Below are 241,722 nucleotides of genomic sequence, written 5' to 3'. Positions count from 1 at the left end.
TGAGGGCTGGGACGCCGGGTGTGGGGCGCACATCCCGGGACACTGCAGGGTTGAGCAGCACCAACAGAAACAGAGTTAAAGTGGCCAGAACATTAGTAGAGAACGGGCCGCAATCCTTCTGTTCCGTGACAGAGGCTGAAATTAGGCCGGCTGCTCTGACTCTCAGAAGAGGCATAGCAAACCGCCAGGGAAAGCCGCCAGAGAACAAAAGCCTGGAAATACCGGCTCAGAGAGTGCCCATCCCCATCCCCCCTCGCAGAGGACACGGAGACTCTACCCAAACAGGGTTGCCTGAGTCTCGGCGCGGCAGGCCCCTCCCCCAGACCACAGAAGGCAGGCTGAAAAATCAAGAAGCCCACAACCCGGGCGCCTGGGTGGTGCAGTCATCGAGGCTGAAATTTGGCCGCTGCTGCTCTGACTCTCAGAAGAGGCACAGCAAACCGCCAGGGAAAGCCGCCAGAGAACAAAAGCCTGGAAATACCGGCTCAGAGAGTGCCCATCCCCATCCTCCCTCGCAGGGGACACGGAGACTCTACCCAAACAGGGTTGCCTGAGTCTCGGCGCGGCAGGCCCCTCCCCCAGACCACAGAAGGCAGGCTGAAAAATCAAGAAGCCCACAACCCGGGCGCCTGGGTGGCGCAATCATTCAGCGCCTGTCTTTGGCTTAGGGCGTGATCCCAGCGTTCCGGAAAGGAGTCCCTCATCGGGCTCCTCCGCTGGGAGCCTGCTTCTTCCTCTCCCACTCCCCTGCTTCTGTTCCCTCTCTTGCTGGTTGGCTGCCACATAAATAAATAAATAAAATCTTTAAAGAAGAAGCCCACATCCCTAAGATCCCTATAAAACAAGGGGCACGGCCTGGGACCCAGTCAATAATTTGGGCTCTGGACAACCCCGCAACCTCTCCTCATCAGAATGACAAGAAGGAGAAGCCCCCCCCAGCAAAGAAAAGACAGTGAGTCTGTGGCCTCTGCCACAGAAATAATGGATATGGATGTAACCAAATTATCAGAAATGGAATTCAGAGTAACGATGGTCAAAATGATGAGTAGAATTGAAAAAACTATTAACGAAAAGGTTACTGAGAATATAGAATCCCTAAGGACAGAAATGAGAGCGAATCTGACAGAAATTAAAAATTCTATGAGCCAAATGCAGGCAAAACTAGAGGCTCTGACGGCCAGGGTCGCAGAAGCAGAGGAACGGGTTAGTGAATTGGAGGATGGGTTAATAGAGGAAAAAATGAAAATAGAAGATGGTCTTAAAAAAATCCACGCCCACGAATGTAGGTTACGGGAGATTACTGACTCAATGAAACGATCCAATGTTAGAATCATCGGCATCCCCGAGGGGGTGGAGAAAAACAGAGGTCTAGAAGAGATATTTGAACAAATTGTAGCTGAAAACTTCCCTAATCTAGCAAGGGAAACAAGCATTCGTGTCCAAGAGGCAGAGAGGACCCCTCCCAAGCTCAACCACGACAAACCTACGCCACGTCACGTCATAGTGCAATTCGCAAATATTAGATGCAAGGATACAGTATTGAAAGCGGCCAGGGCAAAGAAATTTCTCACGTACCAAGGCAAAAGCATCAGAATTACGTCAGACCTGTCTACACAGACCTGGAATGAGAGAAAGGGTTGGGGGAGCATATTTAAAGCTCTTTCAGAGAAAAACATGCAGCCAAGGATCCTTTATCCAGCAAGGCTGTCATTCAGAATTGATGGAGAAATAAAGACATTTCAGAATCGCCAGTCACTAACCAATTTTGTAACCACGAAACCAGCCCTACAGGAGATATTACGGGGGGTTCTATAAAAGTAAAAAGGCCCCAAGAGTGATACAGAACAGAAAGTCACAGCCAATACAAACAAAGACTTTACTGGCAACATGGCAACATTAAAATCATATCTCTCAGTAATCAGTCTTAATGTAAATGGTTTGAACCATCCCATAAAACGCCACAGGGTTGCAGATTGGATAAAAAGAAATGACCCATCCATTTGCTGTCTACAAGAGACTCATTTCGAACCCAAAGATGCATTCAGACTGAGAGTAAGGGGATGGAGTACCATCTTTCACGCAAATGGACCTCAAAAGAAAGCTGGGGTAGCAATTCTCATATCAGATAAATTGGATTTTAAACTACAGACTATAGTTAGAGATGCAGAAGGGCACTATATTATTCTTAAGGGAAGTATTCAACAAGTGGATATGACAATTATAAATATATATGCCCCCAACAGGGGAGCAGCAAGATACACAAGCCAACTCTTAACCAGAATAAAGAGACATATAAATAAAAATACATTAATAGTAGGGGACCTCAACACTCCACTCTCAGAAATAGACAGAACACCCTGGCAAAAACTAAGCAAAGAATCAAAGGCTTTGAATGCCATACTCGACGAGTTGGACCTCATAGATATATATAGAACACTACACCCCAGAACCAAAGAATACTCATTCTATTCTAATGCCCATGGAACATTCTCAAGAATAGACCATGTTCTGGGACACAAAACAGGTCTCAACCGATACCAAAAGATTGAAATTATCCCCTGCATATTCTCAGACCACAACGCTCTGAAATTGGAACTCAACCACAAGGAAAAATTTGGAAGAAACTCAAACACTTGGAGACTAAGAACCATCCTGCTCAGGAATGACTCGATAAACCAGGAAATCAAAAATCAAATTAAACAATTTATGGAGACCAATGAGAATGAAAATACAACAGTCCAAAACCTATGGGATACTGCAAAGGCAGTCCTAAGGGGGAAATACATAGCCATCCAAGCCTCACTCAAAAGAATAGAAAAATCTAAAATGCAGTTTTTATATTCTCACCTCAAGAAGCTGGAACAGCAACAGAGGGACAGGCCTAATCCACGCACGAGGAAGCAGTTGACCAAAATTAGAGCTGAAATCAATCAAGCAGAAACCAGAAGTACAGTAGAGCAGATCAACAGGACTAGAAGCTGGTTCTTTGAGAGAATCAATAAAATTGACAGACCACTGGCAAGACTTATCCAAAAGAAAAGAGAAAGGACCCAGATTATTAAAATTATGAATGAAAAAGGAGAGGTCACGACGAACACCATTGAAATTGGAAGGATTATTAGAAATTTTTATCAACAGCTATATGCCAATAAACTAAGCAATCTGGAAGAGATGGAATCCTTCCTGGAAACCTATAAACTACCAAGATTGAAACCGGAAGAAATTGATTCCTTAAACAGGCCAATTAATTATGAAGAAATTGAGTCAGTGATAAACAACCTTCCAAATAACAAAACTCCAGGCCCGGACGGTTTTCCTGGGGAATTCTACCAAACATTCAAAGAAGAAATAATACCTATTCTCCTAAAGCTATTTCAAAAAATAGAAACAGAAGGAAAGCTACCAAACTCATTCTATGAGGCCAATATTACCTTGATCCCCAAACCAGGCAAAGACCCCCTCAAAAAGGAGAATTACAGACCGATTTCCCTAATGAATATGGACGCCAAAATCCTCAACAAGATACTTGCTAATAGAATCCAACAGTACATTAAAAGGATTATCCATCACGATCAAGTGGGATTCATACCTGGGATGCAAGCGTGGTTCAATATTCGCAAATCAATCAGCGTGATACATCATATCAACAAGAAAAGACTCAGGAACCATATGATCCTCTCAATCGATGCCGAAAAAGCATTTGACAAAATACAGCATCCTTTCCTGATTAAAACCCTTCAGAGTGTAGGAATAGAAGGTACATTTCTCAATCTCATAAAAGCCATCTATGAAAAGCCTACTGCAAATATTATTCTCAATGGGGAAAAGCTGGAAGCCTTTCCCTTAAGATCAGGAACACGACAAGGATGCCCACTCTCGCCACTATTATTCAACATAGTACTAGAAGTCCTTGCAACAGCAATCAGACGACAAAAAGGGATCAAAGGTATTCAAATTGGCAAAGAAGAAGTCAAAATGTCTCTCTTTGCAGATGACATGATACTCTATATGGAAAACCCAAAAGAAGCCACTCCCAAACTATTAGAAGTTATAGAGCAATTCAGTAACGTGGCAGGATACAAAATAAATGCTCAGAAATCAGTTGCATTTCTATACACGAATAACGAGACCGAAGAAAGAGAAATTAGGGAATCCATCCCATTTACAATAGCACCAAAAACCATACGTTACCTTGGAATTAACTTAACCAGAGACGTAAAGGACCTATATTCTAGAAACTATAAATCACTCTTGAAAGACATTGAGGAAGACATAAAAAGATGGAAAGATATTCCATGCTCATGAATCGGAAGAATTAACATAGTTAAAATGTCCATGCTACCCAGAGCAATCTACACTTTCAATGCTATCCCGATCAAAATACCAAGGACATTTTTCAAAGAACTGGAACAAACAGTCCTTAAATTTGTATGGAAACAGAAAAGGCCCCGAATCTCCAAGGAACTGTTGAAAAGGAAAAACAAAGCTGGGGGCATCACAATGCCGGATTTCGAGCTGTACTACAAAGCTGTGATCACAAAGACAGCATGGTACTGGCACAAAAACAGACACATAGACCAATGGAACAGAATAGAGAGCCCAGAAATGGACCCTCGGCTCTTTGGGCAACTAATATTTGATAAAGCAGGAAAAAACATCCGGTGGGAAAAAGACAGTCTCTTCAATAAATGGTGCTGGGAAAATTGGACAGCTACATGCAAGAGAATGAAACTTGACCACTATCTCACACCATACACAAAAATAAACTCCAAATGGATGAAAGACCTCGATGTGAGACAGGAATCCATCAAAATTCTAGAGGAGAACATAGGCAGCAACCTCTACGACATCGGCCAAAGCAACCTTTTTCATGACACATCCCCAAAGGCAAGAGAAACAAAAGATAAAATGAATTTATGGGACTTCATCAAGATTAAAAGTTTCTGCACAGCCAAGGAAACAGTCAGAAAAACTAAGAGGCAGCCCACGGAATGGGAGAATATATTTGCAAATGACACTACAGATAAAGGACTGGTATCCAAGATCTACAAAGAACTTCTCAAACTCAATACACGAGAAACAAATAAACAAATCAAAAAATGGGCAGAAGATATGAACAGACACTTTTCCAATGAAGACATACAAATGGCTAACAGACACATGAAAAAATGTTCAAAATCATTAGCCATCAAGGAAATTCAAATCAAAACCACACTGAGATACCACCTTACGCCAGTTAGAATGGCAAAAATAGACAAGGCAAGAAACAACAATTGTTGGAGAGGATGTGGAGAAAGGGGATCCCTCCTACATTGTTGGTGGGAATGCAAGTTGGTACAGCCACTCTGGAAAACCGTGTGGAGGTCCCTTAAAAAGTTAAAAATTGAGCTACCCTATGATCCAGCCATTGCACTACTGGGTGTTTACCCCAAAGATACAGACGTAGTGAAGAGAAGGGCCATATGCACCCCAATGTTCATAGCAGCAATGTCCACAATAGCTAAATCGTGGAAGGAGCCGAGATGCCCTGCAACAGATGACTTGATTAAGAAGTTGTGGTCCATATATACAATGGAATATTACTCAGCAATCAGAAAGAATGAGTTCTCAACATTTGCTACAACATGGACGGCACTGGAGGAGATAATGCTTAGTGAAATAAGTCAAGCAGAGAAAGACTGGGGGAATGGGATAGACCGGTGATGGGTAGTAAGGAGGGCACATATTGCATGGTTCACTGGGTGTTATACACAACTAATGAATCATCGAGCCTTACATCGAAAACCGGGGATGTACTGTATGGTGACTAACATAATATAATAAAAAATCATTATTAAAAAAAAAAAAAGAATAGAACTCAAACTAGAATGTCTGAATTTGAATCTGAACTCCACCATTCACTAGATATTTGACTCTAGACAAATTATTTAACCTTTCTCAGTTTGTTGGGGTTTTGGGGGGGAGGATTTTTTTAATCTTTTCAAGTTTTTATTTAAATTCTAGTTAGTTAACATAGAGTGTAAAATTGGTTTCAGGAGTAGAATTTTGTGATTCATCACTTACGTGTAACACCCAGTGCTCATCACAGCAAGTGCCTTCCTTAATCCCCATCACTCATTTAACCCATCCCCTCTACCCACCTCTCTCCACCAACCTTAGTTTGTCCTCTATCATTAAGAGTCTCTTACGGTTTTCTTCCCTCTCTTTTTCTTCCCTTTCCCTATGTTCATTTGTTTTGTTTCTTAAATTCCACAAATGAGTGAAATCATATGGTATTTGTCTTTCTTCAACTTATTTCACTTAGCATAATACATTCTAGCTCCATCCAGATCATTGCAATGGCAAGATTTTATTCTTTTTGATGACTGAGTAATATTCCATTGTATATACCTATATACACACCACATCTTCTTTCTCTATTCATCAGTCGATGGACATCTGGGTTCTTTCCATAATTTGGCTATTGTTGATAATGCTGCTATAAATATCAGGGTGCATGTACCTTTTGAATTAGTATTTTTGTATCCTTTGGGTAAATACCTAGTAGTAAAATTGCTAGGTCATAGGATAGTTCTATTTTTAACTTTTTGAGGAACCTCCATACTGTTTTCCAGAGTGGCTATACCAGTTTGCATTCCTACCAACAGTATAAGAGGGTTTCCCTTTTTCCACATCCTTACCAACATCTGTTGTTTCCTGTGTTGTTAATTTTAGCCATTCTGACAGGTGTGAGGTAGTATCTCATCATGGCTTTGATTTGTATTGACCTATTGATGAGTGATGTTGAGCATCTTTTCATGTGGCTGTTAGCCATCTGTATGTCTTCTTTGGGAAAATGTCTGTTCATGCTTTCTGTCCATTTCTTAACTGGATTATTTGTCTTTTGGGTGTTGAGTTTGGTAAGTTCTTTATAGATTTTGGATACTAACCCTTTATCAGATATGTCATTTGCAAATATCTTCTCCCATTCTGTAGGTTACCTTCTCATTTTGTTGATAGTTTCCTTCACTGTGAAGAAGCGTTTAATCTTGTTAAAGTCCCAATAGTTTATTTTTGCTTTTGTTTCCATTACTCTGGAGACGTGTCTACTAAGAAGCTGCTATGGCCGAGGTCAAAAAGGTTGCCACCTGTGTTCTCATCTAGAATTTTGAGGGTTTCCTGTCTCATACTTATGTCTTTCATCTATTTTGAATTTATTTTTGTGTATGGTGTAAGAAACTGGTCCAGTTTCACTCTTCTGCATGTTGTTGTCCAGTTTTCCTAACACCATTTGTTGAAAATACTATTTTTTTCCATTGCATATTCTTTCTTGCTTTGTCGAAGATTATTTGACTGTATAGCTGTGGGTCCATTTCTGGGTTTTCTATTCTGTTCCATTGATCTATGTGTCTGTTTTTGTGCCAATACCATACTGTCTTGATGATTACAGCTTTGAAATGCAGCTTGAAGTCTGGAATTGTGATGCCTCCAGTTTTGCTTTTCTTTTTCAAGATTGCTTTGGCTATGCAGGGTCATTAACCTCTCTCATTTATATGATGCGCATAATAATATTAACCGCCTCATTAGATTATTATGAGAAATATTGAGTTAATAATTGTAAAGCACATAGAACAGTGCATAACACAAATCTTCACACATGCCTTCATATATAAAATGAAAGAAACTGAAATACAACAAAATATAATAAAATAAAAATGTGTCATAAAAGACAATGAATGGATATGGAAATATGTTGACAGAGGTAATCTCTGATGATGAAGTTATTTGATTAATACTTTCTTTTGGTGGGAGGGGTCTGTATCTCCAATTTTCTATAATAAACATATATTTTTGAAACAAAACCAATAATAAAAATGAATTATTTAAATATGCAATGTATGTGTATATAAGTATACCTTTAATACACATAAACATATGTATAATTGTTGCACTGCTTACATATCCATTTCCTTTTATGAAAAACTGGGATAATAATTATCTTACAAGGATGTTGTAGAAATTAAATAGGTAATCTATGCAAAGATCTCTGTTTACCCTTCTGGATATACTCCCACCCTTCTGTACCTTGACCTGTATGGACTACAGCAAGGGACTCCCTTAGCCTCTGATTTCAGGTTGTGTTTGGTCACTGTGGAGCCCCAACACAAGGTCGTAGGGAGAGGAGAATGAGGTAATGTATTTCCTGAGCCTCTCCCATCAAGGTCACTTCACAGGCTGGTCCAATGCCCTCCAGCTGAGGGTAGGCTTGATTCCTACAGCATTGGATAGGCTTTTCTCATTCTTTCATTCCAGAGGTAACAGCCCCATTCTTACTAGCCCATGGAGTGTTGCCCTATTTCTCTGTGGGTTCCCTACACCCTGTCTACACTTTTGTGAATATCCTTTTATTAGACCCTCCATGATTTATTCTCATTGAGCTTGCCATCTATGTCCTGCTGGGGACTCTAAAATATAGGGCAGACATCATCTGACACAGGGTGACTAACTCAGTAATTATGGGGTTGGGTATTATTGTAGAAGTAAGAAAAAGGTGAAAAGGCTAAGTGCTTAGGGCTGGAGCCTAACAATCTGCCAGGAGAGCAAATTTCCTTGTCCTTCTGAAACCTGATGCCTTGTTCTAGAGAATAGTGGATACATATGTATACAGTGTGTAGAGTGCTTACTACATGCTGGGCAATGGCCTGAGTTGGCTGAGGATCCACCTATGAGGTACATAGTTTATAGATGAGAGAACAGTGGTTATAGGTAGTTACTTAACCAGGTTAATTAGGACCAAGTAGTATCTGAAGTGTCTGGCTCCAAAATGTATGCTCTTAACACAAATTCAAGTGGTTCTCTGAACCCAGGGCACACAAAGCCACTTGGGGCTTCAGCCTTTTGGTTGGGGGGGAGAGGGGTTTATAGCAACTTCCAAGTACACTGGACAAGCTTGAATCTCATCAGCAACAACTGGGAAGGGCAATTCTGTTCTGGAAAGAGAGGGCCATGGGAAGAATTTTCTTTCCATCATGCAGGGTGATAGAGACAGCACTTTGCTGGTGGAGAAGGGTGACAATTCTTTGTCATTCTCCAAGCGTAGTTGGTCTTACTTTCATAGCCTACACAGTGTACTTTATGTCTTTAGATTAGCAGCTCTCCAGGGCAGGACTTGAGCTCTTTGTCTGACCTAATCCCATCTATTGTTGATCTGCTTGTTTAATCATGATGTTGTGAACAAACTATGCTCATTATTAGCATGATTTGTTAACAATATACCAAAAAGTCTTCCTCCTCACATGTTTTGGCCAAGCCTCCCTCTTAACATGCACTATAATCTCATGAACTAGATGGTTCCCAAATAAAGAGGCAGGTGCTAAAAACAGCAGAGAGGCAGCTGGTCTAGTGATTAGGAACACAAACTCTGGGATGCCTGGGTGGCTCAGTCGGTTAAGCATCTGCCTTCAGCTCAGGTCATAATCCCAGAGTCCTGGGGTTGAATCCCGCACCCGGCTCCTTGTTCAGCAGAGAGCCTGCTTCTTCCTCTGCCTGCTGCTGCCCCTGCTTGTGCGTGCCCTCTCTCTCACACAAATAAATAAATAAAATCTTAAAAAAAAAAAAAGGAACACAAACTGTAAAGCCAGATGGCCTGAGTTCACATGCAATGCTATCACTTCACTACCTGTGCCTATTTACTTACATGCAACAAGAGGATAACTGTAGCATCTCCCTCACAGAGTACTTGTAAGGATCAAAAAAGTGAATACACACAAAGTACTTAACAACAGTCCGTGACACATGTATGCACAATAAACTACATCTGACCAGGAACCAGAGCAAGTGCTTTTAAAACTGACAATGCAGGGAGGGAGGTGTCAGGAAGTAGGGGGCATGATCAGGTTAAATTAACTGACTTTCTTGCTCGTTTTAAAATAAATAGATACTGGGTATTAAGGAGGGCACTTGTTGTGATGAGCACTGGGTGATATATGTAAATGATGAATCACGAAATTCTACTCCTGAAGCTAATATTACACTATATATTAACTAACTAGAATTTAAATTAAAAAAAATAAAGAGAGCCTAAGAGGAATAGAATATCATGGCCTCTCAGACAATTCATTCATCAAATATTGTTGAGCACCAAATATGTTCCAGGCAGTCTTTATTAAGCATTGGAGATACAGCAATGAGAAAAACAGGCAACAGATGCCATGGAGGTTATATTCTAGCAGTGGAAGATCAGCAGTAACTACAGAAATATCACACTGACCGTAGTCAGTCAAGGTAGTATGCCAGTCCCGGGATTAAGACATAAAGACCTACTTTATCAGAGATACAAATCTCTTTGGGGAGCCTGGGCAGTTACATAAGACTGGTACCTTTACTAAAGGCCAGTGAGTGTCACTGATGAGTACTGTTGAGGATAGAGGTGAAAAGCCTGAGAAGGAGGCCTAGATGCCATTCACTCACATGGGCAGGACCCAGTGGGGTTACCCTCCTCCAAGGTGTGGGCCTCATGTGTAAAGATTTGGAAGCTCAAGTTTAGTTATGGTGGTCAGGGCTGATAAGAAAGTGGGGAACTGACTCCCAATAGCCATATTCACAAAAGAGTGATGTATAAATCAGTGACAAAACCTGTGACAAAACCCAATTGAACCAGGGAAGGCGGGCTTCTGCTAGGACTCAAGATATCTGAGGGGGTAGGAGAGGAAGAGAGGAACCTGAATTCATAATCAGATGTGTAGTTAGTGAGGTGGGATCAAAGAGAAATGAGTTAGACAGTCATAGCCCAAAGAAATTAAATAGTCTCAGATAAGATTGCTACAGCATGGGCCATTCCCTTCAAGAGCTTGCTGGCTTCCTGTGTCCATCACATCCAAGTTCTCTTTTCCTGGGCTGAGCTAGATATACTCTAGCTTTTAAGCCCTTCTTGTCTTTGTTCTATGCAGACCTCTCCTTTTTTATTAAAAGATTCTTTCTTCAGTGACTTAAACTAAGCAGTTTTAGCCTGATCCTATGCCTTTTTCCTTCCAAATCTGCTGTGATCCTATCCTTCAAGCTAATGTCTGCTAATGGTTAATACCACATTTTAGGTGATCTTTATAAATTCAACATTCAGAAGGGGCTCTTAGAATAGCATACCATGTACCTCCCTGTGGACTACCTACTACCAGAGGGTTGGAAGGAATTGCTGACCACACCCTGAGATGAACAGAGAATCTTGCATGTCAGAACACCACTTCAAGTAAAGGATGGAGGCAGGAAAGAACATCTGAAGAGCTAATTGAAGCAAATTTCTAGCAGAGATGGGATCGTAATGGGAACTTGACTCAGAATAAGAGAGATGGGTAAGACAATAATATGGAAGGCCTTAAACTCCAAGCCAAGAGTTAGGAATATATTATATAAGCAGAAGGGGGACTACTGAATACTGTTGAACAGGAAGGTGAGATACACAAAGACAAGACCTTGGAAAATTAATTTGTCAATAATGCATAGAGAAAAGTAGAGAGGTGGATTTGGAAGAAAGAAGAGGTGGTAGTAAATCATTCTTCGGGCTAGGACAAAGGAGAGGACAGGATACCAAACCTTGAGTCTGTTCTTAAGTTCCAGAAAATTGGCCAGTGATCAAAATGAGCCAGTCTTCCTTTCATTTCATTCTCAACTGTCTTTCCATAAAGCCTGTTTCCTCGCTCCTTCCAAAAGCACCCAAACATACACTAATTCTTTTCCTTCTAGGCAATTTTATGTGGAATAGACCAAGGTGCCTGGGGAAAAAAAGGTCTCAGGGGGCTGAATGAAGAATCTGGAAACAGCAAGGAGTTCTGCATACTTTCTGCTAAACTAGCATACCAGAGCTAATCTGCATCTGGGCACAAGGCACAGTTGGGAATGTTAGCTCAGTCTTCAAAGTGAAGATACTATTATGACTTTCTGCATCAGTAAAATAAGAGAGTTGAGCTAAAAGGCCTGTAAGTCAACTTCTAGTGTCTATATTCTAGAGTCTAGATTCGCTTTATTTTAGGAATTCAAGTCAAGCCACACCAGCGTACAAACTGAGGTCAGGAACAGACATTCATTCATCAGGATGGGAAGAAGCCAGCAATACAAAGAGCAAGGGAAAAGATTTCTTGGCAGAAAGAATAACATCTCTTAAAGGAGAAAAGGAAAACATGCTGGCAAGGAGAGAGACAAGCAAGGAGGAAGAGTTAATAATGGCTTATATTTACTAACACTGTCTACATGCTGTGATCTAATTGTTTACATGTATTAGCTCTTTTAGACCTCACAATTTTCCTATAAGGCAGGTGATATTATCATTCTCCTTTTACAGAAGAAGAAACAGGCAGAGAAGCTAAGTTCTTCACCCGTGGTCATAAACATAGTGGTGGTAGAGCTGGGACTGGTTCCCTGGAAGTCTGGCTCTCATACCCACACTCTTAACTGCAATGCTTGGAGTACTTACTGAACTGGCCAATGTCAGTGTGGCTGGAATACATGGAGCCAGAAGAATGGCCTAAATGTTGGAGAGGTGGGTAGGGGCCCGCTCATGAAATGGCTATGATAAATAACTTGATTTAATTCAATGTGTAGTGGGAAGTACTGAGGAGTTCTGAGTAGGAGAGTGGCATGTTTCAACTTACTTTCTAAAAGATCCCTCTGATCGCTGGGTATAGATGGCCTTGGATTAACAGTATGATCATTACCTGGGAGCTCATTAGAGATGCAGAACCACAGGCTCCAACCGAGGCATATCGAATCACAATCTTCCTTTTAGCAAATCCTCTGCGTAAGTGTATGCACATTAAGAAACTGAGAAGCATGGGCTTAGAGATTCCACTTTGTAATGGTTGGAGAGTGGAGAAGCCTGTAAATGACACTGGAGAGGTGTGGCTATTAAGGAAAGAGAAGAATTAGGAAAGAGTAGGGGCACAGAAACCAAAAGAGGAAAATATTTCAAGAGGAAAAGAGTTATGAGTTGCATCAATGTTGCATCAATGGTGAATAAACTAGCCAAGGATCAAGTGGATTTGGCAACAGGAAGGTCTTGGTGACTGAGAAAGAATAGGTCCAATGGACAGTGGTGATGAAATTAGAAATTTGACTGTAATCTTGGACAAAGCAGAACAGGACTCTGGAAATCAAAGTCAGGGATGCATAAGGCTTGAGCCAAAAAGATGTATTAAGGTCAGAAAAAGCAGAGGTTTGTGGAGGAGAGAGAAAAAACCTCACCCTGTCAGGGTCAAGATTTGGAAGAGAAGAGGTCAGAAAAACAAATCCCCCATCCATGGGGGATCATTTAAGGGTCTTAAACACCTGTTGCTGTGTCTACCTCTCTTGACTCATGTAACATACACGACAATGTCAAGCATACCCACTCTTCAGGTAGGGTCCAGGTCGGAAAGTCACAATCAATGGGGGAATGATCCAAAAAGTGTATTTGTTCAGCTACTGCCTTCTGGGCATTGATCTAGATGCTGAGGATACAATAGTGAAAAGATAAACTTATCGGGTTCCTGCCTTTGTGGTCTTATGATGGGGGTGGAGAGAGGAGATGGGGGTGTCCAGGGAAGGGGAGCAGTAAATAAGCAGATCGATATGTAAAACGATGTGAAGTAGTAACAGTACCATAAATCAAACTAGACCTGGGTAATGATATAGAGAGGAATAGGGCCGGGTGTCTTGGACAAAATAATCTGAGAAGACCTCCTTGGGTGGTGATATTTGAACACTGAAGGAGAGAAACAGGATAAATAGCAACCAGATTTATTTTAAAGCACTGTATTTAAGACCTATATATATTGCTCTGGAAATGTTGGGAATTCTGGAAAATGTTCAGCAAGCCCTCAGGTGGGGAAGTGTCTTCCAAATTGATAATTACCTATAATAAATAATAAGGACCAGGCCTCTAAGCAATTGCAGTAAGCCCCACCAGACAATGGCTTGGGGCTCTGTCTTTCTATGAATGTCTGGGGCAGGGTGAGACCAGTGAATCTGTGAGGCCCAGGCATGAGGAAGGAGCCAAGCTATCAATCATTTCAGTCTAGACAGTGCTGATTTGTAGGGCGTGGGGGAGGCTGCAGGCTCCAGGTTACTCCTGCTCTCATAAACCTCTTTTTTTTTTCTTCCCCTATAATACATTATTATAGCATTTCCTCCTGGCTGGGTCTCAGGACCACAGGCCTGCTCCAGTTCTGTGATAGCAATTCTCTCAGCAATGGCTTCCTCACTGCACCACCAACCCCATGAGGCTGAAGACAGGCACGACTCAGCTTCTGATAAAAGGACAGTCTTTTTTACATCTGTTGCTCCACAGCAAACTTTCTTCCACCTGAAGACCCAGACCTAAATATATAAAAGCTTCCCCTTAGTGGAAGCTGAAAATTTCTTCATGGAATGTCTTTCCATCGATAATTTTGAGCATACCTGAAAACTCTCTCAGAAGCTAGAACTCGAAGTCAGTTCTTTCTTTCCCATTATGCCCCCAGTGAGATTCTATTATAAGAAAATGTAGTCCCATTTTGTGGATCTTGAAAGCCAGTAAGGGAGTTTGGTACTCTAAATTATATACCTCTATTTGGGTTTTTTGAAAGCCATTCCTTTTCTGGATTGTGCCTAATTTTGAACAGGTGGCCTTTTTTAGGCAGTTCATTATAACACTATTCCCAAATTGACTAATAGAGCCCTTGATGCCCTTCTTAGATGTAACTGGCATAAATGTCTGCCTTAATAAAGCTGAATATCTAGAGCTGGGGTTTTTTTTCCCCTTGAAAAATGCCATGTCTATGCTGAGTGCAACACATTTACTCCAAATTTCCTATTTCAGCCAGCAGAGATTTGTCACAATGTGACATGCTGTACATTTCCTTATAGCATATCAAGACTATCTGGAAGATATATTACTTCAATTAGGTGTGTCAAACCATCTGCCACAGAAAATTCAAAATGCCCTCTCTGCCACCTGATGGAACAGAGTTGATTTATTCAGAAGGTAGCTGGAAAGTTGGCAAAGGCTCAGTGCTTCGTGGAGGGAAGAGGTGCTGTCACGAGACACAAAAACGAAAACCTCACTCATTAGAAAAAACGAACGCCTGCTGAAGGCAAAGTGGAAGGAAACCTAACAGATGCCCTTATTAAATTAGTTCAGTTTACATAGATTGCGGATCCCAAGTTGACTTGCTATGCATGCGCCTCTCGACATAATCCTTGGAAGCTGCTCGGTCACGCTGCAGCCGCCCTGCCGCACCACCTCGAGTTTTGTGTGCAGAGGAAGTGCAGCTCCGAAAACCCGCTCGGACAGGTTGACGTGTGAGTTGCCACAGATGTACAGTTTACAATCCCTTCTATATTTGGACTGGGGTAGATAGGGATATGATGGAAATGTGGCACGTCATTAATTGCTCTACATGTCTTTCCTGCCTGAAAGATTATCAAGAAATGGGAAAGTAACCATTGAATGCTTTATTTTGGAGCATCAGCAGTGAAGTGCAAGCAGTATTAATGTGGTCCCAAGAGGAAAACGGGGGAATATGTATTTCTCCTAACAGGAATGCTCTGAATCATACTTTATCACCAAACCTGACTTTTTCATAGACAATGTGGAGTGGATCCTACCTGGGCTTGTAGTTCTTTCTCCCTGCCCCCTGTCAGCTAACTGAAACCCTTTACCTAGAACCCTTAAACACAGAATTTCTCAATCTCAGCACTATTGCTATCTTGTACCTGATAATTCTTTGTTGTGTGTATATATGTGGGAGGAGGAGGTGTCTTGTGTATAGTAGGATGTTTAGCCACATTTTTGGCCTCTACCTACCAGATGTCTGCACTACCGCCCCAGTCATGACAATCAAAAATGTCTCCAGACGTTTCTTTTTTTTTTTTTTTAAGAATTTATTTATTTATTTATTTATTTATTTATTTATTTACTCACTTACTTACTTACTTATTTGAGATAGAGAGAGAGAATGCATAGGGGCAGAACCAGAGGGAGGGACAAGTAGACTTCACACTGAGCACAGAGCCCCATACAGGGCTCAATCTCATGACCCTGAGATCATGAGCCAAAATCAAGTGTCAGACACTTAACCAACTGAGCCACCCATGTGCCCCTGTCTCCAGACATTTCTTAAGTGTCCCCTGGGTGGGGAGGGGTAAATCATCCTTGGTTAAGAACCACTCCAGTGCACCATGCAATATGTGCACCTGGTATTATACACAACTAATGAATCATGGAACTTTATATCAAAAACCAGGATGTACTGTATGGTGACTAACATAATATAATAAAAAAATATTATTATAAAAAAAAAGAACCACTCCATTAATGGTTTTGGGGAGAAGAGATGCCAGAGTTCCCCCTGGCAAGTCATATAACAATTTTCAACCAATTGCAGATCACAAGCAAAATGGTAGCTGTTTCAATTACTAAGGAGTACCCATTGTTTCTTCATGCTGCTAATAGAACTACCAATGAGACCAAATTCTTGGACATAAGTGATTTGTGGCTATAACACTATTAAAATCCTGTTCCCTAACAGTCATGAGAGAGATAAATATACCATTTTCATGATCTGGGGTAAACTGTCCAAGGTCATGAGGTATCTTGGGGGTCTCCCAAGGAAACCAAAGCAGGGCAGATCAAGAACTCATAACCTTCATTTCTCATTGTCGAGTTAACCACAACAAAAGCAAAGCACTATTCATCAAGACAAGAAGCAATCATAGTTCAGACTTCAATTATGTCTCCTGTATAAGTGTGTCAGGAAGCAGCGAGATGGGCTTCCCACAAACCCATGAAGGATGTGGGCTGTAAATACTATGACACTCAGGATAGGAAGAAGTTCAATGGCCAAATGATAATGGCCAAATGATACTGTAAACTGACTTGTGAAAAATGCTTTATGCTTTAAATCAAGAAAGAAATATTAAAGAAATTGACATTGACTTTTTACAATCTCTCTCATACACACACACACAACAGTTGTTCATGGCATATTTTAACCTAAAGTTTGGATTCTACTTTATTTAATAAAGAATATGTCCCTGGGCCCTAAATCACTGGTGTTCATTAGGTAGAAGTTATCCTTTTACTATTATTTATAAAATAGGTTAAAAACACTTCAAAGACTAAAATACATACACACATACAAACATACATAAAACCTTTTCTAAATTTCACTCTTTATGAAGTTCAAAACATATTCTCTCTGGGGCGCCTGGGTAGCGCAGTGTTAAGCATCTGCCTTCGGCTCAGGGCGTGATCCCGGCATTTCGGGATCGAGTCCCACATTGGGCTCCTCTGCTGGGAGGCTGCTTCTTCCTCTCCCACTCCCCCTGCTTGTGTTCCCTCTCTCGCTGGCTGTCTCTCTGTCACATAAATAAATAAAATCTTTAAAAAAAAACAAACAAACCATATTCCCTCCAATGTAGAGGGATTCCCTTCTTACATGCCTATTGGAGCTAAATTTTTATAACACTGTTCATTTAGCACTTAGCACTTTCCCACATATCTCAAGTAATCATTACAAACACAACTGTCCTCATTTGACAATTGAGAAAACTGAAACTGAAGTTTTCTTCGAGATCATCTGGGGAGGAAAAGAGCGTGGAAGATTAAACACTGCTCCTCTGGTTTTCACCAAATACAGCTTTAACCACTGGCATTTGTCAGGATATAAAAGCGACATACTAGCTGCTAAACTGGTATAAACTTAGATGTTTGCATCTGAATGGTGGACAACAAAATGTTTAAAAAAGAAATGGTAACAAACTCAAATATGATATCTAGACTGGCTCTTTGAGAAGGCAAAATGCTTGGTGGGTCATAGTCTTTAAGTATAGCAGTATTAGTGAGCAGGTATAATTGTAAGGGGATATAGACTCTAGGCGAATCACACGTGTGTTCCTCTTCCTCCTTCCTCCATGAATTTACTCAAGTTAAACATAGTAACATGAACATCAAGGATAACTCTACAGTTAAAGGAAAATCATAAAGAGACAAGAGAAGATATGTTATGTGACTGGAGAATGAAGCAGTCTCCATTATTGTACCTTGGAGACAATAAGAGATACCCATCACCTCTAGGTCTTTTTTTAGTGCTAACTCACAGAGCTACCATCTCTTTTTTCTCAAGCCATCTGCCTTTTCAGGTCATGTTTTTGTTTTGTTTTGTTTTGTTTTTCAAATTATGTTCAATTAGCCAACATATAGTACATCATTAGTTTTTGATGTAGTTTTCAACGATTCATTAGTTGTGTATAACACCCAGTGCTCATCACAACATATGCCCTCCTTAATACCCATCACCTGGTTATCCCATCGCTCCACCACCCTCCCTTCTGTAACCCTCAGTTTGTTTCCCTGAGTCCAGAGTCTCTCACGGTTTGTCTCCCTCTCTGATTTCTTCCCATTCAGGTTTCCCTCCCTTCCCCTATGGTCCTCCACTCTATTCCTTATGTTCCACATATGAGTGAAACCATATAACTCAGGTCATGGGCTTTTTAACTGAAAGTGTGGGCCAGCCCCCACACATCACCCTAGTCTCCCCCAACCACTGGACCTATGGCAAGTATTCTTACCTTGGAATAGTACTGACAGAGGGAGTAAAAAATTAAAAATTGCTTCCTAGTTCAGTGCTTAGGGGAGAACAAGCAATAAGAGTTTCATGGTGTCATACTCTCCTCTTAGTAACTAATTTACTCTAAGATATGTTTTCATGTTCAATGGCTTATAGGAAAATTGAGGGTCATAATATAAGCCAGCCTCCCTAAGGTGATATGAATAGCTCATAACAAAACAATTTTGACTCTGTCAGTGTTCAGCACATAGTCATAAAGAATAGGGCCCAGGTGATGGGCACTGTATGAACCTGAAACAGAATAGATTTAGGAATTAAAGCATTCAGAGCTTGTCAGCTGCTCCCCATGTATTAACTCGTGTTCCTGCCAAATAGTGTTGTCCATGCTTGTTGTCCTTTTGCAGTCGCTATGCACCAATTATCTCTGCACATTTATCCTCATTATCTCTAATTATAATAATGAGAATCTAAATTTTTGTGGAGCCTTAAGTTACTTTCTGATATTAAGGGAGGAACATTAACTCTTTCAAGTCTTTAGGGCGTCATTAAAGGCATAGCAACAATAGCATGCTGAATGACACCTACTGTCTAGAAAAAATTAATCTACCTCTTTCAGTGTTTAGCAGAAAACCATGAGCTCAGTGCAGCTGACAACATAAAATACTGATATAAATAGTGATCCTAATCTGTGCATTGAGTTACAACGAAAAATAGTCTTGGGGCACCTGGCTGGCTCAGCTGGTAGAGCGTGCAACTCTTGATCTCAGGGTTTTGAGTTCAAGCCCCACATTGGGTACAGAGATTACTGAAAAAAATTTTTTTTAAATAGTCTTGCTATCTGTGGGCCTCCCCTTGGGTGCAGCTTAGATTTTATTTTTTCCTGAAGAGTTCTAGCAGCACAGTCATAGTCAAGCTGGAACTCTGGTTCTTTTGTACTTAATTCCATGGCTCTTGATAAATAATAAAGGCATAGGCCTTGTGAGGCAGAGTCTCTTGAATCTGGTAACTCCAGCAAACACATTTTAAAGAACTCCAAGGCCTTCAAGAAGCCTGCCACGAGAAGTAAGGTCTCTAGAATTTACAGATTATTTAAAGACTATAGAAAGGTGTTATATTATAGGCCTAGGAACCAGCTTCTTGGTGAAAAATTATTAAGCAAATAGTCAAAACAACACCCCTGTCCTTCCAACAGGATCCCTGCCTTTTCTAACCTGTCTGACTTCTTTCTCAGTCCTGTGGGAATTCCAGTGTCTACATAAACCCACTGGTATCATGGAATATTTGTGTTCGAAGCATATTTCATTGTGCCCAATCCTTTCAACATAGCAGATGGCTTTCTAATTTGTCTAGAAGACCTCTTTGGAGACTATGTATTTGCTCAGTAAAGTGATTTTGATTTAGACCCTTATATTTTGGCATATACACCATCCCTACACTGAACCATCTTCACTCCTGTCGTCAAAGGGGACATGTACTCATTTACTTCCAAACTTGATGCTCATGTACCAGCTGATAAAACACAAATAACAGAATGGGAATTTTCAAATTTCAAATTCAGTTTCTTTTTCTTTTAATAATAATTTTTATTATGTTATGTTAGTCATCATACAGTGTATCCTTAGTTTTTGATGTAATGTTCCAGGATTCATTATTTGTGTATAACACCCAGTGCACCATGCAATATGTCCCCTCCTTTCTGACCATACTTTTAATATAAAGAGTTATGTTCTCATTGTTGGATAAGTATAATGCAAGAGTTTCTTCAACACAAGTAGTGTCCTTTTCATGTAGGCTAGTGGGGTTTTTTTTAATACTATCAGTGCAGTTTAAACCTGTATTTCCTCTGAGAGTACTTCACATTTCAAATTAAGACACTCACCTATCATATGTACATAGAATAATTTCCATAGCAACACTCCTCTTAAAATTTTTAGTATTGTCATTTTTAAATGCTAATGATCTGGGTTGTTTGGTTGCAAAAATCAAGGGCCAAAAAAACCCAGAATTCATTAAAAATGTGCAAAACACTGTGGTCTGATGTCTTTGGAAATAAAAGAATATTCAATAAAAGCCCAGTTTTTCATTATCATGTAGCTTTGTGCTATTCTTTTTCACAGCTTTAACCTCTGTCCTCTTGCCAGCCCCCGCCCCCCCCGCAAAAAAACAACACGAAACAAAAACAGGAGCCACATGTAACAAATACTTTAAAAGCTGAGCGTACCATCGAAGTAGTTAGCTTCCATTCCTTTTATCTTACCTTATTGTAGCAGCAGAAATGGGGCTCTGGAGAGCTTTCCTGAAACTGCTTCTTAATAGATTCTAAGAGAGTCTCGGGTTATTTGAAGAATCCTTGACAGACACTGATGAAGGAAAAACACTCCATGAAACATACCATACACTTCAAATCTAGAGAGGGTCACGTGAGCAATTACAATTCCAAAGTTTGTTGGTGTGGAAATCTCATAAAAGAGTTGCACCTCCAAATAACTCGTTGCTCCCATCCCTGATCCTATCCACAACCCCTTCCCCACCCAAACCATCAGGTAACAACAAGCCCTCCTGAAGCTTTCTTCTTGGGTGCCCTGGGGCTGCACTTGTGCGGGCCTCCACAAGTCATCTGTGAAAGTTCTTTATGCAACATGGGTGTGTTTCCCAGAGGCTTCTAAAAAACAGATTCAATGATTCTGGAATTCTTAAACCTCTTTAGTCAAAAAATTTTTAAGATAAATTAATTAATTTGTCAAATCCTTCCAACCAGGTATCATGAGATTCAGATAGCAACAGATTCCTGCAGAATAAAGCATCATTTCCCAGTAGTGCTAAATATCTTTTTTCTTGCTCTTCTGTGTGTTCCAATTCATGATTCTGAAAATATTCATGGATTGGTGCAATATTTACAGCAGTTGTACTTGGCTGAGGAATACTTTGCAATATTAAACAATTTGTTTTTCCCTTAGATGTGTACATCTAGGCGTAACACCAAGAAGCAGGAGACCATTTCTTTACATTGGCAACTAGCTGGAAGATGAATAATATAATTGCAAATACTTTTATAAGCATAGAGAGAAAAATTGAATATTTAACATATTTTAAAATTTCAGCTTCAAAAAAATTCAGCTTCATTTATTTTTATTTAAAATGTGATATTTACTAGAGTATATATTTTTGCCTTTAAATTAAATTGGTAACTATGAATATTAAGTTTTATAAAGTGGTATAAAAACAATAGCTTTACACAAATGTTCTATTTGTCATTATGAAGGCTGTAGGGGATGAAAACTTTTCCTTTCTTCCCTTTCAGGCTCTTTGGCTGGTCTAATAATTAAATTGACATAAGACAGATTAACAGGAGAAAAATAAATTTAATTTCATACATATGGTAGCTCATAAAAATATGAGACTCAAGGAAAGGACCAAAGCAGGCGGCTTTTATATCTTTTAGACAAAGAAACAATTTATGAAGAATTGACAAGACAAAGAAAGTTCGCTTATCCAGCCTTCTTGGCCCTGAATTCCCTGTCTCTGGTGAGGAGTATGCCTTTTGCCCTCCGGGTAGAAGTAGGGTACACTTCACATGGGAAATTTATTTCCTGCTTTCACGGGACAGAGGAGGGTCAGAGTATCCTTATTGCACCGGCCATTTCTTAAGTAACTTTAATTCAAAATCATCAGTATTCCAAAGTGGCATATTTTGGGGTGCCCTGGTCTGAACATTATCATGGTACAATTTCAAGACAGGAAGATAAAACATGTTTCATTTAACAGGTTGTCAACTGATTTTTAACTTACAAATTCCCAGGCCACATAAATGTTAGGGGCAGGCCTGTCATCTTTAGTCAAAAATTCCCAATTTTGTATTGAAACTGGCTTCTTGCCAGGCTCCTCTCTGCATACCACTCTTCTGGAGTTCTCTTGGAGTCTCATAAGGATATAAAGACGGCCCAAAGTGATGAAGCTTCCACAGTTTCCACCCAGGATTTTATCTTCCATGCTCTGCTCTTTCTTCCAGCACTCATCAATATATAAAGACATGATCTCAAGGCTTAGAGGAATGAAAGTCATCAAATTCTCACCAGAAAGTTGGGGAATTATTCCCAAGTCAATCCCAGAAAATGTGTCCAAATGAAAAGAGTTTTCTTCTTCCCTTTCATCTTATGATGTTATGACCCATTCCAAAGTCATACAAGATTTATTCACATCAAGTATATAATGTATATTCTGTGAGTAAAGCAAAATTTTCTGATCAGTGAGTCATTCTCTCAAAAACAGAAAAGAAAAATTACTCATGTGGGCTACAATTATTTGGTGAAAGTTTCTGGAACATTACTTCTTAACACTCCTCATATTTTTAGATCTTTGCCTTATGGTCTAAATTTAAGAACTTAAACACCATTTGAACTTTATTTGGAATAGACTACCCTTATATACCTTATATATACCCTTATACATTATTTTAGGAATGCCTGGGATCTAGCTAATGGGGAGGGGGATACTTCCGCAGTTTATGCTCTAAGGTCTCCATAGATCTGTCTCTCAAGATGTAATACATGTGTAAGCTGCTATTAATAATAATTTGTCGTGATTAGGGAAAAAATTAGGTAGTCCTTGACTGTCAGGTTGTTATCCTAATGAAAAGCTGTCAAGATAATTTTATTTTACCCTGAAATGTCTCCATCAATTAACTTTAGCTGATTGCCAGAACATTAACCTTGGTTTGCCTTTCAGATCTGCTGTTCTCAGAATGCTGTGTAAATAAAGATATGGTATCAAATATGTCACTGTTTAAAGTTGATTTGCTGGAGTTTTTCTATGCTATATAAATTAAAAATCTAATGTCCCAATCATGAAAAATGCATTGAGTATTTTCCTGGGATTAAAAAAGTATACCTGAACGTGTCAAGTGAACGCTAAATCTTATGGCAGGTGCAGGTCTGATGCAGGTTTTTCAATGTCCACAGAACTACCTTTTGATCACATGAAACCATAAAATAATGACCCCATAAGTGACACCCATTGTTACAATTAGTACTGGAAGTGACACCTATAAGATCTCCTTGACAATTTTGGTGATAGTAGGCTCCCTAGGGATGTTATACTCATGGTTCACATAAGTGAAGCAGGTCCAGATGACAGGAAAGAGCAAAATATATTAGTGTTTTATCAGCCCCAACACAACAGAGTTTTAGCCAGTGATAATATCCTTAAAACCCCCATATGCACCCAGTTCTGTTCCTTCGTTTTCTTCTATTGGAGCTCTGCCATCTCCAGAAAAAAAAAATGAGGTGTTAGTACAGAGACTAATGATTCACAGATCTCTTGCACAGAGCTGAGCTCTTAATTACTCCAACTCCATTTGGGGAAAGCACAGGGATACTGCATTACAAATAATATTGAACTTTTCAACAATTGAGCAAAATTTTACATTAAATAGTCTTTATGCACTTCTTCCTGTACTTGACTGCAAGCCCGTCAAGGACAGGAATAACATACAACAAACACATGACTGCCTCCCTCAGATATCCAGCATGATAGCAGAGGTTCAAATATTGTTTGTTGATTGAGAGAAAAAATGAATGGACTTGGGTTTCTGATCAAATGTTTGGTCAGGTATCCAACTGAAGATAACTACAAAGACTGAGGAAAATACTTGTTAAGCCTTAGTACCTGCACTGAAGACCTTGTAAGAATGTGGGGATTCTTCAGGCCAAATTCCATCTGTAGGAGAAAACCTGGAAGTTTTTCCCTCATAAGAGGAAATCACTTTTACCCTGGGAGCCTTTGCTGAACCTGGCAGACTTGAACTTCAGTTTTCATGCCTCACTCGTACAGGAAACAGAAGCCACACTCAGAACCTTCTGACTGGGGACTTTAATAGGAGACCTTCCCCTCATAAAGTTCCATTCCCAGTTTAAGTCTGAACCAGATGCAAACCACCTCTTCTCCCAGAATGAGGATACTTCAAGGAAAGTTGCTTTGGTGCTGAACAAAGATGGGGGAAATGTCCCTAAAAAGTTATTTTTAAAAAGTTGGCCTGGGGCACCTGTGTGGTGCGGTCAGCTGAATGTCTGACGCTTGGTTTCAGCTTAGGTTGTGATCTCAGCGTCATGAGAGCAAGTCCCCTGCCAGGCTCTGCACTCAGCGTGGAGCCCCCACCCCCCTCCCTCAAATAAATAAATCTTAAAAAAAAAAAAAAACACTTGGCCATTATGACAGTTTGCAAGCTAAATTTAAATTCACTAGGAAAATAGAACAAATGTACCTGTACATGTACCGGGTACAGGATGTATGTAGATGGTAGGAGAGGCCGTGTATGCAGAGGAGGGGATATGTTAATTTAAAAAAGTTAACTACAAGAGTCCTCAAAAACTGAAACTGAGTTTCTATCTTAAAAAGTTTCTGGAGTTGGGGCGCCTGGGTGGCACAGCGGTTAAGCGTCTGCCTTCGGCTCAGGGTGTGATCCCGGCGTTATGGGATCGAGCCCCACATCAGGCTCCTCCGCTATGAGCCTGCTTCTTCCTCTCCCACTCCCCCTGCTTGTGTTCCCTCTCTCGCTGGCTGTCTCTGTCTCTGTTAAATAAATAAATAAAATCTTTTAAAAAAATAAAATAAAGTTTCCGGAGCACCTGGGTGGCTCACTTGGTTAAATGTTCACTCTTGGTTTCAGCTCCGGTCATGATCTCAGGGTTGTGAGACTGAGTCCCATGGTGGGCTCTGTGCTCAGTGTGGAGTCTACTTGGGATTCTTTCTGCCTCCTTCTCCCTCCCCTTCTGCTCCTCCCCCGCTCGCTCTCTCTCTCAATAAATAAATAAATGAATACAATCTTTAAGAAGGTGCAGACTGTTAGTGCTTCATGCTCCTCTCTTCAAGTCTTCTCAGAAAGAATGTACCAACACTCTGGGCCTTGAGAATTCCCACAAATATTTTTGTAAAGGCATGCACACAGTCAAAACCCAAAAATGCCAAAGGAAACAAGTCTTCGTAGTAAAATCCAACAGAAAGGGGGCTCTTAAAAACTTCAAATTGAAATAATAAAACTCATGATTTAAAATAAATCAAATACATGCTTGAAAATATTTTCAGAAAATATGAAATGTAAAATATGGTGTAAGAGATTTGAATGACAATGAGATAGTGCTTTCAGAAATGATAAATATAATAATTGCAATAGAAAAGTTAATAAATGGATTTACCAGCAGATCAGATACATCTGAACAAAGTCACCATAAATTGAAAAATAGGCCAAACCAAACACTTCGACACGCAGCACGGACAAAAGAGATGCAGAGTCTGACCGTACAGCTATGGGACAGAGAAGCTGAAGTACGAAGGTGTAATGCACATTTAACTGGAGTTCCAGAAAGAGGAAAAGAAGAAAGAGACTTGAGCATTATTTGAAGGTATAGTGGCTGGCATTTTCCGTACCTGAAAAATGACATTGATTCATAAACATAGGAATCTTAAGGAATCCCAAGCAGAATAAATACAAATACATATCTAGTCATATCATAGAGAGACTGCCCAACAACAAAGACCAGTGAGAGATTTAAGGCAGTCAGAGAGAAAAAGATGATTACCACAAAGGAGCAATATTTCAATTAGCAGAGACCATGGAAGCGATAGGAGAATGGAATGCAAATCTTCAATTTGCAGAGAAAATACTTGCCAACCAAGAAAAGGGAGGGGAAAAAAGAAAAAGGAGAAATAAATTCATTTTCGGAAAAAAGAAAAAAATGTTTGCCAACAGCAGACTGTCACAAAAGGAAATTCTAAAGGAAGAAGTAAACACATGTCTATGATGCAAGAAGGAATAAAATGCATAGAAACTGATAAGTATAAGCACACACAAGAGAACATATTTAAGCATAGGTAAATGGTAATAGAATGCAAGTGCATCCTGTCCAGACCACATAGATACTTGGACCTCTTCTCACTACTTCCATTACTGCCACCCTAAGCTTTAGCTTTAGCGTGGGTTTACCAACACCATCTTTTGCTTGGATTGTTGCGATGATCTTTCTAAAGTGTCTTTCTGGTTCTGCCTCAGCCAGATTGATCAGTTTAAAATGTAAATCAGTTCATGACACTCCTCTGCTCAAAACTCTCCAATAGCTCCCAAATCAGTCAGAATAAAACATAAGTCCTTATAGATCTACAAGGCCCACATAATCAGGCCCCACATAACTGATCCCCCATCTTGTCTCTGGCTTTATTTCATAATGTTCTTCCTCATTATCTTTATTCCAGTTGAACTGGACTGCCACTGACCTTGAACATGCCAGAGTTGCCACTGCCTCAGGGCCTTTAAAAGTTCTGCTCCCTCTGCCTAGAATGCTCTTCCCTTACAAATACACACCTCTCTCCATTACTCAAAGGTGACCTTTTCAATGAGACTTGATGCGAAAAGGCACTCAGAGGGCATGAACTGCTAAGAGTATATTCCTTCTATTACTTGGGTATTTGACTTAGAATCATTCTTTAAAGTCATTACATGTGGTTTATACACTCCTCTATGTATTTCAACACTTTAAAAATGAAAAGGAACACTGAATGAGTAAATGAAAGAACAAATGAACAATGGCTATTGATTGGAAATTGCCTTTTCCAGGAGAGCTCTTACCCTGGGCTTACTATGACGTTGCTGCTCACATTTTGGGAAAGTTCATCGAACCAGACTCCTACTGTTCCTCTTGAAATTGCTAGCAGTCCAATGCTTCTTAAAAGAACACAAAGTTGTTTTGTTTTTAAACATAACAATAGCCATCCCTGGAGACTCATTCAATAGCATTTTTAAACAATCATCCATTCCTTTTTAAAAGCTTCTTATCTTCAAAGTCCTTGCTAAAGCTTTGGATTTTGTTTGCTTTTTGTTCCTAAGCCAGGCAATTTGCATAACAACAGTATTTCATTTGAAACTTCCCTGCAGTGGTTAAAAACCAGCTGCCTGACCACGATTTGTGACATTCTATTGGCACAGCTGAGGATTAGCCAACTAAGGTGATAGTTTTAATTATTTAAGGTGTATTAACTCCTACTCCTTTCCCAAGCTTATGGCAGGCTTTGGAAGTAAATATATCTAGGGTCAAATTCTACCTTTGCCATTTACTAACTAGCCTTGAGCAATTCCATTAACTTTTCTGAGCCTCTGTTTCTTCAACTTGGTAGGGTTGATGAAAAAAATATGAAATAAGACAAGTAAGACATCTCTCACCAGTATCTGATGCATAATAGATACTCACTAAATGGAAATAATTATTATACAAGAGTACATTCGTCTGATCCAGAGGTGAAGAATATGAGAAGGGGGGTAAGAGGAAGAGTCTAGGAGGAAGAACAGAATCCATTTCTTTCAACAAATGCTTTCTTCAAAACGTAGGATTTAGATCATTAGACAGTTTTTGTAGGTAGATTCATCTGTGATCACAGGAACTAAGATAGGAATGCGAGTTTCCTGAGGGATCATTAGGCCAACGATCTTTCTTTCAAATGAGGCTCAGTGCCTCTAGAAAATCTAGCTATATTCTAGAGCCCTCCTGAAGAAATGAGTTGTGTTTTATCTCACTCTGAACCTGCAGCTATGTCTGGTGGCTGAGGCCTTAAAGATCTCCTACATCCCTCAGGAAAGGAAGACTCCATTTGCTCTGTCTTTAAGCCTAGTTCTCTTTCTGACTCCAACAGCAGTTCATGGTTAAGGTTTCCTGGGGAACCCTAAAGATCCCTTCAAATGAAGTTCCTGATGCCATGGTTCTCTCTGCTGCTAGAAGTTCCTCATTTTTTTGGTCTTATATTAGTCCTTTATTCTGTCACATACCTGTGAGGTTACATATTGATACTGGCTCTGTATCAATTTAACCTCAGAGCTAATCCAGGTTTCTCTGCAAGATTGTGTTCATATTTTTTCTTTGATCTTAGTTTTTGCCTAGTTTTAAAAAATCTAATTTTTACATTCTCCTAGAAGAAATAGGGCCACGAGCTGTTTCACAATTTATATAGCTGATTATATGTCCTCGGTTTTGTGTTATTCCAACAGCTTCCTTCCAAAAGTTCCCTTCCCTACTTCCCATGCTCTGTGTTCTATCCTTTCATCATGTAATACTTGCTCTGCTATTATGAAGGAGTGGGCATATTGTGATATAAGTAGTATGGATAAGGCAATATTTTCTCTTTCCCCAAACATTCTGCTTACCTAGAATAGGACCTAATACAAACTTAGTTCTGTTTGTATAGAACCTAGCAGATCTTTACAAGCGAAAGAGAAAAATGGAAAAATGATGTAAAAGTACTGAAAAACAAAAGGATGCTCCTTCTGCAACAAAAAGAGTAAATGACTTATTTCTGGAATTGCCTAAACTGAAGTAACTAATATCAAATTAGTATTTTCTACTACATACAAAAAAATTTTTTCCCGCACAGATCTGAGACAATGGTTTTCTCTCCTGGCCCTTTCTATCTCTCCTCTCCAAACAGATTTTGTTTTCCTTTCAAGCTCTGAGAGGGGCATTATGTATGTCCTTCATAATGCTATAGGGGACTTATCTTAATTTTTATTGTTTTTTATAAATAAAATTTAAGAATTTTATTTATTTATTTATCAGAGAGAGAGAGAGAAAGAGAACACAAGCAGAGGGAGCAGCAGGCAGAGGGAGAAGGGGTCCCCCACTGAGCAAGGAGCCTGATGCAGGACTTGATCCCAGGATGCTGGGATCATGACCTGATTTATTGTATTTATGTCATCTCCTTAGTAGAACTTCAGTAGAACAGATTTATAAGTGAACACACAAATTAAGATGATACTATTATTCTAAGCACAGGAGGATGTACTTCATAATTTGAGGCAAAAAAAAATCACTTACATATCTATGCCTTTAAAAAATTCATCGTGTTACTGGAATAAGAAATAAACATGAATGAGGATTTAGCAGAGGAAGAGATAAACCACTTTACTGAAGAGACACCACTGAGCTAGACCTTGATGAATGGGCAGGATTTAAACATGCAGAAAGACATTCCAGAGAGGTAAAGAGAGAACAGAATGAGCAAAAGCTATTAAGTGGGAAGAGATCAAGACCATATGAGGACCAATAAGGTGTTAATTGTTCTGCTATCTTTACAACTACTCACCAAGTGGTAACACAATACTTATTTCCAAAAGAATTTTTATTTCCCAAAGACTTACTTAAAACATCTAAACCATATCACATTAGGAAATTACCATGTAAGCTAAAATTATGAATGCCATTTCTAACGAGTACTAAAAAGAAAAGACTTTTCCATCATTCCAATACATTTCTCCTATTACCATTTACTCATCTTTCTTGTTAAAGTAGTGAAGAAAGAGGCTGTGACACAGCCCAATTTCCTTGCACAATATTTCTGATTATCTGAACACTCCAGTGACTGAAAGTGCCTGATCCAGCCTAGGGCAACATCAGATTCCATATTGTGGGAGGTAGGAATGGATTTGGAAGGAATCTAAGTTGGTTATTGAGAGTCTTGACTATCTAGGATGTAATTTCCTTGGTCCAGCTGGACAGTTCCATGATATTAGAGACTATGTCTCCCCTGTTCACTAAATATTTCCAGTCTCTAGCATAATGTCTGGTATATTTGTTGAATATATAAAATGTTTACTGGCCAGGTTGGTTTTGGTCTTGGGTTTTGGTCTCTGTACTTATAAAATGAGAAACTGAAGACAGAATCAGGAATGATCTTCTCTTAATGTCCTTTTTTTGATGGTACACTCTAAGGTAGAGTTCACATACTGACCCACAGACAAGCTTTGTTTGATCTGCACAGTGATCAAGATTTTTAAATTAAATGCCAAAAATCTAAAGATTCACATATCAAATATACATGAAAAATCAAATGACATTACAATATTGTGCCAAGCATTTGCTTGCCTGATGCCAGTCTGTTTAAATTGGGCCTGATCTCTCTAATGTGCTACACTCCCCACCACTCCCTATTACTTACTACAGCTCATTTTATCCATTTCCTTTAACTCTCTGGTCCGTATAGACATTTGGCTTTGTGATACTCTAAGTCTTTCATAAAATACTCTTCCCATTTAATACATGGGAATACAGACACACACAAAAATTGTGTAATTATATTCAGGTCTCCATAAGTATCAAAATCTGAAAATGGCTGTCAAATCTACTGAGACTTTCATCCAAGCCATTATATACTCCTACTAGTTTTGAATTTCTCCTCACTGCCAAGATTTTGCTGTCCCTAATGTAAAAGCCTTCTCAAGATTCATTTGAAAAAGATAAATTGTAAAATTCTATACAATTATAAAGTAGTTCTTGTAGAAACTGTAGCAGCATCTGTATTTTACTATTTGGAATCCATGATGTTAAAGATTTATTTTTCTCTGAAGCATTAGCTATACTTACTCATGCTATCAAATTAAATAATTTCCCTCACCCTGACCCTAGATTGTTTTTGTGTTGTTTGGAATGACTACTGTTAAGAGTCGGAGAGGCTTTCTAGTCCATTGTCAAAGGCATCTTCTATTGTCTACAGGGAGGCTGCTTTTAGAGGACAGTGGAAGTCTGTGTTTTTATTAACAGAAGAGGGGAAGCAGGTTTCCAAGATTTGGGCACGTGCTCATGGTCACAAAGCAGTTAAGTGGCAAAACTAGAAATAGAACCTATATCCCTTAGCCTCCATTTGAACTCTTTTTTCCTTACCCCATGCTGACCATGCTTCCCCCACCTCCACTCTTTCCTTTTCAGTGCTACAGGGAGAACCGTTACTTTACAGAACAATGGCGGTAATAAGTTTAATCAGGGCCCATTCTACCAAGCACAGAGATGTCAACAAACTTGTGGAATTTCACAGTTTGCATAGCTTTTTGCTTATTTCTCTAGAATCCTTCCTATCTAAAAATTGAACTGTCACTCCTTGAAAAAACACTGGTTGAAAATGGAATTTCACCGGAAAATTCCACTGCTTTCATGTTAGCCATGGCTAAACTTTAGTCTGTATTGGAGAATGGTCAAAGCATCTGAGAAGTTAATCATTCTGTTATCAGTCTATTAACCAATTAATTAAGATTGATCATCAAATTATGGACCCTCATTGTGTGTGTGGTGGGGGAGGGAGCATTATAGGGTCTCTAAAAGATAAACAAGGCCTAGGGAATGATTTTTTTCCAATCTCTGTGAGGCTAATTGAAAATACCATAGGAATTCAGTAATGAGACTAATAGAGTGCTCTGGATTAAACTGAGCAGGCTGGTTGGAAGAGATGGAACTCCATCTGGATCTTAAAGTAGAAGTAGATTACAGGTAAGTGAAAAGGAAGAAAGATAGTGAAAATGCATGAGAATTTATACCAAAAAAGGAGGAAGCTTAGAGGGTCTATAGACTGCAAACAAGTGGCCCTTAATTAATACAGAAGTGTGTGGGAAGTAGCAGAGAAAAAAGTAGTAGGTAGGGTGGCACAAGACATAGTGTTTAGGACTAAATGACTTTCAAGGAAGTGACTGAGTATCTAAATCTAAAAATAACCAAATCAAAAATCAAATCAAATAAATAAAAATAAGACATTTAATATATACATTAAAATGTAAAATAAAAATAACCAAATAGCCCAAATAAACATTATTTGTTCAACTTGTTTAATGATGGCATTCTCTACTAATAACACTATTCTATTCTAGGATAACAACTCCCTCCATCCCACCACTATATACATTTCATATTTGTCATTGCAGACCTCAGCTGTGCCCACCTAAAAGAACCTGTTCCCTAAAGAAATCTGTTTACTTTCCAGGCTTTGAGATACAAGACCCAGGGATTTACTCTGAGAGCTTATTTTCACTCTTAAGTTCTTTCATGACACTTTGTGACTTTCTGTAGACTGGGCAATGGTAAAGTGGACCTTTGCCCCATTTCAAGTAAATCAGCTGCAACATGCAGACTTGTTTCTAGGCCAAGTTTCCTTATTTGGTTTGTTTTTAAAAGCTTATGATTTATGTTTATCAGTACTGACATTTTTGGAAAGGAAGAAAAAACAAATTCTGTATTTAAGAAGGAGAGTAATGGTGAAAGGAATAAGTGGATAGTCAGCTCTTTCTCCCTATTTCCCTCCCTTTCTTCCTTTCTGGCTTTTTCCTTCCTTCCTTCCTCCTTTCTATCTATCTATCTATCTATCTATCTATCTATCTATCTATCTATGCATTACTTTATATTTGTTTTTTAAACCATAATTGATTACAGTGGCTTTATTGACTCTTAGGAGAGAAGATGACTTTTTGTTTGGTCAAATACCTTGATCAACTAGTTTGGGCACCCAGATAACAATCTGGAAGGAGACAGTTAAGTAAAGTGAGAACAAACTGTTCCACAAACACAAAATAAAAAGGAATTTGCAGATACAAAAAAATGGGGGTGAGAAAGGAATGAAAGGAAGAAGGAGCTAATCATCATAATGGCAGGAGGGATCTCCAGAGCAGTATCATGTACAGAGAGACTTCTGGGGGCAGGGATAGCCACACGACCATTAAATATTATTAAACACCTCTTCTCTGTCATTCCAAACTTAAGCTAAGTCTCTACACCCAAAAGTTACTTGTGTGGGTAGAGATATGGGGAAATTAAGGAAAGCAAGCTGCAGCCCATGAATATACCAATGGAAGAGAACAGCAGGTGGATATGAGGCATGAGTGAAATGAAGAACTCAGAAGGAATAAGAACTTACAGCAAGGTCTGATCATGAAAATGTCGGGGCGCCTGGGTGGCTCAGTCGTTAAGCATCTGCCTTTGGCTCAGGGTGTGATCCCTGCATTCTGGGATCGAGCCCCACATCAGGCTCCTCCGCTGGGAGCCTGCTTCTTCCTCTCCCACTCTCCCTGCTTGTGTTCCCTCTCTCGCTGGCTGTCTCTATCTCTGTCAAATAAATAAATAAAATCTTTAAAAAAAAATGAAAATGTCAACTCCCTGGAATTCGAAGATATCTTGGAGAGTACATCAGCATTTCCATCTGATGGGAACAGGAGCTTAAAGCAAATGTAATGTAACTTTCAGGTGAAGTAATGTCATTGGACATATAAAAGATATCTACACATTCATCTATATGTCCCTATCTATATCTTTATTCAAAGATAGATACGCCATCTCGGTGTGTATGTTCCTTGTGAATTAGATCATGGTTTTAATTACTTGTTATGAAACTTAAGTTATTAATATATTAACCATCTCAGAGCCATTTACATTGCAATTTTCTTTAATTCTACGTTTTTAAATATCTACAGGTCACCTCTACCTTGGCAAACATAATATCCCATAATTCTCCCCTCTTCCTTCCTTTCATATTTTGGTCTCTGGTCATATCATTCTTCCAGTTTTCTAAGTAATAGGTTGAAGACTTTCTTTGGCAACTCTTTCTTTTTCTGTACATTCCTCAAGCAAGCCTTTGGTTATTTCCCTTACAATATCTTCTCTATGAGTGCCCTTGGTTTAGTATTCTTATTTATTAATAATTATGGGTTCCCATTACTTTTACCCATCAACTGATCGGCTGGCTCACTTTACAGTGTGGAGAAGTAGCCAGCCTTTCAGGAGCTGTTGGATGTCTTCCCTCAGGTTTCGAGTCCTGGACCAGATGCATTTGTAGCTCCATGATGACAGGTGTAAGCTTCTACAGGCCAATGATATTATCAGATTGTAGATGGTAAGAGACAGGTACAGATTCCACTGTGTCCTCATGGATCCCGGTTTGTCCTTCCTCCCCATTTCATGTCCAGATGTTCTTGATTATCAACCCTGCGGACCTACAGTGACTTCACACTCAATTTCCAGACACAGAGGTAACAGTCTTCCATGGATTCTTCACCAGCTCCCATATTGTGTCCACTCTAATTCCTATAATAAATCATTTCTTCCTTATCATTCAATATGGTTCTGCTCCCATAATTGATACAGAAATTGGTACCAGAAGTAGTTCTACCAGAACAGAACTACAAGGATAGGTTCTCTAACTTAGTTCTGGCTTATCTAGAAATGGTTTTCTGATTTGATTAGGCTTACAGATATCAATAGTTGTGTTGTCCAGAGGTAAAGGGAGCACTAATGGTATATGGCATGCAATAGCCGAACAGTCATTCAAATGATCACTTGTAGACACCTGTATTTAAGTGCTTATAGAAAGTAAAGTGTTGGGGTGCCTGTGTGGCTCAGTCAGTTAAGTGTCCGACTCTTGATTTCGGCATGGAGCCCAACCCAGGGCATGAAGCCTGCTTACGATTCTCTCTTCTTCTCCCTCTGCCGCTGCCTGTCCCCCTATCCCAAGCCTGTGTATGCACATGCACTCTGTCTCTCTCTTGAGCTAAAAAAAAAAAAAAAGAAAGAAAGAAAAAGAAAGAAAGAAAAAAGGTGTTGGGTGACCAAATGATGCAGTGATACTGATTTGTACTACATTCCTATTCAACTTACTTGGCCTGTGCAGACAACAAACAGATCTTGGAGAAGGACAATAGATTATCTTAAACTCAATCAGGTAGTGACTCCAATTGTAGCTGTTGTTCCAGGTGTGGTTTCGTTGCTGGAGTAAATCAATACAACCCTTGGCACCTGGAGTGTAGCTACTGATGTGGCAAATGCTTTTTCCTCTGTATCTTTTGGTAAAGACCATCAGAAGCAGTTTTTTGTAGTTCACAGAGCTCAATTTCTTATCTCGGGGAGTCTATCAGTTCTCCAGTCCTATATCATAATATAGTCTGTAGGGATCTTGACTACATCTCCATTAAACAGGATGTCACACTGGTCTATTACATTGATGATAATGTCCCAATTGAATCTGATGAGCAGGAAGCTGCAACTAGTTCAGACAGCTTGGTAAGACATATGTATGCCTAAATCCCCCAAACATTCAGGGGTCTGTGACCTTGGTGAAATTTGTAGAGCCCCACTTACCTGGGCTATGTCAAGATATTCCTTCCAAGGTGATAAACAAGGTGGCATCCAGTCCATCCTACCACGAGAAAAGGGGCACAACACATATTAAGTCTCTTTGGATTTCTGAGGCAGCATATGATTAATCTGGGCATGCTCCTCATACCTGTTTACCTAGTAACCCAAAAGTTTGCCAGTTTTCAGTGGGGACCAGAATAAAAAGGCTCTGTAACTTGTCCACGCTGCTAAGCAAAGTTGTTCTGCTGCTTGAGTCTCATGATGAAGATTCAAGGGCATCTGATGTGATGTTAACCGATAAGAATACTGTGTGGTATCTTTTACAGGTCCCTTCTCTGTAAGCCAGTAACAGTACGAACCTTTAGGGTTTTGAAGCAAGCTAGCCCCCCCCCCTTTTCTAAATAGCTTCTGGCTTTCCTAGCAGAGGCTGAGTACTTGAGCGTGAGCACCAAGTTACCAAGGAACCTGATTTATGTTTGTCAGAACTGGCTCTGGGTTAGGGTTAGCCATAAAAGAAATTTCCATGTGACTCGGAAGCAGAAATGAAGCAAAAGTTATAGACATTGTTACTAATCTGTTGACTCATTTGTTCGTATGGGTCAATAGCCAGGACTGTAGCTCCTGCAGTTTCTGCCAGATGTCCTTCTTCAGCTTCTCCAAGTCCTGGACCAGGTGTGCATGTCACTCCATGGTGAAGGATGCTGGCTTCTTCTCCAAGCCACACTTGTGCTCAAAGTTGGAGGAGGAAACACAAATAGGGGTTCTAGTTTATCTGCATGGCTTCCATTTTGTCTTCACTTTCCCCAGCTTCACATTCAGCTTTTCTTCCCAAATACCTGCCTGGCTAGCCCATTTTAGGCCACCACCAGACACAGAAGTAATGTTCTCTCAGGAAATTCTACCCTAACTCCCACATTAATTGTATAAATTCCAATTCCTATGAAAGCCTCTTACTCCTTTTTTCTCATAGTGGTTCTGCTTCATTGAATAAACCCTAACTGAAACACTACCACTGTCCTTTCAAATTTTACATATCTCTTTTAAAAAATTATTTGATTCAAGTGTAATTAACATATGGTGTTATATTACTTTTAGGTGTACAATATAATGATCCAACAATTTTATACATTACTCAGTGCTCATCATGGTGAGTATACTCTATCCCCTTCACCTATTTCACCCATCCCCTGACCTGCCTTCCCTCTGGCAACCACCAGTTGGTTCACCATATTTAATAGTCTGGGGTTTTTCTGTATTTTTTTTTCTGTTTTCATATGTTTTGTTTCTTAAATTCCACATGAGTAAAATCATATGGTATTTGTCTTTCTCTGACTTATTTTGCTTAACATTATAAACTCTAGATCCATCCATACTGTGCAAATGGTGAGATTTCTTTTTTATAGTTAAGTAATGTTGCATTACAGATATATCTGTATCGCTATATATACAGATCTCACATCTTCTTTATCCATTCACCTTTAGATGGACACTTGTGTTACTTCCATATCTTGGCTATTGTAAATAATGCTGCGGTAAAGATAGAGGTGCATATATCTTCCCAAATCTGTCTTCTCATTTTCTTTGGGTAAATACCCAGTAGTGGAATTACTGGATCATATGGTAATTCTATTTTTAATTTTTTGAGGAAACTCTGTACTGTAAACTATTTTATAATTAAAGTGGGTCTCCTATAAGCTCATAAGATGGGTTTTATATATTCATAACCACTAAAAAATCTTTTAATTGGAATATTTATTCTGTATTTATTTTATTTCTGATACATTTGTATTTGTATACCACTTTAATTTTTCTTCAATTTGTTCCACATATTCAATATTCCTTTTACTTTCTTTCCTTCCTTCTTTTGAATTAATCCAGTACTTTTTTTGTTAGTTTTACATTCTTTCACTATTTTTTTAGTGGTTACACACATGAATCTTTAATTTACTCAAGTTTAACAAAACAAATACATTCACATTTCCTGTGGTTACTGATGTATATGGGCTTAAATGTGGCAATTTTATGATTTTATTTCCATTTGTTCCAGTGTTTTATGTAACTTTTCCTTTATTATTTTTTGGGTCCTTCAATCCCTCACTGGGGACCCAAAGCCTTTTGCCCAAAAGTGTCTAAAATGACAGGGGTTAGAGAAGTTTCCTCTTGATATAGGGGTCTCACGAACCAGGGTACCAAAATCCATTGGGGAAGACCTGATTTGGGCTATAGTTAGAATGAGAAACTGTAAAAGTGCAAGAGTTAATAGAGTTATGAAAGAATGTTTAAGCAGGTATTATATAAGGAGGTTGTGTCAACTTCACTTGAAAGTTTTATGAGAATGGATATTATGTCTGGCCAGGGAACACTTCCCCTACTCAGCATTATAAAACCAAAACATGTAGATAAAGTCCTAATGAAGGAATGTAAGAGTTGATGGAATTAAGGTAGAAGTCTGTAGGAGAATTTGTATATTTGAACAGGCTTTATGTGAAGTGGTTGCAACTCTTTTACCTAATTGTATTATGGGATGAACATTGTATCTCATTGTATCTCACTGGGAATGTTTCCCCTACCTAGTATTGTAAAACAGAAGAAAAGGCAGAAAATCTGCCTTCAAGCAATATGAATTGGACTTGCTAAATGGGAAGGTAAAGGATGAAGCTATATATTACTGAGACCACTTCTGCTTTTGAAACCTGACTGGATCGAATGGAAGCCTACAAACTTGAATGGCCTAGCTCTGGGAGACATCTTCATGTGATACAGTGCTAGACTGAATAGTTACTAATAACTGAATGAGATTTTAGTAGTATGCTATCTTTTGACTTTTATGATTGTCTTCCTATAAGGGATTCATGTTGAATACCAGGGGTAAACTGCAATATTGTGATTTATAAGAAATATATATTTGATTATTCAGATGACCAAAATGTATTTTTCATATATGTTTGGTCTTCATCCACAGTTCCTGGCTCACAGCTCCCCAATTCCCTAAGTGTTGAGAGTGATAAAAGTGTCTTTTGTTATAAGGTTTTTGGTTTTGTTTTGTTTTGTTTTTGTTTTTGTAAAATCCCACCTTGGGACCAAGAGAACCAACACTGTGGTTAGAGGGTTGGAGTTTTCAGTTCCACACTCAGACTGCTGGGGAGGGGAAAAAGGCTGGCCAATGGCCAACTGATTTCATCAAGCATGACTATGTAAGGAAACCTCCTTAAAAACCCCAAAGACCAGGGTTTGTAGAGCTTCTGGGTTGGAGATGCTGGGAGAGTGGTGTACCTCAAGAGGGCATGGAAGCTCTGACCCCTTAGCCCATGCATCTCTTCCTTCTGGCTGCTCTTGAGGCATATCCTCTAATAAACTGGAAATCTAGTAAATAAAATGCTTCTCTGAGTTCTGTGAGCTACTCTAGCAAATTAATTGAACCCAAAGAGGGGCATCTTGGGAACCTCTGACTTACAGCCAGTCAGAAGTACAGGTAACCATTTGGGCTTGTGACTGGCATCTCAAGTAGGAGGGTAGAGGAAGCAGTCTCGTAGGAAGGAACCCTTAACCTGTAGGATCTGATGTTATATCCAGGTATATAGTGTCAAGAATTGAGTTGAATTGAATTCTTGGTGTTGTGTGGGAACACACACACACCCCTCACAGATGATAGAACCTAATTTACATTCTCAATTTTTTTTAAAGTATTCATTCTCCAATATATTCTTCCTTCTTTAAAATTAATATTGCTCTGGTTGCTTTTTTTAAAAAAGATTTTATTTATTTATTTGAGAGAGACAGCGAGCATACAAGCAGGGGAAGCAGCAGAGGCAGAGGGAGAACAGACTCCTCACTAAGCAAGGAGCTCAATGCAGGACTAGATCCCAGAACCCTGCGACCCTGACCTGAAGGCAGATGCTTAACCGACTGAGCCACCCAGGCATCCCCCTCTGGTTGCTTTTAAGATTTCTCTTTGTCTTTGATTTTAGTGACTGGCTGCTTGAAATGCCTGGGTTTCTGTTTTTGTTTTTAGTCCGGCTTAGGTTTGGTGGAGCTTCCTTAAATCTATGGCTTAAGTTCTTTTGAAAGTCTTGGGAAATTCTGGGCCAATATCTTTTGCCCATTAAATCTTTAGTCCCATTCTTTCTCCTCCAACATTTTTTTTTTAAAGATTTTATTTATTTATGTGACAGAGAGACAGCTTCGAGAGAGGGAACACAGCAGGGGAGAGGGAGAGGAAGAAGCAGGCTCCCAGCCGAGGAGCCCAATGTGGGACTTGATCCCGCAATGCAAGGATCACGCCCTGAGCCGAAGGCAGATGCTTAATGACTGCGCTACCCAGGCACCCCTCCTCCAACATTTTTAATGATATTTGATCGTCTGTGTTCCATGTGTCTCTTACACACTTTTCAGTACTTTCTTTATCCTTTCATTCCTTCTCTGCTTCAGTCTGGATACTTTGTCTTGTTCTATCTTCCAGGTTACTGTTCCTCTCCTTCACTGTCTCTTCTGCTCTTACACTCAACTACTGAATTCTTAAGTTCGAATTATTGTATGTTAGAATTTCTCTGGTTAAATTCTCTATCTCATCATCTACTTTTCTGAATATATTAATCTTTTTTAAAGCCTGTGTCCAATGATTCCAACATCTGAGTCACCTGTCTGTTATAACTTGTGACAATAATCCAAGGCTCTTCCTGAGGTCCTCTTGAGAGTTTTTTCCTTTCTGTTGAGTGGTCATATTATGGATAGATCACCTTATTTCCCTCAAGACTGAGAGGTTTTGAAGATAGATTTTTGTCCTTACAAAGGATTGTTTATTTCTGGTCCACACTTAATTTAGGTATACCCCTTCTGGGGAACTAAATTTTAAGATATTTACTAGGACCTTTCCTGTTCAGCTGGCTCTGATTTCTAATTTTTGACTTCCCAACTTCATGAAGCAGTTTTAGCTCTTCAAAGCTCTTCAGACTCCTAGGCTGTCACTTTATATTTACATTTCCAGTGTTTTGGATCTGCAGATCTTATAAATTAACAAATACCTCAAGGGGAAAAATGTCATGGAATGTCAAGCTTAAGAATATAAGACTAACTGCACTGTGCTGTTTTGCTTCAGAAAATTTTGGTGTGTTGTATACTCTTTGATACCCTCAGCATTTTTTTGTGTGGTGGTGGTGATGGGTGTTTTATTCAGCTTTTCTGGTGGCTTTTTGTGGTCAGGGTTTTACCTATGGCAATCTACACCACCATTACCAGAAGTACAATATTCCTTGCTTGCCTGCTTTTTGAAAGGGTTTTTTTCATTTTACCTTCAAAAAAAAGGTCTCATTTTTGCTTTTTCATTGTTTGCTTCACAAAAGTAGGTGGACTCAGAAATGCACATAATTACTGATGGTGCAATGCTGGTTTTTCATAACTTCTCATTATAAGACTCTCACTCATCACAAGCTCTCACTGAGTACTTTTACATTTTCAAATCAACAGGTGTCCTTGGTGATAAATGAGAACTGATAAGAGACCACCAGGAGAATTTACATTCATCTTTAATGGCTTAATTGCTCAACATTTTAAATTGCCAGTAATTCTTGAATTCATATGCTACACTGGGCAGGAATAGATAATTGAAAACCACAGATAATTCAGTATCTCTTTTTGGTCACTGGTTTTAAACTTTCTCTCCAAACTCAATTTTCTTAAACACAGAGTTTATTGTACATAAATATTTTTTATGTTCCAGAAGACACACAAACACATAAGAAAATTCCAAAGAGAAAAGCAAGCAAAAGTAGAAAGAAAAAAATCTAAAAAAAAAAAAAAAATCTAAAAATGAAAAAAATTATCTCCAACGTGAAAGGGAATTTTTTTGAGTTGCTAACATGTAGCAGGCACTTAAGATATATTTTTAATACCAACACCAGACCTGTGAGGAAAGATATTATATCCACTTACGTATTAGAAAACAGACCCAATGAGTTTAGAAACTTGTTCAGAGACATTCAACTAGTGGGTGACATTCCTAGATAAAACAACTACTTCTTATTAATTAATAGGGAGATTACAACCTTTTCTTTATTCTCGATTCCAGGAAAAGAAATTGAGAACATCCACCAATGTTTTCAGCAAATTAAAAAGGCAGTCTTTGAACTTTTAGGATTTTTCACATTTATTTTTTTCATTGACATTTTTATTGAGATGATTTTAATTTCTCATTCAATTGGAAGAAATAACATCGAGATGTCCAATTCCCCAGTATTTTCCTCCAATGACATTATCTTACAAAACTGTATTACAATATCATATCCAGGCTAATGACATTTATACAATCCACCAAACTTATTCATATTTCTCCGTTTTGCTTGTGTTTATTTGTGTATATGCGTGTATGTATATTTGGCTCTGTACCATTTTATCACATGTGTAGGTTTGTATAGTCGCTACCACAGGTAAGATACAGAACAGATCCATCACCACATGGACCCCTCAAATGATCCTGTTATAACCACACCCACCACCCTTCCACTCTTCCTCCCAGGTCCCTAACCCTTGGCAACTACTATTCTCTTCTACATTCCTAAAACTGTATCATTTCAAATATGTTACATAAGTGAAATTATATAGTATATAATCTTTTGGTATTGACTTTTTTTCACTCAGCGTAATTTCCTGGAGATTCACCCTAGTTGTTATACATTCATTCCTTTTTAATGCTAAGTAGTAGCCCATGTTTTGGATTTACCACTACATCTTAGCATTTGCTGTTGTCACTGTTTTTTATTGTAGTTATTCTGATACATGTGTAGTAGTATCTTATTGTGGTTTTAATTTGCATTTCCCTGCTGGCTAATGATGTTGATTGTCTTTTCATGCTTCTTGCACTTGTTTTAATCCTATTTAGCAATGAAATTTGCATTATTGGTGATTGGAAGAATAAAACAATGTTTAAAAACTCATCCTCATATTCTCTCCTCCATTGAGACTCCAGTTCCTTTTGATTCAATTTCTCGCCCAAAATCCAAGAGACCATTTTTCTACATTAATATTGCTATATTCCTAGAACCTAGCACACTGCTGGCTTATAGCTGGTACTTATGTCAGCTATCAATTTATTGTCTTTCAACTCCAAATGCACCCTTCATTGTCTTCTCCAAGATAATGGGAGTGGACCCTGCAAACAACACTCCTTTGCATCTCCTTTAAATCTCCTTATTCAGAACTGTAGTTATTATAAGAAAGCTGAAAAGAATACTCATTTATGTATTTCCTTTGAAAACCTTTTTGATACGAAAAGTTCATACACTAAAGTGAATAGTATAATGAACTCTCATGTACCAATCACTCCCAGCTTCAGTAATTACCCAAATTTTACCATCTATTATCTCTTTCCCAATTTTTATTGTTTTTTTTCACAGAGTATTTTAAAAAGATTTTATTTATTTATTTGAGAGAGAGGGAGAGAGAGCGCACAAGCATGGGGGAGGGACAGAGGCAAAGGGAGAAGGAGACTTCCCACTGAGCAGGCAGCCAGACGTGGAACTTGATCCCAGGACCCTGAGGTTATGACCTGAGCCAAAGGCTTAACCAACTGAGTCATCCAGGTGCCCCCATTTATCAGAGTATTTTAAACCATATCCTTGTCACGTAACTCCACCATGAATTAATACCTTTCCTGATGAAGTCAAGTCATAAGCTAGAGGACATAAGTTGATTACACAGCAAAAGTTCAAATGCTTTCTTCTTGTATTGTTGAAAAACAAATTCATGCTTTCAGAACATGATCAGTTAGGCAGGTGTACCTCTTGGAAAGTTTTACTGGATTATTTTTATTGAATTATTTTATTTTATTGAATTGCTCTTCTTCTGGACTACACACCCCTGTTCTATACATAAAGGTAGATTAATCTTTTTGCTGTGGTCTTGATAAGATGAAAAAGATGTTTCCTTATTAAATGGAAAGTCATAGGAGATAAACATATGCATCTATTCTATGTATAGGACTCAAACTTTAAGCCCTCATTTTTCCCCTCCTCCCATAAGAATATGACTTCTAAGTTTATGCCTGAGTTAACTTTTGTAAAAATGTCCAGTTCTACCACAAGCTCAGCTGTTCTTGGAACATTTCTGCTTTTCCACGATACTATATGACAATGAGGTCATTTCACAATTGCTTCTTTTCTGGAAAACACAGCTGGCTCAGTTTGGTCAGCAACATTCTCATTGCTGCATTTCCTGAGTCACCAGAGTATTTCAATTGACCCCTCCCCAGAACAAATTACATCTATGTAATATCCTTTCAAAATAAAGCATCTCAAATCAAATGACTACAATAGCCATTGAGTGGTCTGCCCCTTACTCTGGACCAGGATTGTTCCAGTTCATATCTTTTGAATAACTATTATCTCTTTGAAAATTTAAACTCAGGTTTTCTTAAACCAAGCATAAGTGATGGTTAATTTTTGTCCTCCAACTGCTCCTTACCAGGAGTACTGCATTGTTTGTGGCAGAATTCCTTCTGATTTGTACAGATCATAACAATTCATGAATGACTTTATCTCTCTGTTGTTTTGTGGGGGTTTTTTGTTTTGTTTTTTTGGTTTTGGTTTTGATTAACAGTCACTTTAGCTTTTTTCTAAACATGGTTACACATTTTATTGAACAACCTGTGGTATATTTAAGGATGTGCTGAACAGAGGCAAGTATGAAACCTAACTTCAAGACCCCTCTAAACAGTCTCTCATGGTCCACATACTTTTCCTCCATAGAAAAGGGAAACTCAGCACAATTACAAATTTACTCTTAAGTGTGGTTGATTAAAAGCTATTTCTCTACATTCACATTGCTATATCCCTAGAACCTAGCATACTGCTAGCTTATAGCAGGTACTTAATGTCAGCTATCTATGTATTGCCTTTCAACTCCAAATGCACCCTTCATTGTCTTCTCCAAGATAATGGGAGCGGACCCTGCAAACAGCACTCCTGTGCCAACTAGCATGACATTAAGCTTTGGCAACAGAACTTTCTGCAGAGACACTTGAAGAGGAAGAGGTTTTTCCTCCCGCTATGATATACCTGTCTTGTCAGGGTCCGGCAGCTCACTGTTTTCTACTGCCGAGCAGCAAACACAGCTTCTCCAGAATCCAAAAACTGCAATACAATTGGCTTACCTCGTTCCTGACTCTTGCAGAGCGGGGTGGCCAATGAGGCCCAGTGCCCACCGTTTCCTGCAGCACTCCTTCAGGGAGCCCTGCAGTAGAGTGCTTCAAGACACTTCCTGTGAATGACATCCCTGTCATCTCTTCAGGTGGTTTCATGGCTACCTCTGAAGCATGGCATTCACTTGGGTACAGCTTCCTCTGGCTCCTCAAAGCCCGATTTCTAGCAAGTTCTGCTAGCATGGCAGCACAGTGACTTCTCTGCCATCTGTGAGGAGCCACAGCTACGCACTTCCATCCAGGTCTGGATCTCAGTCCTATAAGCCTCATCCTTGGATGTTCCATCTCAAACTCAGGGTTATGGCTGTTCCTTAAGTCTACTATTCATGTTGAGACTTCTCTTTCCTTCTTACTAGCTAATTTCTCAATACTCAAATTCCGTTACAGTTAACAATTCTTTACATTAAAAATTCTCTGTTCAGGTATGCCTGGGTGGCTCAGTTGGTTAAGCGTCTGTCTTCGGCTCAGGTCATGGTCTCAGGGTCCTAGGACTGAGTCCCGCATCAGGCTCCCCACTCGGTGGGGAGACTGCTTCTCCCTCTGCCTGCCATCCCCCTTGCTTGTGCTCCCTCTCTCTCTGACAAATAAATAAAATCTTTTAAAAAATTACTCTGCTCAATTTACCATGTAGTTGTCTACTATTGGATACTGATAAAGTGCTCAAAAAATATCTGTTGAATGAAAATAAGAACAGAAGAGAAAAAAAATGAAATGGAGGGCAATAAGAAATAAAAAAAGAGAGAGACCCCCAAATTGTTACTGTCACATCCCAAAACAGCTGTGCACTTATTTGCCATTATTTGGAATCAGAAATTCATGATCCTCTGCCACTGGATTGTTTTTCAGTAATTCATCCACTCTATTCACCCCATCGCTAAAAATTTATTGAGCAACGAGTTTGCTGAGCATATGTCAATAGGTTTCTTGGGATAATGAGAGAGTTGGTGAGTCTACAAAGAGAATCCAGACTATAAAGCCCACAGAAATTTCCTTGAATATCAAGATTTCAGGAAACTAGATTTAAGACTGCCTTTAAATCAGACTACACAATACTTCTCCTATCCCCCTCCCTCCAACTCCTACCAATAAATAAATTAATAAATGAATGAGTAGATAGGTAAGTAATTTAATTCCTGTTCTTTAAAATCTCACTGTCAGGAAATGCTGCTTAATGTCTAAATTAAATTCCTTCCCCCTCTTTTTCTTCTTTCCTGGACCTAGGGCATTCTTCAGTACTTATACACAGTACCTCTTTAAGTTCCTCCTTTAGCTTCTCTTGTTCAGTTAAATATGCCAGGTCCTTATTCTTTCCCTGGAGTTTGATTCTTTTAAATTCTTTGTCTTCCTGAGCATTCTCCAAGTTGATCACATGTGTCTTAGTTCAGGCTGCTATAACAAATACCATAGACTGGGTGGTTTAGACATTAAACATTTATTTTTCACAGTTCTGGAGGCTGGGAAGTCCAAGATCAAGGTGCTGTTGGATTCTGTGTCTGCTGAGGGCCCTTCTCCTCATTTGCAGATGGCTGGTTTCTTGCTGTATCCTCACTTGGCAGAGAGAAAATGGACCCCCTTCTTAGGAGGGCACTCATCCTACCATGAAGGATTTTCCTCTAAATGTCATTACTGCCAAAGGCCCTACCACTATATACCATTGTCATGGAGACTGAGGTTTCAACATATAAATTTGGGTGGGCCAGGGGGAGGAGACACAAACATTTATTTAGTAGCAATTTCATCTTAAATGCCATTGTTCTGTCTGTGACAAGTTCATATAGTATGATACCACTGATTTAATGTAAGTGCCTCCTCAAATGCTTTGGCCTTCTATGTTCATTTTTGTATTTGGGTATCTGTGATATATTAAACACCCTTAAATACAAACTGAGGGTTACAGAAGGGAGGGGATGGGAGGATGGGGTAACCGGGTGATGGGTATTAAGGAGGGTATGTACTATGATGAGCACAGGGTGTTATATGTAACTAATGAATTGTAGAACACTACATCAAAAACTTACGACGTACTATATGCTGACTAACTGAACATAATAAAAAAAAACAGTAATGAAAACATTTCACATTTAGAGTAAACTTGTAATATACCTAAGATAGAAATTACGTTTATGGAAAGGATAAGAGTAGGGGGCATAGAAGGACATAGAGAGCTACCTGGAAGGCAAATCGTGATAGAAAGATTACATAATAAGCACTCGGACTACTTGGAAGAACTGTTTTAAAGCACCATTTACATATACGCTAATACAATAATCAATTCTTTCCTATTCATAAAGCAGGTTCCTGAGTCTTTTCCTATATAATCAGTTCTGTAGATACTTAAAGTTATAATAAAATGTTTCTTTAAAATATTCTTAAATAAGACATTATGCTAATTGAGAAAGGCCTTAGATGATCCCCTCCAATTTAATAATTCTAAGATGAACAATTTCCCACATTTTAACATCTCTGAAATTGGAATGCATTTCACAAATGACAGCATCCTACAACTGACTTGGTTCCTTCACCTTTCAGCAGCCCTACTGCTCTGGAAGAGACTGAGGCTGGCACCTCAGCTCCCTCCCATCCTTCTTCTGACCTGATTCATACCCTAACCTGTCCCCTGGACAAATCGAACCTTTATCCGTGAGAAGCATCTAGGTTGTAAATGTATACACTTCAAGACAGGTGGATTTCCTTGGGCCGTTAATGGCTTTTTTGTTTTAAATAAAAAACAATTCTTTCTCATTTTAAATACAAAAAGAAAATACTAGGCAAACTCATCTGAGACTGAAAGTCTAAAATATCTTAATATGTATACAATGAAATTTATAAATGACAAAAAGCAAATGCAAGCATAATGCATTTTAAATTTGATCATGTCTTCAGATATAAAGACCAACAGAATACAATAGCCCAGAAATAAATCCATGCATATATAGTTAACTGATCTTCAACAAGGGTATCAAAAATACACAATGGAGAAAGGATAGTCTCAACAAATGTGCTAGGAAGACTTGATCTCTATATGCAAAAGGACAAAATTAGACCCTTATCTCACATCATACATAAAGATCAACTTAAAATGGATTAAAGATTTAAACTTAAGACCTGAATCTATAAAACTCCTAGAAGAAAATATAGGGGAAAATCTTCTGAATATTGGTTTTGGTAATGACTTTTTAGATACGACACCAACAACACAAGCAACAAAAGCAAAAACTGACTGGTGGGGCTACATATATATATATATAGGGAACTCCACAGGTCAATAGCAAAAATTTAAATAACTCAATTTAAAAATGGGCAAAGGACTGAGTAGACATCTTTCCAAAGAAAACATACAAATTGCCAAAAGGTGTATGAAAAGACGCTCATCATCACCAATCAAGGAAATGCAAATTAAACCCACAATAAAGTATTGCCTCACATCTAGTAGGATAGCTATTATTTTAAAAAAAGGGAAAAAAGAACAAGGAGCACCTGGGTGGTTCAGTCGATTGAGTGTCCAACTCTTGATTTTGGCTCAGGTCGTGATGTTAGGGTCCTGGGATTAAGCCCTGCGTTGGGCTCCATGCTCAGCAGGGAGTCTGCTTGGGATTCTCTCCCTCTCCCGCTGACCCTCCCCCCACTCACGTGTGTGCTCTCTAAAATAAATAAATAAATAAATAAATAAATAAATAAATAAATAAATAACAAACACTGATGTGAATGTGAATAAATTAGAACCCTTGTACACTATTGGTTGGAATGTAAAATGGTGCATCTGCTAGGGAAAGCAGTATGGAGCTTCCTCAAAAAGTTAAAAATAACATATGATCCAGCAATCCCAACTAAATGTCCATTGACAGATAAATGAATAAAGGAAATATGGTATATACATACAATGAAATACTAATCAGCCATAAAAAAAGGAAATCCTGCCATATGCAACATGTATAAACCTAGAGAACATTATGCAAAGTGACATAAGCCAGTCACAGAAGAACAAGTATTGCACGATTACATTTATATGAAGTATCTAGAACAATCAAACTCACAGAAACAGAGAGTAGAATGGTGGCTGCCAGGGACTGGGGCAATGGGGAAATGAAGAACTGCTGTTCAATGGGTATAAGTTTCAATTATGTAAGATAAGTCCTAGAGCTCTGCTGTATTACACTGCACCTACAGTTACAATAATTTATTAAGAGGGTAGATCTCATGTTGAATATTCTTACTACAATAAAAAAAATTGATGGTATCTCATATTCAAAGAAAGGGTAGTAACAGATACGCTCATATGGTATGTGTCTTGATGGCCTTAATGCCCTCCCATCCCCACACCCACCCCGAATACCTCCACAGGCTCCAGGGCTCTGACCGATTTTCTTCTTTCCAAGGACCCTTTCTTCCCCAGTGAAGGGAATGGCACTAGATCTCACTGACTGATACTCTCCTCATGTCACCAATAACATTTATTTTCAGTCTGCCAATTTCAACCTCATCTCTGGAGTTCAACTGAAGGGGTCTGAGCCACAACTCTGAATTTGAACATGGGTAAAGGTTAATGTCAAGGAAAACAAGTTTCAGAAAGGTGTTCAGTCACAGAAATGAAGCAATGCCCATCAGCCCTTCCTGTTGATGTCAGCTGAGCATTCGTACCTGTGGTTGCCGACAGAGGGTCTTTCATCTGAGCAAACTCAGTAATTTCAACTCTTCCACAGGGACAGTTTGCATCGTGGGTGCCATTATCCTTTTTATTTTGACAACTACCCATTTCCTTATAAACTGGGAGAACTTATACATAAGAGCTGTGTGGACAGGGAGAACAAAGCTTCAAGATCTGTCCCATTAGGTTTAAAGGTTTTGGACTCTCTGTTTTATAGCTTACCAGAGAGCAACGAATCTAGTTCTATTCAGGGGATTTAATTCACATCTCATTAACTACCTTGGCAAAACCCAACATTAGCTTTGAAAGGCTAATTTGATTAAAGAATTGATGGACATTACTTCTCTCAGACTAATGAAGTTAATTTTAATGGCGGTAATAATGTCTCCCTGGAAGATTACATTGAAATGAAATAAGCTAGCTAGCATATTCTAGGTGTTTTGTAAATTATGAAATCCTAAACAAATGTAAGTGATTATCACAGGTCTCTGTATTCCTTTGTTGCAGTTTCTAGATTCCACCTCTGTGTGTGTCCCTTTCTTTTCCTATCTCTTCCTTAGAGGTCTTACCTCATTATTTAGCTGAGGGAAATCCTCGAGCCTGGCCTACTATCACCTCATGTTTTCAACTAGTAAACTGATTCGATATACATATTTGGAAACCTATCCTGTACAAGTCATGGAGCTGTTATAAAAACATACAAGACGTTAAACCCACACATGCATGCGTGTACATGTGCACACACACACACACACACACACACACACACACGATGTGTATTACACTCCAGTTGAGGACACTAGGCACACATTTTAAGGCCATATTTGGCCAAGAACCAGTTAGACAACTCTTAAACTCTTACCCACACTGAGTCCATTCAAGGCTTGGAAACTGGAGATTAGAGGAGTATTTATGGAGAAAATTTGGAAGGAGCTGTTGGACACTCTAAGGCCAAGAAGGCGAGGTGGGAGACGCTACCTCCTGTGCCCAGATCAAGAGGGAAGGGCTTCAAAGGGAACATCAGAGTTTATATGTGAGCTTCTGGACTGGTGTCTGATTTCCTCCTGAAAATTTTAAGGGGTAAAAGACAGAATGCCTAGGAAGGAGCCAAAGAAATAAAATGACTATGTTGGGTACCTGGGCTCCTATAGTTTATCAGTGGAAACAGGAGTGTTTCCTATGGACTCCGTATGGGTCATGAGACAGAAGGACCAGGAAAGCTGCCTGAGGTCATTTCTAAGTGGACCATCCAGAGTAACACCCCATTAAAGGTAATAATGACCATGATAATCAAGCATATTTAACCTCTAAAGCCAAGTATCATTTTTGTTTGATTATGGTTTCGAGGGAAGGAACTGTCTTATCAATTAGTTCCCTGGACTGGTGTAGGCAACACTGTCATGGGACTTGCTGCATGGTCCATAAAGGGTGTCTTCGGATGATTTTACACAGACATAATGGAAACAAGAGAACTCAAGCGTATGCCACACAGACATGCATTCAGATCACATGACATTTAGTGTTATTTATGCTTAAACTCACTTCGATATTTAGTATGGTCTTACATGGGAAGGCACTGTAGATATTAACAAATAAAAGGACAGGAAAAATTCTGTCCCAAGGTAATGCTATGTCACAGAAAAAAAGATCTGTCAGTATTTTTGCAACATTTTTTAATGTATTAATTAATACACTGTTACATGTTAATTTTACAGATATATTAACTATACCTTACAGAACCATGGTGAAAAGCAGTACATTCTGGCTATTTTAAAGCTGGAGAATCTGAAAGTAAGTTTAAAACACTGAAGATCATACCCTGGGAGAAAAAGGTTAGTGCTAAGAAACCCTATCCATTGAATAAATCTCTCTCTATACTTCCACTGGAATAATTTTCAAAGTTGTGTTGAATATACTGACATTGTAAGAAAAAGAAAACCTCCACCCACAACCTTCCTACCCACTGGTAACACCTATCAATGCTCTTGTATGTGTTCTCCGGGCCCAGCTACAAGCAGTTTTACTAATATTCTGCAGCACTTCTACAGACCAAATCCCTCCCAAGACTCAAGAATTGCAAAAGCTGTTTGAGTTCACACTTCGGTTGCAGATCACAAAGACCCACAAAGACCGAGCCCAAGTGAAAGGAGAGACTTGTGGGCTCATATACAAGCATGGCTGGAGGGAAGCTGGCCTTAGGCACATCAAGAACCAAGAACCCAAATATCACTAGGATGCTCCTTACTTACAACTCAATGTCCTTGTGTTTCAGCTTCTTTCTAACTGGACCTCAGCTGTTACGGTGTGTGTGTGTGTGTGTGTGTGTGTGTGTGTGAGAGAGAGAGAGAGAGAGAGAGAAGGGGGGAAAGGGGGTGTTAGATCCAGACTCACATTCTTATTGCTTTGTGACTAGGGAAGAATAAGAAAATCATCTTCTTTTTCATCTCCAGTTTTTAAACATGGGAGAATAACCTTCCTGGTACATCCTGGGTCATAATCCCACCCCGGGTATAACTGTGGACAAAGGAGAGCTATCAAAAGAGGCATAATCTGGGCACACACCCAACCCCTTGGCCAAGGGATGAGTCTGTTATCAAAGGAACAACACAGATGCTGGGCAGACTATACTAGAGCCACTTCAAAATGCAAGTGAACTCCACACACCATTGGGAAGCTACTTAATGTATGTATATCCTAAAAGAAAGTCAGATAAAAGCCAAAAAATACATATTAACACACAAAGCCTGGGGTAGTCCATCTTCATAGATAAATGACTGGCTCTGACAAGGAGTAAAATCAGAATTCATTTAGGTAAACACATCATTTGTTCTTTCATGAAAAACGGTATCTGTTCTTTGGTTAAGATAAAAAGAAAAGCAACAACTTGATTAGAAGCAGTAAAGTATGTTAACTATTTATTGTTGGTCTTTCCACCAATCTCTAGTACATTATTCCCATGATTGGTCACACCATTCCCAAACAAGAAAAAGGACAAGCACAGCGATCAATAACTGTTTGGATTATTTACACCATTTCTTCATGTGTTTAATATCCATGGTACTCTTTAATCAAGAATATAAAGTCATCTACTTAGGTTTTGCGACTCAAAGTTGGGAACATTCTTAGAATCACATTATCCTAAAGTAATGGACTGGAATGATAAGCAATTAAGTCTGCAAATATAACAACCATTAATAACATACATTTTTTCAAATTAAAATTCTAACAGATATGTATTATTCTCTGGACCTCACAAGTTCCAAGAAGAGTCCTTTTTATCAGTACTGGGAAAATATGCTTTCGATCCTGCAGCCAACCAGTCAAGATTATTTTAGATAGAGAGTGTGATACCAAAAAAGCCTCTCTCCTCCAATACCATACATGACACAATTGCAGTTGTACCTGAAGAGAAAGTGAGTTTTAATAACTGTCACCTAAAAATATGCATAAATTCCTATATCTGATGCCAGAGCAATGATATATTGCACTGTATATGTGCCTACCTCTGTCTGGAGGATAGCTGCCTGATCTGTCTTTAGGATGCCTGGACTCTTCTCCCATTTGATACCCAGGATGCTTAGTAACCCCCTGGGGCAACTGGGTGGTACGGAGGACCCCTCTGAGGACAAGTTCCTTAAAAAACCTACTCCATCACGTTTATTTTCTAACAAAAAAGTTCACTGCTCTTCAAATCCTGCTCAGCACTTATAAAACAAATAAGATATTCATTTATATTTTTTCTTTTTGTCTTTCATTAAAATGTTATAGCACACTTGAGAGAACAAAGTCTATATGGCTACACACACTGTAAAATGCTTGAAGAAAACTAGTCAAAACTGCTCATGAGATACACAATTACTATTACTGATATCCTTTCAATGAAATCCTATGTGAGTAAAATGAAAAACACACAGTCTGGGACAAATGTCTATTCCACATTTCAAGTTGTGATCTGCCGCATTGGCATGAGTTTTGGTGAAACCTGGTAAAAGAAAGAGAAAAAAAAAAATGACCAAATTGTAAAAAAAAAAAAAACCAAAAAAACAAAAAACACCTCACAGCACAAACATCTCCAAACTTGAATGATGTTGGTAACAAACTGCCTTGCCATGGACATCACCGAGTTTCCTCATTATATTCTATTCTAAACCAACAAGACAGAAAACTTCATTTTCTGTATTTAGTAGTTCTCAACCTTCTTGCACATTACAGCTCCTAAATTAAGGATCATTAAGACTCATAACAAAGAGGGGGTGGAAGAAGAGCAGACAGACAATAAAGGGTTCAGATAACCAAGCTCTCTACTGAATGGATCACTGAGCTCTGAGACTACTCAAAACAGAGAAACAGAGTAAGGCTCAAGTCTCTAAATGGTCAAAATAAGTCTAGTCAATTCACAATTTTGTTAAGAGACAACACAGTCTTTGGATTAACTGGATACATATTAATGAAGCTAAGTATGCTTAACGACAAATTTTATCAGAAATTTCATGATCAGAATGGAAATGATAGAAAGGCAGTAAAAAGATTCCACGTTTTTTTTTTAAAAAGGAGGTAACAGCATTAGTAATATTAAAAATTGACCATAATTATGTTTGATGTACAGAACAGCACATGCATTCCAAGAAGTCTTGAAGCAGAGAAAAATGAGGACAGGTCTACATTTAATGGTAGAGCTAGCTGGTAGAAGAAGAAATCTAATCAAAAGGTAAGTGGTTTGGCTTAATTTTGCCTGACCTTTCAAGGTGTAATGCCAGGTATAGATGTCTTCATTCAATCTGGCAAATATCCATTGAGTCCTAGTAAGTAACAGTGCCCACAGAAAGCACAGTTGGGGATATTAAAATCTAGATGATTTTTTGAGCCCCTCAAGAATGAACCGATAGAAGTGGGCCTCGCTGGCATTTTGCCTTCCAGAATAAACAGCTAAATATTTTGTTAAATTAGTGAACAAATGAACGAATCAAAGATTAAATAAGAACTAGAAGAACTAGGGGCGCCTGGGTGGCACAGCGGTTAAGCGTCTGCCTTCGGCTCAGGGCGTGATCCCAGCGTTATGGGATCGAGCCCCACATCAGGCTCCTCCGCTATGAGCCTGCTTCTTCCTCTCCCACTCCCCCTGCTTGTGTTCCCTCTCTCACTGGCTGTCTCTCTCTCTGTCAAATAAATAAATAAAATCTTAAAAAAAAAAAAAAAAGAACTAGAAGAACTAGAACTAGAAGAAAGGTTTTAACAGAGGTCAAGACAGTATTAAAAACAGGAGCAGGCAATTATTTGGCTTTGATGAGGTTAAATATTTTTAAATATTTAAAGTTCATTTATAAATTGTTTCTGTATTAACTTCATAATGTCAAGAATTAATGCCCCCTTTTCCATTTTTCTACTAAAAGAATGACACGATCAGAATAAAAAGGATGGGTATGGCTTCATATATAGCTTAAAATAAATGACAGCTCATTCAGACTTGCCAGTTCCAAGAGCAGATATATAATAATAGACAAAATAATAGACATATAATAAATAGACAAAAATCACAGCCCACATGTGGATAGATCTTCAACTCTACTGAAAAGAATAAAAGACATATGGGCTCTGTGTATTTAGAAAGTGTGTCTCACAAACAACCCATTTTCTTTTTTTAAACAACAGAGCATCTGTAGAAATAATTTAATGAAATAAAACTATTTTTTGGGGAAAAAAGATCACTTCCAATAGATGCTTTGTAGCATTTCCTTTAAAAGGAAACTGGCCACCTTAATTTTATAAACTAAACATCTGATCATTATCCTTGGTGTATTGACCCTGTTTGGGGCTCTAACCATTATTTATATCCTCAATATGGACTCTGACTTCTGTGGAAAAAGAAAAAGAAGCTTTATGCAGACTGACTTAGCCTGTCTATTTATAATGAAAAACATCTACCAAACCATCATTTTCACTCTGTTCTCTTACAGTCTCATCAACATCTTAAGCCCATGCAAGCTGAAGCAGATTATCCCGCCAAGGTGATCTACAGGGTGACACAAGATTATATGATTTAAGTGTAGAAGATAAGCCACCGATTTGTCTTCCCAGTCCACTGAAACCCCAACAGTATACTGTTTTGTTCTGGTATAATGCCAGTTCATAATAGATACTGAGTATAAATTTATTCAACTTCGCAAATATATCTACAGCTGGCTTCTTTCAGATTTCACTGCAAACATATAAATAAGCAGTATTCTTATTTAATTTTTTGCCACTGGTGGTTTAGGTGTATTCCTGCCTGGAGAATCAGACCAAGGCCCTTGGGAGTAGGAACTATACCAATTTGTTCTATTTTATTCACATTTCATAACTCAATATGGGATACAACTGGATGTTTAATAAATAATCGTGGATAACTAAGGACCTCTGGAAGTTTGTTTTACCACACGATGTTCAAATATGGACTCAAATTTTTTAAAAAATTTTTAACTAAAAAATAAAAACAGAAGGAAATATTCTGTTTCAAAAAAGGTCCACAGACATATATGGTAAAGAAAAAAAACTATTCTAGGTAACATAAGCATGCATTAGAAAAGAAAGAAAATAACTGAATTAACTACTGAGTGGAAAGAGAGAGACTGCAGATAATGCAATATAGGTGGTGGGATTTCCCCTTTTCTTTCTACTTTGGCCCATCAAGTAACTGTCAGTAACACACAAAGTGTTATACAGAAATTTAACATTTTCATTAGCTGATCACAGCTTTAATATGAGAAAATGTTAACCAGCACATTTTCAAAATTACTTTGACCTAGGTTTTTACCCTTTTTTATTATGCAACAACCTAGTTTGTCTAACTATTCCCTTCTGGAATGCTTATTTCCAGATCTACAGTGAAAACTGAGTGGACCTTTTCTCAAGAAGAAATTTTGACTAACTTGTATAAAGTCACATGTAGAGTAAAATGCGACCTATGCAGTAATAACCACATGGAATAGCTTCTAAAGTATGACATGAAATACCTTCTGAATGATCAAGTAATGTTATCCTCAATGTGCTTTTGTGATTAAATGTATTTTATTAACCCACCTATTAAAAAGAACACATCATTAATTAGAGCATTCCAGTCCCTAGCATTATAGAAAAGCAATCTGCTATATGTGATTTCATCTGTCAGGGTCTAAAGAGACGCCACTGATCATCAGATCCTCAAAAGTGAGTTCTTTTGTTGAGATGGTTCAGCTGCTACCACACCTTTTCATTTTCAGGGAAACACTAACATACAAATTAACATTTTATCTCAACACCCTAATTTGGAGGAAACAAGGCCACATGTTAATGTCAAAAGAGAAGGAGGGGTGATATGGTAATAAAACAGAAACCAGAGGTCTTTTTCAGTGCACTGAAACATGGAAACTAGCACTTAAAAAAAGAAAAGCAAAAACAGTAAAACTCCACCTTTTTCATCCTGACTTACCTACATGAATGAAAAAAAACCACACACAACAATAAGGGTCCTTTCTTTGCATGTTCTCTTTTGTAGCAAAGAAATGAACATGATGTGGATCTCAAAACTGTTACCTGATGAAGAAGAGGTTAACTTATCCACATAGGGAAAAAATACAAAGAAGAGCTGATAGGTAAGAAGAATTGTTTGCTTTTATCACTGGAGTAAGGAATTCTAAACAAAGTATAAACAAATCTCATTTACTCCCCCTGAGGTTACTGAAAAGCTAATTAAAGATGTGCTTTTTGTGCGAGGTATTGCTGACAGACATCTTTTTTCCAAAGGGAAATTCAAAAAAGATTAATAGACAATGACCCTCATACAGTACCAGAAACAGCTATACATGGATAATGAATTATGCAGCAAAATTGTTTTTACAGGAACTTGTTATGCACTAATAGGTACCAGCCAAGCATGTAGTACCCAAGGAAGAAGTCTATGAAATATATACATGACTTATCAAATAAGTTTTGTTAAATTACTTTCTCTAGGATGGGTAGCTTTGAATTTCTTCCCATTATAAATATATTTCATTTTAACTAGTAGATCCCTTCTTAAAAAGGTATGTGAGAAGCAAATTCTTTTCCTTCAGTTTTTCAGAGGCATTTCACCTCTACTTTTGATTAACTTTCAATGGACTGAGCCATCCTCTCAACTCCCATTAGGTAGGTGATCGGTGATTCATGAACAAGTACTTATATTAAAGGGTGATTATTTATATTATAGTACTATTCTCTTTGTTTTAAAAATTCTTAAATGTATACTCCCCTGATGTATTATGTGCTTTATGAGTCTTAGTTTTTTATGCACTAGGTTTTTCTTTCAATGTACGATACACCTATTTCCTGACTATAACTCAGTGTCAGAGCTCATCATTCTAGTATTTTCCACGGATGGAATAATCAGGCATCAAAGTTAATCAAAGAGAAAGCCATAAATCGTAGCTGGGTTGAAAATAAGGCAGTATCATTTCTCCGTGTGTGGCTCACATTTTTGAGTTAATTTAGTCCAGCCACAGCTGATAGGTAACCAAGAACAAAGGATTGCAAGGGACCTTACAGAAAGTTCAAGCTCCACCTTCTGCTTCCAGCAGCCCCTGGTGGTGCCTCCCGCTCCTGCTTCTGACTCCTGAGCCAAACGCTGGCCATGAGTCAGAGCCCGCTCCTGCTCCCACCTGCTCTCATCTGAAGGCACCCTCCCTTTTCATCACTCCTGTTCTCAGTAAAGGTCAACTCCAAAAATGATCACAAATTAATGGTTCATGTCCCGTAAACACCCATTAATCAAGCTCATGATATAGGACAAGTGGCTGGATTTGTTCACAGAAACACTTACTGCAAAATCACACCCAGTGCTCTTTTTAATGTCATCCACGGTCAGGCCTTCCCAGAGTTCAATCAGAGTCAGTCCTTTTTTGCTGTCCACATCAAACACAGCCTGTCAGAATCAAGAAAACGACAATGACAATTTCTATCACAGTAATAATTTTATAACACAAAACAGAAATAACCTCTCAAGTTCTTAAAGGAGAGACAAGACCCAGGACAAAGGACTCTGAAAATCAGCAATGAGAAAATGTCAATTCTAACGATTATATTTTGGTGAGAATAAATGCCAGCTCCCTAATCGGCAATTAGCTGTGGAGCACTGTCGATGCCAGAAAATAAATGAGTGTTGACTATTGATGGCACTTGCCACTTTGTAACCAGTTGTTTGTTTTTTAAACTACTTTCCTTTAGTTAGGTCTAACACTTCCGGTCAAAATTTCAATTAGATGAATAATGATGATTTGAAGAAAGAGAGGAATGAAGAAAAGTAGGGAGGGAGGAGAAATTTGTGGGGTGAATGCACAAGGATGGTGGGGAAAGCTGATCAATGCTGCTGGGTGAAGAGTTACAGGAAATAAAAGACAGGCACTCAGAAGTGCCTACAAGTAACTATAAAGGGATAGTAGTCCTGATCCTGAAAGACCCCCAGGTAAGAATTAAAACTTTCCCTTTAAGGCCTGTGAAGACACACAGGTGCAAGAGAGTAGCATGAGCTCTCCCTCTGGTGCACCTCAAATGAAGGTGGCTGTGTTTGGGACAAGCATGAGAAGGCTAACCCCCCACTCTAAACATCCTTTACAACATTCTGGTTGGTGACACCAGGTGATGGCAATACCAACTGGTATAGTGTGACCTCCGGAGGCAGACTCAACCTGTTGTATCTGATTTAGGACACCTGCTGTTACACTTTGCAATATGACAAACTGAGTGGAAGGGACCAACAAAGTCATTTAATATAACCTCCCACTCAAGAAAACATTCCTCTGAGATGGTCACCGGAGCTCTGCTGGAGAGCTTTCCATGTCAGGAGGCTAACTTGGCTCGGGGCAGATTAGACCATCTATGGATAGGAAGCTCTAACCATAAGAGCCCCAAACTGCTTCCTTCTGACTGTCACTCGCTGGGTCTACAAGTTGTCCTTCAAAACAACAGACACTATTCCCTCTCTCGGCTTCCACGGCTAGTTTCCTCTTACTTGACTTATGTTTCCCATATCCCTCCCGTCCTCCAGATTTACCTTACATTCAACTATTATTCGCAGGCTGAACTTGATTTTCAGCTAGCTTGGAAATCAAACCCTAAATTGCCATTTTAAATACATGCATGCTTAGAAGGCTAATATGAAGATACAGCCACATGTAGAGGAAAAGAACCCTAGCTTTCGAGCTGGACCGGAATTCCAGCTCCACCACACGTCAGCTAAGCAAGCAGTCTTTGGTGAACCTGTCTTTGCATGCATACACAGGTATCAAAAAACTCTACTTCCCAAGATTGTTATACTGGACAAATAAAATAAGCATACTCTGAGCACCTGGCATCATGCCTAAGACACAGCAGGGGCATCGTACCTGCACGTTCTTTCTCCTCAATAGCTTAACTTACTGTCACTTGTGTGTGAACTCAAATCAAAGACCCAAAATGCTTATTAGTTTCCAGTTAATTGATTTTTTTCCCATGAGCAAAACATTAAGAGGACCAGTGATACCTGCATTCTCTGTTTGATAAATTCACAGATAACCTGGTTGATTTTACTGGAAATTTTGGAGGAAATATTCTGGCAAACTTCTTTTTTGTTGGCACAAAAAATGTTCCTTAAAAAAACTTTTTTCAGCAGAGGTATGTGTTTTGAGAGGGAAGAAAATGGTCATTTAGGAATGTCTGTATGCTGCAATAGATTATTTAATTCCAAAATGACAATTTAAAAATTTTTTTAAATGGATACTTTTGCTTTGCAGAAAATGTGTCTGGAGCATTATTCATACTGATTTTCTTTCCCCTGCATTATGAACAACTATAAATTTATCAAAATGGAACAAATAAAAAAAAGAGCCTCCAGATTGTGTTATTAAGAATAGGCAGGGAAGGGATTTGAGGAGAAGATAACTGTGATATCATGAATATAAGGCTTCAGTGATCAGGGAGAGAAAACCTATGGTAAATTGACTTACTGCTTTTAAAAAACTTTTAACACCTTTGGCACACCCTAATTAGCTTTCAAGGTCATATACTAGAAAGCCAAGCATCTATTATTAAAATGAAGGAAATTTACTTTTGAAATATTTAGGAAGATTTCCATTTAGTGGTATAAAGTATAAACAAAACCTTGATAAAAATGGAGACTACATTACAGATAAAGCAGTTAATTACAGCCCAGCTGCTGGAGAGGAAAGCATCTTCCACAATCTCATTCTAGCAGCACAAAACTAGGAAATCAGGGTCAAAACATCTCCAAAGCCTCTTTCAAATGGCAAACCAATGGAATTTTCCTTAGAAGTTGAAAATGGAATTCTAGTCCCATATCTGCCATGGCAGGGCTCAACACATTCATTGCCCTTAATGGCACTGCATTCTCATTCACTCATTCAACAAAGATTTACTGAACACCTACTATATCTAAAGCACAGGGGTAAACATGCACCACTGCCTTCACTGAGGTTCCACAGCTGCCTTTCACTTCGCCTTCTTTTTGCTATCATCTACAGTAAAGGCTCCAATTATCCCCATATGCTAATGATTTCCACAAGTTTAGTCCAATACTGACTTCCCTTCTGAGCTCCAGATCCACATCTCTAATTGTTTATCAGAAATCTCTGACTGGAGAGGCACCTGGGTGGCTCAGTCGGTTAAGCATCTGCCTTCTGCTCAGGTCCTAATCTCAGGTCCTGGGATCCAGCCCAGCATCGGTATTGCATCAGGCTCCCTGCTCAGTGGGGAGTCTGCTTCTCCCTCAGCTTGTGCGCTCTCTCTCAAATAAGTAAATAAAGGCTTTAAAAAAAATCTCTGACTGGATGTTCAGGATGTTAACATATTCAGGAATATCACACCAAGTGTGTCCAAACAACCCATTCTTTTCCTACCTCCCACTGCTCCTCCCTGTCTCTTCCTACAGTCTAGGCTTCATTAGGAAATCTTAGGAAGCACCTCTGCTTTAGCAGTCATACCCAATTCACCATCTAACTAGGTTGAGTCCATCTGGGTCTCTCAAATCTGTCCTTCTGTCCTGTGGCTTAGAACCCTGATATTTCTGGCCTAGATCATCACAGGAGTCTTCTAACTGGACTCTGTCTCATCTCTTCCCCCCCTGCATAAGCTACAGTGTTCTTTTTAAAATGCAAATATAATTGATCTAAAATCATTGAAGGGCTCCCTACTGCCTTCCAGATAAAACCCAAGTTTCTTAACAATGTGTTCACATTCATTCATTTATTTTTAAGAGAGAGAGTGTGTGCGTGCACATGCATACATACATGAGTGGGGGTGAGGGAACAGGCAAGAGAGGGAGACAGTATCTCAAAGCAGGCTCCATGCTCAGCAAGAAGTCCTACCCGGGGCTCCAGCGCACAGCCCTGAGATCATGACCTGAGCCAAAATCAAGAGTTGGAGGCTCAACTGACGGGGCCACCCAGGTGCCCCCACATTCCTTTATGATTTAGCCCTTCACTGTCTTTTCAACTGTAGTCTGGAGTCTGGTCCTGCCCTCACTCTACACTGTTCCCCTGAAAGATCCTTGGGTAGGGGCTTATTTTGTAATTCCACCATGACTCTGCCTATTTTCTTTCCTTTGCCTAGAAGGGCCTCTTTGGTCCTACTTGCACTTGTAAATCCCTACTTACCTTTCAAGACTCATCCCTCACCTATCAACTTTCTCACCAAGAGAAGTGCAGTACATTTATTCAACAAGCATTCCCTGTGTATGGGCAAACACCATGCAAAGTCCCGGATAAACAGTAATGGGTAAGACAGGCAGAGCTCAGAGGTTATTTCAATACAGTGGACAGTGCTGAGTTAGGGCACGTACTAGGATTCGGAGAAGCACCCAGAAGACTTGTGGAGAGAGAGGGAAGATTTGCCTGAGAAGGAAACATATAGTTGAAACATAAAAAAAATGAGCAGGTATTAGCCAGATGGGAATGGTGGGAAGAGTATTCCAAGGAGAGAAACAGGATATGCAAAGTCCCAGAAGAACATCGCGGGTGGGGAAGACAACATAATTCACAGCATTTCAATACCGTTGAAGTGGGGAGAATGTAAAGGTGGAAACAGAGAAACCGAGACTGGAGGAGAAAGGGTAGAGCCTATGAAATGCCTTGCAAAACACATTAAAAGTTTATATTTGGGGCGCCTGGGTAGCGTAGTCAGTTAAGCATCTGACTCTTGGTTTTGGCTCAAGCTGTGATCTTAGAGTCATGAGATTGAGCCCTGCATTGGGCTCCGCACTCAGCGTAGAGTCTGCTTAAGTTTCTCTCTCCCTCTCCCTCTGCCCTCCCCACCTGCTCACTCTCGCTCTCTCAAAATAAATAAATAAATCTAAAAAAGAAAGAAAGAAAGAAAGAAAGAAAGAAAGAAAGAAAGAAAGAAAAAGAAAGAAAGGAAGAGGAAAGAAAGAAAGAAAGAAAGAAAGAAAGAAAGAAAGAAAGAAAGAAAAAGAAAGAAAGAAAAGAAAAGAAAAATTTCTATTTGATACCATTAGAAGCTTTTGACACTCTCCCCAGGCTGTTAGGCAGCCCCCCTCTATGTTCTTAACTCACCATCCGCATGTACCACTATCACGGTCCTTATCATATATATTACTCTAACTGGGTCCCACTGGAGTCTGCGTGTCTAGCCCTCCTGAATGTGCTCCCTGGGGGCAGAGACTGTCCTCCTTTTTTCTGTAGCACACTGTTGGGAATGCTCTAATTCAGATAAAATGTTCACAAAATGCTTATTAAATGAATAAATGTGTCAGACAATAATGTAGACAGGAATAAAGGATATACAAGTTTTTTAAATGGCACTGAAGTTTAATAATAATATGTTCTATCATAAGGAAATGTAGGTGTAGATGACAGGTGCCCAAATGAATGGCGTAGCACTCAAAGGATGAAGTCATGAGTGCTAAGATGGAGATGAAAACTGCGTTAGGCTTAGAGGATGGACAGGATTTGGGGAGGCAGGGTCATGTGGAAGGTACTGCAGGTAAGAGCACTGACCTGGTAAGAACAAGGCCAGAGCACACATGGACTGGGGAGAGGGGAGAGGGCTTACTTGGAAGAGGATGATCAAGGGGGAAATGCTGCTGAAATGATCCTTACAACGTTTACCACTTTATTAAAAAAAACAGGATAGAAGACTGCTTTGTTTTTTTTTCAAAGTAATGGATTCTTTTCAATAAGTCCTGTCACCACAGTTTTGGAGGGGTTCAAGAAGTGGTAAGACCCAGGGAATAAACGGTGAAATAAAATATTCTGCCCTTTTATCCAACTTCTATTCTCTACAAGTCATCTTTATGGAAGTCCACATAAACGGTCCTAGGGGAAGGCACCATTTAGAAGAGAATGCTGTTTAAAATGTGGCTCTGTAAAGTATTATGAACCTTCCCCCTCACAGGGCTGCTTTGGGGTGCTTCTTACCACACCTCAGTGAGGGGAAGCAAACCAGATTAATGCCAGGATGCTATCCCTGTGGCTCTCAGCAAAAGGAACGGCATCCTAACAAACAAACCCTAATACAGGTAATTTTTTTTGTTGTTTCACCAAGATATTTGAATCAAAAGGACATCCTCCTAGCTTACTTCTTAGAGTTGTGTCATTCCAGCATTCTAGGTTCAAATCTGGGTCAGAAAAATGACTACAGACAACTGTCAGTGAGGCTGCTCTCAGATCTGAGCAGTTTCCAGTTGTACCGTTAGCCAACATTTTCCATCTAAGACAAAAATCTAGAGAAGCACGAAAATGGCTGGTGTGTTCTGAAGTCCACTTTATAAAAGAGAGCTGAAAGCATGCAAGAACCACAGAATAAATTTCTTGGCTCACTGTGGGACTTTTACCTCAATTTGAACCCAAATGATTAAAACCCAGTTTTGGCTGACTTTCCCAAAATGAAATTCAACAATTTGCACTTGTGATTTGGGAAAGCAAAGAAGAAAGGTAGGAATGATTAATATATTCTTAACTTTATATATATCATCCATTTTAGACATCTTCATAGTCCAAGTAAAAAGGATGAATAAGACTTTTCTTTCATTATACACAGTCAAAGTTACCAAGGACAGCAGTTCAAGTCTGTATATGCATATTTCCAGAGAGTTGCACATTAAGAATTCTACATTTAGAAACATTAAATTGATGAATTTTCCTATTCAGTCTACCCACGGATTAAATTAATCGTATGACTACCAACACAACACAGTTTTAGAGGGTAACAAAAAAAATTCTAAAAATGCTTATAAATAAAAAAAGGGGTGATTAGAGTGAATAGAAACAGGCACCATACCTTTTCCGTAATGATGCGGTTGACGCATTGCTTTCCAGTCAGTGGCAATGTACATTTCTCCATGATTTTATGTACATTTCCCTGTTTTAAAGAAGGAACATCAAGAAGAGGAGTTAGGGACCAATTCTTGTTTCAAAGTAGAATAATGACAGGACAAACAGGAACCATCAGAGAAACTGTCTCTTAGGTACAGGCTGTCTCAAAATGTTTGCAGAGCCACGCTTTTGCTTTCTTTCTGGAGACAGCTTCTGTCTCTAAAATAATTTAGGGAGAATACCAAATGAATAGCCAAAGTCGTAAATGACTTAGCTGGGAAACACCTTGCCACAAACTGGACTCCTTAAGTCTCAGCCCTCATATTCTGTAATGAGAAATTTCACTTCTAGTGTCCTGCTTGTTTTCTTCTTTCAGGGAATGGTCTCCTTGACAAACATGAGCTACTATTCACCAAGGACGGGAAGCACACATAACACACAAATGTCTAATACCCTTTTTAAAATTAATTTTGTTTGCTAGAAAAGTAAAACATACGTGCAAACAGCAGTGCCTAGCCTCCCTTCCTTACTTTTAGACCTGTTCTCAACAGGAATCCATTTTATGTTACTTTTCTTCGCATGTTCTTTCATCTCTCTGCACATTTTCCTGTTACCTCTTCATTTTGAAATATTGTGTTTACCATGCTATTTATTTCTTGATTAATCCATTTTAGACATTATCTCCTAACTTATTATGGTGCATGAAGACTTAACTCTCTTACAAAACCCCATCCTCCTTCATCATCCGCAGTTCTTCAGGAGAGCTGTCATAATCCATAGTTCACTCCGTGGTTAGAATGTACATTGTTCTGCCTAAATGACCACGTAAAACTGTTCATTGCCAGTGTAGTACACCATGATTACATTCACATTCTCATGCAGCTATCTGCTTCTCCTGGAGTTTGTCTGAGCCTCAGTTTGCTCATTCGTAAAATATGTGAGCTGGCCAAAATTTGTATTTTTTCAGTTTCTTTTAGCTACTGTGCCCTTTCTTCAAACATAAAATAAAAAGGAAGTAAGAGTAGAAAGCAGGTGGGGGGGGGGCAAAGTCAGTGAAGAGGAGTGGAAGGTACCAGCTTCCAGTTAAGGACTAAGTCACAGGAATAAAAGACACAGCATAAAAAACATAGTCAATGACACTGTACTAGCGATGTATCAATGTATCAGGACGGATGGCAGGCAGCAACACAACCAGGGAGCATAGCATAATGTACAAACTTGTTGAATCACTATGCTCTACACCTGAAACTAACGTAACATTGTGTGTCGACTATACTAAAAAAGAAAAAAAAAAAAAAAAGACGGCAAAACAGGTTTTCCCCCATTATCCCCCATCCTCCAACCCCCATCCCCACGTTCCAGGTATAGAGGTGGCCTCAGACATGTATGGAACACAGTTGAAACATTAGCTCTGATGATCTGATTATGATTATGATTAAGCTTCTTTCTAAGTATCAAGGAACAGGAGCCTAAATTAATATTTCCTTCAAGGCTGAAGGCTACCCCATCATATTCCAAATCTCTATTAAAAATGCCAAAATGCTTCTATTGCTTCTTTTTGGATCTAAAAACACCATACATGATGTCGTCATCATCATCTTTACCCAAGTATTTTTTAAATAAATGAATGGGGAGGAAAACGGAAGGTCTATTGCGAATCCCAGATGGATTTCAAAAAGACAAACTCTATTACTTTAATTTAATCAAAATGAATGTGAAACACATAATAAATGGATAGACATTAGACCTTTAATAACAAGTTTTATGCTTCTGGATCTTACTGTATAAGAACATTTATAATTGTACAAGTAAAACCTCATTTTCACTTTATTTTTAATGCTCTGTTTTCCTTTCCAGTTTCAAAGAAAGTCTGCACGTGTCAGAGAAGCTTAATTAATGATAAATATTCAAGCTTGTACAGTTGTCAGGTCTCCTTACATTCAATGTAACTCAAATAAGTCATGTCACAGTGAATTCCGGGCCTGCCTGGGAACACAGTGAACAATCTGTGGGCCTCTGAAGAACATTTTTTGCAGGGAGCTCTTACTTTGTTCTATTTGAGCAAGATCTGCATCTGGTGTGAAAGAAACTACTTGGATTTTAATGAACAACCAACTCCATTTTAGGAGGAACCAGGAATTTCAATGGACAGAACTAACTGTGGTCCCAGTAGAGACCTTTCATAGACTACTTGCTATATAAACAGTATAGTGTGTGGTTAAGAGTGTGGACTGGAGCCAAAGAACCCGGGGGGTAAAGTCTGGCTCTGCTCCACGCTGGCTGTGCACAGTTCCAGGCCTGTGCTTCCCCATCAGCCTTACCCCATGGGGTTATTGCAAAAGGAGATGCACGCGTCCAGCACTTAACAAGTGCTCAATAAATGTTAGCTACTATATTGCTCATACAAAACATATTTAACATTTCTACCATCTACCAGGGAATTTCTTAGGAGTTCTTAAGTTGCTATACGAAGTTAGACATGTAATTGTGCAGAAAATGGTCTAACCACAATTCCTGAGACCTCAGAACTAATGAAACCACATATGGCTGGCCTAGGAAACTGCCACCAAGTGCCTTCTTGCAGTGAGAACAATGTTGCTAAAGGACTCCGTTCACATTTAGCTCTAAGACACAACACAGATCAAGGAAAAAGAGAAAATGAGAGGCAAAAAGATGAAAGAATGTCACAATTTCAATATTCAACAATAGGTTAGCTATGAAGCCAAAATAGGACTAACTCCCACTCTAGCGCTCTACTCTAACCATGCTGGGCTGAGCCTCACAATGTGGTACGGCAGCTGCGTAGGAACAATTGCTGAGTTTTTAGCATGTAAAAATAAATCCTAAAAAAGAGATTCAGGGTAGTGCGGTAGCAAAGAACACTGTCTGAAGAGTCCAAAGACCCATTTATTTTTCTCTTGCATCTGCCTTTAAATGGTCATTTGGTTCCTCCAATTCTCTGTGCTGTGGTTTCCTCTACAATGGTCTTGTCTTCCTGACCCAATCACTGAAGGAATCACACAAAATGTTCTGAAAGTGCAGTAAACTAGGAGGGGTGCAACCTACACACAAATATTTAGGATCAGTGGGGTCTGGTGCATCCTTATCATTCTGCTTCTTTCTGTCTTTCCCCATGAAGAAATGCCAGAAAAGTGCAGCATTAAACAAGCTTTGACTAGCCTCGAGGGCTCCTGATTTCACCATGCCCTCATATTTGCTAACTTCATCACAACCCTGATGAAGAGCTAAGTCTCTTTCCTCCACCTGCTTCCCCAGTCTTCGTCTTTTCCCCCTTGGTCACTTACAGGTTTCATGTAAAACCTGGGGAGTCACCATTTTCTTTTTAAATGATTTAGGGTCTCGGTACTTTCTATTACTTGCTTCATGGTGATCTCTCTTTAATTCTTTAGATATTTGTGTGACATCTTGCATCTAAATTCTTCAGTAACAAACAACTCTGATTAAATGATAATAAATCCCCCTTGTTATCATGATGGTAAACTTCGCGTTATCACAGTGAACTTAATCCCAAACAACAAGCTCTCTTTTTCACAACAGGATGATTTTTGCATTTGATATCAGCATTTTATTCACCTGAGGCAACGGAGCATGCATGTAATGAGGTTTTGCTTTACATAAAACGCCATTTTATGCTCATCTTTTCTGTTAAGTGCTTTTTAAATGTGGCTGCAACATATTTCTTCTTTCAAGAAACTTCTTTGGGAAAGCCCTTATGATCAAGTACAGAGAGGCAAATTCTAGAAGTTGGCTGCTCCTTAAGGGAACTTTAAAGCCTTTGTTCATGCTACCTGAACCACACACCACCTGACTCCATCACGCCACATTCAAATGGTAACACCCTCCCTATTCTTCAGGACTTGCTGTCTGAATATTGTAATTCTGACTCAAGGAACTCCAACAGAGCTAGAGCTGTAAAATACCACGTGACTGAGTATCTAAGGGCTGCCAGAGGCTGCTTTCTAGTCCCAAGATCCATCCTTGTACATTCCCGACATCTCTGAACTCACTAGGGGGAGCACAGCTAGCAGAAGTGTGTGCCGGGCTTACAAGACTTTGGGGAGGTAAATAAAGCTATGATCAAAGGCAGAAGCAAAGACATCTCAAGACTGCAGTATGAAACACACAAATTTTTAAGTCAAGAGCGAAGCTGAGTGAATTATGGTTATTCTACCTCTTCTGCCTACTCTGTCCTAAAGCCTCAAGGCTTGCATTAACGCACTGAAAAGAGGGGCTACCTAAGCTGCACTTTACAAGAGAATATTCAATACTTCATCTGGTGGCACAATGAAACCTAGGACAGATGTCTCAGGGTTTTTGCCAAAACATCACAAAAGAAGCCTGAATGTTACTCCCCCTTGCCTTTCCTTCTCCCCACTGGTCTCCGTGCTTAAACCAGTGAAAAAGAGTCTATATACACACACAAACACACACCTTACAGGGATAAACAATTAGGGAATGTGGTATTACAAAACACATTGACTGTCAAATCACTATGAAGATTGAAAAGAAACACAGAAAAGAAACATGGGATTGGCTAACTAAAGAAAATCAGGATATGCAGGGTAAAAGGACAAGATGGTATTACACTGAGTTTGCACTCAGGGGGTATTTTTGGTCTTTACACAGCACCTATTTGGTCGGGATTCCAATAATCCACACGGGACTTGAGCAGAAAGACTCAGCTAGCTCTGAAGTAGAGAACAGTTGCTATTACAAATGGTTTTTATATGTGGATGTAGTAACAGTGGTTACAGGCACATTCTCAAGGGGAAGGCTAACAAAATGAGATGGTGCATACAGCAAGGCATTTCCCTGAAAATGGTATTCAGGGCTTTGAGATCTCAGAATAGAAGGCCATTTTCTTAAATATAACACAAAAATCTTTATCATGGCCTTTTATTTTCTCTCTAAAGATTACATCCTATGATCCCTAGACTAAGGATGGCACAGCCCAGCCGTGAACAGGAATGATTCCCTTTTCATTCATGAATTGTTGTGCTACATTGGAAAAGTTTCTCTGTGAGTTAGCTTTCCTTTTAAGAACCATGGATACTCAAAGCCTCAGAATTTAGAGTTATTAGCTTAATTAAATTTCTATAAGACATTTTAAAGAGCTTTATTGGTTATTGGACTGTGTTCTGCTTTTTTTCTTTTCCATTATAAAATTTTTTTGGCAGGCATTTACATCATTAATGGAGAAATAAAAAGGCAAAGCCATGTAAGGATTTCTATTTTCTAAAGGTAAATATATTTTTCCCTAAACAGATCCTAGCCACAAAATAGTTTCATTACCAAATTATAAAATATTGACAAGCTTCTATGAATGAAAAAAAATTGAACCAGCTGTAACCATGTTAATTATAAATTATTCCAACAAAGAAATACTTTATTTACCTCGGGATACTTCTCAATGCTGCTGAAAATTATCCCAAGAATACTTCCCAGGAAAGAATTAAAAAAAAAAAAAAAGTATCACATTTGTTGGCTTTTGGAAACACATTTGGTCCAAAATAAATAGGACAACTAAACCTCAGTTACTTTATATAATTCCTCTCCATAAAAAGTATAAAGACAACGTAAAACCACATTCGAGATTTCTATATGACACCTTCGCTATCAGGTTTAGATTAGACGTAATCAAAAACTTACTCATAAAGACTTATTCCCAATATCCTAACAATATAATTATGATTCTTTTCATCCTTTCAGAATCCAGACCTCCTACTGTAATAAAAATAAAATCTAAACCTGTTTTAGAAAGAGAGCTTTCATTTATGTTCTCTAAAATAGTTACCCAAGCTTTGCTTGTTTCCAATAAATGACAATTATGACCGAATTTCTCTGCTTTTGTGCTCTGAAAGTTATACCCTTAGGAAATATTTCCAGTACACAATACTGAGAACAAAGCACTTTCTTTTATATTGTTAGTGGTAATGGTACCTGCCAGACCAAAAAAGGCTATTAGAAAAAAATGGGGGCCCAAAGGCAGGATACATGGATTTTCAGCTTACTTTTGCTCCTAATTCTGTACTTTACTTTTACTGGAATATTTAACCTCTATAGCATTGGGTTTGTTTTCCTTTGCAAGGGAAACAACAAGACCTACCTCACAAGAGTATTATAATGACGAGATATAGAGGTGGTAGTCATGAAACTGCTTTGAAAAGGTTAAAAGTGTTCCACATGTTCAAAGTCTCGTTACTATTTGAGGAATTAATGAATTCAACATTTATTGAGTCCTAATGTGCATCAGACATGAATCTCTTCAGCTCTTATAATGGACAGAGCCCCTGCCCTCACAGAACTTCCATTCTAGTGAAGAAGGTGATGAAGGTCCATCAGAAGAGGGGGGACTTCTGTTTTACAGAATAGTTGGGGAAAAGCTTCTCTGATACTTTGAGCAGAGACCTGAGTGAACTGAGGGAGCAAGCCAAGCAGGTATCTGAGGAAGAGCATCCCAGGCCTAGAGAAGAACAGGCATTTTTGCAGGTGTCTGTCTCACCAAAGCCAGGAGAGCCTTCGGGGAAACTTAAAAAGGGAAAGTGATCATTCTGAAACCTTCCAGAAAAGGGCAGATTTGGGTGCAACACTGGGGCAGAGTTAGTTCTGGTGAGGATGCAGCCTGGGATGGTATAATGAACACAAGCTGGACCACAGTGAGTGAGGCTCCTAGCTCTATCACACACCTGGACAAGTTTCTTAAGCTGCCCACATCCCAGCCTTACTTAAGAGGGTCAAGGAGAAGCTAACGAGATTCAGGGCACAATGCCAAGCACAGGGCCTTGTACCTCATAAGGACTCCAACTGTTACTACTTTCCTTCGTTTTCTTGCCATTTTTAGAGGGAAGAAGAAGGACATGTTAAGAGATGAAAAGAAGCCTAAGGGAAAGGGGATCCTTCTTACACTGTCGGTGGGAATGCAAGTTGGTACAGCCACTTTGGAAAACAGTGCGGAGGTCCCTTAAAAAGTTAAAAATTGAACTACCCTATGATCCAGCAATTGCACTACTGGGTATTTAACTCAAAGATACAGACGTAGTGAAGAGAAGGGCCATATGCACCCCAATGTTCATAGCAGCATTGTCCACAACAGCTAAATCGTGGAAGGAGCCGAGATGCCCTTCAACAGATGACTGGAGTAAGAAGATGTGGTCCATATATACAATGGAATATTACTCAGCTATCAGAAAGAACGACTTCACAACATTTGCAGCAACATGGACGGGACTGGAGGAGATAATGGTAAGCGAAATAAGTCAAGCAGAGAAAGACAATTATCATATGGTTTCACTCATTTATGGAACATAAGAAGTAGGAAGATCGGTAGGAGAAGAAAGGGAAGAAGAAAGGAGGGGTAAACAGGAAGGGGAATGAACCATGAGACTGTGGACTCTGGGAAACAAACTGAGGGCTTCAGAGGGGAGGGGTTGGGGGAATGGGATAGGCCGGTGATGGGTATTAAGAAGGGCACGTATTGCATGGTGCACTGGGTGTCATACGCAAGTAATAAATCATGGAACTTTACATCAAAAACTAGGGATGTACTGTATGGTGACTAACATAATAAAAAATTCTTATAAATAAAAAAAATAATACATAAAATCACATCATGAAAAAAAAAAGAAGCCCAAGAAAAAAGGTAGCTAGACACCAAAAACTTCCTAGGAAGAAGAAAATAGTAAAAATATCTTGCTTCTGTAAAAATCTTTAATTAGGGATTTCTAAGCAAAAGTTTGAAGAACCATTTCTTTTTCTGTTCCAGAAATTCTGGCTAAGACGAAAGAAAAGACTTTGGGGAAAAAAAAAGAGAGAGAGAGAAAGAAAGAATTTGTTAAATACAGGCCTAATGTTTTGAAAACGAATGCACAAAAATAATCTAAAATGAGTTGGACTTCAATGCTTATGCATCAACATTAAAGTACCAACAAAAAGGAAGTCAGAAAGAGTTTTCTCCAAATTAGACATTATGTTCCAGAAAAGATTTGGATTTGATTTTCATGCTTGGCATCCTTCTGCCTCTGAAATGAAGTATCCTGGATGCTTTTGCAAGGCATCTTTCAGAAGTCACATGTGTTGGTTTCATTTCTATTGTTCCATATTTATGCTCTACTGCTTACTTTTCACTGCTTACAAAACAATTTATGATATTTTCATATTTATTACAGTTTTCACAACAAAACCATTTCATGGCACACATCACTCTATAACAGAACTCCCTCATGGGAAGCAAGACAGATGCAAATCTTCCAGCTCCATGCTCTCCCATGATGCTGCATCTCTAAATAAAAACAGGGCTGGGGCGCGTGGGTGGCTCACCCGGTTAAGCATCCAACTCTTGATTTCGCCTCAGGTCATGATCTCAGGGTCCTGAGATCAAGCCTGGTGTCGGGCTCCATGCTGGGCATGGAGCCTGCTTGAGATTCTCTCTGCCCCTCTACCCCCCCTTCCCGCTCGTGCTGTCTCTCTGTCTCTCAAAAAACAAAAACAACAACAACAATAACAACAAAAACCAGGGCAAATGAACTAACATTTCCATTCAAATTAGCAGGTCTCAAGGTGAGAACAAGTACATAAAGCTAAGAATTATAAAAAAATAAAGGAGAATGCACAAAGAGCATAGACAATGAAGAGAGTTCCACCCAGTATCAATTTTGCAAATCATCAGAAACCCATGGATTCAGGTCAAGAAGGCAATTAAGCTTAGTTGGTTCAAAAACATGGAGTTGGGAACAAGGAACAAAGTTATACTGATAGCTCTGTAGTTAGACTGGAATTTGGAATCATAGACACCCGGTTCTAATCTCAGCTCCACTAGTTAAACGACCTCACGTAAGTTACTTAACCTCTCTGAAGCTGTTTTTGAAACCATAAAAATAAACCTGTATCTGGTTCACGGGCTTATACATGCAAATACACACGGAGTGCTTAGTATACTGTCGGTACACAGTAAGCTCAATAAATGGTAGCTGTCATTATTGTAGGATAATGATACCATCATCATCATCATCATAACCATCACCACCACCACCACCAAATGTAAGCTCCACGAAGCCCATGATTTTTGTGTAGTTTGTCAATGCCAAATAATAGAAGTACTTAACACATAATCAGCACTCAATAAATATTTGATGATTTATCAAAATAAAAGTATCTTACTTTTTGGAATAAGGACACTTTTATCACCAAGTCCACCATTTTCTCACGCTTTCCAAAATGGCACTTCACAGTCTTGGTAAGAGGCCATATTGACCACTTGAAAATAACTGTTGTTAAAAGCCATATTCTGTTGGGTTTTTCATTTTGTATGCGGTGAGCAACCACTATAATCATCTTTAAACCTGAATCACATCTGCCCTGACATCTTTTCGCTGAGTTTGAAGACATTATAACTTTTACTTTTATTGTGTATGCAAATAATTAAAGAATACCCCACGGTTTCTTTCGCTCAAAGTTAAAGAACCATTTCGCTGAATGAGAATAAATAACTGCTTTTATTTGCAACCTTTCTCTCTAAAATATAAATGCTATCAATTTGGACGAGCCTGAGAAAACAATAAAAACCATGGCTGCGTGACCTGATGTACAGGATTTCAGCATACTGGGAATTTTCAAACGCAGCACACGTTACCTTTGCAGAATGCTCCATGGTGACCACCACTTTGGTCTTCGCGCTGGACACTAGATCCATAGCCCCTCCCATTCCTTTCACCATCTTCCCCTGCAAAACAGAAATGGAAAAGAAGATGTAATTCTTTTTCACTTCTTTTAGTATGTGGCAGAACCAAATTAACTGGCAAGAATAAGACACTGTAACAATGAATGAGAAAAACTCACTGACCTTTATTGCTTAGTACTAGAACCTTTACAATATTAATATTCTGTTACTCTATTATTCTATGATTGAAGGATAAGTACAGGACAAATACTACGATGTCACTTTTATTACATGTGGCTAACATTATTTTGTTGATGATATATTAGCAATAAGACAATCAGTGGATAAGAAAAATCTTAAGAACCATTTCAGAATGCTGGCACTTTATTATTACAATAACAAGAGACTGAAATCCACATACCCCTGACATCCACTTCCTTCTTTTTAAACACATAATCAGCACCACTGAGTCTTCAATTACAAACACTTTCTAAAGCACTCTCTTGGATTTCCTGCAGATTAAAATGCCATTAGGTAGTAGGGTAAGGCACTAATGGTGTTTCCCTAGTAATGATTAATATGAAAAGGTGGGTCTGTTTAAAACTGGGCATTTATCTTACTCTTAGAAAAATAAATGAAACAAAACAAAAAGTATATTGCTGTTAAGCAAAACCAGAAAACAGAAGCAGAGCTCAGGGCCTTTCGCCATCACCATTCTATTTTTGTTCACCTGTCCATCTCCACATTCATTAAACATTTACCAGCCACATTCTACGGGCCACACACTCTGAATAATTCCCACTGTCTGTTCTGTCTCCTGGTTACAGAGTCCTGGAAAAAGCAGGTATTTCCAGAGATGATGAAATAAATTCTTACTCAAGTATATTGAAGAGAAATATCTTCTAACATTGAAACCTCCTTAAAATTTTATTTATTTTTTAATCCAAGTCTTTTTACTGATTTGACAGTAAACTCTTAGCTCCTTCTCCATAATTTCATAGCTACAAGTAGATTAGGCAATGCACTCACACCTCGCTTTCAAACACAGAGGTCTCAAATCCTCTGATCTCAGAAACGTTTTAGAGGCCAATGCTAACCACTGCACGAACGTGAATTAAATGTGCATTATATAAAGGAAAGGAGCAAGTGGTCAGGATGTCTTTGTGGTTTGGAGCCTGCTGCTAAATGAGATGGGCAGCAGCTGGAAGTGGTTGCAGGGCATCAGAGGGGAGGGGAGCAGGACAGAAATGGAAGGTACGAAGGAAGTCTGTCTTCAGAAAGGTACGTTTGAGTGAAGCAGAATACCTATGTGGAAATTTGTAATTTTAAACTTCTATGAGCCATGCCTTCATCCTTAGTTAGCTGCAATTTTAAGCTAGGTATATTATTTTCATAATATTTCTGTAGAGAAATATATTTTCTCCATCTTTATGGGATGAAATAAGAGTAATTCAGAGATGGAAGCAATCAATGTCTATCATCAACTCCAATACTAAGGAAGTTTGAGATTTTAGAGCATCAAAGGACATTAAAGCAAGTCCATTATAAAATGAATTAGCCTGTTGTGGTAAGAACATCCATCCAGTCTCAGCTTTCACAGACAGTGTCCTGGGGAAGACTCTAAGGGTCTAAGTGCTAGCAGAATGAAGAAGCCAAAGAAAAGCAGAAACCAAATTAGCATTTTAAAAACTCCTTGAATTAAAAAAAAAATCCTTGAATTAGAATATACCAGAGGCAAATTTTTTCACCTGTGACACAACGATGATAGGTAAAAGCTTATGCCAGCCTCTAACAAGAAGCTTGTCCAATCAGGTGAATCAGATTTATACATTTGAAATCACTGTCCATTATTTAAGAAATATTTATAGAACATGTACTGGGTACAAAACACTGTGCTGGCAGGAATATAAAAAGCTACGGAACATGGTAGAAGACCCGTCTCTTTGTTTCTGCTAAAAAGAACATTCTTGCCCATATACACATGCTTAGGGGCAGAACACCTGAGATCTAGTCTATTAACCCACTGTACAATATTGGCAAATTCTCTGAATTATCTCTGAATCCATTATCTACAAACCAAGAGTAAGAATATCTGTCCTATTATAAAGCTGTTACGAGGAGTGCATGAAATAATGTCTGGAAAATTGTGGAATAAATAAAATGTATAAATTCACTGACTTATATCATCCTCCAGTCTATTTGGTTTACTGAGTGTCTAGTAGGAGCCTGTCACTGCACTGGATGCTAGAGTTAGAGATGATCACAACAGGCCTCTTTTCCTCATAAACTTCATCATCTCGGGAGGAAAGGCATCCATGAGTAATTAAGGAAATCTGGACCAAACTTCCTCTGTCTAAAGACTTATTTATTTATTTATTTATTTATTTATTTATTTATTTATTTATTCATTTATTTGAGAGAGAGAGAGTAAGAGAAGGGGGAGAGGGAGAGGGAGAATCAGATTCTCCGCTGGGGGGAGCCTGATGCAGGGCTCAATCTCACGACCTATGACCTGATCCAAAAAATCAAGAGTCCAATGCTTAATCCACTGAGCCACCCAGGCACCCCAAACTTCCTCCCTCTCAAAGAACCATTGCCACAACCCCCTCATCCCCAAGAGCCTAGTGCTAAGTGCCTTTTCCCCCGCATCCTTGCTAATTAGTCTATAATTGTAACACAGTGGATTTCAACTTTTTTTTTCATCCTGTCAGTGCTTGGATGAGTGAGGAGTGAATGGATTAAACTAACACAGGCATGTTCGAATCCTAGCAGAGCAGTGAGGATGCCAGTGCTGACTGTGCTGGGGGAAGCAGGAGAGGGAAGAGATGGCTCAGGGAGGACTTCATGGAGGAGGTGCTTCACAACAGCGTCTATGCCAGACGGCCCAGAGAACATTTTAGTAGGTTAATAGGAACACCTTCAAATATTTGGTTTTCCTGTTTTTTAAAGTAAGTTCATTGTATTGGAAAAAGAAAATAACCTATTTCTTTCCATTTCAGTTCCCAGATGATTTCTGAAACAGAATCAAATACTAAAGGAAAACAGTTCATTCTATCTATACCAGCAGAAAGAAACAGGGTTAGACGAGACTTACTCTCCAATGCAGGTGGGAAATTCATCACTGCCCTTCGACCCACCTTAGCAGCCACTCTTTTGGGGCTCAATGACTTGCATTTCCTGGTTCTGGACTGCAGTTAGGGGTGACCATGTGCCTGAGCTCTAGACAATGGAGAGAGGGAGGTGATACCTGTGATTTCCAGGCCCCTTTATGTTCTTTGGCCTTCTGCAATCTGGACACTGACATGCAAGGTGACCTTGGAGGATGACTGAGCTTCCTTTGGGGCTCTTCAGGGTCGTTAAATGACTGTGTGTAGCAGAGCCCATTTACTCAGGAACACACTGCCCTATTTGATAGGAGTGAAAAGTAAATGTATAGGGCGCTAAGCCACTGAAATTGGGAGTCCTTTTTGTTATAGCAGCTAGTATGACTAATATAATGATGTGGTGCCCAAATGAGTTCTATGGAAGGGACAGAATTGGGTGTACAATTAGAACTGTTACAGCTGCACAAGAGAGGAGGGAGCAGGCCTCTCAGGGGGACTTATACCTACCGCTCCTTGAGGGAGGGGACTATGCCAGATACCGAAATTTACCTCTCTATCCACATGTCCAACACAATGCTTGCCATTTTACAGAGAAGAGAAACAGACCTCATAGCCATCTCTATCTCCCGCCCCAAAATCCAACATCCTATTCGGCATACAAAACAAGAAGCTGATAAAACAGAGAGGTTACAAAGCTAAAAATATACCTTTACATAAATCACAAGAGGGAAAGTGATTCTCAGAGAAAAATAGGCCTGTGATGAAGAAGAGATTCTGGGAATGATTGAGGCACTGGGCCAGGGTGACACAAAGTGTGGCTTTCTTTAAAATCTCATCAGCAAACATACATTTCTTGAACGGTGCAACTTTGGCTCTGAAATGTATTCTGGCTAGCATAATGGAGAGATGATTGCTGGATACTCATTTCATGGCCAACTCATCTTTTTGCAGTTAAGGACAGACTCCGGTATTAAGTATGCAAGGAAAACAACAATAAGATGAACTAGAAATGCTGTGCGCTCTATTATGACACACTTACAAATTTTTCTAAAACGATACTGACTCAAGCATTATCCTCATTTCACGAATATTTTTTTATTCAAGGTCAATTATAAACCAGATAGCAAATTAGGAATTAAAAATAAAAGATGAATACGGTTATCTACCTTTTTTCTAGAAAGTAGATTTAAACTGAAATCAATATTTTAAATATATTTTACCTATTACTTTGATCCTATTTCCTAATAAGAGAATTTGAAAGAAAGTAAAATAAATTATGTTAATAACATTAAAAAAAAACACCTCAATGTATCCAAGTACAAATATTAAATTGCACTCCCAATGATAGTAATTCAAATTCTAAACATGACCTTTAGTGATGTTTTAAGGATTTTACAGAAAGGTAAAATGAATATATTTGAACAGTTCTGTGAAATGCGGTTTAAAATACAATATAAAACATACTGAAAATGATTCTTGCCATCACCTTTATCATTGGTATATAGGTAGTAATGGCTTATTTGCAGATTTGTTATATTCTGGTCTTAAGTGAGAAACAATGTACAACATACAGAAACAATTTTTAAAGCATTTTAAATTAATGCTATGTGACTTACTGGAAAATGTTAACTGACTGGAAGAAAAAGGGAAAGATAGCTGGGGAGTGATTTAATAATAAAACTAGGTCTTGCAGCTCAATATTAAACACCAGAACGTTTAGTACCCACCTCAATCCAAATGTAAGCCTCTTTACTTCTATCTCACTTCCCCATTATGAAAAAATACTCTACGAAAGAAAGGCCCTCTAAATATGCTCCTAGCTAAAGAGTAGGAGTGAGGGAAATAAGAAATAGAAGATCAATATTTGCTTAAACTAAAGGAGAGGCTAGAACTCTTTTAGTGAAAATAAAAGATTTACAGTTTGCCTTATAAGGTTTTGCCAAATTATAACAAAGCAACAGTAGTAAAATTTCTCTTTTCTGCATTATTGTATTCAAAACCAAGAAAAACGTGACTTTCCTTTCAAAGATTAATTTTATTTCCCAGGATAGGTGGATTGATCATGTAAACCAGCTAATACAGAGCTAGAAATATAATTACAGTCTTTATAACCAGGTAAGTTAACAAAATTGCTTGTAACAAATCTCAGTTATCAATCATAATATGGACTTTAAAAAAAAAAGAAAAGCATGTCAAAAAGCAGCACTTGGACAAACTCAAAACTTCATTTTAGTAAACTCTCTTATTCCTGTTCTCTCGGGGACCTTGTTCAGCAACTATCCCCTTGGCTCCACTTTCTCCCCCTTCTTTAGGTCCTCCCTGTTGATCCCTCAATGCACTAAAATCTGGTTTCTGCCCTGACCATACCTTTGAAGTGAGAACTACTCTATCAGGTCTCTAACATTTAACTATCTGTTTTAGTAGACATCTTGTGGGGTTATTTTAGTATATTCCTGCACCTTTCTACATTTTACACTTTTTTTTTAACCAACTCCTTGAAATGCTCCATTCATGGGCTTCCAGGGTACAATACTCCCCCTGTCTTCCTACTTCAAGGCTTTCAAGCTCCTTCCTAGCTCCCCTTTTTCCACCCCAGCTGTGTGTGTTGGCCAACTTAAAAGCTCTGTCCTTGACCTTCTGCTCTTGCCTCTACTTCTCTGAGAGTGACTTCATCTGCTCTCATGATATAAACTGCCCGTCTCCAATGACTTTTAAAGCCTCATTTCCAGCTCAGATTCTTCCTCCAAGTCTCAGACTTCAATATCCAAAAGTTTCCCAATCAGGTGGCACAATCTGTAAGCTAATTCCCAAAACTATTTCCTCTTATTCCTGGGCACAGTTAGACATTTCCCAGCCTTCCTTAAGGTTGGTCATGTGCATAAGTTCTGGTCAACAGAGAGTGGGTGAAAGTGACATATTCCAGAGTTGTTAGACCATAAAACCTTCCAAGAACTATGGTCCATGTTCTTCCCCTTTCTGCCAACTACATGTTGAAAATGGTAGAGCCATGGATAGAAGGAATCTCAATTCCCAAATTAGTGCACTGAAGAGAGCTGCCTGCCAATCAGGGATACTTCTTTTGGTTCTGGGTGAGAAACAAAAACTTCTTTATGTTAATTATGACATGCCTCCACTCAGTATGGTCCAAATTAAATTAAGTATCTTTACCAAGTCAAATCTCATCTACCTACTAACTTCCTATCTCAGTTAGTGGCCAACCACCCACATCAAGATCCAAATCAGAAACTTCCTTATCTCTTGCATCTCCTTCATTATCTATGTGCAATCAGCCATTCAATCACAAAGAACTCTAACTTTTCCAGCATTTCTTGAACTTGAACTTTTCTCACCCAAGATCCTTGTGATTTCTCCTGAGTGTTGTAACAACATCCCTACTAGTCAACTTATGTCCAGCCTTGTCTCTCAAATCTTTCCAACCCACAGCCATGAAAGTAATCTCTCTAAAATGAGTATTTTATGTTATTCCTCTGCTTAAATCGTTACAGTAGTTCCCATGTGTGCCAGGGCAGAGTTTACGCGCCTCAGCTGGGATATGAGGCCTGGGACAACCTTGCCTCAACCCTCCTCATTTCCTCACACCCCAGACCCCACTTCTGTGCCAGGAATAGTGAGCTGCTTGTGCACAGTATATGGCTTCACACTACACCATAAGGTCCCACCCTCATTCTATTAAGTGTACGCCAGCTCACTCTTTATGTATCAAATCATGACTACTTCTTCCAGGAAGTATTCACAGGCCTCTGCACCACCCCATCAACAAGATTTGATTAGGGACCTCTCTTGGGTGCTTTCAGAGCAGCCTTGCTTCTCCCTATTGTAGAATCTGCCAAATGACCTGCATTAAGATCAGGGATGATGTTCCACTGGCAGGTAGTGGCCATCCCATACAGGTAGTTATTACTGCAATTCCTCCTCATAAGACGCACCCTAACCCCTCCCTGAGCAACCTCTTCCCAACTGCACCACCATCTAGCCACTGAAAATATAACAATGGGCCTCCAAGACCCAATGCAGCTATGATTACCGTCTGTTCTGATTGATGACATTTATTCGGATTAATCAGTGCCTGTACACTAAAGGAATCAATTAACTTCAAGGAGAAAAAGTGACTTCTGTTCTTAGCTATTAACTACCCTGATTCTCTCATTTTCTAAAAGTATAAATACCACTCAATAGTGTCTTCATAGTTCACTTATGAAACCTCATCATTTCAAGTAAAGAAAAAATTGCAACGCACATAAAATTGATTGTGAATCATTAACTCCACCTTTGTACAGGAGATTAGTAAGCATTCATTAGGTGAATAGTTAGAAGTATGAAAATTTCACATTTTCTTCTCCTAAGTTATAATCAATGTGTGACTAGGTTTCTTTTGGTTATAAATGAAACACTTTGGATAGGTTAATTTCTTTGTACAAGATCAGATAGACTAACTCTGTTCTACTTTACTGGATTAATAAAATGAACAGGAGAAAAACTCTGTTATTCTTAGCTCTGTTTTGAAGCTATAATTTCAGTTTTCATAGAGTCAATTCATAATTCTGCAGAGATGAAAACAGACATCAAAGAACTTGGCTAGGGGACTTCACCTTGTTTTATCAGGCCTCCTACAGAAGACATCGATGGAAAGAGCTTGAGCAAGTGCTCCAGGATACATATAAGGGGATTTGTTTTTATTTAAAATGATTAAGGATTATTACATATAAATAAGTAATATTTAATTGAATTTATTAAATACAACTAAGTACTGGAGCTTCTGGTCTTGTAAATTATCCAGAAACAGAATAAGTATAATATTTAAAATCCAAGGATAAGTTATTTTCTACATCAACAACCTCTTCCTTCCCTTGGGTCACTGAGAGAAATGTATTAGAATCACATGAAATTGCCACATGTGACCATGTGTGACCTCCAAACACAGGAATTTCATGCGGTTGGTTCAAACTCATGTTCTAATGATAGGATAACAGATCCCACTTACTATCACACAGAATTTATTTTAAAGGCTGATATTATTTTTTGGAAATCCCTAGATAATCACAACATGCGAGCTAAAAATACAAATTAAAAGGTAACAATAATTTTTATTTGTCTGCATGTATAAATGATAAAATATATCAATTCCTTCAACAACTCATTTACATGGAATACAAAATTATTACTACTTCTTCTGGAACTAGAAAATAGTTGTTTTGAGAAATTTTATTTTCCGATTCCTAAAACAGGACGTGGGTTGGTTGGGATGGAGGGGGAGGTGTGAGAACAAGAACCATGGGCTGAAACACACCTCCTCCATCACCTCCTCCCTCTGTCTGTAAGCTATAAGGCACGCAGTTACAGTTATCATAATTACGCTGCCATCTCTGACAGCTGAACGGAATTCCTAGAGAGAGACAGTGACCGAAGGAACATTATTAAGGAATACATGGAAATCATTACCAATGTTTTTAATCCACAGTAGAAAAGATTTAAAAAATAATATAAAAGATCACTTAAAAGTAAGAAACAAGACAAAAAACTGCTTACGAGCAACTGTGAGAGTATGCTATGTATATTAAGTGTGGGTGACCTATTAGGCAAGTGTTAGAGGGTTAGGTGGAAGGACATAAGACCATTTTGACTCTACACTTAATAAGTACTCTCTTTATTCCCAAGATGTCTTCCAGAGTCAGCTGATGACCCAGTTTAATGACTGCCCCATACCTCCTGAGAGTTAACAGCTATGAACATTCATGTCAAACTGATAACCCTTTGGTCATTACTGAAGAGTCTTTTAAGTTTTTTCCTCCTGTGCAAGTTCTGATCTGTAACATGTTGACCTGATGGCTCTGACATATGAAGAAAAGTCTCACCTCTGGTTTTCTCAGAAAGCATACCCTATCTTCAGGACTAGAACCCTAGGCAACATCATTCCACAGAGATTCAGATCCTGGGACCAGTAGGTGGTCTGACCCCAAGAGGGAGAAGCACACCATCTTTCTGAGAATAACCCACCTCTGAGACCAAGCGAGAAAGCTAGGGAGCCATGTCACTGTGTGTGTGTTGAGGGGGTGGGAAGCCTAACATCACAGGCATCGAAAGTCAGAAGCCCAAGTTTTCCTTTGAGGACCCTGGAACTGAAAGTGCATAAAAGGCAAAACGGTTCCTCCTAAAACTGAGGAGAATAAGGTGGAAACAAAAAACTTTTTCAAACATTAAAATAAGGTTGAGAAAATTACTTCAAGGAATTTGCCATAAATTTAATATTTTTGAAAGATCTGTAACAAGGGATATTGAGGGAGCATTCATTTCTACTTATCTTTTCAAGAGCCAGCTCTCGGATGACCAAAAAAAAGAGAGAGAGAGAGAGAGAAAGAGAGAAGAGAGAGATGATGCTGGGAATAAAAATGAAAAGTGAAGCATCTTTAAAGATTTATTTATTTATTTTTGGAGAGACACAGAGAGAGAAAGCTCAGAGGGGAGGGGCTGGGGGAGAGGGAGAATCTCAAGCAGGCTCCACGTCCAGTGCAGAGCTGGACACAGGGCTCGATCCCACAACCTTGAAATCATGACCTGAGCAAAATCAAGAGTTGGACGCTTAACCAACTGAGCCACCCAGGTGCCCCAAGTGAAGTGTCTTTAAAGACAAGTAACGAGAAAAAAGAAAACCTTGGGGGGAAGATCTTGGTAATGTAGAAATTAAAATACTGAGAATAGAATAAAAAATTAAAAATATTCTTTTGAAATAAAATATAAAGAAAGATTAAAAGAGTAGAAATATAGAGAAACAAGTAAACTTTAACTCATTTCTTGATACGCCAGGGTTTTAACTCCCTAAACTTTGTTAAGTTTCTGATCTTGATGTCGTGATACTTTATCTCTAACTTCCATAATACTAGAAAAGGATATCATCCACATGACAAAATAGTATTAAAAACCAATGTATGAGTTAAAAAACTTGAGTATTTCAGATATATTTTATATGGAGCCTAAGCTGAGGGGTATTTAAATCTAGTACATCCTCAGGTGAGTAGCGAGAGCTGCAGTAAGTAGGGATTGTACTGCTTTTGTCGTTACAACACCTGGTGGGCAGACACGACTTCATTCACATTCACCTGGAACTCATGCGTGGCAAATACCGGGAGCTGGGGTGTACTTGCCAGAATCATTTTTATTCCCAAGAATGCCGTGTTTAGGGCTGGTATTTAGAAGGAAACAGTCTCTTGATAATCACCCTGACACACAGCTGTTCAGGAAAGAGTTACTTTTTTCCCTCTAACCTCAGGAAAGTTCTTTATTATTCAAAACTGTATGACTGTGGGTTAGTACAAGCATACTTTGTTTTACTGTACTTCGCACATACTGTATTTTTTACATATTGAAGGTACGTGTCAACCTTGCATTGAACAAGTCTACTGGAGCCATTTCTCCAACAGCATTTGCTCAGCTCATGTCTGTGTTACATTCTAGTAATTCTCGCCACACTTCAAACTTTTTTGTTCTTGTTATGGTGATCTGTAATCTTTGACTTTACTGTTGTAATTGTTTTGGGGTGCCATCAGTCATACCCACATAATAACGACCTTCATTAATGTTGTGGGTGTTCTGACTGTTCCACCAACTGGCCACTCCCTCATCTTTACCTCACTTCAGGTCTTCCTATTCCCTGAGAAACAACAATATTGAAATTAAGACAACTGATAACCCCACAATGGCCTCTAAGTGATCAAGTGAAAGGAAGAGTCTCACATCTCTCACTCTAAATTGAAAGCTAGAAATGATTAAGCTTAGTGAGGAAAGTACATTGAAAGCTGAGACAGGCCCAAAGCTAGGCCTCTTGTGCCGGTTAGCCAAGCTGTGAATGCAAAGGAAAAGTTCTTGAAGGAAATTAAAAGTGCTAGTCCAGTGAACACACATATAAAATGAAAGTAAAACTGCCTTACCGCTGATACGGAGAAAGTTTCAGTGGTCTGGATAAAAGATCAAACCAGCCACAACAATCCTCTTCAGCTAAAGCCTAATCCAGAACAAGGCCCTACGTCTATTCGATTCTATGAAGGCTGGGAGAGGTGATGAACTTGCATAAAAGTATGAAGCCAAAAGGGGCTGTTCATGAGGTTTCAGGAGAAAAGCCATTTTCGTAACATAAAGTACAAGGTGAAGCAGCAATGGCTGATGCAGAAGGTGCATCAATCCAGATGTAGCTAAAGATTAATAATGGAGATGGCTACACCAAACAGGTTTTCAATGTGCATGAAACAGCCTTCTCTTGAAAGAAGATGCCATCTAAGGCTTTTCGTAGCTAGAGAGGAGAAGTCAATGCGTGGCTTCACAGCTTCACAGGACAGGCTAACAGAGCTGGTGAATGTAAGTTGAAGCCAATGCCCATTTACCATTCCAAAAATCCTAGGGCCCTTAAGAATTATGCTAAATCTACTCTGCCTGTGCTCTATAAATGGAACAACACAGCCTGGATGACAGCTCATCTGTTTACAACATGGCTTACTAAATATTTTAAGCCCACTATTGAGAACTACAACACACACACACACACACACACACACACACACACACACAAAGATTCCTTTCAAAATATTACTGCTCATTGACAATGCACCTGGTGACCCAGGAATTCTGATGGAAATGTAGAACACAAGATTAGGGGACATTCTATAGAGCATCTGGCCAGTACTTCTCCAAACTATCAAAGTCATGAAAAACAAGGAAAGACAGAAACTGTCACAGAGAAGTCTTTTTCTCAGAAGAGACTGTCTTTTCCCAGAGAAGACTAGGGAGATATAACAATTAAATATAGAGAGGATATTAATGGAAAAATTGGTATTAATAGTAATGTACCTGAAAGACTTTTACACTGAAAACTATAAAACATTGATGAAACAAATTAAAGAAGACACAAATAAATGGAAAGACATTCCATGTTCATGAACTGGAAGACCTAATATTGTTAAAATGTCCATACTACCCAAAGTGATCTACAGATTCAAAGCAATGCCTATCAAAATACCAATGGCATTTTTTTTTTTACAAAAATAGACAAAAAGAATCCTGACATTTATATAGAAGCACAAAAACCCTAACAGTCAAAGCAATCTTGAGAAAGAAGAACAAAGCTTAATTTGTTTTCCTGAAATCACTCCCTGATTTCAAAATCTATTACAAAGCTATATACAGTAATTAAAACAAAATGATATTGACATAAAAACGGACAGAAAGAGTAATGGAGCAGAACACAGAGCCCCAAATAAATCCAACCATGTACAGCCAACTGATCTTCAGCATGGGTGCCAAGAATACGCAATGGGGAGAAGGTACACTCTTCAACAAACAGTGTTGGAAAAACCGGATTATCCACATGGAAAGGGTAAAATTGGAATCCTACATAAGTAACAAAAGGAAACAAAAGCAAAAGTAGACAAGTGGGACTACCTAAAACTAGAAAGCCTCTGCACAGCAAAGAAAACAACAAAATAAAAAAGCAACTTAAGGAACAGGGAAAAATATTTTCAAACCATACATCTGATAAGGTGTTAGTGCCCAAAATACATAAGGAACTCTTACAATAGCAAAAACCCAAACAACTCAACTAAAAAATAGGCAAAGGACTTGAACAGATATTTCTCCAAAGAAGACATACAAATGATCAACAGTTGAATGAAAAGATGTTCCATATCACTAATCACCTAAAAAATTGCAAATTAAAACCACAATGAATTATCACCTCATACCTATTATCAAAAAATAAAAAAACAAAAACAAAACCAACCAACCAAACAAACAAAAAAACAAACCCAAAAGGTAAGTGTTGACAAGGATGTGAAGAAACTGGAACCCTTGTACACTATTGGTGGGAATGTAAGATGGTACAGCTGCTCACAAAAAATAGTATGGTAGTTTCCCCCCAAATTAAAAATAGAACAACCATGTGATTTAGCAATCCCACTCTTGGGTATATATCCAGAAAAACTGAAATCAGGATATCAAAGAGATTACCTGCACTCCCATGTTCACTGAAGCATTATTCACAATAGCCAAGATTTAAAACAGCCTAAATGTCCATTGACAAATGAATGGATAAAGACAATGTGGTGCATACATATAATAGAATCTTATTCAGCTTTTAAAAAGAAGGAAATCCTGCCATGTTATAACATGGATAAACCTAGAAGACATTATATTAAGTAAAAGAAGCCAGTCACAGAAGAACAAACACTGCGTGATTCCATTTACATGAAGTATCTACATAATCAAACTCATAGTAGCAGAGAGTAGAACCATGGTTGCCAGAGGCTAGGGGAGAGTGGGAAATGCAAAGCTGTTCAATGAGTATAAAGTTTCGGTTATACAAGATGAGTACATTCTAGAGATCTGCTGTACAACACTGTGCCTACAGCTGTAACACTGTGTTGTGCACCTCAAAATTGTACTGTATTGTACACCTGAAAATTGAAGAGGGTAGATCTCATGTTAAGTGTTCTTACTACAATTAAAAAAAAAAGACCAACACCCCACCCCCACCCCCACAACAGTAATATAGCAATGTGTGTCTCTTAGTTTTGACAAATGTACTGTGGTAACAGGAGATTGTAATAATGAGGGAAATCGGGTGAGGGAATATGAAAACTCTGCGCTAGCTCAGAAACTTTTTAAAAAATGTAGTTATTCCAAAATACAGTTTCTTTATTTTTTTTAATCTCAGTATGTGGCTTGTTCCTGTGGCTTTTGTTTTTTCATCAAAATAAAAACAAAACGGAGATTAGTTCTCAGATTTCCCTCTGTGAGGGCCTCTCCTAATAACTCTTACAGCTTATTGCTAAAAAACTCTGCTAACTTCCTAAAAACAAGTAAATTTATGACAGTTAAATGAATCTGTGCTTTTTTTTTGGCTACGATGTTTTCTTGTCATAAGTGAACTTTATTTGCAGGACCCACCACTTACCAATGCAGAGAATACCAACATAAAGTCACAAGTTAGTAGCTGGATAAGAATAAGATAGTTCTGAAAACTGCGTATGTGGATTTTTTGTTGTTGTTTTTGTTACTGGTTTTTTTTTTAATATTATTTTTTCTTTTTACCTTTTGACCTTCCTCACCTCACCCACTTCTCATAACCCCATCACCCACCTCTGGCAACCACCAAACTGTTCTCTGTATCTATGAGCTTGCTTTTTGTTTTTTCTTTTTTTTCCCCCCCTATATTCCACACATAAGAAAGATCTTATAGTATCTGTCTTTTTCTGACTTATTTCATTTAGCATAATGCCCTCCAGGTCCACCCACATTACCACAAACAGCAAGATTTCATATTTTATGGCTGAATAATATTCCATTGTAGATATAACACAATTTCTTTATCCAGTCACCCATCGATGGACACTTAGGCTGTTTCCATATCTTGGCCATTGTAAACAAAGCTGCAATGAACATGGGGGTGCATATATCTTTTTGAGTTAGTGTTTTGTTTTCTTCAGGTAAATACCCAGAAAGGTTTTCTCGTTCATACGGTAGTTCTGATGAGGGAGCGGAAGGCAAGCTGAAGACAAAGCAGAAGCTGACACCCTGCAACCCCCCTCTCCCCCATGGGATGTATGTGACATTCCTCAGGCACTCCTTGCTGCCCTCAAGGACAAAGAAACAGTTGACCTATAGATACCACAATCTTGCAAGACTTGAGTCTCCTTAGTTCACAAATGTCTTAGCAGTTTACAAGAACAAAGCTATCAGTAACCTAGCTTCCAGAAGGGAATGTATGCAGACACAATGAAATTTCCTTACTATCTACAGCTCACTGACAAGTCCTTGAAACAAGCACGGTGACATTCCTCTAGGAATTCAGCTGCCTCATGTAAATACTTTGTTAAGGGCAAAAGGCAGTCCTAGCCTGAGTCCCTCCCCTCCACCAAGATCCTGTAAGTCTACTTTAACGTATAAAAATTCCTTTGGAAACTTCCTTTATCTCTACCCCCCCCCCCCCAAGATACGTGTTGGCAATCAATCCCCCAAGCATATGGCCCACCGATACACATCTGAAGGGTCTCATGACTCAGGTTTTATTAGACAGTAATAAAAGACCTTTTCCCAACAACAGCTTGCCCCCTCAAGGTCCTGGAAACCTTGCTTCCAAAATTCCTTAGAGACTTAAGCTATCCCTAACCCCCTCCCAAATTGAGGGTATATAATGGGCCATTCCTCACAACCCCAGGGCAGTAGCTCTTTCTGCCCACGGGTCCTGTCCCCGTGCTTTAATAAACCACCATTTTGCACCAAAGACGCCTCAAGAATTCTTTCTTGGTCGTCGGCTCCGGACTCCACCCCACTGAACCTCACGTATATTCCCCAACCTCATCAGTTCCATTTTTAATTTTTTGAGGAACTTCCATACCGTCTCCCACAGTGGCTGCACCAGTTTGCATTCCCACCAACAGTGCACAAGGACTCCCTTTCTTCCACAATCTTGCCAACACTTGTTATTTCTTGTCCTTTTGATAAGCTATACTAACAAGTATGAGGCAGTATTTCACTGTGGTTTTGATTTGCATCTCCCTGATGATTACTGATGTTGAACATCTTTTCATATGTGTATTGGCCATCTGGATGTCTTCTTTGGAAAAATATCTATTCAGAACTTTTGCCCATTTTTAATCTCTCTCTCTTTTTTTTTGCTATTGAGTTGTAGAGTTTCTTTATATATTTTGGATATTAACCCCTTATTAAATACATAATTTGCAAATATTTTCTCCCTTTTGGTAGACTGCCTTTTCATTTTGTTGATAGTTTCCTTTGATGTGTTTTATTTTTCCCAATAAGTAAACTTTACTATCCAAATTACTGTTATTTTGATTAGCTTGTCCTAATGATAGATTAGTGAGAAAGTGTTTTTTTTTTTAAATCAAACATGATGATGAGAACCTTTATAAACAGTGTTCTGTTTTATATTATTACAAGTTTGTAAAAACTAAGAATATAGACTGGACCTTTGTTCTATGACATATAAACTACCATTTTTATTTTTTGCTATTTTTTATTTCATTTTTCTTGTTATGGTTTACTTTTTCCATACTCAGCATCTTTTAATAAACACAATTTTATGAACATGATTCCTCATTACCTAAACAGTTTTAGCAGAAAGTAAGTAGATCTAATTCAAGTCTTCCTTTACAAAAAGAGAAAAATTGACAAGAAAAAGTTAAATACATTACTTGAAGTTAAAGAACAAGTCAGAAAAAGAATTGGATAAAGTCTTTCCCTAGTTTCCAGAAAAAGGTAATTGAATCCCCACAGAAGATGCTTCCTATTTTAAAATATTCATTATGTTGAATTTACTGCACTATTTTTCTTTCTTACTGTTCCTAATCTGTTGGATGATGTTGATAGATTTAGTTAAGAAGCAGACAGAAAGCCTAGAGATGCCCTATGTAGCTTCAGTTTAAACAACTTCTAAAAATACAGTCAGAGCCTTTGGGACCTAAATCATAGTGACAACTCACCAATCAGAAATTCCTTATCCAATACTGTTAACATTAAAGGCTATAACTATAATCCAGAAATATGCAAAACAGATAAATGGCTAAAACATGTCAAATCTCATGCTCCTGAATTAAAGTGTATGAGTCTTCCTCTGTGCCAAGCCTCCAGGCAAAACATATTTACTTTTTATGCACAATTGTAAAAAAATCAGTAATCTGTTTACCATCCAAAAAAATTTTTTTAGAAATTGGTAATTACACAGCTTAATTTGGATGATCTGAAAAAGTCACATATATGGAATATCTTATTTTCTAATAGTTCTGTTTAAATAAAGTATTATTACAAATATTCTAATGATCCACTTGAGTTACCAAATGATAAGATGAGCAATGTTGAATTTAATGGTACAATAAAGTACAAAAATGCTGTCTTTTACTTAGGAAAATTCAACTATATTGTTTGAGGAGGGAAAAAGAAAGAAGAAAGAAAGCTAAATGTAAAATACTAATGATTTTACCTGGCATTCTATTTTGATAGTGAAGGTCTAGAAAGAGGATAAGATGTGATATGGGAAATTGATATTCACTAAGTCTCAACTCCATATGCCTCTCCTAATGCGAGTTTACCGAGATAACTCTACCGGTTGAAAGATATGTTGTTATATTTTATGACCCCCAAATAGAAGCCAACTGTTCTATCTGGTTCTTAACAACACACCCATGGTCTGATCTAGCACTGTTCCTGTGGCCCTTACCATTACACATCCCAGGGCTAATATAATCAAATGCTGGGAGTCTTTCTAAAAAATCATGGAATCAAAAATGAAATCAAAACTAAAATTAAAAATTACTTAAGAAATGAATAAATATAAGAACTTTATGTCTAAGTTTATAGAATGCAATTTAAAATCATGGAGAGCCCTAAATGTTTTTATAATTAAGAGAAAGCTTGAAAACAAAGCATTTAATTTATAAATCTAGAACTAGTATAATATTAGATGATAAATAAGAAAAAGGACATTAATAAATTACTTATTTCTTAGATTATTTATTTGAGAGAGAGAGAGAGAGCAGAGTGTGCACGTACAAGCGGGGGAGGGGGCAGAGGGAGGAGAAGGAGTCCCCCCCCCCCACTGAGAAGGGAGCCTAACATGGAGTTGGGAGGGGGGTTGGGGCTCGATCCCAGAACTCTAAGATCATGACCTAGCCAAAGGCAGCTGCTTAACTGACTGAGTCACCCAGGTGCCCCAAATTCCATATTTCTTAAAGTACACCTGATTAACTTTAAAATAGGCAAATTTCTTACAAGCCTAATTAAAAGAGAGGAGAGAATATGAACACTTATAGAATTAGGAATAAAAAGTAGATATAGTAACAGCTTTTGAGGATTCTAAGTTAAACAAGAATACTGCATATTGTTCTGGACAAAAAAATGTGAAAATCCAAAAGAAATGAATGCTTTCTAGCGAAATACGAATTAACAAAACTGCTACAAGAAAGGCCACAAAATTTGAGGTGACCAATAAGCATAAAAATACCTTACAGATTGTTAAAAATTGATCATTTGTATAAAAAAGTAATAACATCTATCAATATCTATCAATTTAAATAATGACATTAACAAATTAAAGGTGGACTGTGTGATTAAGTCAGTAGTTAAAAACATTGAATAAGGGGCCCCGGGGTGGCTCCCCGTGGCTCAGTAGGTTATGCCTTCAGCTCAGGTCATAATCCTGGGGTCCTGGGATTGAGCCCCCATGTGGGGCTTCCATGCTCAGAGGGGAGTCTGCTTCTCCCTCTGCCCCCTCCCCACTCGTGCTCTCTCTCAAATAAATAAAATCTTTTTAAAAACCCATATTGAATAAAATTCAACAGCCATTCATTTTTAAAACTATAAACAAAAGGAAAATTCTAAAACAATATAAAGGACATTCTATTAAAAATACAATAAGCAAGCATAATATTAATAGTTAAAATTCTAAATGAATTCTTATCGAAACCAAGAAAATCCTTAATCACTACTTACTTATATTGTTTTGAATATGATGGTAATTAAAGAAAATAAACTAAGTGACATGCATTATAGAAAAGAAAAAATTGTTATTTATAGATAAAAACATTTTTAGAATATCTAAGAGAATTCTAAAAAAATTATACTAGCTAATAAGAGAATTTTAAAAGTGAATAAATACAAGATAAATATACAAAACCAACAGTTTTCCCTTATATTAGCAAGAACACTTAGAAACTGAAATGAAATATCCAGCTTGAAACACTGGCAAAAACTCAAAAATAATTAGGAATAAATGTAATGAAGGACATAAAACGAGACCTGAACAAATGACAAAATATACCATATTCCTGGACCAGAAGACTTAACTCTTGCAGATCTGTTATTCCTAACTCAACATATTTAATGTTTAGTACGCAAAATGTTTTACACAGCCCATACTCATCACAGAAATAAGATTCTTCATAGGAGGAAGACTGTACTGAATTTGCCCACCACTCTAACCAAAGTGGTTAATATACCTAATACAACAACAAAAAAGCAAACAAAAAACTCCTAATAAATCTGTTGAATAAAACCCATCTCATTCACCACATTTTAAAAATAAAGAGCTGAGGTCTAGAAAGGTTAAGTAACTTCACAGAGACAGAGAGATGCTTCAAAGTGTACTTGAAAGGAAAATGGAAGGTTCTTTGTATTGGGATGTTGCATTTCAAAAGAAAACTTTTCCTCATAATGGAAACAATATTCCTATTAGATTACAAGACAGGAGGGATGAGTTCCAGGATTAGCTTAGTTTTGTGACTTGAGTCAGGTCACTTCATCTTTCTGGATTCAAGTTCTCCATCAATAAAATTAGGGTGCTGTATAGCTGGATGATGTTAAAATTATATCCTTAATCCCTTACTATTAATGGGATAACAGATCTGTGGCTTATAAAAGGAATCTTTCAGGGGTAATACTAAAACATTAAGGTATAGAATGATAGATGTGGTATCCGGGGAGAAGGGGAAAGTAAACAGGAGTATAGATGAAACAAGAGTGGCCATGAATGAATAATTGTCTAAACTGAATGTATACATTTTATTATTCTATATTTGTATATATTTGACATTTTCTCTAATAAAACTTTTTCTTCTTAATAAAAGTGCTGACCAAAAATTATCTCTAAATCAAAAGAGTAAAGTGAGAAGCAAAGATTTCATCAACTAGAAATGCCAAATCCAGTTCTTTAACAGAATTCAGTCTTCAAGATTCATTAGCCTTTAGCAGCAGGGTCACATTGTCTTCAGCCCTTTAGCTTTCTTCCCTGTTAAGTTATATCAGCAGCACCATTATTTATGAAATTACTAATAATGGTTTTCTAAGAGACCTCATCTAGCATTTGTAGTGTTTCCTCCCTTTCTTCTAAGTGGGTTGTTTAATGAGAAGGGGCTGCTGCAGTCATACAAATACATCCCCAGCCAAAGGGATAATAACTGAAAATACCAAACGCACTCATTGATCATCCTCTCTGTAAAGAGAAAGAGAAAGGAGGGAGGAGGAGGAAGAAGGAGAAGATGAAGAAGACAAAGACCAAACTCCCATTCTATGCAGAGTAGTCTGCCTTCTGACACCAGAGAAAATGGAGGGTATATGATCAAAGAAATTCTTACAATAGCTGCTGGGAGGCCAGGCAGCACCATGGCTTGGAATCAATCAGAAGTCTAGCTCACCTTTTTTTCAGTCTCTGGTTTGAATACATGAGTTCCAGTACATAGCTGAAGTTCTTAGAACTAAGCAGTTTTTCACAAACACATCATATGCAACATAGCAAGGAGGGAAATATTTCCTTTCCTCCAGAGCCCAAAAAGACTCAGGTAGCAACTAAAAGACAAAATTTCTTTAAGATCACTGAAAATTGAGATTTCCAAAAAGAAAAGTCTATTTCACATTCTCATGTCTCTTTGCCTACTTACAAGATAAACATTAGTGGGAACCTAGGTTAAGTGAGCTGACTTGCCAATGAATTTGCTACTGTTCATTCCTGATTTTAATTTTTTTTTAACTTCTAGTTAGGATTCCCCTTTGCAATGATTCCCATATTTCTACAGTTATGTTTCAATGTTTCCCATTTAAGAAATATTAAAAGCTAAAATTATTTTTAAAATCCTGGTAGAAGACCTGAACTCTTCCAAAGAACTCTTCAACTGGTAAATTATAAAAAACAAAATGGTAAATAAAATGGATAAAATACTTCATACATGAGATTTATGCTATTTATATGTGATTAGGCAGTAAAGACTTTAGAATCTGAGTGTGAGAGCTTTAAAAAATAAGATGCAGAAAAAAAACCACATGCAAATGGTCAATCCAGCATCTTTCAAAACCCTAGCTTGAACTGAGATCATATATACAGCCTCGAACCTTCCAATTGCACCAGGTTTTATCCCCCACAATGAAACAATAATTTATCAAGTTTACAGAACTGCTGCATGACTATTTATTTTGCAGGTAGTTTTATTTCTATCATGAAAGGCATTAGTTAAATGCTTCCCAAAAGAATGTTGTGGTGGAATACAAAGCATATAAGAGCAAAGGAAACTATGATCAAGTTCCTACGTCATAGGGGCGCCTGGGTGGCTCAGTCGTTAAGCGTCTGCCTTCGGCTCAGGTAGTGATCCCAGGGCCCTGGGATTGAGCCCTGCATTGGGCTCCCTGCTCCGCTGGGAAGTCTGCTTCTCCCTCCCCCACTCCCTCTGCTTGTGTTCCCTCTCTTGCTGTCTCTCTGTCAAATAAATAAATAAAATCTTAAAATAAAAAAAAAAAAGTCCCTACGTCATAACTGGGTTACATATGTAAACTTGAATGGTTAACTCTTGATCAGTCTCTTCATCTATAGTAACAGGGATGGTTATATTTAACTCACAACCTTCTATAAGGATTAAATGACAATAAATATACAAATAAATATCACTTGGCCAATGGCTATTAGTTCCCTCCTTGTAAAAATATTAGATTTATAATTTAGCTGTGGCTTTTAAACTTTAGTCATAGCTTTTAATTACCAACAAACAGTATCCTCCAAGTAAGAGGAAAATTCCTTATAAAACTAATGTATCAAATATGTTAGTCTATAAATATGCTTTTAGCCTGAAAAATACTGGATGTAAATAATAAAACTAAGGATTAATTTTCAACATGTTTTCCAGAGAGTCACAGATAAAAGCACTTTTGAATAACTAAATATAGTCTCCAAGTAAAGAGCAATAATAAACAGCTTATGTTTCTAATCAATTTCGCAAATACTAACTTGTCTTTTTAAAAATGTATGCTCATTTGTTAAATTGCTGTACAAGAAGGAATCATTCTTTGCTCTTGGAAATTCTGCAAGCATTAGATGGGTCTCTAAATTGGCACAGGAAATAAAGGTCCATCCACTGGGTCAGAGCAGTTTTGGGGTTTATTTTCTAACACTCCTCCCTCTCTCCCCTTCCCACCCCCTGCCAACTAGGGGTCGATCAGGTTTCATTTCCCAGTTAGAATAGACAGAGCTTGGCTAGGTTCTTCCATGGTCCTGTCTTGTGTCTAGGGCAGCTGGGAAACAGATAGGCTGGGGGATCGCCCTGATGTACAGAAACCATAGATGAAGACACCCCTACATGTATGAAGGCTTAGCTGAATATGAACTCAGAGGAAGACTTTATGGCAGCAAGGAAACAGTGGCAGTAACCAGATGTTAAATGGGAACTTCTTTAATCTTGCTTTCAACAAAAGTACAAGCATGATAGCTAGGAAATACCAGGATGTGAGATAGATCTCAGAAGCAGAATTGACAGAGAAAATGGTCAAAAACAAATTCCAAGACCCTAGACACTTGGCAAAATCAAAGAGTCTGGTAGGCACAGGGGATTGTGTGTGGACTTCGAAGAAAAGCATGTCGTGGTCCTACTCCCTCTGCGCCAGCAACAAGGAGAGGGGTAAGTACCTGCCTGCCTCTCACTCAGTTGACACCACAGCCTGGATGACAGACAACTCCAGAGCATCCTGCCTCCAGGAGAAGAGTCAGGACACAACGGGGGAATGGCGTACCTGACTTCTACCTGAGAAAGCTGAAGTGACTGTTTGGGGGAAGTCACCACACAACTGCTACAGAAAGTGGACAAGAAACGCATGAGCGCTTCCCAGGTGTGGTTGATGAGAAGGCCAGACTCTCTTTTTCTCAACAGGATGCTGCACAAATGAGAATCTATGTGTGAAGCAGACCACAGGAAAACCGGGAGCTGCAGAAGAAGCACCCAGCCATTGCTCTCCAACGCAGATGCTGCAGAAGGGGCCCAAAGGGGGGTCTGCAAAGACCCCACACACAGAAAAAGGTATCAGCTTTCTCTGCAAGGACCTGAGAGCAGGGAACTAGCTCATAGCACTACCAGCCATGTAAGAACTTTCCTGCCCTATTTCCTTTGCCTTCTCACTCTCCTGAATATTTACCCAGGTAGGTGCCAAACAGTGATTTGGGGGAGGAGGTGAGTGAAGATAAAAGCAGACCACCACACAAAACCTTTCCCAAATGCAGGCAGCCGGTCTTGCCTCTAGGTGGGGAGCCATAGGGAGAGGAGATGTGCTGCTTTTAAACGTATGTTGAAGCAATGTTCACTATTGTGAACTGGACTCTTTACGTCTTGAATCAAAACAGGGTTTGTGAATTAAAGTGACCCAGTGACAGTTACTGTATTATCAGAGAATGAGCTGAGATGTAGAAGGAGAGCTTCCCTAACTAAATAAAGTTAAAGGCACCATAGGAGATAAAAATAGCTGTGTTTTTATTTCATCCCACATGTAGAGCTTGTTCAACATATTGGATACAGAAAACACACACACATGCTTGTTACAGCTGGTCTATTCAGACACATTCACTAATGCAGAGAACAATCACCATGAATGTGATCTTTAAAATGACCAAAGACAGCTGCACCGAACAATATTTGATAAGAGATAATAACTGCTAAAAGCTAAAAGGAAGGCCTCCGGAACAGAAAAGAGGATTAAGTGAGGAGGAAGGCAGCGGAGTAAAGCTCTGCTGGCTCTTTAAACAGTTCTAGATGGCCGTTTTTACAGAAATGCAAAATAACAGAAGAGAAAAAATACCAGCATTGGTAATAGAATGAAAACAGTTTGAGTATGAATTGGGATAATTCTTCTGGACAGTAATTTATTGTGCATCAAAAACCCTAAAAAACTGACCAACATATTCTACTTCTAGGGATTTATATTAAGAAAATCATCCAAGAAATATATGAACACATAAGTTCAAAAATATTATTAATGGTATTAAACAATACAGGAAAAGTAACTTTCCGATATTAGAAAACAGGCAGTACAGGATTGTGATCTCTGAGAGCAGGAAAACCAATGAGGTGGGCCTACAAATGCCCCAGCCTACTGCTTAGAAAGAGGAACTCAGGGCAGTGAGGGGAACCCAGGTGGGACCCAGTAGTTCTACCGGGTTCAGGGAGACCTAGTCAACTAGAATTTGACTAGAGAGCTCAAAATACCAAAATAGAGGTTGCTATATGGAGAGAGCAAGCTCACAAGATTTGCAAAGGATTCACCTCAAGTCTTTGGCAGAATATTGATGTGTGTATATACGAAAAGAAATTATTCAAGGCCTGGAAAAGAACCACCAGGAAGTATTAACCAAAAAAATATCCAGAATTCACACAGGTCTGGGAATGACTCATATTCCTACTCGCCAGAGGGGAAAGGCCTGGTAATACACGCGGCATCAGGTAGAGTGCTCAAAAAGAAATCACGTTAGTAGTGGCGCTAACTACACTGAAACTAAAGGCTTCTCTCAACTCACCTTAACAAAGTTGAAAAGCAAATACTGAAAGAATCAACCCAAGTGACATCTATAAGACTTGCACTGTTAGAAACATGAAAGGAGGTCCTTCAAGCAGAAGGACAATAACAACAGATGCCAATCTGGATCAATGTAAAGGAGAAGTGCAGGAAAGAGCAAATATTTTGGGAAATATATAACTTTTACATATAAATTATACTACCTAATAAAAATGTACAAAACATACATTTTTTTCCTTATTTTCAATCTCTTTAAACGAGACAAAATATTTTTAGGACAGAAATAACAAGGTATAATGGGGTTTAAAACGAATGCAGAATAAAATGTATGACCAACAGCAGCAAATAGGATAAGGGCAGGGAATAGAAGTTTACAGTTGTATGGTTCTTACATTATATATAAAGTGATATGACATTACTTAATTATGATATTAAAAGGTGTGTCTTGTAAACCCCTGAGGAACCACTAGGAAAAAAAAAAAAAGAAAATAATTCAATAGTGAAGATAAAATGGAATCATAAAAAATGCTTAACTGACCCAAAAGAAAATAGAGGGGGCGAAAACAAACTCAGATGGGCAAATGGCGAAAAAATTATATGCCGATAGATTTAAACCCACATGTTGATAATCACTAAATGTAAATGGCCTAACCCTCCAATTAAAGGTCAGAGATTATAAAACTGGATAAAATATCAAGACCTAATTATACATTAACTACAAAACTCACTTAAATATAAAGACATTAATAGGTTGCAGGTAGAAGAATGGAAAAAATATACCATGCAGAGTGACTATATTAATATTAGACAATAGGGGCGCCTGGGTGGCTCAGTCAGTTAAGCATCTGCCTTCGGCTCAGGTCACAATCCCAGGGTCCTGGGATCGAGACCCGCATCAGGCTCCTTGCAGGGAGCCTGCTTCTCCCTCTGCCTGCCACTCCCCCTGCTTGTGCTCTCTCTGTCTCTCTCGCTCTCTGACAAATAAATAAATAAAAGATATTAAAATAATAATAATATTAGACAATAGACTTTAGAATACAAAACATTACCAGAAATAAGGTGGGATATAATGATAGAGGTTAATTTGTTAAAAGAACGTTAACAATCTTAACTGTGTACTAATATAACCAATAACAGAGCTCTAAAATACACAACGCAAAAGGTAATACAACTGAAAGTAGAAAATGCCAAATGCATAATTACTGCTGAAGATTTCATTACTCCTTTCTCAATAACTGACAGGACATAGAAAACTTGAATGCTATTTACTGACTTGACCTAACTGAGTTATAGGACACTCTACCCAACAAGAGCAGAATACATATTCTTTTCTAGTGTAGCTGGAATAGTTACTAAGATAGACTATATCCTAGGCCATAACTAAATTTCACACTTACAAGGATGGAAACTATATAAGGTATGTTCTCTGACAACTAAACTATAAATTAAGAAAGGTATGTGGAAGATCACCAAATATCTGGAAGTGAAATGACATACTTCCAAATAACCAACAAGTTACAGAAAAAAAATCATAAAGGGAGATTAGCAAATATTTTGGAAAGAAAGTGAAATGAATATGAAACATAGTATATAAAAACTTGTGGGATGTCACTAATACAGTGCATAGAGAGAAATTTATAGCATTACTTGCTTATATTAGAAAAGAAGAAAGGTTTCAGACCAATGATCTAAGGCAGGAGTTGGCTAACTTTTCTGTAAAGTGTTAAATGGTAAATATTGAAGGCTTTGCAGTCCATACAGTTTGTGGTGCAACTACTCAACACTGCTATTGCAGCACAAAAGCAGCTACAGGTAATACATAAATGAATGGATGTGGCTGTGTTCCAGTAAAACTTCATTCCAAAGAGAGGCAGTGGGCCAGAGTCAGCATAGGGGCCATCCATGCTGATGTCTGCTAGAACATCATCTCCACCACTGCAGAGGATTTCAACTGTTCTGTTAACTGCTGCATCTTTAAGAGGCAAGAACGGTACATGGCCCTTACTATATGCCTAATAATATTTGTTGAATGAACGAATGTGATCCCCAGAACAAGTATAGGAGTTAAACACTATCATTTTATAAATGGGTATACCAAAATAAAATGATCTGCCATACCACCAATAAGTGACAGAACCAGTATTTAAGCACAGGTCTAATCCCAAAGTTCTATACACTGTCCGCTACATTACACTGAGATGGCAAAAGTCTTTCTGAATAACTGTAAAAGCATAATACCACACATACATATTTTCTCTACCATCTTCTTTCCCTCTGGTTTGTAGAACAAGACAGCTATGTTAAATCCATCTTTATGTCTGTATGTTTATATCTTTATGCTTTAATCTTTGTATATCTGTATCTATATTAAATCTATGGATTTAATATTTAGACTGTACTTGATGCAATTAAACCACTAGGCTAAACCTTTTTTTTTAATTTTTAAATTTTTCCCAGGTTTAGTGAGATATCATTGACGTAACATTGTTTAAATCTTGAACACAAACCTCCTTAGTTGTACAAACAGAAGACTAAAGACTTAGCTTTGTTTAAAGAAGATACAACTAGAATACCAAACCAATTTTATGCACTCATACATCTAGCATACATGAGTACACCAATTTGTATTTCTTCTTTTAAAATGCACAAAGAAATAAAAAAAAATGTGAGGGAAAAACAAGCACAATACATCCGGTTGTCCTTTGCCTCAAGACTCCCTCGTTTCAATTCTCCCCACATAGGAGGAGCAAGCCCTTGGCTGCCGTGTCACGTATAGCAGCTGTGTCCAGCAGGCCACGGTTGCACGCTTTCCATAACTAGCTCCCATCGCTGCTCATACACATCTGCTTCCCTTCACAAGTCAATAATCTACGGCAGCTGTTTTCCAAAAATAGGCATTAGGAAAGCCAGAGCAGTTCTGAATCCAGATTCAACGGGCTACACATCTGTCCACATTTTCATAACTTGACTGGGGTTTTACCATCATCACGATAATCAGGGAACTCGAAGGAGCCAATGACTATTTTGTCACATTTTCTGTCTTCGGATGCTCAGGGCAGAATTTTTAAAACTCTGTGTACAGGAGACCAACACTGCATAATAAGAAGCTATTAAAGGATAAGACAAATAGTATCCATACCATTTGCCTGCCTTAAAAGCATAATATTTATTGTAATCTGACATCGTGATGATTGATGGGGATGCCATGATGCAGAGAAACTCAAGGCTTTACAACCACCGAAAGATTATTCAACTCAGTAAAAAGATAAAAGTAAATGAAAAATGATATAATAAAGCTGAACTTTTCAGCTTCTTAACTGCCAGATCTTGCAATAAAAATATATCTAAATTTTAATAATCAACATAAATCTTTGGGACAAACAGAAATAGATTGCTCACTGAAACTTTATATAAAGAGGATAGGCTATATCTTATCCATAACCAATAAGAGCAAGAAATGTGTCCTCAAAGGGTTTAATTTTTGGTACCTGAATATGAACTCAGGATAAGCAGGTTGTATTAGCTACTGTAACATATAGTTTTGCTTATGCCAGCGTACTTTAAGGCAAATATTCCCTCTTTAATGTTTTTTTTAAAATTTTATTTATTTATTTGACAGAGATAGAGGCAACGAGAGAAGGAACACAAGCAAGGGGAGTGGGAGAGGGAGAAACAGGCTTCCCGCAGAGCAGGGAGACTGATGCAGGGCTCAATCCCAGAACGCTGTGACCATGACCTGAGCCGAAGGCAGACACTTAACAACTGAGCCACCCAGGCTCCCCATATTTCCTCTTTAATGTTAAGCAAACAGAGCACTGAAGAAGATAAAAACAGCCACTATTTATGGAGTGTTTTAGTGGTCACTTCTCATTTTCTTCTCAATTAATCCTAACAAAACACGAACTCTGGATTGTATGAGTTGTCAGGGAGAGAACTGAAATTCAAATTTATTAAAACTAAAGTTCATGGTCTTGACTCTTAACCTACTCTGCATTCGAAAGAATCAAAATATACACTATGCATCACATATGAAGAATCCAAGAAGTGATTATCAGTTTCTAAAGGAACAAAAGAAAAGCTCATCAGATACAACAGTACCAGGGCACCTGAGTAGCTCAATCGGTTAAGCGTCCAACTCTTGGTTTCAGCTCAGGTCATGGTCTCAGGATTGTGAAATCAAGCCCCGTGTCAGGCTCCAAGAGAGGCATGGAGCCTGCTTAAGATTCTCTCTCTCCCTCTGCCCCTCCCCACGCCCCTTGATCACGTTGTCTCTCAAAAAAAAGAAAAAGAAAAAAGAAATAACACTACCAACTTCCACTACCAGAAGAGTGGAACCAAACACAAGAACATTTTTTATGCTTAGTTTTTGTTCTGCGGAATTCGAGTTCTCCATCACTGCCCCGCTAGGTCCAGTCATTTGGAAACACATGAGCTCTGACAGTATCAAGAAAATTATAAAGTAACAAACACTGATATTTTAATCACTCACCAGAATCCCCACAGCATATGTAAAAATGTGATACATGATGAAAAATCTTTCCTACATAGGACAACTACAGAATGTATATGAGAGCTTCCAGCCTCCCTGTGTGTCAAACCATAATATAAGCAAAACATATACTGACTTTTTAAAGATGCCCATGTTCCCCAAAGGCAAAAATGTGTTGAACATGTTTCTGCTCCATACTAATGACCACTGTGCAAATTGATTTCAAAACTTGTTAACAGTCCAGGAAACAGACATATTTAAAACTCGATTGCTTCTGTTCATAGTAACTAATTCTATTCCCTTCTCTGCCAGGTACCCCCAACTTCTCTTTCTTAAGTTATCGAATAATAATAAGCCATTTATTTAGCTTGTACTATATGTCAAGCTCATACACATCATATACAAAGTGATATGTATTTTGCATACATTATATCATTTATTCCTTTATATAATCCTATAAAGTAGGTAGTTTCCTAGCATCCCCGTTTTACAGGTGAAGAAAAGCAGGCAACTGCCTCAGTTACACTGCTAGCAAGGGACAAAAGTTGGATTTCAATGCATGTCTGTCTCACTACAGGGCCCCTGCTCTTACCCAGCAAGCTATGAAAGCCAGACAGGATATCTGAAATCGTATAGTCTCAAATACTCATTTTACAGATAGGGACACTTTAACCTGAAGAGTTTAAGTGACATGTTCAAGGTCACACCTTGATTACTGGGTAGAGTCAGGGCTAAAACCCAAGGCTTACATTTTTATGCTCCTTCTACTACTCCATATGGACTTTTTCTAAAATTTGAAAATAGAAATACATTCTGATTCTCTACACAAGTAAGTATTCCCATAAACTTTTGATCTGATTCAATGTACAACATCCCGGAGATCCTCCCTTATTTCTCTGAAGTCTCCAAAAGCTGCCAACTCTTATAACTATGGCTACTTTAGAATGATAAACATTTTTAAACTAAAATAACAATATATTCCATAATTTGCTAAGGGTTCTTACCATTAATGGTTCAATGATATTTCTCCCTTACATTTTGTGTATTTTATTATTATTAGTTTAAGTAAACTCTATCCCCAACGTGGGGCTTGAACTCATGACCCCAAGATCAAGAGCAGCATGCTCTACTGACTGAGCCAGCCAACTACCCTTCCTCCCTTACATTTTAAATGTGATTTATGATTATTCTTTAATATACTGGTTCTCAAACTTGGCTACAAGGTTGCCTTTAAAATGCTCAGTGCCTAAGCTACATCTTACATTAATTAAATTGGAAACTCTGGGAGTGGGACCCAGGCATCAATATTTTTTAAAACCATCAGATGATTCTAATATGCAACCAAGTTTGAGAACCAGGGCTTTAATAATTTTTCAAACTTTAAAATAATATTTCATGGTATATTAGACCAAAAGAGCTCTCCAACACTGTCATCAACTATATTAATCCACCTTCCTCAAAAAATTACTAGAGAAAAAAACCTAAGAGATTTCAGAAAAACTTTCAAATCCTAGAACACCAGCATTAGGTAAACAAACTCCTTTTAGCTGACGATACAGAAAAACACACAGAAATCCTTAAGTATACACACAGAAAGAGTAACCTGAGCTATCTGCCAAAATGAGCTCATAATCATGGACATGCATTATTTCTTGTTTGCATATACATATCACAAAGCAACAACCTGGAACCTAAAAAACCGCACTCATAAATTGAGTCAACTGATTACAGTTCTTTTTCCAAAGCTGATTCTAAGTGGTTTTTCCTTGATTTAGGCCATTAGTAAATGAAAACTGTTTGCATTTCACAAGCATGTTTAAACATCACAAGTTTTGTATTCCATAACAGAAGACGATGTGATTGATTACTTACGAGGTCACATGACCAACCAATCAAGAGAGGTTTTTAATCACCATGAATAAGAAAATAAAGCATCAACATAAAATTAACGAACTTGTTAATTGTTCTTTCTAGTTACAAAAACTCGGCTATAACAAATATTGGTATTTCTTATTTTTATCAGAATTAACCCATTTATTTTTAATCTTCCCCAGTTCTCTGTTCCTCGTGGAAAATTATGTTTTGGCCCTGATCCTACCTTTTTAGTTCCAACTACACAGTAAACAGGCAAAGCCAAATAGTTCTCAGTAGCTGCTATACTAAAATTTGACTAAAATATTAAATATTAAAATATTTCCTTATTTTTGTAGTAATTATATTATGCTCTTGTAGTAATTCAACAAGATTGTTCTTAAAAAATAATTATGGTGACCCAAGCATAATTCAGAAGAAAAATGTCTACTTACAGGTATCATCCAGTTAGCCAGGTCACCATATTTGGAAACCTGCATTGCTCCTAGCATTGTTAGATTGACATGCCCCCTGAGAGAGAAAAAGGAAATATAAAGCAAACTTCACAAGCTTTATGTCCCATTTGCTTGAAATTGCCAGCAATTAAAATAATTCTATACCCTCCAAAATAAATTTGCTTTCTCCCACCCAACACCTGATTTTCCAAATCAATCAGCTCAAGCTGATGTAGAGAAATAACCATTAAGAGTTCTTTAAAAAAAATTATAGCCTATATTGTCTCCAAAAACAAATTAAAAACAGGTGTACACAGTGAGTTTGTTTCCTTTGGTGAGGGGGAATGTGGCTTGATTTGAAGGTAAAAGCTAGCTAGAAAATGAAAACACAGTTTTGTAGAAAATGTTAGGATCCTCAGAACTTTAAAAATGTTTACTTCAGTATTCCCAGAACACAGATATATATTCCATTGGGGGGGGATTCTTTTAATAACAGTGAGCTCAGTGTTCCAATGCCCAACATTCAATGTGAATAATTTCATATCTTGGTGCAGCTGAATGAGCCCATGACCATTTTCTGGTTGGGAGACGTGGCTACGATTCGGAGCCTTGCTAACACGTTCAGGGGCTGACTCAGTTCATTCCATGCCATGTGAAACATGAGGGGCTCTGTTGTTACATACCCTCTAATCATCGCAAATGATTCATCGCTGGAGAAGTAAGAGGCTCCTGGAAGAACAGTAACTGTTTCCTTGCCTAAACACACATACACAAGAAAAGAAACAAAGGAAACAAAAAGCTATTAGATTTCTAAGAGTGGAAATCATGCAGAGAGAGGTCTATACCTTCTCCGTTTCCTAAAGAACTAAGCCCCCTTTAACCAAACTGCTGTGGCAGTGGGGGGTGGGGGACATAGTGGGAACTGTTGCCCTATGAAGAGGAGTATTTAGTCAGTGGCATTGTTCAGACTGGCCCCTGCAGAGTGATAACCGAAAGCAGACCAACTTTTAATTTTATTATTGTTTTCGAAATTCTTTCCAGACAAAGCACCCGGTCGCCTCTAACCATTCCCGCCTCTCCCCAGCCCCACTCCCTCCCTCCAGAAGCCCCTGCTAAATGCTGAGTGAGGGAAAAGGAGTCCCTGGGATGCACCTGTCAGAATCCAGTGCTACTGTAAGTCACTGCAGCGAAGAGACTGCAATAAGCATGAAGAAACGCAACTTTGAAGGGAATGACACAGAAGATGCTCTCAGATGTTTCTTAAAAATCAAGAAATAATCTAGAAGTGAGGTGCCCCCTAACTCCTTAATATCATTAGGTCTGAATCTCTACTTTTAATCTCTCTCTCTCTCTCTGACTCATATTTCTTTTCTTGCTCCTGTTTCTGTTAAAATCATAGGACTTTGATGAGATCAGGGAATAGTATCCTAATACTGGCTCACATATTTAATGGTAACTTCCAAGAGGCCCTCTTAGAAAGACCTGTTCCAAAACTTATACCTCATAATGAAAGTTCAGAGCTGGAAAGGATCTCCAAGGTCATCCAATCCCCACACAAAAATCATATCACCTGGCTCGTATATTTCAGCTGTTTTCTTTTTGTGATCCATTTCCTGTGTGTACAGTGCCCAGAAGGAAGCTTCTGGTCTTAACCAGAAAAGTGCTCACATGCCACTTTGCCAAATAGAAGTCAACTGTATGAGAACACCCCATGCATTATCCCAGTGTAATAAAGCAGTCAAAAAGAAGGGGAAGGAAGTTATGATTCCAGGGTTGGAACAGAGAAAAGCTGGACAAGAGTGGTCAGCTCATGCCCAGGTGTGCAACTCAGCTGTACCCTCAGCTTCTCAAGCCTTGCCTGAAAGCTAAATCTTTTATCAATATCCCTCTCCATTTGAGCTCAAGTAGAGAGAAAGAGGCTATTTATATCATGCTGAAATATTTATTCCCTGAGGGGGTTTGATTCTAAACCGGGGAAACATTTTCACATCTTCCAAAGTACTATAAAGATGAAAGGTCTGGAAAATACTTTCTGGTGTGGCCAGTACGGGCTTTTAGGTAGCACGTAAGATTTGGAGAATTAAATGAAATAATGCATGCGAAGTCCTTACTACAGTTCTTCGCACAGAGAAAGGACCCATAAACATAAGCTTTTATTTTTGTCATTTTTACTATTCCTCACTCCAAACCTACTTATAAAAGAGACAACGCCTTTGCCCCTCTAGGGATAAATGCTACAGGACCCAGCAACTGACTTATACGGTGGAGTTACACAGCCAGCCTGGGAGCTCTGGTTTCAGGACAGGCATAATACAACTAAACTTGATCCTAACACAACTTCCAGGTCCAGCAAATTCGGTTCCTCACCAGTCCTGTGAGGTGGATAAGCAAGAACCAAGAATGTGTAGGACAAAAAAGCAGAGAAACATAAAAATCTCAATTCTTTGTTCTCCAGGTGGTAAATCACAATGACTTCTAAAGGGCAATCTCCACCAGCCGACAGTACATAGAAGGCATTATTTACCACTCACAGGAAACTTGGAAATCAGTGCAAGGCTTTGGCTTGCCCCATGTGATTTATGGAGCATAGTTTTATTTAAGAGCCCAGAAAACAACTCTCATAAAAAGTAGTTATTGTCAGGCACCTGCTAATACATTCTGGCATGTTATAAATCACATTCTCTAGAAGCCAAGTTAGTTGTCAGTATTTTTAAATATCTAATATCTAAATAAAAATAGATATCCTAAAGTTGAATCCATGTTTTTCAAATACAATGTCCAAATTTGGTCAAGAAATAACTGTAATCAACATACAATCAATATCTTAAAGAAACAGAACTTTCTTATTTGACTATTCCTGATTGATTTCTGTTTCCTCCACTTTTTCTCTCCATGTGTCTAGGTCCTTTCATGATATTTGGGGAAACACAGTTATTCAATTTCGTCGTTGCTGAGTCCTTTGGCTTATGATTTAACATGTTGCTTACTCAATATCAGGTAAATGGCTGCTATGTGCCTTAAACAGTGTTATGAACCAAACACAGATGCCCTAAACTAATGGTTCTCAAGCTTTAACATCCATCAGAATTACATGGAGGGCAGATCTCTGAGCTAAATTCCCAGAGTTTGTAATTTAGTAGGCTTGTGATGGGGCCTGAGAATCTCTATTTCTAGTAAGGCTCTGGTGATGGTGATACTGATGCTGTTCCACACTTTGAGAATCACTGCCCTAAGCAAAAGGAATATATTATTCATCTAGAGAGGTAAATACACATGAATAATTACAAGGCAAAATGAGAGACACTAGATGTGTTATAGGCTCAAAGGAGCGGCATTTCTGAACCACAGAAGGATCAAATGAACTGGAGCTTGAAGAATATGTATAACACATTTTAACAGGAAATTACTGATAAGGAGATGGGGATGCAAAAAGAAGGGAAGAGAACAAAAACTCTGGTGATACACAGGAAAAGCAAAGGCACGGAGGAAGGAAAGCATGAGTCATGATCAGAACAGACCCAGTAGTCCAGGATGGGTGGACACAGGAGTCCTTGAAGGGTGTAGAGGAAGACGAAGCTGGAAAGGGCAGGTGCAACTATCAGATAGATCTTGAATGCTATACTATTTGTACCTTAGTCTGCAGGCCTGTGATTCTTCAGTTGTGGCACAAGGAACTCCAGAGAAGGCACTATTGACATTTGGAGCTGGATAACTCTTTTGAGGGGGGCTGTTTCAGTTACCGTAGGATAACTAACAACATCCTTGACCTCTACCTACTGCTTGACGATAACACTGGCAATCAAAAATGTCTCCAGACGTTGTCAAATATCCCCACTTGCTCAAATATCCCCAGTTATCCAAATATCATTGTCAAATATCCCCACTGCCCTAGAGGCACATGGCAGGGGCCAGGGGCATTGATAAGACATGAGGTTAACATGGTGGTTCTTTCTAAAGCAGTTTTGATCAAAGGTAAGTCATTTAAAACACTGTATATTAAAAGAAAACACAATTAAGAAATAGAGAAGAATGCAAAATGTACATTAATATGAAGGTGAAAATGTGAGACTCACTGGAAATTTCACAATCGCATCCAGAATACTGCAAATCTTAACAGGACCTCTGAAATGTTGCTGTAAGCACAGCCTTCTGCACCTCTGTAAAACTTAGATTAGCAGTGGGTATAGCTCAATGTGTAGAGAAAAAGGCCAGGAGACTGTGTGTCCCTAGCAACGGGATCCTGGGAACATCACATCACTATTCTGGGCCTCAGTTTCCCACTCTGTACAATAAATTTTCACTTGCGGCTCAAATGGTATATAAGTATGAAAAAGTATGCTGCAAACCAAATAATTCATTTTTTCATAAACTTGAGATTATTGTCTAGAAGGGATCCCTAGAAATAGTTGTGTTATTTTAAAATTTTAATATACTGATTATACCCAGAAATAGAACTCTTTGTATTCATTCCAAGGGATTTCTATAAAAATCCTTTCAGGGACAACTGTATGGCTCAGTCAGTTAAGCATCTGCCTTCGGCTCAGCTCATGATCCCAGGGTCCTGGAATCGAGTCCTGCATCAAGCTCCTTGCTCAGCGAGAAGCCTGTTTCTCCCTCTGCCTGCCACTCCCCCTGCTTGTGTGAGCTCTCTCTCTCTCTCTCTCCCTCTGATAGATGGACAGATAGATAAAATCTTTAATAAAAAAAAACTCCTTTCAAATTAACACAAACAAGGGGCTGATCTTCCAGGTAACTTCCAAATTTGGGGAGTTGAGGAGACCACCAATATGCATTCTGGGCTCTTTAGCTCAAAGTATTTCCTCCCAAAATCAAAAGTAACATAAATCCTAAACAGAACTTCAATGAAAGAGTTAAAATATTAATAAGCTGACTTGCAGCTTGGCTTCCCAAAAGCAATGAATTATTGTTTTATAAAGCAGTCTAAGGCTATATATGGTATTTCAGGAGTTAAAATATAAAACTAGTGGCTTCATGACTATTGAGCTACTTTGAAGCTCATGGAATCAGAAATGCCTACTATCCAGTAATCATTGAAAAGATTAACTACTTTTCCAAGGAAAGTGGGTTTCATGAACTCAGGCCTAAAATTTGGAAAATGGAGTTATTCATTCTGCAAATAACTCACTAACATCATAAATTAATTAAACCAAGCAGCAAATATTTTCACAGATCAATGAGCTATTGCTAAAGGGTACAGTACAATTAAATTACAGCCTTAGTTAAATGTCATTGCTTTATCACAGTGGGCCTTTCAGGGTTGAGTCGTGTTAGCTAATTCAACTATTCAACCAGAAGCGGTTTTACTTCCAAAAATTCTAAGTATCAAACATCAATTCTGCTTGGAAGCTGGCCTCTATGTTCAGCTAATATTGCTGCTCTTCTAAGATTTACACGTACTATTTTTGAATGTGAAGTAAGAATAATACTTTCGTGGGGGTAGAGTGAATTCAAGAGTAAAAGAAGGGCAAAGAAAATCTTGCTAGAGTATAAAAATTAACTTTTTATGAGCAGCCCCAATGTAAGGATAACCTTCAGCCCCAACGAGGTGGCAGTGTTGCCTCAAGCATGGACAGTAACAATGGCCAAAAGGTCAGGCCTGTTTTTTTTCTCCTCTAGGCTGCTCCTACATGCAACTCTAGGTCACAGTCAAATAAAAGGCTTAATAATAAAAGGCAAAGCATATAAATGTGGGAATAAAGAAGACAGGCTAGAGTGCCAGTTCAAAAATCTCTATTACTCACATCACTGAGTTATACTTAGTGGCAGAGTACATGTCTAAATACCCTTGAACCTCTGAAGGATGCTCTTCTAGTCCAATGATGACTAGGGGACAGTTAAGTACTGCTCAGAACAAAAACCCCAGTGTGCTAGATCTTTTTTTTCTGCCTCTACGAATCCACTTGTCATCCTTCTCATCACAAGAAAGCAGACATATTTCAACCTGGGATTAGCCAATGGAAGGCACAAGAAGAATATCCAGCAGAGAAGACCCCCACCCCTTATCCAGGTTTCTACAAGATGGCTGCATTCCTCTACCAAAGGCCATAGATCCTATTAGGTGGCCCGCTCCCACTGCTGTCCCTTAAGGCCTCAGGGTGATAATAACTCCCTGTGGTGCTTCACCATCCTTTTCCTGGTTTCCCTCAATCTTGGTCATACCCTTATAAATTGTCTTTTCCTTTAATTCTCCTCATTACCCCATTTGGGGAGTGTTCTCTATGTATAGCCAGGACCCTGACTGACTGACCCACCAAAGTTCTTGCCATTATATGTGGCCCCACCTGCAATTTCTCCATTATCTTAGTCTTCCCTAAGTAAGAGATGATCTCAGAAGAGCAAGCCAGGCAAAGAAGAGACTAGGAAGGCTTCTCTCCCCTCTTCAGTGAAAAACACAATGGAGCACTTTCCAGGAAAAGACAAAGAATCAAGCCCAACTCTTTTCTCTTATTTGGTAAAGAACTAAACAGCAACGGAAAACAGTGGAAAAACATGTAATGAGGGAGTTTACCTGCATTGATTAGATCTGCATCAACTTCATTTTGTAGTGGATATGGACCCTGTCAAAGCACACACTGAATTAGTAAAAGAAGTTTCTCACTGAATCACACGCTAAAATCGTAATATAAATAACTTCTCTAAAATCCCTGGGAAATTAGTACCAAAAGATTTGAGGTGAACCTTTTAAAAATAATTCCAGTATTTTCATGGCTGTTTCTCAAATTGATTAGTCTTTCCTATATTAATAACTGTGATAAATAAAAAATTATTTCCTAAAAACTACCAAAGTTTGCAAGAAATGTTAAGCTATTAGAAATATAGGTCAAGGGGCGCCTGGGTGGCACAGCGGTTAAGCGTCTGCCTTCAGCTCAGGGCGTGATCCCGGCGTTATGGGATCGAGCCCCACATCAGGCTCCTCTGCTGGGAGCCTGCTTCTTCCTCTCCCACTCCCCCTGCTTGTGTTCCCTCTCAAGCTGGCTGTCTCTATCCTGTCAAATAAATAAATAATAAAATCTTTAAAAAAAAAAAAAAAGAAATATAGGTCAATAAAACAAAAAGTAATTGTTTAGTACCTACTATGCAGTCAATGTTACTCATAAATCTTCCTGGTAGTTTCAGTGATCACAAACAAAATGGCTGCCTTATTTGACTAGAAGGATGCAGAGAGGTAAGGTTTCATCTGTTTGGTATGCAGCACCTAAAGGTTCAAATTTGGAGTCCTAACCTTACTCTCACAACACCTAAGTTTTGATGCCTTTATTTTCCCTTTGCCTGGTTACTCTCAGTTTTGCTTTTTAATTTTGTATGTATTTTTATAAGGCATTCTACATTACTTAAAGGGGGTGAGTTGTTTCATAACATATCATACAGTAAACAAACAGGAGGAAATGGAAAAAGGGGTGGGGGAAGCATAAGACAGAACCAAGAGTGAGGAAACCTGAGCTGGGAAATTCTAACATGCTTTCAAAAAGAGAGAAAAACATGTGTCATTTAAATAAACTGAAATGGCAACTAATGTTTTAGGACTATCTAAATTTTCCCTTTAAACACTGACCATGGATAATATACATCAACTCATTTCCCTTGTCTTCTAAATGAGGGAATTGGTCGCTCTATAAATAATCATATTTTCAGGTATGTGAGTCTTTGACTGTGATATGAATCTTTTATCCAGATTCATATCAGTTTTGTGCTTCTGAAGATGGTCATGATTACTGCCTCAATCAGTTATCAACTATATGTTCATCATCACTATTTATGTTTTAAAGACTAGATATACCCTTTCCATATATACAATTTTTATTGCATTAACAGTTAAGATCTACTGAAACAACAGGAGATTAGAAGTCTTATAAATTGGCCAAACTATAAATAATCTCTGCCATAGTTAACATTACATAAAAAATGTCATCCGGGAAGCAAAAGTATTTCTTCTTATTATAGTATTGAATAAAAAGTATATCCAAATTCTGTGAGAATGTTGAGCTCATCTGGAAGGTTAATCTTGAGGAAGAGAAAAATTCTTCCTATTTGAGCAACATGGCCTCAAAATGAGAATTAGGTAAGAGGAACTTTTTGAATTAATCAATTGTCAAAAATGTCCCTGTTCCTCAAGTAAAAAAACAAAAAACAAACAAACAAAAAAAACCTTATTTTTCAGTTTCTCATTCAGAGTCTTATTGATCATTATTCAGTACAGAATTCTTTATGACCTTCATCACCTTGTCCAACCACACAAAGTTAAGAAAGTTATCTAAGCAGGACACTGTGAGGTCTCCCTGAAGCAGTACAACAGGGGAGGGAGACACTGACAAGCTGACCCAGGACGAACAGTCAGAAAGCTCAGCTAGTCAGGACACTACCTTAAAACTAAGGCTGGGAACGCAAAGCTAACAACTCTCAGAAGATTTCACTATATGGACAGTCTCGTTTTCCATCGAGACTGGATAAATAAAACATTATTTTCTGTCTTACCAGACCCAGGATTCCATTTTCACTTTGCAGATGAACTGTGATATTTGGGCTGATAAAGTTGCTGGCCAGCAGCGGGATTCCTATGCCCAAATTAGCTGGGGAAAAAAAGATGTTAAGGTCCACCACATAAAAGGTAGAAAAATCATGCCATAAATCTGCCACATATATAAATCTGAACTTCTGAACTTTAAAGGCACTTGCTCTGAATGTAATCACTGAATACATTCTCCCATCACCCTCCAGGTACTATTTTGTAATATTTTTAAAAAAGAAAATCTCTAATTTCAATAACATTAATATGTTTTCCTGTAAAGATACCAAAGTGGTGGCTTCAGAGGTCATTTTTATCATAAGACATATTTTATTTTCATTAATGTGCTTATTAGCAAATTTGAACTGGCGTATTACGACTTATTATGACTGATATATTATTAAACATGGCTTGACCTTTGCTTAAAAGTAATTTTCACTATTCAAAACTCCAACTAAAAATAACAGTGATTTAATATTCTCAAAAAGGGGTATCATTTTTAAATTAAAAAGAAAGTTTTCTGACAATACCAAAATGTCTGTCTAAAACCATAACAATTCCTTTGGGTCACTGAGATAACATTCATTGGTAACTGAATCTTCTCTAAGGTACAAAGAGGACGGAGGTGACTAAGTTTCAGTGAATATAACTGAGATCATATAAAAAGCAGCTGAGCTAAGGCATCAAAGAGCTGAGAGTTTGACTCTTCCTCCTTAAATGATCAAAACTGGGTCCTGATTTGTCTGTAATGGTGTAGATTTAATCTTGCCTCTCAACACAAACAGGCTGATCAGATCAGAGATACCCACACTGCCTGAAACTGCTATCCATGCTGTCCACTACCACCACATCCTGCAGGACTGGCCGTGCAAGAATGATGGCACTCCGATGAGATTCCAGGAACAGCAAGATCTTTATGAATCAAAGTCAGTAAAGATGAGGTTTGTATGTGCTGCAATATTACAGACTATGAAGGCTGGCAAGACAGTTCAATGAACCAAGACATTGCTTGTAGACACACAGTAACTCTAAGAAGCTCTGGCAATAGCCACTTGGTTCATTTCTTACCAAATCACAATCTAGTGTGGGGGTGTTTGGACTTCATTTCTCACAGTGACGTACAGATCACACTGGATATTAATTTCATTATGAGCAAGTATTTTCAGATAAGGGCAACCCCAGTGACAAGCTTCATACCTGAATTCTTTCATCATATTCTTTAATTTTTTTCAGTTCTTTAATGCTTTTTAGTGGGTCAAATGGTAGGGATAAAGAATTCTGTGTACTCTGGGTTGAAAAAAAAGGGGGTGGATGGAAAGACCATTTATATGAACTAACTTGCAAGTATTTGTCTTAAGCAAAACAATAACAGTGCATAAGGAACCTAGAAGCCATTATTACCTAAAATTAGCGGTATTGTACAGTCAGTGTTTAAATGTCAGTGGGAAAACAACTGACTGGAGGTCATTAGAAAACCCGGGGCCGAGCTTTTATCTGCTAAGCTAACTTGGTTGATGCTCTATCTTACTGAAGAGGAGGTGCTATTATAGGCCCCTCCCCCATGTGAATTCTCACCATAACACAAGGTATAAACTGGAAAACAAAGAAAAATGAGGTGGTGGAGGTAAAAATAAAGCAGAAAAAGAGAGTTTCACCAGTCAGTATCAGTCTGAAAGAGGATATTCATGGACGGGGGAAGCTTACAAGATATAGGCACCTGTCATGCTTCTAGATCTTCCTTTAAGCCTTTAAGTATGGCTTTAGTGTATTTACCACTCACCAAGTATTTATTTTATCAAACACTATTTGTATTTATATGCAGTATTTGTTATTGTATAGTTCAATGTTTGATGTATTGAAAATCAGCAAAATGGCAAAGAGACTCACTGTTAAATACATTTAAAAACTGAATAGTAACTATACTAAATTATCTCAACCTACCTTTTTTTTTTTGACAAAGTATCTAAAACAGAATTTGAATCATTCATTAAAATCCTTACAAAGCATTAGACATAAAAGGGTACACTCATGGGATCCTTGTCAAAGGAAACAGGGGTTGTTAAGAAGTTGGATCTTATGTTTCAATAAGTATGCAAATGTTAGAACATAGAAAAAGTAAATAGCACTCTTACAACAAGTACTTCTGAGATCTGAAACCCTCATCTTGGGTAATCTCTTTTCCTAATAACCTTTAGCAAAATGCCAAATTGTATATTAGAAATCCATTGTATATTAGAAAATAGCTAAGCAAATTTTGGTTGCCATTTGTTTCAAGAAGGCAAACAGATTATGATTCCTATTTGTATACCTCGATATCTTTAGGTTATATGCCACATTTTGTAAAACTTGATCTATTGCTTTAAAAGTTACAGTAGACTAGAAAAGAATCACTATGCAGGAGGCCTAGTAGCCTGATGAATACAGAAAAAGTGAGGGCTATGTCTCTGCCCAGCCCCAGGAAGATAAAGGATACCATACATGCCATCCTCAAATTCAAGAGCTGCCCGCTTGATGATACGTTCCCTTACATTATCTCCAGGATTACCGGATTTGGTTTTCACGTCTTCCTCTTTCCGGACTGATAAACGCTTTAAAATAAACAAATAAATTATTCATGGTTGAGGTATACCTTGTATTTTATCACTGCTGAAATATAAAAAATTTAAGTCTCTCCTATTACTACTATGAGGAAAATCTATAACACATCAGAGTTTTTCCTTTTAAATAATAACATGGGTGGTATTTGATGACAGAAATAATTTTTCAGAAAGTGAAAGAGGTCAGATTTCCTTGAAAAAGAAGATATACTTGTTCTGTTTTTTGAAGTAAATAATCCCTCTGCTACTGTCATACTGACCGCTACTACAATTACTCTTAAGACTTCTGCAACTGAATTCTCAGGTGTTCAAGGATTGAGCCAGAAAGAAAAGGAACAGACCTTGGGACTCTGTTTCTGCAGGGCTGTGAGAATGCTTTTACCAGGTGTTGCTACTGCCAATTGCATATTTCCACCTGCAGAGTCTGGACTGGTTTTGCTACAAGTGCATCATGGGAATCATAAAAATATCCAGAAACCAGCCAGGAAACTATTTCCATTACTAAATCTCCTTGACATGGACTCTGGTTTCTATTTGCAAATGCCCCACATCCTTTCTCCCTAGCCCCCTGACATTAGTATATTAGATTGCAAAATGTCTTTGTTTGACAGATGGCTGAGGGTATCTCTGATTGCCCAGTGTCTCCTACTGGATGTCTATTCTGTTGCTGCTCCCTAGATAGTTGTGAATCTCGATATCAATTAACATTCTTTATGCTCTCAGTAACCTTAGAATACTTCCACTGCTCCTGGTACCTACTCTTGCCATGAGTTCATATCCACCAGCTGCCCAGAGCCTGATGCTAATGGGAATGACATTCTGGCCTTTATAAAGTACAAAGCAACTTCAAGATAGACATTTCTAAAAATCAAACACAAGTCCAGCAGGGCTAAAAACCTTCTCTACCCTAGGACAGCCATTCAAAATTATGCATTGTAAATTAGGACAGTTACAGAAGCCTGGAAGACACAGCCCAGAGAATCACATAACTTGGTGATATACACTTGGTAAACATAAGTCACTGTTGGACTGAACAATAACATAGACAATCATGTCTCCTTAAGATGGACACATGAGAAGCTCCTACTAAGATCCAAAGGAAGACTTTCCATTCAGCTCTAATTCCTTATCATCTGGAATGGCACCAGGGGCACATCTCTGATAATCAGATTTATAAATACTAACAAAGAAGCTAAGTCAATTACCTCAATTCTTTTCTCATATTTTTCTCCCTTTATAAGGCGATGTACATAAATCTTAGGAATATGGATGTCTTCTGGGGCAAACGATCCAATATCCACAATTTCTTCAACCTAGGCAAAAAGAAAAAAAAAAATTTAAATAGAGCTTAAACTGAACATTTTTTTTTATTTTTAAAAAAGTGAAGTATATGCACTGTTACCTTCAATTTAGATCATATATACAATGTAAAAATATATATCATAAGGGCACCTGGGTGGCTCAGTTGTTTAAGCATCCAACTCTTGATTTCGGTTCAGGTTGTGATCTCTGGGTTGTGAGACTGAGCCCCACTTTGGGCTCATGTGAGCTTGAAGCCTGCTTGGGATTCTCTCTCTTCTCTCCCTCTGCCCCTTCCCCCATCTTCGCTCGCTCGCTCTCTCTCTCTCCCCTTCCCTCTCTAATAAATAAATGGATCTTTAAAAAAATAATATACATACACATACATATACATATATGTATCAAAGAGAGAATATATTACATACACACATTTCTGGACCCACAAAAAAAGAAGAAATTCAAACACATATGTCTGAACATAAAATACAGAACATAAAACTCCAGAACTTAGTCTTTGCCTAAAAGTCTCAGTTACAAATTTGTCAACTGGTTTCTCAGTACAGCTGCTTGAACTTTCACAAATTACTGCTCGAAACTTGAAAGTGCATCTCTTAAACCCTGATTTTCAAAATTAATGGGAGATTTATCATATCAAAGACAAAAATCTGTAACAACATCTGCTTGGTCAACTGAAGAGCTTTTTAAATATAGATACAAATGCTATTTGTAAGAGTTTTTAATTATTTCTGTTATTAGCTTCCTAGGATCGTGATAGAACTGCAATTGCTGAAATAATTTTACTTAAAGACAGATCTTAATTTCAGTATGGAAATTCAAAAAGGAAATATTAACTAATAACTAGAAATACTCAATGTAATTAGAATTAAAGTCATTCACAGAGCAAAAGGGCATTTTACAGCAGTATGAAATGCTCCAAGTTAATCTGCTGTTTTATAATTCATTAAAAAAAGAAAATAGTATTTTTATATCAATATAAAAAGAACCTCAGAATAACAATGATCAAGAAAAACTAAGGTCAATGTTGTTGGGGGTCAAAGAATTATCTTTCTGGGGCCAAGAAAAAATATTATCTTGAAGACTGTTTTGTGTTCAGTTCAATATATGCCATATGCCATACCCAAAGCAAAGAATTATTTGCTTAAATGAACTAACAACTTGTGCCAGGTGAGTTGTATTAAACATGCCTCCTAAACTACTAAGTGAACTCTCCAGAAGTTTTGAGGTCAAATAGCACTTTTTATGCTATGTTACCCTGTACGTCCATACCGTACTCCTCCTCTAATGAAAGAATACCAGCGGTTACAAAAGTCATTTTAGTTATTATGCAGTGCCCCTAGATAGCTGGAAAAAAAAAAAAGAATGTGGTAGATAAAAGATATCTTCACTGACAACTGGAAGGATCTTCACCAAAATCAAACAAAAACTCCAAGTAAGAGTCAGTAAACATGTGGGCATCCAAGTTGAAATAGTGGGTAGAGACGTATACTTGCATTCATCTGAGAATGAGTTAGAGGGAGGAAAGGGGTTCCCCATCACTGTCGTCTGTATCTTCCCCCGTAAATCCTCTCTATGCTCTGGTATTTCCAACCTAAGGTGGTGACCAGGTAAAGAGGAGTGAATATAAGAAATGCAAAGCAATTAGGCATTATCACTACTTCCTCAAGTAGTTGGATCGTTTAGCCATTAGAGTTCATTCATATTTTTATACTTATTTAATTCAAGCCTTCAAGAGGTTCTGGACTTTAAAAACTTGTTTATACATTAACCCGTTATCCTGAGTATATATATGAAGATTTAATATTCATGAAAATATGGGCCACAGCATTTGGTAAAATAGTAATGAGTTGGAAACCACCTAAGTCGTCTGCAATAGGGTAATGGTAAAATATATATGGTACATCCACATGATGGACCAATACTTTGCTTTCATAATCCTTAATGACACATCATAATTTAATGTTTCATAAAAATGCAAGATTTTGTACAAATAAATATTTAGATATGCTCTTTGGCACAATTATCTCTACACCTACAAAAAAACTGAAAGGAAATTCACGGAAATGCTAATAATTATTGCCTCTGGGTAACAGTACAAGTTATTTTTCTTTCATTTTACTTCTATAATCAAGGGGTAAAAAAACCTACAGATTTTTTTTTTTTTTTTTAAAGATGCAGCAGACAATAAGGAGGTTCCCAAACTGGAAAACACATTAAGTGGAGTATGTCATAAATTCCTTAATTAGTTTGACATGTACCGAAAGGACATGTTAAAAAGAAAACAGGAACTCAAAGAAAAACTGTGGTTTCTAAACCCTAAAAGCACTTACAACGTTATGAAATGAATTAAGGAAACTCTTCTGCCTACGCTTTTTAAAGATAATGCGAATTATTCTCCTGACGCTGTTCCCAAAGTCCAGGCCCTCATATCTCCTGCTTGAATTACTACAGCAGCTTCCTAATCGGTCTCCTTGCCTTTGCCCTTCAGCAAGGACAAGAAATATAATGGAAAAAAGAAAAAAGAAAAAAGTATATAGTAATACTTCTCACTTAAACCAGAAATGCTGATGGTAACCAATCACTATTGTCTTCTGATTCCAAAAAAGAAAGTTTTGCCCCCAAACACCAAATTAAGACAGTTTCTTTATGAGGGCAATGACATCATGACCTTCACAACAAATAGGGTGACAGAAAGTGTCCTGACAAAAGAACTCTGACGGAAAGCAAGAATCTGGCTAAACGTCATCAGTTCTATGCTTTGTCATCCTGATGGAAGTGATTTTCCTATTGTAGAAAACGCATGTGCAGCATTTGTCCAAACAACATCAACCTTCAAAAGTATTGTAAATTTCTATACAAAAATCAAAGCTCTCAGGCTCGGTTAGCAGAGCTAATAGCAAAGGAAGAAAATATTTGAAGTACAAACCAAAAGAAGAAAACATATGTTTTCAGACAATCTGTGAAAAGCGTTTAAAAAAAACTGGAGAGGCAGAACTATCTTAATGCAAGCTACTGAAGGGACTGAAGCCTTCTCTGCTGGTCTTGTGTGATTTAGAGAAAGAACAGTAAGGAGGAACCAATGTGGGGGGAACAGTCTAGTGAGATCGGGCGATAACATGAGAGCTAAAGGAAATCTGAAAGGAAAAAGAGGAGTAAAATGAGCTTGTGAAGAAAAGAGTAAAATTAAAAGCTCACAAGAGCACTCACTAACCATGGCAGAAATGCGCCTCCTGAAATCAGAAGTGGGCAAGATGGAATATAAAGAACAAAGAAACAGTCTCAGTGCAAAGCAGTGAGCGGATTTAAGTATCCTCAGACAAGAGCAAGATGGAGGACAGGTAGCTAAGAACAGCCCCGCGTTCTCCCCAGCACGAGGCATAGTTCTTACTTATGCAGCACCATCTGGTTCATCTAGAAACCCAGACACTTGAGGCTTCTCTAATTAGTACTTGTCTTCAGTCATTAGCAGGAAAATAGAGGCTAGGAAATGTTAATTATTATTGATTTGAACTTTGTTTTAAAAGGTTGCTTTCTCTGCCCTGTACCCTTTTTAGTTTATCATTCTGAAAAGTTTTATTTTAAAGCTCAGAGAAGGGGGGCGCCTGGGTGGCACAGCGGTTGAGTGTCTGCCTTCGGCTCAGGGCGTGATCCCGGCGTTATGGGATCGAGCCCCACATCAGGCTCCTCTGCTGGGAGCCTGCTTCTTCCTCTCCCACTCCCCCTGCTTGTGTTCCCTCTCTCGCTGGCTGTCTCTATCTCTGTCGAATAAATAAATAAAATCTTTAAAAAAAAAATAAATAAATAAAGCTCAGAGAAGGATAAGAATTCATCCTGGGGTGACAATGTTTTTGTTTTTACTTGGCAAACATTATTTATATCTCAGGTAAAGGAACAGAGGAGCTGCAAGGCAATAACTTTCTTATTTTTTTATTTTGTTTCAGTGACAACCTGAATCCGTGATCGCCACAAAAAAATGGGCCCAACCCTGCAAACCTCACCATGATACAAGGTGAGGGCTGTTTTGGGAGGAAGGGGAGGAATCACACTGCAGGTTTTTCTCCTGAGTCATTTTAACGTTCAAAACAGGTTAGGATGAACATACCTCTTAAGCCAAGAAATAAAAAAGCCAACAACAACAAGCAATAATGTCTACGATAATGAAAAACACTGACCCCAAATTAGGAAAAGCTGTGGAAGACTGGAAAAATAGAAGAGGGAAGCATAAGCAATAACAGAAAACATTCCAAGTTAGATGCAGAAGTGCTCTGGATGGTAAGATGAAGAGAAAATATGGAGCAAAAGGGAGGTCAGCATGCAGGGTATCCTTCCTGAGAATCCAAAAAAGGGGGGAAAAAATTTCCAAAGAAGCAAGAAGGTGCATATTGTATTAAGCTTCATGCTAGGGATGATATGATTAGTGCAAAAATATAAGATACAATGGCATGGAAGCTCAAAGGGCCTGGAACAAATTATATATGGTCTTAGATGTCTATAAAAAGCACAAAGACTGAAAAGATGAGTAGCTATTAAGGAATTTGGAACCTTAACAACACGGTAAATATGACTGCATAGTCATTACTGAAACTTGGTTGACTGGATTTCATGCCAATAGATATTCTTGTTCAGTGAAAACAAGCTGACAGAAGAACATGCTATCTCAAGAAAAATATGCACATGCCTGGGAAGCCACAGGGCTAGTGATGAAATGCGCTGAGGTATATTTAACGTGAGTTCAAAAGGAGAAAGAACATCACACTAACAGCCATATAATCAGTGCTCACCAAATTAAAGATGTAGAGGACATATTCTTAATCAAATGTCAACATTGCTCAGAAATAAGATAGTCATATCATGAGAGGCACTAATTATTAGAACATCTTCTGTTCATCATATTCCTCTGATAAATTCTATATTGCCTTCTGACAAGTTCTGTATTTCAGAAGGAAAACGTGAGAGAAATCATGATTCTGGACCTCTAACCAATAAGGATAAACTTGGTAAAGTAGAAATGATGGAAACCCTGAGAGAAAGTGACAATGTAATATTGGAATTTGTAATAGACCAGGAACTGAATCCTGGACATACAGAGAAATGTATCCTGGTCTTTGAAGAAAAGCAGATTTCAAAAAGTTGAGAAAAAAAGAAGCATGATCCAGTGGCCAGAAACTCTAAATGACAAACAGACTTAAGAGATTTTCAAAACCCCCATCCTGACATAAGGAAAACGGACCACCTTGACGATGAAGAGAACAGCACATAAAGAAGAGCGTAAGAGGTCTGATAACATGGATAGCTATATGGTTCTGCGTATCTCACAAGGGCTCACACAAGAGACAAGTATGATGTAGGACAAATGGGAGTCACATGCAACTTTCTGAGGTGTGTCAAACGGTACAAAATTGGAATGAGATGAGTCATATCCAAAATGCTACAGATAATGAAAGAGTGGTTTCTGGGGTGATTTTGCTGTTGCTGATGGAGAATTCAGAAATGGTAATCAGCACTGCTTGAGACAGATGACAGAAAAAAGTGCAGCAGTTCGATTCCATTTTGCTCCTGACTTCCCCATCAGTGAGAAGGAAAGGGCAGTACTAATATGGCTAAGGAGGAATTGAATTCCAAGAAGAGAGAGAGAGATAGATTCTCTGAACTAATACTAGGCCATAGACAAAATGATATCCCAGGATTCTTAAAGAGCCTGAAAATATGGTCACAGAATTACAGTCAAGTGAAAAATGGTAGTGATGTCGGCAGATGGAAGAGGGAAATAGACTCCTTTTCAAAATAGGGGTTTGGTTCACAACAGTATTCCAAAACGGATTATTGAACAGATAGTTGGGAAGGTCATGAAACAGAGAAAAGAATATTGTGAGGCACCAATACAAGTTGCCCCAGCCCACACCATGCAGAACGGAATGCATTAATCTGCAGACAGGCTAGCACACTGATAGGCCAGGAGAAAAGCAGTGTGTGACTTCACAAAGAACCTGACCAAGGTCCTCATGAAAGAGCTGTATAGACTTAGCAGGGAAATGTGCCTTGGATACATTCACTTAAAATCAACAAATACAAATCAAGCACCTACTAGATACAGCAATGAAGAGAACAGGAAGTCTGCTATCTTGTGCAGGTAAGTACTTGAGGAATCACAGAAGTAATTGATGGCCTGGCACATCCTTAGAAGTCTCCAGTGCTGTGGTTTTTAACCTTGGGGAAATGTGTAGCTCTTTACAAATCCAATGAAAGCTACACACAAAAGAATTTCCTGATCTATAAAATCCTTGATGAGATTTCAGGGGTTTGGTCCATAAACAACGCCCCCTCCCCACACTCTTCAGCTCAGACCCCAGATTAGAAGAGAAGCCCACGCTGGTGGGTAAGGTCTTTGGCCCTATCCTGTTAAACATCTTTATCTAGGCCTTAAATGAAGACAGGGAACACATTCTGCGTCCACTGTGGTTAAGAGGAAAGAGTCTGCGTGCAATAGGCAATTCTGAACAGATACATTTCCATCTCTGTCAGAGAACACAATCTCAGGCTCATGACCTCCCAAGTATTTAGCAGAAGTTCAAGTGACAAAAACAATATTCAAGGAGTCCAAATATACTTTTAATGTTCCAAGAAGAGTCTGCCCCTGGAGCAAACCAGTATTTTTATACCACTGTTATGAAGGGTTAGTTTCTCCTTTTTACAATCAAATGAGTTCTTTCGTGCAATTAAAACAGGGTGCCAAGATAAAACGCTGTCTAGTTTTAATAGCAAGAATAGTTGTACTTCACCTGATCTGATCATTAGTTTCCTCTATATGATATGTACTATCAGTTACATGAGTACTTTCATTTTTACTTGACATCTTGTGCTCACTCATGTTTGCCATGACAGCATGATTTTTCAGTCCAATCCCAGCTCCATTTTAAAGCCCTACCATTGCTTTTCTTTCTTCTTACAGCCCTACTTTAAAATGATGTTGTTTTGTATATATTCTGTGTCTTGTAAGCTACTTTATATCATCTCTGGAACAAAATGGGTAAAAATTAAACAGTGCATTTATCAAATTGGAGCATGAGACAAGGTCAGGAAAAAGAAAAAAGCGGACACTATTAAGATAGAAATACTACCATCTGGGGACCCCTGGGTGGCTCAGTCAGTTAAGCGTCTGCCTTCAGCTCAGATCATGATCCCAAGGTCCTGGGATCGAGTCCCATATCAGGCTCCTTACTCAGCTGGGAGCCAGCTTCTCCCTCTCCCTTGGCCTGCCGCTCCCCCTGCTTCTGCTCTCTCTCTCTCTCTGACAAATAAAATCTATTAAAAAAAAAACAAAAAAAAGAGAAAGAAATACTACCATCTGGTCTCTACTGGTTAGGAAAATAAAACGGACCAATATTAACTGAATGAAATTCAGCATGGAACAAATATTGTTAAATAATACCTGTCTAATAATTTTTTTGAAGAAGAAATATAAAAGGGTTTGCCTAAACACCAGCACAAAGACTACATGCAACAAAACACCCCAAAAAAATACCAGAAAAATCTTCCTTTCTCCACTAGCTGTCCAGCCTCAGAGTTTAGGAAGACACCGTCAAACTCATGTCCCTCATTACAAAACAAAAACAATCCTTCCTCTCTATAATGTCTCATCTGAAACATGGGATGAGAAGGAAAATGGATGAAGCAGTTTGAACTCATTAAAAGAAAAGCTTTACCTAACAATAGGCATTTTTTTACTAAAAATTTACTAAATTACTAAAATTTACTAATTTACTAAAACTTTAATTACTAAATTCATTTACTAAATAAATTAAATTTACTAAATTTAGTAATTTACTAAATTAATTTACTGAATTTATTAAATTTACTAAAACTATGATTAGCCACAAAATTAATACGCTATATTGATCAAAAAAAAAAAAAGCAGGAATATTATTTACTTCATGGACTACCCCATCAGTTTTTGTAATAGAGAGACTGTATTTTAAAAACAAATTTTAAAGCTGGGCGCCTGTGTGGTTCAGTTGGTTAAGTATCCGACTCCTGGTTTCAGCTCAGGTCATGATCTCAGGGTTGTGGGATTGGGCCCCAGGTTGGGCCCCATGCTCAGTGCAGAGTTTGCTTGAGATTCTCTTTCCCTCTCCCTCTGACCCTCCCACTCATGCTCTGTCTCTCCCTCTTTCTAAAATAAATAAATCTTTAAAAAAATAATAAAAACAAATTTAAAAGCAGTTTGTAAGTATTATTTTCATTTCCACGTACTCTAATACTATATTCATACAGTCTAGTCCACACTGGGTTTTTTTGCTAGCTTTTTTTTTTTATTTGACCAAAAATGCCAATCTTCACTAAGTATGTGATTTAATAACATTCAGGCAGTATTATAAATATCCAAATTTTATTTGTCATGTCTTCTTCTAAAAGGAAATGTTATTAGGGCTGCAGCAAATCCAGAGAAGTAATTAAAAGGAGTACATCTACCCAAAGGAATTAAAACCCTTCTAACACGTTCATTCAAAGCACCAGTCTTATCTACAACACTAAGGAAAAAAAATTACACCATTATCACAGACCCCAAGGAAAACAGGGAGACATGATATAATTAAAAGAATTAAACTGGGAACATTTTTCAATGAAGAGAGTTATGGAGAAACAGGAAGAGAAAGAAAGTCTGTGTTCGGTTTTTACAGCCACAGAAAAACTGCCTATTAGTGATGCCAACTAAAACTTGGAAAGGTTACTCTTTAAGACTGTTTCCTTCCATTTGGGGCTGTTAATCATCCTTGGAGCTTTTTATAATGTAAGAACCCAGTATTTAACACATAAACTGCAAAGTACAATTGGGTTAAACTCTAGTATTTCCGGAACACAGTTCATGGTTGCTTAATCTAACTGAGATTGCAACTAGTATTCACCTTGTGAATGACTTGATAATTCCTAAATTTAAAATCCTTCACCAAGTGGATAGAACAAGAGCTTTCTTTTTTCATTTCACCTCTTAAATGTTCTCTATAAGTTTTCATTCTATAAAGCAGTAAGCAAAGTGGCATCCTATTTATTTCATTAAGAAGGTTAAAATGTCATGTTTCTTTTTCCCTGATTTAGTATAAGAAAGGTAGACATAAGGGGCGCCTGGGTGGCTCAGTAGGTTAAACATCTGCCTTTGGCTCAGGTCATGATCCCAGGGTTTTGGGATCCAGTCCCGAATCAGGCTCCCTGCTCAGCGGAGAGTCTACTTCTCTCTCTCCCTCTGCTGCTTCCCCTGCTTGTTCTCTCCCTCGCTCGCACCCTGTCTCTAATAAATAAATAAAATCTTAAAAGAAAAAAAAAAAGGTAGACCTAAGATGCAAAAATAAATAAACTTCAAGACAACATACCCTTCCCACCCCTCAGAGTACAATTCCCAAAACTAGATCTTTAAGTCCTAAAGAACTTCAAACATATTCATCACCTTCTCAGTTGTGACGTTAGCAGTAAGAACAAGCAAATGGCCATTCCCTTCATACGAACAGCAGGTACACACATCGGTTTTATGGCTGGCATCACTTGGCTCCATTTTCTTTTTCCCACAAAGAATTTCAGCCTCTAGTCATCACTAGGAAAGCAGAGCCAGCCTTGTCTCTGAGGTCACCGTTCACAGCAATGACTGAAAAACCTACGGTGAATGAAGCTGATGAACTCCCGAATCTAAAACATCTTTTTTGGCATATACAGCTCAGCCCTGAAACTCAACACCATGTTCGAAAAGTTAAGAATGATAATTAAAAGAAGGACCCTAATCTTTTAGACAGAATTGCCCCCCCATTAAAGACAAGCAGCTATAGTTGATGGTAAACAGTAACTTGTTGATGCCAGTACTTTGCAAGAGAGTGATTTTTCCATGTGATTCTAATGCCATGTATTTCATTAACTTCTCCTATACTTAAAAAATAGGGCAACGACAGACTATGATACACAGTACTGGATTTGGGGTAGATTCTGGTTTTAACCCTAATGTCATCAACCACTGTATACTTATGGAAACCACTTAAAGTCATTTCATCTCTAAAATGTGGAAGCTGAGTTTTAAATGATGTCTAATATCCTTTCTAGTCCTTACATGTTGTAAGTCTACATTAGTTCTCCAATGTACTATAAAAAGACCCTAAAGTATGCAAATTAATGTCTTTTTAATTACTACAGGTTGTTGAACACTAAATCACTCCCCTCTTACTGGGTGTACTTAGTTAAATACAACACAGGACTTTTAATTCCATGCCACTTAGTTACCTTCAATACTCCTCTGGACTTGCATGTGTGTTAGGCCAATTCTCACCTGAGTAAACAGAGCTGCATTTGCAAGACCGGTTTATTGGCCACCAACTGATAACCCTCTACGTATCTAGTTAACTACCATATGGCTTGTTCTGCTTTAACTGCGTAATAAAAGCCCATTGAATGAGACACACTATCTATTCCAGCCAGCATTAAAAGGCACACCTTGAGATAAAATGATCCCAGGGAAGTCAGAGGAAGCTAGTCACAGTAATAAGGAAAGGAATTACAGAACAGCTGGCAGCAGATTATCAAGTCTCTCAATTCAGGGCCCGACAAAGGCCTCAACTACAAAGTTGTCAGGAAGAACCAGTGAGTACAAGGCGTTTTTGCTTCCTTAGACCACAGCAGGATAATGATGCCAATCAAGAAGAATGGGCAGAACATTTCTAAGCCTGCAAAGCAATGCTTATATTTTAAACCTGCTGATTCAATGACTCAAACATCACTTAATGAGCATCTATCATGTGCCAGGCATCGGGCCAGAGGCTGGGGATAGAGAGATGAGCAGGACAAGGTCCTGCAAGGTGCTCCTGGTCGAATGGAGGAGATAGGTAAACAGCTGATCACAGGATGCGTGGTGACAAACGCTATCACAGAGGGAAAGCTCCACTCGGAAGGCAGAAATGAACCGCAAAAAGAAGGGTTGGGAGGGCATTTCAGGCAGAAGAAATGCAAGAACAAAGTCCTGGACTCAGGAAAGAATGTGATCTGGGGGAATGTGAAGAGATTTAGGGTGTTCAGGAAAGGGAGTGAAAGAAGTCTGAAAATTTTATTTTATGAAATGAGGAATCTAATTTCGGAAAACCTATCAGAAATGGCAACAGCTATCATGAACGAAAAAGAAGTGGGATTTCCTTCATATTTCAAAAAACTCACAAGAGTTCACCTTAACTAATATGCTGCTGGCACAGTTTCTTTTGATTACCGTGGCTTCTCTCCAGAAAAGAAATTTTTAACAACTTAGCAATTACATCCTCTCACTTTTATTAATTTTTGGTTGTGCACCCGGATTTTCTAGGGGCCTAGTAAAAGGCCACTGGGAAATGTGAATATATTCTAATTTTAGAAGGCTGCCACATGCTATGTGCTAAGACTACAATAATGATACATGCTGAAATGTGTTTATAAGAAAAACCAGTAACACAAAAGGGGTCAATGAGTAATGCTTATCACTTTTCCTCTCAGACATTTCTTACCTAAACCATTTATGTAAGCCATGACTTTAAAATGCCTTCTTTTTTAAGCTATACTCTTGAACAAGAAAGATTGGAGAGTAACTCCTTTAAAAAAAAAAAAAAAAAAGGAAGCTAATTTTTAAAATGAAACAATCTTGCATAAGCCCTAATTATCACTTCAGTATTTGTAGATGAGATCTATATTTGAAGTAGAAAAAATAACATTTTTTGACAAGGTCTCTGGAAGGAGTGAGGAAAGCCACTATTATTTTAACAGGAGTGACTTTAAAATCACAAGCTAAATTCTTAACACCAACATGGAATAAATCAATAAGTAGGTCAAAAGTTGTTAGGTAAACTAAAGGGAAAGTAAAATTAGTAAAAGGAATCTTTGTCCTTTTTTGCAATAAGACAGTTTTGTGAGAGTGTATCCCCTCAATTTACATCAGTCATACTGTGTCTTACTATTCAATAACCTTTAGGAGAGAATATCATAGATTACAAACCATTTTATTAATGTCAGAAATTCCCTCTGGCCTTTTCTTGCCTTCCCTTTCTCAACAGAATCTATGCCCTCATTTGCAGTGAGATGATTTTGTGGAAAATCATGACCATAAGTTTTAGAGAGCTGTCCCGAAACAGAGAATCAACAGAGCACTTGACTCACACTATATTTTAGGAATGGGGTCGTTCTGTGGGTATAGCTGCCAGTCACGGTTACATCTCTCGGAGAGCCTTATGCCTCTTTACTTCCATTAACTAAGTTACTGCTTTGGGTTCAAGATGCTCTTGCTTTTCTAGTTTACTAGCTAGAGCCAATCAAGTTCTTTCCCAGGGTGGAGCAGCTAGGAAGATACCCCCAGGAACCTGGGTTCAGACCCATAGAGCCTAGCTTCAGATCACACATCAACCACAATCCTGCACTTCCTCTTCTTCCCTCACACAATTCTTCATCTCAGTGGGAGATTCTAGAACCTGGGAATGAAATACTGGAGACATTCCAATTAAAAGAATGACAGTAATATCTACAACACATAAAATCACAAAAGAAATATGAATAGCCAATAAATAATCAACTTTCCTTGTCATCAAAGATACATACATTAAAACCATAGGACAGCATTTTTCACCTAGCAAATCATCAAAATAATTTTAGTATAATATCCATGTTGTCAAGAATTGTTCAAAAATGATACTTTTATATATCACTATGGAATGATTAAAATTACCTTCCTAGAGAATAATTTAGAAATATTTATCCAAAGTTTATAAAATGTTGATGCACACACCCACAGAATCTACTTCTAGGAATTTTGTCAAAGAAAATAATCAGACGTGCACAGAAACAAGGATACTCACTAAAACACTGTCGGTAATAAGGAAAGGTGGAGAACGACATAGAAGTCCAACAACAGAAAGCTGTTAATACAAATTTGAGTATAACTATCAAAATAGCCTTTTCAGGGGGAATATTTAAAGACCTGCAAAAACATTCTTAATGTTTTATGTAGTTGAAAAAAAATAATATATATATATATACAGAGAGAGAGAGAGAGAGATACACATATATAGTCATAATTTTATATATGAACAAGAACTAAAGAAATCAAGCCAAGAGATGTTCAATTTCATCGTTCCTTCAAAGCCCTTGGTTCCATGTAGGAAGTGTCTCCACATCCCATTTCGGCCCATCCATACCCAAATATCCTTAGACCTGTGAGCCAAGTGGGAAATTGTCAAATGCCTGGAGTTCTAGCCCTCCTTCACAATACACCACATATAAATATCTGCAGAAACAAGGCCAAGAAATAGAAAGGGGTTAGAGGCACAAACCCACAGCCCACAACAACAGGCAGGATCCCACAGCAATTACTATCTTTACCATTAAATTTAGCACCCATTGCTCTAAATACACCTAATTTCTAGGTGAGCCCTATCTCATCAACTAGATTGTAAGACTAAGATAATCACTGTGTCATACAGAGCAGATCCTTAACATCTGTTAACAGTCATGTTTTTTACTATATTCTCAAACAACTCTGATTTGTTGTTTTGGTAAGCTACAAACTTGACTGAACATGCAACTAAAATGGATTTCTAGCTGACTGTCCACTTCCCACATTTCTGTCACAGTGTTTTTGATTTCCAGCATTTCCTTTTGATTCTTAGCATTTCCATCTCTCAGCTTACACTACCCATACCTTCTTGCACACATTGTCCTTTTTTTTCCGTTAATGCTCTTAGACTATTAGTCCTAGTTGTTCCAAGTTCCCATTCTGATAATTCCAACATCTGCACAGTATCTGAGTTTCGTTCTAATGCCTGCTTTTTCTCTTCAAATGGTACTGTTTGCCTTTAATATGCCTTATAATTTTTATTGAAAGCCAGACATGATGTACTGGGTAAAAGAAACAGAGGTAAATGGGCCCTTAATGTGAGATTTTATGCTTAGCTAGCTGGGGTTTGGGTTATGCCTACTGTTTGCTGTAGCTGTAGGTGTCAGAGGCTAAATTTTTCTGTGATGTCCTTGTTTTTTATCTCCTCTGTTATCTTTGGATTTCCCTAGAGACTTTTTTTTTATAATAGTATTTTTTATTATATTATGTTAGCCACCATACAGTACATCCCTGGTTTTTGATGTAAAGTTCCATGATTCATTAGTTGCATATAACACCCAGTGCACCATGCAATACGTGCCCTCCTTACTACCCATCACCAGCCTATCCCATTCCCCCACCCCCCTCCCCTCTGAAGCCCTCAGTTTGTTTTTCAGAGTCCATAGTCTCTCATGTTTCATTCCCCCTTCTGATTACCCCCCTTTCTTTATCCCTTTCTTCTCCTACCGATCTTCCTAGTTCTTATGTTCCATAGATGAGAGAAACCATATGATAATTGTCTTTCTCTGCTTGACTTATTTCACTTAGCATTATCTCCTCCAGTGCTGTCCATGTTGCAGCAAATGTTGAGAACTCGTTCTTTCTGATAGCTGAGTAATATTCCATTGTATATATGGACCGCATCTTCTTAATCCAGTTATCTGTTGAAGGGCATCTCGGCTCCTTCCATGATTTAGCTATTGTGGACAATGCTGCTATGAACATTGGGGTGCATATGGCCCTTCGCGAGAGACTTCTTCTTAAATAAAGTCTGAAATAGGAAGATCTTTCAATTGTATTTCCCTATCATGATATAGGAGCTCTACTGTGTGGTGGCCATTGTGAAGGTGGGGAGGACAGGGAAGTACCCACAGTTTTGTGATTAGTCTGTCTTCTAGTGAGACTTTGCCCCCTACTAGTGTGACCTTCACGAGTGCTTCTCAGTTTTGTGGTTTCTCCCTGCTTTAGTAAGACAGGAAGATGAGAAGAGGGCAGGGTTGGGGTATTCCCCTTCCCATACCGGAAGGCTAGAGAGTTGGGTATTTCCTTCTCCCCAGGTCAGTTAGGCTCTGATGAAAAAGTTTCTCTTGAAGGCAGGCCTTGTTAAGAAGAAGATAATGAGAATGCTCTGCATGTATTTCAAAATGGCTACTTCCCCCTCCTCCTGCCAGAAGCACAAGGAGATTTTTCTCCAATCTTTATTGCGAGAATCTGCTCGAGATCCTGGAGGTAAAACCCAGGAAAGTATGACCCCCCCCCCCCCCCACCCAAGTTGGGGCCACCTCAAAGTTTTTAACTCTCAAGCTTGTCCACATTGAGCCTCCAGCAACTCATCAGTTCGTTTAGGGTTTCCTACCCGAGTGCTGCTTCCCATAGCAATTTCTGCTCCTGGGTTTCTCCTCCCAGGGTATGCTATAATTCTATCAGCTGTTTGTCCCAATTTTGGAGGTGATGGTTTTCCTTGCAACCTCAATTCCCTGATGAATCTATGAGAAACACTGTTGATTTTCAGTTTGTTCAGTTTTTTCGTATTGTGAGGACACACTCGGTGGCTTCCAGCCTCCTGAGATGCCAGACCAGAAACTGGAAGTGCCTACAGTAGTGCCCCCTTATCCCTGAGGGACATGTTCCAAGACCCCAAGTGGATGCATGAAACTGCAGATAGTACCAAACCCCATATATATTTTTTCTATGCATGCTTACCCATGACAAAGTTTAATTTATAAATTAGGCATAGTAAGAGATTAATAACAACTAATAATCAAATAGAACCATAACAATATACTGTAATAAAGGTTATGTGAATATGGTCTCTTTCTCTCAAAATATCTTACTGCACTGTAGTCACCCTTCTTCTTGTGAGGATATGAGATGATAAAATGTCTACCTGATAACATGAAGTGAGGTGAATGATGTAGGCATTTTGAGGTAGCATTAGGCTACTACTGACCATCAGAAGGTGGGTCATCTGCTTCTGGACTGCAACTGACCACTGGTAACTAAAAGTGTGCAAAGTGAAACTGTGGATGGGGAGGGGGATTGTCCATATTTTTTAACTAGATAATCATTGCCAATATTTATAATATAGACTCCTAAAATTTCTTAGAATCAAACCATTGTATAACACTATCCACCTCATTTTTAATTGGAGGAAAACCATTCTAGCTTCCCAAATGTGAAGGCCCTCATTTTATAGCTGTTAGGGGACTCTTACTGTATAAGTCTTAAGAGGTTAATATACTGAATGATTTCTAATTTTGTGTTTATGGAAGTATTCTCTTTGTCCTGCAGCTATACTTAGTTGACGGAAAAATTCAATTCGCTAAAGACCTATGACCCTGCCAGTAAGGAGGTAGTAAATCACAATGAAATGTTAATACTGCAAAGTATAAAACAAAATGCACCTTAAAACACACCTTGTATCCTTTACTTTTGCTTAAGCATATAAGCTTTGGAGGCAGAGAGAAATGTGTTTGGATCTTAACTCTCCCCCTTTACTAGCTTTGTTACCATAACATTTCTCCCTATCCTCATTTCTTTCCTCTATAAAATAAGAATAATAAAACCTAACTCAATGGATTATTATAACAGATGACATAAGGTGCTTTGCATTTAAGTGCACGGTATAAACAGTACTTATTGTCTCTGTTGTTGTTATTTTTATTATTACAAGTCTGTAACTCCTTCACCTGCTATTGTCAGTGCTGAAAATATTTCAATAATAGAGTCTACTGCACTCTGTGTAGGGCATGCTTTAGTTGTATTCATTCTACTTAGACCATTCTACTGCCCCTTTTACTTCCTAGGAATGAATTTCATAAAGAAAAAGAAAAGTTTTCCATTCTATTTTCCCACATCCTTATAAAACCTAGTTCTCGTCACTCTACATGTAAAATGCTACTTTGTACATTAAAAAATATGAACCAACAAAGAAGAAAAATAAACAAAAACTTTTTAGGTGCAAACGTAACGCCAAAAGCATTGGGGGAAAAAATCTGTTAATAACTCACCAGGTAAAATACTTTTTATAGCAGGAATGGATTTATAGAACTACTTTTAAAATTCTATTTAATACTTCCTTTATTTCTAAAGGTCTAATTCCACTTCTGAGATGCCAATTCTCAAAATGAATGAGGATTGTAAATTCCTCAAACTGAGAGAAATTTAAATTATACCAAAACTTTCAAATTCAACAGTGTTAATCCTGTAGCTTTTTATAATCAACCTGTATTTGTCTGAGTTTGGTAATGAATTTTTCTTCCCCGAGTTTTGTCTATGCCAGCAAAGCTTTTCCAAAATTTAAAATGAAACTCGAAACTGAAAAGAATTTTTTCACAAGGCAAAACTTGTATCCTTTCCCCCAATTATTAAGGAAACTAAAATAGCTTCTTTAAATGAATAACCCAGCTCCTTTTCACAAAAAGCATGAAAAAGATACTAGAATTCTTCACATTCCTGTTTAACTTCCCTCCCACGGGATTTGGATTTTAAATTCTTTTCAAAGCAATTAAATGTGGACTTAGATATTCAGTGACAGAAACTATGTCCTAATGTTAAATTTCAGAAACTGAATGGAAGAAGTGACCTACATTCTTGGACATGAGTGGTCTTGGTTTCTACATGGAATGAACCACAGAGTAGAAAAACCATTACTTTCTAGCAGTTAAGGTATTCTTGTTTTCTAATCTCTCATTATTTCTCCCAAATTAAGCAATTGTTTCAAACCTTTTCATCTAAAAACAAACATGAGTTTGTTTTTCATGAGTTTGTAAAAATTCAATAAGGCAAAGCTTTCATACGGAAGCAGTGAAAACACACCTGCAGTCTAATTTATTTATATGTAACAGTGTGCTCCATCCTAAGGAATATGGAAAACATCTATTTTTGAACACTCAGTCCCTCTGATGTTTGCAGGCAGTGGTGTGTCCATGGCTGAACATAAACCATCCATGAATATCTGAGTCCCTTCTTATTCATTTTGTTTCTCTTGCTCCCAAAAGAATACTTATTTTCATTCAAAAGAAGTCAAGATGGATGGTTGTCAGCACAAGTTTCCTCAGGGAACAAACTTTAGTTTTCAACCCAAACCAAAATACTTGAATCTTTTGGACAAAAATACAAAAAGAAATAAGTAGGTCATTAACTAATGCTTTATTTAAAACATGACAGAAAAGAGAGGTCATCAATTTTTGAGCATATGCAACTTAGGCTAACAACAGATTTATAAGAACCTTCCTTTCTTCAAGGTATCCACAATGTTCCCCCTTAAAAGTCATCAGTTTTTGAATGAAAGGATCAACATATTCGGGTTTATTTTAATGAGCCTTAAATATTAGGTAATTTACTGATGATTAAAGCTAACGATATATCTGAACCACAATCTAGGTTGGTTTTTTGATAACTCACTGATAACTCAGTTAAGATTTTATAAATTGGGGATGTAATGGAATTTTCATTCCCTTGGATCTCGAGAACTTTGGAAGACATGGAAAGGATAAGGAGGGTGAGCCTGGCCAACTGCCAGCCACTGCACAGAGTTCCAAAGCCATCCTCACTGGTCAGTGAGAACACCGGCAGTCATCTGAGGTTTATTGACTAAAGCAGCTGGAGGGATCAAGGTGAGCACACAGCACTTCAGAGCTTTAGAAAACATTCAAATGCCCTTTCCCACTGGTGCTCAAAATAGACCCATGAAATGGGCAGACAGAAGATACTATAAAGAAGCTAGAATTCTAAAGTAATTTGTCCAAGGTCACGATGCTAGTGAGAGACAAAGATACAATTCTTAATCTCAGATTCTGTTCATAACAAGAAAAAAAAAGACAAAGAAATATACAGAGACTCCCAAGGGCTTAGTCTCAGGACTTCTTTCCCTAAATGGTCTTTCCATTTCATGACTAATTACCAAATATATGTAGATTATTCCCAATAGTATAACCCCCTTCCAGACCTCTCCACTGAGCACTGTACATACATGTCCACGTGCACCTGCAAAGTTACCACCTGAATGCCTAAAAAAGCCAACACGCCTAGCAGAACCCTTATTTCCCCTTCTGCCAGGTTTCCTATCTCAGGAAGTGGCACACCATTGCTTGAGTCAGGTGGAGGAGTTATTTTAATCTTTGCCTTTCCTCTACCCAGCACCCCATATCCAGTGCATCAGCAGGTCTGACAGATTCCTCTTCCACAATACTGTCTACCTCGATTCTATCACCCTTCCCCACCTGCACGTCACCATCACCTCTTGCCGGGATCAGTGCAGTCATCTCCTCACTGGTCATCCTGCCTCCCTTCATGGCATCGTAAAACCCATTCTACACACAGTACCCACGCTACAACCATGACCCTTTCATTTGTGCTTAAGTCCCACCTCCTGTAAAATCCCACATACCTACCTACCCACATTCTCAATTTTACAGTCCTTCTTACTGATGAGCATCTCAAAAATAAAGCCTTGGTGCCTGCCATAGCCTGCCAGTAGCAGATGGATCATGGACAGTCAGGACTTAAACCAAGTCTTCCAAGTGTCCTTTCCATTAGGCCATTCAACTTCCTAGTGATCTAGCCCCAGAAATCTACCCCTATCTCAGTTTTCTCATTTGTAATATTGTAGTAAAACTGCCTCTCCTCATATGTCACCTGGTGATAAGAGGATCAAACGAGTTAATATATGTGAAAGTGCTTTGAAAAACAAAGCATGACACAAACAGAAAGTGATATAAGATGCATGCTACTGCAGAAATGCTGCTTAAGTAGGGAGTTTTCTGAGCTTCTGTTTACAAGAGAGAGGAGTTAAGCAAATCTAGCTAACATAACTGACTTTTGCCTCTTGTCATGAGAATACGTGTAGGCTGGTTCGAGCCTTCTCTATCGCTTCAGAGGACTGGTGCTATATACAAGAAAGCACAGGGCTGCCCTGGTTAAGTCCCTGATTTCCCGATTTACCTTACCAACAAACAAGAAATAACCAGACAAATCCTAAGTGTGTTTCTGACTAAAAACAAAACAGGAAGCTAAAAGCCACAGTTTGGAAGGCTGAGAAAATCAGCCTCACCATGCCCAAAGTCTCTCTACTCCTCTTCCTCCCTCTCTCCCTCTCTCTGGGATACGGAGAAGATGAAAGCCCAGGGCTGTAGGGTCCCTTCCAATGCCAGAAACACAGGATGACTCCAACTCCAGCCAGCCAGCAGGAGCTGGTGCTGCATGCTGGACATGCTCAGGTTGCAGAAGTCCTGAGGTACCGACATTCACCTGGCTGTGCGCTGTGGACACAAGAAACTGGCCCTCAAGTATGAGACAAGTCAAAGAGGCAGGAAAAGGCAAGATGCTTCTAATAGAATCAGTCCATCGATTCATGATAATATGAAAGTCAGATTTACTGACAAAGACATTGAGATTTCAAAGAAATTGTAACAACTGTGGACGAATATGCAAGTTGTATCTGATCTTCCTTTCATTACGGTTGCCCCCCCAAAAAGGCCTGTCAAATTGCACATTCGTTGCACTACCACACAAATTCTTATTATGCAATTTAATTCTTCATTGATTTTTTTCAAACCAGTTATTATTCTATTTCAGTTCTACTTGAACCCACTGGTCTTTTAAGAAATAATACTGAGTGACATTTAAGATGTACTGTATGGTGACTAACATAATATAATAAAAAAAATTAAAAAAATTAAAAAAAATTTTTTTAAAGATATTCAGACTACAGAAATGCAAATCAGGCTATAAATTAAGGGTCTGCAAACTTGTTCTGTGAAGTCCAGTTAATATTTTAGGCTTTGTGGACTCTTACATATTCTTCTTTTTTTAATAACCCTTTAACAATATAAAAACATTCTTAACTCTATGTGATACCTTAAAAGAGGCCATGGGCTATAGTTTTGCAACCCTTCTAAATAATAACTGTGAGCTAATAGTACATAGAACATACACAGTTACATAAAATATAAATCAGTCTTTCATTTAACATGACTCATACTAGTTCTACAGGTTTCTTTTTCCTGAAGCAGGTACTAAACTAGGAATGTTTTATATTACAGAAGGATGAGGAATACACCCTGATTATTTTTCAAGAGGCAAAAAATTCTGCCCAGATATTTTTTCCCCTCCCTACGGGGTCATGGATAAAAAATGTTCACTAAGAATTAATGAAGCATCCTTTAGAACATACATACTTATAGTAAAATGTAAAAGCCTAAGTTTATACAGTGCAAGTTGATAAAATGCAAATTTGTGAAGCCTCAAAAATTATAAATAGACACAAAATCAAAAAGCCAAAAATAGAATAAAATTCACCAATCCATCAAAATAACACATCCATCCATGTGTTATTAAATGACTTTCAGGATCTCTGCACTAACAATAAAAAATAGCACCAAAATTTTGTAAGGATAATGGCATACAAATGACTTGCTGTAATTGGTATTTCTACCCCACAATGCAATGAAGTCCATTGTACCTGAGATAATGGAACTCTCTCACATAGCTGCTGCATTGTTACCAAGCAACAAGAAATAAAATGTCAGGATTAGCACTTGATTTAATATATTTTTATCATCAATAAACCATGTTTCTATTCTGCTATTCTTCTGGATGTAAATGGTCATTAGTCTAAGAATTATATTTAGTAATCTATAAGAGTATGCAAAAAAAGAAGGAGGAGGAGGAGGAGAAGGAGGAAGAGGGGAAGAAGAAGAAAGAAAAAAAGCAGTAAAGTTAACACTGGGCATTCACCAAGTCCATTCTTTCTTAATATTTACTGCTTCTTTGGTGGAAACAGCAGAATTAACATAATAGTAAGTTCTACTACTGAGATTATTTTTGCCAAAACACTCAAGTACAATTTGTCTTAATAAATACATCTTCATTAGTATTCAGATATTTTCAAACCAATGTAGCATTTCATGAAAATTCAATGGTCTTTAATGGTCATGAATGATCTTTAAATACTTTATTACTCTGCAATAAGTAGAGTCAATCAGTTCAGTCAGTTAAGCTGTGTAAGGAAATTATCATCTTATCTGTCAAAGGATTATATACCTGGCTAAATTTGTAGCATAAGAAACTTACAGAGATCTCTTTCAGAGTGGTTTAGAATAATTATAAAATGAAATACAAAGCATGAATAAAATCTTAAAACTAAAAAACTGAGAGAAAGAAATGTAAATTAAAAGATATTATATAATTTGACAGGTCTAAAAACAAACTGACAGCATAAATGATATCCACTGCCTACCACAACCATCCCAAAAGTTAACACAGGGGCAAGTGACTGCGTTCTGCCAGGGTTCATGGGGGTTTAGAGGAAAGAGGGTTTTCGTTCTTTCCATATTGTATCAAACAGCTCTCTTACCTCTCCCCACCCTTTTTTAAAAAGGAATTTGTGTCAAGTGTTCAACTCAGCTGGCCCGGGTGGATAATGTAAAGAAGACTGGAATAACTAGTTTCTTGCTGTCCTCATTCTAGTTAACTAACTGAAGTAGAGTTTTACCAGGTAAATACTTAAGGGCACACAGTGAATGTCAAACTTGACATTCTAGTCAGACTCTCATAAATATCATGCTTCCACATGTCAATCAGAGATTTGTGTGTGTAGAATGAGTTCCATACAGGCAGGACCACTAGTTGCCCAGGTATAGATATGTTTGCTCCAAATTGAATCTGTCTAATGAGGTCTCTTCACTGGTTAGAAGTACTTGTCTTATGTGGAGAGAAGCTTTAATTTTTTTCTGTTTATATCTATGTTTTTTTCTTTTTACTGTCTCTTGCAAAAATTATGAGTTTCACTACTTAAGAAGCTGTAATATCATAAGGCATTAGCAATGTCAAGATTAAGAATAAAAGACACTTAGGAGGAAAGGAATTATGTTTATCCCTCAAGCATTTTTGTGTTCTCTAAAGCAGGAAGGAAGATAACTAAAGTCTCTAAAAACATGGATACATTAATTGGCCTGCTTGGTAGAGATTAAATGTTCACAGAATCCATTGATGTGATTAAGTCATGTCATTAAAATCCACTGTGTTCCCACCTTCTAATTGTAAAGTGAAATAACAAACAGTTTGATCACTTCTGCTAAGATAATTCGCAAGGAGTTATCAATGCAAAGTTCTCCAAACAGGGCCAGAAAGAGTCACAAGAGCCAGGAGGCTCCAATCTTAGAATCATTCTCCATTCATCTCAGAGTTTTAAAGTCAGATTTAGGCCTAATCATGTCTTGGGCAGTATTACAAAGTGAATGAAAAATACAAATCCTATTTCCCATAGCGTCAGAAGGAGACATTGGCGTTCCCCTCAAGAAAGCTACCCTCATGGGAGCTCCTCAGCCTAACCACCCTGCACTGAACCAGGGAGAGTAGGTCATCCCTATTCCTCAAACCCACCAGGAATGCTCTCACCACGTGCCTTTCCACCTGCTACTCCTATCGCCTAGACTGCTCCCCCTCCAAGAGCTGCAGAGCTGGTATCCTGACGTCCTGGGGGTCTCTACTCAGAAGTCATCTCACTGCGGCCTTTCACTGACCACCTTATCTAAACAAACCTTCACTTTCTTCTCCTGACATTTCATGTTCCTTTTCATGCTTTTTGTTTTTTCTCCTTCACACGCATCATCATGCGGTGTAGTATGTACTTCCCTCATGTACTGTATCTCATCTCTGTCCTGAGCAGCGGAACGTAAGCTCCATGAGAGCAGGAGTGTGTCTCTGTTTCATTCACTGCTGGACTTGACTGAACCTAGAAAAGTACCCGGCACACTAGAATTTCTGACTTTCCTTGAAATCTCCTTAAAATGTGGCTGAGATATAATATCTCGTGCTTCTTTACAGATGATAAAGGAGGAGAAAAAGGGAGAGGGGATACAGATGAGGCGGGCATGACCACCGGCTGACAGTCATTGCAGCTGAGGGATGAGCTCAGGGGGCTTCACTGTACTCTTCTGTTTACTGTTGCACAAATTCATCATGCTTCATAATAAACATCAAAAACAAAAAATTTTAATATCATTTATACTGCAATCAATCTTCACCCTTCTTCACCCACCAATCAGAAATGACACGTCTGCTCGGCGGAACGGCAGCGTGCCATCTTTTCCGCTAGTTGATCCGCCACGGAGACACGGCACGTGCCAGGCATTAGTACAGAACACAGAAGGCACAGTTCCCAAAGCTCGCCTCTTCTAACACAGGTCTTAGGATAGCACTCTGGGAGGTAATTTTCAATATGACCATACCTTACAATTAAGAGCATTTTTTTTTTAAAGGGACTGATAAAACACCATATTCCTGATAACGGTCACGGCTGCAGGGGATGCAGGCGGATGAGGAGTATGAGCAATCTTCTCATTCTTACCTCAGGTGGGTTCACAGGTGTTCAATATATTATTATGCTTCATAACGCACATCGGCTACATGTATACAATATTTGCATGCATCAAGTATCGTGTAAGCAATTCTTTCATACGCAAATATGTACATATATCATAATGTGAATATTATAAAAATAACTTTATTCAAGTTGTGATAATAAATATACAAAATGTTTTAACTAAAAGCTGAAATTAGCTAAAATAGAAGAGGCTCTGTATAAACCGTGCTATCCTCTAACACCAGCCACGGCACAACCCTGACGAAACCAGCTGGGCTATTTCCGTCTCAGGCAGCCTCAACAGCCTTTGGTGGCTGAGTCAGACGACCTTTTCTGACAGAGCAGGCATGCCAGGCTGCTTGCAGGAGACAAAAGCTCAACAGTCTCCTGAGTGAAGCACTCCAACCCCTCCCCCTGGGTTTTCTGTTATAAGTCGCTTTTAAAAAAATGCAGAAACAGGTCACTTCCAAGAAAAACCCAAGGTAGTGGGATAGGCCCCAGAAGACCGGCAGAGGGGCTCACCGGGAATTGAGGGGATAAGAAGACCCCTCCAAAAGCTAAATGAGTTCCCTTAGGAAGACAGGACAGTCCTCACTTCTCATTAAACACACAGAATGCAACGCCAAGAGTCATTCCCTGGCTGGTTTTGCACTTAAACTTGTGAAGTTTATCAGGGAAGATGCCTGCACCCACTCAAAGAGAAGCAGGTCCAGAAATATCACTGTCCAGACCAAAAAGAGAAACATCTTTCTGGCATTTGTGCCAATACGTGCACCCACCTGTACTATTTTTCCCAGTAGCCACCCAGTTCCTTAAGGGGATGATGGCGGGAGGGGCGGGGTGGGGCGCAGGACAGCCTGCATTCACTGTATCACAACTTTGTGGTGAAGTATGCAAGTGTCTGCAGGTTTTAAGAAATATGAATGCAATATTCACACTTATTTTATTAAAGGGGAAAACAGACACACTGGCTCACCTCATTGGCTTTATACAACTCGCACGCTAATGGAGAACACATCTGAAAGGGGAAACTCTTCTGGAAAGCAGGAAAAGTTCCCTTTTAGAGAAACTGAAAATAACTCATATTGAGGGTGAATTTGATACTCTCCTTAATTCAAGATAAACACCCTGGTTTACTTCTTGCAGAAAACGTTTACTGTAAATTAATTAGAGAAGAAACTACAAACAAAAAAAGCAAGAGGCAACTCTATGTTCCTTTGCCACTCTGCTTCTAAGGCCCAAAATAATTCTGAGATGCCTAGGGGAACCATCTTTAATATTATATTTATAGTTCTGCCCTGCTTAAAACTCAAAGTACAGGACGTAAATGCGGCAAAAGGCTGCAAAGGCGCTGCACCATGGAGCGGCACGGAGCTTTGGGAGGCAGGCTTGAACCCACGCTCTGCTTCAGAAAAGCCCACTAGTTCCTCCTCTATGAGGGAAAGGAGATGAGCTAAGAGTTCTCAAAAATATTTTTTGACCGTCTGAAGGTACTAGAGCAGACATTCAATCACCACATTTAGGGAAATTTGTGAGGAGCTGCGAGGTTCAAAGAGGCTACAAGGTAGAATGAACTGAGGTGAAGGCTGAATGGACCCATCACAGAGCTACTGATCACAGGGTGAGGCTTTTCTCAAAGCCAGCTCCAAGGTATGTGGTCGTGGAGGAGAAAAAGACCATGATCAGAATAACTGGCAAGAAAGAACAGGAGAGAGAAATAAATTAGCCAACAAGCTCTCGGCTTGATTCTAATAGTTATCATTGAAATGGACGACTTCCAGAGACTCAGTATCTTTCAAAAGTTTGAAAAATCATCCATTTATGATGATTTGAGAGTATTTTATAAAATAATGGAAAAGAGCAGACACCTGGAATCCATCTATGGTTCTGTCCTGGGTCTACTAGCTGTATGACATCAGGTCATATATTTAAACCTCTGTATTTTAAAGTCCTCGTCTGTAAAATAAGGATACTGGTTCCAACCTTATAAGACTATTATGAAGATGACAAAAAGAATATGCACATAAAGTATATAGCAGTGACTAATACATAATAAATACTTGATTAACAGTAGCTATTATTATTGTTAATAACTAACAGGCAGGAGAAAATGTGGGTGATTTATGATCTCTGAAGATTCCTGTTTAATACCACACTGCAGAGACCCACTCATAATCACCCACGCCACTAGGATCACCACCAAATAAAGCAGGACAGGAATAGAAGAGAATTACAGAATCCAGGAGGTCCGTGCAGGTAACAGAGTGCACAGAACATAGCAAAGAAGAGGATCTGGAGGTCCAGAGTACTCACCAGACTCAGAATAATACAAAAGTCACAAAGTCAAAATGAACTTTTCATATACCATCCCCAATTCCAAATGATTTTCGTCTTTTAAGAGAACACAGTTCTTATAACTCGACTTACAAGCATGTGGACCTCTCTTACTATCGAGCTTATGATAATCCATTATCTAAAAGCTGTTTTGCTTAGATTCCTGAGCTAGAATGACAAATTAGATTTCATCTGAATCATTATAACTAAGCTCTGTCCAATCAAACTTTTCACAGTGATGATGTTCTATATCTGTGTTGACACTATCATTGGCAGTAGTCGCTAACCATATGCAGCTACTGAAGAGAAAATGAATTTTTACCTTGTTTAATTTTAATTAATTTAAATTTTAAACGTCACACATGCCTCGTGGCCGCCATGTTGGACATTGTAGGTATAGTCAGTTGGGAGTGGCTGATGGAAGCACTGTATTGAAAAGGATCCCACAGTGAGTCTGCAACTAGCAGGAAAGAGTGCAGGGATGGATAGAGATGTCTGTTCTCAGACAAGGCGGGGCTAGCCTTTACCATACCTACAGGCTCGGTTAAAGGAATTGATCTCCCTATCCCATATGCCAAAAAAACCTCCTCTCTTTTCTAGTATCTACCATGATTCTCAGACAGAAGAAGAAGACGAAGAAGAAGAAAAGAACTTCAGCCAGGACAATGCATAATGCCCCTGGTATTCAGAGAAGGAATATTAGTTCCAGGAAGTGTTACAGAAGCACATAAAATCAACGGGGTTAAACTACCAATTATTTTAAGCTAGGTTACAGGGGTTTTTTCAGTGATGTTGTGCATATGTGCCATGGACAGGTCATTAAGATGATTCAATAAATTTTAAAAAACCCAGATTACACAATGAGAGTAAACCACATTGTCCACTTTGAATGCAGAGAATATACTAAAGCCATTGCAAAAGAAACCACCATGCCTGGGTTGAAAATTACCACATCCTCCAGGACTTTAAAAATAACACACTTCACTTTCCAAGAGAGGAACAGAATTCTAACATTTGATTTTTCAAAAATACCACTGTACTGCCTCCATGAAATACCATCTTGGCCAAATGTATGCAGGAGTCCAAAGAGGCCACATACGACACTACCATCATGAGAAAACCACGAATGTATATTCCCATTTCCAGATCCTACGATGGGTTCCTATAAGGTTCTCCCAAAGAAAATCTGTCTCAAACTTTCATGAAAATTTGGTTCCAGGGTGATTCGCAAAACCTCAAGTTAAGAATCATTTTGAAGTCTCCTTTCAGGTTCAAATACATATAAACAAAATGGCAGGGTTTGGGTGTAAGCCACCTATTTTTATTTTTTCTTTTCTTTTATTTATTTTTTTAAAAGATTTTATTTATTTATTTGACAGAGAGAGAGGCAGCCAGTGAGAGAGGGAACACAAGCAGGGGGAGTGGGAGAGGAAGAAGCGGAGGAGCCTGATGTGGGATTCCCAGCGGAGGAGCCTGATGTGGGATTCGATCCCAGGACTCTGGGATCACGCCCTGGGCCGAAGGCAGACGCTTAATGACGGAGCCACCCAGGCGCCCCTAAGCCACCTATTTTAGTCTCTAGATAAAAATCTCTAGAGAGACTCTAGAATTAGTCAAGTCTCTCCCACACCATGAGATGTCCAAAGAAGAGTCAGCTAGTTCCTTAATTCAACTGCTCCAAAGAGAACCACATCAAAGCAATTACTTGTACTACCCTCCTTCTTCCTTAAAGAATTCACAGTGTCAAACACAGTATAATGATATAACTTACTATTTTTCTAGGATTCTGTATGTAAAAATGAATCTTGCAATTTTACCCAAGGAGGTCTATTTTATTCAAAGGACTGTTATAAGCCAGCCAGTCTCACAGCTTGATCCCAAAAAGAACATTCTAGTGAGGCCCTAGCCAACCAGAAAGCTAATGTTACAGTAAAATTTCAACTATTACATATTTATTTTTTAAAAGATTTTATTTATTTGCCAGAGAGAGAGAGTAAGCGTATGGCAGGCAGAGGGAGAAACAGGCTCCCCATTGAGCAAGGAGCCCAATGTGGGCCTCAATGCCAGGACCCTGGGATCATGACCTGAGCTGAAGGCAGACGCTTAACCCACTAAGCCACCCAGGTGCCCTCAACTAATACATATTTAAATAGAATCATTCGATATCCAAAATTTAAAAGCGGTCATTGTTTATCCTTCAGAAAACAAATGAACTGTCGTACATTTTCTGAACTAATACATACCAGCAAGTTTATAAAGCAACCTCTGGAAAGCAGAAATAACCTCTTCTCTTACCTCTACCACCGTGGTTTCTGCAGCTTTGCACATCGGCAAATTGAAATTTCTTGCACTCTTCCTATATTAGGAGTGGGAGAAAGTGGGAAAAGAAGACCAAAAATAAGAAGCATTTCTCTCAGCTTTAATTATAGATTTAAATAATTTCTTTAAATTAAACATCTGTAACTCTTTTAAAAAAGAATGTATCATGTTTTCCATAAGTGTTAAAACAATTTTATAAATAAAAACAATGGCCGCTTCACTCGATTACAAGTTTTACGGAGCTGAAGTAAAGAGGGCCTACTTTTCATGTTCAACATGCAGATCACATACAGAAAGATAAGACAGATACTAATAAATCTACTCTATTTAAAACTAATTTGCCTAAATCTTTTAACTGGGATGCCACTTTGTTTCTACAGTTATATATTTCACTAAACTTACTCTTGTTAAAATATTAAGAAAAGTAGAAGTACTTTATATGAGAAGGTATAGTAATTATATTCTCTATTGAAGAAAGACCTATCGCTGAAATAAAATGAAACATTCATTGGTAATGTGTGATTCATCTATAAAGATCATTCCAGGGGACCAATTTCTAATGAAATTTTTTGAAGTACAGCACATTAGACCCCGAGGTGTAAAAATTTCCAGAAAGTGCCAATTTTGCTGATGGTTTTGCACTCAAGTTCTTAAATTAATGCATCACCACCATCCATAAAAATTTTAATATATTTTTTTGTTTCTGAGGGTGTAAGTTGATTTAAAAAAACCCTTATTTGATAAAGGGAAATGGGTTACATCTCTCATTTACTAGCGCTTTTAGGCCACCACCGTTTATCTCGCTTAGATTCAAGGATAAATATAAAGACAGGTGTGTCCCTGAGAGGGAAGTCCTTGGGTACTTTCCCAAGTTGATAAGCTGGATTCCACCAGACGTCCAGCATGTCCATCATCGAAAACTCCAAGGGCAGCATGGCCAAAGGCAAATGTGTGCAGGGCTGTCCTAACAAGGGCCTAGATAGACCTTTTACCAGTTGTCCCACTAACAGTGAAGGTCATCCTAGAAGTCAGGATCCTAAGGATCTAAGTCACTTGACCATTGCTGAAGAGCAGTCTCATCCCCATCAATAACCGCAGGCATAAGTCAATGCTGAGAACAGCCCTTGTGCAAGTCTTTAGATATTACAGCGAGGCAATGAAACACACGATAAACTCATGGAAATAGTTTAAATAATTCATTTCCATTTGCGTCTATACAATTCCATTAATCTTTTTTAAAATGCAACTCAACTTTGCAAACATTATACCAAGATGTCAGATAAGGTAGACATGGTGCAAAATGTGTAACTGCCAAGATCAGGTACAATCAAAAACTGGTTGAATTAAAGAAATCAAATCTAGCATTAATATCATATAAGATCTTCAAAAATGAACAAAAACAACATGAGGATAGTCACTGAGAATTTAACTGTGATCTCACCAAAGGTGCATTTGGTAAAGATAAAAATTATTACTAAAACAGTAAGTGACCATATTACAAGAAAGAAAACTATTTCTGTAACCTAACAGATTTAAAGACGTGTATGTATATATTCAAAAATGGTACAATTTTCAAAACAACCATATAATGTATAAATCCAAGATACTAAATACTTGGTATTTAGTATGCTCAGGGTAATCAAAAGATTTTGAAATCTGTTACGGCTTTCGCTTAGTATCTGTGGCTATCCAAATAACAAGAATGAAAGTTTAGCATTATCAAGATAATCAACTTTTCAGACAGAACCTACGTAAGTATTTCCTAGCAGACACCAACAGGACTGGAAAAGAACTGACCTAAGTGGTTGTTAGCAAGCTCTTTCCAGAATACCAAAATAATTTGGGCATTTTAAGACAATGGATATTAATAACAATATAAAAATTAAATATAATTGTGTGCTTTTCTCACATTTGCTAAGTATGTCTCAACATTGTAACTTGTCCTGCCAACTAAAATACACATGGAAAAAGTTTGTATATGACTATATACAAGGGTATATGGATTCAAAATAGCTACCAAGTGGCACGCTGTGAGCACCACCCAATCAGAACAGATTCCCCCGAGTACACCACATCAGCAAGACCCCACAGCAGCAGCCTTGCACACATATACACACACAGAACTGTGGGCTTGTTGGACTGTAAGCCACTTTTTAAATGAATTTTTAAACACCAAACACATCAAGATATCCATTTTGTAATCATGATTTAGGAAATGTAAAGTTGCTGACATGCACTTCACTAATATTTTTTTAAAAAACTATCATACTACCTGAAAATCACGTTTCCTGCTTGGTCTGCCTTCCAGGCTTTCACCAAAGCAAAATCTCCTGTAATTGCTTCCTCCAAAATAAAATGCTGACCGTTAAACTCCCTCACCTGCAGGAGACAAAGAGGGCACTGTCAGGTATGTGCTCTGATAGGAGCAGAGAATAAGGATACAAGCCTGGTCGAGGAAGGTGTCTCAGAGGGAGAACAATCTAAACGGACATCTCAAGGGTGAGTAGTGGTAGGAAACTAGGATTTAGTCAAAGTGTTGGAGGGGGAAGCGAGGGAACAGCATGTGCAAAGACTCAGCAGCAAGAGAGAGTTTGGCAAACTTGAGGAACTGAAAGTTCCATATGCTTAAGGCATAGACTGTATGTTAGCACTCTTTTTATTATTTGTGTGCATAAGTTATATATATAGAACATGAAAAACAGCCCATCTTTCCCTCCACCCCGGGGTGGGGGGGGGACAAAACTACATAAGCTGCATAAAATGGCCAATGTATTTCGTACATAGTTATAAAAATCCATTCATCTCTAATTAATCTATAACCATCTGTTGAAATTTTAATTGGAATTCCTAGAATTTGCAGATGAAACTAGAAAACTGACATGCCATAGCTTTCCACCTGTGAGCATAATATATGCCTATGTTTTCCGAAGTCTTCTTTTCCCTCTTCGAACTGCTCTTGATTTTTCTCCAAAAAAGCTTTGTGTATGTTTCTTAGGTTTACTCATAGGTACTTCGTGGTTTTTTAGGCTACTACGTGTATCCTATGTTCTTCTATTACACCTCCTCTCTGTCATTACTGGTCTAATGGAGTGCTATTGATTTTTGTATGTGTCCTGTCTTTTTTTTTTTTTTTTAAAGATTTTATTTATTTATTTATCTGACAGAGACAGCCAGCGACAGAGGGAACACAGCAGAGGGAGTGGGAGAGGGAGAAGCAGGCTCCTAGCAGAGGAGCCTGATGTGGGGCTCAATCCCAGAACGCTGGGATCACGCCCTGAGCCGAAGGCAGACGCCCCGTATCCTGCCTTTTAATTCCACTACAGATGGAGTGGGGAGAAGGGAGAAGAAGCATAAAGTAAAACTACGCTGTGGCATTTCGTTCCTTTTTTTTCTTCTTGGGGATTTAGCTCTGGGAATTGAAACAAAGAAGAGAGAAAAGAACATCCGTGCTGTATTCCATCCCACACAGGACTGGAACCGTAGGAAGGTAGAACTCCATTCTCGATCAAACACCACCCTCTAGTGGACAAACTGCCCGCGTAGTACAGAAAGCTGCAGGACAAAGTTCGGTACATTTACTTTTCTTTATGGCTTAAAGCAGAAATCCCTTCTTAAAGAACAGCTTCTTTAAAGCCCTTATCCCACCTTCCTGCTAGAGAGTATTAATGAATTCAGGGGATCACTGAAGAAGGAGGGTCTTACTACTGTGAAACTTACACAAATCACATGAAAGATATTTATAAACTGTACATCAATACATCACTTTTTAAAGAGTTTTATGTAGTTCAAAGTCATTACTGTAAACACCAATGATGACAGATGAGTTATGTTGCATACAGATCTAGAAAACTACATGCAAATCTACATATATGCTAATCCAAGGCAATGTGAAAAAATTGACTTTTCTTCTCTATTCCAATTATATAATTTCCTGATGGGCCTACAAACCAGCAGCTGCTGATGCTAGCCATTCTAAAGTTTTAAACCAGGGAAGGGATGAGTTTGGCCATACTAGCTCTTACACTCACTTGAAAGAGTTGTGCTTCCTGGTCACCACTTCCTCTTTTTCAGTCCTCTCTTGAATCCACTCCAAATTTCTACTGTTCCAGAAAAATCCTCTCTTCCAGAAAAATCATTCTTTAAGGTCACCAATGACCTCCATGTTTCTAAATCCAATGCTCAATGCCCTGTCCTGTTACCCCACCTCTTCTCACTCTGACACAACTGATCACTCCCTCCTTTGTAAAACTGCCCTTGTCTTTCAAGTTACCAGACTCCCCCTGGTTATCTCTTCACTTACTAAACACTTCCCCATTCTTCTTTGCTGCTTCTTTTCCTCTTCCCACCCTTCAGATGCAAAAGAGGTATTTTCTCTACCTGTACTCCAGCTCTAGACACTCAGCTAGTCCCACAGATTGAAATACTGTATGCTGAAGACGCCAAAGCTCCTATCCCAGCTCTAAACCCTCCCCTAACTGGAGAAGACTGAGCAACTTCTGTTGGAGCTAAACGACGTCTCAAGTGCACCCAGGCCCAAGCAAGGCTCTTTGATTACCCCCCATATTTGCCCATCTCAATAAGCAGCATGCTTGGTTCTTGCCATTCCTCACACCCCATAACCAATCCATTGGTGAATCCTGCTGGCTCTGCTAGCACCATATGTCCTGATTCCAACCATCTCCCATAAGCTCCACTGTTAACCACCTCAGTCTAAACCACAGCCACTCCCACCTGGATCGATACAACAGCTTCTTAATCTCTCTCATTTCTTCTGCTCTTAGAACCCTACCAAAAAACTCTCCACCCGGCAGCCACAGCGATTCTTCCAAAATGTAACTCCAATCACATCACTCTCCCACGTCTGAGCTCTCTGTGCTGTCCTCTCACCACTCAGTAAAACCCAAAATCATGTGATCTGGTTCATGCCTCCCTTCAGCCTCCCATCCTACTATTCTCTGCCTCGTTTACTCTGTTCCAGTCTCACAGCCCTGTGGTTTCACAAATAGGGCTAGCCTGCCTCAGGACCGTGTCCTTCCCCTTCCTTCTGACCAGAGCACAACCCTATAATCTTTGCCCACTCATTCTCCTGTTTTATTCTAATCTCTAACAACTGTCACTTCCTCAGAGAGGCTTCCCCTGACCCAATCTGGAACACCCCTTCCCTGGCCAGTGACCATTCTCTCTACCCTTATGCTACTCAATTTTTCTTCATGGCACTTTCATTATTAAGTCATTCCTTGTCAGTTCCTCCACTAGCAGGGGGACTTGGTCTAGATCATCCCCTTTTCTACCACACTTGGGCCAGTACCTGGCAAATACCACTGAATTAAGAAATTTACTTACCTCCTCTTCCTACCATAAGTAGGGGAAATAAAGAGCCAACAGGAATCATTTCAAGAAATTATTTGTCAATTATTTGTCAAGAAATTATTTGTCCGAGGTAATTCAGATGAAAGTTTAAAACTACGAGATTTGTATACCTGACTCCAGGTAAAAATGAACCCAGGCATTCAGGACAGACTCCAGCCTATCCTGTGTTTTCCCAGGGCAAGTTAATGCTCTAGCTTCTAGCAAACTCTCAAAGTATTAACCCAATTTTTCTGGGCATCATTATCTGTATCACTAAGATCCATTTTAATAATTAAGCTCCTGTCTTATTGTGTCAAAAACTTTTTAAACCTAATTAGGCAGTAAAGAAAGAAGTAAGATAGAATATTAAAAAATGTTAATCAAAGCTTTGAGTCAATATAGGTCATTTTAAGCAGAAAGGCGAAGCTCCAGATGGAGGACACTGCTAGAGACAAACACTGAACAGCAAGGGGCATGTTCTATCTTCTATCTTCTCTCAAAACACTGAGATGCAGAACTAACATCCCTATAAGCAAAAAAAAAAAAAAAAAAAAAAAAATTTTATTAAAATTGCTATAGGCAAGTGTGGTAAGGGATCCCTCAATTTACTAGGCTGTCATTTCCTTAGAGCTAAGCTCAGCATTTCTGCAGCCTGTGTTAACGCCCTCAAGCCACATGGCCAGGGAGAAGGGAGAGGGACTAAAAATGCAGTAATGGAATACTGGCCTGTGAAATTTTTACAAATGGCTCAAATCTGAGTGTCTCGAATATCTATATGTAGAGTTCTATCCTTTCCTAATATGTGAGTGAAGTTACCTAGTATAAAGGCACTCCATCCCATCCAGCACTTTAAATAAAACTAAATTATTCAGTCAGCTCAAGTATGTCCAGTGCACAAAATAAAGGATAAAGGAGAGAGGATGAACACTCTATCTTATTATGTAATTACAACTGTCCCCTCCTTTTCAAAACTGTAGACAAACTTGTGATGTCCTTGGCTTTTTTTCCTCCTTCATCCACATCCAGAAGAGGCTTGAGAATGACAAGTTTAATACGATATATGTCATACACCTACTCTCTTTTCCACATGAGCATGATCAGAAGTTACAAATGCTCCTACATCTGTTAAAACCTACCACAAAACTAATCTTGACTCACATATCTTATATACATTACTGTTTCTTTTCTTCTCATTTATTTACTCTGGTTTCTCTATGTGATTTTAATTATTGACAGATGCTCAGTTTTAGCTAGAAATTTTACCTAGCATACACCGTAAATGAAGGACAGTGTCTCTTCTCACACAGAGCAGAATTTATCTTACCTACTCTCTGAGTCCACCTGGAATCCTACACTGAAAGAGCTATCCCAGTGGTACTGGATGAGAGCACTTCTTACCTCTCTTGGCTTACTGGCAATGGCAATGCTGCCATCTTTGTTGTATTTGATCGGTGCCCCTCCTTGCTGCACCAGGGTCCCGTACCCGGTGCTGGTGTAAAATGCAGGAACTCCGGCCCCACCTGCACGAATTCGCTCTGCAAGCGTGCCCTACAAGTGAGCAACCAACACACCATAAGAAGTTCATTAAGCACACTTCTGTATATGGACACAGAAACATTTACAGACACGGCTCCTCTCTCAAGAGGTTTATCATTCTAAACAGTACCTTGAACTGTATATCGCTGTATTTTGCTAACACTATATGCTAGATTAATTGAAAACAAGTATTGCCCCTCTAGACAACAATCTCTCGATTCTTAATCCACATTCAAATGTAACTGCTTCTTTGTATCATCGTGCTCTCAGCTTTCTGGTCTCTCCCTGCTCTCCTGACATCATATTCTCCATCAGTCTATTTGTAATATTTTAAAATCAATTTTCAAACCTGAAGTATGTCACTTTAACTACATATATTTTTAAAAAGTATTTGAATTTTGTGTTTTACTGTGTGCCCTATGTAGGATAGCCTGAAGCTTACCATGAAGAACAATGCCATTATTATATAATAATACTATGTTCCTTTACTTAGAGTTTATTCTAAAATATTCTTATAAGCATTTTTTTTTAAGATTTTATTTATTTATTCGACAGAGACAGAGACAGCCAGCGAGAGAGGGAATACAAGCAGGGGGAGTGGGAGAGGAAGAAGCAGGCTCATAGCAGAGGAGCCTGATGTGGGGCTTGATCCCATAATGCCGGGATCACGCCCTGAACCGAAGGCAGACGCTTAACCGCTGTGCCACCCAGGCGCCCCTCTTATAAGCATTTTATCTACATTATCTAACTAAGGAAAAACCCAAAGTTAGGCAGAGTACAACATACAGTTAATTTGGTTTTTAAAAGCTAAGAGTACTTCAAATTTTATCTCAGAGTAGAAACAACTGTATGCGAAGCTTCTTTGTATCTTCTTTTGATCATCTTTGTCCCCTTCCTAGGTACCAGTGGTTCAAACCTGCTTTCCCGCCCAGTTTCCCCATAGAGGAATAACTCTGGCCCTGAATATTTCCGAACACCCACCCTAACCCTGAAACCTATCGTTACAGTCTAGCTACATCATATTCATACTACATAACTGCCCGGTCAATCAGTAGTAAAAACTAGTTTAGGGATTAATAATATTACATCAGAATTATCTCAACCTGAAAACAATTTTCTACCTTGACTGAGTTCTTTAAATTCTAAACTCAAAGCAGGAACTAAAAGTTGGGACTTCAGACACAGAGTCATTGAAGCAGGTGGGATAATCTGGGGAAGGCAGGATCTGAGGCATAACTGACAATCTTCCAGGTAACAGTTTCTCTATTCTACCTACTAGACAGATAACTCCATTTTGTACTGTATTTTAAGTTGATAACAGTCACAAGATTAAATCATCAGAACAACCACAATAACACTCCCTACTATAAAATATTTTTTATGTCTACCCTCCTTGAATACTTTATTCCTGCTCTCTGTCCAAGTGGGCAAGGACCTAAAAGTGGACAATTTCTACAGACAGGCTCTTTGCAACCCCCCTACATCCAAACCTCAAAGGGAGCCCTAATCCCTACCACTTCATCAACACTTCTCTGGCTCACAGGCTGCAAAACAAGTTGCCAGAGCCAATGTTTATTTACCTGCCACTAAGTCAGGGAGAGAGACACTGACCTCTTTCAGCTTAAAGAAGGAATATAAAAGAAATACTAAGGAACTCCCAGCGTATATGCCCTCGGACAAAAGAAGGGATAATGCAAAAGATAACAGAAGTAATTGAAAGGTTAATTTTCAAGGCCTTGCTCCACAACCCAAAGGAAAAGGTATCTCAATCTACAATGTGAAAAGGAAAAGTTATGCAACGGACTGAATGGTGTCCCCCACCAAATTCGTATGTTGAAGTCCTAACCCCCAACGTGACTCTACTTGGAGACAGGGCCTTTATGGAAGTCATTAAGGCTCAATGAGGTCATAAGGGTAGGGCTGTGATCCAGTAGGATTAGTGTCCTTATAATAAGAAAGCCCAGAGTCCTTGCACGTGTGCACCCTCTTTCTCTCTCCCTCCCCCTCCTCCCCTCCACTAAGAATCACATCAGCCTATACCTTGATCCTCCCTGTAGCCAGAACAACGAGAAATCACTTCCTCTTGTCCGAGCCACCGAGTCTGTGGTATTTTGTTATAGCAGCACGAGTAGACTAAGGATACCTTTTGTTACTTTCAAAAAACTTTAAATGAAAACCAGATAAATACCAGGCACAGTGCAAGGCTTATGACAAGCAGAGGTGCCAAGACTGTGGGGCGATCGGGTGTGACGTGAGTCATGCTGGGAAGCCTCAGGGAGAACAGTTCTCCCTTGCATGCTCTCTCTAGACAAGCATACACTGGGGGCTCATTATTGATTTTTAAAATGTTGCTATTTCACATTACTACCAATTTAGTGAAGTGGTAATAATAATTCTGTTGACAAAAATAAAGCAGAGTGGTGGGTTCAATTTCAGTGATGAAGGCAGACGATGCCAAATTAGAAGACGAACGCATATAATCTGTAGACCCAAACAGCGTCAAAGAGTTTCCTTTTGTTTACCAAAACGGCTTCAAAAAGTTTCCTCTACGACAAACTCTTTAGCCTGTTAAGACATAGTGTATGAAATGAACGGAAACTTGCTAGATTTAATTGCGGTAATCACTTGCTTGGTAAGGAACATCAATTCCCTGGAGACCTGGGCTCGGATTCCAGCACTTACTGTGTGACAGTTTTACGCTCCAGGGACTTCACTTTCCTGATGTCTCAGCAAGACCATGGTACTCACACATTTTTAATTCTCCGATTCATAGGAATGCACTCTCAGGACAATCCCCAGGCATTTCAGCAAGTCCTACAGCATGCTGCCGGCACCACATACCATGGTGCCAAACTTAAAAATTTATCCTGTAGCCTAGATATTTTTTTTTACTAGAAACACCTCCCTTTTTGGTGCACAGCAACAGAAGATACTAGTCTTCTAGCAATCAACAGGTGTGACCTACAAACAAATTCCCTCGGCCCGGCAAAACCACATCCTCTCTGCCTTACCTCTCTTGCCAAAGAAAATTCCTAGAGGGGAAAAAGGTAAATTTTAAACTAAGTTACTACTGTAAAAGAGGAGCAGGGAAATTTCTTACCTGAGGTGTCAACTCTACTTCTAATTCACCACTTAAGAACTGTCGTTCAAATTCTGCATTTTCTCCCACGTATGAAGAGACCATGCGTTTTATCTGCTTGGATCGAAGTAAAAGGCCCAGGCCAAAGTTGTCAACCCTAGAAGAAAAATGCAAGCAACTTGCTATCAAAGGAACATCAGATAAAACTAATATCCCTGACTTCTGAAAATACAAAGTATTATTAATTTAAAAGAATCATCTCTACTGGGAATTTAACCCATATTCTTTCAAAGTCTCCCACCACACAAAGAGCCTTGCAGGGTGGCTATTCTTTTCTTATTTTACAGCTGAGGAAACTAAAGTTCAAAACCTTTCAGTGATTTCTGCCAACAGATATCTTGGGTAGGAAATGACGTAGCCAGTATTCAAACCTGCACCAATCCTACAAGTCTGCCCTGCACCTTTCACTCTTTCCACTGCTCCCAAGTGATACTAGGGTAGAAGACCGACAGACTGGGTCTTGCCCCATGCTCTGAAGGCATTATGTAAATGCAAAGGCAATGCCACTCTCCTAACCCGCACTGGCTCCAAATAGAGAAATTCATTCTGTCCTAAAAAGTGAACATGCATTCTCATATTTAAAAGAGAGAAGACAGAGGGGTTAAGATGGCGGAGGAGTAGGGGACCCCTTTTTCAGCTGGTCCCCTGAGTTGAGTTGGATAGGCACCAGACCAGCCTGAACATCCACGGAATCAGCCTGAGATGCAGGAAGATACATCTGGATCTCTACAAATGAACATCTCCAGCGCTGAGTATTGAGGTACGAAGCGGGGAGCCGGGAAACCGCGCACAGATATCAGAAGATAAACAGAAGGGGGAGGGAGCCGCCGCGTTCGGGCGCCGGGAAGCGGTAGCCACCTGCACGGGGGAGCAGACGGTCTCGCAGACTGGCACCTTCGAGAAAACAGACTGAGCACGTGCCAGTGAGCCGGGAGCACATGCCACCAGACTTCTCACGGATCTCTGGAACTCCGGTGTGCTCAATGGAAACAGACTGAGACCCGGAGCTCTGGGAGCAGGCGGGGGCAGCTGGCGGTGTTAGAAACACAAAGGACAGAGATGCGCTGGCCCTGGAAGTGAGGGCTGGGACGCCGGGTGTGGAGCGCACATCCGGGACGCTGCAGGGTTGAGCAGCACCAACAGTAACAGAGTTAAAGTGGCCAGAATATCAGTGGAGAATGGGCTGCAATCCCTCTGTTCTGAGACAGAGGCTGAGATTCGGCCACTGCTGCTCTGACTCTCAGAAGAGGCACAGCAAACTGCCAGGGAAAGCTGCCAGAGAACAAAAGCCTGGAAATACTGGCTCACAGGGTGCCCATCCCCATCCCCCTCGCAGGGGACATGGAGACTCTACCCAAACAGGGTTGCCTGAGTATCGGCGCGGCAGGCCCCTCCCCCAGAAGGCAGAAGGCAGGCTGAAAAATCAAGAAGCCCACAACCCGGGCGCCTGGGTGGCGCAGTCATTGAGCGCCTGTCTTCGGCTTAGGGCGTGATCCCAGCGTTCCGGAAAGGAGTCCCTCATCGGGCTCCTCCGCTGGGAGCCTGCTTCTTCCTCTCCCACTCCCCTGCTTCTGTTCCCTCTCTCGCTGGTTGGCTGCCACATAAATAAATAAATAAAATCTTTAAAGAAGAAGCCCACATCCCTAAGATCCCTATAAAACAAGGGGCACGGCCTGGGACCCAGTCAATAATTTGGGCTCTGGAAACCCCGCAACCTCTCTTCATCAGAATGACAAGAAGGAGAAGCCCCCCCCAGCAAAGAAAAGACAGTGAGTCTGTGGCCTCTGCCACAGAAATAATGGATATGGATGTAACCAAATTATCAGAAATGGAATTCAGAGTAACGATGGTCAAAATGATGAGTAGAATTGAAAAAACTATTAACGAAAAGGTTACTGAGAATATAGAATCCCTAAGGACAGAAATGAGAGCGAATCTGACAGAAATTAAAAATTCTATGAGCCAAATGCAGGCAAAACTAGAGGCTCTGACGGCCAGGGTCGCAGAAGCAGAGGAACGGGTTAGTGAATTGGAGGATGGGTTAATAGAGGAAAAAATGAAAATAGAAGATGGTCTTAAAAAAATCCACGCCCACGAATGTAGGTTACGGGAGATTACTGACTCAATGAAACGATCCAATGTTAGAATCATCGGCATCCCCGAGGGGGTGGAGAAAAACAGAGGTCTAGAAGAGATATTTGAACAAATTGTAGCTGAAAACTTCCCTAATCTAGCGAGGGAAACAAACATTCGTGTCCAAGAGGCAGAGAGGACCCCTCCCAAGCTCAACCACGACAAACCTACGCCACGTCACGTCACGGTGCAATTCGCAAATATTAGATGCAAGGATACAGTATTGAAAGCGGCCAGGGCAAAGAAATTTCTCACGTACCAAGGCAAAGGCATCAGAATTACGTCAGACCTGTCTACACAGACCTGGAATGAGAGAAAGGGTTGGGGGAGCATATTTAAAGCTCTTTCAGAGAAAAACATGCAGCCAAGGATCCTTTATCCAGCAAGGCTGTCATTCAGAATTGATGGAGAAATAAAGACATTTCAGAATCGCCAGTCACTAACCAATTTTGTAACCACGAAACCAGCCCTACAGGAGATATTACGGGGGGTTCTATAAAAGTAAAAAGGCCCCAAGAGTGATACAGAACAGAAAGTCACAGCCAATACAAACAAAGACTTTACTGGCAACATGGCATCATTAAAATCATATCTCTCAGTACTCAGTCTTAATGTAAATGGTTTGAACCATCCCATAAAACGCCACAGGGTTGCAGATTGGATAAAAAGAAATGACCCATCCATTTGCTGTCTACAAGAGACTCATTTCGAACCCAAAGATGCATTCAGACTGAGAGTAAGGGGATGGAGTACCATCTTTCACGCAAATGGACCTCAAAAGAAAGCTGGGGTAGCAATTCTCATATCAGATAAATTGGATTTTAAACTACAGACTATAGTTAGAGATGCAGAAGGGCACTATATTATTCTTAAGGGAAGTATTCAACAAGTGGATATGACAATTATAAATATATATGCCCCCAACAGGGGAGCAGCAAGATACACAAGCCAACTCTTAACCAGAATAAAGAGACATATAAATAAAAATACATTAATAGTAGGGGACCTCAACACTCCACTCTCAGAAATAGACAGAACACCCTGGCAAAAACTAAGCAAAGAATCAAAGGCTTTGAATGCCATACTCGACGAGTTGGACCTCATAGATATATATAGAACACTACACCCCAGAACCAAAGAATACTCATTCTATTCTAATGCCCATGGAACATTCTCAAGAATAGACCATGTTCTGGGACACAAAACAGGTCTCAACCGATACCAAAAGATTGAAATTATCCCCTGCATATTCTCAGACCACAACGCTCTGAAATTGGAACTCAACCACAAGGAAAAATTTGGAAGAAACTCAAACACTTGGAGACTAAGAACCATCCTGCTCAGGAATGACTCGATAAACCAGGAAATCAAAAATCAAATTAAACAATTTATGGAGACCAATGAGAATGAAAATACAACAGTCCAAAACCTATGGGATACTGCAAAGGCAGTCCTAAGGGGGAAATACATAGCCATCCAAGCCTCACTCAAAAGAATAGAAAAATCTAAAATGCAGTTTTTATATTCTCACCTCAAGAAGCTGGAACAGCAACAGAGGGACAGGCCTAATCCACGCACGAGGAAGCAGTTGACCAAAATTAGAGCTGAAATCAATCAAGCAGAAACCAGAAGTACAGTAGAGCAGATCAACAGGACTAGAAGCTGGTTCTTTGAGAGAATCAATAAAATTGACAGACCACTGGCAAGACTTATCCAAAAGAAAAGAGAAAGGACCCAGATTATTAAAATTATGAATGAAAAAGGAGAGGTCACGACGAACACCATTGAAATTGGAAGGATTATTAGAAATTTTTATCAACAGCTATATGCCAATAAACTAAGCAATCTGGAAGAGATGGAATCCTTCCTGGAAACCTATAAACTACCAAGATTGAAACCGGAAGAAATTGATTCCTTAAACAGGCCAATTAATTATGAAGAAATTGAGTCAGTGATAAACAACCTTCCAAATAACAAAACTCCAGGCCCGGACGGTTTTCCTGGGGAATTCTACCAAACATTCAAAGAAGAAATAATACCTATTCTCCTAAAGCTATTTCAAAAAATAGAAACAGAAGGAAAGCTACCAAACTCATTCTATGAGGCCAATATTACCTTGATCCCCAAACCAGGCAAAGACCCCCTCAAAAAGGAGAATTACAGACCGATTTCCCTAATGAATATGGACGCCAAAATCCTCAACAAGATACTTGCTAATAGAATCCAACAGTACATTAAAAGGATTATCCATCACGATCAAGTGGGATTCATACCTGGGATGCAAGCGTGGTTCAATATTCGCAAATCAATCAGCGTGATACATCATATCAACAAGAAAAGACTCAGGAACCATATGATCCTCTCAATCGATGCCGAAAAAGCATTTGACAAAATACAGCATCCTTTCCTGATTAAAACCCTTCAGAGTGTAGGAATAGAAGGTACATTTCTCAATCTCATAAAAGCCATCTATGAAAAGCCTACTGCAAATATTATTCTCAATGGGGAAAAGCTGGAAGCCTTTCCCTTAAGATCAGGAACTCGACAAGGATGCCCACTCTCGCCACTATTATTCAACATAGTACTAGAAGTCCTTGCAACAGCAATCAGACGACAAAAAGGGATCAAAGGTATTCAAATTGGCAAAGAAGAAGTCAAAATGTCTCTCTTTGCAGATGACATGATACTCTATATGGAAAACCCAAAAGAAGCCACTCCCAAACTATTAGAAGTTATAGAGCAATTCAGTAACGTGGCGGGATACAAAATCAATGCTCAGAAATCAGTTGCATTTCTATACACGAATAACGAGACCGAAGAAAGAGAAATTAGGGAATCCATCCCATTTACAATAGCACCAAAAACCATACGTTACCTTGGAATTAACTTAACCAGAGACGTAAAGGACCTATATTCTAGAAACTATAAATCACTCTTGAAAGACATTGAGGAAGACATAAAAAGATGGAAAGATATTCCATGCTCATGGATTGGAAGAATTAACATAGTTAAAATGTCCATGCTACCCAGAGCAATCTACACTTTCAATGCTATCCCGATCAAAATACCGAGGACATTTTTCAAAGAACTGGAACAAATAGTCCTTAAATTTGTATGGAAACAGAAAAGGCCCCGAATCTCCAAGGAACTGTTGAAAAGGAAAAACAAAGCTGGGGGCATCACAATGCCGGATTTCGAGCTGTACTACAAAGCTGTGATCACAAAGACAGCATGGTACTGGCACAAAAACAGACACATAGACCAATGGAACAGAATAGAGAGCCCAGAAATGGACCCTCGGCTCTTTGGGCAACTAATATTTGATAAAGCAGGAAAAAACATCCGGTGGGAAAAAGACAGTCTCTTCAATAAATGGTGCTGGGAAAATTGGACAGCTACATGCAAAAGAATGAAACTTGACCACTCTCTCACACCATACACAAAAATAAACTCCAAATGGATGAAAGACCTCGATGTGAGACAGGAATCCATCAAAATTCTAGAGGAGAACATAGGCAGCAACCTCTACGACATCGGCCAAAGCAACCTTTTTCATGACACATCCCCAAAGGCAAGAGAAACAAAAGATAAAATGAATTTATGGGACTTCATCAAGATTAAAAGTTTCTGCACAGCCAAGGAAACAGTCAGAAAAACTAAGAGGCAGCCCACGGAATGGGAGAATATATTTGCAAATGACACTACAGATAAAGGACTGGTATCCAAGATCTACAAAGAACTTCTCAAACTCAATACACGAGAAACAAATAAACAAATCAAAAAATGGGCAGAAGATATGAACAGACACTTTTCCAATGAAGACATACAAATGGCTAACAGACACATGAAAAAATGTTCAAAATCATTAGCCATCAAGGAAATTCAAATCAAAACCACACTGAGATACCACCTTACGCCAGTTAGAATGGCAAAAATAGACAAGGCAAGAAACAACAATTGTTGGAGAGGATGTGGAGAAAGGGGATCCCTCCTACATTGTTGGTGGGAATGCAAGTTGGTACAGCCACTCTGGAAAACAGTGTGGAGGTCCCTTAAAAAGTTAAAAATTGAGCTACCCTATGACCCAGCCATTGCACTACTGGGTGTTTACCCCAAAGATACAGACGTAGTGAAGAGAAGGGCCATATGCACCCCAATGTTCATAGCAGCAATGTCCACAATAGCTAAATCGTGGAAGGAGCCGAGATGCCCTTCAACAGATAACTGGATTAAGAAGTTGTGGTCCAACTAATGAATCATCGAGCCTTACATCGAAAACCGGGGATGTACTGTATGGTGACTAACATAATATAATAAAAAATCATTATTAATAAAAAAAAAAAAGAAGTTGTGGTCCATATATACAATGGAATATTACTCAGCTATCAGAAAGAACGAATTCTCAACATTTGCTGCAACATGGACGGCACTGGAGGAGATAATGCTAAGTGAAATAAGTCCAGCAGAGAAAAGACAATTATCATATGATTTCTCTCATCTATGGAACATAAGAACTAGGAAGATCGGTAGGGGAAGAAAGGGATAAAGAAAGGGGAGTAATCAGAAGGGGGAATGAAACATGAGAGACTATGGACTATGAGAAACAAACTGAGGGCCTCAGAGGGGAGGGGGTGGGGGAATGGGATAGACCGGTGATGGGTAGTAAGGAGGGCACATATTACATGGTGCAGTGGGTGTTATACGCAACTAACGAATCATCGAACTTTACATCGGAAACTCGGGATGTACTGTATGGTGACTAACATAATATAATAAAAAATGATTTTAAAAAAAAGAGAGAGAGAAGAACAGGGGCTCCCTGGTGGCTCAGTCGATTAAGCAACTGACTCTTGATTTCGGCTCCGGTCATGGTCTCAGGGTCCATGAGATAGAGCCCCACATCTGGCTCTGTGCTCAGCGAGAAGTCTGCTTAAGATTTTCTCTCTCCCTCTACCCCCTCCCCACTCACGAGACCATGCACACAATCTAATTAATTAATTAAATTAGAGAAGAACAGCATACTCTTCAAATATGGACCCAAATTATAAATAACTATGAACATTTCCCCTATATCATATTTAGCTGAAGAAGATTTAAAAATGTGTAAATATTTTTAACAGCAATTTAAAAAAATCAGGAAATTAATCACAAAGCAGTGAAAAGATATTAGGCAGCAAGAATAATGCTATTATCTGTTAAGTTACATATAACATAGTTTAACACCTCCATTGAAGTTGGAGTTCAATTTATCTTTTCTAATATTTTTCATTTAAGACTTTATTTTTTTTAGAGCACATTAGGCTTACAACAACATTGAGAGGAAGCTATGGAGATTTTCCATATACTCTTGACCCTACACATCCATAGCTTACCCTATTCTCAACATCACTCCCCAGAGTGGTACATTTTGTTATCAAGGATAAGCCTACATTGACACATCAGAGTTCAATTTATTCTTAGAAATGGTGCATGTAGTGCTGGCTTTTTTCATTAAGTGAAGGTCTCTAAGTTTGTGCCTTTCTTATTTATTTCTATTCTTTTTCAAAGAAAAAAAAAAACACCTAGAATTTCAAGCAAAGTCAATGTGACAGATTAATAACAGAATGAATCTTTTTCCATTTTTAGTCACTTAATTCCACTCTTCCAAGAGTTTCCAAACTACTCCAGCCATGAGATAAAGAAAACCCTTCTAAGGTAATGCAGTATACTTAAACGTAAGCTATAAGACTCTTTTTAAAAGAAATATGGTAAAAACCACAAAGAGACACCACTGTAAACACGAAAGAATAGCTAAATTAAAAAGAAGGAATGGGAGGGGCGCCAGGGTGGCACAGCGGTTAAGCGTCTGCCTTCGGCTCAGGGCGTGATCCCGGCGTTATGGGATGGAGCCCCACGTCAGGCTCCTCCACTAGGAGCCTGCTTCTTCCTCTCCCACTCCCCCTGCTTGTGTTCCCTCTCTCGCTGGCTGTCTCTATCTCTGTCTAACAAATAAATAAAATCTAAAAAAAAAAAAAAAAAAAAAAAGACATGCAAAGTCTTTCCTCTTACAAAAAAGAAAAAGAAGGAATGGGGCGCCTGGGTGGCTCAGTTGGTTAAGCATCTGCCTTCGGCTCAGGTCATAATCCCGGGTCCTGGGATCGAATCCCACATCTGGCTCCCTGCTCAGCAGGGGTCTGCATCTCCCTCTGCCTGCCACTCCCCCTGATTGTGCTCTCTCTCTCTCTCTCTCTCACAAATAAAGTCTTTAAAAAAAAGAGAGAGAGAAAGAAAGAAATACGAAGTATTGGCAAGAACATGGAACACCCAGTGCTCTCCTATATGAAGAGGAGAATGTCAACTGATCCAATGCTAGGTCAGCAATTCCCCACCTCAGTCTATATCCAACAGGAACGCATACGTATGCTCCCCAGAAGACAATATTCACAGTAGCACTGTCCCTGATAGCCAAATACTGGAGCCTCCCTGGTACGACTGCACAGCAGGGCAGACAAACTGAGCTGGCAGCACACAACGGGTTACCCCACTGCAGTGAGAAGGAATCAGCTACAACCCCTGCAACAGTGGAGATAAAATACTGAGCAAAAGAACCACAAAAGAGTATTTACTGAACTATTCCTTTTATACGAAGCTCAAAGTCACACAAGACTAATGGATAAGATCAGAAGTGAGGATAATAGTTAAATTCAGTGGTGGGAAAGGAAAACAGTGGCTCGAAGGAGTGTGAGGGGGGCTTTCTGGGGTACTGGTCATGTTCCATTGAAAGAATCTGGGGGCCGGTTACATGGCTCTGCAGCCTGTAAAGATCCTTCAAACTTCACACCTGTGATATGATTGCTTTTCTGTGTTACTCTATATTATGCTATGATGAAGCTTCTTTTTAAAGACAGAGGACAGTGATAAAGCCAGACAGAAGCCTTCTTTTATGATCTCTCCCTCCTAATCCCCTGAGTGCTCTGATGGCCTCTCCCATATGGAGCTCAGGTCATCTACACAGTTCACTCATCCCACAGTCCTCTACTAAGTTCTTACTGCCCCCCAGGGCTAGCATGTCAGGTCCTGGGCCAGGGGAGCTCTGAGATATCAAGGGATAAACATGTAAACCTATCATTACAACAGAGGGAGAGATGTGCTAAGAGAGGTCTGAATCAAGTGTGATGAGAACAGTGAAGGTCGCCCGACAGAGAGCAGAAAGAGGTCCAGAAAAGGCTTATGGAAAATGACACTTGAACAGACTTGAAGAAAAAAGTCTTTGAGAGCAGAGTAGAGGTGTGGAAGCAATGAACCAAAAAGGCAGGTAGGCTGCTTTGCAAAGGTACACAGTGGTGGGACGGACTCCGTGCTGAGTGTGACTGCAGTATGGACTGAAAGCAAAAGTGAGCAAGAGAGATAGAAGGCAGGCCAGCTTGTCACCTGTCACATGAGCCATACCATGAAATCAGGATTTCATCCTGAAGGATATGGGAGACCCTGTGAATAATTTTGAGTAGAAAATAACAGGGTATACAATTAATTGGAGGAGTGACAAAAGGCTGGGAGATCAGTTAAGAGGCTTAAAATACTCCAAGTAAGCAATGACATTAGTCTGAACTAAGGCAGCCTCAATAAGAGTGAAGAAAAAGGGGGAAAATCAAGAGATACTTGGGGGGAAATCAATCATAGGTTTGTTGCCCATCCTGACGTAGATACAGACCCACTCCAGAATTCTGGCTTTGGCAATGGAACAGAGCAGGAGAATGGACTGGTGGGAAATTAGTCTACAATCCCTAGTGACATCCCCTTGTTTGACCCAAGGAGGGGTAAGTATGGTACCCTGTGGGACAAAACACTGACATTTCTCCTAACAACCTCCTCGTCTCCCACCTTTACTTCGCTCTCCATCCTCACACTCCTCATGTCCACAAGTGCCCACCCCCGCTCAACTGACTCCTACTTCCCAGGATGTATCACTTCCAAGCCTCTAACCTAGACCAGGAGGTCCGGGCACACTGAACACCTCAAAGTAGTCCAGGTAACTGCCAACCATTTGCTAAACTTGTTTATAGTTCTAGCCTTCCAATACTGAATCTGAGAACATTTCCCACTCACCATGAATATAAAAGGGATAGCTACATGATTTATTCTTGCCTGTTTCAAAAGAAAACTAAAGCCTAAACAAGTATTTTCAAGAGTATACTTTTTCTTTTTTTTATTTTATTTTATTTTTTTTATAATGTTTTTTTATTACATTATGTTAGTGACCATACAGTACATCCCTGGTTTCTGATGCAAGGTTCGATGATTCATTAGTTGCGTATAACACCCAGTGCACCATGCAATATGTGCCCTCCTTACTACCCATCACCGGCCTATTCCATTCCCCGACCCCCCTCCCCTCTGAAGCCGTCAGTTTGTTTCTCAGAGTCCATAGTCTCCCATGCTTCACTCCCCCTTCTGATTACCCCCCTTTCTTTATCCCTTTCTTCCCCTACCGATCTTCCTAGTTCTTATGTTCCATAGATGAGAGAAATCATATGATAATTGTCTTTCTCTGCTTGACTTATTTCACTTAGCATTATCTCCTCCAGTGCCATCCATGTTGCAGCAAATGTTGAGAACTCGTTCTTTCTGATAGCTGAGTAATATTCCATTGTATGTATGGACCACATCTTAATCCAGTCATCTGTTGAAGGGCATCGCGGTTCCTTCCACGATTTAGCTATTGTGGACAATGCTGCTATGAACATTGGGGTGCATATGGCCCTTCTCTTCACTACGTCTGTATCTTTGGGGTAAATACCCAGTAGTGCAATGGCTGGGTCATAGGGTAGCTCAATTTTTAACTTTTTAAGGGACCTCCACACTGTTTTCCAGAGTGGCTGCACCAACCTGCATTCCCACCAACAATGTAGGAGGGATCCCCTTTTTCCACATCCAGCAATTGCTGTTTTCTGCCTTGTTGATTTTTGCCATTCTAACTGGCGTAAGGTGGTATCTTAGTGTGGTTTTGATTTGAATTTCCCTGATGGCTAATGATTTTGAACATTTTTTCAAGTGTCTGTTAGCCATTTGTATGTCCTCATTGGAAAAGTGTCTGTTCATATCTTCTGCCCATTTTATGATTTATTATTATTTTTTATACTGACCTCTGCCCCTCCATTTTCATGTTCCCAGTTCCCTTCCCTTGCTCTTTTTCTTGTTTTTCCCACAGACTGTAACCTTCTAACATATTGGAAAATGTACTTATTTGTTATTTTACTATTTATTGTCTGCCTCTCCTTATACTGGCACATAAGTCCACGAAGGCAGGGAACTTGGTCTGTTTTGTTCACTGTTTTATCCCTGAGCAACTGAAAGCCTACACAACACACAGAAGCCACTCTAGAAACATTAATGGAACATTTGTTGAATGAATTTATTACTTGATTTCACTACCCCCCTCCTCGCTGGCTCAAAATGAAAATCACCAAGTCCTTATGCTGGATATTTTCTATTTGCCTCTCCAGATCCATTCACCATTCTCCAGCTTGCCCTGTGTTGGGATGGCTGACTGTGTAGACTGATTCCCTTGCCCTCTGGCTTCTGACCAGGTGCGAGAAGGATGTCAGGATTTCTATTACCCTGATTCCCTTCCTGGCAAGCTGCAGCACATTGGACAGCCCTCTCCGTAAAGCTTTCTTCCAGGTCCTGGCAGCTCCCTGCCCTCATTCTTCAGGCCTAAGGCTGGCGGTATCAGCGCTCCTCTGTTACTAACTCCAGGGTACTTCAATACACATATTGCTTTCCCTCAACCCTGACCATTCCTTTAAAGAGAGTCCCTTTGGTAAACTCTCTTCAGTTACCCAATATGAGAGTACCATCGATATATCCTCTGGAGCCCTGCCTAAATAAAGTCGTAACAATGAAATAATCCGTGAAAATGAATATAGTCCATTTGCTTTCTGTAGTCTTAAATACCTGAACCTCCCTCCAAGTATACAGGTCCATATGATAAACCAGAATGTACTTGCCCAATTTACTGACTTCAGAGATTTTTCCCATTACACGCTCTTTCATGGATCTGTTTGGCTTTTCAACCCATTACCCATTTGAACTTGGCTCTGTTCAGAGATGACCTCTCTGTATTTGTTGATCTTGGCTCTGGAAACTATGTATATTTGGCTCTTGCTTTCTTTCTGGACTAGCAACCTGGCTTGGCAACCAAGCAGTGCTTAAGGTACTCAGCCCAGGCTACCCCCTGACCAGACACAGAGTTAGTGTTTATGCCTCAAAATGAAAAAGGCAGAGCCCTTACAGCATAAAAGGAGCAGACAAACACAGGTCATCTTTTGCAAATAAGAAACATACATTTCTAATAGAGAAACATGCGTATTAAGGCATCTTGCAGCTCTTTGCTATTAAAGGTAACTTTGATGGGCTTTCAAAGAGAGAATCCTGCTTGCCTTTAGTAGCCAACACTTTCCTAGCACACCTAAGGAGAGAGAGATTTGACCATTCTCTTATAGTACAACAAACTCAGGTTTCAAACATTTTAGAGGTAAAAGAAGTCTAAAGCCAAGAATTCAATAAAGAGATACGTTCGTGTAAAGCAAAACAGCATTTCATGGAAAACATTAAATGTTCCACAAATATTTTTCACGTTCTGAATCTGAAATTTCATTTTCTGAAATCTCATTAACTGGAAATTCTTGTCAAAACAAAACTCTAATAAAAATGAATTTGTAACCATTTACCAAACTGTATTTCTCTTGTTTCCTCTCATTTAAGGCATACTTAAATCTCAGTTATAGTATATATTTACTCTGATAAGATCAAGACTATCAAAAGAAAAGAACATGCTATATTTGAATAGCACATTAACTTATGACACAGTTATGTGGAAAAAGTGAACACTCCCTTCCATGAGCTGAGCAGAGAAGTTCAAGTACACATCCCAGGAAGTGGCTAGCCCTTCCCAGACAAAATAATCAACTCTTGGGGGAATGCTTATAATCAGACAAGATGGCCTACAGCTCTCCACTGAGCCCTTCAGAGCGGCAGCTGCCTCAGCAAATAATAAAGACGGCACAGCAAAGGAGCTACCCGCCTTTATCTACCAGTTTAAAACCACTGGTGCAGAACCAGGAATTTTATTTAGAGTAAAAAACTGCTCATTGGGTCCTCACAGAATTCGTGTAGCTGACTAGTATAATACCACATGTTAGTAACAGTACCGTAACCACAGGCACAGTACAGGCTTCCGCAAGGAAGCCGGGCTGTCCTTGCAGTTGTCTGAATTCCCACCCTCAAGAACTGTAACCTAAAAATAATCTTGTCATGAGGAAATGAGCATGAGTAATATAACACATCTATTCTTCCCTTACTCCTCTGATTTAATTGATTGATATATCGTTAACTGTAAAATTTTGGTTCCTACAGGCTTGTAATTCGTATGTCAAAGTCTTCTAAAAAAATCAGTGAAAAGCGTATTTTCAATTTTTCCTACCTTCCTAATCAATCCTAATCAATATCAAAGTACTGATTCATCTGAGTGATCCTAATGGGGAAGGTTTATCTCACCAAGACTAACAGTTAATACTCCACACCAGGGTAAGCAGTAGCTCATGGCAACAGGTCTCACTGATAACTAAAAACAAAACAAAATAAATAGGAGCCCTGAGGTTTGGAAAGTCTTCCAATTCAAGTAGATCCTTCCATAAAAAGCCTTTCTCTAAATGAGAAAGCAATTATTACTTCTTTTTCAAAAAATATTTTTGTTTGTTTATTTATTTTAGGGGAGAGGGGCAGAGGAAGAGGATAAGCAGACTCCTGAGCATGGAGTCTGATGAGAGGCTCGATCTCAGAACCCTGAGATCATGACCTGAGCCAAAATCAGGAGTTGGATGCTTAATCAACTAAGCCACCCAGGCACCCCAAGAAAGCAGCTATTACTTCTAATTCTAAGTTCTCTCCATTTCCTCAACAATTCAAACCAGCTTTGCTTCTCCAACAAAGCAATGCTAAGTTTTCCTCATTTATCTGATTCTAATGGCCAAAACAAAGCCCTCATTCCGGTAGACCTCCAGGATTTAAACCCACCTAATTAAGAGAATCAACTGCCAGTGAAGGTTGTGCAAAGTGCTTTCTTTGTGTTCAATGATGATGGTTATTCAGTACTTAGTCTGTATCAAGAATTTACCCTGATTTACGCTATCCCTTGTAAGCACTGAGCTATCTGGAAAACCCAGCAAAGTACTGATAGTCAGAAGTACTTTTAATAAATACAAAGTGAGCTCAAACAGCACAGGATGTGTTTAAGAAATATCAAGTGATCATGAACAAGTTACTTCTCTATTTACAAATGAGTTTCCTCTGTTAAATGAGGGAAGTGGAACAGATGATCTCTACAATCCCATCCAGCTCTAGCACTGGTGGGGAAGAGAAAACTACTGTAAGCAAAAGCATCAGCCTTTAATATATACTGGGGAAGGAATACAATTCGCTATACAAAGAAAGGCTAGAAGTCTCCAAAGGAACTCAAAAAGAGGCAAGATCAATGAAGGCAAAAGAAGTTCCATAATTGGATAAGGCTTCTTTGAGGATGTGTAAGTTGATTTGGATCCAGAAAAATGGGAAAGATGTGGATACGCAGAGAAGAGGTCGGAGAGCCTTCCCGATGCAAACAATAGTATAAATAGTATAAATAAGTAGTATAATATAGTATACTATAAATAGTATAAATAAACTCAGAAAAGCAGTTTATTTAAAAAGCGCAAATGTAGGATCAGGTTCATATCCTAAATAATTGGTACTATTTATTCTAAATTGCATTTATGGCACTTGGCTAAACTGCCAATTTAATTTTTTTTTTTTTTAAGTAGGCTCCATGCCCAGCATGGAGCCCAACGCACAGCTCGAATTCACAACCCTGAGATCAAGACCTGAGCTGAGATCAAGAGTTGGATGGATAACTGACTGAGCCACCCAGGCGCCCCTAATTTTTAAATTTTTTAAAGATCTTTAAAGTCTTTCATTGTTGAAAGAGAGCTGATAATTTATCATCTTATATAAAAATAGGTTTTTTTCTTCATAACAAAATATATCTTCATGTGCATGTCATTATTAAAATGTTACCGCTATTGCTGACCATTTTGATATGAGATCCTACTGTCTTAAGAGCTGGCTGCATATCCTCCTCATTCTACCAAGACCAGCAACACTTTTAATGGTTAATGACCTCCTTATATATCATTTAGAATACGGCATAACCAAAAGAAAAGACTTGAAACAGATCTAAAACTATTTGAAATCTTCCTCTATACATAATGATCTGTAATAACATAAAGGAACGTCTCTAAATTATAAAATGCACGATTCAATTTGAAAATCTATATTTTAACTTTAACAATGAATTTGGAATTTAGAAAAATAAAAGCACATCAGATTAGATATAAACTTATGCAAGTCTGCTTTACTTATGATTACAAAGGATGATACCAAAAATATTTGAAGAAATGTAACCTCCAACTCTCGAGCTTGTTAAAAACTATCTTTTGATGCTTGAGCATATTGCTCATAAAATGAGGAAACTTTCCATTTCATTCATAAGCTTTATAAATATTCTAGAGAACTGTCATTTCTTTCAAGCCACTTGTTTTCAAAATGCACACTTACCCTGCATTGTTGCTGACTGCAGTCAGCCCTTTCACTCCAGTCTTCAGTAAGGCTCCTATAAGATTCTCTGGAATTCCACATAACCCAAAACCTGTAAGTGAAAAAGACAATCTGTGAAAAGGGTAATGTTCTTTCATGGAAATGTATGTTATCCTTTTCCATAAAAAAAAAAAATGTAAAACACATAATTAGATCTATTAAGCAAAATATACATACATACAAAATATATCTCAGCAACACAGTAAGTGGCTACATAGCTGTACCCAAATGTTTTGCACCATTAGATAGCACCAGACATAACTGTCAAATCTTAGAATCATAAGAATAAAGCCAAGTGCAATCAGTTAATATGGCTACACATCGCACATCTTGCAATTGACTGCACATCTATTACTGTCCAACTTTATAATTCAACCTTTATACGGCTACTTTTTCAAGCATGTTTATTTTATAAGCCTGAGTAGATTTTGCAGAACTGGAAGCCTGGACCAATGACTTTTATTTCTTTATAACTTCAGCAATTTGTCAAAAAGTATTGGGTTTAAAACAGACATTCAATGACTGGTCAGCTGAATGGATGAATGAATGAACAGCAGCCCTAAAAACAAGCCTAGATTCCTATGACCAAGGCCGAGAAATAAAAAATAACAATAAAAAATAAAAACTGTAAGAATCAGGCAGCAAGTTTAATGAGTGTGAGACAATGATTCTAAAAGACATTCCAAACCAGGTACAGCAATGAACCCAGAGGCTTCAACAACAGAGAGACGTGTATATGCTTTTTATCTCCTAAAATGAGGAATGACAAAAGGAGTAGCTAGGGAAGGGCAAATGAGATCAATGCAAATGTTTTAGTTAAACAGAATTCCCAAGGATCTAGGAATGTTTTCAAAGCTACTAATAAGACATCGCCATTTAAAACGTCAGCTTTTCAAAATAAAAGAAAAAGAAACACAAAGGGAAAAAGTAAAACATTAAGTGCTAAACCCTGCTAAATTTTCAAGATGAGGACACTAATAAAATAATTACATAATATACTAATTTCATAATATGCAATACATGACTAAAAATAATAAGTAATAAAATAATTGCCATTTCTAATCTCCACAGTTTTGCCACTGTGATTTCCCCACTTTGCTAAAAATATAAGGATGTTACCATCACCAAAAGGAAAACAATACTATTACTCACCACCAACCAGTATTGTTGCACCATCAGGGATGTCTTTTACAGCTTCCACTGGATCTGTGTAAAATTTGGTATGGCGACGCGTGCTGGTTGAAAAGTAGCAAACGCATCCCTAAAACATTTTTAAAAATTTTTAAGTGAATAATCATTTGGAGATATATCTTTATTTTGCATGTATACCAGTGTATTCACTTTTCATATATACAAGGCTAATTTCACTATCTGCTCTTTGAAACAAAGAGTGGGGCCGCAAGCAATTCATCTTAAGAGTAGGAAGGACATACTCTATCCATAGATTATCTCCAGAATTCCCTTGTGATCATGATGGATGTCTTCCATTGTATAAATGAAAACTCTGTGTTGTTTGTGGCCACCCAAAAGACTAAAGTAGATAGCTCATACACTGGGACTCAAATTCATAATAACGATGCCATCAAGCATCAGTTTCTGATAGTGAGCTAACCTTGCATTCAGTCTACAAATATTCACTGAGAACATACTATGTGCCAACTATTCTGCTGTTTACTCCCATCTAGTAAATATTAAGGCACGACTGCTGCTCTGTGGGAAATCAGGTACAGTGTGACCGATATACAAATACATAGTTGGGCCCAGGACTCGATCTTAGGGAACAAATAAGGAACAGTATACAAAAAGACCCATCCCCTAAGGGCCTTGGAGTTTATAAATGCTGCAAAAAATAGCAAACTGTTATCTGCAAGGGAGGCATGGCTAGTCTTACCACAGTGACCTATTTGGTGCAAAACAGGTTATCTAGTAAACATTTATCATCAGTTTTAAACAGTCTCCCTCTTTACACTTCATCCACAATATGGATAGGAGAAAGTTACAGTGACTATGTTGTAACCACTCATAATAAATATCACCTCTCCTTTATTCTTATTATGTATTCAACCTAAAGAGGGAGGGAGCAAAGAGAAAGGCTCCTGACTCCTCATATGCTGCCACCTTAAGAAGTTCATAAATGTAAGCTCACACATGCTGCCTTATTGGTCTTTGACAGACATCCTATGGAGTCAAGGTAAAGGCAGTAATGAGTTTCTAATATTCTTTTTTCCTCTATAAATTTTTATAAAAAGCCTATTTCCTTTAAGAGAACAATACTGAAAGTCAAATGAGATCTGCAAAAGTAGGGTTACACAGATGACTTTTGCTCCTTTAAATTCAACCTTGGTTCAGGTCTGGCGAAGACAATGGTCTACGCTAGCACACCACCGGGAGATCCATGGAGGCAGAGCTAGCAAGGAATGAGCTTGAGCTGCAAAGAGCTTACCTCTCTGTCCTACCCTCAGTAGCAAGGGTTTATTGGATTCTGTTTAAACATGCACATACACACAAATATATATTTTTCAAATCTTGAAAATTAAAAGTGTGATAGCTTCAATAAAGAGGCCAAAAGATGAATCATAAAATAAAGTTGAGGATATCTGCTCGAAAATAGAAAAAAGAAAAACACAGATATTCTAATCCAACCAATTCATTTCATAAGTCAAGTTTTGGAAGCTGAGCAAGATCTCGTACTGTGTCCAACACTGTGTTACAACAGGACCAGACCCCAGGTTTTAGCCTCCATTACAGCGTCCTTCTACCATAATCTGGTCCTCTCCGTGATTTTTAAAAGCCCTCGGTGTTATTCTACTTCGATCTCATTATTTACAGACAACACATCTTTATGAGTGCCCTGTTTTTTCATGAACAACTCTACTGTCATGATCTTTCCTTAAGAGTAAAGGAGAAGCCATTGCTCTGTACACCTTAAACTGATACAGTATTGTTTTGTCAATTATATCTCAATAAAACTGGAAAAAAGTCAAAGATGCAAAAACATGCAATAAATAAACAAATGCTAATCTGGATCTCTTACCAAATAAAAAGGGGTGAAAAGTCAGGGCCTCAGCAGGAGGAAGAAAATAAAAGAACTCATCTACACCTAAGAAGTCAGGGGGTAAAGTCACTCTGAACTACTTATCCGTAGACCGAGAAACATGAATCCTATAGAGAGGAAGTCAAGAGAAAACTCATTTCTCCTACAGATCCAGGACACTTTTCGGATTCACAAGGGGAAACAAGAGTATATAAGCACAGCCTTGTCAGGAAATCTGTTCCTTTGTTTCAGCTGATAATTAGTGTCCTCATTACAAACAGAAATTATTGAAATGCTTACCCCACACCTTAAAAATATACCTCAGAAAGGGGTACCTGGGTGGCTCAGTTGGTTGAGCATCTGACTCTTGATTTCAGTTCAGGTCATGATCTCAGGGTCGTGAGATCGAGCCCCACGTTGGGCTCTGCACTCAGTGCAGAGTCTCCTTGTCCCTCTCCCTCTACTCTTTNNNNAACTCTCTCGCTCTATCTCTCAAATAAATAAAATCTTAAAAAAAAACAACAACACTTCAGACATATTTTGGAAAAGACTCAAGTGATTCACATTTATCCAGATAATCAAAAGCTAGAAGTAATGAGTGAAATGTTTGTAGGCAATGTGAGAGTGGCTCAAGATAACGGAGAATTTACACCCAACTTTGTTTTTTCATTTTTCACACATTTCACACAGTATTTGTTGACCTTTGTTATCTGTTTGTTATATTGACATTTGATATCTACTTGCTAAGAAATCAATAGTGTGACATAATGGGCCACACTCCAGTCATCTCGGAGTCAAAATACCTTTGTTTCAAATTCCATTTCAGCCAAAATTTCGAGAAACTGAGAAAATTGCAAAATCTGAGTGTAGGAGGTACGATTTTAAGTTTACAAAAGGATGACAGTTGTTTCTTAAGAATGTAGTAAGGATTAAGTAATGGTGTATTAGACCCTGTGCTTGTAATACTGAAGATAGCCTGAGGATGTTAGTTTCCTTTAGGCAAAGTAACCCTCTCTCCATTCCCCACCAGGGCAGTAAGATTAATTGCCTTTGACTGGGCTTTAGTTTTCACATTTAACCTCCCCACTCTACCTTACCTATACACATAGGCACATATTACTGATGCTACAAAGAATTTTTTTTGGCATGACCTATGCTATAGCAAATTAATCCATGCCGTCCTTTTTTGAGGGTTTTGAAAAATGGGTTCCAGCTTCAAGATTACTTTAACATCTTTGTTTGTAGTCAAGTTTGCCATCCTAAGTATTCAAAGATTACTGGGCAATCTGGCAGTACGAATGCAGGTAGTGAGGCAAAGAGGAAGGAGAATGTCTGAAACCAGTTGCACCAGAATGTTTCCTGTCAATCTTCAAGGCTTGGAGCCTCAGAGGCAGCACCCCAGAGAAAGCCTCTGGGTTTGTTTTCTGAACAAGTTTCCTCTCTGCCCACATTCTCTCCCATTCTCCCAGCCTCTAGAAGTCAAGGAGCATCTCAGCTGACGCCGTCTAAGACTGAGCAGGGGAGATGTCTTTTTTTCGTAAATAAATGAATTCAAATCGAAGCTTTACACTGCTCATAAATTGACCTTTACCTTCTAAAATGCTAAAACAATGAGGTGAAATGATTCAAGCACCATCTGCTACACAAATAAATAAACAAATAGCCTTCAAGTCTACAAAGGTTACTAAAAGAATGAAGAGTAATGAATTGCATGGCTTCAGTATCTATGTATTCCGGGGATGATTTTTTCACCAGGGTCTTCCTTTACATTTGGGTAACATATTTTCTTTTGTTTTTCCACTCTCCCACCTTCTGCATTTTATGGTGCCCCTAGTTTCTGCTATTACTATTGGAGGAAGGAAATAATAATGACTACACTGCAAAAGAACAGACAAGACCCTGAAGGGTAAGAAATAACCAAAATTCTTAGATTGCCCTTTTTTTTCTCTTTAATCTATTTCTCCTTTTAAAATTCTCTCCATCTTTACCCTTTGTCATCTAGCTCAAATTCGTACATTTAGAATTTGAGGTCTGATTCCAGCCTAAATTTTATCTCATGATTTCCCAATTCAGAATCTCCTTCCGTTCTAACCATTTCTACCATACTTTCTTTAGCCTAAATTTTTCTTTTTCTTGTCAATACTCCAGAACTTAAAAAAAAAAAAAAAAAAAAAAAAGCACTTCATTTTGAAGGTCTTTCAGGGAAAATCCACATAGCATACTGCTTTTTTTTTTCATAATAATATTTTTATTATATTATGTTAGTCTCCATACAGTACATCCCCGGTTTCTGATGTAAAGTTCCATGATTCATTAGTTGCATATAACACCCAGTGCACCATGCAATACATGCCCTCCTTACTACCCATCACCAGCCTATCCCATTCCCCCACCCCCCTCCCCTGTGAAGCCCTCAGTTTGTTTTTCACAGTCCATAGTCTCTCATGGTTCATTTCCCCTTCTGATTACCCCCCTTTCTTTATCCCTTTCTTCTTCTACCAATCTTCCTAGTTCTTATGTTCCATAGATGAGAGAAACCATATGATAATTGTCTTTCTCTACTTGACATATTTCACTTAGCATTATCTCCTCCAGTGCCGTCCATGTTGCAGCAAATGTTGAGAACTCATTCTTTCTGATAGCTGAATAATATTCCATTGTATATATGGACCACAACTTCTTAATCCAGTCATCTGTTGAAGGGCATCTCGGCTCCTTCCACGATTTAGCTATTATGGACAATGCTGCTATGAACATTGGGGTGCATATGGCCCTTCTCTTCACTACGTCTGTATCTCTGGGGTAAATACAGGAATCCATCAAAATCCTAGAGGAGAATAGGAATCCAGCACACTGCTTTTTTACTTTTAAATTATCTTGATATGGAACTGTACACCGAGGTGTTATTTACCTTGTTACTTTGCAGTTAAAAAAAAATCAGGACACAGGAAGATTGATACTGCCCACCTCAGTATCAAAGTTTGATAAACAGAAGTGGGGAGGAGAAGCCATGTGAAGAGAGAGGAAGAGGACCCTGTTGGAAGGAAAAGGCAATAATATGCAGGTGGATACACACACATACACACTTGGCAAGGAGAATATGGTATCAGTGCCAAGTGGAGGTGCTGATATGTGTTGTAATGCTTACCAATGTCAATGATAGACAGTACCAGTATCTGTCAAAAGTGGAATGTTCACCTTCAACACTACCAGTTATGCACTAATGACATGAATAAACAAATCACAAGGATCCTACACGGAATTACTGACACTAGGCCAATTCTCTAAAGTAGCAGCATACTGTTTTTTAGGGAACATACATGTTCCTTTTATTCCAACAATAGAGTGATGCCCAGCACTTTAAAGGAACACAGATGAAGGAATGGTGCATTCTGCCTGGTGTATCAGAAAGCCTGAGGAGTTTGCCAAGAGTTAAAATACTAATGAGGATGGGGAACCCAGAAAGAGGAGAAGTGTCAGTAAAGGTATAGAGATGTGAAAAGTCTCAGTGTGCTCAGGGACATGTGGGATCAGGTCCCATGGAGAGAAGCTTGTGAAGATAGGGCTGGAAAGGGAGACTGGGGCAGGCCCTAAGGGCCACACTAGAGTTTTGACTTCTTCCTTCAATGAGGAAGGGATAGCAAAGTTTTTGAAACAGAGATGTCACAACTCATATGAAGCCTGAAACAGGAAAGTGGCAGAAGAAATCATTCTTTCATTCACTCATCCATTTGTTCAAAAATAACCATTTTACATCAAATATACTAAATACTGGAATACAGAGTTAAGACAAACAAAACCACTCAGGCACAGTCTCTGTGCTGATGAAACTTGCAAACCAGCAAGGGTAATAGTCATTAAATAATTACAGAAATTTAAATACAAATGTTAATATCTCATAGGGGAACTGAAAGGAAGAAATAGATAGTTGCTGGGAAAGACTGCCAAGAACAACTCTGAGGAAATTTCAGGAAAAGCTGCATACATCACACTGGTTATCAACTGGAGGTGGAGGGAAGAGGAAAGAAGGGGTCCAAGATTTCTAGCTTACACACTCTCTGGATATGGGTGTTATTAGCCATAATGAAAACAGAACAAAACAAGGGAGGAAACAACCACTCTATGGCTGGTTCATTTTGGGTCAGAAAGAGCTTGAAGTACTAAGTGTCATCCAGGTGGAATGGACCAGTAAGTTGTACCAGGACTGCAGCTCAGAGGAGAATGGAACTGGTGAGAGATCTGGGGAAAAAAAGAAGTTCAAGGAAGAAAGGTAGGTAAAGTGAAAATGGTAGTTTTAGGATCTTTTTCCAGCAGTAATTTTCCAAAGTGAATGGAGAATAGTATTAAATGCTCCTTCTGAAATAGTAATGGAGGAAGAAAGATAACTTCAGATGGTATATTCAAATCTAAGTCCATGCCAATGGCTCTGAAATGTAGTTCTCAGACTAGCAGCATTAATATCACCTGGGAACTCATGTATGTAAAGTGCCAGCCCCACACAGGACCTACTAAATCAGAAACTCCGGAGGTGGAACCAGAAATCTGTTTACTAAAGCCTCCAGGTAATTCTGAGGCTCATTAAAGTTTGATAGACTTGCCTAACACACACACACACACACACCCATCTCATTTTGGCTGTTGGTTATGTTTATAGCAGAAAAGTTCTCAAGGTTACTACCTCTGTGCACAGGGTTCTTTCATCCATGCATTAAACATGTGTTGAGTGTCTATACTATGCCTAATAGTGTGTAATGTTGAGATGGAGAATAAGGCATACAATATTATTCCTGACAACCAGAAACTTCCATCTTGTTAAGATGTCAATGTAGGGGCACCTGGGTGCCTCTGTAGGTTAAGTGTCTGACTTCCACTCAGGTCATGATCTCAGGGCCCTGGGATGGAGCCCTGGGTTGGGCTCCACACTCGGTGGGGAGTCTGCTTATACCTCTCCCTCTGCCCTTCCCCCTTTTTGTGCTCGCTCGTGCGCTTTCTCTTGCAAATAAATAAAATCTTAAAAAAAAAAAGTCAATGGATTTGAAAAGTTAAACAAGCACAAAAGTGTGCCAGTATAAGGCAAGTTAGATGAGAATCTAATGACTAAATAAGAGGTAGGGGCACCAAGTGCCAAGCATGAAGAAACACCTGAAAGGGGCACTGGACCTATGATAACCAAACCTCAAAGGCGTAAAGTTTGAACCTTGATAGGAACTTTCAGTGAGGCATAGGGAAACCTCTAATTTTTAACTCTGCCACCTAAGAGGTTTGCTGGGCTTCTAAAGTGGTTTAACTGGGAAAGTGAGTAAAATAACACTTAGGCAAATAAGCAACTGCCAAAAGAGGGAATGTTCTTGACCTGGACCCAAGGGTATGGCAGCGTCCTGGTCTGCATGTTTCAGCCGCACAACAATGTGACTGAAGGTCAGTAAAGTGCCCTTTTAATAATTCTTTATACATCCAAAGCTATCAGCAATTACCAAAATGCTTCCTAAGAGGCATTTATGAATAAAAAGTTCCAATTCTAAATCATCCCTTAGCATTTACCTAAGGGGCTTAGTGGCCCCTCTGCGTTCACTGTTCTCAGAGACTGGATGTGGGAATGACAGCAACTGGGGCGCGGCAGTTCTCCCTGAGTACGCACCTCGTGCAAAATATGCTTTCAAGCTCGGAAACTATTATTTAATGAGCTACTAAGTAAAAACGTCATTTTTCCTTTTTCCCTAACAAGGAACAGGCTCCCACGGTTACTCTGGTAGCGGAGGTAAACCACCCTCCAGCACCTAGCACTCGCGGACTGAACTGGCCTCCGAGGGCTCCGGACCTGAGCGCGGTCGTACAGGTCGGGACAGAGAATAGGAGGGGAAAAAAAAAAAAAGCTTATCAACCAATAATTGCAGGGAAAAGTGCCTCGGGATGCCACTTGGTGGAGAGCTGGCAATAAGGGCGGCACGAGGTTTTCTAAGAGTTTGAAAATGGAAATCCTCCAACCCGGATGCCTGCGCCCCAAGAGCGCGCGCGAGCCACGGCCGGAGTACCACTGGCTCCTCGGTCAGACGGGGAAGATGCCCAGACGAGCGCTCCAGTCCGGGTTCCCCTTCCCACCGCCACGGCGCGGCGCAGCCAAATAAGGGAGGACAGGGAGGGCACGGCATTCCATCCCCGCGACGCCCAGCCTCTGCCCTCTCTACGGCGAACTCGCGCAGACCCGTGGCTAACCTGCCCCGAAATCCCCACCGCGAGGCGCAACCCTGTCTCCTGCTGCCGTCACCCTTACCCGTCCCTCAGCCAGCGCGCCCTCCCAGGAGGCCGCCCGCGAGGGGGAGATGCTAGCCGGGAGGATGCGTGCTTTGGAGGACGCGAGCGAGCCCTGAAGGGCGCGGCGGCGCTGCCAGACGCCTCCCTGACCCCTTTCAGACTCTCCGCGTGCTCCTACATCTGTCTCGCCCGGCAGGGGGAAGCGGCTGCAGAACAGCGCAAAGGCAGTCAGCCGAAGGAGCAGCGAGGCAAGGCAGGCGTCGGCGCGTCCCGGTGCCCCGGAGACCGCGCCACGGATGCTAACCCCTAGGTTGGAGAGGGTGGGTGCAGGCAGGGGAGAGAACGCGCGCACCACGCGGGGTTTCGTCTGCGTTCTGCCGGCGCGTGGCCTTCTTCGCTGGCGTTTTACCTTGGACCAGACGCCCCCGGTAAGGCGGGCGGAGGCATAGAGCGGGGACCAGGCGGAGAGGAGTTTGAGAGCCGCCATGTTCCGGGCCGGCCGTGGAGGAGGCGACGGGCTGGGGCGCGCGCGGGACTGTGTGGGAGAGGTGCCGGGCCGCAGCCGCGTAAACGCGAAGGGAGGGCAGGGAAGGCGCTCGAGGGGCGGGCTGGAGGCTCGACCGTGCGTCGATGACGTCCTCCCCTCCCTCGCCCACTGAGGTTGCAGGCTTAGAGAGACGCGAGGCTGGGAGGGGCCCCGCCGGTAGCGTCAGCCAAGGGGAAGCCGGGGCGGACGGCGCGGGAAGCGTCCCAGACCTGCGGCGGCCGAGTCCTTTCCCCGCGTGTTCCAGGCTGCTGTGCCGGCACGCGCTTGCCGCTGCAGCCCCCAGTCAGTTCATCAGCTTTGAGTGGGCGCGGGAGTCTGCCTTCCCCCAAGGTCTGGGGTTAAGTGTTGGCCTAGCATTCGGGCGGCGCAGGGTCTCTCTTGGAGTCTGTTGCTTTTCCTAGGCAGTGCCTGGTACATGTGTGGGCTGCAAAGGCGGTACCCCCTCGAGGTCCCCTACTTCCCTTACCCCGCCCAGACAGCGTTCCCATTTCTCCCATTTCTCAATCCCCTCTCCCCACACTTTGCCCTGCTTGTGTAAGTTTGCCTTAAGAACCTGCCACAAGCCATCTGCCATTAGGCGTGGCCAGGGAGGCCTAGTCAGGATTGTACCTGGACAAGAGAGACTAGGTTAGGACTGGGCCTCTGGGACCTTTTCTTCCTTCTTTCCCTTCATCCCCATCATCCAAGTCTGTACTTTAAAGGATTTTTTCTGGCACCTGAGTCCCAAAACCTCCAGAGATTACTCAGCAGATGTAAACTTGCAGGTGCGTATATCCCTTTGTCCCTGGGCAAGTTAGAAGTTTCGGTGTCCTTATCCGAAAATTTTAAATCTCAGAACTAAGATTTACATGAGATAATTCATGGGACGCTTCTGGCTCCATTTTAAACAACAAATAAATGTTAGGCATTATTCAAGTTGCAGTTGTGAATTGGTATGGCACGTACATTCTCTCAAAGCCTTATCTTTTGATCAACTCCTTGAGGACATGAGCCAAATCTGATTTCTTCGGAATTACCCTCTGCGCTTAGCAGACTGGAAGGACCAAGTGGAAACTCAGTAAAGGTTTTATTTGATTAAGTGCTCACCAAGTCCTGGGAATATGGCTGTTAGTTTTGAAGGAAAGCAAGCACACAAGGAAATTAAATGAGACCTTAACTTCCTTAGCAAGTAGACCTAATGCAATGAACAATCACAGTCCAGTTTCAAGTCTGTCCATAAAAGCATTTTCCCTTTTATTGTATTCTTTTAGCTCTTTTTCCCTCATGAATATTATTATTTTAATCAAAATCAATGAGGGAATAGGATACCAAGTTAGACTATCCAATTACATTAGGAGAAATTAACTTAGTAATGCTCTATATTTCCAACACATCTTAAGAAGTTGGAGAGCCGTGAAACTCGGGTATTAGAACTTAAGTCCCATTACTGGTGCTAATACAGCATATAGCAGCTATTGTACTGTAGCTTACAGAATGTGAAAAAGCTAACATTCACAATTGGATCTGTTTTTCCACTTTCACCCTTCCAGAGGACAGATGAAATGGAAAACAACTTTGGCAACTTTGTCTAACTGTGGTCATATGACTCTTCTTGGCTGGTCTCTGTTGCTTCTGGCTAAATTAAAGACAGACATTTCAAGTCTTGTACTCTGTGTGACTTTAATTCTTGTGGGGAAAAAGTCAGCCTCACTACTCTATGGTCAAGACACTGTACTATTTTTTGATAGCTCTATGGCTGTGTTTTATAGATACAATAGGAGTAACTTGAACAAATTACAGAAAAATTCTGTACCGATTTCCCTCCTGTTTCCACAAAGCCATTTCAATTTTAGTCTGTGTAAAAACTTTTTTTTTTAATATCTGAATTTTCTGAATAAGAATAGTTCCCCCTTGCTTTGAAGGACAGTTTGTGGCAGATATATTCTGGAAACTTTTCTTTGTGTAATCTTGTACAGCTTAATTTACACATTCTTAAAAATTGGAAGAATTGAATTGAATTCAAAGCTTTTAAACAAAAGATCTGATTCCAGAGAGGCAATAAGGAAAGTTTATTTTGTATTATGTCATTTTATGTATGTGCATATATATGTATATCCAGTGTTATGTTATTTATGTACATATATACATTCATTTGTGTGTGTGCGTATATATATGTATATATATATATATTTATATACCCTCTCTATCAAATGAATATAGACAATTTGTCGAACTTAGATTGTAAATCGTCATTCTCTGCTTGAGGGATTTTTGTTTAAATTATCCTAAGATAATATTTATTAACATCATCTCTCATTACTGAAAGATAAGACATCCTGCCCTCACATCTGATGGAGTAATTACTCCTCCAAGCTGATAAACAAGGGCATCTGAAGACTTGTTTTTCAGAAGTTGTTTGACTGGCTTAACTGGTAATAGGAATTTTTGACTAAGTCATTTGGTCCATTAAAAAAAAGTATGCATGCTTCCTTGTATACAGTGGTTTCTTAACATATGGAAAGCAAATCTCTTCAGACAAATAATTTTCCTCTAGTGGATTTGAAAGACATAAATTTGAAATTTTACATAAATCTGTAAATGTATTGTTTTATAATGCAAATCATCATCTCCTAATTTACTTCTTTTATATGTTATTTTCATAGATTCTTTGAAGCAGTGCTTTGTTTTAACTAATGTGCATTTAATATTCAATGGATAAAAAGTGAATTAAATTTTACTCCCAGTATAGGAGGGAAAAAGTATAATAAATACATAAGATGTTATAAAGGGTTCAACTCCAGGAATGATAATGAAAATCACTACATTAAGGTGCTAAAGAAACTTAAATGAGCAAAACACACCAGAGCGATTTTGTATGCATTCAAGTCTGATTATGTAACTTCTGCTTAAAACCCTTCAGTGGTTTTCCCCACTGCCTTTAAGATCCAAAGTTCAGACTTCCTACCCTGGCATAGAAGGGGATCATCGCGTCTGGTTTTTCTTCCCCCTGCATTACTTCCTTTATATTTCAAGCTATTCAGCATTTGCCTCTTGACTTCCACAGGATGAATTCACACAACAAACACTGGTAGCAAATGGTAAAGAACATGGACTCTGTGTGTAGCTAGACTGCCAGTGTTCAGATATTGGCTCTGCTGTTCTCTAACTATGGGGTTCCCTGTGATTAAGAGTTTAAAAAGAGCCACAGAATGCAAGATGTAAGGTCATGTCTAGACCAGTGTCTGTTTCAGTATTCAGGTGCTAGAAGATTAAGCCTTGTGAACTTATCTATTTCTCAGATGCTTTCTATATTTTCATAAACTGGAAAATATCAGGCAGGGTTCAAACCCTGGACTATATGGCATTAAAGACTGCTTTAATCTTTACATCTCCCTCTTTTATGAGATGTCTTTGAAGCTGACCCTAACACCCACGTTTCCGTCATTCTGCCTGAGTGCCCAACTTCACTTTCAGTTTCTCTCTCTTCTCTGTTTGATGTCAGTCACTTCCTAGGTAAACATCCTTTCTGTCTCAGAGTTAACTACCTCTTAAATGATCATTTCCAATACAGCTCTGGTCTTCTCACACACTCTCTTAAACTTTTCAGGAATCCTCATAGGCTACGAATTAAAGTTCAACATCCATTTATAGCCAAGATCTCTCTAAACCAGGCTCAGCAAACCATATAACCTTAATAGCCTTATAGAAGAACTTCAGAGGTTCCACAAACATTATATTTTGAAATTAAATCTTAAATTATGTTTGAGGTACTCTATCAATTCTAACAAAGCAATAGCATGTACACTCAATTGTGATGTATCTCTGATTTCAACATACTAAAGGTTACCAGATTGCAATTGGGAGGTAGACCTTAGAATAAAGTTTCTCTATCTTCTCAATGCCTATGCTTGAACTTAAAAAATTAGTCAGTGATAATGAAGGTTAAGGCTCTGTACTTACCTTTTTATCATTTTCACTTCTGCGTGTTGACTCACATAATTTTGTATACCTGTATAATACTTGTATGCCCTGCTCAACAGATCTACTGCCTAGTATTATTTCTCATTACAGCATAGTAGTTTTTCAACAAGAGCACCTAAAACACTTCATGATAATGTCGTACTATAGATAGCATTAAAAATTGTTTTCAATTTTGGTCACTTCATATACATTTGTATATATAAACAAGAAGTAATCAATATTATTAGTAATTGACTATTAAAGCCCTATGACAGTATGGTTCTATGAAAAAAAAAAATCAACTTGCTTTTGTTTATTCATAGATGCCCAGAAGAATATTTATAGAAATTTCAATAGTAGTTACTTTTATTTTAGTGATTTTGATTTTATTCCATATGCTCTTATAATTAAGACTCTTATTTCATATTGGATAAAAAGGTACATCACCTCCACCTTCTTTTTTAAATATCTATAGATATCTGTTCCTAAAGAGGTGATAAAAGCAATTTTAAAATCTCAAGTCATCAGACATTTGTTCTAGAACAGGCTCTCTTCTATACAGCAGAAGTATAAGAAGGAATGAGATATATTCCCTTCTTTCAAGGGACTAGAAGTCTAGTTTTTTGTTTTTTGTTTTTTTCTATAGATTTTATTTATTTGAGAGTGAGTGAAAAAGAGAAGGAGCTGGGGGAGGGGCAGAGGGAGAGAGAGAGGCAGACTCCCCAGTGAGCAGGGAGCCCTGACAGACGTGGGGTTCAATCCCAGGATCATAACCAAAGCCAAAGCCACCCAGGCACCCCTAGAAGTCTAGTTTTCATAAGAAAATTTTTTTTGACATTGCTTAGAGAAGAGCTAGAATCTAATGATATGGAAACAAGAGAGTCACATTCTTGTCATAGTGAAATGAGTAGATTAAAAAAATAATGTCTTTTGTGTTTTAGAATAATCTGTGGCCCTCCTTTCTGACAGTAATTGAATAGCTGTACAATAATAATTGAATTATCTATTGAAAGCCCATCCTAGTAATAATAAAACTAGACTTTCTGCATGTAAGAGAAGGCTTATTTTTGCATCGCTTTAGTTTAGGGGTGGGACAGGAAGAGAAACAGAGGTATTCCCCATGGCCAGATCTTTCATAAGTGTACCCATCAAATCATGATAAGAGGAAAATCCATCAGGAAGATACTACAATTATAAATATATATGCAGCTAGCATCAGAGTACCAAAATAAATGGAGTAAAAACACAGAAACAAAGAGAAAAATAGACAATTCAACAATAATAGAGACTCCAATATTCAACTTTCAATAATGGATAGTATTACTAGGTAAAAAGATAAATAAACTTATCAAATGATTTTCAACAAAGATACCAAGACTCTTCAATGGGCAAGAAATAGTCGTTCCAATAACTGGATATTCACATGTAGAAGAATGGAGTTGGACCCTTTCTTCATACCATAGGGAAAAATTAACGCAAAATGCATCAAAGACCTAAATGTAAAGTGTGCTAAACTATAAAACCCTTAGAAGACACAGATGAACGTCATGACCTCAGCTTTGGTGGTGGGTTCTTAGATATGACACCAAAAGCGTGAGCAGCAAAAGAGAAAGGAAACCATTAAGAAAGTGAAAAATGACCCACGGAATAGGAGAAAATATTTGCAAATCATACATCTCATAAATGATTTCTATTTGGAATATATAAGGAACTCTTACAAGTCAATAATAAGAACTTTAATAGACCATTTAAAAATGCACAAAGGATCTGGATAAACATTTCTCCAAAGAAGATACACAAATGGCCAATATGCACATGAAAAGATACTCAACACCATTATTCTCTAGGGAAATCCACATCAAAAACACAATACCACTTACACCCAGTAGGATGGCTAGAATCAAAAAGTGAAATAATAACAAATGTTGGTGAGAAATGTGAAGAAAATAGAACCCTTACATACTGGTGGGAAAGTAAAATGGAAAACAATCTGGCAGTTCGTCAAACAATTAAACATAGAGTTGCCATATGACACAGCAGTTCATTTCTTACCCTAAAAAAGTGAGAACATATGGCCACACAAAACTTGCACAGAAATGTTTATAGCAATATTAATTGCCAGAGGTGAAAACAACCCAAATTCCCATCAACTGATGAATGATAAACAAAATGTGGTAAATCCTTACAATAGAATCTTATTTGGTAAGAAAAAGAAATGAAGTACTGATACATGCTACAAAAATGGATGAGCCTTGAAGACGCTGTGAAAGCAAAAGGAGCTGGTCACAAAAGACCACATATGATTCAATTTATATGAAATACAGCAAAAGTATAGGCCATATCCATTATCACAGAAAGTTCTATCGGGCAGCACTGGTCTGTCCAATAGTAATAAAAAAGCTGGTTGTCCTTTAGGCATGAACAATTCCTAACAAGTCTTTTAAGAGTTGGGAGCAAACAATTAGAAGTTGATTTCTTACAAGAATCTGGGATGTAAGCAGATTTGATGTCAGAAAGGAGAAGGTGATGTGATCAAAGCACAAAAGGATTTGAATCTGCCACACTGCTAGCTCTGAAGACAGATGAAAGGGCCATGAGTTAGGGAATGTAAAAAAATGCAGCTCTAGAAGCTGGAGAAAAACAGGAAATGGATTCCTTCCTAAAACTTCTAGAGGAAATATGCTCTGTTGACACCTGTTGAAACTGACTTTGGAATTCTAACCTCCAGAGCCATAAGAAAATAAATGTGTGTTGTTTTAAGCCACTGATTTTGTGGCAATCTGTGACAAACTAATATAAACCTAATGAAGGCCTTAGGCAAGTTTTCTTGCCTTTTCAGCTTCTAGAGGTTACTTCCATTCGTTGGCTCATAACCCCCTTTCTCCATCTCCGGAGTTGGCAAAGGTAAGTCAAGTTCTTCTAATCTGGCATCACTCTGCCTTTTGCCTCCCTCTTCCACTTTTGACCCTTGTGATTACAGTGGGCTCAGCCAGATAATCCAGGGTAACATCCCTATTTTAAATTCAGCTGATTAGCAATCTCAATTCCATCTGCAACCTTAATTTTCTTTGGCCATGTAAAGTAACATTCACAGGTTCTAGAAATTAGGATGTGGATGTGTTTGTGGGACCATTGCTCTCTGTACCACAATGGGTCAATTATCCTCTTAAAAAAACTGAAGATATTAATCAAAGCTTTGGTTAGTTGCTCACTTCTTCCTGGAAAGGAAAGGAGGTAAAATATTCAGAACTTTGTGTCTGATTGGATGGAACTGGAATGGAGCTGAGTGAAGAATAGGATTCAAGAATGATTCCAAGATAGGAACTGGGAGATCACAGATGGTAGGAAATGATAATCCCAGGTTTGGATATTTTAAATTTGAAATGCCTATGGCATTTGCAGTTGAAATGCCCGGTAAGTAATTTCATATAAGATTATATGGAAGTATGAAATTCAATGAAGAGGTTTAGGTTGGAGATAGGATAGATTTGGGTGTCACTGTATACGTTGTATACATGGCAGCCCAATCATGAGAGTGAGAAACTTTAAACAGAGCAGAAAGGATGTGAGAAGAAGAGGAAATGGTGTTCGAACCCAGGTTTCTTATAGTCTGAAGGCGCAGTTGGTAACTAGTTTGGTATAGAGCATCCCCAAAGGGCCAGTGGTAAAGCAGCTGAGGTTTTGGGAAGGGGAGAGATGGGGAAGAAGGTGAGGGTTGGTAGCACGTGTGTGGAAGGATCAGAGAGCTAGGAGCCAGGAGAAGGGAGGTTCTAATCTCTCCTCTGCCACTCGCTAGTTGTGCTAACTTAAGCAAGTCATTTAATTCTTTCTGAGCTTCAAGTTTTTACCTATGAAACATGGAAAATAATATTTATATCTACCTGCTTCAGTGAATTGTTGAGACTTAGAGATAAGGTGCAGGAATTCTCTGGGAAGTTAAAAGCGCTACACAAATACAATTTATTTGAACAGTTAAGTAATTCTTTTTTTACAAAGATCTTTATTCATTTGAGAGACAGAGAGATTGAGAATGAGCTGGGAGAGGGGCAGAAGGAGAAGGAGAAGCAGACTCCCGAGCATGGAGTCCGATGAGGGGCTTGATCTCAGGACCCTGGAATCATGACCTAAGCTGAAGGCACTTAACCCACTGAGCCACCCAGGCACCCCGAGTAATAGTTTTTGATACCACTACCACTCTGACTTACTTTGTGAGCTGTAAGTCATGCTGTATGAACGAAAATGTGTTTTTGCCTCAGAGAATCTGAATTAGAAAAAAATTACATATGTTATATTAACATCACACACACATATGATATATTATGCAGGATATGCGTGTGGGTGTGGAGGAGAGGTTTTGGTAAGACTGAGAAAAACAACAGAGGCTGTCTGCATAATACCACTGGTATTAAACTATAAAACGTGGTCAGATTAACTGGACAAGGGTGTACTGGCCCTTTGAATAATTTTCTGTTAGGGACTTGAAGAATCTGAAGTTTTTAATCTTCTGTATATACTTAGGAAAACTGGTTAAAGCTCTTTGGGAATAAGAGTAAAGGATTGATAAAGCCCGTGAAGACCAGGTGAGACAGGAATGAGGAAGGAAAAGCCAGACCGAAGAGGTTGTTTAAAGCCATGTTATAGCATCACCTAGACTTCCTGTGCATCTGTTGGTTGTGAAAGAGCACAATTTTCTTTCTGGCAGTGATCCGAATCTCTCTGCTTTTCAGATATCCTAGGCATGGCAAAGGGATTAGGGACCACACAATACCATCTGTAGTGAACATTTGTGTTTTTGCTGCTCAGTAGCCTCCAACCATCCTTTTCTCAGTACCAACAGTTTTTAAAATAAAACTTCCTTTCCTTGCTTTCAGGTCTAATAGTTTGGAAGGGAGGGGTGGACCCACCTGCTCCAAGGGACAGTGATGCCCTGGGGACAGTAATAGGCTCAAGGATGAGCAGCTGATCCAAGTCAGGCGCATGAGGACCAGGCTCTTAGATTTTGTTCTGGTTGTTAGGAGATAAGGCTCTTCTTTTTGACTGGTTTCTAATTTAAAGTTGGGAGCCCAATGCTGCTGGCAGCCTTTTGCCACCATTGGTACCACCTGTTTGAAAATGGAGCCAACAGGGACACCTGGGTGGCTCAGTCGTCAAGCGTCTGCCTTTGGCTCAGGGCGTGATCCCGGGATCCGGGGTTTGAGCCCCACATCGGTCTCCTCCACTGGGAGACTGCTTCTTCCTTTCCCACTCCCCCTGCTTGTGCTCCCTCTCTCGCTGGCTGTCTTTCTCTCTGTCAAATAAATCAATAAAATTAAAAAGAAAAAAAGAAAAGAAAATGGACCCAACAGAGAGGCAAGGGGAATAGGCAATTCGAGAGAGACCTGGTTCTAATGACTTTATTTGGGCCTCTGTTTTTCTGTTACATCATTCAATAAATTGTTTTTTTTCTGGTTTTAGCTTATGCCATTTTAGGTCTAATTTCTTATCAGTTACAACAAAAAAGATCCAGTTGATTTGTGGCAGTGTTGGAAAATATCCATTCTCCTCTCTTTCCAGAGTAATGGAACTATGGGGACCAATTGTTTAGCATTGAAAATCCTGTGTCTCATGGAAGCCCTGAATTCCAGACAAACTGGGATCATTGGTCACCCTGGAAGGCTCGTGGGCTGCTGGGAATAAAGCCTACATTTTCTAGCTTCTTCTAACCTGGTATGGCCATATGATTAAGTTCTGGTTAGTTGGATGTAAGTGGAAATGTTCAATGCAGCTTCCAGGAAACACCCTTAAAAGGCAGGAACATGATCTTCCTTTCTTCCTTTCTACTGGCTGGAATATGAATATAATGGCTAGACTTCCACAAACCACCTCAGAGCAAGAGATGATCTCCTTCCTTAGGAAGGAAACACTTGGGGCAGAGCAATGAGATGGAAGAAATCTGGCACCCTGATACCATGGAGTGCTTATACAACTCTGGACTGAAAACTTCTAGACTTCTTGAATCTGAGAGAGCAATGAGCATCTAAAGCCTCTGTGGTTTTGTCTATACTCACAATTAATTCTAGTTCACTGATACAATGTCTAATTGAAAAAAGCCCTTTCTGGGCACCTGGGTGGTTCAGTCGGTTAAGTGTCTGCCTTTGGCTTGGGTCATGATCTCAAGGATTGAGTACTGCACTGGGCTCTCCACTCAACGGCGAGTCTCCTTCTCCCTCTCACTCTGTGATCTCTTGCTTTCTCTCTCTCTCAAATAAAATCAAGTCTTAAAAAGAAAAAAAGAAAGGAAAAAGCCCTTTGTAATGTGTGTCTGCCTCTCCAAACATTACCCTGGTGATCAATTCACTTACCATACTCTGTAATATGGTCACAGTTTCAACATGAGAAAATTCATCATTATAAATATAAGTCATCAATCTGGGCATTACCAGCAGAGATCACAGAGGTGATGGGACTTATTTATGATTCATGTCAGTAGTGGCTATTTTTGCTTGCCTAGTTGACATCCACTCCTTTCCTCCTAACAGAAACCCAATTTTGTACAGGTTTTCATTTCTACCCTTCTTCAACACACTCCTCACAAGTTCAGAAATAGAACTTGTGATAGTTTTATGTGTCAACCTAGGTAGGCTAGAGTATTCCGGTATCAAATCAAGTACTAATCTAGGTGGTGCTGTGAAGTATTTTGTAGATGTGATTGACAACTAATCAATTGACTTAAAAGAGATTATCTTTGTGATAGATTTGTAGATGTAGATTCCCCCCTCCCCCCACCATTGGTTCTGTTTCTCTGGAGAACCCTGACTGATACAGACCTGGTCAGTATGAGTAATTTAAGGCCTGTGTCAGTAATTGGTTCTGGACCAGACATGTCGCCAGATTAAACTAATGAAATATGAGGAAATGTTTGATCTGAAATTCTGGAAAAGTTCTTCCTTATAATTCTGTGAGAGCTTTCAGTAGTAACTGCCTGTCTCTTCCTCTGATGGTAGTTTCCTTAGGTATGAGGCCTGTATCGGCTGCAGCCTCATCACAGTCAGGGTGAGGGTAAAGCCAACATACAAAAAATGCAGAGCCAAGAGACTTGCAGAGAAATGGAGCTGAACGTTGAACTAATGACCACCTAATTGAATAAACAAATTGGCCCTGGCCAGAAGATGGGGTCAATTAATTTAGACATGGCCAACAGGAGCTCACGCCAGGGTTTGGAGTTTATTTCCGTGGTTGTGAGTGAGGCATTCACCTCAAGAGATAGCCTTTAAGCCTCACCTTCTTCCACTTTCCCCCCTCACACTAGGAGCCTTTGGCCTCCTTCCATTCCTCCAAACCGCCAAGCAATTTCCAAACTCAGAGTCATTGCATATGCTATTACTTTTCTGGTTATAGATTTATTGCCTATTAGCTCTAATTTTATCCTTTTTGCCTCTTTTATGAAAAAATGTATGAGCCCTTTCAATATTTTTTGGTAAGCTGATACAATGCTAAACATTGTCAGTAGAGGGAATTAGACATTGCAGGAGACAAAAAGTCTTCCTGGTTCTAAATTTGATTTAATTAATTTCTTCTTAGCTAATTGGATTTTATCCAATTATATATTATATATTAGTGATGAGGACAATGGTACAAATAGATCAATAATTTATTTTAGATAGTTTGGTAGATTCATAGTGTTATTAATTTCTCTGAGAATTTTTTTAAATTTAGCATTATATTTTTATAATATAGGTTTTTTTAAAGTAAAAATAACTTATTATAAAATTGGAGAAAATTACTCATATTTTCTTTTTTAGGACAGGGTTTCTTTGGCTTCAAGTATTTTCTTCAGTGCCTTTCTTGGTGAGGGCTGGCTGTTACCTGTTTATATCTATGGTTAGATACTCTTCTTCAGGTGCTTACTTTGGTATGATCTTGGACAAATCACAGAATCGTGTACTGTAGGGTTTGGAGCAGTTCCTAGTCAAATTCTGTCCAGTTTCTTCATCTGGAAAGAAAGAGCTCTACTATATGCTCTCACATCCCTTCCAACTCTCTCTGAAGACATGCACACACAAGTTATCAATAACACACTTGAGTTGAGCAATAATTGCCAGTGTCAAGTATGCTTCCTACTAAAAGACCATGGTTGTTGAATGAATTATTGGAACTGTAAATTTATTTAAAATATACACTGAGGTGTCAAATGCTTATTAGAGTCTTGATTCTTTAGCCACATTGATCATCTAATGCAACCTTCCTGGCCTTTACATTCCTGATTAGAGAGTAATTTACTGACAAGATAACATGGAATTTTTAACTAATAAACATCTGAATACTCATTATGTGCCAGGAATTATAGAAGGCACCGAGGAAACAAAATTAATACATGATTCCTGTCCATCCCCTAAGTTTAGGGTGAACTGAAGGAGAAACTGTTGTTACAAAAGTCAGCTAAGAAGCTATTTGGATCAATCACTTACAAATGACAACACACTATTTCCCTATTTTTAGTGTTGCCTATTAAATGAAAAACTGCCTTTCATAAAAAGTTAGAGATTTTTCAAGATGTACGTTGTCAAATTGAAAAACAAAACTCGAGTTAAGATTTGTTTCACAAGAGGCAAGAATACAGGGAATGAAAAGTAATTAGACTCGTTGACTAAGTGCTTTGAAACTCTCGAGAGGATGAACTTCACACGTAATGAGCGCATTGAGGGTTGAGATGTGTGGCAATGGAACTTTTTGTAAATGCAAAATTTTGGTACTACTGACCGCGAGACGGTTAAAGTACATTTATACGAGCTAGCCAATGCAATTCAGAAATAAAACAAACCCAGGTGCTTGGAAAAGCGTAGACTAGGAACGCCTACTAGTGTTTGGAGCTCCCCACCCAGACACACAATAACCTCTTGAAGACTTATATGTGCTGCAAGGGGGCTGTCAGGCTTCCCATTTCTGACCAGGAGGTTATAATCATTTTATTTTAGGCAACGCCCTCACTACAAGGCCAGAAGGGGACAATCCTACTTCTAGACGTTTCCATCTGCCCTGCAGATTACAGCTGCAGCGCGGGCCAGAGACTCAACAGCGAGGTCAGCCAGCCAACCACCATCAGCCAGTCGCATCCACCCTCTCCTCCCAGCGCCCCGCGGAGAAAGCTGGCTTCCCATTGGGCCAACGTGAGGGCGTGGACATCTCCCGATTGGTTTAGAGGACGGGGCGGGAGAGAGGCGTGCCCTGACGTCATGCCCGCCCCTGAAGTATCCCTGTTGCTCCGGATTATGGAGGGAGGGGAAGGCAGAGAGGAAGAAAATAAATAGTAACCACCTTTGCCCGCCTATGCAGGCCCTCACAGAGCTGAGGTTCCCTCCCACCAACCAGGCGAGATCCGCCCTCACGCCCCGCCTGCGCCGGGGGATCAGGTGATCGAGGGCCGGCGCAGTCACGTGGCTGGGGCACGCCCGCCCGTTGTGGCCATGGCGGCCGCAGGTTCCAGTGTGGTGAGGCGAGTGGAAGAGCTCGGGGACCTGGCTCAGGCCCACATACAGCAGCTTAGTGAAGCCGCGGGCGAAGATGGTGAGGGAGCGGAGGAGAGGGGGGCGGGCGGGCTGGCCGGTTCAAAGCTGGCATTTTAGGGCAGTAAGGGCTGGAGGCTTCGGCCTGTGGTCCAAATAGCGCCCAGACCAGAGCTACCCAAGGTGTTGCGCTTCTGACCTTCGCTGCAGGATTGGTTGTCCACCTCCCTGAACTTACGTTGCCTTATGCCAGGGCATTTGCGTCGAAACTGCATTTTTCATAACCTGTGAAAACTGCTTACATCTCAGTCAAATCCGTTGCTCATCTTTATGTTGATTACGACTGGGAAAAGGTTAAAATCTGGATAAAAGTACAAAAGTTTAAGTGAGTCGTTGAAGCTGACTGAGAGTACACAAGTAATGGTTGTTTTGGGTGCAGTAAAGATAGCTAGGCGTGTATAACAGTTACACGTTTTCATTGCTGCGTTATAAATTTCCGTCTTCTGTTTTGGATTCTAAACCCACTGTAAATAGTATTCTACAGAAGAGCTTTACATTGCTATAGTTTGGATGATTCTTTCATATACATCACCTCAATTCTTACAAGGACTGTTAGTATTAGAACACTTGTTTGGAAATGTCCAAGTGGTTTCCTTGGGACAGACTGGCTTAGAGAATTACCTGGACTTGTATTTATTTACCTCGACTTTTAGTTTTAAGTCCAATTCTCTTTTATTACATTTCAGCTTCTTATAGGCTCTACATTCTTTTCTTCTCTTTTCTTCTCTTCTCTTTTCTTTTCAAGATTTTATTTATTTGACAGAGAGAGAGGCAGCGAGAGAGGGAACACAAGCAGGGGGAGTGGGAGAGAGAAGCAGGCTTCCCACTGAGCGGGGAGCCCAATGCGGGGCTCCATCCCAGAACTGGGATCATAACCTGGCCCGAAGGCAGACGCTTAACGACTGAGCCACCCAGGCGCCCCTCTATATTATTTTCTTTTTGAGTTTTGAGCCTTTATTACAGATAGGTTTTTAAATTGTTGTGGATTGACTCATTGTCATCCGACTTACAGAAAAATAGTAGTGAAACTTTTTGCCAGATGATTGATTGTTGGTGAATTTATTGAAGTGGGTCTACAATGAAATGGCTCAAGTTCCAGTGAAGATTATTTGCTGGATTATCTTTTCTTAGGAGTATGTTCTTCAAAACCCACCCATCACCCTGAAGCTGATTTCTTTTTCAGGGTGTGGTAAGCAAATCCCAGGATTCACGTGAATAGTTTATGGACTGTAGTGGCTGTTACCTGGAAGTATATCCAGGTTACCTGTAAATAAGCTATACAGTGATCTCTACCCCACCCCAGCTCCATTTAAACCAGCCTAAAGAGATCAAAGAGTTTTTTTTCATTTATCACTGAACCGGAAAGCCATTCTCATTTTCCCATGGAAGAGTTCTTTAAACAGGCTAGAATGAGGGGTGGAAGTAAAAGTAAAATGCTATATATTTCTGTTGGGAGACTGTATTTATTTATTTTTAAAGATTTTATTTTTAAGTAATCTCTACACACAACATTGGGCTCGAACCTGCCGACTGCAGGATCAAGAGTCGCATGCTCTACCGACTGAACCGGCCAGGCACTCCTTGTTGGGAGACTTTAAAGTTGTGAAAATTTACTAAAATTGAAATGATAGTGATCCATGTTATGAGCTATTAATCAGTATTAATAGCAAGATTTTCTTATTTTATGAAGTTTAATTAAAACATGGTTTCATGTTTGAACTGAACTGGGCATTCTTTTTTTTTTTTTTAAAAGATTTTATTTATTTATTTGAGAGAGAGAGTGAGAGAGCAGGAGAGGAGGGAGGGGGCACAGGAAGAGGGAGAAACAGAGTTTGGGCTGAGCGTGGAACCTGATGCGGGCATGATCCCAGGACCCTGGGGTCATGACCTGAGCGAAAGGCAGACACTTAATCAACTGAGCCACCCAGGCACCCCTGAACTTGGCATTTTTTCCCTCACAACAAAAATAATATTCACTCAAAATGTGCCCTTTATTTTTTTTTTTTAATTTTTTTTTAATTTTTAAAGAATTTATTTATTTATTTGACAGGGAGAGAGACAGCCAGCGAGAGAGGGAACACAGGCAGGGGGAGTGGGAGAGGAAGAAGCAGGCTCCCAGCGGAGGAGCCTGATGTGGGGCTGGATCCCAGAACGCCAGGATCACGCCCTGAGCCGAAGGCAGACGCTTAACGACTGAGCCACCCAGGCGCCCCAAAATGTGCCCTTTTATGTAACAACTATATGTTCGGTTGTAGGGATTGATAGTTCCTATTTTCTACTTCAAATTAGATCAGATGCAGCCACATATTCCATCTAAGAATGCTCTTTTTATTACTAAGTCAATTTTTGTTTTTTATTTCTCATTGTACAAACACAATATGTTTACTATATGGAGTATGCCATGAGAGGGACTTTTTTCAGGATTATGTAAGAATCACTTGTCTTTGCCTTGCGAGTTGTTTCTTTGACTGAATGGTTCTAGTAAAAGTATTGCATTTTATAAAAGTTGGGTAAAATGTGAGCCATTATCCCCCTCCCCTGTACTTAAGAGTTTATGTGAGCTACTCCTTCAGCAATGGCTTACTGAATTCAGTGCAAGTCTTTACATTTAAAATAATCTTGCAATTTAAGAAGAAAATATCAACTCAGTTTCTGAAGAAGCACATAAGGAGTGCCATATTCCATATAATTTCACTTCACAGTAGAATCTTTTCTGGGTTATATAGATGTACTTCTGGGCTGAGGAGGGAGGGCAGTGCTAAAGAAGTAGCTTTCAGTTCAGGTGAATAGTAGACTTTAAAAGCAATCAGAATCTGGTTTAGATACAGATTAGGCTTCACCTAGGAAAACTTGAAATCATCGTATGATTACCAGCAGACGTAACTAAAGTTGGTGGTGCCTTTACTTCAACGGTGAACAGCTTTTGTGTAAGTGCTAAAGCTGGATCAGATGGGCCTGCACCAAGTATTACATTTTCTGTCCATTGGCTAGTGTTGGAAAGGGTGTATATTTCAGAAGGGACGCACAGAGGGGCAAACTCAAGGACTTTGGTGTCTTGATGGTGGGCATGTCTAAATTTGACGTGAGATGATGTAGAAGGGTAGATAGATAGCACCTTGGTGTGGACACTTCTGTAGGTTAGGTAGGAAAAATCCATAAGAAAAAGTGAAACCATAGAAGCAAAAGGAATATGATATTAGAGAAAGGAGAGAAATTAGACAATGTAGAGAGGAGGGAAGGGGGAATTGTTTTTTAGAGGACATATTAGAATACTCAGTTCCTTCTTTGAAGGAATTAGGTAATTTGTTCCATTTTAGGTTTTTAAAGGAATAAAATATGCAGGTGGATTATGTAATTTTAATTAATTGTAACAGCTGCTTACATACATAAATACATAAACACAATAAAGTTATAATTGCTCAGGGCTTACATTTTATGAGGCATTTGATTTAATCATGTTTTAGAAAATACATTTATTATGAAATTATAAGTTCAGTGGAAGCCCTTTCTGTAGATCTATGTATATTGTTTGTACTATTCCAATAAAAATTTTAAATTTATTACTTAAACATTGTGAACACCATAAAAGCATTATGAAAATGAAGAAACAGATTGCATTTAAGAAATGATAACTGAACTTAGGCAGTTTAGTCTAGCTTTTCAGAATAAATTACCATGATAAATTTGTTAAGGATTAGGTATTATGATATACTTCATGTTTTACAAAAGATATTATTACTACCATGCTGCTTCTTCAAAACTGTAACAATATCATTTCAGATATACCTTTTTTTATTCAATGCTTTGAAACTATATGAAATAATCTTCACGTTTTTATCTCCTACAGATCACTTTTTAATTCGGGCCTCTGCAGCTCTAGAAAAATTGAAACTTCTGTGTGGTGAAGACAAAGAATGTTCAAATCCATCAAATCTTCTAGAACTTTACACACAGGTACTAAGAGATGTGGTTTCTGACATATTATGGAGAAAATTGCTTATATAAGATGACTGACTCCAAAGTTTAGGTGTAGCAAAACCGGTTTATTCTCTATTTAAAGTGTTTGATTTAGGGGCTGCCTGGCTGACTCAGTTGGTAGAGCATGCCGCTCTTCATCTCGGGGTTGTAAGTTAGAGCACCATGTTGGGTGTAGAGATTATTTAAAAATAAAAACTTTAAAGTAAAAATAAAATGTTTAATTTTCGTCAAAAAAACCTATGTATATAAAACATATGGACTTGAAACTTTGAGGCAATATACAAAAAAGTATGATTTATTATCTAATCTGTTAAGGAAAGAAATCTTGCGGATGACAGAATTGCTTCCCTTTATATATAATTAAGCAAAACACTATTACATGCAATTCCCAAGTTCTTGAAGGTTATTAAGAGGGAATGAAGGGCTCTGTGAAGTCCCTAATTATTTTTTTTCCCCTGAAAGTCTTTTCTTGGGATGCTCAACATGACTCTCCTGCTATTGTCATGTAGGTCTGTAAGATTTTTCTGTGTCCCCACCCCCATTTTTTTTACTTTCCTTTCAAATTCAGGTCACTGTATGGACAAGAGCCGTTTTCTTGGTTTTAAACACTGCTGAGGCAAGTTGACATTAAGAAACATAATTTCATTATGTAACTAACATTCCTATAGCACTTTATAGTTGACAGAGTGTTTCATATGCCCTTACGTGATTGTGAAGGTATAATAATGATGAAGTGGTTATAGAAACTAAATTTAGATAAGCTTCCAAAGTACACAAGTATAGCACTTAGGTGCCTGGCACTCTGCTTTCCGTTAGGAAGTACATAAAGCTGGGTTCTGCCTTCAGATATCATGGCTGAATGAGCCTATAACAACTGTACTCACAAACCCCAAAGGGCCTGCTATTATTTGGCAGAGCTTTGCCTGGCTTTCTTTCCCTTTGGAAGACTCCGTGCTTGTTTCATGTCTTTCACATGGGAGAATTCTAAACATTTTATTTATTTATTTATTTATTTATTTATTTATTTATTTATTTATTTATTATTTTTATTTTAAGTAGGCTCCATGCCCAACATGGGGCTTTACACTCAGGACCCTGAGATCAAGAGTCATGTGCTCTACTGACTGAGCCAGCCAGGCGCCCCTAAACATTTTAATTTATCTCTAAAGATAAGATGAAAGACCTAGAGATACAGATCTAAATTCCCCAGGCCTCCTTGGACCCTAATTTTCGATCTGAATCAACAGGTAATTCTCCATAGGATAATGATCTTGCCCTTTGTGGCTTAGGCCTTCCACACAAGAATGCTTAGCACTTAAGTAATCCTGTATGCTAGTTAGTGTTCTGTTTGCTTTATATATGTTAATTCATTTTATTCTCAAAGCAAGGAACTTTGAAAAGCAATTTCTTCATTTTACCAATAAAAGAAAATTGACTTGTCCTTGGTTAGTTAGGTGATTAGTGGTAGAACTCAATTTCCTTAGTCTTAGTCCAATAAATTAAAAAAAGAGAAAGGGTTGGGTAGTTTTAAGGTACTTGAACAGAGCATCTTGTATTTAGGAATGCTGGGGATTTAGTGTTTACATTTCATAATGTTGGTGATATGCTGCCTTTATTGGGTGGTGGGATACATATCCCCCAAATGCTGGTTCTGCATTTGAGGAAACAAATCCTTTGAAGATTAAATATATAAAACTAGAGGTATTGACCTTAAATTGATATACCAAGCACTGAGAAAATGTTGAAGAAGTATATATGTGTAAATTGCAAAGAACCTAATAATTATATTTTTCATAATTATGTGATTAGTTTATCTAAAGTCTCCATTTTATTTACTTTTTTTGAGAGAAGCAAGGTCATTAATTCAGTATTTTAGAAGTTTCCTAAAAAGTCCATCTCAGATTGTATTTTTCTATACATTTACAGATTCTTTACATATACAGATTATATTTTTCTAGACATTTTTCCTACTTTTCAAATTGAAATATTGTGCTGGAAGATTTAACTGTCTAATAGAGCATCTGTATATGTAAGCTTAACTGTAAGAATTATTCATGTTTTTGTGGATACTCCTTTTTTTTTTTTTCTTTTACTTCAGGCTATTTTGGACATGACATATTTTGAGGAGAACAAACTAGTAGATGAAGATTTTCCTGAAGACTCTTCACAGAAAGTAAAAGAGCTGATTAGTTTTCTTTCAGAACCAGAAATTTTAGTTAAAGAAAATAATATGCGTCCAAAAGTAAGTTTTGCACTCCTATAAATTATAGTGAAATGATGCTGATTCTTGCTGGATTGTTCCTCAGAGTCTGTAATTTTTCCTCTGGAATGTGTCTTTTTCTCTGTTTTAAATTAAGATTAAAGGAGGGATATATGAGAGTTTAACACTTCAGACCAACATCGTAACTAAAGTATCATATATATGTTTCAGAATATTTGCATGATGGGATTGTGTTGAAATTAATGGTGTCTGATCATTTTCTAAACAGATATTTGCTGTTTGTTCCCTTTACTTTTGTAGGTACTCTTTTCTTGAAGGTCCCTAGTGATCTAATTACTACATCTCTTTTGTCCTTTTTGCAGTTCTCATCTCCCTGGACATTTGCTGCCTTCCTTCCCATTGATCACCCCATCCCTCTGAGGTCCTGCATGCTCCTCTTCATGTCTCAGAGTCTTGCTCTTTCCCAGGCACCTCCCCTCTCCCCCATCCTGGAAAGATAGGCCCTTGCCAGGGATATCTTCCTAATCCTCTGATCATCTCTGTTCTGTCTGTGCTTCATAACTTGTTCACATGCTTTTTTACTGTCCTCTGTCTTTAGATGATTCCAAGATTTTTGTCTTTAGACCTGGTTACTCTTTCAAGCAAATAATTCTCTAACTGCCTGCTGGGTCTCTTTACCTTGATTTTTTTTTTTTCTCTATGTGTTTATCAGGGGATGCTAATTGTGGAAACACATAATCCCAAGTTTTAAATGATGTAACACAGTAAAAGTTTGATTGATTGATTTTTTTTATAGAGATAGAGAATGAAATCACAAAGGCCTCATTTTAGGAAGCTTAATTCAGGAAGCAGCATTTTTTTGAAGATTTTATTTATTTCTTTGAGAGAGAGAGAAAGAGCATGTGCACATGTGGGGGTGGAGGGGCAGAGGAAGAGGGACAAGCAGGTTCCCTGCTGCACAGGAAGCCTGATGGGGGGCTCCATCCTAGGACCCTGGGATTATGACCTGAGCCAAAGGCAGACACTTAATGGATTGAGCCACCTAAGCACTACCAAAAGCTTGATTTATTGAAAATGTTTTTGTATATATCTTAAATTATTTTATTGTAGCAATAGTACAAATAAGTGTGATCTTGTTTCAAGTAACATATTTCTGAAAAGTTATCCTTTTTAAAAATTATTTTTTATTAAGTATTGTTGACATACAATGTCACATTAGTTTCAAGTGTACAAGTTAGTGATTCAAGAACTCTGTATGTTATTCTATGTTCACAAGTGTAGCTACATCTTACAAGGCTATTACAATAACATGGTACCTTTTTCCCCCTGTGACTCAACTGATTCCATAACTGGAAGCCTCTACTCAACCTTCACCCATTTTGCCCATCCCTCTGGCAACCATCATTTTGTTCTCTGTATTTATGAGTCTGATTCTGCTTTTTCTATGTTTATTTATTCATTTGTTTTGATTTTTAGATTTTCACATGTAAGTGAAATCATATGGTGTTTGTCTTTCTCTGTCTGACTTACTTCACTTAGCATGATACTGGCTAGGTCTATCCATGTTGTCACAAATGGCAAGATCTCATTCTTCTTTATGGCTGAATAACAATCCTTTGTATATACACCACATCTTTATGCATTTATCTGTTGATGGACATTTGGGTTGCTTCCATATCTTGGCTGTTGCAAATAATGCTGCAATAAACATAGGGGTGTGTGGTTTTTTTTTCAAATTATTTTTTTTGGGGGGGTATATACCTGCTAGTGGAATTATGCACTAATGGATCCACTAGTGGATCATATGGTAATTCTATTTTTAATTTTTTGAAGAACCTCCGTATTGTTTTCTACAGTGGCTGCACCAATTTACATTCCCACCTACACTGTACGATGGTTCCTTTTTCTCCACATCCTTACCTACACTTACTATTTCTTGTCTTTTTGATTCTAGCCATTCTGATAGGTGCAAGGTGGTATCTTGTTTTAATTTGCATTTCCTTGATGATTAGTGATGTTGAGCATCTTTTCATGTGTCCTTTGGCCATCTCTGTATGTCTTCTTTTGAAAAATATCTATTCAGGTCCTCTGTTCACTTTTTGATCCTATTATTTGGGGTTTTTTGATGTTAAGTTGTATAAGTTCTTTATGTGTTTTGGATATCAACCCCTTTTCGGATATATCATCTGCACGTATCTTCTCCCATTCAGTAGGTTGCATTTTCATTTTGCTGATGGTTTCCTTTGCTGTGCAGAAGCTTTTTATTTTGATGTAGTCTCAGTAGTTTATTTTTGTTTTTGTTTCCCTTGCCTCAGGAGACATACCTAGAAAAGTGTTGCTAAGGCCAATATCAAAGAGATTATTGCCTGTGTTTTCTTCTAGGAGTTTTATGGTTTCAGGTGTTACATTTATATCTTTAATCCATTTTGAATTTATTTTTGTTTATGGTGTAAGAAAGTAGTCCATTTTCATTCTTTTGCATGTAACTGTCCAATTTTCCCACACCACTTGCTGAATGGAAAAGTTATCTTTTTAATCAGATTATAAAAAACTTATATTTTAGATATCTTAGAATTGGCTACTAAAATACTGAAACATTATTTTCTAAAAAAATTGTAGATTGGAGTAGTTATTTTAATTTTCATGTAGCAATAGATTTCTATACTTCTGATTCAAAATAAGGCATTCATGTATAAGAAGCTAAGTAAAGGGCAAATTTTGTGAAATGAAAGCATTTTGAATTGCTCAATATTTTGAAATTAATTTTGATTTTTACAGATGCAAGGTTTCTTTTTTTAGCTATGTCTTTGTTTTTTCAGCCCTGCGATTTGCTTGGGGATGAACTCCTGGAATGTCTCTCTTGGAGACGGGGAGCCCTACTTTATATGTATTGTCATTCTCTGACCAAAAGAAGAGAGTGGCTCACAAGAAAATCCAGTTTGCTTAAAAAGGTAAAAGGGCATTCCTTATACATTTTTGATCATTGACGTTTATAGATTTCAAAAAGCTGTCCTTGATGTAGTTATAAAAGTAGTGGAGTCAACAGTCTGGGTTTACATTACTAGCTATGTATTCTTAAACAAATTGGAATTATTGTGAAGATTAAATAAGATAACATGTGAAAGCCTTTGTAAACTGGTAAATTCTACATGCTTTTTTTAAGTTTTGGATTTTTATTTTTTAAAATACAAGCTAGACAGTCTGTATTAATTTCGAAGCATATTTTTGGCCTGAAGAAAACAAACTTGGTTGTAACCCTCTCTGTCAGCAGATCACTCATAAAGAGCCACCATGACCCTGGTAGCCCTCTGGTTCATCTTGACTCTTCTGACCAAATCAGTAAATCATAGTGTTAAGTATCACTAAGGAGTTTAACTTGAGTTGATTGTACACATGGTTTATGTGGGCCTGGAAGTAAGAGGTCACACTTGATATAAAAGCTTGATCGTAATATTTCAAATTATAATAAGTGCATACATATTTTAATAAATTGTTATTGAACTCATCTTTATTATCTTTGTCCTTTTCTTCCTCTGATAACATTTTTGACAAGTGTATTACTGAATCATGTGTTCTTGGTTAATTTTTTCCCCCATACAATTTTGCTTTTTGGAGCATTTGAAAGGTTACATTTATAAAAGTTATGGGGGTGGTGGGTCCTTCTACCATTGTAATATAATAGCCATAAGATATGTCTACACATTAGCCAATTTTCTCTTGAGTAAAGAATGGGGAAGAAATTAACATTTGAAATTTCTACAGTTCTGTATATAATACTTGCAATTCTTTGGCTTTGACTTTCATTTAGTACCTTATTGATGGAATCAGTTACTTGCTACAGATGCTAAATTATCGGTGTCCTATCCAGTTAAATGAAGGAGTTTCTTTCCAAGACTTAGACACAGCTAAATTACTGAGTGAAGGTAATGTGATCTCTTTTTGAAGTTTTCTGTTTTAAAGGTTTTTTAAAAATTTTAAGAAGTTTATTAGACTTAACTCTGATTTAAATGAATTTCAAGTTACATTATATACCAAAAAATAATAAGAGGGCTTTTAAAAATTTTAAATATCTTCTCATGTAATACAGAAAAATACTGCTAACCTCTTTCTAGCAGTTCTGGGAGAATTATGTATCATGTTGCTCTTTCACATAAAAGTGGTCTGGAGCTGGTTATGGTGGCTCCAAGGCATCATCAGGTTCCTACCTTTTCCCTCTATCATCTTCAGAACTACAGCCTTACAGCCTCAGAGGGAGGCACCTGATATAGACTACCATGTAAATAGCACTTCCCAGAGTTGTGCAGCATGAATCCCCATTGAGGATACTGCATTCTCACTGTCTCAGGATGCTCTTGGAGCTCCTTTCATCTCACCTATGTTTCAGTCTATAGGAATGGCAAAAGGATGTTTCTTTCAGCCAAGTCTAAAAGAGCAACCTTAGAAGTTTCTGACACTTAAACTTCCACCTACATTTCACTGGCGAGAATTTAATTACATGACTTCATACAGGTACAAGGGAACCTGGGATGTACAGGATAGCCCTTTACCTGATACGTTGCCATCCCAAATAAGGTTGTCTCTTAACTGAGAAAAGAAGGGAAGAATGAGTATCAGGAGGCAACTGTTAGTTCTTGTCATAAATGTCTATGCACTTAAAAATATTAGGAACTGGATATAGAGCATCATTTGGGTTTTAGACTGAGGTGTGGGAGGGAAGAACCACTTATTTTTACCATCTTTTTATAAATGGAGGAACTGAGGTCCTGATAAGCCAGATGACCTGTTAAAGGTCACATACCTGGCAAGTGACATTTGATTATATGCATAAATTTTCTTTCATACTTTCTGAAAATTTGAAATTATACTTCATCTGAAATTAAATATGGAGAAGAAAAAGAAAACTTAGGGAAAATTCTATAGTTTAATTTTATAAGTATATCTTAATTATTTTTCTTTGTTAGCTTCTGTAGGCTTTTCCATTTTATTTGAAAACATTGCTTAGAAAAAAACAGCATGATTTAAGTGTCATTAACATGTGACTGACTGGCTACTGAAAGTTATTACTTTCAGTTAATTCAGGCAAGTAGCTTGTCCTAAAAATTGTCAATACCAAATGCCATTCCAGTGGGCATGATATTCTGACAAACGTGGGGTGTTTTGACTTATTTTTAGGAAGTATTTCTTTCAGGTAACTAGTAAAGTGATTAGCTGCATTGACAATGGCCTTTCTAAAATCTCACCCACCCACATGGATTGATAGAAACGAAAAAGGTTTGGGCACCAAAGCCTATTTAGAACCAAAGAAGGTAGCAAGATCAGCAATTTCCCTTATTCTCCCATTTCTAGTCATAGGGTAGGATACTTTTATGGCCTGGAATTTTCTCTAGGATGTTTGTAGTACTGGTGTCTTCTTTTAAATCATAATTTGATTGTACTAGCCCCTAGCTTCCACTACTTCTTCAACAGGAGAATCAAAAGGGACAGATCTTCTTTCCAGGAAAAAAGAACACATCCGCTCCCTAGCACTTTTACCACGGGGCTAGATCCTCTTCTGGTGTTAGCTTCTTGCTCTCATCTAAAGCAATTTGCTCTTTCCTACTTCTTCTCTCTCAAGATGTAGATTAGAAGCCAGCAAGCCTATCTTTCATAGGCTGAACTACTCCCGAGACCCCATTAAAGAGGGGGAAGCATAATTCTGAATTATCCTTAATATTAATTTTAAAAGTTCTATATGAATTATCAAAATATTTTTGTGGCCAGATCTTAATGATGAATTACCCAACTTTAGATAAAACTCAAAGCAGTGTCTACTTAGTATGATTGTTACTTCTTCTTCCAAGGTGAGATAATCATTTGGTTGTCCTCTGAACATATATGCTATTAAATTTTCAGCTTTTAAAAATTACCAAATAATGTCTTCAGTGAGCCTCTTTATGTCATTTCTGAGCCTCATTCTTCTGTGGGCCCTTATAGAAATAGCCTTGTCAGAATAACCCTGGAGTCAAGTGGGTTAAATCAAAGTACTATTGAGCTTTCCACACCCTTGGTTTGTGACCTTTTTTATACCATTGAGGACCTCCCCTGCTGCCTTCTCAGCAGCATTTTGGTTCACAGCTTAACCTAGAACCTGGATTCTAGATCCCTGAAAGGAGCAGCTCTGAACTAGCATCACTAATTGCCTGGGTAGCTTGTTAAAAATTAACAGATTTCGGTGTACCACCTGCACGGTCAGTTCAATATATGAAGTCCAGGAATCTGTTTTTAATATGCTCCCATATTACAATGCAGCCAGATTTTAGATATCACTGTTTCAAGTGGAGTGGATATCAGTTTGGCCACCCCCACCCTTTTTTTCCCCCCTGTGGAAGTCCTCTTTCTGCCCTCATTCTCACTTCATGGGTTGTTCTCCTTCTCCCTACCTGTACCTCCCCATTATCACATATGTTTCACCAAGTACACTGACTTGCATAATGCAAAGTGGAATATTTTATTGACAACCATGTAGAGCGTTAAGAGAAAAAATATCAAGGAAAGTTCATAGCAGCAAAAAGATTATAGCTAGAGAGTAGTGGAATCCTTGGGGAAGTTGAAAGGGAGAAAGTGCTTAATTGACATTATTCATTTCTTCTGTTGATACTTAAGTGCAGTAGTTTAGCATAGTCTCTGGATCAGCATCACCCTAAGTGCTAGGACTTTGTGAAAAATGCAGATTCACAGACTCAACCCCATACTTGAATCTGAATCTCTGGAGTTGGGGGTGCAACAATCAACATGTGCGTGTCCAGGTAATCCTAATGTAGGCTCAGGTTTGAGAACCACTCTTTAGAGGATAGCCATTCATTCTCTCTAGTAACATTTTCCCACAGGATATCTGTGTCCCCTATTCAGCAGTCACTCCTTGTTAATATAAGAATGAAGCTTAGACTTGGGCACAGATTGGATCCCAGATGTCCCCTCGGTAAACACTCCTCTCACCCTTCCCAAGTGGCTTCCCTTTTTGGGACATACTTCTGTTCCTCCTCCCAAAGCACTAGCCTGCTTAAAAGTTCATTCTTCCTTTCATTTTTGTTTCTATCTTTTTATTCCCGTCTACCATTCTTTTTAGGAACCTCTAGACAGGATATAGGATTACAAAAATAAAAAGGATATGCTTTCAACAAAATGCCATATCTAATACAAAATATAATTCTGAATAACATCTAATGCTGTAACCAGCTTATCTGAGGTTTATGATCTATTAACTAAAGAAAAAGTGAGAAGAAATGATTATATTTATTAATATTTATATGTTATAACAATAATGTTTATACTTCTATAAAACATAGTACATAACACTTTTATAATATAATATGTATGTAATGTTTTATTCATAGAAAGCATAATTAATGTAGTGTAGCCTATCATTTTCATGAATGCAGGCCTCAGATTCTGCTCTTAAATGACTATTTCTTTTATTGATGGTTTAATGAGTCCTCTCTCCTGCTACACCTGTTCTTTTGGTGGTACTCAGAACCTGAATTGAATTTGAGGTAAAGTGAAGGGGATAACTGTAAGGACAAATTCTGAGACTGTAAAAAGCTTGTGGTAGATTGAAGACAATAGAAACTATGATAGATTTGAAAGTTGGATTTTTCTTCTATTTTTATATCACTAGTACCATCATAGTAATTTCTGATGAGCCATATTAGGTGAGCAGCTGAGATTATGATACCCATTGATTTGAGGTACACTTTTCTAATCATACGTTAGAAGAAATTATTTATTCTAGTGGCTTTGAGAAGTTTATAAATAATCATGTATAGCGTTTTATGGTTTCTAAAACTTTTATATATTTTCTTTATATATTCCTTTTTTTATTTTTAAGTTTTTAAAATTTTTTTTATTTTTTAAAGATTTTTATTTATTTATTTGACAGAGAGAGAGAGATAGCCAGCAAGAGAGGGAACACAAGTCAGGGGAGTGGGAGAGGAAGAAGCAGGCTCCCCGCGGAGCAGGGAGTCCAATGCGGGGCTCGATCCCAGGAACCTGGGATCAGGCCCTGAGCCGAAGGCAGATGCTGAGCTACCCACGCGCCCCTCTTTATTTATTCCTTAAGACAACTCCATAAAATAAGAGATTGTATGGAATCTTCATTTTTCAGATTTGCAAACTTAGGCTCAAAGTTGCCCAAAATAGTAGTCAATAATTTATACCCAGATCTTTTGATTCTAGATCTATATGTCTGTCCACCAAATTAATATATGTAGTATGCCATATTTAATTCTATAATTACTTTATTTCGTAATAAGAATGCTTTTTAACTCTTGATGACAATCCTACATTGTATTCCTTTTTTCTGGGAATATAAAGCATCTTGGATATGATTTAACATCTTTGATAATTCAGAATTATATGGCCTCCTGGGGTCATACTTATGTATGATAATTTCTGTAGACTCTTGTACAAATACAGGAGGTGTAGAATACTTGACTGGAACTGTATCACTGATCCTAGGCTATACCCCAAAATAGTGACCTAAATAATTATTAAAAAAAAAATTTCTCTGACAATACTCTGGTTTTTTGGAGGGTGGGGGTGATGGACCTCTTTTTATAGGTAAAATAGTGATAGAAATGCCAATTGCATGAGGAATATATTAATGATAATTTAGCTTTTCTAGTGTAACTGTTAAATGAGAAGGAAAAATGCTTAATGACATAAAAGGAATTTATTAGAGTTTAAATGGCCAGGGTTTCTTTTTAAACATTTAAATTCTAATTTCTCAACCTAAATGATTTTCCCAGGAATATTTAGTGACATTCATTTGCTGGCTATGATGTACAGTGGAGAAATGTGTTACTGGGGATTGAAGCATTGTGCAGATCAACAGCCAGAAAATCACGAAGTGGATTCTGGTGATTCTGGAGCAAGCTGCATGACACAAAAAGAACCCTTGGATTTTCGAGAAGTAGGAGAAAAAATTTTGAAAAAGTATGTATCTGTGTGTGAAGGACCCCTGAAAGAACAAGAATGGAATACAACAAATGCAAAACAAATATTAAACTTCTTTCAGCATCACACTAACCAGTAAGTTCATCTATTCCTTTTCAAACAGGAAAACAAAACAACCCATGAAATGGAAAAGTTCCAGAAAAGAAGACATATTGACGCTGTGTTTAAGAATGTTACACTACATAAAGATATCCAGCGTGGTTACCTATTTTTAAATGCCATCTTTCATTATATATTTTTAAATCTATGAAGGAACGATTCTGAATTTCTAAGATGGCATGTATGTTATTCTAACTCAGCCTGAACTGCAGATATTCTATAACTAATACTAAGTAGGACTCAAGTTTAGCTTTACAAGTTTTTTTTTATTATTAGTTTTTTTTATTGTGACATAAAATTGACCATTTTAAATATCTTTAGATTATTTTTAAATCTATCTTGGAAGTTTGCTATGCTTTAGAGATTAAAATCAAGTCCCCTCATTGCTTTAGATTTATGCTAAGGATATAAAAATTGGCAAAATAAAAAATTATGACTAGTTTTTAGACTCCATTTCCAGAATAAGTTGAATAATTAAAGATGCCACAAAAGAAATGTTTCATTTTTCGTTTTACCATTACTTGTGACATTTACAATTTTTATTCTTTTGGGCATTATATAAAAATTTTCAAGTGCTTTTCTTATTTTGTTTAAAAGAAAATGGATGGTTTATCAAATGAGTAATGACGATGAAACCAAGTTAGGTTAGTCCATCATTAGGTCATATGTGTTTAGAGTGCACCTTTTCATATTTTTGTCTTTAATAGTAGAGATGAGTGATAAAGGCCAGAGAAACTAACTTGCTATCTTGCTTACAGTATTTCTGTCTACCTCAATTTCTGTTGTCATCTTGGGATGATCTAATAACTTGCTGATATCCTTGACTTCTGCACCAGTGACTTCATCACATTCCAGGAACTTACTCCCATGGCTACACCCTGAATGAATATCACCATCCTGAGTTTCTTGTTCTGAAATCTTAAACTTCAGTAACTGATTGCAGTTCACATCTTTCCAGCTTTTCACATCCTCATTTTTATTGATTTTTCTTTCTCCTTTATTTCTGTTCTATCTGTTTAGCTTCTTCACAGCCCCCTTCTCTTGACTATTCCTCTTTCTCCTAAACCATCAGCCCCTTTCAGATTTTCTTCCTTCCCTGTCCAGCCTCAGTGCTCTCCACAGTCCCTTCAAGTCCATTGTTCCCTTGTCCTTCAGTCTAACCATTCTGCAAGTCTCAAAGTTGAATTAATCCTGTCACCCACCTTTTCTGGAATGTGCATCCCATGTGAAGTACATGTAGCCCTTCAAAGTGTAATCCCTGTAAGTATCTCAGCTTCAACTTTAGAGAGCCTTCAGTATAAGCCTATCGTTTGTTTCTGGTGTGGTTCCTTTCCTTTTTCCATGGTGGCTAATCTAAACCTCTCACTTTCCTCATGAGGTCCTCTGTCCCCTCCCTTAGCATATGACTTTTGGTCCTATCTTACAGAAAATTGAGACTATGAGGACTTAAACTTCTGTATCCTGGCTTTGCCCTATCATTTTCCCCATTTTTTAGAAGGAAAGAGGCTGCCTGCTCCCTGTTGAAAGCTAATCTTCGCCTTTCCTCATTTCCCCTGGGGCTTCTTTTTTTTTTTTTTCCTGCCTACCCTTTAGGTGATAGGCCCTGGAGGTCTATCCTTTTTCTCCTTCCCTCCTCTCCCCCTTTTCCTTGCTTTCTCTCTCTCTCTCTCATGCTGTCTGTCTCTTTTTTTACTTACTCTTAGGTGATGTCATTCATAGCCATGGCTTCTTCTGACACCTTTAATGTTAAGCTGACTTCTACACTTGGAACTTGAATCTCAGCTTCTGCTCTCTGAGCCTTCTTTCTAACTTTCTATTAAATGTCTTCACTTATATAATTTTAGTAATTTTAAGTTAAGTATGTCCAAATAACCCTCGTCTTTTTTCTAAAATCCTTTTTGGTTCATGTATTGGTTGTTTTGATCTTTCATAGTGCAGGACAACAAAGAATGCCATAATCTAGCTTCTGTCTACCTTCCCTGTTTTTATCTCTACAATGCATCCTATGTAATCATGTTCTAGTCCAGTGTTCCTCAAACATTAAAAGCCCAGGCTCCTTTTTGATAAACATAAACATTCTGATAGAGCCTCTTGGTTCAAGGAAAATCTCTCCCTATCTCTGCCCCTCTTTGCTTAAACTCTCACAACTAAGATTTTTATTTAACATAGCTTTTTAACAAGTTCTACTATAAAAATACCTTTGTGCTGAGTATAAAGATTTAAATCATTTTTAGTATGGTTTTAGAACCACAGACCACCCTCCCCCACCCTACCCCTTTTGGAGCATCATGATCAATTGCAAGTACTTGGTTCCTTTCCCAACATGTGTGTGCTTTTCCCCTGGAGAAAAGTACTCTTTGAAGATCTCATTACTTCTGCCTACAATGCTTTGCCCTTCTTTGTGGCCAAGTGAATACCTACTTATCCTTTAGGACTCAGCTCCAGTGATATTGTATCCCTAAGGCTTTTTCCAGCCCTTTCCACTCAAAGTTAGATGTTCCTTTGCTTCTGCTCCCTTAATCTTCCCACCCATGTTATCAAACAGGAAACACTGCTTTATAGTTCTTTATGAGTTGGTGAACTCCATATTTAAAAAAAAAAATGTTATCTTTATACATTGTGCTTAATGAATGGTAGGCCCTTAGTAATTTTTTTTTTAATTGATAACGAGACATGGTTCTTAAGTGCCAAACTCTGCACAAAAGGGTTGCTGCTACTGGATTCCAAACTGCCATGCCCTCTATACCAGTGGCTGACAAGGCAAATAAGGATTACTCCTCAGAGGAGTAAAGTATTATTATAGATTTGGAACTTTTCAGAAATGGGAACTTCTATTTTGCCTTCATGACCCTTGTGAACTACTTGGGTCCCTCACTGGTTGGGATAGTTCTGAGGGTGCTACTGGGTGCTTTTTGTACTTTTCCATCCCCCACACAACCATAACAGTTACAATGCTCTTTACTCTTGTGTATTACAAAGCAAGGAACAACAGATTTTTTTTTATGTATGTGTTAAAGCCTAGGTAAATTCTGTTTCATTTAGAGTATCTTCAAGATAACAAATACTCTACATAAGGAAAGCAGTAGAATTCCCTCATCAACAATTATTATGTGCCTACTACATGCCAGGTTTCATCTTTGGCATTGATGATATAGCTTTGTAAAACACCATTTTTTGGAGTTTATATTCTAGTGGAGGAAGTTAACGTATCTTTAAAAATAAATTTATAGCGTTTTAAGTGGTTAGCACTATAAGGAATAAAGCAGGGTAAAGAGCTTGTTACAATCTGGAAAGTAGTGCTATTTCATTTATGGTGGTTGGGAAGGCACCTATGTACTTTAGCATCAGTGTTTTCAAATTCTGTCCCTTTGGTTAAATGCCTTGCACATTCAGTACATTCAGAAAGTTTCTTTCTTATGCAAGTTCTGATATAGAATTAAGGAATGAGTCATTACTTAAGACCTTTTTACTTTGATTACACTTAAGGTGTTTTCTCCAGTGTGGGCTTTACTAATGAGTGATAACCTAAAGGCCTTGTTGTGTTTATTACACTGGGGGTTTCTTTGATGGTTACGAAAATTTAAACTCTGTTTAAAGATTTTTTCATAATCCTTAAATTTGTGTGGTTCTTTCCCAGTGCGAATTTTTTTGTTTTGTTTTGTTTTTTTGTTAAGTAGGCTTTGAAACTTAAAGGCCTATCTGCTTTGTGGCATTTATAGGGTTTCTGGCTACTGTGAATTGTTTGATGTTGATTATGGTGTAAATCATGACAAGACGTTCCCTCATTCCTTCACTTACAGTAGAGTGAAGTGAGTTATGGCTAAAACCCTGCAATAAAATTACATTCCAACTTTTACACTCCCACTGTGGATTCTATGATGTTCATTAATGGGGGAACTGTGTCTAGAGGTATTCTCAGATTTATTTTAATGGCATTTTTAAAAACCCACAACTGGATGATATGCTAGTTTTGGACTGCTTGTCACTTTTCTCTTGCCATCTTCCAGGGCTCCATTTCTGGCTCTAATAAGGATAACTTATCTGCAACAGAATCCAGTTCTGTAGTTCTCTAGCGTCACTTCCTTGTATTATTTTTAACACAATATGAAATAACATGTTATTGGAAGTATTATATTAAAATATATTTAATGTATCCACAATTAAAGTATGTGTTATGTATTCATCCTGGTGTTCTTTACTGTTTTTTGTTTTCTTACTTCTAGTGAAGATTTCCAAGTAAAATGTTTTGGAGCATATAAATTTTTTTAATAAAACCATATTCCCATATTTGTATCTTTTTCGTTTTCTTTTATATCAGAGTGTTGTGTCAAAAGGAAAACTTTAATTGTCTCAGTTTACATTGACATCTGAGTATTATTTCTTACGGTTCTAATAACTTTCAGACAGGGCAATATAGTGGTTAGGAATACAGGCTCTGGAACCAGAGATCTGAAGTTGAATACTAGCCCTGTCATTTCCTAGCTATGTGACTCCACATAAATTACTTAACCTTTCTCTACCTTAATATCCTATTATTTAACAAAGGAATAATAATAGTACCTGCCTCACAGGTTATTGAAAATTAAATGAGTTAATGTTCAAACTGCTTAATTCAATTGGATTCTTAGGATGCTTACCACATCCTAAGAGCTCAAAAGAGTTCTTATTTTTCTTAAGTCTAGGTCTGTATATATAGTTCATCATGCTAAAAAATATAATACTCATCAACCAGAATAATTGAGTGAAAATGTGGATGTATTAGGTAGTGCTGGTGATGTAGCAAGACTGATAAATTGGTAACTTGAATCAGCTAGTGGATACATGGGATTCCATTACATTATTAACTCTCCTATACATGTTAAAAATTTTCATAGGGGCGCCTGGGTGGCTTAGTCATTAAGCGTCTGCCTTTGGCTCAGGGCGTGATCCCGGCGTTCTGGGATGGAGTCCCACATCAGGCCCCTCTGCTGGGAGCCTGCTTCTTCCTCTCCCACTCCCCCTGCTTATGTTCCCTCTCTCGCTCGCTGTCTCTGTCAAATTAATAAATAAAATCTTAAAAAAAATTTCATAAAATTATAACCCATACATTTATAAATGCTCACATTTCTTTGTAAAAGCTGAGACCCATTTCAGTACTTCATACTTTAATTGAAACACATTTTTTTTTCTTGTGCTAGTTCTTTCTTGCTCCTAGAGAGGGAGAAGAAATGCCTTATGGTTAATCAATTCATGATTCTTTTTCTTGTCTGGACAGCCTCACAGAAGTGAGCTTGCCGTTGGATTAGTTATTGGCCATCAGCAACAGCATGCAAGAAAAATAATGAAACTTTATATTTAGATCTCATGGAACCTCAATTGTCAGGCTTTATTGGATTTTTGGTATTTGACATTTAGATCCCCAGATATTTACTTCTGAAAAGTAAATTCAAGCCAATAAGTACTGCATTCATTATTAAGCATTAGGCACTCTGCTTAATATATATGAAGGGAAAGTGTATGTATATTATATTAAATATAATTATGTATTTAAATATTTGTATACATACAACTTACATATATGTTCCCTGTAGCCTATCATGATCCTTATAGACTGTAATAGCTTCATGAAGCTTTATGAAGTTGCTGATCCTTTAGTCTTGAAGACTAAAAAAGGGGGATTAGGGGTGCCTGGGTAGCGTAGTCGTTTAGCGTCTGCCTTGGGCTCAGGGCGTGATCCTGGTCCTGGGATCGAGTCCCACATCGGGCTCCTCCGCTGGGAGCCTGCTTCTTCCTCTCCCACTCCCCTGCTGTGTTCCCTCTCTCGCTGGCTGTCTGTCACATAAATAAATAAAATCTTAAAAAAAAAAGATTAATTTTTCAACATGATTTGGGTCATATGTGAGAGACTATTTTGACAATTGAGATAATAAAACAATGGTGGACAGATGTTGATTGTGAAATTTAGAATTTCCAGATTTGATATCTTCATAAAAAGAAATTGCAGGTCCTGGATATTATAAGCAACTGCTGGTTGACAGTGAGTTTAAACCAGATTATGTAGAGCTCTATTATGTCTGTTCTCAAGAATGGAATTTTATTTATTTACTTATTTTTAAAGATTTTATTAGAGCACACGAGCAGGGTGAAGGGCAGAAGGAAAAGCAGACTCCCTGCTGACAGGGAGCTCTATGTGGGACTGGATCCCATGACTCTGGAATCATGACCTGAGCCGAAGGCAGACGCTTAACCAACTGAGCCACCCAGGTGCCCCTCAGGAGTGGAATTTTAAAGCCCCTGGATTATTCTGAATGTATTTTTCTTGTGGCATGTGTATTTTTCTTGTTGCACAGTATAACAGATAATGCTGTCTTGCTCTTTATTGAATAATCCTAGAGACTTAAAGTTTTATATTTATAACCTTAGAATGAAATAGTCCTTTAAGGAACAGAGCTCTAGTTTTTGAGCAGAGTATTCTTTGGATTAGATTGAGGTAATCTATTTGAAAATGAATGACACATAGTACTGAATAAGTATTTGTGTCCGTCTTACCAGTAGAGACTATACCCAGTTCAAAAATAATAGGTTACCTTTGTTGAAAACCACAGGCCCCAAATAGAATCACTTATTTTAAGGGCCTCACTTCAGCAGACCAAGACTTCATACCTAACCTAACTGCAGTTTCAGCCCCCTCAGAAACGTAACTTTTTTTTTTCAAGACCCTGAGATCAAGAGCTGCACTGAAATCAAGAGTCCCAGGCTTAGTCAGCTGACACACACAGGCACCCCAAGAAAGTAACCTTCAACATGGAATTCCTGGTTAGCACTAGGAGGATGACTTTGTCTATAATAGTGTACTTTTTGCCAATAATTCCCTTTCCCCCCCACTCCTTTCTGCCTATTTTTTCTAAAGTAATCTCTACACCCAATGTGGGGCTGAATTTACAACCCTGAGGTCAAAAGTTGCGTGCTCCACCAACCGAGCCAGCCAGGCGCCCCCATTTTCTGCCTTTATTTTCAATTTTTAAAAAAGATTTGTTAACGAGGGAGGGGGGGTTGGCAGAGGAAGGGGGAGAAAGAAACCCAAGCGGACTCCATGCTCAGCACTGAGCCTGAGATCAGGACCCTGCAATAACAACCTCAACCCAAACCAATAGGACTCTTAACCCACTGCGCTACCCAGGCGCCCTTCTACCTTTAAAAACCTTTCTTGTCCTGCAGCTCGATGGAGCTCCTTTCCATTTGCTAGATGGGATGCTTCCAGATTCATGAATTGTTCAATAAAGCCAATTTGATCTTTTACATCACTCAATTGAGTTTTTTTTTAAGATTTTATTTATTATTTATTCGACAGAGATAGAGACAGCCAGCCAGAGGGAACACAAGCAGGGGGAGTGGGAGAGGAAGAAGCAGGCTCATAATGGAAGAGCCTGGTGTGGGGCTCGATCCCATAACGCCGGGATCACGCCCTGAGCCGAAGGCAGATGCTTAACCGCTGTGCCACCCAGGTGCCCCAGGAAGACAGTATTTTAATATCTTTTAATGTGGGCTATGGTATCTTAAATCCCTTTCAAAGTAAGGCTGGACAAAGTGAGTAAAATGGATAGCTGTTCTGACAGTTTGATAAAAACACGCAATCACTAGCAGGATTTCAACAGTACCATATCTGGTTTCTCCTCTTACTCTAGCCCTATTTTGCTACCCTTTTCTGGGATGCCTACCTTCAGGAATTTTTAAATGTACCTAAAACTTTATGGAGAGAATATAGACTCCTCACCTTGGCGTAAGGTCCTTTGTGATTGGGACCCTGGCCACCTCCCTGGTCCATTTTTGCTAATTCCCAATAAAACAAACAGTAAATCGGAGACTGAAAAACAATAAAAAAACTGCACACCCAGCACGGCAGTGCTGAGAAGGAAGCAACTGGCTATTAAGCCTAAGGTAAAGGAAGAGTGCCAGCTATCGAATAAGTAGGGGCCACCTAGGCCCAGACGAAGTGGAAGTGGGTCCCAGACAGAACGACTTTGGGAGAGGTAACAAAGTTATAAAGGGGCGAGGGATTTCACGCGACTGGCTGAGGTTCGCGGGGTTGAGGCCTGAAGTGAACGGGCAGTTTGGCGAGAGCTTCAAGCTCGGTTGGAGACAACACGCCTGATTGGGCCACCTCTCCGTTCCCGGTCCCGAGGCTGCCGGCGCGGAGACGTGGAAGGAGGGAGGCGCGAGGCGTGAGGCGGACAGCCCGGAGCGGGGAGCGTGCGTGACCCTGCGGCGCGTCACGTGCGGCGCCGGCGGCCATGGCGGGAAGCGAGCCACGCAGCGGGGGCAGCTCCCCTCAGCCGCACCACAGCGACTGGAGCCGGCTAGAGGCCGCCTTCCTCAGCGGCTGGAGGAACTTCTGGCAGTCGGTGGGCAAGGAGAAGGCAACGCCGAGGGCCTCTCAAGAGGAGGCAGATGAGGAGGCCAGTACGCTAACACGGCTGCCGGTGAGTGGCGGCCACCGGCCGCGGAGGACCGAGGGGCGGGCCGGAAGGGGCCTCACCGCGCCCAGGTCTGTGTCTGCCGCCGCCCTGCGGCCATTCCGGGCAGTGTCGTCACCTGGGAGCAACAGTTGACCAGAAACACCCAGGCGTTGACCTTTGGTGTTCCGCAGCCGACCGAGGGTCGCTGCGAAACGCACCATCAGAGGCGCCCTGGTAACCGGTCAAGTCACCCTCAGGTCTTCTACCCCCCAAAGCAAGTTTTGGTCCCAGAACACCCCGAACGTCAGGTTAAGGAACCAAGGAGACCATTGCAGACTTTCTGGTTAGCCTGGGAAAGCCTTCAGCGACTGTGTGCTCAGCGTCTTTCACCTCAGGTTCGGTGTACCGAAACACGGCGAGGATATCGTGGCTCTTCTCTGACCGCGTATTTCAAGCAACAAAACCCACACTTAATTGACAGTGACTAAGAAATGCCTCAAGTTACAACAGGCCACAAGAATTATACACATCATTTATTATTAAACTTTTCAGGCAGATGGGGAAATGGGAGAGAGAAGAAATTCTTAGAAATTATAGGAATTCTGAATCTCAGCTAGGCTGTTGACACCTCTCTCTGACGTCTATCAGAAATTAAGAACTTTAGAATGCCTCCAAGGTTCTCCCTTTTGTAGAAGTTCTTTGAGATACAGATTTTATGGAGGAACTCAGATGGCAGATTTACTCTTTGATTAGAACTTAATGACAAAATCAGGAGTGATTTGATAAAGGTTTATTTTGAAGACTAGATTGTTTCCTTAAGTGATTTGTTCAGATAAATGGTGTGGCAAAATACCACGAGGACAAATTAAAGGACCTGGTTATTTTGCTTGAAAAATACTAGAACAATGATTGGTCTTTCATGAATGTTTCAGTGCGTCAGCAATTAAATGTTCAGAAATGTTTCTCTTCTGATGGCAGGAAAATAACTTCAGAATGATATATTTAATTATTAAAAATACTGTTAAATTGATCTTTGGTTATCTAGTATAATTCTTTATTAATTTTGTAACTCATCATGATAGATATAATTATTAAAAAGACGGACTGTCCAGGTGGCCTTTGGATTCCTAGTATAATAAAATAATTATTTGTTTATAATTTATTATCAGAAAACAATTTTAAGATAAGTTTTTCATCCTTTTTACCTATTTGCTGTTTCTGTTTCAGATTGATGTACAGCTATATATTTTGTCATTTCTTTCACCTCATGATCTGTGTCAGTTGGGAAGTACAAGCCATTATTGGAATGAAACTGTACGAGATCCAATTCTGTGGAGATATTTTCTGCTGCGGGATCTTCCTTCTTGGTCTTCTGTTGACTGGAAGTCTCTTCCAGATCTAGAAATCTTAAAAAAGCCTATATCTGAGGTCACTGATGGTGCATTTTTTGACTACATGGCAGTGTAAGTATCTAGTTTTATGAATTAAAACGAAGATACTTAATTTGACTGTATTACAGGTCAGTAGTCTAAATTAGTCTTGGCTCTGCCACTAATTCATTTCATGGAATTTGGTTGTAAGTGTTCTTTTGTAAAAGTTGGGGATTAATTCCTTCATACGACCCTTTCAGTTTTCACATTTTGTTATTTACCTGTGGTGCCTGACTAGAGTATTTGAATAATTGTAAAGAGTTCATATGCCAAGAAGTGAAACATTTCTTAAAACTTTCATCATATTTAGAACACTTGTCATTTTATTAAATAGTAAATACTTTCCATATCCAAAAAAGGAATGATCAGTGATCAGAGACCAGTTCTTTAGCAGGGAAGAAATCCATTCTCTAGGTTCTGGGAAATAAGATTTTTTTATCACCCCAAAACATTGACACTTTTAAATATAATGTAGTTGAGAGAATTATATGTCGTTGAGCAACTGTAGTGTATTGGATTCTATGAGGGATGCTTTATGTGTGTTTACTTATTTAGCCATCACCCGATAAGAAGGTATTATCCTTGTGTTATAGATGTGGAATTGAAGTTCAAAATGGTTATGGATTTGCCTAAAGTATATAGCTTATAAGGGACTGTTCAGATTGGAACCCTGTCATCCACCTTAAAAATATATAATGTCGTTGGATCTGGATATAACCTACTTTATTGAGGGCCCCAAATTTAAGGCATTGTAAATAAAATTAGAAGAATATTTGTTTTAGGTAAGAATTGTTTTGCTCTGCTAGATTTAGTATCTAGATACAGGATTTTTTTTTCATATTTTATTTGAATTATTTAGATCTTTCCTTATTCTAACCTAAATGCCAAGTCTTATGAGACTGCTTGATTAAAATGTATGTGATGTGTTATATATAATTTCAGTAAGTGCTGTTGACTGGTTGTTACTTCTACATTGTCTCACAACCAACCATAGCATCAAGTATATCATGCTATGGAACCAACTTTTCCCCAGGAATAGTAATAATCTTAGTAACTACCATTTGTGATCATATAAAGTATTTTTTATTGAAGTATAATTAACATAGTGTTATATTAGTTTCAGATATACAATATAATGATTCAACAATTCTATACATTTCTCAGTGCTCATCACGATAAGTGCACTCTTACTCGTTTTATAACACCCCTACTAACCTCCCCCTGACAACCACCAGTTTCTTTTTTTGTTTGTGTCTTTTTTTCTTCATTCATTGTTTTGTTTTTTAAATCATATAAATTAATTTCTGGTCCTTACAACCCTGGGCTAATTGTTATTGCTCAGATAATGCAGATGAAAAAACTTAAGCTCATACTATAAGTGGTTTGTATAAATAAAGTGGTGAGGCTTGGCCAGATCTACCTAGCTTCAAAGTTGATTTTTTTTTTCCTTCTTGAATTACAAGGTTCCTAAATAAAGATCATGTCTTGTTAGATTAGTAATTGTCTTAAACACCTTGATTTCATCAGAGGGCTTTAAGTTTTATTTTGATGTGGGTACTGTGTTTTAACTTTTGATAACATGTAGAATTGGTAATTTAGAAATTTATAGCTATTGAAAGAAACTGCGTTGGTTTTTTTTCACATGATTCTTAGTTTGCTAGGTTATCTTTAAGGAACATTAGAGTCTCCCTGTATATTTAACACTTATTAAACTGTTATATTTGAGGCTGTTAATAGGAGTACTTAAGAAATTTGGTTATATTGGTGACCTTACTAATTCCTATCTTTTCTTCTTCTTTTTTTTAACCTCTAGAGACATTTATGCTAACTATGCATATGGGTTAGTGTAGGGTTTCTCAATCTTTGCACTATTGACATTTTAGACCAAGTGTTTAGACCAACTGTCCTGTGCACTGTAGGATGTTTAGCAGTATTCTTGACCTCTGTCCATTAGATGCCACTAGCACACCACACACTGACCCCCAGTCATAGTGACAAAAATGTCTGCAGACATTGCCAAATAAATTCTCCCTTGGGGTGGGTTGGCAAAATCTCCCCAAACTGAGAATCACTGCTCTATGTAGTGAATTTTTATGACTGAAACTAGTATTAGACCAAGTGTTCTATGAGAAAATCTAAATGAGAGATTAGAAAGCAAGTAACCACTTCCTGGGGAAAACTTTCTTAACATTTGGACCACTTCTACTCCCAGAGTGCCTTTGCTTTTGCCTGTCATGGCATCCAGCATACATATTATAATGTATCTGTTCTCCACTTCCCTCCATGAGCATTGGAACTATATAATTATTGTATCTCTTGTGTCTAGCACGTTCTCAATAAACTATATATTGTTGAATGAATAACTGGCTATGTTTTTTTCTGTGTTAATTTTCTAATTGTGACAATTTTATACAGCTATAAAATGTGCTGTCCATATACAAGAAGATCCTTGAAATCTAGCCGTCCTATGTATGGAGCTGTCACATCATTTTTACATTCATTGATCATTCAGAATGAACCACGATTTGCTATGTTTGGACCAGGTTTGGAAGAACTGAATACATCTTTGGTGTTGAGCTTGATGTCTTCTGAGGAACTTTGCCCGACAGCTGGTTTGCCTCATAGGCAGATTGATGGTAATTTTCATGTTAATCTGTAGTATATAATAATTAAAACACTTTGAGCTTGACATTAATGTTAAATCATAAGAAATTTTTAATTAATTCTTTGATGTAATGAAATATAGTAATTTGGTGAATAGGAGCCCCTCCTCCCCAGGTCCCAGTGTACTGAAAGAGTTGATTTACTTTTTATGAGAGATGAACTTCCTCTTATTTCCTCAAATTTGTGGAATTCAAAATATAAGATTATGTGCAAGTAAATGTTTGTGTAATACTTACTATATTTTAAAAGAATGTTAACAGCAAAAACCATTCAGCATCTACTATGTGCAGAGTACTTTGATATATATTGGAATGTTCAAAAAGCTAAATTAACACCTTTCTCTTCTTTCTATGAAAACAATAATCATGTAGTTAGTTGGCAAGCAGGAGATATAATAAGTATAGGTAACAATATAATCTAGTTTATGCTTGGCTTATTTATTGAGAGCACCTATTAGATGCTAGAGGTGTAGCTATTTAAAACAACAAAAATTTTTGTCTGCCCTGAAGATATTTGGTCTCAGGACAAAGGCAAGTATATAAGTGATTAGAATATGGTATAATTAGCTCCTGGGTAGAAAGATAAGGGTCAGAGAAGGCTCTTTGTTGAACATAATGCCTTATTTGAGTCATTAGGATGAGTTAAAGTAGGCCATTAAAAAAAGGGACAGAAATATTGTGAGCAGTGAGAACTATGTTTCTAGAAGCACAAAGCTCTGGATACATATGACACATTTGAAGTAGTTCTATGTGTCTAGAGTGGGGTTAGGTGAGAAGACACATGTATGCCATGCTTAAGCATTTGGGAGCTGTTGAAAGATTTTAAACAGAGGAGTCAGATGATCAAGATTGCATTTGTGAAAGATCTGGCTCCTGAGTGGAAAATTGATTAGAAGAGGCTATAAAACATGGAGACCTGTTAAGAAACCACTATAATATTGTGAAAAAATATGAAGGATACAGTGTTGACTGAATATGTATGAGTGGTATTTCTGATGGGGTTTTCATATTGGAGGATAGTGCCATCCACTAGGATAAGGAGGAGGAAGAGAAAGTTTTTTGAGGGATCTTTATAAAGAGAAGGACAGCTACTCTTTGGAATATGCTGACTTTGATAACTCTGGGAGATATAAGTAGAGATGCCTGGTATAAGCAATTCACTTGAATGGAAGCTCCATTAGGGCAGGAGTCTTACCAGCTTTATTCTTAGCTGTGTGTTTGATGTCAGGCATGTAGTAGGCACTCAATATATATTTGATGAATAAACGGAACAAATGTCTTTGTGGATTACTCTGTGCATCCAGATCTCAAGAGCAAGATCTGGGTTAGAAATCAAGATTTGGGAATCATATGGTATCCACATGGACTTGGAAGTTTCTGAGGATGGAGAGGAATATTGTGAACCAGGTGCTGAAATCTTCAGTGAATGTTTAGAAGAAGGGGTTATCAAAAGGAGACTCATAAACGAGGTCGAGGAAGGGGAGATGGTACTACATCTGAATAATATATCTCAAAGAGATGGAGTTTTGAAGAGGGGTGGTGAGTAATAGGATGTGGCAGTGAAGAGTAGAGGACATTGACCCCACATCTTTATCCTGAGATGTGAGAGAATAAGCAGTTTTGTTACTTGAGAAGTGTACTGCAAGAGAAGGAGCACCTAAGGGTAGGCCAGTTCAGGTAAGGCTATGAGGTGGAACACCTAAAGAAGAGGTTGGGGATATGGGGAAATTTGCTGATCATGAAATGTCAATTTTATTCTCCAGACAGCAGCAGAAATGATAGTTTATAAATGCCAATCTAATTTGTCTCAAACCCTGCGAGATCAGGGAAGAATGGGGGGATGGGTTGTTGGCAGTGTGGTACAGAACAGCATGGAGATCATAGTGGGTTGAGGTTAAATGTGTTGAGAAGATAATCTCTGGAAGCCAAACTGATGAAAACAAAGATCAGAGATAATAGTAAAATTTGTTTCTATGATCTCTTTGGGGAGTTTGTGCACCAAATCTGCTGGCCAGGGGACTAGGGTTACGCTTGTAGTCCCAGCCACCAAGATTTCTGCATATGTGTTACCTGGAATGGTGACATAAGATGGCATGACACATTAATTTAAACAGCTAGATTGGTTATGATTCAGGGATTAAAGATTTGAAAAGAGGAGTTGTTCTAAAGTTGAGGTAAGTTTGTATTAAGTTATTTTTGAAGAGCAATGGCTTTAAGGAAAGAGACATAATGAGATAGACATTTTTAAGCCATCTCTCCAGTTGCTGTCAGAAGAATGGACAGTAGGGGTCAAAAATGGATGTATGAGACTGGTTAGAAGTGATTGCAAAAGTCCAGACGAGGGTATGATAATTGAGACTAAAAGGAAGGATTGAGGATGGAGAGAAGTGGACAGATCTAAAAGGGCATTTATATAGCAAAAAGAAGTAGAGCCATATGAGAAAGAAGGATCTTTTCATGAGATAAGAGGAGAATCAGCCCAAGTGTTAACACAGCCAAAGAAGGGAATAGGTTAAGAAAGAAGGACAAATAACAATGTTGAATAATTCAGATAAAAGTAGTAAGAAGCTAGTATTTAGTACACGTTATTTACCAGTCACTCTACTAGCAGTTTTCCATATGTAATCTCATTTCATGCTTACAACATCTCTAAGAAGTATGTATTATTTCTATATATATATTTTAAAGATTTATTTGTTTATTATTTGAAAGAAAAGAGAGCATGTAGGGGGAGGGGCAGTGGAAGCCAGAGGGGGTGAGAATCTCCAGCAGACTCCCCACTGAGTGTGGAGCCCAATGAGGGGCTCATTCTCAAGACCCTGAGATGACCTGAGCTGATCAAGAGTTGGACGCTTAACTGACTGAGCCACCAGGTGCCCAGGATTATTTCTATATTTTGATGTCAAAACTGAGGCTCACAAAAAATGGCAGCGTGGCAAATTCAAGATTGTAACCCAAGTTTAATTTCAAATTTCAGTATCTAAATATTTTTTCAGTTTTCTACAGTGCCATTGATTACTCCCTATCAATTTAAAAACATTTTCAGAGGGAGAAAAAAGCCATTTCACTGAATGTACACATGGAGTGTATGACTAATGAGAAACAAAAAGTTGGGAAATGAGTCTTAGTCTTGATGATAAATATTAGTAGCTGTTAATGATGCAGCAGCTACTGATATGATGATACAAAAGGAATGCTATAAGCCTATCAGCTCTTTGTTCTTTATCCATATTTTTATTACCATGTAAATGAAAATTGCATACAACACCTTTTCTTCAACATAAACATTTAATTTTATTCCAAAGCTATATATAATTTGTCATGGACTTTTTGGTTGCTCTTTCTGCTTATACTGGGTCGTTTTTTTCAATGTGATCTTTTTCTATATTTATTAGTGACTTATTTTGGTAACTGTAATTTTCTTCTTAGGTATTGGATCTGGAGTCAGTTTTCAGTTGAGCAACCAACATAAATTCAACATCCTGATATTATATTCAACTACCAGGTAAGGCTGCCTACTTGGCAGTCCACCTGGGGCATCAGGACTTGGATATTTGGGGGGGGGGTGCAGCCTGCTTAGTATTTATGTTTTATATTTACATTTTTCTTATAGGAAAGAAAGAGACAGAGCAAGAGAAGAGCATACAAGTGCAGTTAACAAGATGTTCAGTGTACAGAATGAAGGAGATGATCAGCAGGGAAGCCGGTATAGTGTAATTCCACAAATTCAGAAGGTGTGTGAAGTTGTTGATGGATTCATCTATGTTGCAAATGCTGAAGCTCATAAAAGTAAGCATTATCTTATTTTCTTTCTAAGAGAACTTTTTTGCAAAGCAAATAAGAAATTTATATTTTTAGGCTTTACTGTGGTTTCTTAAGAACATGATGGTTAATTTAATAAATGTGATTCTATGACCATTACTGTTAATAGTGAGTTCTCTAACCTTGATGTGTATTAGGATCACCTGGGGAGCTTGTTAGAAACAGCTGCCTGATTCCTACTCTGATGGATTATAATTCATAGATTTGGGTTGTTTCTTGGGCATCTGTTTTTTTTTTTTTAACAAGCACCTACAGAATTATGATGCATTTCCAAGTTTGATACTACAACTACATAGTATTTCTTTGTTTTATGCTTCTGCACTTGCTATTGATGTTTTGTCTTCTTCTAGCTCTATTCAAATAATTTATGCAGATAACTGGAAAATTTTACCTTTGTTTTAATTACCCAGATAGTAGAGAGATGTGGAGTGTTTAATTAAGTAGATTAGTTAAGAATACTCTCCACATACTCTGAATAATTGCCCTTCACAATGTTATTTAGGCATCAAATCAGAATATTATTGGGCCACAAACCAGTATTGTAATTTTTCTCCCAAATCTTTTGTGAATAAGTTAGGGCATGAATATATAATATATTGTTCTACTCAGAACAAGGTAGCAACATTGCTGAAAGAATTTAAAGTTTGTGGTGCACTGAAGTTAACCAGAGCAACAAAAGCTTAAGTTCAGCTCAACTACTGACTAGTTGCAATCAACCCACTGCATTAGTGGTCTAACAGAAGAAGCATGCCTATTTCTGGGAATGGATTCTCTTACCTCAATCTCTGCCGTTCCTCTACATAAAACATTTAGCATTAAATTAAAAATTATAAGACACACTCAAAAAAAAATCAAAATGAGATGACCCATTTCAAAAGATAAAGCAATCAGTGGAACCATACCCAGAGATGATTCAGATGTTAGCACTCTCAGAAAGGGACATTAAAATAACTATGATTAATATGTTAAAGGACCTAGTGGAAAAGATGGAAAATATGTGTGAACAGATAGGGATTTTCAGCAGAGAGAAGGAAGCTGTGAAAAAGTAAAATGGGAATGCTAAATATGAAAATACAGCAGGTAAACACTTTCTTAGTGGATTTATCAGCAAAAGAAACACTTGGTGAACCTGAAGATAAATTGAAATTATCCAAAGTGAAACACAGAAAAAAGAGTAGGAGTGAGGAACAGAGTATCCAAGAACTGGGGAAAACAACTCAGGGGTCAGTAGACTTTTTCTTAAGGGGCCAGATAGTAAATATTTTAGCCATATAAGCTATATGATCTCTCACGGTTACTCAACTCTGCTGTTAGAGTGCAAAAGTAGCCATAGACAGGTTATAAATGAATAGCCATGGCTGTTTTTAAAAAAATTATCTATAAAAATAGATCCATAGACCATAGTATGCCAATACCTGGTCTAACTCATGTGTAATTAGAGTCCCAAAACATGAAGAAAGAGAACAAGGAAAAAGAAATTTTTGAACAGATAATGACCAAAAAAATTTCAAAATTACTGAAAGACAACAAACCACAGATCCAAGATGCTCAGAGAACTCCAAATAAATTTTAAAAAATAATAGTACATAAATAAAAAATAAATCTAGGTTCATTATAGCCAAACTGATGAAAACCAAAGATAAAGAGATTATCTTGAAGACAGCCAAAACAAAAGGAAGCATACATACAGAAGGCCAAAGATAAGGACTGAGAATTCCTGAAACAATTGCTGAAGGCAATGAAGGGAAATCTTTACAGTATTCCAAAGTGGGGAAAATCTTGTATCCAAAGATATCTTTCAAAATGAAGGCAAAATCAAGACTTTCAGACAAAACCTGAGGAAGGTCATTATCAGCAGATTCTCATTACAAGAAATATTAAAGAAAGCTCTTCAGGCAGAAGAATATAATACTAGATGGAGAAATGGATCTTCATTTAAAAAAAATTTAAGATCCCTGGCATGGAAGCAATGTAGCTATGTATAAGATTGTTTTCCTAGTTAACATTTTTTTTTTTAAAGATTTTATGTATTTATTCAACAGAGATAGAGACAGCCAGCGAGAGAGGGAACACAAGCAGGGGGAGTGGGAGAGGAAGAACCAGGCTCATAGCAGAGGAGCCTGATGTGGGGCTCGATCCCAGAACACCGGGATCACGCCCTGAGCCGAAGGCAGACGCTTAACCGCTGTGCCACCCAGGCGCCCCCCTAGTTAACATTTTTTTTATAATATGTAAAGGAAAAATAATAATGTATTGTGGGTATATGATTCTTTTCCATAAGATATATGATACCAATACAAACAAATGGAAGGGAACAAATGGAAATACATTGTTATAAAGTTCTCCTATATGTGAAGTTATGTAATGCACCCTGTTGATAATGACATTAAATATTTATTCATTTTCTGTTAATTTGTAACAAATTTCCTCCAACCTAGTGGCTTAAAACAACACCTATTAATTAGCTCATAGTTCTCTGTGTCAGAAGTCAGCACAGCATGGCTGGGTTTCCAGCTTAGGGCCTCACAGGCTGAAATCAGGGTCAGATGGGTTGCAGCACTTTTTGGTGGCTCCTGGGAAAAATCTGTTTTCTAACTTACTGAAGTTATTGGCTGAATTCAGTTCCTTACTATTGTAGGATGGAGGTTTTTGTTTCCTTGCCGACTGTCAGCTGGGGGCTGATGTCATCTTTTAGAAGGTATCTTCATTTCTTGCCTTGTGACTCCCTCTTGTCTTCAAATCCAGCAATGGAGAATCTTTCTCACCAGGAGAACCTCATCTCTTTAAGGGCCTATCTGATTAGGTCAGCCTCACCGAGAGGATAATCGCTCATTCTTGAAGTCAGCTGTGTCTTACAATGTAGCCTACTCATTTATGGCAATGATATCTCATCACTGATTCTAGATTCCTTCCACTCTCAAAGGGGAAGAGATTATACAAGGGTGTGAGTCATGGGGGGAGGGGTCCTTTTAGAATTTTGACTACCTCACATTGTCAGTGATTTACACAGTCCAATGAAAGGCAGAGATTTTTAGTTTAAATAAAAGTGCCAGACCCAAGTCTATGTTTAAATTGTTTAAACTAAGGTCTTTGAAAGAAAAGGTAGTGATAGCTGCAAAATTGATGAGAGGAAAATACCTGTATTAAAGTATTTTTGCCTTTAAACTATGGAGACATCTGAATGGTACTGTGACTTTTTTCCCTCTAATTTCACTGAAATTGCTGTCTTTGAAGGGTACCTAATGTAATTTTATGACAGATTAGTAAATGAACAACTGTAAATGAATAGCAGTAGAGGCAGTTTGTTATGTTTGGATCCTGGTAATTTTTTTATTTCCATGTTTTGTTTTTAAGTTTGTTTTATTATTTTTAAAATCCTTATAAGTAATGCAAATTAAGGGTTTTGACTACATTCCCTAGGACATGAATGGCAAGATGAATTTTCTCGTATTATGGCAATGACAGATCCAGCTTTTGGATCTTCAGGAAGACCTATGCTGGTTTTATCTTGTATTTCTCAAGCAAATGTAAAAAGAATGCCCTGTTTTTATTTGGCTCATGAGCTGCGTCTAAATCATCTAAACCACCCATGGATGGTAAGGTTCTATCTTCTCTGGTGAGAAAAATCTTATTTTTCACTGTTCCCTATTTGATTTTATTCTTTCCTACTCTTTCTCTTTAATGAAATAGCATCCTAAAGTTAGTTTTAATAGCTTAATCAGTGGGAGATATTTGATTGGTATCTGTAAGTTTCACCTGATCATTTGCTCACTACTTGCCTCTCCTATCATAGATACAGTGAGATAGCAATTGGGGATTGGTTTTTTTTTTTTAGATGCCAGTACCATGGTTTTTTTTTCAGCGTTAACAATATTATACTTTAAGGATCATCAGAAATACAAAATACAAATTTCATCTCATTGTTTCTTTCCAAATTTTATTTTAATCATGGAATCCTTTCTTCAAATGAAACCTTACATAAAAGCCCCTAAGTAAAATAAAGGAAAGTAAAAATTGGAAATATGCTTATAAGTTAGAGGATTTTCTCCCTTCTTCCCCACATACCTTCCATGGAGTCCTGAACACAGTTGGAAAGCTACTGATAAAGGTGCAGCTTCCTGTGTGTTGGGAGTTTTAGCTTACCATTAGGAAGAGTGGCAGTCTTAAAAAATACATTTTTGCAACTGGATATCACATTTATCAGCTGACTAGCTGAATTCATTCAAAAATGTTTTAGTTTTCAAAGTGGATCCTTTAGAGGAGTTTTTTTTCTAATACATACAAGTCATAGAAATGGTAGTTCTTCCCATTCCCAAAACTGAGTTCCAAGATGAGTAATAAGCCTCATATTGGTAATAATTATGGACAGAAGACCATTTTTTAAAAATCTAAGTTCTATAGAAGACAAAAGTTGAATGACTCACCCAAAGTTTACTGGGATTTTTAAAATCCTGTTCCTTTTTTAGTGTCTAGAAAAATGTTTCTTTTAATCATAAGATTTTGAACTCAGTTTTTGACAGTGGTCTCTCTTATCTGCTCATAGGTCCAGGATACAGAGGCTGAAACTCTCTCTGGTTTTTTGAATGGCATTCAGTGGATTCTTGAAGAAGTAGAATCTAAGCATGCACGATGATCCTCCTTTTAGACCTTGGGAACTGAAACCACTTGAAACTTACTAAGGTCATGATGTGAATATTTGCTGAGTCAGCTAATTTTGTCCAGCCTTTTTGCAGGTGGGCTTTTTATTGGGACAGCTGTAACTGCTGTGTTTTTTACTTAATTTTTACTTTTTACCTTAAATCAATTATAAAAAAAAGTTTCAGTGCTAGCATTTAGCCCCCGAATGAATCTTTTAAGACTTTTTTTTGATAACTTTTATATTTTCTTTTTTAAAATATTAAATTCTGAAAAGAACAAGTTTGTACTTCTCTCATTCTTTGTGATTTCTAATTTCAGCTCAAAGATTGCCCTGGTGGAGAATAGCAAATTTGCTAAGCTTTCTGTAGGTTCTTTTCAAGGGTCCTTAACTGGTTATCAAAAAGAAGTTTTTATCTATTTTTAATAAATATACTGCTTAAAGACTGGAATATTTATTGGAATTGCACCTATTGTTATGGCCATATGACTTCTGGTTTTTTTTTTTTTTTCCTGAAACAGTAGAAATTAACTATATCCTATGTAATCCTGAATCAGTGAAAATAACTTTCCTGGAAATTGCTATTTCACATAACTGAAAATTCATAAGATTCTAAAGCCAATTTCTATTCCATACTCATAGAGAAAACATTCCATAAGGCATGATCATAAGAACTTCTCCTCACAAATTGCAGAAGATATGTTATGTCTTTCCTATTTCATTGGAACTGAGGAATTTTAACATAATAACAAGAGCACAGTATTTGGGTTAGGATTAGGGTTAGAGTTAAAAAAAAAAAAAGCATAGTAGTATTATGGTGCTGCACCCAAGATACAGCCTACAATTTGTGAGTGGGTGCTGCTCCAAAAAAGGGAGCTTCTACATNACTCTTTCAGAACTTGGCTCCAGCAACATGTAGTTGGAGGCAGGATGGGAAATGCTGACATTTTGCTCCTGCGAAGATATTTCTCTAAATTAGAGAGGTAGTGTGGTTCTGCTTCCTTGGCTGCCCCAGTCTAGATTGGAGTTTCCATCTTGCTGAGTGGAAGGAGGAATGGAGGGAGTGAGTCTTGGCTGAAATCCCAGACACTTGATGTTCTTAGTGAGTTTTAGTAGATTTTTAAAAAAATACTTCTTCATTTTCTGCGTGCTTTGGAGAGACTTTACGTGATTGTTTTTCTTTTATTATAATATTTTTTTATTATGTTAGTCACCATACAGTACATCCCTGTTTTTGATGTAAAGTTCCATGATTCATTAGTTGCGTATAATACCCAGTGCACCATGCGATACGTGCCCTCCTTACTACCCATCACCAGCCTATCCCATTCCCCCACCCCCTCCCCTCTGAAGCCCTCAGTTTGTTTCTCAGAGTCCATAGTCTCTCATGCTTCATTCCCCCTTCTGATTACCTCCCTTCCTTTATCCCTTTCTTCTCCTACTGATCTTCCTAGTTCTTATGTTCCATAGATGAGAGAAACCATATGATAATTGTCTTTCTCTGCTTGACTTATTTCACTTCGCATTATCTCCTGCAATGCCGTCCATGTTGCAGCAAATGTTGAGAAATCGTTCTTTTTGATAGCTGAGTAATATTCCATTGTATATATGGACTACATCTTCTTAATTCAGTCATCTGTTGAAGGGCATCTCGGCTCCTTCCACGATTTAGCTATTGTGGATAATGCTGCTATGAACATTGGGGTGCATATGGCCCTTCTCTTCACTACATCTGTATCTTTGGGGTAAATACCCAGTAGTGCAAACGATGGATCATAGGGTAGCTCAATTTTTAACTTTTTAAGGGACCTCCACACTGTTTTCCAGAGTGGCTGTACCAACTTGCATTCCCACCAACAGTGTAGGAGGGATCCCCTTTCTCCACATCCTCTCCAGCAATTGTTTCTTGCCATGTCAATTTTTGCCATTCTAACTGGCGTAAGGTGGTATCTTAGTGTGGTTTTGATTTGAATTTCCCTGATGGCTAATGATTTTGAACATTTTTTCATGTGTCTGTTCACCATTTGTATGTCTTCATTGGAAAAGTGTCCATTCATATCTTCTGCCCATTTTATGATTTGTTTATTTGTTTCTAGTGTATTGAGTTTGAGAAGTTCTTTGTAGATCTTAGATACCAGTCTTTTATCTGTAGTATCATTTGCAAATATATTCTCCCATTCCGTGGGCTGCCTCTTAGTTTTTTTGACTGTTTACTTGGCTGTGCAGAAGCTTTTTATCTTGATGAAGTCCCACAAGTTCATTTTTTTTTTTTTTAAATTATACCTTTTTTTTTCTTTTTACATTTTATTTATTTATTCAACAGAGATAGAGACAGCCAGCGAGAGAGGGAACACAAGCAGGGGGAGTGGAGAGGAAGAAGCAGGCTCATAGCGGAAGAGTTTGATGGGCTCCGATCCCATAACGCTGGGATCACGCCTGAGCCGAGGGCAGATGCTTAACCTCTGTGCACCCAGGCGCCCACAAGTTCATTTTATCTTTTGTTCTCTTGCTTTTGGAGATGTGTCATGAAAAAGGTTGCTTTGGCCGATGTCGTGAGGTTGCTGCCTATGCTGTCCTCTAGGATTTTGGATGGATTCCTGTCTCACATTGAGGTCTTTCATCCATTTGGAGTTTATCTTTGTGTATGTTGTGAGAGAGTGGTCAGTTTCATTCTTTTTGCATGTAGCTGTCCAATTTTCCCAGCACCATTTATTGAAGAGACTGTCTTTTTTCCACTGGATGTTTTTTCCTGCTTTGTCAAAGATTAGTTGCCCAAAGAGCCGAGGGTCCATTTCTGGGTTCTCTATTCTGTTCCATTGGTCTATGTGTCTGTTTTTGTGCCAGTACCATGCTGTCTTTGTGATCACAGCTTTGTAGTACAACTTGAAATCGAGCATTGTGATGCCCCCAGCTTTTTTTTTCTTTTCAACACTTCCTCTTGGCTATTCGTGGCCTTTTCAAAGTTTCCACACAAATTTAAGGGCTGTTTGTTCCAGTTCTTTGAAAAATGTCATTGGTATTTTGATCGATAGCATTGAAAGTGTAGATTGCTCCGGTGGCATGGACATTTTAAGTATGTTAATTCTTCTGATCCATGAGCATGGAATATTTTTCCGTCTCTTTGTGTCTTCTTCAAGGTCTTTCAAGAGTGATTAGAAACCAGTAGCACAGTAGAGCAGATCAACAGAACTAAAAGCTGGTTCTTTGGAAGAATAAATAAAATAGATAAGCCACTGGCAAGACTTATCCAAAAGAATAGAGAAAGGACCCAAATTAATAAAATTATGAATGGAAAGAGAGAGGTCACAACCAACACCAATGAAATTGGAAGGATTATTAGAAACTTTTACCAACAGCTTTATGCCAATAAATTAAGCAACCTGGGAGAGATGGAGGCCTTCCTGGAAACCTATAAACTACCAAGACTGAAACAGGAAGAAATTAATTTTTTAAACAGACCAATTAATTATGAAGAGATTGAAACAGTGATTAAAAACCTTCCAAAAAACAAAACGCCAGGGCCTGATGGATTCCCCGGGGAATTCTACCAATCGTTCAAAGAAGAAATAATACCTATTCTCCTAAAGCTATTTCAAAAAATAGAAACAGAAGGAAAACTACCAAACTCATTCTATGAGGCCAATATTACCTTGATCCCCAAACCAGGCAAAGAACCCATCAAAAAGGAGAATTACACACCGATTTCCCTAACGAATATGGACGCCAAAATCCTCAACAAAATCCTGGCTAATAGAATCCAACAGTACATTAAAAGGATTATCCATCATGACCAAGTGGGATTCATCCCTGGGATGCAAGCGTGGTTCAACATTCACAAATCTATCAGTGTGATAGAGTATATCAACAAGAAAAAAGCCAAGAATCATATCCTCTCAATAGATGCAGAAAAAGCATTTGACAAAATACAGCATCCTTTCCTGATTAAAACCCTTCAGAGTGTAGGGATAGAGGGCACGCTCTCAATCTCATAAAAACCATCTATGAAAAGTCTACAGCAAATATCAGCTTCTCAATGGGGAAAAGCTGGAAGCCTTTCCCTTAAGATCAGGAACACGATAAGGATGCCCACTCTCATCATTATTATTCAACATAGTACTAGAAGTCCTTGCAACAGCAATCAGACAACAAAAAGGGATAAAAGGTATCCAAATTGGCAAAGAAGAAGTCAAACTGTCTCTCTTTGCAGATGACATCATACTCTATATGGAAAACCCAAAAGAATCCACCCCCAAACTACTAGAAGTTATAGAGCAATTCAATAATGTGCGGATACAAAATCAATGCTCAGAAATCAGTTGCATTTCTATACACGAACAATGAGACTGAAGAAAGAGAAATTAGGAATCCATCCCATTTACAATAGCACCAAAAACCGTATATGTTATCTTGGAATTAACTTAACCAGAGACTATAGGACCTATATTCTAGAAACTACAAATCACTCTTGAAAGACATTGAAGAGGACACAGTAAGTGATTGTTTTTTAAAAATAATTTTCTCCAGTTTCTCTAGGAAGCCATTCCACAGAACCCTCATGCTATTATGCCAAAAGTAGATCTCCCTATTTCCTTTAATACTTGTAGTACATCACCTCATTCATTCCTGATATTGGTAATTTATGTCTTTTTTTCTTCTTGACCAATCTAGCTAAAGTTTTATTGATTTTATTATTCTAGAAAACCCCACCTTTGGTTTTACTGATTTATTCTATATTTCATTGATTTATGCTCTAATCTCCTTTTCTGCTTTATAAATTTTGAGTTTTTATTCCGTTTCCTCTTTCTAGTTCTTTAAGGTAGAAATTTAGATCACTGATTCTATTCTTTTTAAAAAATTAATTTTTTTAAGTAGGCTCCATGCCCAGTGTGGAGCTCCAGCACAAGGCTTGAACTCACAACGCTGAGATCAAGACCTGAGCTGAGAATCAAGAGTCGGGCGCTTAACTGACTGAGCCACCCAGGTGCCCCATTCCTTTTTTTTAAAAAAATAAGCATTTAAAGCTATTGATTTTCCCTTAAGCCCTCTTTTTAGCTTCATGTAAACATTTTAAAATGCTATGTATTTATTATTATGCAGTTAAAATATTTTCTAATCCCCTTGAGATTACTTTTCAATCCATGGATTATTTGGTATTATCGCTTTTTAGTGTTGTTTAATCTGTTACCTATATATTTTTATTGTTATTGATACCTGATTCAGTGTCTCTTTAATCAGAGAACACTAAAATTTAAATCTTTAAATTTGTTGAACCTTGCTTTCTGGCCCAGGTTATGTGTGTATTCTGGTGAATATGCCACATGCACTTGAGAAGAGTTTATATCCTGTTGTGTGTGGTGGAATATTTTATAGCTATCTATTAGGTCAAAGTAATTGATAATGTTCAGATATTCTATATTGGCTATATTGATTTTTTTCAAAGATTTTATTTTTAAGTAATTCTATACCCAGTGTGGGACTCAAACCCACAAACCCAAGATCAAGAGTCACTCACTCTGACTGAGCCAGCCAAGTGCCCCATATTGATTTTTATATGGTTTTATCAATTACCAATAGGTATTAAAGACTTTATGTAGAATTGGCTAGTTTTCCTTTTAACTGTCAACTTTTGCTTAATGTGTTTTTGATGATGTTTTTAGGTACGCATACATATATGACATTTAGTTTATGATGAATCAACCTTTGTCCATTATTAATAATATCCTCTTTGCTGTTAATACTTGTTGTGAAATCCATTCTCTACATTAATATAACCTTCACATTAAAAAAAAAAAATAGTGATCTCATGATACATCCATTCAACCAAATCTGTTTTTATGTTTTAAGTGTATCTTCTGTAGATAAAATATAGCCAATTTTTTTTTTTTTCTTTTTCCATTCTTGGCAATACCTACATTTTACCCGCTACCATGTTTAGACTATTTACATTTAATGCGATTATTGGATAAGATTGGCTTCAGATCTGCCATTTTATTATTTGTTTATCCCCTTTTCACTATAGTGTTCTCTTAGTCTTTCTGTTTGGGTATTTCAATATTTTTAGAAATTGATCAAGTTTTTCTATTAGTTTTTTTACATACGCCTCGCATTTTTTGAGGTTGCTCCGGTGATTGCAATGTATTTCCTTAGCTTTTGAAAGTTTTCTTTATGGTTAACCTTGTAAACAATTTGTGTAATATGTACAAATAGTTGTAACTGTGTGGGTTTTTTCATTATTCTTTTCACCACTCCTTGTATAGTGTTAAATGCAGTATACCACCATATGTTATAAATCTCAGTGAGAACAGTGTTATAGTTTTTGCTAAAACAGTCCATATATGTTACAAAGAAGTTAAAAGAAGAAACATTTTACAAAAATAATAAAAGTCGCTTTATTTTTTCAAGATATATAAAACCTGGGTTGACAATTTTATTCTTTTCAGCCCTTTCAAGATGTTCTTTTTGTTTTCTTCTAGCCTCTATATTTCTGATAAGAAGTTACTCACTAATTACATCTTTATTTTTGTATAATTGGCCTGTATTTCCTTTTTTTTTTTTTTTTTTTTTTTTTGGTCTGCCTTCAAGTTTACTTTTATCTTGGTTTTCAAACAGTTTAACTACAGTGTGCCTTGGAAGGCCTTGTTCTATAATTATTCAGCTTGGGAGTTACTGGCTTATTGCGAATATTAAATTCATGTCATTTACCAAGTTTGTGAGATTTTGGGTCATTATTTCTTCAAATATATTTTTTCTTCCCCATTCTTTCTTTCTTTCTTCCTCTTTGGGTCTATATTGTGTAACAACACGTGTTATACCATTCGTTATTATTTAACCTGTCTCTGAGGCTTGCATATTTTTTGTGTTTTTTTTCTCTGTTCTTCAGTTTGGATAATTTCAAAGGATTATTCTTAAGGATTTGAAATGCTTCTTTTTGTCTATACTTTGTTAAATCAGTCTTGTGAATTTTTATAATTTATTATTGTATTGGTTCTATAATTTCCTTTTTTTTTTTTTCTATTTTTCTTCTTCAGTTTCCTTTTTTTTTTTTTTTTTTTTTCATTGAGGGCATACATTCCCTGTACATCATTGAGAATGGTCATAATCGCGCTTTAATATGCGCTGCGTTGGTACCTGGGTGGCTCAGTTGGTTAAGCATCCTCTGCCTTCTGCTCAGGTCCTGATCCCAGGGTCCTGGGTTTGAGCCTTGCAGGCGTGGAAGGGTCCCCTGCTCAGCGGGGGGAGTCTGCTTCTCCCTCCTTCTGAGACCATCAATTACCACCACTCTTCTACAGTGCCATATGCTTGTCTCTTCACTCTCTCTTCTCTCTTGAATAAATAAAAATCTTTCTAAAAAATTAAAATAAAACCTTTGTTTGCTAATTCCAAATCTGGGGTTATTTCAGTTTTTTGTTCTTTTTTAATTAAAGTAATGAGGGTCATTTTTTTTTTTTTTTAAGATTTTATTTATTTATTTGACAGAGATAGAGACAGCCAGCGAGAGAGGGAACACAAGCAGGGGGATGGGAGAGGAAGAAGCAGGCTCACAGTGGAAGAGCCTGATGGGGCTCTATCCCATAACGCCGGGATCACGCCTGAGCTGGAAGGCAGACGCTTAACCGCTGTGCCACCCAGGCGCCCACATGAGTGTCATTTTCTTTTCTTTCTTTCTTTCTTTTTTTTTTTGTATCTTGCAGAATTTTGTATTGTATTCTTGAAAAATATGAATGTGAAATTGTGAGACCTGCGCTTCTGCTATTTTTCTCCAAGTGATAGTTTTTTCTTTGTTTAAGCAATTAATATGGTTAGACATAAATTGCAACTCTGTTCTCTTGAGCAACAGTTCTACATTAGTTTGTCTTTATTATTTAAGTGAGCAGCTTGAGCTGGTTTTTCACACAAAAGTTCAGCCAAAGATATAGACAGAGAATTTAGTGATTCCCTTCCTGGCTTCTTTTCTTTTCTGAGATCCCTTTTCTCCTCTCTAGTGGCTGCAGTTGTCCTCGTAACAAAATCAAAACATTTTTCTGCTTTTCATATCTGCTCTCTGTCTTTTGTCAGAATTCTGTCGGGCTCAAATACTTATTTTCGCATTTGGAGTAGTTCTACTTTTTCACATTTGGAGTTCACATTTGGAGCTTCAAAATCTTGTATAGCAATCATATTGTTAGCCTAAAACTTTCAAGTGGTCTTTCTCTTATCTCCAGCAAAACTCTCTCTTCTTGTGACAGGTGTGATAATCGTCACCACAGTAACCCAGACTAGCAATTGGTCCCATAAAAGCAACAGCTCTTGATCACCAGAAGAGTCTATTTATCTTTTGGAATTTATTTAGACTTTTTGTACTTACTGCTCTTTGATGGCCTAAAGTATAATTTTCATTTTATTCTGTGCTCTCTTGTCACAATAACCACCTTTTGTGATGTACATTGTATCTGAAAGCAAGAATTTTGCTTTCCCATAAATCCCTCCTTATGATTTCACCAGATCAGTGACTATTTTTTAAAAATTTCTAGCATTTTGTCTATACAGAGTAGCTGAACTATATTGATCATATTATTTTTACACTGTGAAGAGTTCTCATCATGTCTCTTTCTTCCCTTGATTTTCTTTTTTTTTTTTTTTTTTTAAAGATTTTATTTATTTATTTGACAGAGAGAGACAGCCAGCGTATGAGAGGGAACACAAGCAGGGGGAGTGGGAGAGGAAGAAGCAGGCTCATAGTGGAAGAGCCTGATGTGGGACTCGATCCCGCAAAGGCCGGGATCACGCCCTGAGCCGAAGGCAGACGCTTAACTCGCTGTGCCAGCCACCCAGGCGCCCTCCCTTGATTTTCAGTATTATTTCATTTTTACTGTATCGTGTGATGACTCTTTTACTCGTTTGTTTCCCCTCCTATTTGAATTATGTTTGCCTTCAATTCTTTTGACCCTTGAAGAAGTCCTCGAAAACAATCTTTTTCATAACATTTGAGGTCTGACCCTTGCTATAGTCTCAACAAATTAAATATCGTATATTTAAAATTTTCCATTTGTTAATTCTTCCTAACACATTTGTATAAGAATGTTAGAGGCAGCATAATCTGAAGCATTAAGTGCAAGGACCCTAAAAACCAGATTGGTCTGGGTTCACACCTTAACTTTATTACTGTGTGATCTTTGGGCAAATTTCTTATGTTCTGTGTGATCTGGCTTTCTTAATTGTAAAATGAAGATAAATTGATACCTCATAGAGTTCTTAAAAGGCTTAAATAAGTTAATATTTTAAAAACACTAAGGACAGAGAGTTGTACAAAAAGTGCTCTAAAAATAGTTTGTTCTTATAAATAAGTTTGATTACAGAACAACACCATTATCAAAATGAGTTTTTGTTTAGTTTCATAAGAAACCTGATATAAATAGCCCCATTTACTTAAGAAAGCATATAAAAACCGAATGTAGATAGATCTGATGAAGTAATTCAGGGGACA

General features: G+C 38.5%; 3 protein-coding genes and 1 long non-coding RNA gene across 6 annotated transcripts in view; 3 read left to right on the top strand and 1 right to left on the bottom strand.

Moving 5' to 3' along the window:
- Nucleotides 1-52,210: 52,210 nt before the first annotated feature.
- OXCT1 (3-oxoacid CoA-transferase 1) lies at nucleotides 52,211-182,526 on the bottom strand. Its single transcript, XM_008692590.2, has 17 exons — nucleotides 182,366-182,526; nucleotides 173,823-173,931; nucleotides 172,632-172,722; nucleotides 156,831-156,966; nucleotides 153,593-153,742; nucleotides 149,118-149,224; nucleotides 146,822-146,882; nucleotides 117,857-117,964; nucleotides 116,528-116,642; nucleotides 114,024-114,118; nucleotides 112,060-112,108; nucleotides 106,214-106,286; nucleotides 105,531-105,606; nucleotides 74,269-74,358; nucleotides 64,585-64,665; nucleotides 58,118-58,219; nucleotides 52,211-53,290 (listed from the first exon to the last, which is right to left on the bottom strand). The coding sequence occupies exons 1-17, from the start codon at nucleotides 182,441-182,443 to the stop codon at nucleotides 53,249-53,251; spliced, it is 1,563 nt and encodes a 520-aa protein (XP_008690812.1). The 5' UTR covers nucleotides 182,444-182,526; the 3' UTR covers nucleotides 52,211-53,248.
- A 115-nt stretch (nucleotides 182,527-182,641) lies between these two features.
- LOC103664671 lies at nucleotides 182,642-184,142 on the top strand. Its single transcript, XR_569116.2, has 2 exons — nucleotides 182,642-183,267; nucleotides 184,033-184,142. It is a non-coding gene; the product is annotated as an uncharacterized LOC103664671 (long non-coding RNA).
- Nucleotides 184,143-195,665: 11,523 nt separating this feature from the next.
- On the top strand, nucleotides 195,666-215,560 carry CUNH5orf51 (chromosome unknown C5orf51 homolog). Of its 2 annotated transcripts, XM_040630475.1 has the most exons (7): nucleotides 195,667-195,985; nucleotides 199,832-199,938; nucleotides 202,061-202,204; nucleotides 205,003-205,134; nucleotides 205,992-206,106; nucleotides 210,967-211,153; nucleotides 211,278-215,560. In XM_040630475.1, exons 1-7 carry the CDS (start codon nucleotides 195,886-195,888, stop codon nucleotides 211,387-211,389), a joined length of 897 nt encoding a protein of 298 aa, XP_040486409.1. In that variant the 5' UTR covers nucleotides 195,667-195,885; the 3' UTR covers nucleotides 211,390-215,560. The 2 variants fall into 2 exon arrangements, with proteins under 2 accessions (XP_008690811.1, XP_040486409.1); XM_008692589.2 differs by having other exon boundaries at nucleotides 195,666-195,985; nucleotides 210,967-215,560.
- A 3,967-nt stretch (nucleotides 215,561-219,527) lies between these two features.
- FBXO4 (F-box protein 4) overlaps nucleotides 219,528-241,722 on the top strand; it is a 50,722-nt gene continuing 28,527 nt past the window's right edge. The window contains exons 1-7 of one of the 2 annotated variants that reach the window (XM_040630473.1): nucleotides 219,528-219,732; nucleotides 220,936-221,171; nucleotides 223,554-223,774; nucleotides 227,231-227,306; nucleotides 227,415-227,590; nucleotides 231,044-231,219; nucleotides 232,167-232,538. In XM_040630473.1, coding sequence (XP_040486407.1) covers nucleotides 219,544-219,732; nucleotides 220,936-221,171; nucleotides 223,554-223,774; nucleotides 227,231-227,306; nucleotides 227,415-227,590; nucleotides 231,044-231,219; nucleotides 232,167-232,256 — 1,164 coding nt within the window. In that variant the 5' untranslated portion in view covers nucleotides 219,528-219,543 and the 3' untranslated portion in view covers nucleotides 232,257-232,538. Of the gene's footprint in view, nucleotides 219,733-220,935; nucleotides 221,172-223,553; nucleotides 223,775-227,230; nucleotides 227,307-227,414; nucleotides 227,591-231,043; nucleotides 231,220-232,166; nucleotides 232,539-241,722 lie in introns of those variants that run through there. The other variant, XM_040630474.1, reaches the window with a different exon arrangement.

The sequence above is a fragment of the Ursus maritimus genome, unplaced genomic scaffold (genome assembly GCF_017311325.1).
Source record: "Ursus maritimus isolate PB19 unplaced genomic scaffold, ASM1731132v1 scaffold_15, whole genome shotgun sequence".
Classification (NCBI taxonomy): Eukaryota; Metazoa; Chordata; class Mammalia; order Carnivora; family Ursidae; genus Ursus; species Ursus maritimus.
This window is presented reverse-complemented; position numbering and strand designations above follow the sequence as displayed.

Bases quoted from the DNA above. Each gene is read 5' to 3' on its own strand.
- OXCT1 (XM_008692590.2), bottom strand. From the start codon at position 182,443: ATGGCGGCTCTCAAACTCCTCTCCGCCTGGTCCCCGCTCTATGCCTCC. The intron at 156,967-172,631 runs GTAAGTGTGCAT...TTTTTCTTCTAG, and splicing joins GCAGTCAGCAACAATGCAGG to GGTTGACAACTTTGGCCTGG. The intron at 153,743-156,830 runs GTAAGAAATTTC...GCTCACTTGTAG, and splicing joins AAGTAGAGTTGACACCTCAG to GGCACGCTTGCAGAGCGAAT.
- CUNH5orf51 (XM_040630475.1), top strand. From the start codon at position 195,886: ATGGCGGCCGCAGGTTCCAGTGTGGTGAGGCGAGTGGAAGAGCTCGGG. The intron at 199,939-202,060 runs GTACTAAGAGAT...CTTTTACTTCAG, and splicing joins TTCTAGAACTTTACACACAG to GCTATTTTGGACATGACATA. The intron at 211,154-211,277 runs GTATGTATCTGT...CTTTTCAAACAG, and splicing joins GGAGAAAAAATTTTGAAAAA to GAAAACAAAACAACCCATGA.